The following is a 286,970-nucleotide window of genomic DNA, read 5'->3' as shown; positions in this document are numbered from 1 at the left end:
GTGGTGGTGGCGCACATCTTTAATCCCAGCACTCTGGAGGCAGAGGCAGGCGGATCTTTGTGAGTTTGAGGCCAGCCTAGTCTACAGAGCGAGATCCAGGAAAGGCGCAAAGCTACACAGAGAAACCCTGTCTCGAAAAACCAAAAAAAGAAAAAAAAAAAAAAAAAAAAAAGACATGATCTCTCTATGTAGTCCTGGCAGTCCTGGAGCACGCCATGTAGACTAGGCTGGCCTCAAACTCAGAGATCCTCCCAAGTGCTGGGACTAAAGGCATGTGCCACTATGCCAGGATCTCTTGTCTCCTATTCATGTGGAGGAATCCACCTGAGGTAATGAGAGGCCTCGACACCACAAGGGTGGAGAGCGCAGGCATCCTGGCAGGAGATGTTCCCCACTCCCGTAAACCACAGTTGGAGCTCTGGCCCCAGCAGTCTTGTATTCCCTTTGAGTCACAGGCTGGCAGTAGGCCCAGCAGGTAGACTCTCAATGATGGCTGCCTGATTCACTATGGGGCCTCCCAGCCCAGGGGGGAAGGGGTGTCTGGGAAAGGGGCATCTCTTCGGGCCAAGGACTGTGAGAAGCTTCATGTATTGGTTCCATATACCTGTGAGCCTATGGCAGAGTCCTGTGTCAATGAAATCCCTTAAGCAAAGTTAAGTGCCTATAGGTAAGAATGTAACTACAAGCTGTGTGTGTGTTTGGAATGTCAGGTATTTCTCCTTAGATGCAGGCCCCACTGGGTAGGGTCAGCTTACGGCTTCTCCTGGGTCCAGGTGTTGCCTGCCAGAAGCTGTGTCTGGGCCTCTAAGCCTGTCACGGCAGCTTTGTGGTCAAGCTGTTTTGCCCCCCCACTATGTATGTGTGTACATGTATATGCATGTATGTGACTGAGCAGTTGTGAATCTACCTTAGATATTGCTAATCCTCAACACTAGGATTTTCTCCTGAACATCTTTTTTTTTTTTTTTCCTTTTGAGGTAGGTTCTCACCATGTAACTTTGGCAGGTCTGGAACTTGCTATATAGGCTGACCTCAAATTCACAGAAATTTGCCTGCCTCTGCCTCCCACATGCTGGGATTAAAGGTGTTCGCCACACCACTGTGTCTGATGTTTTGTCTTTCTTTTGGTGTTTTTGCTTTTTCATACCATAGTGCATGTGTGAAGGCCAGCGGCAGTTTATAGGGGCCAGTTCTCTCCTTCCACCACAGGGGTCACTGGGATTGAACTCAGCTCACCAGGCCTGGAGGAATGCGCTTTTCCCAGCTGAGTCATCCCACTGCTCTCTTTTGTTTTTTTGAGCAAAGGTCTCATGGAGCCCATCATGTGCTCAAACTTGATATGAAGCCAAGAATGACCTTGAACTCCTGATCCTCTTGCCTCTGCCTCCCAAGTGCTGAGATTATAGGTGTGCCCCACTCTACCTTTCATATGGTAATCTGTTTCAAGGACAGCCATTGCTCAGAGGACAGGTCCCCAGGGCCTTTAGCTCACCTAGAATAAGTCTTCCTGAAAAATGTGGTTCCTTTGGTCTTCCCTGGCGATAAATGCTATACAGACTATGGGTGAGAGTACACACTTTTCTCGAAGTCAGACGGGAGCAGGGCTCAGGCCACTAAACCTGTTTCCAGTTGATCAGTTGATCAGTCGATCAATTTCTCTTTGATGCCAGGGATCCTGGCAAGACCCTAGACATGCTAGGTAAGTATTTTACCATTGAACTCCACCCTCAGCCCAGTTTCCCAGTTACTAAATCAAACTGGGTATAGTGGTTCATGCCTATAAGCCCAACACTTGAGAGATCTGCCAAGAGCTAGAGGCCAGCCTGGGCTACATAGTGAGTCCAAGTCCAGTTTGGGCTACAGTTTGTGTGACTTTGTCTCACAAACAAACAAACCAACCAAACAAACAAACAAAAAATCCAAGGTAAATAAATAAATGCAGCACTGGGTGGGGGGGTGGAACTCCATAGCAGAATATATGCTTAGCGTGCCATGCTCCAGGCCCTGGGTTTTAATCCTGAGCACTCGAGAAAAATGAAATAGAAGAAAGAAAAAGACAGGCAGGCAAGCAGGGAGGGAGGGAGGCAGGCAGGGAGGGAGGGAGGCAGGGAGACAGACAGGGAGACAGACAGGGAGACAGACAGGGAGGCAGACAGGCAGGCAGACAGGCAGGCAGGCAGGCATACAGGCAGGCAGACAGGCAGACAGACAGGCAGGCAGGCAGACAGACAGACAGGCAGACAGGCAGACAGGCAGGCAGGCAGGCAGACAGGCAGGCAGACAGGCAGACAGACAGGCAGGCAGGCAGACAGACAGGCAGGCAGACAGGCAGACAGGCAGACAGGCAGGCAGACAGGCAGACAGACAGGCAGGCAGGCAGACAGACAGACAGGCAGACAGGCAGGCAGACAGGCAGACAGACAGACAGGCAGACAGACAGACAGGCAGACAGCACTGAGGACAATGTTGCCTGTGATGCTCCCCCTGGCTGGTGGATCAGACGTTCTTATAGTTTGTCAGATGAAATCTCTCTCTCTCTCTCTCTCTCTCTCTCTCTCTCTCTCTCTCTCCAAATTTTAGATTTTTGAGACGTCTCTTTTTTTAGGGGGAGATTGAGACAGAGTCTCACTATGTAGCTCTGGCTGTCCTGGAATTCAGTATGTAGACCAGGCTGTCCTGAAACTCACAGAGATCCACATACTTTTACTTCCTGAGTGCTGGGATTGAATTTGAGCACCATCATTTTGTTTTATTATTTATTATTTTTTAAATTGAGACAGGTTTTTTTTTGTTGTTGTTGTTTTTGTTTTGGTGTGTGTGTGTGTGTGTGTGTGTGTGTAGCACTGGCTATAAACCAAACTGGCCTTGAACTCAAAGATCCTCCTGCCTCTGCCCAGCTATTTTTATTGTTTTTAATTATGTGTCTGTATGTAGGTTTGCCCACATGAGTGAAGGAGCCCACAGAGGCCAGAGATATAAACAGACTTGGTGGTGATGAGCTGCCCGATAAGGATGTCAATCTGTAAGAGTAGTTCACTCTTAACCACTGAGCCACCTCTCCAGCCCCCCCCCCCCCCAATGTTTTTGAGACAGGCTGTCAATAAGTTGCTCAGGCTGGCCTTGAACTCACCCTTTAAGACAGACATGCCTTGAACTTGTAAACTTCCTGTCATCCTCCCAAGTAGCTGGTGAACTCTCTCTCTCTTTTTTTTTTTTTTTTTTTTTTTTTATTTATTATGTACACAGTGTTCTGCCTGCATGTATCCCTGCAGGCCAGAAGAGAGCGCCAGATCTCATTACAGATGGTTGAGAACCACCATGTGGTTGCTGGGAATTGAACTCAGGACCCCTGGAAGAACAGTCAGTGCTCTTAACCACTGAGCCATCTCTCCAGCCCCGAACTCTCTCTTTTTGAGACAGGGTCTCATTATGAAACCTAGACTGAATTTAAATCCACAGTTTCCCCAACTCAGTCTCCTGAGTGCCAGGATTGCAGGTGTGCGCCATGAAACCTGGCTCAGTTTAATCTGTCTTTTAAAAAAAAAAATGAATTAATTATGCCAGATATGCTGGCACATGTCTTTAATCCCAGCACTTGGGAGGCAGAGGCAGGTAGAGCTCTGTGAGTTCAAAGACCAGTCTGCATGGTGAGTTCCCAGCCAGCCAGGGCTGCACAGTGAGACCCTGTCTCCAAAAAAATTATGATGTATGTGTGGCACAGGTACCAGTACCACTACAGATGTGTGGGATTAATTCTCCCCTTCTGCCTTCAAGTGGGTTTCAGGGATTAAACACAGGTCATCACTCTTCCTGCTGAGCCATCTCCTGCCCCCAGCCTAATTACTTAAAAGGATGGATTTACTTCAATGGGAGGTCAGCCAGGTGGGGAAAAGAGAGAGTTAAAAACAGCTGGAATTCACCCTCTGGCATGATGTGGCATGTCAGGACATCTGCAGCTCAGCCTCAGGAGCCACGGGTATAGTGCAGGAAGGCCCTACAAGAGAAAGTCCACATACCCCAGCCGCCGGCACATGCACATCGAAAGTATGATCAGGTACACAGGACATATGCAGTGTTAACACAGCTATGGACGTAACCGACCATCACATGCAATATGTGACATGTCCCTAGGGCACCAGAAGGGCTGGTGAATTCTGGTTAGGACTCAGCACGCGTGTGCCCACCAGGGTAGGCACTGTGAGTTCTCTTCCCACTTGGGGCCCCTAGCCTCCTTTTCAGCCGCCTGACTGAGGACCTGCTCTATCTGGTCATCTTGTAGCAAGCTGGTTCCTCTTCGTGATGACAGATTTCACCCCTAGCGTGAGATGATGCCCACAAGACTCACTGTGAACCGGGGAGATCGCTTTTGCTTCAGGTCCTTTTTCACAGTACTTCGGTCCTTCCCTAAACTGACTCCCTCCCCTAAGCGTCCTCCAGAGCCAACCCACCCTTAAAGCTCCTTAGGACCTTCCTCGCCAGCTCCTGTCACCCCGCGTCTCCACCAGCGCCCCTAGGCTGGGCGGTGGCTGGGGGTGGCTGCTCTCCGCCCCGGCAGGGCTCTACGGCTGAGGCTCCGCGGGCGGGGCCGCTCTCCCGTGCATATAAAGGGCGCCACCTAGGCTGCGGCCGTCGCTCTCGGTGCCCGCCGCTAGCCACTTCTCGTCCCCACGCCCGCCCGACCGCGTCGCTGCCTGCTTTGCCATGGGTCGACAGAAGGAGCTGGTGAACCGTTGCGGGGAGATGCTCCATATCCGCTACCGGCTGCTCCGCCAGGCGCTGGCGGAGTGCCTGGGGACCCTCATCCTTGTGGTGAGTGCAGGGAAGTGAACAGCCCTTTGCCTTTCCAGCCCCTCGTGCTCCCCAATTCCTTACTCCGAGGGACAGTTTTTCAAGGCCGATCCGACCAATTCCCACCGCTCTCCAGGCTAAACCCTCAGGGTCAAGCCGACCTCCAAAGCCCTCCCTCATCTTCACAGTTCTAACTCAGTTCCTGACAGCCCTGACTCTTGAGAATGAACGTGTTACTCAGCAAGAACAACTCTGCTCCTTTACCCCTGGAGACCCAGACAGACCACAGGCTGACAGAAGGGTCACCCCTACAGTTGGGGGGGGGGCGTCAGCCTTTTCTCTTACTTCCCAGTCTTGCAGCTTCCCAGAGCCCCAGCCCCAGGACACAGTGAAGGCAAAGGGACCCCTTATTAGGTTATTTGGGTCTTGGGTGTCTGGCCCCTAATGAATAATTAAGCCTCGGGAAGTCCAAAAGTTGCAGTGAAGTGAGGACAGATTACCACAGGTGGGGGCAGAGGGCGCAGGTCTCTGGGGCTGCTAGAGGCAAGATTGGAAGGAAGGAATGTCGCGGAGATAGGCGATGGTGGAAGGAAATCTGAATGGAAGGAAACAGGGTCCTAACAGAGGACTGGGTGTGTGCGCGTCTCTAAATTTGTTTCCCTCCAGTTGTAGTACTTCAGATCTCGTCTGCCACCCATGTACTCCCAGCGTCTCTGCAGAAGATTGCTGGCCTTTTGATCCTTCCTCTGCTTCTCAGTTACCCGCTGCCCTCTGATCCCCCAAGCTGAGGTTTCTGCAGTTTCACCCTGAGTTCTTCTGGGTAACTCTGGGTGCATGTCTTAGTCTGACAGGCAGTTACGGTGCTCATTTCCTGTCCCGGTTACTCTGATTTCGATACATTTGTTTTCCTCTGAGGCTCTTCTGAATTAAGTTGTCCCATTGCAGTGGGTGGGTTACTTGAGTTCCAGCGCCCCCCCGAGTCCTAGGTAATATAGATCAGTTAAACGACAAGAGGGGGTGGCGGGGCAGGCTGGGGAGAAGAGGGCCCAGACTGGCCTCTGACCTCATAGACTAGTGGTCCATCAGTTGTCCCCATTCCCTCTCTCCCCTGTGCCAAGAAGGGAGTCGGGGGACACTATCACACCCCTCCACTCTTCCCTATCTTGATTTGTGAGTCCAGCCACCTGTTTGGGGGCACCAAGGACAAGGAAAGTGTCTTCCACGTCACAGAGAGCCTCCCTATCCCTTCCCAAGTCTCAGGTCAACTCCCCTGTGAAAAGAACAGTCAACCCTCGCTGAGTCCCAGATCGTTTGGCTTGTCGTGGACCACAAAAAGAGGGTGCTGGATTTTGTGGTGAAGGCTTTCAGGCTCAGGTAGATGTGAAGTATCAGGTGTTGCTGAAAAGCAGAGCTGGGGTGGGGCAGACCTAGGGACACACTGATGGGTGAGGGCTGGCTTGGGCACCTGTGTTGAGGACCCAGAACCTTGCAGTGTCAGAATCCAGGTTGTCTTTGGGGGTGAGAAAAGCCCTCTTCCCTGAGGTATATAGTTGGGTGGGGTGAGGGGCTAGCTGAGAACCTGGAGACAGGGGTGAGGGGGGTGGAGAAGGAAGAGGAAGATTAGCCCCAAGGTGGTGGAACTGGCTTTGATAGCTCCTCCCTCCAAGGCCTCTTGGCATGAAGCCAGGTCTGAGCCTCAGGCAGGCAAAGAGCTCAGGCCAGGGTCTGGCTGGGCACAGTGCTGCAGACCTCCACGTGCCTCCACCCCGCACTCTTCCAATCTCCAACCTTTGCTTCACCCTGCCTGCACACCTTTGCTCTGAATCACCTCCACTGGCTTCCCTGTCTCATCTTTCTGGGTGATAATAATCAGTGCTTAACAACTCAGTACATGGCGCGGACCCATTAGAGTTAATGGAGCGCGGCCTGCTGGCTAGCAGAGCACTTTTTTTTTTTTTTTTTTAAAAGACAGGGTCTCTCTACATGGCCCTGGTTATCTTGGAACTATGTAGACCAGGCTGGCCTCGAACTCACAGACATCTGCTTGTCTCTGCCTCCTGAGTTGCTGGGATCAGGCCCAGCTCAGCATAGCACTTTTAGTTATGGAGAAGTGAGAAAGGAGACCCAGGGCTGGGCTGGAGGAGCTTTGAGGAACACTAGAGACTCAGGATGACAGAATTTTACAGCTGTGGAGAGTATTTCCCCTTTTGAACATATACTGTGTCCCGTACATGCTGAACTTGAGGGACTCTAGTCCCTTTTAGTCCCTCTCTCCCAGGTAGAAGGTTAGAACAGATCTCACTGGCATTGGAAAGAAAAGTCTCTTAAAACCTAGTATTTAGGACTCTCCTCCAGCCAGAGGGTTGGAGAAGGGAGGGGAAGGTTAGCCTGGGGAGGTGCTGACTGAGAAGGACAGATCCAGGAGAGGGAAGTTGTTAAGTGAGGAATGTGGTGAGGGCCGGGCACTCAGATATTTCAAGAGTAGATTCAACCTTACTTTTGTTCTCTCTCCAATCTCCGGGTCCCCCATCACCTCCACTGTGACCTTAGCTTTGGAACGGCGTGCGTGCAGGGGCAGGGTACTTTCTACCTCTGTGTGCCAGGTCTGGAGGGCAGAGGCAGAAACTGCTAGAGTGGCAGCCCCCTCCCATGCCCTTCTGAACCAGTGGATTATTGTTCGGCCATCTGGGTTCCCAGTCCTATACCCATTCCAAGTCCCTCCCACGGGGCTCTGCGATATTCAAGATGGAACGCAAGCCGGTGAAGGACTTGTGATTACAGCAGGAAGGATTTGGGTTACATTCCAGGAAAGACCTCCAGTCTTCTGTGTTAGCAGGAGTCGCTGGTCTCAATGGGACTTCCTTTGTTCTGTTTTCTGACACAGATGTTTGGCTGTGGCTCCGTGGCTCAGGTGGTGCTCAGCCGGGGCACCCATGGTGGCTTCCTCACCATCAACTTGGCTTTTGGATTCGCCGTCACCCTTGCCATCTTGGTGGCCGGCCAAGTGTCTGGTAAGGCCTCCACCTCAGTCTCAGTCCTCGGCCCTCATCATCAGCGTTTCCAACAAGTGTCTGGCTAGAGAGCAGAGAGGGAGGGGTATCCCCAAGTGCGGGTCCTAACAGTGCCCTCAGCTTTGGGACCTTTGGAGGCAAGGGTGGAAGAGACTTGACACTCTAGAACCTTTGACTCTCACTTTGCAATCAAAGATTATCAATCTGGGACACAGTCCAACTGCCGTGCAGGCCAAGGAAACCTTCCTGCAGCCCAGAAGGGAGGTGCGCATGGGAGCCCTGGCCTCCCTGCGGTGGTGGGCTGTAGCTAATAGGTTCTACCCCCTCTCCTCAGGAGCCCACTTGAACCCCGCTGTGACCTTTGCCATGTGCTTCCTGGCACGGGAGCCCTGGATCAAGCTGCCCATCTACACCCTGGCACAGACGCTGGGGGCCTTCTTGGGCGCGGGGATCGTTTTCGGGCTGTACTATGGTAAGCGTCGCCCATCCTGCCCTTCTCCAGGGCACTCTCACTCTTTAAGTGCCTGTTGGCGCCAGTCCCGTTGATGACAGCTGAGGCCTGCCCAGGCCCGGGGCTCATGACTCATGAACACTCAGGCCCAGGTTGGGGGCTCCAAGGGAAAGAAACAAGTTGGGCAACAACAGAGTCTCAGGTCCTCCACCCCACCCCGCCGCCGCCTGTGCCTCCAGAGTAATGTGCTTACCCATGACCCCTGGCAGGGTGGGGAGGGCAGGGCTGAAGAGGGGAGCCTCTGCCGGCACTCACAACGGATCTGCTCTGTCACCAACCAGATGCAATCTGGGGCTTTGCCAACAATGAGCTTGTCGTCTCCGGCCCCAACGGCACAGCGGGCATCTTTGCCACCTACCCCTCTGGACACTTGGACATGGTCAATGGCTTCTTTGATCAGGTATGGATTGGGGACATGCGAGGTAAATGCAGAGGAACAGACTTGTTCTGGACAACACTTCTTGCTTGTAGCAGGATTTCTCAATTTGTGGAGGACCCCCGACCTCAGAACGTGGTGGCGGGTCCTTTACAAAGCATGGAGCTTGCCACTGAATTGCTGGGCTTGCAAGCATCCTAGTCAGGGCAAGGCAGAGGGAGGGAGGGATGGGAGCATTGGGGAAGGAGCCTCTCACCTTGTTCTCTCGGCTTTCCAGTTCATAGGCACAGCCTCCCTCATCGTCTGTGTGCTGGCCATTGTTGACCCCTATAACAACCCTGTCCCCCGTGGCCTGGAGGCCTTCACTGTGGGCCTTGTGGTCCTGGTCATTGGAACCTCCATGGGCTTCAATTCTGGCTATGCTGTCAACCCTGCCCGAGACTTCGGCCCTCGTCTTTTCACTGCTCTAGCTGGCTGGGGCTCCGAAGTCTTCACGTGAGTACAGCTGCCGCTCAGCTTAGCTTGCCTGTCCCCTGCCCGGCCTGCCTGTCTCTGATCACCTGTCTCTGTCCTCCAGGACCGGCCGGCACTGGTGGTGGGTACCCATCGTCTCTCCACTCCTGGGTTCCATCGCTGGCGTCTTCGTGTACCAGCTCATGATTGGTTGCCACCTGGAGCAGCCCCCACCCTCCACTGAGGCAGAGAATGTGAAGCTGGCTCACGTGAAGCACAAGGAACAGATCTGAGTGGGCAGCAGCCATCCCACTGTTCACTCTCTTGAATATCCACTGACTGTGTGGGGGCCACTTCCTAAACGCACCCTTGTGATGCCTCTCACAGGCTAAGATGCTCCTGTACCCACTGCCCCTGCTGGATGGCCCTTTCAAAGTTTCTACTGAACTTCTGCCCAATAAAACATTAGGTCCCCACTCTTAAGTCAAGGTAGGATAGCAAGTAGGACCAAATATCCTTTTGTTTCCCGAAAAGAAAAGAATGTGCAGCATGTGTGTTTTTATGCAGGCGTGGGTGCTGTTTTCCAGGCATTGGGACCAAATTTTCAAAACAGACCCTAGCAGCTCAAGGGAGCCCAGGGGAAGGGAGTGAGTACGGAAAGTACCAGAGTGTGCATGCTTCAGGGACTCCATGTGGAGGTGGACCCAGAAGTGTGCTTCTGAGTATGTGTGCGTCTGCTCTTCTTTTACAGTGGGTTTCTAGGCTTTGGGAGAGGGGAAGAGATAAGAGCGGCACCGCTCACATCTGGAGCTGTGACCCCTGAGTAGGGGCTGTGTAGTGTATTTCTGTCACAAGATAGGCATTGGGGTGGGAATGAAGTCCAGGCCGCAAGTTTCATATTTTCTGGTTTTTTAAAAAAATATATAAATATACACGTACATTATATATATATATATGTTACAGTCTTAGGAATAGGGGTAGGGAGACTCCTTTTTAAAAGGGTTGTTTCCTTCCTTTAATCCTCCAATCAACAATGTACTATTGCCTTTTATAAAAAAAGAATAAAATGTATGCATAAAACAGGAACTGTGCCTTTCTGCTTGTTTTTTGTTTGTTTTGAGAGAAAGTCTATGTAGCCCTGGATATCTATCCTGGGACTCACTATGTAGACCGGGCTGGCCTTGAACTCACAGAGATCCCTTGTTGGCATCAAAAGCATATGCTGTCCCATCAGAGTCTGCTCTTTCTGGAACTAGGACTGGAGCCTTGGTGTTATTTGACCACAAACTCCCAGGTGTCTAGAGTCCAATCTCAGCTTGTATTTAGTGATCCCACTTTCCACCCTCTTGAGCACCTTCCGAATGCTTCCATCTCACCCCCCCCCTCCCCAGGAAGGAAATTTGGAGACCCTAAGGCAGGCAGAGCTGCCCAGAAAACTGAGAGGGTAAGAAAGTCCCCCATGACTTGAAGAGGCCAGTCAGACTGGGAACCTGTACTGTCCTCTTGAGCTGCTTAAGCTCCATCCAGACTTCTTAGCAGCCCCCTGCAACTGGCAGTCCACACAGGCTCCTCAGGGGTAACACCTTGAGAACAGGGCTCTTTCCGAGGTCCCCACTGTATCTGAGAATGCTCCAGAGTCCTCCACCCGCATCCAGGTTCTCCAGAACCTGTCCCTGTCCTGACCCACCCCATTACAATGCTCTCTACCTTTACTCCTGGCTACTTCTCTGCGGCCCTGGGCTTGCCTACTTCATCATCCCATCTAGAGTCACTTGCCTGAACCAAGAACCTCTGTTGTGTTTACTGGAGTCCCCTTCTGCCTCATTAGTCTGGGACACATCCCTGCCCAGTAAGGCACGGGTTGTGTGACGAGCCGGCACACCTGAGCCAGGAAGTGCGCCTCATTTCCGGCTTCCTTACTCTATCTGACTTCAATTTCACCAGGAAGATGAGGGGAACCTTCCTGCAGAGTTAACCCTGTAGGAGCCAGAGGCTTTGGGGCCTGCACAGTTGTGCTTTTCCAAGGCTCTTGCACCCTGGCCCCTTCACAGATGAGACCCAGGCCCAGAAAGGGTGGGAGGCAACTTCAGACCATACAGCTGGGACTGTGACCTGGGAATGGGTGCGAGAAGACAATTCCTCCACGGACTTCTACCCTTTCCTTGTCCCCAACTCCCAAGAGGCATGTCTGGAATGCTGGAGAGACCTGAGCCAGAGGGACTGTCCCTTTCCCAGACCCTGAGGGGGAAGAATGGTGAACCCTGGGAGGAGAAGGTGCCTGCAGAGTTTCATTCAGCATACCATACCAGCTTCATTAAGCAGCCACACCAGTTCCTCCTTGGGACCTCTCCATCCATGACCCTGCCCCACCACCCTTCCTTTCAAATCCCACCAGTCAGCCAGTGGGTGGCAGGAGGTCTTCAGGTGCGGTGACCTGAAGATGTGGAACCTGGGATCCATGCCCATCACAGCCTCTCTGGTGTGTTTGTGTTCTTTCTCCGGACCTTAGTTTCCTTGTCTGTGACACTGGGGTTACTAAAAGGAGTAAATAATAGGAGATGATTCATAAGAAGGGCTTAGCAGGCTGGCGAGAGGGCTCAGCAGGTAAAGGCACCTGCCCTCAAGTCTGACAAGGTAAGTCTGATCTCTGGAACCCAAACGGTGGAGGAAAGAACTCAACCCCCGAAAGTTGTCCCCTGAGCCCCACACTTGCACCCTGGCCTGTTCACACACACATACACACATGCAACAATAAATGTAATTAAAAATATAAGTGGGCTTAACAGTGACCAGAAGTCAGTAAATGACCCCGCATGACTTTACTCGCAGAACCAGGATGGGTGGGAAAGCCGGGGCCGAGAGGGGATGCCGGGAGCTGTTTTGTAAAGGTCATTGAATTCAACAAACATCTTTCACCTGCGATGCCTTCCACAGCTGTGAATTTACTGAGAGGGGAAGGAGGAAGAGGGGTGGTGACTTGCTCCTCTGTGTCCAAACCCTACAAGGCTCTTGGGATGGGTATGAGAGGCAAGACCGAGCCACAGTGTGCAAGGCAGAGGTGGACAGGGGAATATGTTGGATGGACTGTCAGAGCTGGTTAAAGCCAGGAGCAGTGAGTGGGAACAGGAGCGAGGCAGCCACCTTGTGACCCCTCCAGGCAAGGAGCTCCCCATGAATACTCCACTCTGAATAGGCAAAGTTGTGGCTATTAGCAAATACATTCTGGAAGGAAAATGCTCTACTTCCTGTAAGAGCGTTTCTCTTCCATTTCACAGAATTTGTTTTCAGGGAAGCTAGGGAGAATTGTCCCATGGAAGGAGGGCAGCTGTATCTTCAGGCTTGCAGAAGGCTCTTCCTCTAAGCTTCAAGTCCTCATCACAAACCCTTTGAAGGAGCCATCTTCTTCTTCTTTTTCTGAGACAGGGTTTCTCTGTGTAACAGCCCTGGCTGTCCTGGAACTCACTCTGTAGACCAGGCTAGCCTCAAACTTAGAGAGATCCACCTGCCCCTGCCTCCAGAGTGCTGGGATTAAAGACCTGCATCACCACAACAGCTCCATATTCCTTAAAGCGCCGATTTGCTCCAATCCGCTCCCTGAAAATTGAGCTTGGCTGCTGTTTGGATACCTGGCTCTGTGTCTGTGCACACAGGCAAATGCGCATTTCCTGAGGCTTCTTGTGGGGCTGTCTTTCACCATGTCAGGCTGTCAGCATCTCTGGCTTTCTTCATCTTTGGCTCTGTGTGTGTGTGTGTGTGTGTGTGTGTGTGTGTGTGTGTGTGTCTTACTGCCTAGTTCTTCACGTAGCTCTGGAGAGGCATCTTGTATATACTTGAGTCCATTTCTCTGTGTAGTTGGTGTACATCTCTAAGTGCAAGTGGCTGCAGACAGCCTTTTATGCTCCAGGGCATGTCTTCCTAATTCCTGGTAATGAGCTCTGGCTTGCTGTGCCTTTTTTTTTTTTTTTTCTGAAAAAGTTGGGTGGGGCATCCCCAAGCTTGGAGAAACTTGGGTGAGGTAGAGTTGGGTGGGGTGGGAAGACAAGAAAAGAGCCTACTCCACCCAGTATGGAGGCCCTAGAGCCATGGTTCTCAACCTGCGGGTCGTGACCCGAGTGGGGGTCGCACATCAGATACTACGATTCATAACAGTAGCAAAATTACAGTTATGAAATAGTAACAGAATAATTTTATGGTTGGGGGGTCACCACCACATGAGGAACTAGATTAAAGGGTCACAGCATTAGGAAAGTTGAGAACCATGGTCCTAAAGGCTAGAGAAAGCTCAGCGCGGGGGGGCCCCCTCTTCCCCCGCCAAGGAAATAGGAGGGTGTTGGCTGAGGAAGGGAGGAAGGAGCTTGTGTTTCAGAGAAGGCAGCTGAGCTGTCCCAGGGAGGGACGGAAGTGGGAAGGAAGGAGGCACCAGAGACTGCCCATCCCTTAGGCCTAAAGGGGGTCTTGACAATAGAATGCCTAAATCCTAAGAGGACAGAGGAGTGCGTGTGTCTGCATATTATCTGGGAAGGATCCACTCAGGGACCCAGGGAGGGGATGCATGCTTCAGGCTTTGGCCATAGGCCTCAGGGTAGCTGCAGAAACAGAGACTGCCTTAGGCACCGTTGCTGTGGGGGGCTTCAAAGGAACACCTCCTCTTCAAAGAAAGCAAGAATTGGACCTGAAAGTCCAATCCAGACCTCTAGGTCTCTAGGACTGCAAGCTAGCCCTTGCCAGCAACAAGACACAGGCAGGTGGGAGTCTCTGTTAGCCTGGTTTCAATCTCTGCTGGCTGTGCCCAGGAGACTAAGACCCGTGCACCCTATCACCTCTTGCTGTGGTTCCTGGTTGACTTTGGCAAGTGGAGGCATATCTAGGAAATAAGAGGACAAGGAGAGTGAGAGAGGAAGGTCAAGGTGTTTGTGCCTGTTCCAAGAATCCATCTTCTGAGTTCTAGAAGTTGCCCATCTTGTTCCTGCTGAGTGAGAGCCAATGGTTGTTGCCCTTCATTCTGAATGAAGGCCAGTAAGGATCCTATGTGCTTCTGTGCTTCGGCTCTTCATCTGTAAAGTGGGGGTAGTAATGGACCCACATCCTTAGGCTGCATGAGGTGAGGATGAACTGAGTTAACATGCGTTGGGACAAGGGACAAAGTCAGATGGCGTGATGACAGGCCTCCTCCTCTGAACTGAAGAGGGGCGATGCAGCCGGGCTTGGAAATGAGACACCCATCCCTCCAGCACCAGCAGCTAAAATCTCCAGCCCCCCACTTCCACCCCGTTCACAGCCTTTGTCAAAATGCCAGAGTGAGAGGCTGTGGTATCAAGAAGGGACGTGTGAGACCTTTCCCTACCTTCGGGGTTCTCTGGGTAGAACACCTTTCTCCAATCACCTAGACCAACTTTTCTGAATCCTTCAATGCCCCGCTTTGAAGAAGCCATTGGGTACAGCCTTATTACGCTTACTGTCCTTATTACAGTCCTCTTCCTCTGCCCGCCCCACACCCTCCTCCGTGTCTAGGGACGGAAGCCAGGGTTTCATGTGTGCTAAGTAAGCAGCACTTCACTCCTGAGCTGTAACCCACAGCTCCACGTTGTTTTGTAGGCTCCTTGATCTGTGCTGAACTCCAGTTTTGCTCCCTTACTGCTCAGAGCTGACTAGGGTTGGCTGGGAGAGATTAGGGAGGGAGAGAGGACTCTGGAGGTCTGATAATCATCTGGTTATAGTTCACTGCTTGTCTCCATGGAAATGCCCCCCATAGGTGAGGAGGCGCCTGGAATGTCAGGCTACACCTCCTCAGCCAGGCCGCCCTGCTCAGGTCACTGCCAAGCCTGGCCTGGAAACCTGCTGAGGGAGAGGAGGAGGTGCCAGGCCTGAATCTACAAGCAAGCTGCAGGCCCTGGACTATGGCAGCTCCTTCTTGATAGAGGTAAGTAACCTTTAGCTGAGAGATCCCTAGTTTCCTGTCAGGGCTGGGAAGAGTAGTTTGACCCCTGACCCACGGACAAAGTCATCCCTTTATCAGATAAAGGGATAGCTTGCAACACCTTCAGCCCTTGGAGCCCTGTGTGTGTGTGTGTCCACATACATGAGAAAACGTATCTCCTAGAACTAATGAGGAACCAGGAGTGTGCATATGTTCACACCGATGCATTTACACCCCTTCTCACCCCTCCCATACTCATTCCACACGTGGCCCATCTGCTTTCATACATGCAGTGAGCTCTCACCCTGACATCCACTCAATGTTGTGTGACTTTTCTTGGGGAGACATGAACGAGTGCTCATCCTAGATAAGGCACCAAGGACAGACCAAAGAAATAATTCCACCCAAATCTAGCTTGGTCTACTGGAGGTTAATTGGGGTTACTTATCAGGAGCATGGGAGACTTATGGGCAGCAACACCACCAAAGAAAAGTCCCCCAATTTATACATCTTCAGGAGGGAGCAGAACCTCATTGCCTTCCCCACTTCCGGGGGAAATGTTCATGGGTTCAGTCTTGTGAAGGTCATCTGGGTTAATCACGGTTCTCTGATCTCAAGACAGCAACACTTACTCACACACTCAGACTCAGACACATGCTGTAACACACTCAGGTACACCAACACCCTCACATGCCCACATTCGTAGGCTTGTACACTGACATCCTCATATTCTGCTTAGGCACATGTAGACACTCCTAGGTTCGTTCACACTGAAGTATACACACCCACACTCCTCCCTGTAGGGAGCCCAGAGCCACCCATTTGTGACTGAGAGTGACTGGAAGTGTTACGTGAGTAAGTGTGGGGTAAGGAGAAAAGAGGGGAGGCATGACACTGTGGATAAGTCACAGAGGTCAAGAAGTGGGTTTGGTGAGTTGGAAGGGTGGCTCGGAGCTAAAGAGCACTTGTTGCTCTTTCACGGAGCTGGGTTTGGTTCCCAGCACTCACATGGTGGCTCACAATCAGCTATGTAATTCCAGTTCCAGGGGAGCCAAAGCCCTCTTCTGGCCTCTGCCAGTACTGCACACATATGGTGTATACATACACACACACACACACACACACCCCTGCAGGCAAAACGCTTGTACATAAAAGAAAAACAAGCACAATTAAAAAGAAAAAAAAAAGCCAAAAGCTGGTCGGTGGTGGTACACACCTTTAATCCCAGCACTTGGGAGGCAGCGCCACATGGATCTCTGTGAGTTCAAGGCCAGCCTGGTCTACAGAGCGAGATCCAGGACAGGCACCAAAGCTACACAGAGAAACCCTGTCTCAAAAAAACCATAAAAAAAAAAAAAGAAGTGGCATTGGGGAAGTCTTTAGATTTTGAGATCACAGCTAAGATTTTCAGAACAAGGGATAAAGAGACCAGGAGAACTGACTTTCTTTCATGTGAAATGACCTCATATGTATCCCAAACTGGCCTTGGCCTTGAACCTGAGATCCTCCTGCCTCAGCCCCCCCCCTTCTCCCCCTCCCTTCGCCCCCTTGCTGGGATTATAGGTTTTATTGCCACACCTAGCTTCTGAGTCTCATTGTCTGGGTGGGTACACAGAAACTGTCAGCGGATACCTGCTGGGTGAGCGAATAGCAGGGTTGACTAAATCCTCACATTCAACGGGAAGAGCTCCTGGCCTGTCACACAGAAGCCTGGAGTCCTAGGCAACCACAGAGTCTGAAGTCACCTGTTTGTCCCTTTGCTTCTGTTCCACAGAGCAGAGAGGTGAGTCTCAAAGCACAGGGAACTCGCGTGAAGGTGCTGGGTGCCGTGACCAGTCCAGCTCTGAGTCGTGGGTGTGGACATGTCACCTACTCCCAAGGATATCTGATTTCTGAGAGAAACCTCCCGGCTCCACCGCTGGCTTGGGTGAATGGAAAAGACTGCTTTGGGCTGTCCTAGGGATTTGGGGCCTAGCGAGGAAAGGAGACGCAAGATTTGTTATTTTATTGTATTTTTTTTTTTTTTTTTTTGGTTTTTGTTTTTGTTTTCAAGACAGGGTTTCTCTGTGTAGCTTTGAGCCTGTCCTGGAACTCACTCTGTAGACCAGGCTGTCCTCGAACTCACAGAGATCCGCCTGCCTCTGCCTCCCGAGTGCTGGGATTAAAGGTGTGCACCACTGCTGCTGGGCTATTTTTTCAGTTTTAACTCTCTCTCTCTCTCTCTCTCTCTCTCTCTCTCTCTCTCTCTCTCTCTCTCTCTGTGTGTGTGTGTCTGTGTGTGTGTGTGTGTGTGTGTGTGTGTGTGTACATGTGCTACACATGGAGGTCAAAGGACAGCTTTGGGAGTTAGTTCTCTTTCCTACATGGATTTCCGGGATCAAACTCAGGTCACCAGGCTTTTTACCCACGGAGCCATCTTGCTGTCCCCTCCCCATTGGCCTTTCTGGCAGAGGGTTTGGACTAATTCATCTGTTTATTCATTCTTCAGATATTCTTTTTATTGGGGGGTGGGGGACAGGGTCTCATGTAGCCCAGGTTGGTCTTGAACTCTTTTTTTTTTTTTTTTTTTAAGATTTATGTATTTATTATGTATACAGAAGAGGGCGCCAGATCTCATTACAGATGGTTGTGAGCCACCATGTGGGTGCTGGGAATTGAACTCAGGACCTCTGGAAGAGCAGCCAGTGCTCTTAACCCCTGAGCCATCTCTCCAGCCTCTTGAACTCCTTATGTAGCCAAGGCTGACCTTGAATTCTCTATCTTCCTGCTTCTACCTCTCAAATTGAGATCTACATGAACAGCCTGGACATGAGTGGGGGTAGTGAAGGGCGAGGGTCGAGGGTCGAGGGAAAGAGAGCTTGGGTGAGTGGGAGATCCCAGCTGGATCAACAACAGAGAGGGAGAACAAAGAATAGGAGACCATGGTAAATGAAGACCACATGAGAATAGGAAGAAACAAAGTGCTAGAGAGGCCCACAGAAATCCACAAAGATACCCCCACAACAGACTGCTGGCAATGGTCGAGAGACAGTCCGAACTGACCTACTCTGGTGATGGGATGGCCAAACACCCTAATTGTCGTGCTAGAAACCTCATCCAACTACTGAGGGATCTGGATGCAGAGACCCATGACTAGGCCCCAGGTGGATCTCTGGGAGTCCAATTAGCGAGAATGAGGAGGGTTTAGATGAGCGAGAATTGTTGTGACCAAGGTCGGATTAAGCACAGAGACAAATAGCCAAACGAACGGAAACACATGAAATATGAACCAATGGCTGAGGGGTCACCAACTGGATCAGGCCCTCTGAGTGGGCGAGACAGTTGATTGATTGGCCTGATCTGTTTGGGAGGCATCCAGGCAGTGGCACCGGGTCCAGTGCTCAATGCATGAGTTGGCTGTTTGAAACCTGGGGCCTATGCAGGATCCCTTGGCTCGGCCTGGGAGGAGGGGACTGGACCTGCCTGGACTGAGTCCACCAGGTTGATCTCAGTCTGTGGGGATGGCTTTGCCCTGGAGGAGATTGGAATCGGGGGCGGGCTGGGGGGGAGGGGGAGAGGGGCGGGAGGGGGGAGAACAAGGGAATCTGGGGCTGATATGTGGAACTGAATTGTACTGCAAAATAAAAATTAAAAAAAAAAAAGATTTATGTATTTATTATGTATACAGAAGAGGGCGCCAGATCTCATTACAGATGGTTGTGAGCCACCATGTGGGTGCTGGGAATTGAACTCAGGACCTCTGGAAGAGCAGCCAGTGCTCTTAACCCCTGAGCCATCTCTCCAGCCTCTTGAACTCCTTACGTAGCCAAGGCTGACCTTGAATTCTCTATCTTCCTGCTTCTACCTCTCAAATGCTGGCATTACGAGTGTGTACCCCCAGGCTAAGCTTGTGTGTGGTGTGTGTGTGTCTGTGCGTGTTGCTGAGGATGGAACTCAGGGACTCAAGCATGCTAAGGCATACATTCTGTCACTGAGTTAAATCCCTGGCTCAAGTATTCTTTTTATGGCAGACTATGATAAATGTCAGGATTGGCAGTGTTGTGATGGGCAAGATAATACAGCAATATCTAGCAGGAAGTAGCTGGATGCAAAAAGACATCTCATCCAGCACGCCTTAGGTAATAATGACAATCATCTGAGTGAACGGAGACATCTAGATCAAAACTGCAAATCCAGCATCCACCCCCTTCCTGTCTCTGCCCTTTTCCTTCCATTTGGCAGCCTCGTGGTAAGGCTGGAGCCTCCCATGGGTTCAAGACAGCTGGTAGTGGTTCTCAGGCTAACTCCGTCCTTCAGTGTCAGCAGGCCACACCTCTGTCACGGCTGTTTTGACAAACACTCCAACTGTACTCTGATTGGACCAGCTTGGCCAGATGCCTAACATAGAGTCACAAGAATGGCCTGACCTGGTTGGATTAGTCTAAGTCACATGACTCCTTCTGGCCCCAAGAGATGTCCCTCTGGATAAAATGGATTCCTAAATGGAAACTGAGCAGTGCTAGGAAAGGACACAGGAGCCACCTGAACTTCAATCTTATTTAATGGAGTGAAGAAAGAGTCTGTCAGAGGACGTCTGGACAGGTGGGCATGTAACTGGCTGGTAGAATACTTGCTTAGCTCCACAAGGCCCCGAATTCAATCTTCAGTACTGGGGTAGGGGTGGGAAGACTATCTCTACATAATTTGTAGGGCCCAGTACAAAACGCACAAGCGACTTGACTCCTTGCTGAGGGGCTGAAGAGGTGGTTCAGCAGTTAAGGGAGCTTGCTGTTCTGCCAAAGGACCCAAGTTTGGTTCCCAGCACCTGGCTCACAATCACCTGTAACTCTAGCTCCAGGGCATCCAGTGCCTCCTCTGGCCTCTGGAGAGCACCTACACACGTGTGGCATACCTGCACACATAAATAACAATACCTTTAAAAAGAAGAGATTGTGGGCTGGAGAGATGGCTCAGTGGTTAAGAGCACTGGCTGCTCTTCCAGAGGTCCTGAGTTCAATTCCCAGCAACCACATGGTGGCTCACAACCATCTGTAATGAGATCTGGCACGTAGGCAGAATACTATATACATAATACACAATAAATAAATCTTTGAAAAAAAAAGAAGAAGAGATTGTGAAAAAAGATTAGTTGCTCAAAATGTCTAAAGTTGGGTGTGGCAGAACACATCTACAATCTCAGCACTTGGGATGTTGAGGAGGATCACAAGTTGGAAGCCAGCTTAGGCTACATGAGGAGATCCTAATGGACCCTTCCTTCCTTCCTTTCTTCTTATCAGAAAATTGTTTTAACAGTTACAAAACATTTTTAAAAAATTTTTTTTTACAAAACATTTTTTAACAGAATCAAAATAAACTGGCAATTGTTTTTTAAAGTGTATTCTATTAATTGTTTTTGTGTATGTGTGTGTGTGTATACTTGAATTTTGTGTGTGTACCATGCACATGTCTGATATCCAGGGAGGTTGGAAGAGGAGACAAAGCCCCTGGAACTGGAGTTACAGATAGTTGTGAGTCACCATTGGGGAACTGGGACTCTAGTACTCTTAACCACTGAGCCATCTCTCCAGCCCCCAAACTGATTATTTTGTGATTTTGAGAAGTCTTAGACTTGAGGTCCTGCTTAAGTAGAAGTAAAATCAATAAAATGTCTTGGAAATTATCCTAGATGCTCATGTCTGTCACACTTAGCTCCGAGGAGATCACTCAGTCCTTTTAAAAAAGGACCTTAATGTGGTGGCACATGTCCTTAGTCCCAGCACCTGGGAGGCAGAGGCAGGTGGATCTCTGTGAGCTCCAAGCCAGGCTGGTCTAGCAGTGAGTTCCAGGACAGCCAGAATCACACAGCGAGACCCTGTCTTAAAAATAAAAACAAGGGGCTGGATAGATAGCTCAGCCACATGGCAGCTCACAACTGTCTGTAACTCCAGTTCCAGGGGATCTGACACCTTCACACAGGCACACAGGCAGGCAAAGCACCAATGCACATAAAAATAAAAAGAAATAAATTATTTAAAAAAAAACAACACAAAAGAAAATATGGGCTGGAAAGATGGCTCAGTGGTTAAGAGCACTTCCTGTTCACCTAGAGGACTCAGGTTCAATTCCCAGCACCCACACAGTGGCTCACAGCCATCTGTAACTTCAGTTCCGGGGGGTCCAACAACCTCTTCTGGCCTCCACAGACACCAGGCATGCAGGAATTGAGTTACATACATTCTGACAAAACACCCATATGCATGAAATAAATCTTTTTTTTAAATGTATTTCTTTGTTCCCTCTTTGGGGGCTTGAAGTGAGTTCATTGGCATTCATTAAACACCTCCCAACCCTATCATTTACCTCTTTTTACAGTGTTCAGTTCTGCCTGTGTACACTTCAACTTTTTTGACTAAATTGCTTTGATAATATTAAATCTTCTAAATTATTTCCTCTTTCTTTCTCCTCACAGGCTTTTTATTATTGCTGAAGTCTGGACCATACAGTTTTTGTTTTTTTTTTTTAAAACTCTGTTCCTACTGACGCGAGCTGCCATCAACTAGAACTTGGCCAACCCTTTACAGTTCACACTGTTTCAAAACAAAACATTTAAAGGGAGGGTGTGGGGAGGGGACGGGGCCACTGGAGCCTGGATGTGGTTTTCTAAATAAAGTTGGAAAAGAAAAAAAAAAAAACAGTATTCAATTCAATTAAAAACAATTTAGCAATCTAAATAAATTTAGAGTCTAGAAGGCCCACCTCCCCTGCCATGAAACTCGCTCTTCCTTGGGAGAGTGTAGTGAGAGCTGAAGATGGAGAGGGAGATAGCTGTGGGTACCCCAGGTAGAGGACAGCTTGTGGACAGGCAGGTGTCCTGGAAGAGCCGGAAGGACTCGGTGTCGCTGGAGCTCCGAACACCGGGTGGGACTGGAGAGTGGGCAGGCCAGGCTGGCCGGAATCCGGGCTCCAGAGGCTCTAGGAAGCCTAAGCCTCCGAGTGCTGCTTAGTGGCCCTGGTGAGCTCTTACCACCCAGCTGGGGAAGCTGGAAGGGCCTGCGGAGGACCAGTTCGCTTTGGACAGAGAGCAGATGAATGTCACACGGTGAGCTCAGGGCCTGAGTGTCAGGAGTTTCTTGAAGACTCAGGGAAAACTCTACCACCACTCTGCCTCAGTTTCCCTTTGGCACCACAGGGGTGTTCCATGAGATGATCTGAGCCCTAACTCCCTTCAGCTCTAACATTCTCCAGTTTTTTTCTGGGACTCTAACACCCTTAGATTCAGGAGAGAGAGAGGGCAAGATACCCAAACAGCAAGAGGAGGATTTGTCTATGAGAAGGACCTGGAGGGTCACATGCACAAATGAGAAGATTTAGGCTGGGAAAACGGTGCAGTGGTTAAGAGCACTTGCTGCTCTCCTAGAGGACCCAGGTTCGGTTCCCAGCACCCACGTGACAGCTCACAGCCATCTGTATGTTACTCCCCAGCTCCAAGAGATCCTATGCCCTCTTCTGGCTTCCATGCAGGCACCCATGTGGTTCACAGTCATACATGCAGGGAAAACACCTGAATACATAAAATAAAAAATAAATAAGGATTAAGAGACTATCTTAGTTAGGGTTTCTGTTGCTGTAAAGATATACCATGATCATGGCAGCTCTTTTTTAAAAATTTATTATTATTATTATTATTAATTTTGTTGTTGTTGTTTTTCGAGACAGGGTTTCTCTGTGTAGCTTTGTGCCTTTCCTGGATCTGGCTCTGTAGTCCAGGCTGGCCTCGAACTCACAAAGATCCACCTGCCTCTGCCTCCCGAGTGCTGGGATTAAAGGCGTGCGCCAACACCACCGGCCTAATTTATTATTTTTATTTCATGTGCATTCATGTTTGCCTACGTTGTGTGTCTGTGTGAAGGTGTCAAACCCCATGAAACTGGAGTTATAGGCAGTTATGAGCTTTCATGTGGGTGCTGGTAATTGAACCTGGGTCCTCTGAAAGAGCAGCCAATGCTCTTAACTGCTGAGCCATCTCTCCAGCCCCAACCATGGCAACTCTAATAAAGGAAAAATATTTAATTAGAGTGTCTTACATTTTCAGAGGTTTAGTCTATTGTCATCATGCTGTGACATGGTGGCATGTAGGCAGACATGGTGCTGGAGACGTAGCTGAGATTCCTACATCTTGACCAGCAGATCCTAGGAAGTGGTCTGAGTGTCACATTGAGCAGAGCTTCAAAGGGACCCTCAAAGCCCACCCCCACAGTGACACACTTCCTCCAACAAAGCCACACCTCCTAATAGCTCCATTCCCTATGAACTTGTGGGGGCCAATTACATTCAAACTACCACAGAGATTTAAATGAGTTAGGAAAATGGGTATAAATCAAACTTTGGCTGAAGGAGAAGAGGTTGGAGCGGGTGGAAAGCCGGCCAGAAACATAATTCTGTCCTGAATGGATCCAAATGTCAGATTCAAAGAGGGAAAAGTGGAGCCCCTGGCATTTCTGCCACTGCTTGGCTTACAACCTAAGACCCCAGGACCATGCCATAGTAACCCAGATGTGGAACTTCTCCTTTTCCTCCACATCCCACTGAAGAAGCATGAGCCTGGTGTGGTAATCCAGCACTCTGAGGCAGAGGCGGGCTGATGAGAGTGTGAGGTTAATCAGCATATCTAATGAGACCTTTCGTGCACAGAGAGAGACCTTGAACCCTTTATGATAATCTGAAGTCAGGCACAAGATGCCGAATGGACTGGAAAGATGCCTCAGCAGCAGTTGGGAGCAGTTACTGCTGTGAGAACATGGACATTCAGTTCCCAGCACCCACATCAGGTGGCAGTCACTTGCCCGCAACTCCAGCTCCAAGGAATCCGGAAGCTTCCTTCTTTTGACCTGTGTGAGCATCCACATACACACTTGCACACACAAACACAAATAATTTTTTTTGTTTTTGTTTTTCCGAGACAGTGCTTCTTTGTGTAACAGTGCTGGCTGTCCTGGGACTCACTCTATAGACAGGTTGGCCTTGAACTCAGAGCTCCACCTGCCTCTGCCTCCCGAGTGCTGGGATTAAAAGCACACACCACCACCAGGCATACATTTTTAAAAAATGAATCTTAAAAAAGAAATGTTGGTGGTGGTGCATGTCTTTAATCCCAGTGCTCGGGAGGCAGAGGCAGGTGGATCTCTGTGATCCAGGCCAGCCTGGGCTACAGAGTTCCAGGACAGCCAGGGGTACACAGAGAAACCCTGTCTCTAAATAAATAAATAAATATACATATAAATACATAAAGGAATGAAGGAAGGAATGAAGGAAGGAAGGAAGGAAGGAAGGAAGGAGTATGGGAGGAACTCTTTCTTGTTTAGCAGGTAGGTCTGTGTCAACACAAACTCTGTGAATGTTTGGAGATACAGAGGAATTTACTATATTCAAGCCCAACACATTCCAGTTCAGTATTCAAGGCATTCTTTTTTTTTTTTTTTTTTTTTTTTTTTTGGTTTTTCAAGACAGGGTTTCTCTGTGTAGCTTTGCGCCTTTCCTAGAACTCACTCTGTAGCCCAGGCTGGCCTTGAACTCACGGAGATCCATCAAGGCATTCTTGTTCTTCAAAATCATCTTGGTTGGGCTGGAGAGATGGCTCGGAGGTCAGAAGTATGTACTGCTCTTCCAGAGGACCCGGGTTCTGTCCCCAGCACCCACACTCGGTAGCTCACAACTTGTGACTCCAGCTCCAGGTGATCTGACGCCCTCTTCTGGCTTCCCAAAGCGCCTGCACTCACCTGCACACATCTCCACACAGACACATACACATATGCAAAAGTTTATAAAAATCATTTGGGGCTGGAGAGGTGGCTCAGCGGTTAGAGCGCCGACTGTTCTTCTGGAGTCCCTTGGTTCGGTTCTCAGCAATCACATAGTTGCTCACAACCACCTGCAACTCCAGTTCCAGGGGTTCGAACACCCTTCTCTGGTCTCAGTGGACACCTGGCATGCACATAATACATAGACATATATACAGGCAAAACCTTTATACATGTAAAAAGTCATTTTAGTTTTTTGTTGGTGACTTCACCCCGTTTAGCCCCCTAGCTTTGGCCACAGCGCTGGCTCTAGCTTCCTATTGTCCTTCTGTTTGTTTTTTAGCTAATGGCTGCTTCGGGGTGTTTGCTTGCTTGAGACAGGGTCTCTGTTAGCCCAGGCTGGATTCATACCCACTCTACGTCTGAGGCTTTCCTTGAACTTCTGCCTCACAAGGGCTGAGGTTGCAGGAGCCCCCACCAGGCCTCCTTTGGACTAAGCCCGACGGGGCATAGACCTGAGGTTTCCGTCACTTTTGTCTGCATCGGGTGGCTCACGCCTGTGATCTCAGCACTCGGGGAAACTGAGGCAGGAGAACGGCTGCAGGTGTGAGGCCAGTCTGGTCTACATAGCCATCTCTAGGCCAGCCACAGCTATTGAATGAGACCCTGTCTCAAAACGAAGAGTAGCTTTGCTGGGCGGTGGTGGGCACGCCCCTAATCCCAGCACTCGGGAGGCAGAGCCAGGCGGATCTCTGTGAGTTCGAGGCCAGCCTGGGCTACAGAGTGAGTTCCAGGAAAGGCTCCAAAGCTACACAGAGAAACCCTGTCTTGGAAAAGAAAAAAAAAAAGTAGCTTTATCTCTCAATTACAGGTAAATAACACACTCCTGGTGCAGCTGCATTTTCAAATTTGTCCCTCCAGACGCGGCCTGGCGGAGATGGGGCCTGGTTACAAAAGTCAGCCCCCAGGATGTTATAAGGAACTCAATCAACATCTTTAGCAACAATAGACATAGTTATTCAGACTGCCCTCCAAAGCCCACCTTCCTTCTTTCCTTCCTTCCTTCCTTCCTTCCTTCCTTCCTTCCTTCCTTCCTTCCTTCCTTTCCATCCTTTCTTCCTTCATTTCCATCCTTTCTTCCTTCCTATCTCCCCCCACTCTTTCCTTCCCAGTGATTACGAGAAAGCTTTTGAAAGCCAGAGAGCTTCTAACGGGGTGAGCTGTGGACAAGCCTGGAAGACTAGACAAGGCTTCTGTAAGAAGGGTGTGGTGAAAGTCGCTGCATTCCCTACACAGAAGAGGACCTTGGTGGAACACAGATGAGGGTGGATGTAGACCCAGAAGGGAGGAGGCGGCAAATGACACTAAGGTTCCACGCCTGAATCCCTCCGAGGGCCTGGGCATAGCCAGGGTGAGCACTCACCCGCCCTCATGGCTCTGGCTGCACCTGAGATTTTATCAGTAACATAGCTGATACATGGCACTGAGTCACAGGCAGGACCCGAGGCCTAGGAAACAGTTCAGATGTCGAAACAGGCCCAGGGGAGGAGGTGGGGTGAGTCTCTCTGATACACCCTCAGCATACACATCATTATCACCCACGTTTCTTGTCACCCTGGGTCATCTCGATGGCCATCACTCCGTTTTGATCCTGTCACTCAGTCGCCATCCTCACCTTCAGCCCTGCACCTTTCACGCCCCGTGCCCTCACGTGACCCAGTTCCCACCACGGTCCCACCTTCTCCAGCCCCATGCCCAAGGTGGTTACTCTTAGCCAATCCTGCCGTCCCTCCACCCTACGCTGTCACTCGTTAGCTCCATTCCTGCTGTCACCTGGATTGTCCTCATCTGTCCTTGTCACCTAAGTCATCTTTGCTGTCACAGCCCCATCCTCGTCATACATTCCCAGCATCCTCTCCCTGCCCTTCACCACCGGCTGCAGGCCATGTCACCACCCATCTCCACCCCGCTGTTGGTTCACCTTCACTGATCCGTCTCTGCCTCCTCCTTGTCCTCTCCTTGCCGACACCCTTCTCATCCTGGCACCTTACCCAGGTCCCCTCATGGCACACAACATGTCCCCACCTCTGAGCCGCTGACCGGATCTTTCAGGCCAGGGTCTCTGCTGGGCTTCCTCACCCGGATTCACCACGCCCCTTACTTTTGCAATGTGTCCCGAAGAGGTTCAGCGTTTACCCTAGGATGTCGGGGCTCTGGGCCAGGCCCTTCTCAGGGTTCCCAGCAGAGGACTGCCAGGAATCCTTGAATCCCTCCTTCAGCTGCTGCGCTGGGCGGTTGCCTCTGCCCGACATGGCTCTGAAAGTACTTTTTTTTTTTTCCTCTCTGAACCAGAGTCACAGTAGGTACCCCTCTCTCACTATGTTACTTTGGCTGGCCTCCAACTTGAGATCCTCTTGCCTCAGCCTCTGGAGAACTGAGATGACGAGATACCACCCTGGGCTGAAATTCTTACCATATTGATGGTTATTTCCTCTTTCTCAATCTCCAGTGTTCCTTCAGATAGTTACTTGTCAGTCCGAGATATCCTCCCCCTTCCCCCAGTACTTAACACTTATGGTGACAACTTATTTGGGTAATTGTGTTTAAGGCTGTCCTGACCAACAGTCAGGATCAGTTGGAAGGCAGCGTCTGTATCTGTCATAGTCCACAGACAGGTTTCTGGGGCCTATCACAGGGCCTTGGTAGTGGTAGGGGCCACTGAATTCTATCAAGTGAATACACACCATTTACTGATCCTGTACCCTGATCCTGTACCATGTGCTGGTCCTGTCTTCTTCTGTCCTGTGCTTTTTTTCTTTTTCTTTTCTTTTTTCTTTTTTCTTTTTTTTTTTTTTTAAGTTTTGAGCCTTTCAAGATCTTTTAAAATGATTTGGCACAGACGTCCTGACAACATTCAAGCTGAGAAGCCTATTTCCAATTACTCATCAGAAAGTGAAGAGACAGAGAAACTGTTACTCACAGGCCAAGCAGAACGCTTTCTTGTAATTAGGGCAAAGAAAGCCTCAGCTTGTAACATCAGTTCCTGGTTTCATCTGTCGGTTTCCCCAGGAGACTGAAGACATCAAGGACACGAGGGGCACCTGGAGAAGACAGCTTCTGCTTCTTGGGAGGCAAAGTCAGACCCTTACCTCATACCTTGAAACTGATGTGTTCAAGAAGTAAATATAGAAAGAATCTAAATTAACCTGGATATTCCCATGTGGTTGGTCCCATCGACTTTCTTTCTGAGGCTCTGTCCTTGGGAAAATGCTTAGAGGGTGGACGAAGACTTTGCCAATTTCCATTCCCATGATTTTATCATCATGTTACTTTTCATATTTAAATTCATAAATGCATATTTATAAATGCCAGCCTGGTCTACAGAGCTAGTTCCAAGACAGCCAGATCTACCTAGAGAAACCCTGTCTAGAAATACCCTCCCCCCAAAAAAAGTGCTACATTGAAAAGTTGAAAGCAAGCCGGGCCGGTGGTGGCACATGCCTTTAATCCCAGCACTCAGGAGGCAGAGGCAGGTGGATCTCTGTGAGTTTGACACTAGCCTGGTCTACAGAGTGAGTTCTAGACCAGCCAGGACTACATAAAGAAACCCAGTCTCAAAAAGAAAAAAAAGAAGAAAAGAGAACTGAAAGCAAATGAAATCTCCAGTGTAGGAGGAAGCAGACTATATCACACAAATTATGGTTGTATCTTGGTTACTCAGATCTTGGGTCTGAGGCGTTCCTCATTGTTCTAGCGTCAGGCCATGTGAAGAAGGCGTTATACGCACAGGCTTCTGTGAAATTATTTTCAGTGATGTCAAGAGTGGGTAGACTAATGGATGAACAGGAATGCAAGCATTACAGGCATTGTGCTGTCCCTGAATATGAGTAACTTCTTCCAATTCTCATTTTCTTTGATGGGCATCATTACATTTATCATAAAAAAGCTCTGCCTTCCCAAACAGAGGTAAAAATGATACTTTATGTGAAGGTGTCAGTGCTTTATAAGCCCATCATCCCCCATGACTTTTTGTTTTATTGGACTGTAAATCCCATGAGGACAGGATCTTTGCCTGTTTCCCAGCAAAATGAAAATGTGCTTTTTGTTTTTGTTTCTTTCTTTCTTTTTTTTTTTCTTTTTTGGTCTCTCACATCTTTTCCTTTTATTTAATTTTTTAAACAGTGTTTCAGCCCAGCGGTGGTGGCTCACGCCTGTAATCCCAGCACTTGAGAGGCAGAGGCAGGTGGATCTCTGTGAGTTCGAAGCCAGTTCGATCCAGGACAGGCTCCAAAGCTACACAGAGAAACCCTGTCTCATAAAACAAAACAAAACAAAAAACCAAAAAAACAGTGTTTCACTGTGTATAAAAGCTGCTTGGAATTTGCTGTGTTGCCCAGGATGACCTGCAGTTCACTATGTAACCCAGGATAGCCTCAAACTTGTGAAGATTCTCCTGCCTCGGCCTCTGGAGTTGGTGGAGGTACCACACGTGACTCCTTAAGTTTTCAGAGTGATTCTTTCCTGTACAGAATGTTTTGGGGGCTGCCTTGGTCACCAAACCCCAGCTTGCACTTCTTAACCGCTGGCACTTGAAACAGCTGGTCGAATTTGAGAGAATCCCACTCGATGTGAGCGTGAGACCGGAGCGCGAAGCTCCCTCTTCCTTTGTTCCTGTTTTAGAGAGCAGCACCACTCCAGCCGGACTTCAGGTGTACCCAGCCTCTTGTCCCTGCGCCCTCAGTCAGTCGTTCACGCCGCCGCTGCAGCCTCTGCAGTCGGTTCCTCTGCCCCACTCACTCTGCCCATCCCGAATCTGGGTCTCCTGAGCCACAGCCATGCTTTAGAAGTTTTTAGAATGTAAGCCTACTCTTCCCACTCGCCGGTTCACAGACCTTCAGTCCTTCAGTGGCTCCCCATCGCTCTCAGGAGCAAGTACAAGACAGCACACGATCCAGGCGGGGGTGGGGGGGTGGGGGGGGGCGGGGGGACGGACTGGACGACAGTGCCTATGCCCTCAGGCCCTTTTAGTGTAGCAACAGGAGACCCACCCCTTTTTCTATGCCCACCCTTTGCCTGTCTGACTTCATCTTACCCCAGCTGTCAGAGGGGATGCTCCCTCTTCCAGGAGAGTGTCCGTTATGTCTCCCACCCCCAAGTTTGGGTCAGTGCCCCCCGTGAAGCTCCCTTAGGCCCGTGCTTGTTGTCCACATTGCAATTCCTTGTTTACTCAACAGCCTGCCTGTGTGCCCTGTAGGCCTTTCCTAGGCTGAGGTGGACCTGCTCTCCAAACACACATTCAACACTCAGCACTTGGGAGGGCTTCACTGCTTTGGAATGATTGGGTGAGTAACAACAAAAAAGTACCCTTAGGTGAGCACTGCTTGGGGCAGGGGATATAGCTCCATAGCAAAGCACAAGGCCCAGCTTAATCCTCAGCAGCAGAAAGAAACAAAAAACTGTTAGTACTTCCTAAGGAGCTAGAACGGGCATACATGTGAAGTGGACATACATGTGAAGTGGACATACATGTGAAGTGGACATACACAGTTCACCTTGCTTTGCTTTTTCTGTATCTCAGGAGGACTTCACACCAGCAGCCAGCATTCCTGCCTCAGTCCTCAGTGTGCTTAGCGTGAGGATTGCAGATGTGGACGGCCATGCATAGCTGAGAACATCCTTAGGATTTAAGAACCAGGTGTCAGTTCCTGCAGAACTGGACACAGAGCAAAGCAGAGTCCGAATGACAGCTGCCGGGAGCCAAGCTGCTTTAAAATTCCAGAGTCACAGTACGAGGTGTTTAAGTGTGAGTTGAACCTTTCACAGAGACGTTTATTAGCTTTAGAGCCATTTTTGATCAATATGTATTGATTTAAATCCTCCGGGCTACTTACTACAAAAATCTTAGTAAAGTTTGAAAAAAATTGCTGGATGATGGTGTCGTACCCTTTAGTCCCGGCACTGGGGAGGCAGAGACAGGAGGATCTCTGAGTTCAAGGCCAGTCTGGTCTACATAGTGAGTTCCAGGACAGCCAGGACTACTCAGTGAGACTCTGCCTCAGAAACACTGACAAGAATTAAAAGGTGTCAAATATGTGGCCCACAACTACTCCTAGCACTTGGGAAGTAGAGGCAGGAGGATGAGTTCAAGGTCATCCTCAAAGACATATGGAGTTTGAGACCAACCTGGTCTACTTGAGACCCTGTCTCAAAACCCAAAACCAACCAAACATAAAAGAAACAGTGTGGATTTGATAGGTGGAAATGGGGTTGAATATATAGTTAGGAGCAGCAGTGTATGGCGTGAGGCAGTGGGAGTGGTCCACCCTATTTGTGTATCTTATCTCTGATGTTGTTTTGATTTGCTGCCTGTAATGACCAATAGGGATAGACTAATTTTTAGCCGCCCCCCCCCACACACACAGGTCATGGTGCTGGGGGTCCACCTTGAGTTTTGTAGATTGGTCAGTGGTTGTAGTGGTTTCTAGTTCTCTAATGCTGATGCAGTCTCAGCACCAGGCTATGTGGAGGTGAGTTTAGCATGTTGGTGATAAAACACCCTGGTTCCTAGGTGTACTGGTCTGTCTTCTGCCCACATCACTAAACCAGGATCCAGCCTCCCCAAGCACTGCAGGACGAGGATGTCCTCTTCCCGTGCAGGGCCACTTCCCAGCAGCTGTGGCACTGAAGATCATCGGGGGAACCCCTTAAGTCTCCTGGCTGAAGGCTGGCTGTGGGAAGAAGGACTTTCCGGGCAGAGGTAGGAGCTCTGTGGGATGTGGCCTGGGGATCTGGTCCTGCCACCAAACCTCGGAGCTCAGAGCCAACTCTCAGATCCTTACTTCACCTAATAGAAAAACTGGTGCATGGTGAACCAGGCCTCAGAGCCATTCACAAAACTGTCCAAGCTGGGGAAGGGATGTCAGCCATGGAGACAAAGTTGCCCCCTTCAGAATCTTCTTCCTGCTGCTCTCTGATTTCAGTGAGACATTCTACCACAGGGGATGGCCTGGGTTGGGCACATCGGTAGCAGGACAGAAGGCAAGTCTGGACAGGTGGACAGCGGAGCTAGGCTGTGGGGTGGAGTGCACATACTAGTCATAGGGAGTGGAGAGAGAGGTGGAACCCCGGTAAAGGTCAAGGTTTGGAGAAGGGCTGCTGCAGACGTGCTGCCCTCATTAGGGGACTGCTTCTGAGAAGTGAGGAGACAGACGCTGGGCTGGGCTAGGTCACATCTCTGCCACGGGGCTGGGGAAGAGCTAGCAGGTGGTGAACAACCCCTTGTGAGGTCATTGCTTGAGGGAAGGAAAGGCAGAGACACAGAAGGAAGCAGGAGGGATTCATGTTAGGTGACAGGGAGGCCAGGTGATGGCAGGTCAGGAATCTGGATTTGTGCTGCTCCTGAGGAGGGAAGGAGAAAGCCACAGCAGCCAGCCCTGCCCCCAGAGAGAGGGACTTTGAGTCAGGGGAGGTGGCTGGGGAAAACTGTAGCCTCAGCTAAGGTTTGGGGAACTCATAGCCAGGGAAAACACCCAGGCCGTGTCTGGATGTTCCTCAGTTGTTCGTCTATGGCATGGGGAGAACCTCCTTGGTCCATATTTAGCCATGACAACCCAAACATGAAGCCTGGAGACTCCCCATATGTGTTTCTGCTCGAGTCCTGGGGATCTGAAAGAAAACACAGCTGTGACATGAGCTGAATGGGGTGGAAAGGGGGTGCCTGCACTTGGGAACACAGCGGCACTTCAGGATGCCAAAAGCCTGCTGAGACCCACCCACCGGAAGCCCTCACAGTAACTGAGGGGCATCTGACTGTGCCTTCTCTGAGGCCCTGGGATAAATTCCTCTCTCCACCTTACTTTCCTGATCTCAGATTCCATCTTTCTGTCCCTAAGTCACTGTACACATATTTATCAAGGGTCTTCTGCCTGCCCTGCTTTTCCTGTGCATTCTACAGTGAGCAAACTGTGGGTCCTTGTGCCAATCCTTCCTCCAAAAGAAGCTCACAAGAAAATAGCCTCGACTCAAGGAAGCCCATACAGCTGTGGGAACCCACAGAAGGCATCACACCCAGTACATGGGAGGCAAGTTCTGTGGATCCTGAGCTGGAAGAGCCAGTTGGCATTTGCCAGGGAGAGCCACGAGGGCAGGTCCAGTAAGTATGTGCATGGTGTGCTGGAGACATGCCAGTAGGCTCAAAGGGAGCCACGTGCTAAATCTTCAGGGACTCTGCAAGACTGCTTGTTTCGTATATTAAATAGTTAATTTACACAAACATATAATTAACTAAATTACTTAAAAAACAAAAGTGATATATAGTCACTTGCTAATTATTACTGCATTTTGCTATTATCTGTGCTCTTCAAAGTACTAACATTGACTATATCTTCAAGGGGGAGAGAGCACATAATTGTGCATGGCTGTCCCTCTCTCTCTCAGTCTTCATTCAGTGACATCATGTTGACATCTCTAAAGGCCAAGGTGAAACTATCACTACATGACATAGCTTAATTGGCCGAGGTCCAGGGGCTCTCAAGACACACCCAGCAGGCCAAATCCAGCCTGCAAGCTAAGAAAGGCTTTTAGCTGGGCCTGTTAACACAGGCCTGTAATCCTAGGTACATGGGAGGCTGAGACAGGAGGATTGACAGTTTAAGACTACCTTGAACTACTGAGTGAGTACAAGGGCAATTTAGTGAGACCTTGTCTCAAAATGAAGTAAAAAGTGGGCTGGGCCGATAGCCTTTGGTAGGGAATGTGCTTATCTAGCATGAATTAAGCCCTAGGTTCAGTCCTTAATACCAAACAGACACACGAAGAAATACAATAAAAGAGAGGGGTTGGCAGGGTGGCTCCGTGGCTCCGTGGGTGACAGTACTTGCTGTGCAATCCTGCTGAGCTGGTTGATTTTTATTCCTGGAATCCATGTAAAGATGGAAGGAGAGAAATGACTCCCTAAAGCTGTCCTCTGACTGACTGCCACATGAATGACACACACCAACACCAACTCTATCTCCACTCCAAAGTAAAAAGGAGGTCTGGGCATGGTGGTGCATGCCTAACACATGGGAGGTGAGGTAGGTGGATCAGGAATTCAATGCCAGCCATGGTTACACGGTGAGTCTGAGGCTAGCCTGAGCTACATGAGACCCTGATTCAAAAAACTGAGTGAGATGAGGCTCAAGACACACACACACACACACACACACACACACACACACACACACGTCACAGAAAAAAAAAATTACAGACTAGCAAAATGGCTCAGTTTAAAGGTGCCCGTTGCCAAATCTAATGACCTTCATTCAGTCCCTGGAACTCAAATGATGAAAGGAGAAAAATGGACTACTGAAAGTTTGTCCTCTGACCTATGGACACCACAGCACATGTATAACCACCCTTACGTGCATACAGATAAGAAATAAATGTTAAAAAAAAGTCACATCATTGAGTAATTTGTTAAAGTTTTAACAGATCTTTCTTAAATTGTTTTCTCTTACTTGTATGTAAATGAAAGTATCACTCAATATTCACTGAACTATATTCAGCTGGTGTCATCAGTAACTGCTGAATTGGACCATAATCCAGCAATGTTCATAGTTTGTCAAATCCTTGAGTTGCAACCAGAGGTTGGCTGCAGACACAAGGGCTAGCAAAAATTAAAGAAAATATTCTATAGAGTATTGTTTTTGTTTTGTTTGTTTTGTTTTTGGCTAGAGTCTTGGTATGAAGTCCAGGCTGACCAAGATCTCCTCATGTAGCCCAGGCAGCCTCAAATTTGTGGTGATCCTAATCCCAAGTGTTGGGAGTAGAGTTGTCCACCATCATCTGGTATCTGCAAAGCAAATGACTCCAAAAAACTTAAACTACACTGGGTATTTTAGCATTATTGCAAATTATGCACGATTTCATAGTCTTTTTTTTTTTTTTTTTGATATTTCGAGACAGGGTTTCTCTGTGTAGCTTTGCTCCTTCCCTGGATCTCGCTCTGTAGACCAGGCTGGCCTCGAACTCACAAAGATCCACCTGCCTCTGCCTCCCAAGTGCTGGGATTAAAGGCATGCGCCACCATCGCCCGGCGGATTTCATATTCTTTATGCCAGTAAAATTTCACAACGAACATCTGTACACATATATGCATGTATATTTAAAACACAGAATTGCTAAAAGCATTCACAGTGAGGTATATGGCTCTGGACAAGAGGGTCAAGGGGGAGTAAGGATGTTCAAGGTAACATGGGGAAGTTGTGGGGCTAGTGCAATGAGACAGATGTGGAGGGACGTGTGAGCAAGGGTAAGGAGACAGACACCATCCTGAAGGCCATGGAGAAATGTAGGAGGATTAGAGTATCAACGAACTCATCTCATTTTTGTTTAAAAGACTATGCTAACACTATATGAAGATTGGCTTTCTGGGGACAGACTATGAGGGACTAAATTAGTGCAAGGAGAGAGCAATAGGAAATGTGTAAGCGTACTTACTATAGCCAGTGTGGTGGTAAATTCTGACAACTTGACACAATCTGGAATCTCCTGGAAAGAGCATTGAGGAATTGTCTAGATCAGGTTGGTCCCTGGGGAGCTGTCTTGAGTGCCTTAACTACTGTGGGAAGACACAGTCCAGTGTGGGTTGCACAATTCCCTGGGCTTGGGGTCTTGGCCTTTATAAAAGGCGAAAGCTAGCTGAGTACAGGCAAGCAAGCAGCCCAAGGTGTCTTCCTGTCTCTCTGCTCTTGGCTGTGGATGTGGCGTGATCAGCCACCTCTGGCTACTGATGCTGTAACTTCTCCATGGCGATGGACTATCACCTAGAATTGGGAACTAAAACCCTTCCTCTCCTATTACTTATTGTCTGGATATTTTATCCTGAAGGTGTTTCCTCCTGGGCACTTGGGTTGAGCTAACGCTGGATGATAGTCCTTGAGGCATAGTGACAAAGAACCGAGCTCCTCCACCCTAGTGTGGGTGTCTGTGTACACTGGAGACTGAATCCAGGACCTTGTGCATGCTAAACTTGTGCCATTAGAGCTACACCTCTAATCTATCAGATACACATTTTAAAAGAACAGAGCTCCTTTGTTTACATGTATGAAATTAAAGAATTAAAAAAAAAGGTTTTTAGAGAAGAGGGAAGTGCCTTTCTTTTTTTTTTAAACTTTTTTTAAAATATTTATTTATTATGTATACAGCATATATGACTGTAGGCCAGAAGAGAGCACCAGATCTCATTACAGATGGTTGTGAGCCACCATGTGGTTGCTGGGAATTGAACTCAGGACCTCTGGAAGAACAGCCAGTGCTCTTAACCTCTGAGCTACCTCTCCAGCCTGAGAAGTGCCTTTCTTATAGGAGTCCTGGCTGGAGACGTAGGCAGTACATAGAGCGGAGGTACAGGACTGGGGGGGGGGGTGTTACAGTGATCTTGGAGCTTCCTGTCTTGACAGCTCAGCTGGTCACAAAAACTGGCAAGAGACTCATCTCTTACCCTAAAATGACCCTGTTCAGGAAGGGACAGAGATCTGCAGACTGTAACATCCACGCTCATCTCTACGGCTAGATAGGCTGTGTTGCCCACTTGAGTCTGTATATGCCCAGGATATCACTGCGCACGTGTGTGGTGTGGCCCCAGCTGGGAAGGGTACCTGTAGGATGAGGCAGAGGCACCGTGAATGAGCAAACAGTACTTCCCAGAGTACGTGGGCAGGGGTACGGGTATGTCACTGAAAGAGGGGTGTAGCTTCAAAGCCTGGGGAGCCACCAGAGGAGGAGGCCTGAGTGGTGACAGAGAATCCGATGCCAGCTTGTTTCTCAAGGGGCCTGGCTGGCACAGCTGGCAGGAGCTGAACACCCGAAGTCTGTGGTGATGATGGCATCTCTCCTGTTTATTCCTTAAGCCCCAGGTGGCTCCCACACCCTGTCCATGAGAGGGCGTACACAGGCTAGAGAGCGTACATAGGCCACAAGCAGGCAGGCCTAGAGCCGTGAGAGTGAAAGGTGGCAATGGCGTCAGAGCTCCGTCTTACCCTTCAGCAGACACTGTCGTTCTGTGGGAATACAGAGAGAGCCTCTGGTTGCCCATGTACTTGCTTGGAGCGGGGTTTCTGCGCTGGCTTGTGCTATGTGCACACACCACAAGCGGTTACGCTGGCCCCTGCCCTAGTGCCTGGGGCCTGGTTCTGCCTTCCTGATGCCCGAAGTGGGGCAAAGAGTCTGGGCCAGGAGCCAGGAAGTGTGGACTACTCCAGGTTATCACACAGTGCCTGTCAGCGGTTTCTTTCTTTCCCACTCTAAAACCTAGAGGGGCAGTAATGGTGACCTTCAGGGTCACCATACAATCTTGCTGAGCTGTGATTGGTATATGGGAAATTAGGAAGACTGAATCCTTGGGCTTCCATGGTGGATGGTGGCATCCCTTGAGTCATTTAATTGAAGGATTTAGGGGCTACAAGCGGGTAGCAATCACTGGAGGACTCGCACTCTGCTGAACAATGTGTTCAGCCTTTTGGAGATGTGAAAGATTAGCGTGCTGGGGCTGGGCTTCAAAAACAAATTAGCAATGTGACAAGTTAAGACCTGCCAGCGGTGAGGCTGGGAAAGTCTCCCCACCCATCCCTGCCCCCAGGCCCTGGAGAGGGGGGGATGTTGAACAATAGTGCTCCCCCATTGAGAAGCCTGGACTAGCATCTCTCTCTCCTTCCCTCCCTTCCCCACCTCACACCAGCTTGTTCCCTTTTGGAGTTGAGAGGTTTCATCCTGAGGCTCTATGTAGGCTTAGCCAGCGCACACAGAGACAGCCCTGAAGCCAACAAAACGAGACGCGAAGCAGGCACAGGTAACGTAAAGTGGACTAAAGCAAACAAACTTGGAAGCCACACGAAGGTGTGTGGGCTGGCCTGAAAAGAGCCAAGTGTCTCCCTGAGAGGAGGACCCCGGGGCTAAGGCCAGGCTGGCTAGTCCCTCAGGGCAAGGTGGAGGTTCCTGCAGGAATCCTCTGCCAAAGGAATCAGCATAGATCACCAGCAGGGGTGATAGTACCAGCCTCGTGGGGCTGTAGATGGGAGTCTGGGGGTGAAGAGTTGCCCCCCACTGTGGGAGCCCATAGAGGCTTCCTAGTGAGAACTTACTCAGGGTCAGAGAATCTGAGCTTGCTTTACCCAGCAGGGCTGCATAAGGAGATGATTTGATCACAGGCGTGTTTACCAGGTGTTTGGAAGGGTCACACTTGGCTGTACGGTGGGCTTTGATCTTGCAAGGGGACAGTCTTTTGCTTCTCTCCTTGGTATATTATAAAAAATCCTTGCCGGGCGGTGGTGGCACATGCCTTTAATCTCAGCACTCGAGAGGCAGAGCCAGGCGGATCTCTGTGAGTTGGAGGCCAGCCTGGGCTACAGAGTGAGTTCCAGGAAAAGCGCAAAGCTACACATAGAAACCCTGTCTCGAAAAACCAAAAACCAAACCAAAAAAAAAAAAAATTCTTTTGAATAAATGAAGGGGCTTTTGGGTATTGACCCAGGCCCTCCCGAAGCTATCCTGTGTTTTTATCTTCTTTTCATCATCTAGGTCTCTCTTTCTGATATTTTCTTATTCCTCTCTCCTCCACCTAAGAACCCTTCTGAAGGTGGGAGCTGGAGCCCCACACCTACCTCACCCCAGTTGTCCTACTGAGGGCTTAAGCTGGTTCACCTCCATTACCTTAGGGAAGAAAGAGGGGCTACCTGGGCCAGGCTGGGAGGAAAGAACAGTCTGGAAGTGGAGTGAGGAGCATTTGATAGTCTCTCCACTTCTCTCAGGAACTTGGAGCAGCTGTGAATTCATGCAGATGCCCAAGACACCCTCCTTACCCCACTCACAGACAGGCTATTCTCCAGGACAAACTATTTCTCTCCCACTGAGGGCAGAGGGAACTCAGGTCTTTCACCATTCAATTATTGCACACTTGTTGCATTCCTTGTGAAGGAGGAATCCTGGGATCACACATCCCTGTCCCCAGAGAACTCAAAGGCCCAGTGTCCTTAAAAGGCAGCCTGCTCAGGCCTTGTCACGCCTGGATCCCCCAACAGTTCAGTGAGCTGGAGTCAGCTCCTGCAGATTACACCAGAGATTGCATGGGCCTGGGGCAGCCTGGTCTCTTGACCATGCCAGGGGTTCAAGTTGAGAGACCCGGCTGCAGAGGGAAGGGCTAAGGTCAGACTCACGTGCTGGCGATCCAGGCAGAACTCTGGGCTTAGAGCCTACTGCCTGGGGATGAGTGTATAAGTAACACTCCAGCACTGGCCTCAGGGGATGGGCAGCAGACTCTTGGTCAAAAGGCTCCCATCAAGCACCAAAAGTTACCAGGCACTTACCATACTCCTTACCAACTCGATCCACTCCTCAAGCACTGATGATAGGTCTTGTACTAAAACTCACTAGCATTAATGAAAAGGCTGATCTGGATTCAAACTCACATGAGCCTGTCTACAAAGCCTGAACTATGAAAGGCTCACCACACAGACAGGGGAGTCCCCCAAAGAAGGACACCTCAAACCAGCCCTAGCATAGGCCCCTGTTTTTTTCTACTTCTCTGTTCTGTTACTTCATCACTCATTCATGGAGAGAGAGAGAGAGAGAGAGAGAGAGAGAGAGAGAGAGAGAGAGAGTCTAGGCATTGTTGTAGATGTAATTCTAAATGATCTTATTAAATAAGAAACACAGAGCCAAATAAAGGGTTAAAAGCCCAGAGATTGAGCAGTAGCCAAGAGCTAAGACCACCTTATCTTACCACTCGCTGCTGTCCTTCCCCTGAGAGAGAGACCTTCTTCCTGTGTCCTGTCTTTTTATTGCCTTTCTGTTCTGCCTTCTCATTGGCTGTAAACCCAACCACATGACTTCCTCGTCAGTGCTTGTCTACACAGACCTCCAGGTCTCTATGGTTGGCACTGAGATTAAAGGCGTGTGTCACCATGCTGACTGTGTCCTTGAACACACAGAGATTCTTCCTGCCATGTGATCAGATTAAGGGCGTGTGCTACCGCTATCACATTTCTGCTTAATGGCTTGCTCTTAGCTCTGATCCCCAGGCAACTTTATTAACATACAAACAAAATCACATTTCAGCACAAATAAAATATCACCATACACTGTAGGCATTGAGCTCAGGCCTCTCACATACTGTAAGGTAAGCAAGTATCTCTGACATATGTGCTCAGCCTTTTCTTTCACCCTTTCACGAGGGGTCCCTCAATGTGACTGCTCTCCTGTTCCAATTAATCTGACAGCCCAAACTGTACCCATATTAGGTTCTTCCCCAGGGGTCAAAGTTTTTTAGCCAGGTGTGGTAACACCTATAATCTCAGCACTTGGGAGGGGCCAGCCTGGGCTACATGAGGCCTTGTCTCAGAAAAACAAAAAGGTAAACAAAAAGCTTTATTGTAGGGAACTCCTGAAATTGATTTAGGTAAAAATCTAAGGAGGGCTGAGGATGTAGCTCAATTAGTAGAGGGGAGTCAAGATCACACATTCAAGGTCATCCTTGGCTACATAGCAAATTTGAGGCAAGCCCAGGCTACATGAGATCTGTCTCAAAACTGAAAAAGAAAAATCATGGGAAAAATCAGACTGTGAAAGGTAAGGTGGGAAAACTTGACAATGGAGGACCAGACTGTCATCATGAATTCACCATCCACTGACACTAAGTGTGAGGCAGATGGACATGTGATACTGGTTGGGATGCAGTAGGAAGTACATGGTACCATCTACAAAGGAGTCTCTGACCCTTCTGACCAAATTTTTGTTTGAATGGAAATCAAATCACATGAGAACTTCCTTTCTTCCTTTCTTTCTCTCTTTCTCTTTTTTTTCCAAGACAGGGTTTCTCTGTGTAGCCCTAGCTGTTCTGAAATTCACTCTGCAGACCAGGCTGGCCTCAGACTCAGAGATCCGCTTGCCTCTGCCTCCTGAGTGCTGGGATTAAAGGCGTGTGCCACTACCACCTGTCGCGCGTGTGTGTGTGTGTGTGTGTGTGTGTGTGTGTGTGTGTGTGTGTGTTGCTAGGAATTGAACCCAGAGCCTCATGTATGCCAGACATGCACTCTACTGTTGAGCTACATCCTCAGCACTCACTTCCTGTATTTTCTAAGGATAAATTAGCACACTAACAAACCCCAAACCCAGGGCCTCCGACAGGATCACATTATCTCAGACCCATGAGGGATGGAGGAAGGGAAATATCCAGCCAAGTGGGGACAGTAAATGCCACTTTCTAATCCTATCCTCAGGCCACAGGCTTGTGCAGCTACCACCCCATCAAAACCTCTCCAGAGCAAATGGAGACAATGGATGGACTGTGCAGAGCCCAGCCCCAGCGGGTACACCTACATCAGCACCCCTGAATCTGTGGCTCTGGGACATCAAGGAAGAGGGGCAGAGGGATGTGAGAGCTGGAATAGCTGGAAGTCTGCAGTGAAACTGTCTTCCCTAGAAATGGCTGCAGAACCCAGCTTGGAACCACAGTAGTATCAATGGGCAGGTTAATGTGAAAGGGAAAACGTCATGGGGTCCCACCCTCAACAAAGAACGTTAGGCAACTAATAGCATCTGGGAGAAGGAGAATCAATCTCTCCCAGGAACGAGCCCCCTTATTGGTTATCCAGTGCAGAGTGGTCAACATTGGAACCATATACACACCAAAAACAAACATAGACTCAGTTATATGTGTGTGTGTGTGTGTGTGTGTGTGTGTGTGTGTGTGTGTGTGTGTACAAATTATAGTCAAAGGAAAAGAAGCTAGTGACTTGAGAGTCAGAAGGGGGTATGGAAATTCAAGGTTATCTGGGAGGGACTGGAGGGAGAAAAGGGGGAAGTGATAACATTTCAATTAAAACGTATTAAAAGTAAAATTCCTTTACAATAATGGAAGAGGAGAGAGAGAGAACACATCTTGGGGGTTGGAGCGATAGCTCAGTGGTTAAGAGCACATACTGCTCTTGCAGAGAACCAAGTGTAGTTTCTTGCACACATATAAGGTGGTGTCTTAGGGTTTCTGTTGCTGTGAAGAGACACCGTGGCCATGGCAACTCTCTCTCTCTCTCTCTCTCTCTCTCTCTCTCTCTCTCTCTCTCTCTCTCTCTCTCTGTTTTGTTTTGTTTTTGGAGACAGGGTTTCTCCTGTGTGGTTTTGGTGCCTGCCCTGGATCTTGCTCTGTAGACTAGGCTGGCCTCGAACTCACAGAGTTCTGCCTGGCTCTGCCTCCCAAGTGCTGGGATTAAAGGCGTGTACCACCACCTCCCGGCCCATGGCAACTCTTACAAAGAAAACATTTAACTGGGATGGCTGGCTTACAGTTTCAGAGGAGGAGTCCATTATAATCATGGTGGGGAGCATGGCAGCATGCAGGCAGACGTGGTGCTGGCTACATCTTTTTTTTTTTTTTAATGCAATAGCCAACTTTATTCAGAGCATCAGACAACTTATCCTCTGGGGGTTAAGAGGAGTCATATGAGTAAAGTGTCTAATCACAAGGGCGAGCCGTACATGATGAGCAAGCTGCATACAACAAAAACCTGTTTGTCTACAGAAGCATATAAACAAATAAAAATAGACAGTTGCAATGAATGATCTGAAGTAAACTCATTCCTCATTTTTTTCTTTGTTTATTTTACATACCAACTACAGTTTCCCCTTCTTCTCCACCCATTCCTTTCCCTCACCTCCTTTCTACATGCCCCCATCCATTCCTCAGAAAGGGTAAGGTCTCCCATGGGAGTCAACAAATATCAAGTTGAGGCAGGACCAAGTTCCTCCCCCTGCATCAAGGCTGAGCAAGGCATCCCACTTTAGGGAGTAGGTTCCAAAAAGCCAGCTCATGTGCCAGGGACAGATCCTGGTCCCACTGCCAGGGGCCCCACAAACAGACACATAACTGTCACCCACATGCCAAGGGCCTAGGTTGGTCCCATGCAGGCTCCCTAGCTGTCAGTCTAGAGTCCGTAAGCTCCCACAAGCTCTGGTCAGCTGTCTCTGTGGGTTTCCCCATCATAATCTCGACCCCCCTTGCTTATATAATCCCTCCTCCCTCTCTTCAACTGGACTTCCCAGAGCTCAGCCTAGTGCTTGGCTGAATCTGCTCCCATCAGTTACTGGATGAAGGTTTTATGATGACAGTTAGGGTATTCACCAATCTGATTACAGGAAAAGGCCTATTCAGGCACCCTCTCCACTACTGTTAGTCTAAGCTGGGGTCATCCTGGGAGCTTCCCTGGCACCAGGTTTCTCCCTAACCCCATAATGGCCCCCTCTATCAAGATATCTCTTCCACCGGGCGGTGGTGGCTCACGTCTTTAATCCCAGCACTCAGGAGGCAGAGCCAAGCGGATCTCTGTGAGGCCAGCCTGGTCTCCAAAGCGAGTTCCAGGAAAGGCACAAAGCTACACAGAGAAACCCTGTCTCGGAAAAAAAAAAAAAAAAAAAAAAAAAGATATCTCTTCCATTGCTCTTCCTCTCTATCTCTCCCACAACTCAACCATCCAGATCCCTCATGTTCCCATCCCCCATCCCCAACCCCAGTTTACCCAGGAGATCTCATCTATTACCCCCTTCCAGGGTGATTCATGCATTCTTCTTAGTGTCCTCCTTATTACCTAGTTTCTCTAGGACTGTAAATTGTAGTCTGGTTATCCTTTGTTTTACATCTAGTAACCACTTATGAGTGAGTACATACCATGTGTGTCTTTCTGAGTCTGGGTTACCTCACTCACGATGATATTTTCTAGTTCCATGCATTTTCCTGAAAATTTCATGATGTCATTGTTTTTTTTTTTTAAACCACTGAGTAATATTCCATTGTGTAAATGTATCACATTTTCTTTATCCATTCTTCAGTTGAGGGGTATCTAGGTTGTTTCCAGGTTCTGGCTATTACAAATAATGCTGCTATGAACATAGTTGAGCAAGTGTCCTTGTGGTATGATTGAGCATCCTTTTGGTATATGCCCACGAGTGGTATCGCTGGTTCTTGAGGAAGATTGATCCCCAATTTTCTGAGAGACCACCATACTGATTTCCAGAGTGGCTGTACAAGTTTGCACTCCCACCAGCAATGGAGGAGTGGCCCCCTTACTCCACATCCTCTCCAAAATAAACTGTCATCAGTTGTTTTGATCTTAGCCATTCTGACAGGTGTAAGATGGTATCTCAGAGTTGTTTTGATTTGCATTTCCCTGATGACTAAGGATGTTGAGCAATTTCTTAAATGTCTTTCAGCTGTTTGAGATTCTTCTGTTGAGAATTCTCTGTTTATTTTGGTACCCCATATTTTAATTGGATTATTTGGTATTTTGATGTCTAATTTCTTGAGTTCTTCATATATTTTGGAGATCATTCCTCTGTCTGATATGGGGTTGGTGAAGATCTTTTCCCATTCCGTAGGCTGCCATTTTGTCTTATTGACTGTGTCCTTTGCCTTACAGAAGCTTTTCAGTTTCAGAAGGTCCCATTTATTAATTGTCGATCTCAGTGTCTATGCTACTGGTGTTATATTCAGGAAGTGATCTCTGGTGCCAATGCTTTCAAGACTACTTCCTACTTTCTCTTCTATCAAGTTCAGTGTAACTGGATTTACGTTGAGGTCTTTGATCCACTTAGACTTGAATTTTGTGCATGGCAGTAGATATGGATATAATTGCATTCTTCTACATGTCGACATCTAATTATGCCAGCACCATTTGTTGAAGATGCTTTCTTTTTTCCATTGTATAATTTTGGCTTCTTTGTCAAAAAATTCGGTGTTCATAGGTGTGTGGATTTATGTCAGGGTCTTTGATTGGATTCTATTGGTCCACATGTCTGTTTTTATGCCAGTACCAAGCTGTTTGTATTACTATAGCTCTATGGTAGAGCTTGAGGTCAGGGATGGTTATACATCTAGAAGTTCCTTTATTGTACAGGATTTTTTTAGCTATCCTTGGTTTTTTGTTTTTCCATATGAAGTTGAATGTTGTTCTTTCAAGGTCTGTGAAGAATTATGTTGAGATTTTGATGAGGATTACATTGAATCTGTAGATTGCTTTTAGTAAGATTGTCATTTTTACTATGTTAATCCTACCTATCCAGAAGCATGGGAGATCTTTCCATTTTCTGATATCTTTTTCAATTTCTTTCTTCAAAAACTTAAAGTTCTTGTCATACAGGTCTTTGACTTGCTTGGTTAGAGTTAACCCAAGATATTTTATATTATTTGTGGCTATTCTAAAGGGTGTTGTTTCTCTGATTTATTTCTCAGCCCATTTATCATTTGTATATAGGAGGGCTACTGATTTTTTTGATTTATTCTTGTATCCTGCCACATTACTGAAGGTGTTTATCAGCTGTAGGAGTTTTGGGGGTTACTTATGTGTACTATCATATCATCTGCAAATAGCAAAAGTTTTCTTCCTTTCCAATTTGTATCTCCTTGATCTCCTTTTGTTGTCTTATTGCTCTAGCTAGAACCTCAAGTACTATATTGAATAGATATGGAGAAAGTGGACAGCCTTGTCTTTTTCTTAATTTTAGTGGAATCGCTTTGAGTTTCTCTCTATTTAATTTGATGTTGGTTGTCGGCTTGTTGTATATTGCTTTTATTATGTTTATGTATAATTCTTGTATCCCTGATCTCTGCAAGACCTTTATCATGGAGGGGTGTTTGGATTTTTGTCAAAGGCTCTTTCAGCGTTAGTGAGATGATTATTTTTTTTTTTCTTTCAGTTTGTTTATATGGTTGATTACATTGACAGAGTTTTTTTTTCAAGACAGAGTTTCTCTGTGTAGTTTTGGTGCCTGTTCTGGATCTCGCTCTGTAGACCAGGCTGGCCTAGAACTCACAGAGATCCGCCTGACTCTGCCTCCTGAGTGCTGGTATTAAAGGTGTGCACCACCACTGCCTGGCACATTGACAGATTTTTGTATGTTGAACCACTCCTGGATCTCTGGGATGAAGCCTACTTGATTATGGTGGATACATTTTTTTAAATGTATTCTTGGATTTGATTTGCCACTATTTTATTGAATATTTTTGCATTAGTGTTCATGAGAGATACTGGTCTATAATTTTATTTCTTTATAGCATCTTTGTGTGGTTTGGTTATCAGAGTAACTGTACCATAAAAAGAGTTTAGCAATGTTCCTTCTTTTTCTATTATGTGGAACAATTTGAGGAGTATTGGTATTAGCTCTTCTTTGAAATTCTGGTAGAATTCTGCGCTGAAACCATCTGGCCCTGGGCTTTTTTTGGTTGGGAAACTTTTGATGACTGCTTCTATTTCCTTAGGGATTATAGTTTTATTTAAATTGTTTATCTGGTCTTGATTTAATTTTGGTATATGGTACCTATCCAGGAAATTGTCCATTTCTTTTAGATTTTCCAATTTTGTGGAGTACAGGTTTTTGAAGTATAACCTAATGATTATCTGGATTTCCTCAGTATCTGTTGTTATGCCCCCCTTTTCATTTCTGATTTTATCAATTTGGATATTCTCTCTCTGCCTTTTGGTTATTTTGGATGACTGTTTGTCTGACTTGTTGATTTTCTCAAAGAACCAACTCTTTGTTTCATTTATTCTTTGTACTGTTCTCTTTGTTTCTATTATTGATTTTTAGCCCTCAGTTTGATTATTTCGTGTCATCTACTCCCCCTGGGTGAGTTTGTTTCTTTTTGTTCTAGAGCTTTCAGGTGTGCTGTTAAGTCGCTAGTGTGAGATTTCTCCAAATTCTTTATGTGGGCACTTAGTGCTATGAACTTTCTTCCTCTTAGCAGTGCTTTCATAGTGTCCCATAAGTTTGGGTATGTTGTTCCTTCATTTTCATTGAATTCTAGGAAGTCTTTAATTTCTTTATTTCTTCCTTGACCCAGTGGTAATTCAGTTGAGAGTTGTTCAGTTTCCATGAGTTTGTAGACTTTCTGTAATTTGTGTTGTTGTTGAATTCTAACTTTAAGCCATGGTGATCTGATAGAATACAGGGGGTTATTCCAATTTTTTGTATCTGTTGAGATTTGTTTTGTGACTGAGTATGTGGCCAATTTTAGAGAAGGTTCCATGAGGTTCTAAGAAGAAAGTATATTCTTTTATGTTTGGGTGAAATGTTCTATAGATGTCTGTTAAGTCCATTTGAGTCATAACATCTGTTAGTTACCTATTTTCTCTGTTAAGTTTCTGTCTGGCAGATCTATCCAGTGGTGAGAGTGGGGAGTTGAAGTCTCCCACTATTAGTGTGTGGGGTTTGATGTGTGATTTAAGCTTTAGTAATGTTTCTTTTACAAATGTGGGTGCCCTTGTATTTGGGGCATAAATGTTCAGAATTGAGACTTCATCTTGATGGATTTTTTTCCTATGATGAATATAAAATAAACTTATCCCTCTCTTTTGATTAATTTTAGTTTGAAATCTATTTTGCTAGATATTAGGATAGCTACACCAGCTTGTTTTTTAGGTCTGTTTGATTGGAAAATCTTTTCCTAATCCTTTACTCTCAGGTGATGTCTGTCTTTGAGGTTGAGGCGTGTTTCTTGCATGCAGCAGAAGGATCTTGTTTTTGCATTCATTCTGTTAGCCTATGTCTTTTTATAGGTGAATTGAGTCCATTGATATTAAGAGATATTAACGATCAGTGATTATTAATTTCTGTTATTTTTTGGTTTTGGTGGTGGTGGTGGTAGTGTGTGTATGTTTACTTTCTTTGGGATTTGCTGGTGTGAGATTATCTATTGCCTGTGTTTTCGTGGGTGCAGCTAACTTGCTTGGGTTGGAGTTTTCTTTCTAGTACTTTCTGTAGGGGTCGATTTGTGAATTGGTATTATTTAAATCTGGTTTTGTCGTGGATTATCTTGTTTTCCCCAACTACAGTGATTGAAAGTTTTGCAGGGTATAGTAATTTGGGCTGGCTTCCATGGCCTCTTAGTGTCTGCAAAACATCTACCCAGAACCTTCTGGCTTTCAGAGTCTCCCTTGAGAAATCGGGTGTAATTCTGATAGGTCTGCCTTTATATGTTACTTGGCCTTTTTCCTTTGTAGCTCTTAATATTCTTTTTTTTTTTTTTTTTGGTTTTTCGAGACAAGGTTTCTCTGTGTAGCTTTGCGCCTTTCCTGGGACTCACTTGGTAGCCCAGGCTGGCCTCGAACTCACAGAGATCCGCCTGGCTCTGCCTCCTGAGTGCTGGGATTAAAGGCGTGCGCCACCACTGCCCGGCAATATTCTTTCTTTATTCTATATGTTTAGTGTTTTGATTATTATGTGGTGAGGGTCCTTTTTTTTTTTTTTTTTGTTCAGTCATTTGGTGTTCTGTAAGCTTCTTGTACCTTCATAGTCATGTCCTTCTTTAGGCTGGGAAAGTTTTCTTCTATGATTTTGTTGAATATATTTTCTGTGCCTTTGAGCTGGAATTCTCCTTCTTCTATCCCTTCTATTCTTTTTTTTTTTTTTAAAGATTTATTTTTACTTATTATGTATACAGTGTTCTGTCTGAATATACACCTGCAGGCCAGAAGAGGGCACCAGATTTCATTACGGATGGTAGTGAGCCACCATGTGGTTGCTGGGAATTGAACTCAGGACCTCTGGAAGAACAGGCAGTGCTCTTAACTGCTGAGCCATCTCTCCAGCCCCCCTTCTATTCTTAAGTTTGGTCTTTTTATGGTGTCCCAGATTTCCTTGGATATTTTGTCTTAAGAATTTGTTGAATTTAACATTTTCTTTGATCTATTTAATCTATTTCCTCTAGTGTCTTCAATGACTGAGATTTTCTCTTCCATCTCTTGAATTCTGTTGGTTATGCTTCCATCTGTAGTTTCTGCTTATTTATCCAGATTTTCCATTTCCAGAATTTCCTCAGTTTGTTTTCTTTTGTAGCAGGAATCTTAGAAGGTCTTATTAATAAAATCAAACCCAGGCAGGTATTGGGGTGAAGCTGGAAAATCAGAGAACCAGAACAAGCCACAGCTAACCTCACCTGGCCAACTTCTCAGCTGTCCTCATATCCCAATGGCTCTCAGCTGAACTGTGCTGCTCGAAAGCCTGAAGCTTAACCAGCTAAAAGCTTCTAGTTTCTGGTCTTCACGCCTTATATATCTTTCTGCTTTCTACTACCACTCCCTGGGATTAAAGCCTCGCTTTCTGGGATTAAAGGCATGTGTCACTATGCCTGGCCATTTCCAATGTGGCCTTGAACTCACAGAGATCCAGAGGGATTTCTGTCTCTGGAATGCTAGGATTAAAGGCATGAGTGCCACCATTTTCTAGCCTCTGTATCTAGTGGCTGTCTGTTCTCTGACCCCAGATAAATTTATTAGGCTACACAATATTTTGGGGAATACAATACCACCACATTCTTTATTGCATCTATTTCAATTTTCAAGTCTTGAATTACTTCCTCCACCTGCTTGATTGTTTTTTTCTTGACTTTCTTTAAGGGGTTTATTGATTTCTTCCAATTTTTTTGTTTATCTTTTCCTCAATTTTTTTAAGGGAATTTTTCATTTCCTCTTTAAGGGCCTCTATCATCTTCATAAAGTTATTTTTAAGGTCATTTTCTTCTGCTTCATCTGTGTTGGGATGTTCAGGTCTTGCTGTTGTAGGACCACTGGGTTCTGATGGTGCCATATGGTTCTTTATGTTGTTGAATGTATTCTTACCCTGCCATTTACCCATCTGTGTTTGGGTTAAATATAGGAACAGGTGTTAATTCTTGTGATGTCTTTGTTGGATGAGTCTTTTGTTCCTTTATTGTCTGTTTCCTTTATTGTCTTTTGGCCTGGATGGCCAAGGGTTCTGGTGATTGGCTGGTTGTCAGGTTGAGTAGGGTAGTCTTAGCTGAGGTTTGTGGGGGTTTGGGTGTGTAGATCTAGCATATCGTATAGTTCTTCTTGCTGATGTGGGCTTTACTTGTGCCTATGGCGTCTGTTCATCCAACTGGTGTGGGTTTTGCCTGTGCCTGTTCTTCCAACTTGTGGGTGGCACTTATGCCTATGGGATCTACTGATGTTACTGGAGAGGGCTGCTCATGGGGGGCTGCTCTTCTTCCAAATACTAGAGGTGCTGTTTGTGCCTCTAGGGGCTGTTGATTTTGTTGGGGATGATTGGCCAGTGGGATGATGATGGGTTCCATGGGTTTGGGTGGCTGAGTGGGTCTTGTAGGTTACAGGGTCCAGTGGGTGGCCACAGTGGTGGAATGTCCTGCCAGGACTTTTACCTGCTGGCAGGCTGATGTGGCTGAGATGGGATGGGGAGGGGCACAGGATATGCCCTGGGGCTTAGGGCCTAGAGATTGGGTCAGTTTAGCTGGGAGACCAGTCACTCACCTCTTTTTCCAAATGGTGCAGGTGGTGCTTCTACCTCTAGGGGTTGCTGATTTTGTGGGGTATTGTTGGCCAGGGGGAGGATGATAGGGTCCCTGGCTACATCTTGATATGCAGGCCAAAGGAAGTCAACTGACACACTGGGCTGTATTCTGAGCATAGGAAACCTCAAAGCCTGACCCCACAGTGACATACTTTCTCCAACAAGGCCACACCCACTCGAACAAAGCCACACCTCCTAATAGTGCACTTCCTGTGAGATTATGGGGGCCAATTACATTCAAACTATTACAGGTGACTTACTGTAATAAATTGCCTGTAATTCCACCTCCAGGGGATCCATTGTCCTCTTCTGGCCACTGAAAACACCTGCACTCATGTGCACTCTCCCATACGTGTAATTAAAAATAAAACAAAATAAGAATTTGAGACTAGTCTGGGCTACTTGAGATCCTGTCTCAAAAATCCCTCACTCCCCCCAGAATAGAGATGAAACTAGAGTGCCAAATGTTGATGCTTCTACTCCGTGAGTTCAAGACCAGCTAGCTTACATAGTGAGCTCCAGGACAGATAGGCCTAGACAGTTCCTGTCTAAACAAACAAACAAACAAACAAACAAAAAGGTGTTGGTCCTAGAAACTATACTATGGTTACATAGGGGTCTATGTTCTATTTCTTCATGTTTAAATTTTTTGTTTAGAAATGTTTTAAAGAAAAAAAAATGCTATAAAGGAAAGCCAGGTAGTGGTGGCACACACCTTTAATCCCAGCACTTGGGAGGCAGAGGCAGGCAGATCTCTGAGCTGGAGGCTAGCCTGGTTTACATATTAAGTTCCAGAACAGCTGGGGCTCTCCTGTTTTGAAAAAAAAAAATGCTATAAGGGAGTCATGCCTGTATTCCAAGGATTTGGGAGGCAGAGGCAGGAGGATCTCTGCAAGCTGAAGGTCAGCCTGGTCTACATAGTAAGTTTCAGGTTGACCTATTGTATTGGCATGGTGAAACCCTGTGTCAACCCTCTCCCCTCCAAAGAAAAAAGAAATGCTATAAAAGCATGTCCCTGTGTATTGAAGTTGGGCAGCTCCTGAGCTGGGCCTCAACTCTGCCAACTCCATCCCCAACACTCTAGCTCCTCTGACCTTTTCACAATTGATAAAGCCTTCTTTGAGACTGAAGTATAATACATTGTCCCTCAGAGGGGAGGGCCTAGTTTCCCATATTAGCCTGGCCTGGTACAGGTGGCGTCTCAGATATCCCTGCCCTCCATCCTGATCTCTCGTGCCTTAAAAGATACCCAGTCTTGGCACTGAGGGATATCAAGACGGGGGCTCAGAAGTCAAGCATGATGATGCACGCCTTTAATCCCGGTACTCAGGAGGCAGAGGCAGGCAGATCTCTGTGAGTTTGGGGCCAGCTTAGTCTATATAGTGTATTCAGGCTGTTCAGGGTTATGGGCACCGGACAGTGCCTGGTACCTGGCACAGCAGGCAGGAAGATGGAAGCTGAGCTCTTTCATCTAACCAGAAATAACTGGACCATCTCCCAGACAACCAAGATGAGAAGGGGCATAGATGGGGAGAACAGCTCTTTAGATGGCCTCTTAGACATAGAGCAGGACAATGGAGTCACTTAGACCATAAGTCAAAAGCTGAGCAAGCTGTAGACTATTTCAGGAGGGTCTCTTCACAAACCCTTATTGATTCTTTTGTTTGTTTGTTTTTGTTTTGTTTTGTTTTTGAGACAGGATTTCTCTGTGTAGCTTCAGAATCTGTGCTGGAACTCACTCTGTGGACCAGGTTAGCCTCTAACAGAGATCCTCCTGCCTTTGTCTCTCAAGTGCTGGAATTAAAGGTGTGTGCCAGCATTGTCCAGCCCCTTATGATTATCCATTATTGATTCATTCATCAACATTCTCACTTCCTTCTTATCCCACCTGATCATCAGACAACTAAAAGTCTACTTGTGCCACAATTACATTGTTATCTACCATCATCTTCTCCATTGTCTTAGGGTTTTTAATTGCTATGAAGAGACACTATGACCACAGCAACTCTTATAAAAAAAAAACATTTAATTGGGGTGGCTTACAGTTCAGAGGTTCAGCCCAGTATCATCATATTGGGGAGCATGGCAGCATGCAGGCAGATGTGGTGCTGGCTACATCTTGATATACAGGCTACAGGAAGTCAAATGACACAATAGGAAACCTTAACGCCCACCCTCACAGTGACATACTTCCTCCAACAAGATCATACCTACCTACTCCAACAAAGCCACACCTCCTAATAGTGGCACTCCCTATGAGATTATGGGACCAATTACATTCAAACTACCACTTTCTACTCCCTGGCCCCCATAAGCTAGTAACAATATGCAAAATGCATTTAGTTCAACTTCAAAAGTCCCTATAATCCATAATAGTCTCAACAATGTTTGAAAGTCCAAAGTTCAAAGTCTCTTCTGAGATTCATGACATCTCTTAATTGTAATCCCCTGTAAAATCAAAATAAAAAACAGATCACATACTTCCAACATATAATGGCACAGGATATATATTACCATTTCAAAAACATAGGAAAGGGAGCGTAGTGAGGAAATACTGGATCAAAGCAAGACCAAAAACCATCTGGGCAAACTCCAAACTCTGCTTCTTCATGTCCGATGTCAAAGCACTCTTCAGATCTCCAACTCCTTTAAGCTTTGTTGACTGCAACATATTTCTTTCTCTTGGGCTGGTTCCACTATCTGTTAGCAGCTTTCCTCAGCAGATATCCCATGGCTCTGCTATCTCCAACATCTTGGCATCTCCAAGGTAATCCAGGTTTCAACTTCACAATTCCACACAATGGCCTCTCTAGGCCTCCTTACAGGGACACCCCTGGCACATGCCTGGCCTCAGCAGCTTTCCTTAGTCATGGAGGAAAATTTTATAGCTGCCAAGTTCTATTGCTGGAACATGGCCCCTCATTCAACTACATCTTCACCAACTTTCTTTTTTCGATGGTTTCAGTCACTGCCTAAGCTTGGCTGTGCTGAAACTGGATCTGTCGACAAGGCTGGCCTCAAATTTAGAGACCCATCAGCCTCTGCCTTCTGAGTGCTGGGATTAAAGGCATGACCCACCACACCTAGCTGTAAACTTTTCTTTAATTCCTTTTCACAAGTTGGAAATTTAGCTGGGTAGGATCTTGCCCTGAGGGCACCACTCTCTTTACTCAATTTCTTAATCTGTTTATCTCCTTGAACACAGAATTTAGCTCCATTCCACTTCCTGGTGCTTCTTTTCTCCTCAAATTGTACATTTTGTATTTTTCCTTTCTCAGTTTGTTCCTTTTTATTATAAATCTGTATACAAATGACCAGTAATAACCACACAACAGAGTCTATACTAGGCTATTTTGAGATTTCTTCTGCCAATGGAATTAATCTAAAACTCTTCACCCTAGCCACAGGCAGACTCTTCAGACAAGGGCAAAAAGCAGCCACATTCTTCACCAAAATATCACAAGAATGATCTCTAGACCACATATTAATATTCTTCTCATTTGAAATCTCTTGAGGCAGGCCCCCACAGTTCATCAAATCACACTGAGCACTGTCTTCCATGCTCTTACTATTATGGCCCATTGAGCAGCACTTAAAGCATTCAACTGTTTTTCTATCCATGGCCCCAAGGTCCATATACCCTCCAACAAAAACATGATCAGGTCTATCACAGCAATACCCCAGTCCCTGGTACCAATTTCTGTCTTAGAGTTTCTATTGCTATGAAGAGATACTATGACCATGGCAACTTTCATAAAGGGAAACATTTAATTGGGTGGTTTACAGTTCAGAGCTTCAGTCCATTATCATCATGGTGGGTCATGGTAGCATGTAGACAGACATGGTGCTGGGGAAAGAGCTGAGAATTCTACATCTTTGATCCTCAGGCAACAGGAAGTAAACTGAGACACTGGGCGTGGCTTGAGCATATATGAGACCTAAAGCCCACCCCCACAGTGACACACTTCCTCCAGCAAGGCCATATTTATTCCAACAAAGCCACACCTTTTAATAGTGCCACTCCTTACGAGCTTATGGGGGCCGGTTACATTTGAACTACCACGTTCATCAACAACCTTCTTTTTTCTCTCAGCTAAACTACTGTAGTGCTCATGTTCTGCAGTGCTCAAGTGAAAGGATGCAGTGCTTGTCCCAGTAGTGCAGAAGGGAAGGCAACCAGGAAGACTGTCTTCAAGGGAAGTTAGGGCTGTGGCAAAGGTGTAGATGGGAACTTGGAACCAGGAAGCATTGGTGAGTTCTGAAGACAGGATGCTGGGGTTGGTTTCAGAACTTGGCAGAGTTCTTCCTATCCTCTGGGAAGCAGAAGTGGTATCACATCTGTAAAAGTGGTAAAGGCATGGAAACACCACATCCAGCCAGAAGTTGTCCAGTGGCAAGGCTAGATGTCTATGCATGGTGGGGAGGGAGGGTTAGGCAACTTTAATCTAGAAACATGGCAGCTTGGTGGTGAGAAATATCACTGAAGTAGAGAATGGGTGAGGTGGGCATAGGCAGCAAGGTGCGCATAGAGGTTCCTGGAGATGGCATAGATTTGGGGCCTGGGGAAGGGCAGACCTGGAGTCATGGAAGCAGAGCTGAGCAGCAAGAGGACCTTGGGGCTTACTGAAGGAGCTGCTGAAAGGGAGCAGACTCCAGAGGGAAGGCTCCAGAGATGCAGTGGGTAGTTGTATGCCTTGGAGTGGGCTCAGAAGTTGGGTAGTTAGGGGGGACATGAAATTAGACTGAGGTGGAGCAGGTGAATTAACATGTCCATTAGATACACACAATAATAATGAAGAAAATTTTTGAAAAGAAAAAATGAACTCCAGGCTGAAAAAAATATTATTACTGTTTTTATGTTGGGTTTTGAGACCAGGTCTCATGTAGCCTAGGCTGGCCTTGAACTTGAGCTACTACTATGGCCAAGAATGACCTTGACCTCCTAACTGCTAGGATCACACATACAAGAAGAAAATGCTTTACTGTGCAACATTAGTATATTGGTGTCTCATTACAGTTGTAAAAAAGAATTAAATTTTTCTGGAGGTCCAAAAGACAAAAATGCTAACACACACACATACACACACACACACACACACACACACACACACACACACGCACACACACACATAATTGCATCCTTAAGAAATATTTGTGTTCGTAACAACCTTATTCCCAGCAGTGTAGACGGGAAAGCACCCAAGTGTCCACGGTGGATAAACAGTATTTTAAGCACATTAAGTCATGGACTATAATTTAGTCAACCTTCAAAGGAGGCTCTCCTGACACACGCTGTGACACAGATGAAATCTTAGGACATTGAAAGTAAGATGAGGCAGACACATACTGAATGTTCCAGGAATTTGAGGAAACCAGAGGAACAGAATCCGTAGTGATGATAGAATGGCAGTTGTCAGAGGCTGTTTAATAGGCAGATAATCTCAGTTTTGCAAAATGAAAATGTTCTGGAGATGGGTTGTGCAACAATGTGAATGTATTCCCATTACTAACTGTTCACTTAAAAATAAACAGGGTGGAGCTAGGCGTGGTGGCGTGTGCCTTTAATCCCAGAGCTCAGGAGGCAGAGGCAAGCAAGATGCTGTGGGTTGGGGTTAGCCTGGTAAGTACAGTGAGTTTCAAGTCAACTAGTGTTAAAAAGAAAGAAAGAAAAATGCTGGGGTGTGTTGCTGCATGACTGCAATCCCATCACTTGGGAGCCAAGAGCAGAAGCAGCTCTAGTGTGAGGCCAGCCTGTGCTACATGGCGAATTCAGGCCAGCTAGGAAGACACAGTGAGACCATATTTCACCAGTCTGTTTATTTACTTTGAGACAAAGCTTCTCTATGTAGTTCTGGCTGTCCTGAAACTCACTCTGTTGACAAGGCTGTCCTCAAACTCACAGAGATCCTCCTGCTTCTGCCTCCCGAGTGCCGGGATTAAAGGCGTGCATCACAGCACTTGGCTAGACCATGTTTTAACAAAACAAGGAGCTGTCGAGATGGCTCTGCAGTTAACAGCACTTGCTGCTCTTGTGCAGGTGGGTCACAATCACCTGTAACTCTAGCTCCAGGGGAACTAATACCTTTGGCCTCCAAAAGCATCTGCACACTTGAGTGCTCTCTCTGTTACACACACACACACACACACACACACACACACACACACACACACAATCCTCTTGGGTTTTGTTTTTGTTGTTGTTTTTAAAGATTTTATTTAATTATTATGTATACAGTGTTTTGCCTGCATGTATGCCTGCAGACCAGAAGAGGGCACCAGATCTCATTACAGATGGTTGTGAACCACCATGTGGGTGCTGGGAATTGAACTCAGAACCTTTGGAAGAGCAGCCAGTGCTCTTAACTGCTGAGCCATCTCTCCAGCCTCCACAATCCTTTTTGTATAATTTTTTTTTTTAATGTGCATTGGTGTTCTACCTGGAACTAGAGTTATAGATAGTTGTGAGCTGCCGTGTAGGTGATGGGAATTGAACCTGGGTCCTTTGGGAGAGCAGCTGGTGCTCTTAATCACTAAGCCATCTCCCCAGTCCCTTAAAAATAATTTTTTGTTTTTGTTTTTGTTTTTCAAGACAGGGTTTCTCTGTATAGCTTTGGTTCCTGTCCTGGAACTCACTCTGTAGCCCAGGCTCGCCTCGAACTCACAGAGTTCGCCTGCCTCTGCCTCCTGAGCTGGGATTAAAGGCGTGCCCCACCACTGCCCAGCAAAAAATAAATCTTAAAACAAAACAGAAAACTAGAAAACTAGAGAACAAGGCCAGAAGAGCTGGTTCGGCAGTCAGAGCTGTTCCACTTTTTCAGAGGACCCGAGTCTGGTTCCCAGCTCGCACATCAGGCAGCTCACAAGTGTCTGTAAGTCCAGCTCTGGGGATCTGACACCCTTCTCTGGCCTCTGCAAGCACTCCACTCACATGCACAACCCACACACCAATTGTCATGTGTAGGCTCTGCCAGGCCTCCCGACTGCATGCTTTGAACCCTGAGGAAACTCCTGAGTTGTTTACATGTAAGCGCTGTGGGCCAAAGGGAGCTCAAGGTCTCAGCTCAGCAGAAGATTCTGTGAAGCACTTAATCACTGTTTTCCTTCTTAGGTTCAACACACACACACACACACACACACACACACACACACACACACACGCACACACACACACACTTTGATGCTTTTTTTAAAAATAATGTCCTTAGTCCACATCTCATAAAAAAATTTAAGTAAAAAAATGATGACAAATTTTAACTCATAAATTTTTTTACTGTAGGAAAAAAAAAAAAAGCCAAAGGTTCATGAGTCAGTATGAGCGTCACCTAGGCTGCAGGGGAAAGCTGTGTAGGGATGGGGTGTGTGAGGCAGGTGAGAAGGCTCAGGGTCTGCGCTGTGAGAAATAACTCCAGTCAGTGGTTGCGGTTTCCTCCCTCCCTGCCTCCGTGTGGCATACTTGCTGTTCATGCTCAGATAAACATTGGGACATCCTCAAGTCGGGCTAGGAGCCAGGACACCTGAGTTTGACTCATCCTGGATCTTGGGCTGTGCCAGGAGCAGAAGAGACAGAGTCTGCCTGCCCATCCCAGCTGGCCCAGGCTGCACCACAGAGACCAGTGTGGGTGTGGGAGGACCCTCAAACGACACAGGAACAGAGAAGGCCCCACCCTGCTTGGGGTCTTCATGTTCTACAGAGCCTTCCTGGCTGAGGCTCGGTGCCCATGGATGCTGGCATCCCAGCTGCTGCCCACACAGACTTCTGAGCAGGCTCCCTGTGTAGTCACTGGGAAGCTGGTTCTGGAGTTCCATATTCCCCCAGGCTCTCAAGGCCCTTTCAAAGTTGCTTTGCTGCTAAACGGTTAACTGTGAGCATTTCCTGGAGTCTCTGCACCCGGGGACAGAGCTAAACTGTCAGGGGCTGACCTGCCTACTTGCAAGGAGGCTTTTCAGCTGGGAGCCCCCAGTAGATGAGGGGAGGCCGGCAGTCACACAATGCTGGAGCTATGTGGCCTCTGGGCCTGCCTCCTTCCTCAGCTGAGCAGGGGGTGAAGAGTGTGGCTTGCCCGAGAGAGCTGAATTGGGCTCCTTGCCCACCCCAAGCCCACTGTTCCAGGCCCACAGCCCCTGACCAGATCAGATAGGGCACGTTCCCACAGCAAGCTGCCCGCTGACTGGGACTATGCTGACGTAGGCAGGAAAATATTAACCCAGCCCAATAGGCACATGCTCACGTGTGCACAACAGTGTGTGTGGTGTGTGTGTGTGTGTGTGTGTGTGTGTGTGTGCTTGCCCACACATGTGAAACCAAACACAGAAGAGCCAGGCATAGTGGTACACACCTGTAATCCCAGCTCAGGAGTCTGAGGCAACAGGATTCTGAGGCCAGTCTGGGATACATGTAGGCCCTGCCTCAAAAAATAAAAAACAAAACCCCCCACAAAAATCAGAAACCAAAACAGGAAAGCCAGGTGTGGTGGTGCTCACTTATGATCTCATGACCTCAGCACCCGAGAAATGGAAGCAGGAAGACCAGAAGTTCCAGGCCACATATGCCTAGTTCTGGGTCAGCTTGGGCTACTTGAAAACCTGAATCAAAAACCAGAAACATGGCCAGTAAGATGGCTCACCGGGTGCAGGTTCTCACCACCAAGATTGATGGTGGATTTTTTTTTTTTTTTTTTTTTTGGATTATCCAGACAGAGAACTGTATAGTTTTGGTGCCTGTCCTGGATCTCGCTCTGTAGACCAGGCTGGCCTCAAACTCACAGAGATCTGCCTGGCTCTGTCTCCTGAGTGCTGGGATTAAAGGCATGTGCCACCACCACCACCACCAGCAGCAGCTCTGATGATGGAAATTTGACCTCAGGCATCCACATGGTAGAAGGAGAACCAAGTCCCAACAACTTCCCTCAGATCTCCACATGTGTGTGTTTGTCTGTGTTGTGGAATAACCTTTTTGTACTCTGTGAAGATTTGTCACTTGGATTGGTTTAATAAAAAGCTGAATGGCCAATAGCTAGGCAGGATTTTCTGGGCAGAGAGGACACTGAGAAGAGGAAGGGCAGAGATACGGAGATTCACCAGTCTCTCTGCCCCAAAATCCTGCCTAGCTATTGGCCGTTTAGTTTTTTACTAAACCAATCCAAGTGACATTTCTTCACAGTGTATAAAAAGATTATTCCACAACATTTCTCCCTTTTTGTCTAAACACAAAGGAAAGGTTTTAACTCTAACACAGTAAAACGATATACAATAAGAACAATTATTAGGTAAGAATTACATTTACAATGTCCAGTCCATTTGTATTTGGCATATTTGGAGAAAATACTCCATTATTTATTCTACCTTGATGAGTCCAAAGTTTTGTACCTAATTTACCTTCTATCATAACTAAGGAAAACTGCAACTATAACTACCTAGTCTTCAACTCCATCAAAGATCCCAGAGGGATATAATATTACCTGAGTAAACAGGAAGTGCAGTGCAAGCCACTTCCAAACCTATAAAAAACGACAGACATCTGCTGCCTGGTCAGGCCCCTAAGGTTCCTCTGCAACATTGGGGCATCCATCTTCAGCCTACAGGTCTAGAGTATTTGACAGACTTTTCAGTGAAGCAGGAAATTTGAAGGATGGCCTCGCCTTGTATTGGCAAAGTTCCTCAGCTGCTTTCTTCTTCTGTGAAGCAGGAATCTCAAAGGACTGTCCAGCTTTGTCATGGCAAAGTTCAGCAGTCTTTTTCCTGTGTCCCGATTGTCCAGTCTGTACAGCATACGGTCAGCAGTCAAGACAAGACTTCCCTGTGGCTGCCTTCCTGCTGAGCTACTCCTGGCCTGGCTCTAGAGAGTAGCACCTAGCCCTAATCCATTCTTTGTTTAACCGATACTATTTGTTTCTCTTGTCCCCTACGTGAATCTTGTCTCAGAGTCTCCCAAAGATCAAAGGTCTGTGCAAAACGTGGCTCAGGAAACCTGGAAAACAGTGGTACCTGATAAATCAAGGAATTTGCATTTGGCATTGTATTTTGGGGGCCTTCTTTCAGGTCGTTTTGAGCATATGGAAATTAACTTGCTAAATTGTAAATATTGAGAAAAATAAAAATGCCCTGGGTGAAGGGGAAATGCTTCAGTCCTTAGAGGCTGGATTCTCCTGCAGCCAAGAAAGGCTAAATTCATTCTTAAGATGCCTCTGAGTTTTCTTTCCCACAGACCCGCGTGAACACATATACCACGCCATGACACTTCCCATATTGAAAGCAAACTCTATATGGAGTTTCTTTGATGCTCATCATCCTTCTATTAAGTAAACTGGTGCTGCCAGGAGCAGGTGGATCTCATTGTCATGAAAAACCTTAGGTTATTAAACATCTTAAATGCCATATTCTGTAGGGTTTTTTTTTTTTTTTTTTTTTTTTTCCCGAGACAGGGTTTCTCTGTGTAGCTTAGGAGCCTATCCTGGAACTTGCTCTGTAGACCAGGCTGGCCTCGAACTCACAGAGATCTGCCTGGCTCTGCCTCCTGAGTGCTGGGATTAAAGGTGTATGCCACCACCACCTGGCTTCTATAGGTTTTTGAAGTGTTTGAAAATCATCTATCTGTCTAAAATATACCTGTTTAATCTTGAAAACATACCTAATATGACTACAAGTTTGATTGGAATAGATTAACTACTAACCTCATTTCTTAATTATACATTGCAATTTAAATGAGCTACATAAGCACAATACCCAAACAAAAGTAGAAACATATATAAAGTATAACAAAAATAACTTTAAATTTGTATTAATATGCCAAAATCCATGCCAATGTAAAATATCTGAGATTAATAGTTATCTTTTTATCTTATATCCCTATATTCCCCTAAGTGATAACAAACATCTATAACCCACCAAATAATCAAAAACCACCCATCCCACCTCTTGGGAATGTAGACGTTGTGCTCTCTAGACTGCTTCCTGTTTTCTGTGGGCAAAGGCATCTTTAGGGGTCCTGAGAAAATTGAGATAACAGCCAAATCCTGGGAAGACCAGCTGTAAACTTTGTCGATATATATCACCTGTCAATATTCAAGAGATCTCTCATGATCAAACCTGATCCATATCAACCTGGAACAAATCCACAGCCTCTTGTTTCTTGTGGGAATGAAAGCAAAACTTCTTCCCCAACATAAATTATTTTTTGGCTTCTCTTTTAAAGTTAAGATAGCCCTAAAGTATCTAAGTTGGTTCAATGTAGCAGTCCTGTTCACAATCCTGTGTCTATCTGCAGCTGTCCTTTGCTCATCAGCATTCAAAACATTAAACAACAACGAAATACTACATGGGATCCAGACTCCCTGTGTATTTCCCATCGTCATATGGCTTTTTTCTTTTACTCTCTCTTTAAAGACTTTAATTTTTAAGCTATTTTTTACTATCTATACCCATTTTCTTTTATTTCTTAAGCCTACACACATTGTTAAAAACACCTGTTTAGAGGTTTTTTTTACCCCCGGCTGCTTTACCGCATATCTGTAACCTTTTCTGTTTGCATGAGCAAAACCTTAAACCTACCACGTGGCTTAGCTCATGGCGCACTTGTGGCTCAAGCATACAGACAGCTGCCAGGAGACATGTCTCTGTGCTGTGGCTGGCATGAGAGACACAAGACTAGGAAGCCGCATTAGGCTCCATTTTTGTGTGTTTAGAACCTTTTACTAATGCTTTCTCAGGTCTTCTGTGGATATATATAGCCTGATGTTGGGCAATATTAGTAGGCAGATTTTTCTGTCCTTCCTGCCAGCTCCCAAATCTTGACACAGAGACTTATTATTAATTATGAAAGTTTGGTTGATAGCTCAGTCTTGTTTCTTCTTTTTTTTTTTTTTAAAGACTTTATTATATATACAGTTTTCTGCCTGCGTGTATGTCTGCACACCAGAAGAGGGCACCAGATCTCATTGTAGATGGTTGTGAGCCACCATGTTGTTGCTGGGAATTGAACTCAGAACCTCTAGAAGAGCAACCAGTGCTGTTAACCTTTGAGCCACCTCTCCAGCCTCCTTAGTCTTGTTTCTAATTAGCTCTTATAACTTAAATGAACCCATTTTTATTAATCTATGTTCTACCATGTGGTTTTTACCTCTATCTCATTTTGTGTTTCCAACTCCTTCCCTGTCTGTCTGGCTTCTCCCATGTCTGGCTGGTGACTCCCCCTTCTTCTTCTTCCCAGCATTCTTGCTGCCCGAAAATCCTGCCTAGCTTTTGGCTGTTTAGCTTTTTTGTTTGTTTTTGTTTTTGTTTTTCGAGACAGGGTTTCTCTGTGTAGCTTTGTGCCTTTCCTGGAACTCGCTTTGTAGCCCAGGCTGGCCTCGAACTCACAGAGATCTGCCTGGCTCTGCCTCCCGAGTGCTGGGATTAAAGGTGTGCGCCACCACCGCCCGGCCTGTTTAGCTTTTTATTAAACCAATCTGAGTGACTCTCAAAAAGATTATTCCACAACATATCTACACCACCCCATAAAATGTAAAAATATGAAAAAAATTCAATCATATAAAAATCAAAAGACCCAGATAATACACACACGCACACACACACACACACACACACACACACACACACACTCTTCTTATATATTCTTTGTTATCTTCCCAGCTGCCTCTGTCCATGAGTGGCCCTTCTCTGGGCTTCAGGAAGCCTTCCTTGGTAGTTTATACTAGAAAGAAAAGGTCCACATTGTCTGGTTGGTTCTTGATGCCTCGTCAAACAGCTTGACACTGGCTCTTCTCTTCCTTTTTTTTTCTCCTTTCTTTTTTATTTTGAGACAAGGTCTCACTAGGTTGCAGCCTTGGCTAGCTTAGAACTCATTTCTCGCAGAGACCCTCCTGCCTCTGCCTCTCGAGCGCTGGATTAAAGGTGTGCATGACTACTGCCTGGCCTGTTTTTTATTTTTGAGACATTGTCTCACAGTCTATCCTTAGTTGGCCTGATACTTGCTACGTAGCTCAAGGTGGCCTTAACACGGGCTTAAGGACTGGGTTTAAATTCTTACTCCTCAGGGTTGGGGAGCATTTGCTTAACATGTGGGAGGCACTAGGTTCAACTGAAAAATTATATGTGCTCATGCCCCGCAGAGGCAGTCATTCCCGGATCCTTTCTCTACCGTGTTCTTTCCCTTGGGTAAATAGCCATGATTCTTGGTCCTGTCTGCCTTATTGTCCCCAGCCTCCGCCCCCATGTTCTCTGTACTTGAGGCTCTCCATGACTTTGGAAAGGATGAGCATCCAGGTGGACTGGGGCTGCAGGAATTCTGGCAACTGGCAAATGCCAGGGTTGAAGTGCATCCCCTGCCTAGCCGCACAGCCCCCTGGGGGACCTTAGGAAAGGAAACACAGTTTCCCTTCCTGAAAGGGTGAAGTGGGTGATCGTGGAGCTCAGGGGTAGAGAAAGGTGTCTAGCATGTGTAAGGCTCTGGGTTCAGTCTTCAGCATTCCACAAAATGAAACCAACCATTGGTAAGTGGAGACGATCTAAAGGCCTGTCCCTGGGGAGTCCACATCGCAGAAGACAAACCATTGGTAAGTGGAGACGATCTAAAGGCCTGCCACTGGGGGAGTCCACATAGCAGAAGACCTGCCAAGCAGAATGGTGGACAGCCACACATCGCAGAAGGGTGTGCTCCTACCTGGGAGCAAAATAATCTCAACGACGATTTGAATGAAAAAGAGCACATCCAAAACCTCATGCCTTTGGGTGTGGTGGTTAATCCCAGCACTCAGGAGGCAGAGGCAGGCGGAGCTCTATGAGGAGGTAGAGGCAGGGGGAGCGCTATGAGTTTGAAACCAGCCTGCTTTACATAGTGAGTTCCAGGTCAGTCAGGGCTGCATAATATGACCTTGCCTAAATACCAAGACCCCCTTCTGTAGGTCCGATTTATTTATTGTTTAAAGGTGTCACATATGTGTGTGTGAACACAGAGAAAGGATCAGAAGATTATCCAAAAGGTCAGCAAATAGAGATACGTTTGTCAAGGTGCTTTTGGCTCTTTTGTATTTCCAGTGATTAAATTGTATAACAATTTTAATCTTTTCCCCTTTTCAAAATTTCCCCCCAAATAGACCATTATATCTGATGGACGTCTTTGCCTATGCGTCTGTAAATAGTTAAAAATTTCAGTTAGGTAAACGTTAGTGTTTCCAGGCACCAGCTTGATCTGCCAGATTCCTAGTGTGGTACTGAGGGAGAGGTCAGTGGGAAGTGGGTAAGTGCCAACCTTCCATGAGCAAACAGCTGGACAGCAGACGGAAATAGAATCAGAAAACTTATCTATGGTTTGGTGTGGTGGCGCTGGCACATGTCTTTAATCCTAGTACTCAGGAGGCAGAGGTAGTTAGGTCTGTTTGAGGGCAGCCTGGTCTACATACAAAATTTCAAGCCAGCCAGTGCTACATAGTGAGACCATGTCTAAAAGGAAAAAAAAAATTTATGGAGATATGGTCTTGCTCAGTTTATCCTGGAATGCACTGTATAGCTTACGTTGGTCTCAAACTCATGGCTATCCCCCTGCCTCAGCCACATTAGTGCTAGAATTATAGGCATGAGCTACCATGTCAATATTTTTTTATTGTCTTTCCAGTGCTGGGGCTTGACCCCCCACACCCTCATCTCCCCCCCTTTTTTTTTTCTTCAGATAGTGCCTTTCTGTGTAGCTCCAGCTGCCCTGGAATTCACCAGGACTGGCCTCAAACTCACAGAGATCCACCGGTCTCTGCTTCAAGTACTGGGATTAAAGGCATGCACTATCATGCCTGACTATTGCTGGGGCTTGATCCTAGGGCCTTTTGCTTGTTAGGTAATCAGCACTCAGTTACATTCTCAGCAGACAAAATAATTTCTCAAAGACAGATGGAATGCTTAAGGACACATCAGAAGACTGCCCCGTGGAACATCAACACTACAATTCATTTCCGGGGGCTTCATCAGCCCCCACCACATTAGCTTTTGCCCTCCTGGTCTGCTGCTGCCTTCACAAACCTGTCTTCATTACCTAGCAGGAAGGGCTCATTCCCTCTGGTCCTGATTCAGAGTTAGGAGGAGGAGCAGACACTTGCAGCCAGGACCCAAATCTAAGTCAGTTGCAAGACACCAGAAGGTCTCCACCACAGGGCAGAGAGAGTGGCTGGACTTGACAAATAAAAATATAGGATGGCCAGTTAGAGAATTTCAGGGGTATGAGGTTGAAGAGATGGCTCATTGGGTAAAGACACTGGCCGATGAGCCGGACACCTGAGTTCAAGCCCCAGGACCCATATGGTGGAAGGAGAGAACCAACTCCTGTGGGTCCGCCTCTGACCTCTGCCTGCACCCCTACTCACTTCCCTTAGGGCATGGTGGCACATGACTTTGGGGAGGGACAGGATGATGTCTGGGAGTTCAAAACTACCCTGGTCTACATGGTGACTTCCCAGCCAGTCAGGGCAGCACAGTAAGACACTATCTCAACACACGCTCTCACACTCACACACACATACAAACACATACACACACACACACACACACACACACACACACACACACACACACACGCTTCAAAACCCAAACCAATCAACTAAACAAACAAACAAAAAAACCCAAACCACCCCACACACAATAAATAAAATGATGTTAAAAAACAAAAGTTTAGGGCAAGGTGTAGCTCAGTAGTAGAGCATTGTTGTTTTTATGTTTTTTTTTTTTTTTTTTTTTTTTTTGTTAGCAAAAATAGTGCCTCAGATAAACCTCATTGGTTATGATACCGCCATTTTGCAAAGCTTGTTTGTGCTTTTTATCTTTATTTCTTCCTCCCCCCCCCCCACAGAGTCTCCCTAGGTAGCCCTGGCTGTATGTAGATCAGGCTGACCTCACACTCACAGGGATCTGTCTGCCTCTGCCAAGCAAGTGCTGAAATGAAAGGCGTGGCTACCGTGCTCTGCTGGATTGTTTGTGCTTTTTAAAAAATGTACGTTATTTGTTTTTTGTATGCATCTGTGGAGGTCAGAGGACAACCTTTGGGAGTCAGTTTTCTCCTTCCATTATTTGAGTCCTGGGATGTGACTCAGGTCGTTAGACTTGGACTCACCCAGCCATCTCACCATCTGCTTGTTTTTTCTTTTAAATTTCATTTTATTTTATGTGTTATGGGTATTTGTCTGTACATCACATGGTGCCCACACAGGCCAGAAGAGGGCGTCAGATCTCCTGGAACTGGAATTACAGACAGTTGTTACTTACTATGTGGGTGCTGGGACTCGAACCCGAGTCCTCTGGAAGAGCAACAGCCTCTGTTTTTGTTGTTTTGAGACAGAATCTTGTCATGCTATACAGACTTGGCTGGCCTAGTACTTGTTATGTAACTCAGCCTAGCTTCAAATATGTGATCCTCCTGCCTCAGCTTCACCAGTACTGGGATTAAAGGTCTTACCACACCAAGTAAAGACCTGGGATTGATTCCTGGCACACAAAGAAACACATACATGCTATTCAGAGAAACAATTTAAAAGTTTTTTTTTTTTAACTATAAATATATCTTAAACATGGCAAATACTGTTTCTCCGAAACTCACTTTAACTGTCTTGTATTTTGTGTGGTAACCCTACTCAGAGCCTACCCTTAGGAGAAAGAGCTCTGGGTGTGCCCTCTCTGTCCCCAATTACCTGCATTGATCCTGTCCAGACTAGTGTGATTCATTATTCTGATCCGTACCTCCCTCCGCTCCCGGTGCCTTTAGCTGCCTCTCCCCTCTCCTCTGTGGAACCGTCTGTCTCCTAGCTTCCAGGTTTTTAGCAAGGAGACCACCCTCTGCCCTGTCAGCCCTCCCAGGCAATGCTCTGCAAACACATTGCTTCACTGGCCCTTCCATAACTCAACGCTGCTACCAGCTGGCTCCACAGCCTCTGGGCAGCCCAGGGCCCAGGTTTCCACCTTCCTCCCACCCATTCCTTCTTAGTCCCCCTGTACCCCACAGTCCTGGCCCCCTCTTCCCGTGATTCCCGGATAACCCTGAGCTATCTGGCCTGATAGCACCTGCTCATTCTTTGACTGGACGCTCCTCTGGAATTGGCTGCAAGCCCAGGGTCTCTGGGGTATAGTAAAGAGGCTTCACTCTGCTCTTGGCTTAGTTAGATCCCTTTAGAGGCTGTGTGGCCCTTGGGATAGAGTCAAAACCAGGTAAAGCCTTTCGTAGTAACTCCAGCCCATGTCTTCCCCCTCTGTAAGCCACTCTCTATTTCCAGATTAGATTTTCACAATCCTCTGGGGCTTCAAGCAGCTTCAAGAGAGATTCTCTTTCTCTCTGGCTGAATCTTGGAGGATTCAGCTTCCATGTCGCCTTTTCTGGAAGACTCTTGCCTCTCTAGATTCCTTCTGCCTATTACCATGAATTCTAAGTTTCCTTTGCTTGCCTGTGAGACAGATGGGGCTGTCTCCACCTTGGTTCCACATCCAGTTAAGTAAATGTGCCCCTTGGCTTGACCCTAACATAGATTCTCTCTCTCCCTTTCTAGTCTAACTGCCAAGCTCTGGCTTCATGGGAAACTGTGGTTGGGGTGTAGTATATGAGAGAAGATTCTATTTTTTTTAAAGCTTTATTTATTTGACTCAGAGTTTCTCTGTGTTGCCCAGGCTATCCTCAAACGCAGTACTTTTGAGCAAAGCCTTCCAAGTGCAGGATTACACGTGTGCGCCACCCCACCTGGTTCCATAGCTCCCCCACCCTTTGTCTTCTTCCAAGAGAAGGTTTCTCTGTGTAACCCTGGCTGTCCTGGTACTCGCTCTGTAAACTAGGCTGGCCTCGAACTCATGGGATTAAAGACGTGTGCCATCACACCCAGCCCATAGCTCACTCTTGACCTTACTTGATCTCTGACCGGACCGAACGCACAGAGCAGGGGTGAAGGCAAGTGTCCCTCTTTCCCAGGGTGCAACTCTCCTTTCCTGGAAGAAATGCAGCAGTCTGAGCCCACTTAGGATCTGCTAGGGAGTGAGAGAGAACCTTTGGCTTCTGGGGCTGCAATCCTGAGCGGCTGGGAGAGTTGTGTTAGGTATGTGTGTCTGCTCTGCAGGTTCCAGACATGGCCTGGTCTTTGGCTCCCTCTAGAGGACAGTATTTTTCCTCTCTTCACATCCCCCCCTCCACACTCACTTTTTTCTTTTGCTTTTCTTCTCTCCTCTCTCTCTCTCTCTCTCTCTCTCTCTCTCTCTCTCTCTCTCTCTCTCTCTCTCTCTCTCTCTCTCTTCTCTTTTTTTAAGATAATATCGTTTGTAGCCCAGTATGTCTAGTCTCAAACTTGTTATGTAGTTGAGGATGACCTTGAACTACTGATTGTAAGTATGTGTCTCTTCATTTAGTCTTTGAGATAGAGTCTCACCATATATAGCACCATCTGGCCCAGAACTCACTATGTAGACCAGGCTGATGTCATTTGCCCTGCTTTCCAAGCACTGGGATTACTGTGTGGCTCTGGATGACCTGGAATTTACTATGTAGTCCAGGTTGGGCTCAAACTTGTATCCCTCCTGTCTCTGCGTCATGGGCGCTGGCTGCAGACATGTGCCGCCATGTCAAATGATCTCTAGAGGACAGTTTAATCGCCATACAAGACTTTTGTTGTTGTTATTGTTATTTTTGTTTTCTGAGACAGGGTTTCTCTGTGTAGCCCTGGCTGTCCTGGAACTTGCTCTGTAGACCAGGCTGGCCTCAATCTCACAGAGATCTGCCTGCCTCTGCCTCCCTAGTGTGTGCGCCAACACCACCCTGGCCCCATACAAGACTTTGGGGGCAACCGCCTCCTATAATTTCTCCCATCAAGAAGCTGTGGGTCTCCCTGGGTTCCCTGCCCACGGCTTCCCTCTCCAACAGTAGGTGCCCACCCTCAGGCTTCAGAATTGCAGTCCCTGCTGACACTTCCACACCTGCCCTGTTCTTCTAGGCCCATCCAGGCCCCTGAATCCAGAGGACCTCTTTGACTATAGGTGATCCTCAGGATCCTTCCTGACCCCACCCTCATCACTGAGTTCCCATTAATTTCCTGAGCTCCAGCCCCGTGCTGGGCCAGCTTGGTTTCTCCCATGGAGCCCAGGGCTTGTCTTTCTTAAGAGAGGCAATGTCTAGAACACAGGGCCTAGGATGGGACCCCCAAAAGACCAGGTCTGGATTTTCCACTCCCCTCCAAGATGGGGACCCCTGAGGACAGGGCCTAATTTCCCTCGCTCTTCTTCAGGTTGAGGGCTCTTTGAGAACTGACCCGGGACTGCTTTCCCCATCCTTCCTCTTCTCTGTTGACTTCTGGAAACTTCTACCTGCAGGCCCCATCTACACGGCTTTCTCTACAGCCTGGGTCTCAGGAGCCTCTGCACAATTCCATAGGCTGTCTCTGGCTCTGGCCTTAGAGATCAGCCAGACACTTGGCTTATAGGATTGGCCTTTCCTCTGGGACTATGACCCAGCTGCATGCCTGGAACTTCACCTCTGATCTCACAATGGCTCAGAACTCAGGCTCCATGGAGCTGCTGGCAAGTGGCGCAGGGATGCTATTCTGGGCCGTGTGTGTGGACTGGGCTTAAGTGGCATGAGCCAAACCCCTACCCTACTGACCTCTCCTCTGGAGGAGCACAACACAGGGCCACCTTGGACAGGGCTAAGAGGCAGGCTCTAACCGAGGGCTCAGAGACGACAGAGCTCCAGTCGCAGCTCAAGTCTGCCACCACGATAGAGGAACAGAGTCAAGGCCAGTTTTGACACTAACCAAGGGACCCAGATGGAGTCTGAGAAACACCTCAGCACTTCAGCAGAGTGAGTGGGGCTTCATAGGCCGGGACAAGCCCGGCAGGGACCACACAGGGGTGACTATGGAATTGTTTGGGAAAGAAGGTTCGTCAGGAGTGGAAGTATGACCTCCTGTTCTGGTTCAGCCCCAATGTGGCTGTGTGACATGGACAGATGAGCTGTAGCTTGGCTGTGGCAGAGTTGCTGAGTGGGGCAGAGTTTGGGACGGGTCTGTTGCGCTATACCTGCTGGAGGGAGGAAGGAACCGCTGAAGATCCAGTCCCAAAGACTGGGCAGAAGAGAGGCAGGTCAGAGATGGATCTGCTGCTGGCTTCTTCCTGGAGTCCTCCTCAGAGGCTGGGTCAGGACACAGCAGTTCTGCCATTAGGGTTAAGGATAGAAATTGACACTTCATCCAGAGAAAACTGGATAGAGCCTGGCCGAGGGCAACTCAAGAGTTAACCTTGACAGCATGAGAGGATGGGATACAGGGTAAGTTTCAGGATAGGTGGGTAGATGGCAAACTTGGAAGGCCAGGAGGATTTCTGAAGAGCCTGGTCTTGAGGTCCAGGGTCCTGAGACAGCATGGGTAAAAGGGTGGGACTGCAGGGCCTCTAGCAACTGCTTGAGGTGAACTTCCTCGCTCCCTCTCTATGACCCCCCTCCCTCAAGCTTGCCTGGGTTTGGGGGAGTCACACTGGTAAGAGCTGCCGTATGACTTCTTCCCTGGGAACCCGAGGTCTGCTGGGAATGTGGGGCCAAGTTCCGTGTCCCTCAGCCCTAGGTTCTTTTCTGGTTCTGCAGCATCTAAAAATCAGAAAGGTAAACAATGGCTCCAACAATCCAGCCAAGGTGGTAAGCATCCCTCGTACCCCCAGCTCTAGTCCCTATCCTTAGCCCAGAGCACACCAGTCCTGTGCCCAGCATTTCCCTCAGGGCAGCTGCTCCTGTGGGCCCCCTCTTTCCCACCCACCCAGTAGCCCATGGGGCCCAGCCCACCTTTCTCCGATGCCCCACGGCACAGCCTAGATCAGGTTGGGCTCTGGGCTGAGGGGAAACTCTGAAGATCAAGATGAGGATCCAGGCAGGATTGGTGAACAGGTTCTGACTCTCCCGGTGTAAATGACACTTAGCTAAACCAAATCCATCACTTTTTGGACTCTTGGGCACAGCTCTCTTGGGGTGAAATAAAAGCCAAGTCTTTGCACTGGCCATGGCTTGTCCTCTGCCCCAGGCCTCGCTCTCCTTCCTCTCCAGGCTGCACTGACACATGCTTAGACTCCTTCAGCATCTGTTCCTTCTTCCTGGAGTTCTCTGCACACATATCCACACAGTCCCTCCTTCACCCCCTCCGCTAACTTCCATGAGGCTTCTCAGTAAGGCTTCCCGGGATTACCTCACTTCCAGCCACACTCCTTGCGCAGACCCTGCATTCCCAGTTCCCCTTCCTCCGGTTTCCAGACCTCCGTAGGACTTGTCACCCTCTCAGGCAAGCACGCTTGCTTATTCCATTTACTGCTGACTGCCGCGGGAGCACAGATGTTTGTGCAGGGCCCTCTCTTGGACTTAAAGACGGAGGGGTTCCTGCATTGATGGCACTGCTCTCTCAGCCATGTCCTCCCTTCTGGGCTTTAGACCCACTTCATAAGACCTGCTGGGGTCTCACCAGCAGCTCAGATCCCAGGTGAAAATGACCTTCTCCATTCCCCCCCCCCCCCAGCCACATACTCTTCTTCCTGTGGTCTCAGCTCAGGGCTGCCCTTCTCCTCAGCTCCAGTGAGAAGTCAAGGCCATGTCCTCAACGTTTCCCTTTCCATCATGGCTGGCTCACATCTACTCACTGATACCCTAGAGCACTTAGACTTCATGTCTTCTACCTTTGAGTCTACCACTAACCTGTTTCCCCAAAGCCCACATAGCCACATCTGCCCTATTTCCCCAAAGCCCACGTAGTCACATCTGCCCTATTTCCCCAAAGCCCACGTAGTCACATCTGCCCTATTTCCCCAAAGCCCACGTAGCCACATCTGCCCTATTTCTCTTCATCCTCCAGATCCAGCACCTCCCCACATGCCAGCCCTGTGTGCCCTAACAGACACTAGTTCCTGAAACTCATTTTTCGTCTAGCTGCCCCTCCGACAGAGATTTTATTGAGCAAGCCTGAACCAAGGGTGAGGCAGGTTAGGAAGTTTCGGTGTCGATCTGGTTAAGATCAAGAAGTAGATGGCCTGGTTCTCATCTATTCAGCCGGTATTTACTGCCCATCTGTGGGCCTGGCATGAGGATACCTGGGGCAGTAAGACTCTTTCTTACTTTTTCCCTCCTTTCTTCCTCTCTTTTGCTTGTTCATTCGCTCTCTAGCATCTCTGTGCTGGCCTGGCTGTGGAGCCCAGTGCATTTGCTGAACCCTTCCCTCATCTTCTGAAGAACCTAGCACTTGCTGTTCAGAGAGCTCAGCATCAGATTTTGCCATACCTCGTGTGCTCTACAGAGCGGCCCACTGCTCCTAAACTCTGGCCTGTGCCCCAAGCTCTGACTCCTGCGAAGAGACAGACACATTCAAGCACTGTTTCCCATCTGCTCCCTAGTCAATGCAGACTGCACTTTCAGCTCCTGGCCTACCCTCTCTGCAAAGTGGCCACGTTGGTACACCCTTCCTACCTGTTCCGTCTGGGGCTGTAGGGAGAAGGGGACTAGCTGGGTCATCTCTCCATGTCCCCGTGGTTCTCAGGTATCTCTCATCCCAGCTCTCTCTACTGCCCTGGGCCAGAGAAGGGCCATAGGGAGAGGCTACCAGGTTACCCATTAACTCAGCCATGAGTTGAAGGGCCGATGGGCAGGAGGCAGACTTGAATCTTCTGTTCGTTGGTTTGGTTTGCTGCTTCAGGCCCACCCCGAGACCCACGATGGCCCCTGTGCACGTGCTCAGGCCCATACGAAGGATACTGCAGAAGGAGATGGTGCGGGAGTGCCTGGCAGAGTTCATGAGCACCTATGTCATGATGGTGAGTGAGTAGGTGGCCTTGGGTGGGTGGGGGGCCCACTGCTGACCCCATGGGTCATAGCATTTCTTCCCCTGCCTCTGAGCTGGGAGCTTGGGAAAGACTCAGAGGAAGAGAAGCCTTTCTCATCAAGTCCTTTTTGGGACAGAAAAAGGCTCATGATAGGTCAGGATAGAATGGAATCGGGCTGGTGGAGGAGGGAGGAAAGAAAACCTATAGTGAGGAGATTGAGAGGCAAGGCATGGTGGTGGGGGTGTGTGCAATGTCAGCATTTGGGAGACTGAGGCAGAAGGACTGAAGCAACTTTGAGGCTAGCCTAGTGTACATAGCAAGTTCTAAGCTAGCCAGCTGCAAGGAACTGTCTCAGAACAAAACAAAACACAATGAATCAACAAGTCAGACAAGAAAGAGACAATGTTGAAAGACCTGGGCACGGTGGTGCACACCTGTAATGTGAGCGTGAGGCAGGGCAGTTGGGAATTCCAGTCCTTCGTCTTACTGCTGCATCACAAGTTCAAGACCAGTCTTGGGCTACATAACGGAAGGTGGGGAGACCTTTGAGAACTGCTGTGAGGGAAATGGGGAGACTATCAAACAGGGCAATGGAGGGATGGCGAGACGGCTCAGCAGGTAAAGGTGCTTGATGTGCGAGTGTGATCCATGACCTGGGTCCAATCCTTGGAGCTCAGGTAAAGACGGAAGGAGAGCATGCACTCACACGGCTGTCCTCTGACCTCCACACACGCACTCACGCACACTCACACGCACGCACACACACACAATTTTTAAAAAGTAGTAGAAGGCTGCAGTCGTATTTGGATGTCACAAGGTAATTGTGGGAAGGAGCCCGTCATCAGGCTGTTGTTGTTGGGGTTGGAGAGTGGGTGTTGACAGAGCCAGGGATGGATGGTGGGGAAGCTCTGAGGGGCCGATCTGGAGCACGGTCGTGGGGAGGTTCAGGAGGTCTTTAGACAGGGGTGCTGCTGCTCAAGGGAGCCCGCAGCGAAAGAGGTAAAGTTCACCTCGCAGGGTGGTTATAAAAACTGTTCACACTTAATGACATGGGAGGGACTCTGGACACCGCGGCTCTTCTCCTAACCCTGACCATCAACAGCTGGCTGCAGCAGGTCTGTCCCTGGCTCCCTGGGAAGCCTGACTTCCCAGTTTCCTGGTGTGGAATCCCAGCTCCTGGGTTTGGGAGTTGGGTCTGAGTTCTGGTTCAGCCATATCATGTTCCATGTGATGCACATTTTAACAGTTCACAGTTAGATTCTGTGCTGGCAAATGTGAACACTAGCATTGAGCTGGCAGACGTACATGAAGAGAGCCAAGTGCCAACACCCAGTATATCACACACACACACACACACACACACACACACACACACACACACACGTGTGTGTATATATATATATATATATATATATATATATATATATATATATATATATATATATATATATAGTTGGTTCCTTGTTATTTATTTATTATTATTTTGCTTTTCTAAGATTTTATTTTTAACTTTACATGCATGTGTGTGGGTATTGTATGCTAGCGCAGGTATCTGTGGAGACCAGAAGTGAGGGCTGGATCTCCTGTGAGCTGCCTGATGTGGGTGCTGCCAACTGAACCTGAGTCCTCTGGAAGAACAGCCAGTGTTCTTAACCTCTGAGCTCTCTCTCCAGCCTGGGTTTTTTCAAAATTAAAAAAAGTTTTTAAAAAATTGTGTGTGTGTGTGCACGTGTGTGTGTGTGTATGTATGTGTGTGTGCACGTGCATGTGTCCATGCATGTGTGTGTGTATGTGTGTGCACGTGCATGTGTCCATGCATGTGTGTGCGCGCGCGCGCGCGCGCGCGCTGCGCGCGCGCGCACCACTAGGTTCCTTGTCATTTTGACAGGCACTCTTGATACTCTCCTCTCTGCATCTCCCACCTCCATCCCTACATCCTTTGGCTCCTGAGCTGTGGGGAGGACAGCCTGATCTTGTTCCTCCTTAACCTAGGGCAAAGTAATTCATTGATGACAACATTCCAGTCCTGAGAAGGCTGTTAGACCTTGGAACTGGGAGGCTGGCGGGCGCCTAGCAGGGACTGCCCATGGACTGACACACGGCCTGCATCTGCTTTTTTTTTTTTTTTTTTTCTTTCTTTCTTTGTTGGTACCAGGGATCAAACCTGGAACCTGTGCACTTGACAAGTGCTCTATCACTGGATCCCGGTTACGCCCTTGGTCCTTCTTTTTGAAGTTTTGTAATTGATTTTTTTTTTTTCTTTGACATGTATACGTCTTTGTATTTTGTGTGGGCGCAAGCATGCCGTAGTGAGAGCTGGAAGACCAGAGGGCAGCTCATGGGAGTGGGCTCTCTCCTTGTACGTGGGTCCTGGGGATGGAACTCTGGTTGCCAGGCTTGGCAAGTCCTTTCACCGGCTGGGTTATCTTACCAGCTTTCTTTCCTTTAAAAGTTTTATTTATTAGCCGAGTGGTGGTGGCGCACGCCTTTAATCCTAGCACTTGGGAGGCAGAGGCAGGCGGATCTCTGTGAGTTCGAGGCCAGCCTGGTCTACAGCGTGAGATCCGGGACAGGCTCCAAAGCTCCATAGAGAAACCCTGTCTCGAAACCCCCCACTCCCCAAAAAATTATTTATTTAAAACAAGACATTTCTGCACAGCCTCAATTGACTTCAACTTTGAACTCCTCTGCCCCTGCCTCCTGAGTGCTGGGATTAAGGGTGTTGTACCATCATGCCTGGCCTGAGGTAGGTACTATTATCACCCCTGTTTTACAGATGGGAAAATGAAGAGGTTCTGTGAGACTAAGTCACCTGCCAAAGACAAAACCAAATCCAGGCCAGGCTGATGTCTGTCCTGATCCCTCATCTCTTTGCCCTCCCACTCAGCTTAGAGATGGCAAAGCTAGCATGCTAACTCTCCTCCAGCTGGGGTGGGGGGTGCTTCCTTTCAGTCTCTGGGGAGTTCAAGAACACCTTCTGGGCTTCAGGCCCATCGGTACAGTGGGGGCAGAAGCATTTGCTCCACTGATTTTCTGTGACGTTTGAGAAAGACCACTTGTAAAAAGACCTTTCTGAGGCTAAACTTCTCTGTAGGACAGTGTGCTGTTGTTATTTTTAGTTCCTTGTCTCGGGCCAAGAAGTGGGGGCTTTTTTGGTGATAGGAAGCTCAGTGGATCACCAGGGTAAAGGTTGTGCCAAAAAAGGCCAGTGTGACCTTGGGCTCTATTCCCTGCAGCTGGGAGGAGTTGTTGTTCTGAGAGCAGGCTTCCTGGCCGTTGCTGGCACTTTGATGGTCTGGGCTACACTCACAGACCTGGGAGAGGAAGGACTGGAGGCTTCAGAGCCCTGGAAACCTGGCTGTACATGGGAGGTACAGGGCAAGGATTGCAGACTCCCATGCCATGGACTGACGGAAGCGGGCAAAGGGCTTTGGTCCTATCTGTATAAGGGTGTAGTCACTGAGAGTGGAATGAAGGCCACTATTCCCAGATCGTCTCCTTTTTAAGAGCCGCTGAAACTTCCAAAACCAACTATGCTGGGTGGATCAGGGCCATTCACTGGCAGTTGGGAAGCCTGGCATCAGGATCTCATCATGTGAAACTGGTTCACTCGTTCATCATCTTTAGCAAATTTTTTAAAAAGCTCTATTATTTATTTATTTAATGTACACTGGTGTTTTGCCCATATATATTCTGTGTGAGGGTGTCCGGTCCCCTGGAACTGGAATTACGGACAATTGTGAGCTGCCATGTGGGCACTGGGAACTGAACCTGGGCCCCTCTGGAAGAACAGTCAGTGCTCTTAACCTCTGAGTCATCTCTCCAGCTCCAACAGATGGTTTTGAAGCTAGGTGTGGCGGCACATGAATGCAATCCCAGAACTCCAGGAGCCGAGGCAGGAGGATTGCCATGAGAAGGTCTATCTCAGGAGCAAACAACATAGTCAATGGCGTTGAATGAGGAGAACGGAAGTAGGACTTCCTGTCTGAAGCCCCTCCATGCTCATCCAGGCCTTGCTGCTTCCCATATCTCCCGGCCTGTCACCTGGCCTGGTCGCCTTCCACACCCATCAGCTCCTGTTTGCTCATGCTGTGTTCCCCCACCCCAACCCACCCCACCCCAACTGCCAGTCAGGCCATCTCTGGGCACCCTGCCCCTGTCCTGGGCTCCTGCAGGACCCAGGGAGCCCTGCTCAACTGCCTCTCTCTGCTTTGGGGGTTGTCTCACTTCCCCCCCCTAAAGTTTGTTTGTTGGTTGTTTTTACAATTATTTTTAAGTGTGTGTGTGTGTGTGTGTGTGTGTGTGTGTACTGGTGTGTATGTGCATGTGAGTTCAGGTGTCCACAGAAGCCAGAGGTGTTAGATTCCCCCTGAAGATGGGGTTCCAGGCAGTTGTAAGCCCCCCTGACATGGGTACTCAGAACTGAACTCAGGTTCTCTACAAGAGCAGTGCATGCTCTCAGCCACTAGCCATCTCTCCCATGTTTTTATTTGTTTTAGACAGGGTCTCACTGTGTAGCCCAGGCTAGCCTCAAATTTGGGATTACAGGCTTGTCCTGCTATGCCCAGGTGGCTTGCTTACTTTTTTCCATTTTTCATGTGTGGTGTGTGTATGCATGTGGAGGCCAAAGATTCAGGTTGAGAATCACCACCCTTCCACCTTAATCATTGAGACAGCGGCTCTCAATCAAACCTAGAACTTGCTGATGTGGCTAGTCTTTCTGGCTGATCGCTCTGGGGATACTCCCTGTCTTTGCCTTCTGAGGTTGAAATTACTGGTGATTCCACACCATTCAGCATTTAAGTGGGTTTCTGGAGATTTGAACTCTGGTCCTCACACTTGGGTGGCACGTACTTTAACTGCTGAGCTATCTCTCCAGCTCTTTTTTAGAGACAAGGTCTCACTACATTTATAGCCTTGGACCCTGGCTGGCCTGGAAGATACTATGTAAAACATGACACCTCAAATTTAGACTAACCCTCTGCCTCTGGAGTGCTGGATTACAGGTGTGCATCACCATGCTAGGCCTGGCTCTTCCCAACTGTGCCCCCCACTCTGGAAACTGCTTGATCTGCCGCTCACCAGAGGAAATCATCAGGAGGCTCACTGTACCCAGTTCCTCCCCTTCCTGTGCCTCTCACCTGTGACCTCTGCATGTACCCACCTCCCCTCAACTGGAGCAAATGCCTCCTTCCAGGAGCCTCTCCACCTCTGCACCAGTCACCCCCCCCAGGTACTTTGCCCATCTCACTCTTCTCTCTCTCTCTCTCTCTCTCTCTCTCTCTCTCTCTCTCTCTCTCTCTCTCTCTCTCTCTCCTCTGCCTATACCAAAGTCTCTCTACCCAAAACAACACAAGACCCAAACCTGGCACCAGTCTGTACCAACTCTTTCTACTTCCTCCTTGTCTTTTGGGGTCTCGGCTCAATGGCACAGCACTTTCCTTGCATGAGTGAGGGACTGATTTTTCACCCTTACTGCTTCACACAACAGGAAGAATCCAACAACACTGTCCCTCAGAATTATCTTTGCTGGACCCAGTGACATGTGCCTGAGACAGAAGGATAGTTGAGCTTAGGAGCTTGAAGTTATTCTGAGCAATATAGTGAGACCTTGTGTCCAAAGCACAAAAGGAAACAAAAAATTGGACTTTTCCTCACCACCACTTACCGCTTAATCTCTGGACCCAGCCACTGCCCCCAGGGCCTGACAACACAGGACTCAATACCTTACAAATGACTTTTGGAGTGTCACACCCGAAGGACTGCTCTTTAGACCTTTACACTTGTGACTCAGGCTGCCAAGACAGAGCTGACTCTGCCCTCCTCAGGATGCCATCTCTCCCTGGTGTCCACAGCATAATTTCTCCATTCTTCCATTTCAATACGTGCTGCAGCTGACATTTCTAACACTTACCCTGAGTCCTGCACAGGCTCAGCTCTGTGCCCTCTCCTGTATCATCATCCACTGATGGAGTTGCTTCCAGCTCTCATACCCACAATTCCTTAGGCTTTTTTCTCTCATAAACAAAGGCATACAAGGGAAACACAATCAGTCAGATACGTAGTTTTTTCACAGTAGCCACATTAAAAAGGTAAAAGAAACAGGTGAAATTATTTTGAATTATGGTATTTAACACATATATTCCAAACTTCATGTCATAAGCAGTCAGTGGAAAACTACTAAAGCGATCCTCATTTCTGATTCTAGGTATGTGAAATCTGGTACATGTTTTTACACCTAACGGCAGGTCTCGTTTGTAGTAGCCACACTCAAGCACATAACAACCACATGTGGTCAGTGACTGCCACGTTAGAGGACACATATGCAGACCCTTTGCCAGCAGCCCACAGTAGAGATCTCTTCACAACACATGTACGAACACATGGACATCTCAAAGGAAGTGTCATCTGAGTATGTTTTTATTTTTAAAAGTTTATTATGAGCTGGGCAGTGGTGGCAGATGCCTTTGATCTCAGCACTCAGGAGGAAGAGTCTGGTGGATCTCTTGAGTTCCAGGCCAGCCTGGTCTACAGAGCGAATTCCAGAACAGCCAGTGCTACCCAGAGAAATCTTATTTCAAAAAGACCAAAAACAAAGTTTATTATGCTTTATTTATTTGTGTGTGTGTACAAATGTGTGCTACATCACATCAGCGGAAGTCAGAGGACAACTTTTTGAAGTTGGTGTTCTTCTATTATATAGGTTCTGGAGTCAAACTCAGGTTGTTTGGCTTGGTGGTGAACACCTTTTCCTGCTGAGCTGTTCTCACTGGCCCCCTAAATGCTTTATGATGTAGGCTCAGGTATTACAGGCAGAGGGGTTAGTTTTGTTTATGGTTTGTTTGTTTGTTTTTTCTGGACAGTGTTTCTCTGTGTAGCCCTGGCTGTCCTGGATCTCGCTCTGTAGCCCAGGCTGGCCTCTAAGTCAGAGATCTACCTGCCTCTGCCTCCCGAGTGCTGGGATTAAAGGTGTGCTCCACCACCTGAGGGGTTAGTATTTCTAAGAACCCAAAGACATTCATGGCAGCAGGGATTTGCATAGAACGTTTCTTAGATTCATGCTTGGCTCATCATGTCACAGTTGATGTGACCTTGAATAGGTCCTTCAGCTTCTTTAAGCTTCAGGTAGCCCATCGGTCCGGTGGGGAGAACAAGAGTTCTTTCAGATGGACTGTTAGAACCTCCTTAGGCACGTAGTATGTCTTGAGGGGGCCAATTCACACCAGCTGTCCTCCTTGAAGCCGTGCTCCCACTCCAAACTTGAGACTAGCTGTAGATCTAGCCTCTGAGCGTAGCATCCTATATCTCGATCTTTTTTATCCCCACTACTCAGCTCTCATTGACTCTGAGATGCTTCACTAGAGGCCAAGGAGGAAAGTTTATAAGAAAAGACTGGGGAAAGAAGGCACGGTCTTTTTTTTGCGGGGAGGGGAGCGGTTGGAGACAGTTTCTCTGCGGAGCTTTGAAGTCCTTCCTGGAACTCTCGGATCTCCGCCTGCCTCTGCCTCCCAAGTGCTGGGATTAAAGGCGTGTGCCACCACCACCACCACCACCACCACCACCACCCAGCAGAAGGCATGGTCTTTATAAGTGATATTGGGGAGGCCCAGGGATGAGGGCATAGGGGTGGGGTGGTGAGGAGCAGAAACTGAGTTTTGAGCCTTCCTCCGATGGGGGAGGTTGGGCCGGCAGCTCCCTCAGAAGTCCTCCCTCACAGGTATTTGGTCTTGGTTCCGTGGCTCATATGGTTCTGGGACAGCAAAAGCTTGGGAGCTTTCTTGGTGTCAACTTGGGTTTTGGCTTCGGAGTCACCATGGGAGTGTACGTGGCGGGCAGCATCTCCGGTGAGTGAGCCCGTATCTGGTCAGGCCAAGACTTTCTGGTGGGCTGCTTCCGTCCCCTTCAGCAAGCCTCTCCTCTGGCACAGAAGCCCCTTCTGCTGCACCTTTAGGCGACCCACAGGGAGGGGAGCCCTGTGAAGCCCTTGCCTCTGCCCCTGTCTTTCCCAGACTCCTCACGGACCCTTTGACTCACCATTTCACCAGCTGGCTTATCTTAGAGCTTAGGCCAAGGAATCACCTCTCTCCTCACTTGCCTTATGTAAAAATGGTGACGGCGGCCCCAGCTTTGTGTGGCCTTTTAAGGGTTACGTGAGAGAGTTCTTGTCACAGGAAACACACCCCATAAACAGTAGCCTTCCGTTTTTGTTGTCGCTGTTGCTGCCATGTTCATTTTGTTGCTCGTTTCTCTGCTTTTAACCCCCACCGCACCCGCCTCTTCTCGTGATAGGGGCCCACATGAACGCAGCAGTGACCTTCACCAGCTGTGCCGTAGGCCGAATGCCCTGGAAGAAGTTCCCCGTGTATGTGCTGGGCCAGTTCCTGGGCTCCTTCTCAGCTGCGAGCACCATCTACTTATTATTCTATAGTGAGTGTTCTTCCCGGGTTGTTTGCCTCCAGCCTCTTTTTCTGAACTATGGCTAGATGCCGTCTTGGTATCTAGTTCTGGAAGAATGAGAAACAAACAAACAAAAAACCTAGCCTAGTAAAGCTGTTGAAGTATTTCCAGCCGCTTACTCCTCAGGCTTTGTGTCTTTGTCTCCACAGGTGCCATTTACAATTTTGCAAGCGGAGAACTGTTGGTGACAGGTTCCAAGGCCACCGCGGGCATCTTTGCCACCTATCTCCCTGAACACATGACCTTGTGGCGGGGCTTCCTGGATGAGGTCAGTGATGAGGGTGACTCACGTCAAGTTCCCGGTGACAGGTAACGAGGACGGACGAATCCTGGATGGGATTGTACCAAGACATGTCTCTGCCACTGCAAATTTGGGGTCCTGCCTGAGCGCCTGTGACTTGGCCATGTCCTCAGTGGGTTGCCATGACATTTACTCTCCAGGTATTCTTGACCGGAATGCTCCAGCTGTGTCTCTTCGCCATCACTGACAAGGATAACAGTGCATCACTTCAAGGGGCTGATGCCCTGGTGATAGGCATCCTTGTTTGCGTTATTGGGGTGTCCCTCGGCATGAACTCGGGATATGCAATCAACCCATCCCGTGACCTGCCTCCCCGCATCTTCACTTTCATTGCTGGCTGGGGCAAACAAGTGTTCAGGTATTGCCCCTGCAAGACCCCGTTCCTCTCAGCTTCTTGGGTGTCCCTGCATGCAGAGGGTGTGAGCTGTCAGGGCGGGACAGGAGAATCTTAGGAAGTCTCCAGGTGGTCTGGGATCAGGAGGGGCCCAAAGATCCTCAGCTGTGGATCCTGCTGTTGGACTGCCCCTGATTCAGGCTGAGAGTCCCTTAGGGTAGATGGGGTGGCTTCTTTGCTCACCCTATGGTGGTCTGAACTAGATACAAGTGACATCCTGGGCCTCAGTGTCCTGAGTAGGCCTCCTTCTCTTTGCCTGCAGTGCCGGGGACAATTGGTGGTGGGTGCCAGTGGTGGCACCCACCCTGGGTGCCTACATAGGTGGCATTGTGTACCTGGGCATAATTCACCCCAGCATACCACGGAATCCTCAGAGACCGGAGAACTCTGCACCAGGAAACCAGAACGTAACCGTACCACCCAAGGTTCCCCTCACCTCCGTCACCTCCACCTAACCTGCCCCATCCCTCTGTGGCTCTATGCCTCTGGGGTGCTTCTAAGTAGAGCTATCTGTGACCACAACCCTGCTGCAATAAAGCACACCTCACTGGCAGTGGTCCTCCTGCAGCTGAACTCTCTCCTGGGCTCTTCTGGGAACTTGTCATGTAGAGCAGGCTGGCCTTGAACTTGTGGCAATCTTCCCACCTCTGTCTCCTGAGTGTTGGGGATATAGGCATTTACCACCCTGCCTGGCATATTCCAGGGCTGTTCTTCTGGGCTCTTTTCTTAGTACTGGGGCATAAGGGCCAAAAGACACCAGCTCTTTCCAGCTCCAGGAGCGGTGTGCCTGGGAGAATGTCTACTTGGGGCCTCACAGTGATATAAAGACACCAGACAGACTGGTGGACCTTCATGCATTGGTGTATGTGTTGGGAGATGGGGGCCAGATTTGGGGACTCTCTGAGGGTATCCTGGGACGGTACTCCGGGGTCTCCTGCTTCTTCCTTCCTCCAGTTCTGAGCCGGAGAAGGCAAGGCCAAGAGTTTACACCAGGATTTCTCAACCTGTTTTCATGAGTGCCTTCCTCAGTGGCCTTTTAGAGTCACCCCCTGCGCCGCCCCCTTCCCCCCTCCCCCGCCCCCACCTTGAAACAGGGTACTATGTAACCAAGTCTGGCCATGAACTCTTTTTTTTTTTTTTTTGCTTTTCAGGACAGGGTTTCTCTGCGTAGCTTTGTGCCTTTTCCTGAAACTAATTCTGTAGGCCAGGCTGGCCTCGAACTCACAGAGATCCTTCTGCCTCTGCCTCCAAAGTACTGGGGTTAAAGGTATGCGCCACCACCGCCCGGCTCCCTAGCTGAAATTTTAAAACTCCATTTCCAAGCCAGGTGGTGGTGGTGCACACCTTTAACCCCAGCACTTAGGAGGCAGAGGCAGAAGGATCTCTGTGAGTTCGAGGCCAGCCTGGGCTACAGAGTGAGTTCCAGGACAGCTCCAAAGTTACACAGAGAAACCCTGTCTCGAAAAACGGAAAAAAAAAATCCATTTCCAGAATCAGTTTGGATTTCCTTAGGATTGCTTGGTGTGGAGTGAAAGCTTTTATGGGGTTTAATTCCCTCCTTCCTGCCACTGGGAAGAACTGATTCCAGAGTTGGGAAGGAGGAAACAAAGAGACACATCCTTCAAAGGGCTAAGAGACATTAAATATCCTCATGGCATGGAGGGGAGCAGGCTCAGAAGACCACCTGGTGATGGGATGAGGCAGGGGTCAGCAGACATCATCGTTCTGTCCTGTCATCAATTTCCATGAATGCTGAGTGAGCCCTGACTCTGTGCAGGCTCTGGAAATGCATGATGGATGAGGCTGGGCCTTTGCGTCTGAGGACTGTGTGTGTGTGTGTGTGTGTGTGTGTGTGTGTGAGAGAGAGAGAGAGAGAGAGAGAGAGAGAGAGAGACAGAGTGTGTGTGTGTGTGTTGGCAGAGGGTGGGGCGGGGGTGTGTGCAGTGTGTCCTTTACTGGGGCTGAGGGCCACACTTTATAGCCTTAGAGAACAGGGGACAGAGTAGGCTGGACTCCTTTTGGAGGTGGGGGACAAGGTGAGATTTTATTTATTTATTTATTTATTTATTTATTTATTTATTTATTTATTTATTTATTGGTTTTCAGGACAGGGTTTCTCCGTGTAGCTTTGTGCTTTTCCTGGAACTCACTTGGTAGCCCAGGCTGACCTCGAATTCACAGAGATCGGCCTGGCTCTGCCCCTCGAGTGCTGAGATTAAAGGCGTGTGCCACCACCACCCGGCAAGCTGAGATTTTCAAAGCTCACCTGAACTATACTACCAAGTGTTGGATGCTGGAGCTGGGACAGATGGGTCCACAGAGAAAGTCATGAGACAATATGCTGAGAGGGGTATAAAATAATGATTCTAAATGTTGGTTTAAAAAGGGGAAGTGCAAATGTGAATTTAACAGGAAGTTGTAGATTTTTCAACACTGTACACAAACTCCTTTGTTACAAATCAATATTTATGCTTCTAAAAAAAATTATGCCGAGAGGAGCCAGCAGGGCACCTAACGGGCCAGCTGGGCACCGCGTCCTGCAGATGGGTTTTGCTCCATCCCTACAAGGACCACTGGCGGGGCGACATTTTGTGGGCATAACAAGCAATGCCGGGGCTGGAGCTAGGGCTGTTTGCAGAGCTCTTGCTTAGCATGTGTGAGCCATGGGCTAGAGCCCCAGCACGCTACAGAGCTAAGTGTGGTGGTGTATACCTGTACTCTCAACACTCAGGAGGCGCAGGCAGAAAGGCCAGCCACGAGCTTGAGGCCGTGGGTTACACTGTGAGCTCCCAGACCAACCTGGGCTACCGAGGGAGATTCCATCTCAAAACAAAGAACAGAGCATAAAGCCATACAGTCAAGTTGAAAATAAGCAATATAGTCTCTGGACTTACACATGGATGTAACAACACTATTTAAAAGGAGAGATGAGGACTGGAGAGATAGCTCAGAGGTTACAAGCACTGGCTGCTCTCTCAGAGGTCCTGAGTTCAATTCCCAGCACCCACAGGGTGGCTCACAACATCTGTAATGAGATCTGGTGCCCTCTTCTAGTGTCTAAGCACACATGCAGGCAGAACACTGTATACATAATAAATCTTTGAAAAAAAAAAGGAGAGATGATTTCTCTAAGGGCATGTTCAGAGTACAAGTTTCATGTAAGATTTTAATGATTCTCTAGTTCTAGGATTAAATGTATGAATTTGTTATATGATTTTGCCTGATAATATATTGTGATATAAACTCCCCTGTGTATATGTCATGTATTTAAAAACAAAAAAAGAGCCTGAACTGAGCATAGTAACTCACACTTGTTATACTGAAGGTTCAAGGCCAGCCTGGCAACTTAGTGAGACCCTGTGTCAGAACAAAAGTAAAATATATATAATAAAGAGGGGGAGTGGGGTGGCTCAGGGGGAGCAGAGCTTGCTGCCAAGCCTGACTACTTGGGTTTGATTCCTTGGTCCCACATGATGGATGAAAGGAAATGACTCCCAAAAGTCGTTCTCTGACCTCCACATGAATGCTGTGGCAGTTGTGAGCACGCACAAACATGCACAGGCATTTACACACACACACACACACACACACACACACACACACACACACACTAAAAGAGATCAGGATGTGGTTCGATTGTAGAGTGCTCACATGAGACCCTGGTTCAATCCCCGGTACCACAAAAGAAGCAAGCAGAAGCTCTACAGAGGAAATAATCACAGCATGAGAGTGGAAGGAGGCTGACAGGCATGGAGAATGCTGGGATCACACGGGACCAGGAAGGGAAGAGAAAAGCTTGAGTGTACCTGGTGTCCCATGCTAGGAGGATGAAAGCCAAGTGATCCAGAGCTGGAGGTGACCAGGAAAGGGTTGGCAGCTACACGGCTCCAGCTCCTTGACCCCCGGCAAGCTCCTCCTCCCCAGGGGTCTTGTGAGCATGAACATATGAGAGGTCTATACAGGCTCCAGGGATGAGGGTCTGTCTTATCCTTCTGTTTATTGATTCTTTTCCCCATCCACTCCATGCAGGTGCTTTTACCTGATGAACCATCACACCTGCCCTGAAATGAGCTTTTGGTTTGCTGTTTTGAGACTTGGTCTCTTTATGTAGCTCAGGCTGGCCTCTAACTGATAACCCTCCTGCTGAGATTCCAGGCCTGTGGAACCACGGCTGGCTCCTGTAACACCTTTCAGTTTCTGCTCAGTGTCAGGCTCACAAGATCGTTGACCCCAACCACAGATCAGGCCTGTCCATTCTCTCAGTAGACGCTGGTTGAAAGTCTGTACTGTGGCAGACACCATCTACCTTCAAGGATATAGACACAAGGAAGATCTTGTTCTTTGGCGTTTATATTCATGCGCAGTCCATGGTGTGTGAGTGATAACGCCAAGGAGAAGGAAGAGGAGATAGGAAGAGGAAAATGTGAAGAGGAGGTGGGGGGCTTGAGGAGCCTTCGTGCTGGAGAACAAAGGTGATGAAGGGTGGGAAGGAGATGAGATCAGAGAAGCTAGGCCTGGGAGACTGAGGCCAGGCCCAGGGAATAGTGGAGGGTAAGTGTTGGAGCAGAGCTGAGGAAGTCTTCAGAGGAGAGACAGGTCTCAGTGCAGGAAGGAAGGAAACAGCCAGGATGGGTGGGGTGGGCGTCACAGCACTTGTGGGCCTCAGTCTTTTGGCTTTGCTCATAACACATTCCTCTGCCATTCTTCCTGCCCCAGTGCACACTGGCTGTGTGCCTCTCCCCTGTTCCGGCCTTGTTTTCCCATCTATACGACGAGACTTGGATCTGTTGGTGTTTGGTGGCCTCCCAGATGACTTTTCCAGCACCTTGAAGAGCCGTGTTATAACCCCACTCTCCATCCTGCCCCCTCTCCAGTTGAGTCTGCTGTTGAGAAGAGCAATGGGGATGAGGAGGAACACCTAGTCCAGTGCTGGGCTCCTCTAGGTCTCTGGTTCGCTTCTCAGCCCGGTGGGAAGAGTCCCTCACTCCTTGTTGGGCCTGCCTTCCCACTCACTCTGGGTCTTGCTAGGGACGCTGGCTGCACTCAGCTCCAAGTGGCCTTATCGACCTCCTTCAGATGGAGTCTTGCAGCCTGGGAAGTGGTAGGAAAAGTCACCTCAGCCCAGGTGTTGCTGGTGTTAGGATTCTGCCCCCGCACCAGCTGCATGACCCGCACATTCGAAGTTCAGGAGCTAAGCAAGGGGTCTTGCCTCTTACGTGCACGTGGCATGGTGCAGCTCCGTAAGCCCACCTGCAGGGAACCTTTACCCTCAAAGAGCTGGACACAGACCCCCCTCCTCTGTTCTCTCTTCTCCCCACTATCTCTTCTCTGTCTCTCTCTCTCTCTGCCCTCTGCACATGCTTCTCCCCCAGGCCTGGTTCTTCTGCCCTCCCTCCTCCTAATAAAGCTCTGATACTGGGTTTTGTCGTGGCTTGTGGCCTTTCCGTGCGGTAACCAGCGCCGCTTATCATTTTTCTTTCTTTTTTTTCCACAGCTGAGAACCAAACCCAGGGCCTTGCACTTGCTAGGCAAGCGCTCTACCACTGAACTAAATCCCCAACCCCAAAAATACCATCTTTTTTTTTTTTGGTTTTTAGAGACAGGGTAGCTTTGCGCCTTTCCTGGAATTCACTCTGTAGTCCAGGCTGGCCTCGAACTCACAGAGATCCGCCTGCTTCTGCCTCCCTAGTGCTGGGATTAAAGGCATGCGCCACCACCGCCCCCACTTATCATTTTTAACAGATGTCCTGTACGTGAGGAAGCTGTGGCCACCCCTACCAGTGTACCCTCATTTGGCTCCATAGCCATCTGCACTGACCTTATTTCGGGGAGCAGGAGGTCTTAGATCCGGCCACTTATATACATAAGGATCATATTGTACTCTTGAAAGCCCAGTGAAGCCTCCAGCCTGGATCCAAGTACCTGCTCTGCTATCACTAGGTGTATGACCTGAGCTAAGAGGGAAACAGCTCCTACCTCACATTGCCGCTGCCGGAAAGACAGGGCTTCTGCCTGGCGCACAGGTCTTATGCTGGCTGCATTTACTATGCAATCTCTCATCCAATCCTCTAACAGTCAAGGAAACTGAGGCCCATTGTCTTGGCACCTAAGGGTATTAGCTTGGCTAGCTTTGGGTTTTGAACTGTCCAATTTTTCTGTAACAAGAATATAAATAACATATAGGAACAATTAAATGACAATCTCCCCCCCACCACACACACACACACACACACACACACACACACACACACACACACTCACACACAGAACAAAATAAGCTAGCTAGGCATAGCTGCATAGGGCCTGTAGTCCCAGCTATTCGAGAGACTGAAGCAGGAGGATTGCTTAAGCCCAGGAGTTTGCAGGCAGCAGGGTAACCTGGAGACTCACTGTTTCAAAACAAAACAACAAACTCCCTCCTTATATTGAAAAGCCCACATTCAAGTGTCCTGAAATTGTGGCAGGCTATTGAGACTCTGCGCTTCCCTTTGCTTCCTTGGAAGACAAAGACGAGGCTCAGGACTGAGGAGCTTTACCTTTGCCATAAGCATTTCCCTGTGGTCGAGCGCGGCTGGGTAGAATCTGCAAGAACTCATTGCGCCAGGCTGGAGTCCTGCTCACCAGAGACACGGGAGCTTCAGATACAGGGAGCCAAGGCTCAGGGGTATGAGGAGGAGGAGGAGGCAAGGCAGGAAGTGGCCGAGGGCACCACTGCCCTGGTCCTCTGCCCTGTCCTGTCCCCTGAATGATGCAGGCTTGTCTTTGTACCTCTTCTTTTTGTCCACTTTCTGGACACGATCTCACCATCCTTTAAATACCATTATGTATCATAGCTCCCCAAATTAGCTCCCGAGCCCCATCCTGTCTCCAGACTTCAGACTCTCATGTACAGCCACCTACTGGACAGATTTCCATCTCCAAAGCCGGTTCCTCCCACACTCTCCTGTGCAAATGGCAAACAGTCTCTCAGCTGCTCTGGCCCAAAACTTTGAAATCATCCCCGACTCTCCCTTCTCTCACATCCCACATGCTGCCAACAGATCCCTTAGGTATTATCTGCAAACTGTACCCAGAACCCAGCCACACCTCGCCACCCCACCACCGTCACCGCCTCTCTCGGATGACGGCCAGCACTGGGTGATAGCCTCTTTGCTTGAAGATGCTCGTCCTTGCAATCTATTCTTAATACAGGCTGGGATCCCTTATTACTTTAAAGTACTTTTTGTATGTGGGTGCTATGCACACCTGTGGAAGCCAGGGCCACAGGACACCTCCAGAGCTGGAGGTTGTGAGTTGCCTGATTTGGGTGCTGGAAACTAAATTTGGTCTCTGGAAAAGTCATTGCTCTAGGCCTGGATCCTTTGTAAAAACTGAGCTAGATCTTACACATTATTTTGCCCAAAGTTTTCCATTGACCAACAAGGCCTGATGCTATCAAATTCCCTCTGCTGACCTCTGGATACCTGCTCTTCCCTGTTACTGGCTCCACAGCTCATGGCTGGCACCACTGCGGAGCCTTTCCAGGGCTGTTCCTGCTGCCTGGAATAGTTTTCCTTTGGGTATCTGCATGGTTTGTTTTCTCCCTGTGTCTACAGTCTGTATTAACTAGAGAGAAACATCTAAAAAGTGAAAATGTGACAAAAAAAAAAAAAATGGCCTTTAATCCCAGCACTCCGGAGGCAGAGGCAGGCTCATCTCTGAGTTTGAGGCCAGCCTGGTCTACAGAGTGAGTTCCAGGACAGCCAGGGTTACTGAGAAACCCTGTCTTGAAAGACCACAAAAAAGAAAAAAAAAAGGTGTGTGTGTGTGGGGGGGGGGGCGGGGCGGGGAGCCAAGTGGTAGCGGTGCACCCTGTCTTAAAATATATATATAAGGGAGGGGGCTTGTAACTTTGTAACTGTTACTAAAAAATTTGAACTGAGCCAGGCAGTGGTGGCGCACGCCTTTAACCCCAGCACTTGGGAGGCAGAGCCAGGTGGATCTCTGTGAGTTCGAGGCCAGCCTGGGCTACCAAGTGAGTCCCAGGAAAGGCGCAAAGCTACACAGAGAAACCTTGTCTCGAAAAACAAAACAAAACAAAACAAAACAAAAAAAATAAATAAAATTGAACTGTAGTGCTTTCCTGATGCTGGCTAAGTACGCATCCCACTCTGGTTTAGGGTTCTATACTGCACTCTAGTGGCCAATGTAGAAAAAGTCCTGTCTTCTGAGAGGTTCAGCTTGTTCTGTTTGGGGAGATTTGGTGTATCTCCCTGCCCACTTGACTGGACCTGTTGGGCCACCCTGCACCTCCCCCGGCCCCGCCCCCAGGGACTCTGAAGAAGCTGCCTCTGTTCTGCAGCGGCGAGGACACAGGAGACCTACTGAGAATCTCAGATTCCCTGTTGTTTACGGGTGATCTTCAGAAAGTGACCTAACATACTTCTGGGGCTTCGAGGAGTAAAGGATGAATGTGCTGGTCGTGCTTGATCAGGTGGTTAACTGTTAGCCACTGTTAGGAAAGGCTCCCTGGAAAGTGTGCAGAGATGGACTTTGGACTCCTCCACTCCTGTGTTGGGCACAGCAGACAGGAAAGTGGGGTCACTGAAAGCTGTTGCCCTTGCCAGCGCCACCTGACCACTGCTCCATTCCTCCCCTCCCCCACGCTGCCTGCTGGGTGTCCAGGTCTGGGCTGGAGGCTTAGCTGTTCTGATGCCCTGTGGCATGTGGAGACGCTACCACCCTCATGATAGCCTGGACCAGCACACAGGCAAGAATCATTGTCCCACTGGGAGGATGCAGAATCTGCTCAGCATATGAGCAGGGACCATCACGCCATCTGATGGATGCAGAACCTGATGCCCACTGTAAGCAAAGTGCCTGGGTCAGAGCAAGCCGAGGCAGGAACAGCGTTACCTCAATGTTCAGTCAGGCTCTCTGCACCCACATCTTAGCCAGGCTAAGAGCATCCTGGACCGCTGGGAAGGACTTCCAAGTGAGTTCTACAGGAGGAAACTGGGGGGGGGGGGGGGGGGACGGGACGGGACTATAGCTCATTTTCTTGAGGACTTAGCCTCCTCCTGGCCTGTACACCAACCTTAATGTGCCACACACTATGGTCCCAAGGAGTCTGTTTCTTCCAGGCTTGGCCTTTGTTAGCTGAGGCGCAAGAGTGGCTTCCACAATTTCTTCGGGGGAAACTTGGGTTCTAAAATGCCATGGTAAATCGTACAGGAGATGCATGCTGAGGTCATGGGATGCGTGAGAAGCAGAACTTTCTTTTGCTGTGGGTCACTGAGAAGGTAGGCCAGTGAAGGCTGAGATGCCAGTGTGGTCTGCCAGTCTCTCCTTTTAGAAGAGGAAGTACATGTCCCACTTTCCTTAGGAAGCGAGGTCCCTAGCCTTTTAGACAGGAAGCCTGAAGTCCAACAGCACAGGAAGAAATTCCTCAAACCTAAATCTACAGGACAGCCTCTCCCCTAGGCCTTTCTCCTCTACTCTGGCCTTTGAAACATGGCTGGACAGGATCCAGAGCTGTCTCTCACAGACCTGCAATCAGGAAAGCTTTTCATCTAGCCATGAGATAAGAGTTCAGTCTCTGGAAAGCTCTGGCCATAAAGAAAGGATGGGGTGGGAGAAGATGGCTGTGCTGGCACCCACAGTTCCCTTCCTTCAGCCTGAGGTCAAGGAGACAAACCAAGTCCATGACCACATTCAGATTTTTTTCCCTTTTAATTTGAAAATGGCTTGGGAAGTCAGAACATTTTCTAATATGTAAAAATCATGATTTGGGCCCAGGCAGTGGTGGCATATTCCTTTAATCCCAGCACTCAGGAGGCAGAGGCAGGCAGATCTCTGAGTTCAAGGCAGATCTCTCAAGTTAAAAAAAAAAAAAAAAAAAGGGGAAGTGTAAAGTTCAATGTGAAGCCCCACACTTTCTGTTTCAAATGTCAATTCTAACTGTGTAGAAGTTCATTGAGTTCTACAGACTTTGGATCTGGATAATTTTGGTGCTATATTTTTATTTGCAAGTTCCTTTTAACCTTTTAACAATAAACTTTATAATTAAAAAAATATTTACGCCAGGCGGTGGTGGCACACGCCTTTAATCCCAGCACTTGGGAGGCAGAGCCAGGCGGATCTCTGTGAGTTCGAGGCCAGCCTGGGCTACCAAGTAAGTTCCAGGAAAGGCGCAAAGCTACACAGAGAAACTGTCTCAAAAAAAAAAAAACAACAACAAAAAAAAACCAAACAAACAAAAAAAATTTACTCTGGTCTCTATGGAAAACACCTGCGGACTTCTGATACATACAGATCATAAGTGCAGCCTTGCTACCCTGTCAGCCTCAAGCCTCACCACCAGCTTTTCTCTGCCCACTCTGGACAATCAATCCTCCCTCAAGCTCCAGCACACCTCCTTTTCCAGTCCCAGTATGAGGTTGGCACCAGGCACTCATTCAAGAGGAGAGGCCCAACCGGCATCACATTCTTTACTCGGCTAGCGTTGTAGACAAAGGATGCTTCTGTGCTTTCCAGATGCCAACTATCATGTTCATGGACTCTGCATCTGACGCACCAGGGTACGATTCCTTTAGTCCTCACAACCCAAGTCAGACAGGAGGAGCCCCATCCATGCATCGGCAGGCCTAGATCTGAGAAGCACACACACAGCCAGATCACCTACTGTCCCCTGGACTACAGCTGCACTTCCTGTTGGGTGTGAGGCCACAGACCCTGTACTAAACAGGCCCAAAGAGCAGCTCTGTTGTTTTCTACCACTTCTCTCCAGTCACCCGTTCATACTGCTATACCTCATGCCTTCCTACAGAGATTAGGCTTAGGACCAAAGAGCAGCCCCGTTTTTCCTATAAAATTAAGTGCCTCTCAGCTGGGATTGGTGGTAGAGGCCTGTAATCCTAGCATTCAGAAGGCTGAGCAATGAAGATTGAGAGTTTAAAGCTTGAATGAGCTTAAGCAACTTAGTGAGATCCTGCCTCAAAAAACAAAAGTAAAAATTAAGTACCTTGTTTTATGATTCCAAGCTTCTGAGGCTTAAAGGTTATTTTAAATTGAAAAGAAGTGGTGGTGGCACATGCCTTTAATCCCAGCTCTTGGGAGGCAGAGGCAAGTGGATCTCTGTGAGTTCGAGGCCAGCCTGGTCTACAGAGTGAGATCCAGGACAGCCAGGACTACACAGAGAAACCCTGTCTTGGAAACAAAAAACACACACACACAAAAAGAGTCCAGCTTGTGATGAAGAGGGGCCAGTAAAGATGGCCACACGCCTGCCTTAAAGGAAACTGAAGAATGCCTACAGTGGGCTGCTGGGCATAAGCTCTGGAATGTCGACATATTTTTTTGACTATTCAAACAGCAGTTCAGAGCTCAGATGTAGGGAGAGTTGGTGTGGCTGCTGAAGGCCTAGGAAAAAGCAACACAGGACAGCTGTCTGCATGAGAGTCTTTATCAACCAGAGTGGACTCAGGGCTACAGTGGACAGTTCACAGACCCACAACGTAAACATGGCAGAAGAGAGCTTGCTCCAAGTTCTTACCATTATGGGGCACAGTTAAACTGTCCCTGGGTAGGCTCGGTGATGTGGTGGAAGAACGCCAGGGACTTGAGAAAATGTAAATCTATAACCTGACCAATCTAGAGCTTTCAATCCAAGTCTTAGATAAGATGGTTTAAGACCTGTATGATTCCAGACATGGTTTACCAATGGTCAGTACTTCATGTGTCTTTCCACATGAAGACTGTCAAGTCCACCTGGTGAGCAACTGGACAACCAAGACTATGGCTACGTGCCACAAAGCTAGTTTGGGATAAAAAGTCTGGTTTATCCAAATAAAATACGATACTCCCCAACCCTCTTAGTAATCACAGTGATGAGGTGAGGAGCCTCTTCAATCACACAACTAAAAATCCAGTGGCTACACAGCCAGGGAGCTGGCCACAGTGAGATACTCGGGACAGGAGTAGACAAGGGGGTTCTGACACTCATGCTTTGGATGTATCAGCACAAGACAGTGTGTGTCTGGGGTTCTGCCGCGCAGCAGGAACGAGCATGATTTATCTGCTGGCAAATGAGTCTCCGCTACACAGAATCATTCTTTTATCTAAATGTATCTTCTTCTCAGTCCTGGACATCAAAGTAGTCAATCACTGGCTCCTTAGCTATCTTCTGTAAATTACTGCTCCCAGGATTCCTGCAAAGCAAGCAAAGAACAGTCAGTCTTGTCTTCTCTAGGGGAAAATACATGACCCTGTTTCAAAAAACCAAACTCAGACCCAAACCCAAACATCAAAACCATGGCTTGTTTGGATGCACAGACTCTGTTGACCCAAACCTAGGCTGCCTGGGTAAAGAGAGGGTACTCTTGCTGAGGCTGTGCCTGTCCAGCCGACAGGAGCACCAATGGTTACAGTCCTGAAGATGGCCTTGTAAACTACCCCAGGCACCTGTGCAGAGGCTCTGTGCAAGCACGATAGAGGAGACACTTCCAGGACTGCCGTGTGGAAGGCTGGAGAAGAAGAGGGACCTGTGGGCTTCAGAGTAACTTCCAGCCATCTCCCTTGGCTCCAGGGGAGACAGGGAGGGGAAGGAAAGGAGGTGGTCCTCCTTTGTGATTCTTCAATATGCTGAGCATTTAACTGCTCTTGAACCAGCTCTCCTAAGCCTGCAGTTTCTCTGTTGTTAAGGGCCATTGCTGAACCCATACAGGCTTGTCTGTTAACCATTTTAAAGGTTGGTGTCTTTGAAAGATAAGCAGTTGTTGTGCCCTGTTCTTGTACAATCTGGATGGCCGGTGACTGCTCTTTATAATAATACCTCCTAATATTTCTCTCAGAAACATGTGTTAGTTTATGGTTTATTTCTCAGGTTGGAGGAATGTTAATCTGGGTATTCCATTATTGTAATAGATCAACAGCCCCATAAATTCATAGCTATATTTGCCATATATGGCTTTAATTTTCCTCTCTGTCCTTCTGGCCCTATACATTTGAGCCATCTTGCACTCTATTTCACTTGAGATAATGTTCCAATCCCTAACACCTGAACATTTATCTCCTGAAGAAGCCAATTTGAATGCCAAAATTCTGATGCAATTATCGTCACATCTGCACCTGTGTCTACCAAACCTTCCAAGAGAACGCCATTTATTCATATTTTTAATTTTGGTCTTTGTTCATTTATAAAAATTTGCCAAAAAATTCGCTTTATGGCTTCTCCTGAATTTCCTGTTCTCTCTGCTACAGCTGTTCTATCACCCCGAGCAGCCTGATTTATTCCAATAGGCATTTGGTTATTTGATTGCTCTGAGAAATGTGTTTCTTCTACGATGGCAGGAAAAGTCTGAACTGAATTTGCCATGGGGGCTTGTGTGAGGCCCCTCTGGGGGTTTCCCAATGGCAGAGGCAGAGGATTACCTTGTCTGTCCCTTGTTGATCTACATTCATTGGTCCAATGTTTACCCTTACCACACTTTCTGAATAATCCAGGGGCATTCTGTTGCCATTGTTCCTTGAATAAACATTGTTTCTAGGAACACTCTGTTTACATTCCCTTTTCAAATGATCTTGTTTACCACAACTAAAACACTTGACATTATTATTTTTCCTCAAAGCTTTTGATATCACCTCTCCTATCCACATATCATCATGGTCATGAGACTCAATATTAATTGTGTCCCTGATCCAATCCTCCAAGGGTGCTGATCTGGCCTTTAACGGCCTGATTATTCTTCTGCATGCTCCATTCACATTCTCAAAAGCCAAAGATAAAATTATTATCTGTCTAGCTTCTGAATTTGGTATCATTCTATTTACTGCTGCAGACAGCCTTTGCAAGAAATCCGTGAAGGATTCTTTCGGGCCTTGTATAACTTCCATAAATGATTCAATTTTCTTCCCTGCTTCCTCAATTCTGTCCCATGCATTCATGGCTGCCATGCTGCATAGAATTAAGGTTTGGTTATCATATAAACATTGTCTTTGTATGTCAGCATAATTGCCTTCTCCAAGAAGCTGATCCTAGGAAATTTCCACAGCTCTAGTCCTACACTGTTGTCCTATTGTTTTAGCTTCCTCTTTCAACCAAATTCTCCATTGTAATTATGCTCTGGCCTCTAGGACAGGTGTAATTAATTCTTTCCAGTCCTGAGGGATAATTCTATTACAATATTTCATTCCTCTGAGTACCCTTTGGGTTACATCCTACTGGTAGTGGAGTCTGATTGTAAAAAGAACAAGTAGGACATTTTCTAAGGATCCCCATAAGACTACTAGTGCCTACAATCAGTAGGAAGTAGCCTAGAAAACTACACCCACATTCCTCAAAAATGGATTAAGGACATTTGTCTTTGTTTAGAGATTGGTTACAAATTGTTATTGGTCATAGTCAATTTCTTTCTTTCTTTCTTTCTTTTTTTTTTTGGAGCTGAGGATCGAACCCAGGGCCTTGCACTTGCTAGGCAAGCGCTCTACCAATGAGCTAAATCCCCAACCCTGTCAATATCTTTCTAAAGAAAAAAGGGGGATAGGATATAGATATGATAGGATGAAAGGGTAGATTATTCAATATACTTTTAAAGAACAACAACTTGTGTAAAATGTTTTACATTGCCATAGATTTTAGTTTATTACAAATTTAAAGTTAATTTTGCTATACTGTATGTATATTTCTACTCTTGTTTAAGGTATTATGTTTGTACAGCTCATTTAAAATTGTAATGTATAATTAAGAAATACAGATTAATAATTAGTCTTCTATGATAGTCAAACTTATAGTCATATTAAGTTTTCTAGGTATACATAGATATAATTCAATTAGGTAGGTAATCTTCAAACACTTCAAAGACCTATAGAATATGGCATTTAAAATGTTTTAAAAACTTAGACTTTCTGGACAGTGAGACACATCTGCTCCTGGCAGCAATGATTTACTTCAGAGAAAAAGATGGGCATCGAAGACACTCCATATGGAGTTTATCTTCTTCTTTGCAAAAATAGCCACTTGGGCAAGAAACTGTTCTTGCCTGGACTACTTGACAAAATGTCATATAAACTGGACATGCAGGACCCATAGGAAAGTAACCACAAACTTTGCAAGGCGAGATGCTCCTTCAGGTTCCTGCTTCACAGAAGAAACTGCCAGACATTCTACAGGACACAGAGAAAAAAATGACCGAGAGACTAGGCCTATGGCTGAATATGGATGCCCCAATGTTACAGAGGAATTTTGGATGACTGTCCAGGCAGGCAGCTGTCTCTAATATTCTAGATTTTTGGAAGTTGCTTACAATGCTCTTCCTGTTTACTTAGATAATATTATATCCTTCTGGGGTCTTTGATGTAGTTGAAGACTAGGTAGTTATAATTTTCCTTGGTTATGATAAAAGATAAATTAGGCCAGGCGGTGGTGGTGCACACCTTTAATCCCAGCACTCGGGAGGCAGAGCCAGGCGGATCCCTGTGAGTTTGAGGCCAGCCTGGTCTACAGAGTGAGATCCAGGACAGGTGCCAAAACTACACAGAGAAACACCCCCACCCCCCAAAAAAGACAAATTAGATATGAAACTTTAGACTCACAAATATAGGATAGATAAAATATTTTTGTCAAATACAAATAGACTAGATATTGTAACTGTAATTCTTGCTAGGTAACTGTTTTGTTATATGTAATTTTACTATGTTGAAGTTAAAACCTTCCTTTTAAATAGAAAGAAAAGGGGAAATGATGAGGATGTCATTCCATATGCTGTGAATATGTGTTGCTCTGATTGGTTGATAAGTGAAGGCCAGTAGCAAGGCAGGAAGTATAGGTGGGACAAGCAGGCAAGGAGAATTCTGGGAAGAGGAAGGGCAGAGTCAGGAGTCGCTGAGCAGAGTCAGGAGTCGCCAGCCAGACACAGAGGAAGCAAGATGACAAGGCAGAACTGAGAAAAGGTACCAAGCCACATGGCTAAACACAGATAGGAATTATTGGTTAATTTAAGTGTAAGAGCTAGTCATTAATAAGCCTGAGCTAATGGCCGAGCAGTTTGTAATTAACATAAACCTCTGTGTGTTCACTTGGGGGATGTGAGTGGGAGAGATATGTCCTGACCACCAGCGGGCCAGGACACACAAAAACTTCACCTACACCTCTGCTCAGCTGAAAAAATGCCTGGCAGATTCCTGCTTTTTTCTTTATACCAAAATAACATTTGTATCATAAAAATCATTTAAACCCTAGAGAAGTAGGTGGAGCAAAATGTGAAAGTCAAGGCTGGAGGGATGGCTCAGAGTACCACTGGCTGCTCTTGCAAAGGACCCAGGTTCAATTCCCAGTACCCATAGGGCAGCTCACAGTCATCTGTAACTCCAGTTGGAGGAGATCCAACACCCTCTTCAGAACTCTGTGGGCTCCAGACATGCATGTGGTACACATATAGACATGCAGGCACATGCATATATTCAACAGATCCGCCTGCCTCTGCCTCCCAAGTGCTGGGATTACAGGTGTGTGTCATCATTGCCTAGCCTTTCATATGATTTTATTTTCTCCCTTTAACTATAATAAAACAATACTTATAGGAAATGTATCATAGTAAAATGATAATGTCTTAACTGGTGGGTCTGTAAACACAGGCTTACCCATCACCCTTACAGGCACGGCAAATGCTGTTTCTTGAATTGGTCCCACCATGGACCATCTGTTATCCATCCCAAGTCACCCCTTGCCTGGCTTTATCTTCACTGTGTTGTGTGGCTGCTGTACTGAATCTCATCCCACACCTGAACTTTCTGCAGTGTCCATGTTTTTGCTGTGTTTTCACACAGAATGCATCTGATCTTTACCGTGGGGTCACTACCTTTGGGGTCCTGAGTCTTCCTGTCAGCGCTGTCACTCCCAAATGCTGCACTCCTTCCCCCCTTCTTCAGAACCACCTTTCCCCTGGACATTGTCTAAGCTTGCTGTTGAACCCTCCAAAACTAAATAAATCTCTGAAAAAGTGAAAATCTCTACTTGCCTCCTCCACTGCCAACAGTCCCCCCACACCACTTCCACCTACTGTTAACTGCATCCAGTTCTAAATGATCTGGAGTGGCAGATAACCCACTTACATGCCACCATACACTGTAGGAATTACATTCAACTAGCCTCTCTTTTGTTTTTAATGAATATTTAAAACATTTATTTATTTACTGTTATTACTTTGTGAGTATGGTGTGTTGAGGTCAGAGGACATCTCTGTGGAGTTCACTGTCTCCTTCCACCTTTCTGTGGGTCACGGGATCTCAGTCAGGCTGCCAGGCTCACACGGTTAGTGCCTTCTCTATATTGCTGACCCAAGTGACTATTCTCTTAAGGCTTTGCTGGCTTGAACAAATGTGTCTGATGCCCTAATCAAAGCCTACCTGGACATTCACACCCTAAAGACAAGCCAAAGGAGGCCAGTGATGGCAGATGTAGCCCAGTGGTTACCCTCCTAGCTCCTCTGCTCACACAGTTCTACTGAGAAGCAGCTGAAGAATCCTTACTTGTCTGTCTGGTGTCGGTGATGAGGGATTGGTGGTGGAGGCCGCGTCTGTGTTTCCCTTTCAAGCACGCTGGTCAGCGAGGTGGGAGGACAAATGGATTTCCCCCTGAAGGAAGTAAAGCAGAGCATGAAAAGTGAGGCTCCTGAGCAGACAGCCGAGTCAGAGCCCAGCCTTTGACCGGGCAGCTCCACTGCTGCACACACCCAGACACCACCTGTCTCAAGTGTGGTCGACCTGCATTCGATCTGTCCCCTCTGTCCATCCAGCAGGTCCCAGCCAGACCTGCTGCCCACTTCCTCCCATGCCACACTTCATTTTTGTTCACTGTGCAGTTCTGTCTCACACTACCACCTCCATTTCCTCTGATGACAACACCAAGGCAGAGTCCAGCATGCTTTCTGTCCCCATCATGCCAAGATTAGAGCTGGGAGGTCAGAGGGAGGAACAGGAGACAGAGGGGTAGGAGCGCAGAAGTGGTGAGCAGGCCTTCTGCTCACACCCTCTCCACCTGCAGAAATGCCACCCCCAGCGTCTGCAAAGGATCAGGGCAGCCGTGAGACCTGGGTATTTGCCTGTCCCTGCCCTGTGGAATGAGGTGTGGGCTTTACTCTTTGATGAAAAGACTGTTCCAGAGAAACGTATTTCCCTTGCATTCCTCCAGGAGGAAGAGGAAGTAACAAGAGCATACAATGGCGGCTGGTGTCACGCCTGCCCTGCTGACAGCGAGATCAACCCACCTGACGGCAGTGACCACGACATTGCGCTTTGGTTCACTGTCATAACTCATGCTCTCCAGGCCGTAGACTTGGGCCAGGTCATGGATGATGCGGCGGTGGTCTCTGTTCATGGGGGGGAAGCAGTGGCTTTTCTTAAGACTCTTTCCCTATTGGAAGAAGAGAACACTGATGAGCATCGTCCCCTGGAAACAGAAAACACTCCTGACTTACCCGTACCACCACAAGAGCATAGCTAATCAAGGTGATTGATTGAGTTTTTCCTATTGGAATCTTTATTATTACTATTTGTGCGGAGGTCAGATGATGACTTTGGGAGTTGATTCTGTGCTTTCACTGTGGGTTCTTGGGATCGAACTCAGGTTGTCAGGTGTGTGTGACAAGTGCTTTTACCACGGAGCCATCTCATCAGCCTGTGACCACCTTTTTGTAGAGGTTCAAATGCCTACCATTCACTACTTGTGTGTGTGAGCATGGCATCTTGCCGCAGGCAGGTGGACAGGGTTAGAGACAAAGAGAAGTGGTACAGAGCTAGTGTTTCCTCCTGAGGGAGTCCATAACTGAGGAACGGTATTCCCAAGAAATGCCTTGGTACACTGAAGACTTAAAAACAAGGAACTCTCGCCGGGTGGTGGTGGCACACGCCTTTAATCCCAGCACTTGGGAGGCAGAGCCAGGCAGATCTCTGTGAGTTCGAGGCCAGCCTGGGCTACCAAGTGAGTTCCAGGAAAGGCACAAAGCTACACAGAGAGACCCTGTCTCGAAAAAAAACAAAAAACAAACAAACAAACAAAAAAAACCCAAGGAACTCTCACGCCCCATGCAGCTGTATGTACACAAACATAGAAATACATCTGCTCAGGTTTCCTACACAGAAAAGGAACACACTGAGTTTCCTTTTCAGGTTAGTATCCTGCTGGAAGTGGGAAGAGAAAAAGGGAAGGAAGGAAATGGGAAGCGGGGGAGGAAAACAAACAGCCCCTTGGACTTCACCCCCAGTGACTGCAGAGGGAGCCAAAGCAGTACTGGTTCCTTCTTAACAAATCACTTTTTGTTTCCCTTTTGGAGACAGGATCTTACTGTGTATCCATGGCTATCCTGCTACCTGCTATGTAGGTCAGGCTGGCCTCGAACTCAGAGATCCACCTGTCCGTTTCCTAAGTGCTGGGATTAATGGTGTTCGTCACTATACCCTGGTTAATAAATTACTCCTCCACGTAGAGTTACCACTTTGACATCCCTGGCGGAACGGGGCCCATTCTCCTCAGTCTGTCCCCCATCTTCTCCTTTAGTCTCCCCCTTTGAGAAAACAAAGAGTGCTTCCTCCTATCACAGGTGACCTTTCCGTCATCTGAGGGGCCTTCCATGTCTTCTCTCAGTTACTGTTGAGCTGCCTCCTCTTCCTCCTCCTTCTTTTTTTTTTTTCTGTTTGTTTTTTGAGACAGGGTTTCCCTGTGTAGACTGTCCTGGAACTCAGTCACTCTGTAGATCAGGCTGGCCTGGAACTCACAGAGATCCATCTGCCTCTGCCTCCAGAGTATTGGGATTAAACATGTGAGCTACTATGTCTGGTCAAGGGTTATTCTTAATGTACACTTAATTTAATTGTAGATACCTTTTCTATAATGATGGAAGCAATCCAGGTTTCCATGAATGTTATCATGGCTGGGCATTGGGAATCTGCAACCTTTTCCTACAACCCTCTAGGCTAACCGTGTTTCTGGAACTTATCTATTATTATTATTACTATTATGTATGTATGTATGTACGTACGTATGTATGTATGTATGTATGTATGTATGTATATATGTATGTATGTATTTTTAAGTCAAGCTGGCCTCAGAGAAATGCCCAGTTGGGTGAGTTTACTTCCACCTTATTCACGGCCTCCACAAGCGTTTCCATTTCCTTCTCAATGTCACTGACAAACTTTAGGTCTTTCCTGAAATGAGAAACCATCAGTTAATTCCATCTGGTCTTGCTCTTCTGGGAACATCTTCCACTCACCTCCTGCCTCCACAGGAAAGAGAGGCCAATGCTGGCAGAAAAAGCGCAGAGGTGAGGAATGTCACATGACAGAGTCGCGGCACAACCACAAAGAAAAGAAAGAAGCAGGAGAAAAGGAGGAGACACAGAGCCAGAAAAGGACCTGTCACTGCCCCAGAGAAGCACCTTGTGACTGTGAGACAGGGGTGAGAGGTGGCTAGCCATCCGTCTTCAGTACAGCCTATGCAGCCCTTGGAAGGCCCAGACAACTACTATGGGACCAGCCCTCAAGCACAAGTTCAGTTCTTCAAGGGGACAGCTAAACAACACGTGATTTCTTGCAACATAAGTTAACTTTATCTGGCGTAATAATGGAGAAAACATACTAATTACCATATCTTATAATACTAACTAGAATACTCACAAGCCACAGGTTTACATACCTGGCATCATCTTTCAGACTGTCACTGAATTTTGATGCTGAAGAACGTACATTGAAAGGGTCAGAATCATCACTGATGTCAAATGCCTCTGCCAACCTCCTGAAAGTGATTGAGAAACAAGCAAATATAAGGGAAAGAGGAGAGGGAAATATACCATTCTGGCTTTGGGGGAAGGCGGTGGTACATGCACATGTGTGTATGTGGAGGGCAGAGGTCAACCTTGGGTGTTGTCCTCAGATGCTCTCCACCTTAGTTTTTGAGACAGGGCTTCTCCCTGAGACCTGGGTCTTGGCCAAGCTAGCCAATGAGTCCCAAAGATCCTGTCTCTATCTCCTCAGCACTGAGATAATAAGCATGTGATTCCACACACGGCTTTTTACACAGGTCTGGGAAGCAAACTCAGGCCCCACGTTTGTGTGGACAGAGCTTTCTGACTGAGCTAGCTTCCCAACAACCCATCTTCCTTGTTTGTTTGTTTGTTTGTTTGTTTTTCAAGACAGGGTTTCTCTGTGTAGCCCTGGCTGTCCTGGAACCCATTCTGTAGACCAGGCTGGCCTTGAACTCAGAGATCCGCCTGCCTCTGCCTCCTGAGTGCTGGAATTAAGGGCATGCTCCACTACTGCCCAGCTCATTTTGTTTTTGAAACAAGGTCTCATGTAGGCCAGGCTGGCCCCCAAATGCCTACGTAGCCAAGGATGACTGTGATCCTGCCTCTCCCTGAGATTACCAGCATACCAGATTCATGTGGTGCTGGATCAAACCCAGGGCTACTTGTATGCTGTTTTTTGTTTTCTATACATACAAACCTATAATAAAGTTTAATTTACAAGTTTGGTGCAGTAAGAGATGGACATTAGCTTACCATAGATTGTAGTAACCTCAGCATATATTCTTACATAAGTCAAGAATTTCACCCCTTTTACCACAGAAGTCAGCCCTGACACACACTTTATTTTTTTTGAGACAGGGTCTCATGTATTCCAGTGGCCTCAAACTCATTAAGAGACAGGAAGGCCTTGAACTCCTAATCATCCTGCTTCCACCTTCCAAGTCTGAGACTACAGGTATATGAGGTATATTGTTTTGTTTTGGAACAGGCAAACAGTGTATGGCAGGATGGCTTTGAACAGCAATCCTCCTGCCTCAGTCTCTCAAAAACCAGCCAAGCAACCAATCAATTAGCAAAAACCATCCCCCCTACACACAGACACAGACAGACAGACATACACACAGACACACACACAAACACAGACACACAGACAGATACACATCCTAAGCAAGCAAGCAAACAATAAAAACAAACACCCAAACCAACCAAACCCCAAACAAAAAGCATTCCTATTCTGGAGCTATTACAAGGATTACTTGCACACAAACACTTTGATATTGCCATCAGCTGAGCTGACAGGATATGTGGGACAAAGGAGTGAGTCAGACCCCAAGACAGAGTGGATTGGCATGAGGTTTTATTGCTTCACTCAAAACAGTGTGCAATTGGGGCTGGAGAGACAGCAGCTAAGGGCCCAGCTGTTCTTCCAAAGGACTCAGGTTTGATTCCCAGCACCCACATTGTGGCTTATAACCATCTGTTACTCCAGTTCAGGGGATCTGACACCCTAAGACATGCAAGTAGTGCATGGATATACATACAGGCAAAACACCCATACACATGATATAATGAAAAATACCAATCTAGGCAATTGTGGTGTTGTTTTCAGAGAAAATATGCAAAATAGATGGGTCTAAATAAGGAACATAGTAGAGATCGGGATTATTTAGGGAAGGATCTGCTGGTCTTGAGATCAGCGGAATGGTAAGTGGGGGATGACTTTCTTTGATGCTTAAGAATAAGGACCGGAGTTGGAGAGATGCTCAGGTCAAGAGGGGCTTCTGCTCTCCCAGGGAACTGGAGTTTAGGTCTCAGAGTCTGTGTGATGCCAGATTCTCAGGCACCTGCATCTATGTGACATACATTCACACAGACACATAAATACAACAAAAGTAAATCTTTAAAAAAAGAGTGAGGGGGCTGGAGAGATGGCCCAGATAATAAGAACACTTATTGCTCTTGCAGAAGACCCAGGTTCGGGTCTCAGCACCCACATGGTGGATTACAACCATCCATAATTCCAGTTCCAGGGATCTTATCCCTCTTCTGACGTCTGAAGGCACCAGCCATGTAACAGTGAACAGACAAGCATGCAGGCAAAACCCTCACACACATGAGAAAATAAACCTACAAAACAAACAAGCACAAAATATAAGGGCCGGGCGGTGGGGGTGCACGCCTTTAATCCCAGCACTTGGGAGGCAGAGGCAGGGGAATCTCTGTGAGTTCAAGGCCAGCCTGGTTTAATGTTTGCCTGGTATAAGCAAGGCCCTGGGTTTGACTCTAAGCATTGCAAAGAGAAAAAAGAAACAGGGATGGGGTGAGGGGTTAGTGTGGGAGAGGCAAACAAGAACAAGAACGTCCTTTTGGGGGGTTGGACCAGGGATCGAACCTAGGGCCTCATGCATGGTAGTTAGCTCTCCCACTTGGCTATAGCTCCAGCCTTTTGTATTCTGAGATAGTCTCAGTGAGTTATTCAGACTGGCCTCAGATGCATGGAATCCTCCAGCCTCAGTCTCCCAAGTACTGGAAATTTAGGTGTACAGCACCATACCCGGCTTACATTGTGTCTGTGTAGACTAGATGTTGATGTTGGGTGTTTCCCTTGACCAGCCTCCACTTTATTATTTTATTTTTCCAGACAGGATCTCTTTACATAGCCCTGGCTGTTCTGGAACTCATTATGTAGACCAGGCTGGCCTTAAACTCATAGAGATCCACCTGCCTCTGCCTCCAAAGTGCTGGGATCCACTTTGTTTTTTGAGACAAAGTCCCTTCTTGAACCTGGAGCTTGCCGATTTAGTTACTGGTTGGCTAGGAGACCCCGAGTGTCCGTCTCCACCCCACCCCCACCCCACCCCCAATGCCAGAGTACAGATGTGTGTCATGCCGAGTTTGACTTAGGGGTGCTAGGGATCTGAACCCAGGTCTTTATGCTGTGTGGCAGATATTTTATAGACTGAGCTATCTTCCCAGCTCCTTAGGTTTTCAACAGTTTTTACAGCCTCTTATCTCTGCTGGGATCGGGAAGTTGGCCAGTCACAAAAATAAGCATGATGTGGCATGTGAAATTTACCCCACACCCAAAACCACACAGCTCATGTTTCTGAACATGCTGAAATTACCCAACGGGTTTGTCTTAGACGATTCGACTCTTAATGACCACAGTCTTCTGCTGACAGCAGCTGAGACTCAGAACAGATGCTGGGTGATGAAGGGATGCCTCCTCCCATTAGCTACACGGGGCTCACGAAGTGACAAGCTATTGAAACCACTTACTTTCTCCTTTCCAAGGCAGAGCACTCCTCATCACACTGCAACCTTGACAAACAAACGAAACAGATGGTCAGGGCACAGGCTCTCTAGCTCCCATCTAGTAAGAAAATCCCAGGCAGACTATGTGAGAACACAGCGGCCCTTGCTTAGGGCCTGGAAGCAGTTATGAGGCTGTCTGTTCCTCAGGGTTCACTAGCACCCCCTGCCGGGGAATCTTATTGTCTTCCCTAAGGTCCTTCACAAGGGGAGATGAGCAGGTCTCACACTGGAGTCTAGCAATCCTTTGTAGACTTCAGATCGTTCCTCACTTGCCTTTCTAGACACAGCCACCACTTTGGATCTTGGTTCTGTGGGCCGAGCTAGACAAATTTAGGTCTCCTCAGCTTTCTCTGTCAGCCAACTGAAGTGAGGCACAGGAAACCTACTTTGGTCTCTGCTGTGTCCTGAGCAGGACTCACTGTGTTGTGGTGGGTATGGTCCCAACATCCCAGTCTGTTGAACGCCAACTGTGTGTGAGATGCTACTATGGAGGACTGAGACAGATGAATTCCTGAGAAACTGATGAACTGGAGAAAGAAGGCACACACTTCCAAAATTACCTGGCTTGTTGGACTTCCTTCTTGGTAATGAACTTGCTGATCTCCACTGAATCTCCAAGCTGCATTTCCGTTATTTTAGAGGCCATAGAAATAGCAGCTATTCTGAAATATGAAAGAAGAAAGAAGATGAGGCATTGTAGTTTCATAAGAGCCTCCGCGTGCTAGGGATACAGAAGCTGCCTTCAAAGCTCATCAACCACAAGATAGTGTGACCTTTGAAGTTCATCTTTTATTACATGTTTACTGTAGTACTACATGTAAACTGCTGACATGTTTATGATATACATATTCAGTCAGATTCTAAGCAGCTGCACAGGAAGGGAAGAGTTAATACAACTTTCTATCTCCAGAACATCCAGGCCAATGCCCAATATACTCTATTTAAGTAGCCAATCAGGCCAGACGTGGTGGCACATGCCTTTAATCCCAGCCCTTGGTAGTCACAGACTGGTAGATCTCTATGAGTTCAAGGTCAGCCTAGTCTACACAGTGAGTTCAGGTCAGCCAGAGTTATGAAGTAAACCTTGTCTCAAAAACCAAAAACCAACAAACAAAACTGACAAATAGCCAATCAGATATCTACGGAAGCCTGTAGTAGCCATGACACACCTTCATATCTAGTTAAGATATATATATATAGCCAACCATTCCCTAACACTCCACCTCTATACACAGATCTCTGTACAACTCCATGGGCGTCAATACTTTAGGAGGCTATAAGGATATCTACCAGAACAATCAGAAAACCCAAGCTTGTAACAAGACACAGAGTACCTTAGCTGTGCCACAACAAAAATAGGTAGAATAGTAAAGCAATTTACCTAACTTCAAGATGTCTTCCTTTCTATCTCATGATGTAGATGAAAAAGGCGAGGAAAGAATGGGAATGGAAGCAGCAAAGTATTTCTTTTACAAATTAAAGGCAAGAAAAAGCACTTAAATATTTTAAAAAATTATCATTGCATATACATGGTGTGTGTGTGTGTGTGTGTGTGTGTGTGTGCCGTGACGCACATGTGGATGTCAGAGGACAATTGGTGAAGTCGTTCTCTCTTTCCTCCTTGAAGGGACGTGCCTCCAGGAATGGCACTCAGGTCTGCACTAAGCCTTTACCTGCTGAGCCGTCTCACCAGCCCAGAAAAAGCACTTTAACGCACCTCAGATACCTTAGAATCTTCTTTTTTCTAAAGATCGACTTTATTTATTTATGTAATTAATTACTGTGTGTGCATCTACTGTGAGGCCATGGGTTTGTGTGGGTGTCTGCATGCAGAGGCCTGAGAGGGCACTGGATTCCCTCAAGTTGGAGTTCTAGGCAGTTGTAAGCTGCCTCATCAGGAGGCTGGGGTCCGGACTCAGGCTCTCCTAGCTGCTGGGTCACCTCTCCAGCCCTAGATGTAAAATGCTACTTGAAAAACCGTCTAAGCGGGGGAGGGGCTGGAGAGATGGCTCAGCGGTTAAGAGCACTGGCTGCTTTTCCAGAGGTCCTGAGTTCAATTCCCAGCACCCACAGAGTGGCTCACAACCATCTATAATAGGCTCGGATGCCCTCTGCCAACAAGCAGAGCACACATACATAAAATATAAAAAAATTAAAAAATTTAAAAAAATGTTCTAAGGGACTAGCAAGATGACACAACAGGTAAGAAGTGCTTGCAGCCAAGACTGACAATCTTTTTGCTCCCTGGAACCCACATAGCAGAGAGAGAGAACCAACTCCCCTAAGATGACCTTTTACTTCCACATATGTGCTGTGCCATGTCTATGGACACACGTGTGTAGCTTAAGAGTTTTCCTGCCTGGCTCACAGTCAGGACAAATCTCTCTCACCTGCCAGTCCCACAACCACTCAGACCCGACCAAGTAAACACAGAGACTTATATTGCTTTCAAACTGTATGGCCGTGGCAGGCTTCTTGCTAATTGTTCTTATAGCTTAAATTAATCCATTTCCATTTATCTATACCTTGCCACAGGGCTCGTGGCTTACCGGTATCTTCACATGCTGTTTGTCATCATGGTGGCGGCTGGCAGTGTCTCTCTGACTCAGCCTTCCACTTCCCAGCTTTATTCTCCTCCTTGCCCCGCCTACACTTCCTGCCTAGCCAACGGCCAATCAGTGTTTTATTGATTAATTAGCAACACATTTGCCATACATCCCACACACGTACACACACATGCACACAGACAATAAGCACACAATTTTACAAAACACAAAAACAACTCCCAATAACGACACCACCAAATTCCTAGGGCTGGAGCTACAGCTCAGTGGCAGAGCACTTATTCAGCTAGCATGTGCTGGACCCTGGGTTCAGCCTCCAGCCTTAGAGAGGAGACGCACGACTCCCCTTCAAGCGGACCCAATTTCAAGGACTTATGGAGCACTAACCTTTGGTAGGTACCGGACGCTTCAGAGCAGATCACCATTTCTTTTCTTCTCCCACATTCACACTGTAACTCTACCTGAAATATTAGTGAGAACCGAGTGACTCTTCCCACAAGAGAGCCAGGTGAGAACCAGGCAGGCTTCACTTTTACAGCCTTCCCAAATCAAACCGCATGAGAACAGTCAGGTGAGCTTCTCTACGGGCTCAAGAGGCCACCCACCATCCGTGCGGACTGATGGCATGGCAATGGACATGCCCGAAGGCACATGTCCTTTTATAATGCCCCTTTCTTTTTTTTTGAGACAGGGTTTCTCTGTGTAGCTTTAGAGCCTGTCCTGGAACTCACTCTGTAGACCAGGCTGGCCTCAAACTCAGAGATCCTCCTGGCTCTGCCTCCCGAGTGCTGGGATTAAAGGTGTGCGCCACCAACACCCAGCTATAATGCCCCTTTCTAGAAAGTACTAGAAAGTACTTCTCTTCTAATTCCCAGTTGAAAGGGCAAACCTAGAATGAACCTTGGAACACTGAATCTGGGGTACACGGACCTGACGAGGGTCCAACCAAGGCCAAGTTCAGATGACCCCTCTGCTTTCATCTCCTCAGGACAGCCCTTCCCGACCCCTCAACCAAACTAAACCTCCCATTACCTTCCATGAGGGTGTAATTACTCCTCTCTGACACCAGACTCCCAATTACCCGAGTCGTCACTTAGCTATGATCTGTCCTATCATATAGTAAGGGACCATCTCTCTTGTTCACTAGGGTTGGCACCAGCATCTTACACAGGATCACACACAGACTGATTTCTCTTGGCGACTTGCACTTCCTAGATGCACATCCAGGGGCCACTGCAGTCAATTCTGGATTCACTAGTACCTGGGTCAGCACTTACCTTGGCTTTACAAGCTGTCACAGGGCAGGGTAAACTGGGGTGGCAGGGTGCCATACACGGGTGGCCACAGTCAGCTCTGGGTGTGGTACAGGGCTGCTTGCAGGCCTCATCCACAAGACATTCTCCTTTGTGACAGAGTCTCTGACATTTGTGCATCCCACAGGGTAGCATGGCACCGCAGGGTAATCCGCAAGAGATATCAACCAGGTGACAGGGGATGTTGCTTCGTAACTAGGAGAGAGAGAAGTAGCCAGATTCTCATCTTTGTGTGGGTTCTGGGTGAATTTTCACTCTTAGAATGCATTCTTTTACATTGCTTTCTTTTTTTTTTTTTTTTCCAGCACTGAGGTTGAATTGGGAGCCTCATGCATGCTAAGCAAATACTGTACCCCTGAGTGATGTTCCTAGACTTTAGACTCTTCAGAAAATGAGCTGTATGTTTTGTTTTGACATGTATTAATTATGTGTGTGCCATGGACCCATGTAGAAGTCAAAGAGCAGTTTGTAGGAGATGCTTCTCCAGCTTCTGGCATGTGGGTCCCAGTGACTAAACTCAGGTCATCAGACTTGGTGGCAGGTGCCTTTACCTGCTGAACCATGTGGCTGGCCCTGTTTGGGAATTTTTGAGACAGGATCTCCAATAGTGCAGGCTGGCCTCAAACTATGCAGCCACAGGTAGCCTTGGATTCCTGATTTTAGGATTCTATGCATGTGCCATAGTGCCTGGCTTAAATAATTTTTTTTTTTTTTTGGAGGCAGGGTCTTAACTGTGTAGACGAGGCTGGACTCAAAGCAGAGATCCACCTGCCTCTGCTTTCTGAGTACTAGATTAAAGTTGGGTACCACCATACACAGCCATAAAGATTTAAAAAAACAAAAATCTCTTTTAACTGAAAACCATTTTTTTTTCCCCCTCAGACACAGGGTTTCTCTGTTTAGCAGCTCTGGCTGTCCTGAAACTTGCTCTGCAGACCAGGTTAGCCTTCAACTCAGGGATCTGTCTGCCTCTGCCTCCTGAGTGCTGGGATTAAAGTTGTGCATCACCACTGCCTAGCAACAGTTATATTTTCCAAGTCCAAGTGTCCAAGTAGGCAGGAAAGAAAATCAAATGGGAACTTTGTTTAAGGATAAAGCTGTGGCAGCAGCCATGTGTGACCCAAAAAACTTCTTAATAAATGGGTAATAAACAGATGAGACCAGGTAACTAGGGAATACTTTTGAAATGCTGTAACCATGATGGTGGTACATAACTATTGTCCTAGCACTCAAGAGGCTGAGGTAGGATGAGTGAGTTTGAAGTCAGCCTGTCTTAACATTCCAAGTTTCCCTTCCTCCCCCCAGAACACCTACGACAAACTAGGATGAGATGATACCATCACCCAGTCTTTTAAGTCTCTGAGTTGAAAAACTAAGTTTTATATGCTAGGACAGGAATACCCTTGGCCCTGCTGCAGGGCTGTCTTATGTGACTAAACATTCAGCTATTCCATCACATCTCCCAGCTGATGGTCTCAGAACTTCAGGTGACCCTGTCATAAAGAATGACAAGCTAAGGACTGGCAAATTGGCTCAGTGGGTAAAAGCACATGCTGCCAAGCCTGATGAACCGAACTCAATTCCCAGGACTCTCATAGGAGTCCAACTCCTCTAGGCTGTCATCTGACCTCCACACATAACTCTGTGGCACCCATCACACACACACACACACACACACACACACACACACACACACACACACACGCACAATTTTCTAAAAATGAAGGTGTCGGGTAGTGGTGGCACTGGGAAGCAGAGGTAGGCGGATATCTGTGAGTTTGAGGCCAGCCTGGCCTACAGAGCTAGTTCCAGGACAGCCAGGACTGCTACACAGAGAAACCCTGTCTCGGAAAAACAAAAAAACAAACAAACAAAAGGATGAAGAGGCAACAGGAACTCTCAACTCATTTTATTTCTTGAGAAACTACTTGCTTCTAGGTCTCCCATTTCGGGGGGAAAAACATTGGAAACTTTACTACTATGAGATCAAAGTTTTTTTGAGACAGGGTTTCTCTGCGTAGCCCTGGCTGTCCTGGAACTCTCTGTAGACCAGGCTGGCCTCAAACTCACAGACATCTGCCTGCCTCTGCCTCCCAAGTGCTGGGATTAAAGGTATGTGCCACCACTGCCCAGTTGAAACAGGGTCTTACGTAGTACAGGCTGGCTCTGAACTCTTGATCCTCCTGCTTCCACATCCCCAAGTGCCGGCATTACAGCTACATGCTACTATGCTCAGCTTCACGATTACTTTTATGTATTCACTCAAATTCCTACAACGGCTGTTGAAATTTGGCAACAATTTTTATCCCAGTACACATGACTTTTTAATTTGACATGGAGTCTTGCTGTACAACCCAGGCTAGCCCTGAAGTCTGCCTTCCTTCCTTTCATTCAGCCTTTCTCACGCTGAGATCACAAGCACTTGCTATCACATCCAGCTCCAGTGACCCCCAACTTCTACCTTTGAAGAGGTCTCCAGATCTAGAACACACATGCTCCTAACTGCTTAGGAATCAGGGATATGTTTCGCTTATGGCCTGTGCTCTTCTCACCCATTCCTCACGTGACTTGCTGGTATCTTAGTGTCCTTCATAGCGTTACTTCCTCTAGAATGACTTTCTTTGGCAGATCTATCCCCCTAGGGCTCTGTATTCCTCACATTCCTGTACTTACAATTGTCTGTTTCTATCTGCTCACTCATCTTGTGTCAGTCTTGTTAACTTCTGAGTCATCCCATACCTAGTCTATTACCTGGCATAGAGTAGGTATTCAATTATTATTTACCGAATAAAGATAACACATGAATATTTTATAGCACATAAGCTGACAGAGAAAGTAAGATCCACAGAATGAATATAGTGGCACATGCCTGTAATCCCAGCACCTGGGAGGTAGAGTCAAGGGGATCAGGAGTCCAAGATGTTTGGCTACCTGGCCAAGTTCAAGGCCAATTTCAGCCATATAAAATCCTGCCTCACCAGGCGGTGGTGGCATGCCTTTAATCCCAACACTTGAGAGGCAGAGGCAGGAGGATCTCTGTGAGTTCAAGGCCAGCCTGGTCTACAAAGTGAGTTCCAGGATGGGCTCCAAAGCTACACAGAGAAACCATCTCGAAAAACCAAAAAAAAAAAAAAATCTGCCTCAATTTGCCTCAAAGCAACCACAAAAAGAGAAGGAACATGAAGGACCATGACTTAAGTTCATAATATATCATTTTGGGAGTAGGAGAAGCATGTATCACATATCCCTGATTATACAACAAAATGTTAAAGAGCATTCCTTTCACTGGCTAGGAGGGATATAGCTCAGTCACAGGCCCTTGCCATTTCTGTTGCTGTGATAAAATAGCCTGACAAAAAGAAACAGAGGAGGAAAGGGTTTATTTGGCTTACAATTCCAGGTTACAGTTCATTATTGCATTAAAGTCAAGGCAGAAACTCAAGCAGCTAGTCTTATCCACAGTCAAGGGAAGAGAGAAATGAATACATGCATGTTGCTTGCTTGCTGCTCAGCTTGATTTCTCCATCCATACAATTTAGGATTTGCTGTCTAGGGAATGGTGCCTCTCACAGGGCTGTGTCTTCCCACATCAATTAACAATCAAGATAATCCCCCACAGACACACCCACAGGCCAAACCTGATCTAAGCAATTCCTCATTGAGACCCTCTTCCTGGGGGATTCTGGGTTGTGTCAAGTTAACAGTTAAACCAGCACAAGCCACCCCTAGTCAAGTTAGCACACAAACATGTCACTTTGAACAATAATTTTACATTTCTTGTCCCCAAATCTCATGGTAATATCTTAATATAAAATATAGTCCAACTGCAAAAAAAAAGCCCCCCAAAGTCTTCAAAAATTCCAACACTTCAAAAGTCCAAAGTCTCTTTAAAAGTCCAAAGTTTCTTAATTGTGAGCTCCTGCAAGATAAAAAACAAGTTACACACTTAAACATTCTTATTCCAAAAGGGAAGAACTGGGGCACAAGAGCAGCTACACTAAAGCAAAACCCCAATCCTCAGGTCAGTGTCCAGCACAGGGAACTCAATCATAATGTAATCTTCCAGGCTCCAGGGGGCTTAGGCAGCCTTCCCTCTTCATCTCTGACATCCACAGGGCACACAGCTGCTCTCTTAGGGTGGATCCATCCACACCAGCAGCTCTCACTGGTGGATATTCCCAAATTCTGGCATCTCCAATACTGTGGGGTCTCCAATGCAACTGAGGCTTCCCCTTTACCAATGGCCGCTCCGGGGCTCTCTGTAGGGACTTGGACCCTGCCACATGGTATCTGGCTTCAGCTGCTCTCCAGGACCCCTCTGTGCCTTCAAAACCAGTACCATGTGGTAACTCCTACAACACCATTTCTGCTGCAGCTTGTGGTGTAGCCTGGCCCCCGGACAACAGCTACACTAGCTTCTTTGCTTACCCCAGGAAATCCTTGTCTCTAGGAGGCACAGAAGGTTTGCCCCACTGGTGCTGCTCTCTCACCAATCCTGGCTTTTCTTCAGCTCCAGTCTGATCAGCACACAGATTATTGGCCAAAATTACACGAAAAGCCCAATTTTTGATAAAGTCCTTACCCCGCCCCCCCACCCTGCCCTCAAGAACCAGCCCTCGAAGGGCACATGTTTCTTCCAAGCTCCTACTAGAATGGCCCATTTAGGTCAGCCAACAGCATTCAATGGCTTATGTAGCCCAGTTCTAGAGTCTTCCATACTCCTCCCCCAAACCACCTGGCCAGATTTATCCCGGCAACCGCCTCAGTTCTTGGTACCAATTTTGGATCTAGTTCCATTTATGGTGCTGAGACAGAAGAGCCTAAGGAAAGCCCATGGGTGGGAGATGGGTGTCTGCCTTACAGTTCCAGGGTACAACCCACCACCGCAGGGCAGCTAGGGAGGAACGCAGCAGCTGGTCACACCACATCACCGCCGCACAAGAGGGGGTGCTGCTTCTTTCCCTGCTGCCAGCCTGAGCTCTCCATCCTACGGGCCTAGGGACCCGTGCCTTCCACAGCGGACTGGGTTAATCAATTAACAACGATAATCCTCCACAGACATACCACAGGCTAGCCTGGTCTAAATAATTTCCCAGTAAAACTCTCTTCTCTGGTCATTCTAGGTTGTATCAAGTTGTGTTATCTAAAACTAACCTACACACCCAACATGTGCAAAACCCTTGGTTTAATCCCCAGCACAGCAAACAAAGAAAGTGTTTTTGTTTTTGTACCAGAACAGCATTTTCACAGCTATCTGTAATAAATATGCATCAAAAACCTATAACTTGTGTATGTGTGACTGTGGGATCACAGATGTGCCATGCCGCCTGTGTAGAGGTCAGAGAACAATCTGAGAAAGCTGGGTCTCTTCTTCTACCACATGATCCAGGACTGAACTCAGGCTGCCAGGATTGGCAAGCACCTTTATCCACTAAACCATCTTGCTGGCTTCTAAATATACATCGATACCTAAAAATCTTATTTATTTGTTTGCTTGTATAAGTCTTTTGCCTGCATGTATGTATGCATGCATACCTTACACCCTCATGTCAGAAGAGGGCACAGGATTCCTTAGAACTGGAGTGACAGATGGTTGTGAATTGCCCTGTGGGTGCTGGGAACTGAAACCAAGTCCTCTGGAAGAGCAACGAGTGCTCCTAATAGCTGAACCATCTCTTCAGCCTCTATTTATATAATATTTAAAATTCTTTAAGAATTTCACACACAGTCTGGTGGTGGTATCAGACGCTTTTAGTCCTAGCACTCGGGAGGCAGAGGCAGGAGAATCTCTAAGTGTGAGGCCAGCCTGGTTTACAGAGCAGGTTCCAGGATGGCCAAGGCTACATAGAGAGACCCTGTCTTGAAAAATAAACAAACCGGAAAGGAAATTTCATACACACTGTATTTTGGTTATATCTATCCTCAATATTTATTTACTGTATGTGTGTGTGAGCTCGCATGTACACATACACATGTGTGCATACATGGAAGTCAGAGGATAACTTGTGGAGTTGGCTCTTTCCTTTCACCACGTGGGCTCTGGGAAGCAAACTCAGGTCACGAGGTTCGGCAGCAGGTGCCCCTATCCATGGAACCATCTTGCTGGCCCAAATATGCCCTTTGCAAAAGTTTGTTCTGGGGACTGGAGATGGTTCAGCAGTTAAGAGCACACACTGCTCTTCCAGAAGACCCGAGTTAGTTCCCAGCACCTATGTCAGGGGCTCACAACCTCCTACAACTCTAGCTCCAGGGGATTTGATGTCTCTGACCTCTGAGGACACCTATAGTCATGTGCGTACACATACATGATTAAAAATAAAAAAATAAAAGATTAAATTTTAAAAAATTAAAAAATATGTTTAAAAGGGTTTATACCACTCAGCCAAACGTGGCTTATAGGTTAAGAATGAAGGTGTCCTTGTGGTAGAGGCTGTATGGCCAGTAATAAGGATAAAAAGCTGCATAAGGCCTAAGGGAAGGCAGCTGGTAGAGGCTGTCTCTACTCTGGATGCCGTCATTGAACCACTTTTCCTAGGCCAGTGACTATCTAGCCCATGCTGAGCAACCTAGTGTCTTTCAATCCAGCATGTACTCTCAGGGTCAACTCAGCTGCATTTCTTGGTTGTAACCAGATTTTAAAATGATAGAACAGGGTTAGAGAGATGGCTCAGCAGTTAAGAGCACTGGCTGCTCTTCTAGAGGACCCAGGTTTGATTCCCAGCACCCATATGGCAGCTTACAACCCCATCTGTGACTGCAGTTCCAGGAGATCTGATGCTCTCTTCTGGCCTCCATGCACACCAGGCATACACATGATACAGACATACATGCATGCAAAACATTCATACACATGAAATAAAATAAATTTCAAAAATTTATTTTACTTTACTATTACTCTGTGTGTGTGCATGTATGTATGTGTGCATACAACTGTGCTATGACATCCACGTGAAGATCAGAGGTCAGCTTTATGCAGTCAATTTTCTCCTTCCACCTTTTATGTAGGTTAAAAGGATTACACTTAGGTTGTCAGGTTTGTTATGGTGTCTTTAAGCTCAGCCAATTTTGCCAGCCCCTGGAAATTTTTATTGTATGCTAATTTTAACGTCAAAGTGCAAGGTGGTAAGAGAAAGCTTCTGCTTCTTGGACTGTATTTATTTTGAGAAAAGAGACTAACAGAGTTTAAGCAATCAAGCATACACTTCCGACTGAACAAAGGACGCACAGGAGAGAGGAAACTTACCTCATGCTTGCCCATGCACCACTTCTGAGTCAGGAACGTACAAGGAGGACACTTCTCCTCACTGTGACAGGAATGATACACTGCAAAAACAGAAACATGACTTTAGAGATATTTCCAAATAAGGTCACGGATACTATAAACGTGTTATAAATGGTGTGTAACGTCAGACTTTCAAATCCTAGAGTTTAGACTTATTCTAAATGGTCACAAGGAAGTAGAAACATATCTGGCTTTGTATCTGGCTAGGAAGATGGCTTAGCAGTTAAAGTCTGCTGCTCTTCCAGAGGACTCAACTTCACGTTGGTGGCTCACAACTGGCTGTAACTAGGGGACTGAATGTCCTCTTCTTGCCTGTGCTGGCATCCATACATGTAGCAAATATACACAGACACACAGACACACACACACACATACACACATTTTTAAAAAAGAAAGAGGCTGGAGTGTGAGAAAAGGTTAAGAGATGGGAAGAGGCATGCCAATTCCAGAAACAGGTCAGCCTTCCCATGATGCCCAAGGGACAGCCACCTGGTCTGCCTATGCTTCTGTGTCTGACTCTTAGCTAACTAATGTCCAGACACCTGTCATCTACTCTGTGTCAGATGCTTCTGCTGTGGGCCGCTCTTCCAGGGGACACAGGTACAATTCCTCGCACCCATATGGTGGCTCACAACCATTTGTTAGTTCAGTTCCAGGGACTGATGCCTTCTTCTGGCCTCCAGTCACCAGACATACAAGAGGTGCACAGACATTTATGTAGGCAAAATATCCATTTACAAAATAAACTGTGTAATGATTTTACCCAGCAGGATTTGGACATTGTAATTCCTGCAAGCTGGTGGAAAAGAGGGGCTGCATGGGAACTGGCCTGGACACTTCATGCTGGTATGACTACCAAGAAAGGAATTTACAAACCATGCTGGGAAGATCATTCCAAGTTTCCCAAGAAAGCGTTGCTACTTCATGATCAATTTGCTTAGTTCTGTTTTACTATATTCATTAACTTAAAAAACTGAGAGCCGGTCATCTAATTTTAAGTTCAAATCACATGGCTAGACTTAGTGTAGGTATCAGCTCTGGTGCCTTGAGTTATTTCACAGGGGTTAATAAATGAAACAATGTACCTGCTGTGTATCAGTTTGTCTGAGATTGAAACATTCTACCCTAGAGGGAAGCTCCTTAAGCCAGAGGGTAAACTAACTTGGAATAGTTTCAGGAAGTTCCTGAAACTGACCAGATTCACTAGGTCCCTTGGTCCCTCCCTCCTTCTCAGAATAAACAATAAAGCCAGCAGAAAGTCACTCTCAGACAAGCCAAGCTGCAAAGAAGACCTGAGACCAGACTAGCTGCCTGGAGGAAGCCTAGAGCAACTGAGGCACCTGGAAAGTCCACTCTGCAATATGTTGAGCTTCCTGAAGGTTATGCAGAGTGCTCCAGGTTCCCAAATTTGTGTGAACTGTCACCTGTGCTGGGTTGGGCTATGTTGATTCAGCTGTCACTGAGTCATTTCTGTTCCTGTAAGTAACCCCTTACCCATATTCCTGTAAGTAACATCAATAAAACTTGCTGGTTCACTAAGTTGGACTTTGGTGGTATCTATACTTTGGTCTGCTGTGGGCTCCCTATCTGGGGGAGTGGATTTATGTTTTGTGTCTCCCCAGGAAGTCTTGTCACAGAGTAGCATCTAATATGATCTGGGACAAGAGTTAGCAATTAGGTTGGGTAGAAAGGGAAGATGTGATGTGATGTCAAGTGGTTTTTGGCCTGGTATCTATAATAGTTTATCAGAGAAAAACTAAAAACAACTTAAATATCCAGCAACATAAAATGGGACTAGAAAAGCAGAGGCCTATCTATGCAACACAGCAGTTCTCAAACTATGGGTCATGACCCTTGGGGGTCAAATGACCCTTTCAGAGGGGTTGCCTAAGACCATTGGAAAACAGATACTTACATTACAATTCATAATAGTAGCAAAATTACAGTTATGAAGTCACAATGAAGTAATTTTATGGTCGAGGTCACCAATCATGGTGAGGAACTATATTAAAGGGTCAAAGCATTAGCAAGATTGAGAACCACTGATGTACCAGGTCACTTTATCGCTATTTTAAAAATCAATGTTGTTGGAGAGATGGCTCAGTGGTTAAGAGCACTGACTGTTCTTCTGGAGGTCCTGAGTTCAATTCCCAGCAACCACATGATGGCTCACAACCATCTGTAATGAGATCTGGTGCTCTCTCTGGCCTACAGGCAGAACACTGTATATAATAAATAAATAAATCTTTAAAAAAAATTACTGTTGATTCCCAACATCTACATGACAGCTTACAACCACCTGTAACTCCAGTTCCAAAGGATCCAATGCCCTCTTCTTTAGTGGACACTGTATGCAACTGGTGTCTATTTTAGAGACAGACACACACAGGCAAAGCACCCCCACACATAAAAATAAAATTCAACAGTCTATATCGGAGAGCAAGACAGCTCAGTGGATGAAGATGCTGGTCACCAAATCCACCAACCTGTGCTCTATCCTCAGGACCTAAATGGTAGGAGAGACCAAATCCACCAATCTGTGCTCTACCCTCAGGACCTAAATGGTAGGAGAGACCAAAGCCACCAACCTGTGCTCTATCCTCAGGACCTAAATGGTAGGAGAACTGATTCTTGCAGGTTGTCCTCTGACCTCCACGTCTGCTATGGCACATGTATGTCCATACTAGTACACACGTGTATATTCATGTGCACATATACACACAAATAGAATTTAAAATAAATATGTATGTGAGAAAATACAAATTGGTACTACACTGTTGAGATATGGTGGTGTATGCTTGTAACCTCAGCACTCAGGACACTGAGGCAGAAGGATCAAGAATCTGAGGCCAGCCTGATAAGACATGGCAAGCTAGAGGTCAGGCTGGCTACAAATTAAGACTATCTCAATCCCTCTGAAACAGCCCAACAAACTACACTGTTTAAAAAAAAAAAAAAAAAAAATAAGCAAGTTTACAATCATTACATTCAGTAGGACCTCACTTTGAGTCTAAGAAAAAAAGGCAAATATATATAATATATATATGTATGACATATATGTGCATACAGACACATAACTCTAAGAAGGTGACATATGGAAGGCTAGAGAGACGGCTCAGTGGACTAGAGTTCAGTTCTTAGGACTCTAATAGACAACTCACAACCGCCTGTAACTCCAGCTCCAGGGGACCTGACATCCACTTCTGCTTCTGTGCTCATGTACATACACATACACACATAATTAAATCCTTTTAAAATGCTATAATAGGTGAATTAATACCAATATTTTGACCCAAGTTTTCAAAAAGATTTATATATTTAATGGATATGAGCTCTATCTGCATGTATGGCTTTATGTCAGAAGAGGGCATCAGATTCTACTAGAGATGGTTGTGAGCCACCAGGTGGTTATAGGGAACTGAACTCAGGACTCCGTAAAGAGCAGATGGTGCTCTTAACCACTGAGCAATCTTTCTAGCCCCTTGACTTAAAATTTTTTTAAAATTATTTTTTATGTGGTGTTTTGCCTGCAAGTACATCTGTGTAAGGTGCCAGATTTCCTGGAACTGGAGTTAGACAGTTGTGAACTACTGGGTGCTGGGAATTGAACCTGGGTCCTCTGGAAGAGCAGTCAGGGCTTTAACCACTGCGCCATCTCTCAAGCCCGACTTAAATTTTCTTTTTTTCTTTCTTTCTTTCTTTTTTTTTTTTTTTAAAGATTTATTTATTTATTATGTATACAGTGTTCTGCCTACATATATGCTTGCAGGTCAGAAGAGGGAACCAGATCTCATTCTGGATGGTTGTGAGCCACCATGTGGTTGCTGGGAATTGAACTCAGGACCTCTGGAAGAGCAGCCAGTGCTCTTAACCGCTGAGCCATCTCTCCAGGCCCCCGACTTAAATATTCTATAATTTAATTTTACTTAATCAACATATTGCTTCTTTAACAAAAACCAAATTCAAGATTTTTTTTATTATTTTTATTTATTTGCTGTGTGCGCGTGTGCGCATGCGCATAGAGATCAGAGGACGACTTTCAGGAGTTGGTTGTCTTTCTACCATAGGGAGCAGGGAATCAAACTCAGGTCACCAGGCTTGGGAGTAAGCACCTTCACCTGCTGAGCTAGCTCACTGGCTTTAACTAAATTATTTTTAATTCTGTGAAAACAACGTCCAGTTTTGAATATGTATCAAAAGTAGAGGCAGCAAAGGAAGAGAAGTCTCTGAAAGACAACAAACTAGGGTTTCTTCCAAACTTTGGGATGTTCCTGACAGCTACAAGTCTAAAGAAACGCATGTGTTGTCAAATCACAGATACAAGATACACCTTCACAGAAGCAGGGGAGCAACGGCAGCTAACCCAGAATGGCCAGAGTATTCCGCACAGCTACACAACACACTCTAAACCACTGGGTAGGAATAAGCTGTGAGGTGTGGCAACACATGGGACTCACCTGGATGGTCACATTCATGGACTCTGGCACAGGTCTGGGTACACTCAGGAGGCCTAGTCCCACAGGGAACTGGTGGGTAGATCACAGAGGCGCCACAGTGGCAGGTTAATTCATCAAAACCTGAGGGAATGAATGAAACAAGACAAGCTTTCCTGAGTTTGGGGTACACGTAGATGTAATAATTTGTCGTTGATGTAGCCTCCCGCCGAGTTCTGGGGTTGAACTCGGGGTTTTGAACCTACACACTTGCTATCCTCTTGCCTCTGCCCTGCTCTTCCCCATACTGTCTTTATAGGAATGTACCACCACGTTTGGCTCCCTGCTCTTCCCCGTACTGTCTTTATAGGAATGTACCACCACGTTTGGCTCCCTGCTCTTCCCCGTACTGTCTTTATAGGAATGTACCACCACGTTTGGCTCCCTGCTCTTCCCCGTACTGTCTTTATAGGAATGTACCACCACGTTTGGCTCCCTGCTCTTCCCCGTACTGTCTTTATAGGAATGTACCACCATGTTTGGCTAGGAATAACTGAAAAGTCTTAACATGGTTGAAATAGTAAGGCTTAGGTTAAAAAACTTTTATCAATCTAAGCAAACCAATTGCTCAAACTATGCCAAGAAACTTTTGTTTTTGAGGCAGGGTTTCTCTATGTAGCTCTGGCTACATGTAGTTCTAGAACTCACTATGTGGACCAGGCTAGCTTTAAACTGACAGAGATCTGCCGGCCTCTGCCTCCAAGTGCTGAACACAAAGACATGTGCCACTACAACCAGCTCCAGAAACTAAATACACAGCGAGTACTCACTGGCTTGCCAGCAGGTCTGACAGTTCCCTCGGTGACAAGGCTCTTCACACCGATGAAGGCCACAACGGAGTTTCCTCCCACAAATCAAAGGACACTTGTGCTCCTTGTCCTAAGAGGAAAAGTTTCTATTAGTTCACGATTTTTCCTCCATTTCACAAACAAAATAAAGACAAAGCTGCCCACATTTATGAATTAAAGGACTGTGGGAAGGGATTCAAAACCATCAAGGAAGGCGGGGGAGATAGGAAAGACACAAGATTAGTCATGAGGAGACACTTATTGGAGCTGAATACTGTGTAGATGAGCTTCCTGTACTGTCTCCCCGCTTTTGTTTGAATTTTCTGATAATCAGAGAAAGGCTTCAGGGTTCCAAACATTGATGTATCCACCTTGGTGTAACACACGATACCATCACTCTTCACTTTGTCAAGACAAAGCTTCTCACACATGTGCGCTATGTACACAGGTGTGGGATGGTTGGAGGCCCGAGGCCAGCCTCAGGCGTCATTCTCAGAACACTCTCGTCTCTCATGAACCTGGAGTTCATCAGTAGGCTAGAACAGCTTGCCAGCAAGCTCTAGGGGTTCTCCTGCCTATTTCCCAGCACTGATAATCAAGCGCATATCACCATGCCCAGCAGTGTTGAACAAGCATACCCACTCCTCTTCAATAGACGTAAATTAATTTGGAAAAAAATCGCAGAGACAGTGGAGAATGTTGGGCAGTACAGTCAGTGCTGTGGTTCTTCTCCGATAAGAGCTGCTCTCTCCAGCCCTCTGTCTAGGAGGAGTGTATCAGCAAAGTCTTGCTTCATCAGACTCAGCCTTCTTGGTCCTCCAGCATGCCCAGCATTTTTAGTGTGTGCGAGGGTTCAACGTAGGGAAAAGGGGCCAGTGAAAGAAACCCACCCTGGATCTGAGACCTGAGCCTGTGAAAGAAACACTTTAGCCCTGAACCCAGAACCCAAGAAACATACTTTGGCCCTAAAACCAGAGCCAGTGAAAGAAATATGCCCAGGCCCTAAAGTTAGAGCCAAAAAGCTAAAAAGGTCGAGTGAAAGCAACGCACTTGGCCCTGAAACCAGAGCCAACTCTGCCCCTGATTAATGAAACCAACCAATCCCTGAGGAGGAAAACTAACCAATCCCTGGGCAGAAAGTCTTCTCCCTGGAGAAACTCCACCCCTGCCTGTTGAGCTATGGGCTGTCCTTTCCCACCCTGGCAGAGGCAGCCACTCTCCTGGACTCCTCCTTCCCAAACAAATCTCTTTCTTAAAAGTCTTGGGTGAAGATCTCCATTCGCCAGTGCTGAACAGAAGACCCTTGCTGAGACTTTCCCTTAGGGATACTGAGCAGAAAAAAAAAAACCTTGCTGAGAAGTTTCCTTAGGGGACTGAGCAAGGCTGAGCAGACAAAATTACCAACTTTTCACGGGAGCTGGAGGAGATTGCTACATTTCTGCAAAGGTAAACCCTTTAGCAGAGTGAAGCAGAAGAAACATCTTGGGCCAGAGAGAAGTAGCAGAGCCTTGCTGGGAAGTCTTAAGGGGGTGCAGAGCAAAGCTCAGCTGTAATGGCTCTCTCTAAGAGAGGAGCAGGATTGCTATATCCTTCGGGAAGCCCATCCCCCACTGCACCCCAGCTTCAGGTATAGCCCGACTTCCCAACAAGTCAGGATACCTCTCCCTCCGGAGCTGTAACACTCACACTCATGCCTGTGAGACAAGCACTTTACTAACTTAACTATATCCACTGCTTTTTTTTTTCCAAAATATAAATTTTTAAAGAATACTGTACCAGGTGTCATGGTACATGCCTTTAATACCAGCACTTGGGGGGCAGAAGCAGAGGTAGGCAGATCTGTGAATTAAAGGCCAGCCTGGTCTACTCATCTATATAGTAAGTTCCAGGCTAGCTAGGGTTACATAGTGAGACCATTAAAAAAAAAAAAAAAAAAAGGAACACTGAAGTTTGTATGCATCTATACATAGACACGAATAACATATACAAATATATATTTACAATACCTTGTTATTGTTATTATTCTGCCTTGTTTGTATATATATAACCATGTACATATACATACATGTTGCCTTATTTATATTATTTATATGTATCATACAGCATCTCATTACATATATATGTATACACATATAGATAACACAATACCAATGTCAGGTAGTGGTCCAACATTAATTCTACAGAAACAATTATTTTAAATAAATGAAATTGTGCCTTTAAAAAGGGCCATAGTCAACCAGGCATGGTGTCTTTACACTAGTAATCTCAGCACTAGGAAGACAGAGGCAGGAGAATCCACCCTAAGTTCTAGGCCAGCCTGTTCTTCTACAAGGCAAGTTCTAGGCTAGTCTGGTCTTCTACAAGGCAAGTTCTAGGCCAGCCTGTTCTACAAGGCAATTCAAGTTAGTCTGGTCTTCTACAAGGCAAGTTCTAGGCTAGTCTGGTCTTCTACAAGGCAAGTTCTAGGCCAGCCTGTTCTATAAGGCAAGTTCTAGGCTAGTCTGGCCTTCTACAAGGCAAGTTCTAGGCCAGCCAGGGCAATAAACGGAGAACCTGTATTAAAAACCAACACCAGCCGGGCGGTGGTGGCGCACGCCTTTAATCCCAGCACTCGGGAGGCAGAGCCAGGCGGATCTCTGTGAGTTCAAGGCCAGCCTGGGCTACCAAGTGAGTTCCAGGAAAGGCGCAAAGCTACACAGAGAAACCCTGTCTCGAAAAAAAAAAAAAACAAACAAAACAAAACAAAACAAAACAAAACAAACCCAAAACAAAACAAACAAAAAAAACCCGAACACCAGCATACTCATTCTGGCCTCTGATATGGCTCAATGACTACATGAAACCCAAAGCTCAGATTGCTAAGTCATGCTAGTCTGTGCTGGGACAGCACAGTCACCCCAAAGGAGCACTCTACAGTTGTCTTGGGGGCTGGCTTTTGCAGAGGTCCATGTTTAGTCCTCAGCTTCCATGTCAGGAGGCTTACAACTGCCTGTATTCCGTTCCAGAGGGTCTGACACCTCTAGCTTCTGCAGGCACCTGCACTCATGTATACTTACGCCATACTGACCAACACACACACACACACACACACACACACACACACACACACACACACAACTAAAGAAAATAAAAAGAAAATCTCAAAAAGAAAAAATAAAGCTTCTTAGAACTGGGGTCGGAGGCCTTCTCCATGTCCTCTTCTTCCCCTGTGCCAGTGGATGCTGTGTCTGCTGAGTGCGCGTGGGGACTAGGAGAGTTCTGATTGCTGTTTAGTGGCCACATTCCAGAGGGCCGAGGATTCCAGATGAATGGAACCAGATTACACCAGCAAATGCTAAGTCCACTTACCACACAGCATATCTCGTTACATTTATGCCGTCCACACAATCGTTTCTTGTTACACCGCTTGTCACACATAAATGTAGCATCTGTTACAGCCAATTAAAGAAAAAAATAAACACACAAAGATGTGAATTTTCATTCAACATACCTATAAGTGATTACAGGCTGAAGAAACACAAATGTAATAATGTACATAAATTACTGATGAAAATGCTTTAAAAATATTATTTTCACTTGTCAAAACCAAACCAAAACAAGACAAAACAAAACAAAACAAAACAAAGAAAAACAAAGCTGATTAATACATGATATGGGTAAGGATGTAGAGAAAAGGTGTAATCATTCTTCGTAGATGGAGTACATACATATCTAACAAAAATTCAAATGAGCTCTAGAGATTCACTCGGTGGTAGGGTGCCTATGGAGCCTGTTGAAGGTCCAAATGATCCCCAGCATCACACACAAAAAAGAAAAGATGGAGTGTAATTCCATATTTTATATATACTTTCAAAAGTAACTAGAGTTAGGTTAGCTCAGTGTTACAGCACTTTTCTAGAATGTGTGAGGCCGAGTTCAAGCCCCACCAAGAAAACAACAACAACAACAACAAAAAAAAAAACCAGCCAGGCAGTGGTGGCACACACCTTTAATCCCAGCACTCGGGAGGCAGAGGCAGGTGGATCTCTGTGAGTTCGAGGCCATCCTGGTCTATAGACAGAGCTCCAGGACAGGCACCAAAACTACACAGAGAAACCCTGTCTCGAAAAACAAAAACAACAACAAAAACAAAACAAAAAACGGCCAGGACACCTAAGGCATACACAAAAGGCAGAAAACATAAATTGGACTCAACAAGACAAAACACTTTTGTGTATGAAATTGAAGGACACCATAAAGAAAAGAAATGGCAACAACTCACAAAACAGAAACATATTGCAAATTACACACCTCTAAAGCATCTAAGATCCAGATACATACTACAAATTGACAACAGAAGGACCAAGAACCCAATTTTTAAAAAGTACAAACGACTCGGAGAGATCTTTTCCCCCAGAAGACACACAAATGGCCATAAGAACATAAGGTGTATAACATCACTAGCCATTAAGAAAAAGAAAATCAAAACCCCATCCATTTTACGTTATGACAGCTATGTTTTTTTTTTTTTTTGGTTTGTTTTTGTCATTGTGTAGCCCTGGTTGGGCTAGAACTTCATAAACCAAGTGTGGTGGTACACGTCTGTAATCCCAGGACTCAGAAGGTATAGGCAGCACAAGTCTAAGGCTAGCCTGGGTTACAGAGTGAGACCCTGTCTCAAAAATAAATAAAATCCAAAAGTTTAAGTTATTTAGGGGCTGAAGAGATGGCTCAGTGGTTAAGATCACTGATTGCCTTTCTAGAGGACCTGGGTTCAATTCCCAGACCCCACATAGCAGCTCACAACTGTCTGTAACCCCAGTTTCAGAGGATCTGATACCCTAACACATACATGCAGGCAAAAATACCAATGCACACAAAATAAAATAAACAAATTATTATGGGGCTGGAGAGATGGCTCAGAGGTTAAGAGCACTGATAGCTCTTCCAGAGATTCTGAGTTCTCCTAGCAACCACATGGAGTCTCACAACCATCTATAACGAGATCTGATGCCCTCTTCTGGCATTCAGGCAATGTGCAGACGGAACACTATACATAATAAATAAATCTTAAAAAAAAGTTATTTAAACAAAAACTTGTTTGAAAACTGGGCATATGGCTTGATGTGGTGGTGTACATCTTTAATCCCAGCACTCTGAAGGCAGAAACAGGTTGATCCCTGAGTTTGAGGCCAGCCTGGTCTACAGAGCAAGTTCCAAAACAGCCAGCATTACACAGAAAAGCCCTGTCTTAAAAAAAAAAAAAAAAAAAAAAAAAAATCAGGATGCTCTTCCAGAGGACCTGGATTCAATTCTCAGTACCCACATGGCAGCTCACAGCTGTCTGGAGCTCTAGCTCCAGGGGATTTGACACCCTCACACAGGCATACACCCTCATACATGCAGGCAAAACACCAGTGCATAGAAAATAAAAATAAATAAAATCATAATTTAAAAAAACAAAACAAAACAAAACAAAAACCTGGGCATAATGGTGCATGTCTATAATGCCAGCATTCAGGAGGCCACTCGGAGGATCAGAAAGTCAAGGGCATCCTCAACTATACAGTGAATTGGAGGCCAGCTTGAGCATAAAAACCCCGTCTAAAAAATGAAAAAACAAACTAATGTATAAGTTTTATAATGGCATTCATTATTCCCAATAGCCAAAAAGTAGAAATCACCTAAATAGATATCAGCTAATGCATGGATAAATAAAATGCAGTGTGTGTGTGTGTGTGTGTGTGTGTGTGTGTGTGTGTGTGTGTGTGTGTATATATATATATATATATATATATATATATATATATGGAATATTATTCAGCCATAAAAATGACAAACTTCAGAAAAATGCTAAATAAAATAAACCAAGAAGAGATTATACATTGTATAACTGTTCATGAATTTGACTTCTCTGTTGTTACTTTCAGAACCATCCTCATCAACACTGCTCTCCTTCTGAACAGAACGAAAGCTTCTACTCTGTACATACTGTCACCTAAAACGAGTTTTAGGGTGACTTAGACAAGACTCCATGATGGCTTTCAAGACAGAAAGGTACAGAGTGGGCAATCAGGATCAAAGGCTAAAGAAACCTGAGTTTCTGTAGCTTTAAGACACACTCCAGACTAGCTGTCCCATGGGTGTCGGACCCACTCTCTGGTCTCTGCTTCCCATCTTGCAGTAGGAACGCTGGAATTATATCACATCTGGCTCATGTGGGCTCTAGAATTAAACTCAGGTCATCAGGCTTGTGCGGCTTTATCAGCTGAAACAGCTCAGCCTCATTTTTATTTCAATTCAGGAGACTATACAGGGCTATAATGCAGGGGGGCCTGAACTTGCTATGTTAATAGGCTCAGACAGGCTTCAAATTCTCAGAATGCTGGACTATAGTCATATAGTCAGGCATATAGTCATATAGTCATATAGTCATATAGGCATATAGTCATATAGTCATATAGGCATGTACCACCACACCAGGCATCAATTAATTTTTAAAAAGTATTTCAAAGTAAGCAGTAGACATGAATGTATTTTAGCTTAGTTTTTTTTTTTTTAAGAAATCTACTAACTAGAATTCAATGTATGATTTTCCCCTTTTACTGTAAAAGTTACAAATGTAACAGACAAATCTTCAATGTTTCTTCACTGAATTTTGCCAAACACATAACTCAATATTTTGTGAACACACAGGGCATTATCTTCATTCCAGAAAGTCCCCTTGTGGCCCATTACAGTCATACCTTCACTTTTAAGACTGGTACATGGAAGCTCCTACAGAAAAAGGAAAAGAAACAACAGCCACTTTAGGAGTAATTAAATGATCCTCGCAGAAGAATACAAAATGTAACACTGCTATTCACCAACTCCAGCCTGGAGCTAGCCCAATCATGGCAGTGTGCTTCACATACAATAGGACCCAGATTTCCTGACTTTTCATGCAATACGATTTCAACAATCTTTGTGGTTTGGTCTTAACACTCAGAGCAGATTAGGAATCATGAAGTCTGAAAAGAAAGGGGTGGCTAAAGGTATCAAAATGAAGAGAAATAATTGCCTGACCAGGGCACAAACAGCAAAATCCATAAAAAGAAGATATAAGAATGGAGAATCCAAGATAGGCATGCTGGTACACATCTGTGATCCCAGCACTCGGAAAGTACGGTCAGGACAGCCAATTCCAGGATAGCCAGGCAACATAGTGAGACATTGTCTCAAAAAATTAACTCATTAAAAAAATTAATTTTTAAAAATTAAAAATAGAGATGGGTGGTGGTGGCACACACCTTTAGTCCCAGCACTCAGGAGGCAGAGGTAGGTGGATCTCTGTGAGTTTGAGGCCAGCCTAGACTACAGAGCCAGTTCTGGGACAGCCCGCCAGGGATACATTGAGAAACCCTGTCTCGAAAAACAAAACAACAAAGACAAATATTGAAAACAGGTAATAATCTGCCATCATTTAACATAAGTGCAAACACCTAACACGCCTTGGAAAATACATAACCAAAAACACTATTACCGTGGTTTCAACTATACAAGAGGACCCCCAAGGGCTTACCACATGCCATCTGCTGCGGCATGACCAAGTGGACCATGTGTGGTAAGGCTAATGGATGGAGACTGCATCAGTTACAGGAGGTGGAAGGCGCCCACTGCCTAGAAGCTGCATCTGTATTGGGCTCATTTTGTAAAAATGGCTCTGATTTACAAAACTGGCTATTGGAGCTGCAAACAGATGTGAAGAGGTATATAAAACTGAAGTGCACGCCTATAATCTCAGCACTCTGGAGGCTGAGGCAAGAAGACAGCCTTGAATTCAAGGCTAGCCTGGGTGGTACAGAGAGGTACAGAGTGGGCTACAAATTGAGACCCTGTCTCAAAAGAACAAAATTCAAACCAATAAAAAGAAAAGAAACAAAACAACATCCCCCAAATTTGTTTTCATCCCATTACAAGAAACATTTTGTAAAAAAATTCATGTAGCCAGGCATGGCAGTATATGACTTTAATCCCAGCATTGGGGAGGCAGAGGTAGGCAAATCTCTGAATTTGAGGCCAGCCTGGTCTACAAAGCAAGTTCCAGAACAGCCAGAAACCCTATCTTGAAAAAACAAAACAAAACAAAACAAAAAAAAAAAAAAAGAAAAAGAAAAAGAAAAATCCATGTGGTTAAATGAAGAGGCTTCATACATGCTAAACACATACTCTATCACTAAGCTACACCCCCAACTCCTTCACAGTCAACATGGCATTTGTATAAAGTATAAAGTCATGCTGCAAACTGACATTTACATATACTGTGACTTTCAGAAAAAATACCTCATAAGCTTCACACAAACTAAGTTATATTACATTTACTTTTCTTTCTTTTATTTTTCCCTTTCATTTTGAAGCTTATCCATTAAGCTAACTATATCTTCAAACTTATTTGGGAATCAGCGGTTGCCCGGACCTTGGCTACTTTAATAAAAAGAATCAACTGTTGAGATCTATCTCCACCGCAACCTATGCTCTTCAGAGGAAGTCCTGATAAGCGCAGAAATGATTTCCTGGTAGAGGAGCAGGACAGCTCATTACTTAGAAGGCTCCATCCCAAGACAGCCATGAAGACTGCATATCTTTTCCAGTTAGAGACAGAAATGGGTACTAAAGCCCAGCTCCAAAATGCTCAGATGCCACTTTGTAGCCCAAAGCCCAATCAGACTGACTACCCAGGACTGAAACTAGAAACTGAATTCTGACTTCTGTACTTGACTCTCAAGAGGTACTGTGTAGTCAAATGCCATTATTTGTCTATGGTTTGTGTCAACTGGATAGTCTAAGCATAGGACACAGAAGCAGGCTGGCCACACTGCATAGTCTTAGGGTCACACAGTATCCACAGAACTCTGGAAAGACGGGCTTTATAGGTTAGTAAATCATACCAGTATGACAATAAACATCGGAACACACAGGCTTGCATGAGCCTTCCTGGCTGGAGTATTCTCTGTACATTGTCAGCTACTGAGAAGGTAATGCTATCCCGACTCCACAGGGAAGGACAAACAACAAACAAAAGCTTCATCTGGTCCTTTCTTGGACTCTTTCCTACGTTTCCTCTACTGACTAATTGTAATCTGTGTCCTTTCCTGGTAATAAACCTGCAACAATGGGGCTAGAGAGGTAGCTCAGTGGTTAAGAGCAATGACTTCAATTTCCAGTAACCACATGGTGGCTTACAGCCGTCTATAGAAGGATCTGATGTCTTCTGGCATGCAGGTGTACATACAGATAGAGCACTCATACACAGAAAATAAACAAATCTTAAAAAACAAGAAAGAAAGAAAACGGAAAGCTGCGACAATGACCGTGACAGCGTTCAGTGAAGTCAAAGTGGTCCTGGGGCCCAGGGACCTGCAGCTCACATGACAACTCAGCGAGCCTGCTGGCTACTTCAGCAGCCATCTAAACTCTCCAGTGAGGAGTTCCGTGGGCTGTGTCCAAGTCCCACTTGGCTAAATCCCAGCAGTCTGTGCCTTTCTTCACATCCGTACCTGGTAGCACTGCCTCACCCCATGACTGCCTCTGAACTGTGAGTGCCACAACCCTGAAGGTTATCCTATCCTAAAAATGGTGCACAGTGGGTGCATGTGCCAGTGTACGTCAGTGGGGTTCAGTGAATCATACACTGGAGTAACACGGGGTTACTTTGGTTCCTCCTCGCCCACACTCTCCATGTAAAAAGGCAATGATGACAGTGATTTCAACATGGTTAAAGGTTTACCTTTGTTCTGAAAGAGCATCTGCAGGAAATAACTGATGTGCGAGAGCATGGTCCACAGTCTCCTTCATGGCAGAGCTTTTCACAGGTATGGATGAAATCTTCAATAAAAAGGGAAAGAGCTGGGAGTGAAAATTGCAGTGACTTATTGTGATACTTCCAAATTCACTACCAACACTGTTTTTTCACCTCTGCTCCCAGTATCTCCAAAATCAGAGCCGAGGGAAGAAGGATGTGGCCAGTGCTTCTTCCTCGGCTTCCCTTCATCCAGGCTGGGCACTTTCAAAGAGAGCCTAGCATCAGTCACTAGAATATGTTTTGGTATGAACGCTGCTTACTGAAGCAAAGCATAGATCTCCTGACCTTTGCTTTAGGTCCCAAGTGTTCATATTAGATTCAGATCTCCCTAGAAATGCTCTGGGATCTAAAAGTTATCTGGAGATCATAGGTAATTCTAAAGCCACAATCAATTAAGGCTGTTGTCTGTACAGACACGGACAGTCTACATTCACCTCATAGCTAACTAAAGTTAGGGTCAACTTTTTTGTTTTTTCTTTTCTTGAGACAGGGTATTATGTAGCCCAGATGGTCTCAAACTCTCAATCCTCCTGCCTCTTGGCCTGAGTGCTGGGATTACAGGTGTGTGCCACCACACCAGGCCCAGGACAAGTCCTTTTTCAGAGGCTCATGGGAAGTTAACCACAGTTGCTTTCATGTTTACAGTGCTGTTATATTCGCAGTCCAAGTTAGTGTCTCTCTCTCATGTTTGTTTTTTAAAATTCCAGTTTATTTATATTCAAGCCAGTTGTGGTGGCACTTACCTTTAATCCCACCACTCACAAAGGTAGAGGCAGGCGGTTTGAGGCTAGCCTGGTCTAGAGAGTGAATTCTGAGGCAGTGAGAGCTACAAAGTGAGATCCTGTCTCAAAAGAAACCAATTAATTTATATTTATTATCTATTGTGTGCGATGTGCACACATGCCACAGTGTATGTACAGACCTAGTTGGTCTTGAACTCACAGAGACCTGCCTGCCTCTGCTTCCCGAGGGCTGGGAATAAAGGCGTGCACCACCATTTCTTTTGCTTGTGTGTGTGCAGGCATGCCATGGTGTAAAGGTCAGAGGACACCATGTAGGAGTCAGTTCTCTCCTTCCACCATGTGGGTCCCAGGGACTGAATCAAGTCATCCGTCTTGGCAGCAGCACTTTAAACATCGGGCCATCTCACCATTCCTATCAATAGTTCCTTCTAAAATCAGTTCAACTCTTTGTTTGTTTGTTTGTTTTTGAAGACATGGTCTCATGTAGTCCAGGCTGGCCTGAAAAAATACTATGCAATTTTGGATAACTTTGAACCGCAAATTCTCTGCCTCTACTTCTCAAGTGCTGGGATTACAGTATGTGCCACCATACTTGGTTTGTGTGGTGCTGAGGATTGAACTCACAGCTTCACTCATGCTAGCAGCCCAAGGGGAAAAAAAATTTATACTATCTTTTATAATTACTTTCTAGTACTCTTTTTTCCCCCCCCGGAGTGGATTTGAATTTCCATTTGTGTTTACTTGCTTTTAGCCTGCAGAATTACTTTTAATATTGATTATAATGAGTCCTTAGGTTTCGCTCCATGTAAGAGTCTAGGTTAGAGTGTTCCTTTTCTTTCTTTTAGCACCTTGACAGTGTTACCTGCTTGTGATGTTCTCTGAATTTCTTCTGATGAGAAACTCAGAAGTAATCTTCTAGGAAGGAGTTCTTTCGTATCTCATGACCTATTTTTCTCTTGTTGCCTTTTAAAACTGTCTCCTTGTCTTTGAATTGCAGTATTTTTATTACATGTCTGGGTGTGAATTTCTTTGCATGGAGGACGTTCTTGATATATAATGTTTTCCAATAAATGTGAAAGTTTTCATGCACTACTCAAGGATTTTTCTTTTCCTTCCAACCTTCCTCAGTCCCACTCTAGGAATACTAATGTGTTTAAAGGTGTCCCACGTTTCCATGAGGCTCTGTTCAGTTCTCTTTTCTTTATATTCTCCCTTCCCTGCTCGTTTCTTTCTAACATAAGGTTCCGAGTATCCCAGAATTACCTCAAACTTGCTATGCAGCTGAGACTAATCCTGAACTTCTGATTCTCTTGTCTCCAACTCCCAAAGACCATGATTAACAGGCCTTAAATTCATTATGTAATCAAATACAGCTTTGAGCCCCCAATCCTCCTGTCTCTATCTCCTGAGTGCTGGAATTACAATCATGCACTCTATATAAAGTTTTATGAAGTGCTGGGGATCAAAACCATGGCTTTCAGCAAGTTAGGCAAGCACCTTACCACCTGAGTTACATCTCCAGCTCTCCCCTCTCCCTCTCTCCCTCTCTCCCCCCACCTCTCTCCCTCTCCCTCTCTATTACTTGTGACTGAAAGCAGGGTCTAATATATATACTAGGTAAGCACTTTACTGAGCTATTCCCCTAGTCATATTGACCATTTCTTCTGTTAGAACAAATTAAATGTTGAGCATCTTTAATAAACTCTGTTGTCTTTTCAACTGCAGAATTTCCATTTGATTCTTTCTTGTTTCTAAAGCAGTCTCAATACACAGCCTCTTAGAATGGCCTCTACCTGAAGATCCTTCTGTCTTAGTCTCCTGAATGCAAGTACCATTACTCCAGACATTTTTGTTTGTTTTGTAGTTTCTCTTTCTCCTATATCTTAGGCTGGCCTCAAGGTCACTCTGCGCTGAAGATAAACTCCTAACTCTCCCTTCTACTTCCCAAGTGCTGGGACTTCAGGTGCACTGTCCCATGCCTGGCTGCAGCTCCTTTTCTTGACTGACGTTCCCTGTTTGATGTGACTCTGCCTTCTTCTGCCTTCTTTTACCCGTGTAACCTGGTTTCCTTTGGTTTAACAAGCACACTCACGATGTCCTACCTCTGACATCTGGTGCTCTCACAGGCAGTTTCTATTCCTGCTTTCTTTCCTTGCTTTGCTTTTCTGAACATCAGTTAGCTACTAGTACAGCAACTGTAGATTGCCTTAAAAGCCTCGCTGTTACATAGCTTAAAAAACTAAACCAAACAAAAAAGTAATTATTTATCGTGTGTGTGTGTGTGTGTGTGTGTGTGTGTGTGTGTGTGTGCGCGTGCGCGCGCGCGAATGCTGCGAGCACCATGGCACTCATGTCGAGGTCAGAAGACAATCTGTGGTGATCAGTTTTCTCCTTCCACCATGTACGGGTTCTGGCAACAAGTGCCTTTACCCACTGAACTGAGATTCCACCCCCCCACCCCCTACCCCCCATCCCACCAGACAAGATTTCTCTCCGTGTAGCCCTGGCTGTCCTGGAACTCATTCTGTAGACCAGGCTGTCCTTAAACTCATAGATCCACCTGCCTCTGCCTCCTCAGCGCTGGGATTGAAGTCGTGGACCACCAACACCCGGCTGCACTGAAAGGCTATAGCTTTTTTTTTTTTTTTTTTTTTTTGAGACATTGCCTCATTATGTTTTCTTGGATGCCTGGAATGCTTTTATTTTTTATTAGACTTACTCATCTTATGTGTGAGTGTTTTGCCTGCATATACATATGTGTACCATGTGTGTTCTTGGTGCCCTTGAAGGACTGACTCCCCTGGAACTGGAGCTGTGGATGGTAGGGAGCCACCATGACCATCATGTGGGTGCTAGGAATCAAAACTGAGTCCTCTGCAAGAGCAACAAGTGTTCTTAGTCACTGAGCCACCACTTGGCCTGGAACTCTGTAAGTAGACCAGCTAGGCTGGCCTCTAGTGCTCACAAACTTGCCTGCCTTTGTCTCCTGAGTGAGAGTTGGGATTAAAGGCATGTGACAATTATCTAGCTCTACAGCATTTGCAGTTGTGATTTATTTTGTGATGTGGTCAGACTACTTCAAAGCCATCTACTTCCCTTACAGTATGAAGTTACTAGTGTTCTTTGGGCAGCAAAGCCTTGGAAGTACACATTTGCCCAAGGTGACAGCAGGTTTTTCCTAACTTCCTCTTTCCTTGAGATAAACCAATTAAGATGGTTTGGGTAAATGGTGTGCCTTGTTTGGACTACATTCAGGCCTAAGACTCTATTAATCCATTGTTTTGGTTGGTTGTTTGTTTGTTTGTTTGTTTTGGTTTTTTTTGAGACAAGGTTTCTCTGTGTAGCTTTGCGCCTTTCCTGGGACTCACTTGGTAGTCCAGGCTGGCCTCGAACTCACAGAGATCCGCCTGGCTCTGCCTCCCGAGTGCTGGGATTAAAGGCGTGCGCCACCACCGCCCGGCTTGGTTGTTTTTAACTATGCCTGGAGGCATAGATTGCTCAGCAGTCTGATCCTATTAAATGTGGTCAAGAAGACAGTCTTTGAGATTTGTCCTGACTTCAAAAAGGCTCCTTTTAGACACCTCTTTCCCTGGTTCTTTCCTAGTGAACCAGCTAGAACGGCTCTGAGTTAGAGCAGCTGCCATCTCGTAAGGGTCCTTAGGTTTTACCTCCAAGTGCTGGGACTACAGGTGTGTGTTACCACATCTTTTTTTTTTCTTGAGATAGGTCTCATGTAGCTTAAGCTGGCCCTTGAACTCCACAAGCATATACCACAACACTTAAAAGATTAGGTATTTCTAAAAAGAATTTAAGTTTCCAAAAAAATTTTAACTACTGACCAAAAATAATATCTGCAAAATTTATTAGGCTGGGGAGACGCTCAATGGGCGAAGTGTCTGCTGTCCAAGAACGGGGACCTAAGCTTGGGTCCCAACAGCCACCTAAAACTAGGCTGAGCCAGAAAGTCTAACCAAAACAAGGTTCATCGGAGGAGCCCATGTCTCAAGAATAAAGTGGAGAGTGACGGAGGAAGACAACTGAGGTTGACCTCTGACCTCCACATCTGCGGGCACACACAGATACTCTTAATTACAAATAGCAAGCTAAATCCAACACAGTACAATAGCATTTAGGAAAAATCAAAAGCATGTAATACACAGGAGATTGTCTAGAAAGCTCTAGAGGACTACAGAAAGAAGTGATATGTGGACGATAACTCAATTTTCTTCCATGTATTTCCGTATTGTTTTAAAATTTTAATGAGAATATATTGCATTTCATTCAAAACCATTTTTTAAAAATTAATTGAAAATTAAAACCAAAGGAAATAAATATACAACAACCTGCTAGAGAGTGGAGATGTAGCTCGGTAGTAGAACGCTAACTTAGCTGGGGCCTGGGCTAGACACTGAAGCCCAGGTTAAAAGATCGGCAGCAGCACAGCAGTTACCCTGGAAGCCCCTCATCTGGCCCTCTCCACGGTCCAACACCACAGGTTACTGCGTTCTCCTGTTCTAGTCTTCCATTACCCATTTCACAGTTCCTTTTTCTAACTGTGCCAACACAACAGCTGAGCCTCAGAACAGGGCTTCTGGACACCGTTTTGTGTAACTGTTACACAAGCAAAATCACGTCCTTCTAGAAAACAGAAGATCTGACCATCTTCCTGGATTTAGAAGTGATTTGATGTCCATTTTACACACAAAGAGAGCTCAAGGCTAGCCGGGCTACATGAGACTGTCTCCAAACCAAACCAAACCAAACTTCTAAACATAACAATAAATAAAGTTGAATAAGGAGCACATTTCTATATATAAATTTAAAATCAGACAGTGAAAAAGCATTGAATACTCCACTGACTTCTGCTGGTACTTAAAAAGCTAAACTAAGCCTGTCCGCCTTCTCCTGGAAAGATGCATGATTAGTTAGTGGTTTTTCCTTACTCTCAGTTGCCTACCTTTCTTCTTCTAAAGCCATGCCTTTCAACGCTCACTCAATAAAGACACCAAGTAACAGCAAAACCACATCTGCACATGCCTCAAAGACCAAGTCACACTCAAAAACATGTCCGCCATTCCACCACTGGCTGACAGAGCAACAGAGGCTAGTTGGGCTACACAGTGAATTCCAAGCCAACCAGAGCTACATACAAGATCCTGTCTCAGAAAACAGAGCAGTACAACAACCCACCCCCAAACAAACAAAACTCAGTATTCTTTTATATCTAATTCCAATGAAATCTTCTAATCTCTATATCCAAACAACCAAAAGTCACAAAGGAGGAAGAAGCAAGGCACCATTAGAGAGCAGAAGGCAGCCACTAAAAATATTAACGAGAACTAAACAACACCAAGCCGCAGAAGGCACACAAACGATCCACACTGCACACAGGTATAGAGCAAACAGCCAGACAAACCTCGGGGGCCAAGGCCATCACTTTAGCCAGTGTAACAGGTCCACAGAAAGATGAGTACTCAATCAGCGGGCAAGAAATTATCTCCAGTTACTGGTTTCTTGAAAGATAATATGAGCAGGGCGGTGGTGCATATCTTTAATTCTGGCACTTGGAAGGCAGAAGCAGGCAGATCTCTGTGAGTTTGAGGCCAACCTGGTCTACAAAGCAAGTTCCAGGCCAGATAGGACTATCACACAGAGAAACCCTGTCTCGGAAAATAAAAAAAAAAAAAGATAATACAATCTGGGTATGGTGGCTCATATATCAGCCATCCCAGTCCTGGAGAGACTGAGTTAGGAAGCTAGCCACCAATTTGATGCCAGGCTGAGCTCCACAGTACCAGGCTTGCTAGGGCTGCACAATAAGGCCCTGTCTTAAAGGAAAAGTTTGGAAAAGCATTCACCCCAAACGGAGCTCAAGCAGTGTCATCCTCAGCTATCCAGGAGGCTTAGCTAGAGGCATTCTTTTAATGCTTTAACTGGCTGAGATTCTGTCACATTTAGAAATTAGTTCCTAACTATCCCATCCACAGATGTGTTAGCATGTTCCTATGACAAAAGATGACATTTAAACACTTGTGGAATGCTGGATTAGTAAAAGTATATATAGTGTTTGTACTAAAGTAGGCGCTAAGAGAACTGACGATGTTGTCGATAAAGTTGGAGGAATCCCTTGGAAATCTGTATTTTCACACGTGTACTGAGTACAAAAGAAAACGAAGTACCTACCCAAATTTGATCATTGTAAGGGCCTCTGCTCTTAAGAGTGGCATTTCCTACTTGGTGAAAGCATCACTGCAGTTAACATTTATATTCATTAAAACCAAATCTTCTCAATTTGTATTTTATGTGTGTGGATATTTGCCTTTATGTGTGTGTGCACCACGTGTGGGCCCTGCCTGTATTCATGTGTATTCACGTAGGCCAGAGGATCCCCTGGAACTGGTGTTATAGACAACCGGTTGTGAGCCACCTTGTGGGTGCTGAGAATTTATCTTGGGTCCTCTAGATGAGCAACGAGTCCTCTTAATCACTGAGCCGTCTCTTCAGCCCCCAAAGAAATATTTTAAAAACAGATTTTAGGTCAACCAGTTACCTGAGGAACCACAGGACAAGGGTTTGCCACACACTTTTCCACAGGAAGGAACAGGATCCATGCATGTCTTCCGACCATGACTTCCAAGTTCCAGCAACTGGCTGAGAGGTGTTTGGCCACAAGGGCAACACCGCACCAAGTGGGGGAGCCGTGGGCAAGGCTGGCAGGGCTGCGGGTGGCACACTTGGGAACAGGAATGGCTCCCACACTTCAAGTCCCTTTCAAGAAGAACAGACAATGACATCGATCGCTGTTCATAAAATGACGCTTGAATCCAAAAGCAACTTTAATCTAAATAAGAAAGACGTAAAATCTTACTTGCCACATATCTTTAAACAGCTGAAGTCCCCAAATCCATCCGACTTCCCCACATCTGTTCCACATAACACATCTCGGGAGGTGCTGCCACAGTAGCACACTTGAGGGCACAATTTAAAGGACAAATTAGTAACCTATCCAGCTTTAAAAACATTCCCAACAATCTAGAAATGGTCATTAGCACAGATCAGACATGATGCAGAAATTAATGTGGTTTATGCAGCAGCTCTCTGACCACCTAAGAGCGTTCCATGGGAATGAGTAAGAAGTTCCCGTTCCTCTGCCAACACCTCTCTGTGCCTCTGCAGCATATCCTGCAGACAGACACAGTTCAGTATCCAAGGCCACGGTGGAACACAATGGCTTGTGAGGCTCTCTGGACATGTCAGAGGGCAGAAGGGTTGACATCTACATTCCCATCTTCATTTCAACCAAGCAAAACGGATTTGATGCTTTCTACATTAGGGTTCACATAAAATGCTTTCAAAAACGTCTCTGCTATTGAAAAAACTTATCATAATATGAGGTTCTTAATAATCTGGATACTACAGTTAAATCGGAAGGGTTAATTTTCATTAACTTACACAATTTTCCTGATAAGTGTCACCTTACATTTTTTCACAATGGATATTTATCACAAATTAATCTATGCATGTATACCTTGCTCACATGATAAATGGTGACTAAAAGCGCAGAAACAAAACTGAAATTCTGTGTAACTAATGAATGCTAATTTCTCTCTCCCTAAGGACAATTTAGGCTTTCTACTAGCACAGAAATGAACATCAGAACAAATGTAATTGAGTTCAAGGCCAGCCTGGCTTAATAACAAGTTCTAGGCAAGACATGGCTACATAGTGAGAACCTGTTAAAAAAAATCATACCCATAAAATAAAATAGTGTATTAAACAAACCAAAAACTTCTGCTGGCATATGGGAAGAGGGAAGTCTCAAAGTCACTGAAACCTAAACTTTTTACATTTTAAAAATAAACACTCCAATGCTGGAGACATGGCTCAGTGCTTAAGAGTATTAGTTGCTCTTAGAGAGGACCCAGCACCCATGTGGCGGCTCACAACTGCCTGTAACTCCAGTTTCACAGACCCAATGTCTTCTTCTGGCCTCCTTGGGCCCCAGGCATGTATGTGGTACCAAACACACACCACTGATCGCTGGATTCATGAGGTAAAAAGAGAGAACTGACTCTCCTAAGTTGTTCTCTAGTCTCACATGTTACAGCATGTGTCCACATACATACTTTCATACATAATATATAAATGCCAAAAAATGTAAAAGAATAAAGTAGAGAGTAATCAAGGAAGGCACCCAATGTCAATTTCAGGCCTTCACATGCACACACGACACCTGTCAGAACACACTGGTGCCCACACATGTGAACATGCTTATTATACACATGAACATATACCACACAATCATATACATGTGACAGAAAATCACAATAAAATCAAATGGAGTTCTCTGGCCAATCAGGAAGTGATCATGAATACACCAAAAGGCTGTCTGTGGGTTCGCTTAGTACAGAGACAGAACCACAAGACGACGGTGGCAGCAGCAGCTGACGGTCAACATGGCAGCCACAGCTGGCTGCACAGTACTATGGAACCAGCATGTACTGAACATCCTGAAGCAGTGTTCATTGCATTCTACATAAGGCTGAAAGAGGTCCTGGAAGAACCACCACATGACAAACCACACATGTGGCCAAAACACTGAATGGCACACTGCTCAGTACCAGCTTCTTGGGAAGGCAAGGCAGAACCCTGGGGACAGAAGAACCACCTAGGCAACAAAATAAGGCCAGTCTGTCTCAATAAAGAAAAGAAAGAAATGTATCTAAGTTCGCTGTTCCTTCCTCCAGTTAAAGGACATCTGGGTTGTTTTCAGTGTGAGGTTCTTAGAAACACACATTCCTGTATCACCCTTTCTAACATATACATAGGCTTACTTTCATAAGAAACTGACAAACAGTTGTCCAAAGTGACTGTACATTGTGTACATCTGCCAACATAGTATGAAGATGCCAGTGGCTCCACCCTTGCCAACATCTGGTTTTTAGTCTTTTTCATTTTAGAACCCTAGTAAGTATAAATAGATACCTCATTATGGGCTTGGTTTTGATCCCCATTCCCCAGATCCTCTAGTGTAGGTTTCTGTGAAGCAGTTTTTGTTGTAATATAGTTGACATAACATACAATTCCAGAAAAATCCATGAGCATTGCTAACAGGTGTCTACACCACTTACCCTGGTTTAATATTATCCGGCAAGGCTGGCATTGACCCGCATGGCACAGCTCAGCACAGTGGTGCTGACCACAGTTCAAAATATTCTCACAGGCGTTAGAACAGTGAACTGAGACAGCCTGACCACAGCGAACTGTATGCCTAGAAAGACAAGACACAAATACAGCACTCTGAAAGTCCCTACTATACAGTAGAGTCCAAACCCTTCCCTCAACACCCAATAAATGTTTCTCTTGACTTTGCTGCCCCAACCTAAGTGTTTCCTTCTAATTTGTAAAGATTTATTTTTATTATTTTAAATTCTGTGCACATATGTATGTAAGAGTATGTTTGTGAACAGAGATGCAGGTGCCCTCGGAGGCCAGAGATGTCATATGCCTCGGAAGTGGAGTGCCCAGCAGGTGTGAGCCACCCCACATGGGAGTGGGAACTGACCTCAGGTCTTCTGCGATAGTCGGGCACTCTTAGTCACTGAGCAGGCCCTCCAGCCCTCCTCCTTCCATGTTTTATTTCCTCAACGACTCTCTCCATCTCCTCCACTTCTTTCTCCTTTGTTCCTGTTTTCTACCCTGCCTTTCTCTCTTTGCTGTTTTCTAATCAGTGGTGAAATGAAGGCTAGTTCTGAAACTTTGTCCTAGGTAATTAATCGTCATTCATCTGGTTTCTACTGAGCAGCAGCAGAGGGAAAGAAGCCTGAAGGATGGGTGAAGGATGGGCTCCTCTCCCTCTGCCCGGTTTCCTCTTAGAAACAGGGAAGAAAGGAATCAATAGTGTGCCCAATCTGATCCACTCAGACTCCAAGCACAAGAGCAGTTTCCTGGAGTCAGGCACGTCTACACTGATACAGCCGTATACTTACTTACAAGACGCTAGGCAGAGCTTTGTCTTTTCTCCCCAGAGGTCCTGGAACCAAGTCCCCAGGGATACCAAGGGACGACTTTCTTTACATCTCCCATTTACTTCTACTGCTTACTGATCTTTTATGTTAGACATTCACAAGGGAATCATGCATATGGAAACTGAGTTCTTCCTCAGTCCAATTCGAACTTTACCTGGTCCGTCCACATTCACATGTTTTAGTTGTAAAAGCAGGGCAGGGTGGGCAGGGTCCAGGATGGCAGAGACTGGAGAAAAAACAAGCTTCAGTGAATAAACTATATGTACCAAAACTAGACCAGAGCTGCCTCAGCTGTGCTCTACTGTGAATACGGTAATGTTCATGGGAAGGACAACAGGGAACTGCTTTTGTCAGACTGTCTGTCTGACGTCAACATGTCTGGGGACACTGTCTTGACTGATGATCCATGGGGAAGAGAGCCAGTATGCAATGTTCCTCTGGCCTCTGCTCCAGTTCCTATCTCCAGGCTCCTGGGTAAGCTCTTTCCCAGGCTTCCTTCGATGGTGGGTTCTGACCCGTAAGATGTAATAAATCCTTTCCTTCCCAAGTTGGTTTTGGTCAGTTTTTCATCACAGCAACAAAAGCAAACTGGGACAGGCAACAAATAAGCCACTGTGAATGTCTTAGTATATCTCGAAAGCCACTTAAATAAGAAACACATTAGTCAGGCATAGTGGAGGCAGAGGTGGAGGATCTCTGTGACTTTGAGGCCAGCCTGGTCTACAAAGTAAGTTTCAGGACCTCCAGGACTGTTATACAAAGAAACTCTGTCTTGAAAAACCAAAAAAAGAAAGAAAGAAAGAAAGAAAGAAAGAAAGAAAGAAAGAAAGAAAGAAAGAAAGAAAGAAAGAAAGAAAAATTATATTTTTAAACAGATGAGGTAGCACATAATCCCAGCACTGAAGAAGCAGAGGCAGGAGGACCACTGCAAACTGGAGGTCAGCCTGATCTACACAATGAGTTTCAGGCCAGCTAAGGTTACATAGCAAGGCTATTCAAAAAGCCAAGAATAAATATTTTTACATAGGAAAAAGTTGACATCATTATCATTTCAGAATATCAATCATTTTAGAAAAACAAAAGTAGCTGGGCAGTGGTGGCGCACGCCTTTAATCCCAGCACTCGGGAGGCAGAGGCAGGTGGATCTCTGTGAGTTTGAGGCCAGCCTGGGCTACCAAGTGAGTTCCAGGACAGCCAGGGCTACACAGAGAAAAACAAACAAAAACCCTCAAAATACCTTGCCACTCTTAATGGTAGATCACTTGCCTAGTACATGGGAGACCCTGGATTGGATTGGAAGGAAGGACGGAAGGAAAGGAGCAACGTGCTCTCATCAGCTGGTGAAGTACTAACCAGGCACTGGGCTGACAATGCTAACAGTGACAAGGAGGCTGACATGGGGACAGCAGGCTGGTAAGCAGCAGAATCCCAGCACAGGGGCAAGAGGTTATGGGAAGAACGGAGTGCTCTAGGCAGAATTAGACATCTGAACAGAATGTTGCATAGAAGTCAGAAGGAAAAAACAAGGAATTTCAATATGTTCAGATAAATACTGTCTTCTTCATGAAGAACCAGTGTCAATCATAGACTGAGTAAGAAATTCCACTTATAATATTTGTGTGTGTGTGTGTGCACGTACATGGTCCACGGTACCCATGTGAAGGTCAAGACACACTATGGGAGTCAGTCCTCTTCTTCACCATGTAGACCCCAGAGTTCAAACTCAGGTCTCAGTCTTTGCAGCGAGCACCTTAACCCACAAGTTAAGAAAACCTTATTTTTGGGATTTCTACAAATTGAGAGGACTTTAAAAAAGATATATATATATATATATATATATATATATATATATATATATATATATATATATAAAAAATATATCTCGTTCAAAACAGTGGTTTCTGCTGGGCATAGTGGCTCACACCTGTAATCCCAGTACACAGGAAGCTGAAGCATGAGGATTACAGAGTGGCTGAGGGCAGCCAGGGCTATAGCATGAGATCCTGTCTCAACACACAAAACAAAATCACAAACCAGGGCAGTGGAGAGGGCTTAGCAAGTAAAGGTGCTGGCTGAGCGACCTGCTGAGTGTCAGTCCCACAAGTCACATAAAGGTGGAGGGACAGTCCTAACTGCACAGAATGCTCCTCTAGCTTCCACATGTGTGCTGTGGCCTACACACACACACATAATAAAGCCTAAATAATAAAGGGTTTCTTCAGGACAGTTCCATACATGTATATGATGTATATTTGATGTTCACCTCCCCCTCCCTACCCCCATTGGCTTTTCTTGTCCTCTCTTTCCACTCCAGCTGGTCCCCTTCTCCTACTTTCATGTCTTTAAAAAAATAAACAAACAGGCTAGGCATGGTGGCACATGCCTTTAATCCGAGCACTTGGGACACAGAGGCCAGCCTGGTCTACAGAGTGAGTTCCAGGACAGCCAAGACTGCTACACAGAGAAACCACATCTCTAAAAGCAAGCAAGCAAACAACAACAATAAAACCCTAGAATCTACAGGCTGGAGAGATAGCTGGGTAGTTAAGAGCACTTGCTGCTCTTCCTGAGGATCTAGGTTCAATTCCTAGCACCCATATGATAACATGGGTCTGCAATTTGTTTTCTGGGGAGGAGCATTCTAAATGAAGGCAAGTGCAATCCTTTGGGAATTAGAGGCAATTACAGTAAAGTCTAATTAACCATACGGGGATCAGAATTTCATAAAAAAGAAAACCAGGTATTCCTTACCTTCTCAAAGTACTATCATACAGGATGCTGAGCAAACGCCTTTCCCTGCAGGCGCTGTACTTCCAGATTAGAGCAACAGTACAAAACAGTGGAAGGACCACTGGCTTCCACACCCAGTCCCATCATTCCTAGCACTGCAACATTGGGCATGATGCTCACCTCTCTGAGCCTCATCTATGAAGTGGAAATGATCCTACCACATCACTGGGCTGTGGAAAGGATTTAATAACGTATGTAGAGTGCCTACTACGGATTCAGTGCTCAGCAAATGCTTTGTATCACTCTTTACCCCATCTTGTTACATGGCAACAGTATGTGTACTTAAAGCCACTAGCAAAGCACACCCACCGGGAGTCCCCAGAAATCTATCATTCCAACTTACAGGTTACAGGAATGTGGACAGTCCTGGCCAGGCTGTTTCTTCCTACAAACCTCACCACAACTATGTGGAATTTCATTTCTGCTCCATTCAGGATTCTTTACTTTGCCTACAAACATAACAGATGAGAAAGTCAATGCTATAAATTTCAACCATATTCTCAACTTTTACGAAACAGCACAATACAGCTAGACAGTGTGAAACTTAAGCATGGTTTTCAGTAGTACAACTACGTTATCGCATTCTAAAACAAAAAGCTGACAGTAACACTACTTATCAAACACTCTGAGCACGATACAAACCTCAAGACTACTTGAGAAAGACAGTCACTTTACCTGTGAAAATGCCATTTTGACTACTGAACAAACTCTATTTTTAAGATAAATGCTTACTAGATAAACCCTTAATAAATCTTAAATAAAGGACAAAGAATTATCTGTGGTAATGATCAGAAGGAAAAAAGGCAGAGCGCTGGGGTACAGCTCAGTGGTAGGGCGCTTCCTTAACACCTTCCATGTCCTAGGATGTCTTCTGGCACTGTGGGGGAGTCTGAGGGGTGGGTAAAGAGAGGACAGAGGCTCTGAAGTAAACAGGAAGAGACTGTGAGACAAAGACATGAACCCCTGCAGAGGAGCCAGCCTCTCTCTAAAGCTTCACAGTAGGCATAAAAGGGTGGCAATTTCATAGCCAATGTCGCCGTATCAGTCTTCACAGAGATTCCCCTGTAACTTGGGCTACAGAGTAAAACTCTGTCTCAAAAAAGTCACAATACATGCATATCCTTTAAGATAATTAAGTCCTGCTATTATTCTGTCTGCCTAATTTCCCAGTGGCTTCTTATTTCTAACTCACATTCCCTTTCCAGTAGGATACTAAACTCAGATTTTTGGTAATAAAACATACTCAACCAGCACATTCCACACAAGGAGAGGCCAGAGTGAGATGAGGTTAACAAACGGGACGTACTCTGGGAAAAAGGCATCTGAAGGGAGACAGTAAAGTGAAGGTGTAATGAAAAGGGGAGCCAGGGATATGGCTCAGTGGCAGAGTGCTTGCCCAGCATGTGTGAGGCTCTGGGGTTGACCCCGGGACCCACAAGAGGGGAGGGAGAATATGTTTGCTAGTGAAGGAACCAGGGATTGAGTAACAGCCAGTCATCAAGAAAATAAGAGGAATATGAGCAAACTGGCTAGGACAATAAAGATAGTATACAAAAAGAAACAGAACAGGCTCATTTTTTACGAAGGGAATGAATGGTAAAAGGTGTCAAGGGAGTCATGTTGCAGAAAAAGTGACTCGTAAGGCCAGGGTCACTGATGACTTCTGAGGACAGTTTCAGTGAGGCAACAAAGGTAGATCCAAACCTAATGGTTCAAAGGGAGAATCACACTGTCAAGAAACAATATCAACTAGAGGAAGAACCGTGACCCTGACGGCATGGGCACAGGAGAGCTGGCTCCGCCCTCTCACCTGAGGCCCCAGCAGCCCAAAATGACCAGCTCAGCTACCACGTAGGCCCACAGCTGGGCCTGGGGTTGGCTCACTCTAACGTCTATGTCATCTAGGACCTGCTGGAACTTGTGAAGGGACTGGTCCTGTGGAACAATACCAGCAGGATATCCCAGAGGAGCTCCAGTGAGGATCCAGTGAAGATGGTGTACCAGAAACCAGAGGCCTTGAACCAGACCAGTTGACTCACTGCAATGAACATTTGCTAGTAAAGCTGACTGGACAAAAGGGTATACTGTGACACACTGCAGCTCCCAATGCCAGCAGATGAATGAAGAGGTGTTGGAGAGGCAGGAAAGATGGAGGAATGAAGAGGTTCTTTTTTGGTTTGTTTGTTTGCTTTTTTTTTTTTTTTTTTTAATTTTCTTTTTGAGAGGAATGCCACAGGGGTGAGGGAAGGATATGGGGGGGAGGGGGACCAGAAGGTGAGTGGAATTAGGGTGCATGATGTGAAATTCCTAAAGAATCAATAAAGAATCTATTTAAATTAAAATCAAACAAACAAAACCAGGAAAACTATTCTATAGAGAAGGAAGATTCAAGGTTAATTTGTATTACCAGTTTATAGAAAAATCTCTCCATTATAAAGACAAATGATTGATTTTTTAAATTAAACACTATCTTTACTCACACTGCTGAAATCTAAAATGTCAAAGGTGTTACAGCCAACATTGAGAGAGAACCCACATCAATATCTACCTCTGCCAACTGATTGCCCTGGTGAGGTCAGCCTCAAGTTTAGAACCAGCATGAGCCTGGTTGGCGTAACGAAAAGACCCACCTCCAGAACAGCCTGCCAGGAGCACCAAGCCCCATGGCTCCACTTGGTGATGGAATGCATAAGTACAACATTATAGCCTCTTACAGCTTTGAGGTCTTATCAGTGACTTCTGAAAGGAGCCCTGTGGACCACTAGGTACACTGTATGAATAAAAAGTGTATGTAAACAAACTTACCACAGAAACAAGTATAGGTATTAGGAACATGTGCAGAAACATTCTGACAAGCCGGGCACCTCCAACCACTCTGGCCATCTGTTAAAAAAAAAAAGAATGTACAATCCCTTTCCATATCGTAAGCTGGGTTAGGGATACAGCTCAGCAGTAGGGAACGTGCTTTGTCTATACAGGGCCCTAGGGCTTAATCCTTTGCACCCTCCTGAAGCGGCAGCACAGCAATTCTAAAACTTTACGTCTGGCCAAGTGCAGTGGCATATCCCCTTAATCCCAGCACTGGGAAGACAGAGGCAAGAGCTGAGTTCAAGACCAGCTTGGTCTAGTGAGACCTTGTCTCAAAAAGAAAAAAAAGTAAATCTACAGGAATTCCCATCATTGAAGTAGTTAGAATTAAAATGCTGAGTATTAGCAGACATTTAAGAAACAGATCTAGGCTCTTAAGTAACTCTCACCCGAGCTGTCCCCCTGCAGTGTATTAATTCTGTCCTATTGCTTTACTTCTGAATAAATTCTCAAAAAAAGAAAAAAAAAATCACAATGCTGAATGCTTCATTAAATACTGCATTCAGGCTACAAAGACTAATGTGGTGAATCAAGTAGGTATCCATGTTGTTCAACCATCTCTAATACCAACATTAACTGAATAGTGACTTGAAAAGAGGTATACAGGAAAATCCCTATGTCCTGAATTAACGAGCCACAGCATAAGGAGCATATACATTCTCAGCAAGATCTGCATTACCCATAAACACTAGTGTTCTTTAGGAAGGGCCTAGATACTACAGAGATTTGTGAAATGCAGAAACAACCTAATATCTGGAGGATAAATTGAACAATTTATATAAATGTCTAAGCAAACTATAGACATATCTGGTTTCTTTGGCAGGGTCATACTATGTAGCTCTGGCTAGCCCAAACCCTGCTATGTAAAGCAGGCTGGCTTCACACTCACAGAAATACACCTGCCTTTGCTTTCCAAGTGCTGGGATTAAAGGTGTGGGCCACCACCTCCTGGCTAGTTTTATTCTTTTTATTTATGAATGCTTCTTCAAATCTTTTTTTTTTTTCCCCCCCGAGACAGGGTTTCTTTGTGTAGATTTGTTTGAGCCTGTCCTGGAACTCGCTCTGTAGATTAGGCTGGCCTGGAACTCACAGAGATTCACCTGCCTCTGCCTCTCGAATGCTGAGATTAAAGGTGTGTGCCACCACTGCCCGGCTAGCACTTTGAAGGTAGGTTACAAGCCAAGTTTATCCAAGCCGTGAGTGAAGAGCCCAGGAGACAGAAACAAGCGACCTGCATGAGACGCTGGAGAGCGGGCCCACTTCTTGATGCAGTTCAGGTGGAAGACGTGGAAACAGCTCTGGCAGCTCCACACCGGGGCTGTGACTTGAACCAGCTCACAGCACACCATACACTCGTATTTTTCCGTCGTTAGCTGCTCAATGAGGGAACCTGTTTAAAACAAACGAACAAACTGAAACATAGAAAACCACTCCTCACTTCAGTCAATAAAGAAACACGTCGTTTGAGAGCATATTCTAACAGACTTAAAGGGACAGCTGATTCTGAGTACGTGGCTATTCAGACTTTGAGGCCAAGAAAGGGCAGAAGTTGCTGAGACAGGACTGAGAAAGGAGCCGTGTGGGTAGGGATTCCTACAATGGAGGAAACATTGAGAGCTGTAGCTCAGGCCTGTGATCCAGGGTTCAGGAGTCTCACTTGTGCTCAAGATTTCAAGACCAGCCTGGGCTATATAATGAAATCTTGTTTCAAAACATCACAAATAATAATTAATAACAGTAAGTACTGAATGGACTTAAGAGTATTGCAATCATCTGTTGATTGTCATTTTATTTACTTATTTATTTAGAAGTTTTGAGAGAGGGTCTTGTGTAAGCCAGGCTGGTCTGGACTCCTTTTCCTCCTGTCCCCACTTCCCAAGTGCTACCACCCCCAGCTAGATTGTCTTAGTCACTATTCTTAGTTTATTAAGAAGCAACTTTTTTGTTGCTGTTGTTGAGACAGTCTTGCTGTGCTGCTCAGTTTAACCTCAGTCCTCCTGCCTCAACTTCCAGCGGGCTGTGACTGCAGATATGCACCACCCCTGCCTTGTAACTACTGGTTTATAATCCAGCTGCAGTGACGTTGGGCCACTAACATACAAATCATACAGACGTGTTGACGGATGGCCACCAACTGTGGAACCCCCACAAATTACTGGTAAGTCCTTTACAAAGGCTTTCTCTCACACATTCTACATTATGTCAGTAATTTGCAGAATCCAATTGCTGCTGCCCTCATCTGGTCTAAGCTACTTTCTGTTACCTGGATTATTACAGTGCCTTCCTTACTAGTCTTTCTACTTTTGACCACAGCAGTAAGAGCAGCAATTGTAAATTAAGTCTGGCCTGGAGGCTGTAAGCCAGCGATCCCAGCTACGAGGCAGGCTCCCACAGGAGGACCACAAGTTTATGACCTGTCTGATACAGAATGATGGCGAGGCTATCCTAGCCATCTTAGTGAGACACTGTCTCACAATAAGAAGGAAAGAAGGGAGTAATACAACTCAGCAGGAAAGGGCCTGCTCGGCACCAAGAGGCCCCAGGTTCAAATCCCACTTTTGGTACAGGGGTGGTACAGAAAATTAGATGTACTCTTCCAATTAAAACAGAACAAAACAAGCAAACAACTTTATGAGTGTCTTGCCTGCATGTGCACCACATGTGTGCCTAGTGCCCTCAGAGGTCAGAAAAAAGTGCCAGATCCTCTGGAACTGGAGTTACAGACGATTGTGAGTTGCCATGTGGGTGCTAGATCTGAACCTGGGTCCTCTGCAAAAGCAGTCAGTCCTCTTAAATGCTAAGCCATGTCCCCAGGCCCTTGTTCACAGCTCTTATCTTGTGACTGTAAAAGCCCAAATCCTCAGTGGCCCCCCCACCTCCTCTCAGTCTCACTGCTCTTCGGGTAGATTCCTTCCTGGGGACTTTATGCCCCGTACTGTGCCTACAAGACTTGCCCTAGATTTCTGCATGGCTCAGCTCCTCACTCACGCCATTATTTACTCAAAATGTGACCTCCTCATGAAACAGTCCTCAGTCACACTTACAAAAACTACAATTCGCTCCCTGAACATAATCTGTTCTCCTTCCACACTGTATGTTTCCTTAACATTGACAGCTACCTGCCAGTGTCAGGCATCATGGTTAATTCCTGTAATCCCAGCACGCCAGGTGCTGAGACAGGAGGATCAAGACTCAGAGGCTCACCTAAGCCACATAGTCAGACCCTGTCTTATAAAAAGAAAACAAAACTTATCTGATAAACCATGTGTTATGTATTATACATATTGCTTATTATCTAACTGTATACACAGAGTGTACTCCCCTTGGAAACAAAGATTTTTATTAGAGTAGTACCTTAGACACAGTGGGCAACCACAGTAAAAAAAATAACAAATAGCTCCAAAGAGGTCCTAGAGAAAGAAATATAAATCTCTCACTGGCAACAGTACCTTTCTCTTTGGTTTTAGTAAAACATGTCTAATGTGTAAAATATGGTAACTGTGGAATTCTAGAGCTGCTCTGTGCTGGTAAACTATCAGGTTTGAGTGCCAAGATTTGTCCATGTTAGGTGCCAGTCCTGTCCGACCACTGGTTCTTTTTCAGTTCCCATAGGCCTTTTCACACTAGGGTTTCCCCATCCTTTCTCAGCCATGACCGTGTCTACTGTATGACTCTAGATGAACAGTCTATTAGTGAAAGGACGCAAGCCACTGAGACAACCTGGGGAACCCAGAGACCTCATGAAGCGCTAACCGACTGCAAACTTCGCAGATACACCAATAACCGTTTTTTCTGTCTCCAACCCCAACTCCCCACCAAAAGTCTCAGATCCTTACACTGAGGTCCACCCACCAAATAACGCTTTCAAGAAAACGACAACAAAGCCTCTGTTGTAAGCTTTCTCCAGCACTCTGACTGGGCTTTCTCCGAGGCTCACCTCTCCATGTGGCCACTGCTGACATGTGGCTAACCTCCACACTAGCTGGACTCAAGCGGCATCCTCCCCCACCTGTTCCTTTCTCCATTCTTCTCTACAGACTACAGCTTGCTTTCCTAGGAGGTTTTGTTTTAAACTGTAGTAAAGATTGTCCTTGAGTTTAAAGAACAAAACCAGAAACAAACTGTTCCAGTTTGCTTTTTATTGCTGTGATAAAACACCATTACCATAAGCAGCTTGGGGAGGAAAGGATTTATTTTAGCTTACATCTTAGTCCACTGTGAAGGAAGTCAGGAATCTAGAGGCAAGAATTGAAGCCATGGAGGACCACTGCTTACTAGCTTGCTTTTCAGGCTCATCTTCAGTTACCTCTTTCTTTTTTACATTTATTTTTATTTCATGTGCATTGGTATTTTTTACCTGCATGTATATCTGTATAAGGGTGTTGAATTCCCAGAACTAGAGTTACAGATTGTTCTGAGTTGGCCGTGTGGGTGCTGGGAATTGAACCCAAATCCTCTGGAAGAGTAACCAGTGCTCTTGACTGCTGAGCCATCTCTCCAGCCCTCAGCCATCTTTCTTATACGTCCCTGGACTACCTGCCCAGGGGTGCTATTGTTCACAATGGGGTAGGCCCCCACATCAATTATTAATCAAGAAAATTCCCCCCCAGACCTGCCTACAGGCCAATCTGATGGAGTCATTTTCTCAGTTGGAATTCCCACTTCCCAGATAATGTTAGTTTGCTTTGAGAAAAAAAAAAAAAAAAAACTAACCAGCAAACAAACAACAAAACCACAAAGCTAACACTTGGCCTGGTGGCACACACCTGTAATCGCAGCACTAGAGAGGCTGAAGCAGGAGTTCAAGGCCAGGCCAGGCCACATACAAAGTCTGAAGACAGCCTAGGGAACATAATCTAACCCTGTTTTTAAAAAACAGAAAACTAGCCGGGCGGTGGTGGCGCACGCCTTTGATCCCAGCACTCGGGAGGCAAAGCCAGGCGGATCTCTGTGAGTTCGAGGCCAGCATGGTCTACAGAGTGAGATCCAGGACAGCCACCAAAACTACACAGAGAAATCCTGTCTCGAAAAACCAAAAAACCAAAAAACAAAACCAGAAAACTAGCCAGGCAATAGTGATGCATGCCTTTAATCCCACCACTTGGGAGCTTTCTGCCTCCAGTGCTAAGACTAAAGGGATGCACCACCACTGCCCAGCTAACAGCAGCTGAGACTAAAGGGATGCACTACCACTAAGGGATGCAGCTGCTCTTTTTGTTGGTTGTTTGTTTGTTTGGAGACAGGGTTTCTCTATATAACAGCTCTGGCTGGCCTGGAACTCACTCTGTAGACCAGGCTGGCCTTGAACTCACAGAGATCCACCTGCCTCTGCCTCCCGAGTGCTGGGATTAAAGGCGTGCGTCGCCACTGTCCACCATAGTCTGACAAGGCAGCTGTTCTTAAAGAAGTTGATATAAATGCAGGGCCAGGGAGGCAGAGGCAGGTGGATCTGAGTTCAAGGCCAGCTTGGGCTATACAGAAAAACACTGTGGGAGTGGGGTGGGGGGAGCTCAGTGGAAAAAAAAAAAGCTCTGGGCAGGTGGTAACATCATTGATTAGGTCAAAGTCTCACAACAAACCAAAAGGAGACCAATAAGGCAAAAGTTCACAAGGAAGAGCTTCCGTACTGAAGTTATCCCCCACCCCCAATACACACAGAGACCTTGCTAAGTAGCAGTTTGTCCAAACTCAGTCTTCTCCAGTGCTAGTACCAAAGGTATGCTCCCTGCCATACCTAGCTCTGCCTTGATGAAATACACACTCAAGGCAGCGTGAAGAATATCACAACTGTAAACACTGTAAAGGTTTATTTGCAAAGAAGGGGACAGGATGGTAACTATGCGGAGAGAACATGTGCTTCTTCAGAAGAACCAAAAGGTAGAAAGTACTTGCAGGAAAGTATTTAGTTCAACAGAAGTTCTGTGTAACAGTCAGAGCCGACTAATAACTAAGAGCTGTGTGAACAAGAACACCACAAGGAAAAAAGAAAGAAAGATAGATATGCTATCTAGGCCAAGGACAGTGGTCTGTGTCTGGTATCCCAGCACTAGGAGGCAGAGAAAGGAAGATTTTTGTTAGTTCAAGGTCAGCCTGGTCTACATACCAAGTTCCGGGCTAGGGCTACACAGGGACACCTCTGGGGCTGGTGGTGGGGTGGTGGTGCATACCTTTAATCCTGGCACCCAGAGGTCAGAGCTCCATAGGAAAGAAACTATCTTCTTCGTAACTAGTCTAAGACAGGGCTGTCAGGAAAACAAATCATGGGTTCTGTTTTTTTTTTGTTTGTTTGTTTTGTTTTTTGGTTTTTCAAGACAGGGTTTCTCTGTGTAGCCCGGACTGTCCTGGAACTCACTCTGTAGACCTGGCTGTCCTGGAACTCACCGAGATCAGTCTGCCTCTGCCTCCTGAGTGCTGGGATTCAAGGTGCAAATTATGGTTTCAAGTGATAAATTTGGAAACGAAGTATATATAGTGATACAGAAAGACATGCTTGCTAAGGACTGGAGCAGATAAATACTATAAGGATAAGAAAAGGCTCCCTGGATATGTAACTAAATTAGCTTTTGAAACATCTATAGTTTACTAGTGGAGCTGGAGAATAAACCTTTAATCCTAGCACTTGGGAGAGCAGAGGAACTCTAGGAGTTCTAGCCCAGCTTAATCTACATAGAGACTTCCAAACCAGTCAGGGATGCACAGCGAAATCCTGTCTAAAAGGAGTTTATTGTTGAAGAGACGGCTCAGTGGTATACTGATCTTGCTAAGGACCTGAGTTCAGTTCCCAGCACCCCCATGGCAGCTCCTGACCACCTGTAACTTCAGTTTCAGGGGATCTGATGACTTCTTCTGGCCTCAGAAGGCTTCTTGGCATACACAGTGATGCACTTACATACACTCAGGTGTACACACACAAAAATAAATCTTTAATTCCAGCACTTAGGAGGCAGACAGATTTCTGTGAGTTCAAGGCCAGCCTAGTCTACATAGCAAGTTCCAGGACAGCCAGGGCTACATAGTGAGACCCTGTCTCAGAAACAAAAACAAAGGGCTGGAGAGATGGCTCAGTGCTTAAGAGCACAGGCTGCTTCTTCCAGAGGTTCGGGTTTGATTCCCAGCATTGGTGGCTTACAATGAGCTCTCACTTCAGTTCTAGGGGGGTCTGATGTCCTCTTCTGGCCTCCATGGGCACCAGGCACACACATAGCACACAAATATACATACAAATGAAACAGCCATACACATAAAAAATTGAAAGTAAAAATAAAACAAACAACAACAACAACAAAAATTTAGCAGTGAGCTAAAGGGGTAGGAACTCTAGCTAGAGGGAACCGCACACAAGAGCTTGGATAACAAAACAGGAAGGGATCTGGAATAAAATGGCATAGAGCATGGCAACAGAAGATGGGACTGTTGAGGACAGCAGAAGCCAGTATCTCCAGGTGACAGAATCCGGACAGGAATGATGGGCTCAAGATGTGTTTTGGAAAAGCTGTTCTCAGATGATGGAGCAAAAGATGAACGGAAAAGAATTAAGACACGAGACAGGACCAATGCAATGGAGCGAACAAGATGAGAGGAGAAGATGTAAGCTGTAATCAACAGGAGCAACAGGATGTTACCATGTCCTGCTTCTGCTAGCTTAATTCACAAAGAATCTAACAACCAGACAGCTGTACCGTCTCCAGCTACATTTAAAGCCCTTACATAATGATTTAGTGGAGGAAACTCAGTAAACCAAAAAAGTGCTGGGCCTGGAGGTGAAGGCTGGTAATACCAGCTACTCAGGATGCTGAGGCAGGAGGAGCACAAGTTCAAGGCCACCCTGGGTAACCTATAAAGACTGTCTCAAACCAACAAGAAAACAGAGTAAGAGGGTACCAATGAGGGCAGCAGTGGGTAGGGGCAGGATCCAAGCAGGGGAGGAAGTGAGGCAGAGACTTCACTGTGTTACCTTTTTATTGTCTAGTTTCTAAATGATTGGAGTGTACTGCTTGAAAACTCACATCACGCCATCTTCCCTCCCCTCCAGGCACTTACCTGTGTGTGTTTCCACATTCTTCAGCATATGGTTCTGTTTGCCTCTGGGGAAAGGAGAAAGCACTTGGGGGTCCTGTCTCCGTGCAGCATTCTTCTCTTGGCCAACCCTTCTGGAAGACTTGTTGACAACTGCCAGATTCCCAGTGTCACAGGCTGGCTTTGTCAGTCTTTCTCTGAGATTGTCCTTTGGAATGGGGGGCATGTTGTTTTTGGGCCCTGAATTTATATGTCGCTGACTCTCTTGTTTGGGTGGGTTCCTGCCTGGTCGTGGTCGGGCGCCCTCCACTTCCCAGGGAGGCCTTTTCTGTGGGTATCTTCTCTGCTCATTCCGTCTTGACACACATCCATCCACTACAGCTTTTCTACAGGGCGCATCTGAGAAGTCAGCGTGGGAAACGCCCACAGGTCTGCTAGTTTCATCCTCAGACTTGGGGCTCACTCTGCTTCCCCACTCGCATTTGAGTTTCCCTTTGGCCTTTGGTCCTCTGCCATAGTTGTACGTAAGCTGGGCTGCCTTCTTGGGCTTTGCGCCCCTGGGATCTGCAATAACCACGTCTGTCTCGCTCTCAGAAGGGCTGTGCTCCCTAGGGTCTGTCCCACTCTCTGACCTGGTCACGCTCTCTAAACTAGATGCATCTGATGTCTGGTCAGTGGGCCCTTGGGCTCTCTTGACTCTGCTTTGGTGCTTTTCATTCCTCAGTTTCTGCCACGGCTGATTCTGAAGGCCATGGTTCTTGTGGGACTTATTGGACACCTGGAAGAAAGCCTGGTGACTCTTGGGTTTGCTTCCAGAGGCGTAACTGTGCTGATGAACAGCAGAGATGTCATCATAAGGGACCTGCCTAGGAAGGGGACAGGGAGGTGAGGAACTGTAATTTCTTCTGCCGATCCTATTAGCGTCTAGTCTTCTTTGGGGCCCACAATTTAGACCAGAATTTTTTCTCTCCTGAGGAATGAACTCAGCAGCATCTGTATTGAATTTAAAAGTGTCTAGGAAACAAGAAATAGATATCCAGTAAGAAATTAGTGTCACTTATGAAGCCCACGACTCTAAAAGGCACATGTAAAACTATTTTCTCAAGGACAGTGTATAAAATAGGCTTAATGAGATCAGTCTCTTGTGAAAGTGTTGGGCTCTCAGTCCTTGTGGAGGACGATTAGTATCCCATGTCTAGTGGCCACACTGATATCCACTGATGGCCTAGGCCATCTAGCACTACAAACATGCATTTATCCTAAAATCTTAGGAGAGCCAAAGCCAGGCATGATAGTATGCACTGAATCCCCTCACTTGGGAGTCAAACTCAAGAAGAGCCTGAGCTACATGAGAACCTCAGGCAAAACCAAAACCTTGGAAGAAGACAGAGCATGTTGGTACATACCTCTAATCAGAGCACTGGAGAGGCCTAGGCAGGGGAATCAAACATTTGAGACTAGCCCAGGTTCTAGAGTGAGACTTGGTCTCAATAAAAACTGAAGATCAGGTTTAGGGACGCGGTACTGGTCAGGAGTTCCATGTGGTCTTTCAAAACACTAAAGCAGCATTGCATAATAGCAAGCAAACAGGCTTTGAAATCAGCTAGAATGGGTTTAAAGTCTGAATGAGCTTAGGGCTTAGTTTCTACATCTATAATGAAGGATAACAACGTTTATTTCAGAGTTATTATGGCCCCTAAGAGTCCAGACAATATTAGCATAGTGAGTTGGCTAGTCTCCATCTCTTCCCCCAAGGAATACAGTTTGGGCTTTTTACATGTAACACCTACAACATGTTCTAAAATTTCCAAGTGTTAAAATGTAACCTTACTTTAACTTCAGCCTACTCATCCCCCCACCAGGTGATTCTGAGTACAGCCAGCTCAGTTCCTGAAGCCTAAAGAAACCATCTACCAGGGCACTTTTAATCCCAGCACTCAGGAGGCGAAGGCAGGCAGACAGATGTCTGTTAGCTTGAGGCTAGCCTAGTCTACACAATGAGTTTCAGGTCAGTCAGGGCTACACAGTAAGACCCTGTCTCAGAGAGAGAGAGAGAGAGAGAGAGAGAGAGAGAGAGAGACAGACAGACAGACAGACAGAGACAGAAGACAAACTATTTGCCTAATGACACAAACCAGTCAGTAAGAAAGTCAGTTACAGTAGCAATCAACAGTCTGTAAGGCATGAATTTAAGTCCCTGCCTGCCATTTAGTTTGTTCTACATCACCTATTTTCTGCCATTTGAGAAAAGGCCTCACTATGTAGCCCAGCTGCCTTCAAATTCACTATATAGCTCAGGCTGGCTTCAAACTTCAAATCCTCTTGCCTCAACCTTCTAAGTGATGTCATTACAGGCATGCACTATCATGTCCTGCTTTATTATGCTTTAATGTGTTACTCAGTCCCAGTTTTCGGATATGTAATGGAGAACATAATCCCTACATTGGAGCCACTAGGGATCCTAAGTTAGTAAAGTAAAGCAATACCATGCCTACAGTGGTTAAAGTGATACCTTATTATTGCTTTTAGAGCTACAATTATCTGAAGACAGACTCCAATGGGTATGCTGAAAAACTTGGGGATTTCTACGGCTTGGCACTTTTTAGGTACTTAGTATGTGCCACACACTCTTCTAGGCACTTTTCATGTGTTAACGTCCTTATTCTGTTTTAAATGTGTACGTGTAGGTATCTGTGTGTGTACACCATGAGTATGTGGGTGTCTTGAGGCAAGGGAAGCTATCAGATCCTCTGGAGCTGGAGTTAAGGCAGTTCTGAGTCACCTGGTGTGTAGGGCTAAGAACCAAACTTGGTCTTCTGGAGGAGCAGTGAGTGCTCTTAACAGCTGAGCCATCTCTCCAGCCCCATTAACTCACGTCATCTTCACATTCTTGTTTTTTAAACTACAGCACAGTGACCTGCCCAAGGCCATGGGCACTCCAAGGCAGGCTCAGAATTCTGACTTAGGACACGTAGCACTCATGACTTCATGCTTATTCCTACAGTGCACACTCACAGCAGAGAGCAGAGACACAGCGAAGGCCTGGTGAGATCATAAAGGCCATCGAGAAACCTCTCACTCAATCAGGATTTGTCCCAAACACTTCCACATAGGCAGTGTTCTGAGGGTGGGGTAGAGAGCCTTACAAAATGGCAAGAGGATTTAGACAAACTCAGAGAGTGGCAGAGGCACTCTGGAAACGAGATAAATTTAAAAGTGGGAACAGGTAAACTGTACCAAGAGGTGCTATACACTTTTCTCCTGCTACGGAAGAAGCAAGGATGGAAAGAGGGGCTAGAAAAAAAGGTCAGTAAAGCTGCCCAATAGCCTGGTAAAGGATGTTTCACATTGTGTAGTAATGAACAGATCCAGACAATGCTGTACCTAGTCATACACAGTTGTTTTCACTAGACCTAGGCCGAAGCCTCCAGAAAGACGGTTAGAGACAGGAAGGGGAAAGGGGCACATGAATCAGGAAACTGTGCCATGGCACAAGTCAGACACTTGTTTCACTATTTGAAGTGGAAGTGAGCTGTAAGTGAGCTGTCTTCTCGCCAGGGCATCACTGTAATACAAGTAAGGGGACCAGAGAACCAACAAAACACAGCACAGTAGTGTTGTGCAAAAAGTCTGATCACGGGCAGCACTTGGGAGGCAGAGGCAGGTGGAGCTCTGAGAGTTCAAGGCCAGCCTGGTCTACAAAGCGAGTTCCACGACCCTTTCACAAGGGTCATGTAAGACCAGCAGAAAACACAGACATTTACATTACAAGTCATGACAGTAGCAAAATTACAGTTATGAAGTAGCAACAAAAATGATTTTATGGTTGGGGGTCACCACAACACGAGGGCCCCAGCATTAGGAAGGTTGAGGACCACTGGCTTGGGGAGTGTGTGAGCAAGAGTCGATGTTAAGGTAAGGACAAAGACTATAGAAACAAGGAAGTAGGGATTTCTTGAACAAGGGGACTCAGAAAATGCTTTAGGGAGTGGAAGTAGTAACCTCGTGCAGAGTCCTAAAGGCTAAAGTTATGAGTCACAACTAGCCCTCACTCAACTCTGCTTCAAATACCTACGGGTATGGAAGTAAGTCAGAGGTAAGAAGATCACCAGATTCAGTTTAGAGGGCTAGTGAAGGCCTAGAGAAAATAATAATGTATCTGCCTAAAGTTTTCCACTCCCCAGGATGATTTTTATATCCGAGCCAAGTCTAGGGTACACCAATGCAGTGTGTTCTTCCACTCACTCTTTAGACTGAGCCAGGATGGACACCTTACCTGTGGCTCAGTACACAAACACACGCACAGCCTTACTAGTGTGCTAACAAGATGTGTCAGGAGCACAACTATAATTCAAGCCAATGCTGCACGTTGCTGTGCTGATTTTCAGGAAGAGCAGGCCATGAAGTCAAATCTATGGAGTGGGTTGTGACAAGCATTTTTTTAAATTGTAAAGTTAGTACGTTGTTGGTAGTTAAAGAAACCACTGCTTCTCCCCCTCAACCCTCAGCCCGCCCTTCCAAGACAGGGGCTCAGTACGTAGCCCTGGCTGGCCTGGAACTAGATATGTAGACTAGGCTGGCCTCAAACTCAAAGATCCTCCTGCTTCAGCCAGTGCTGGGATTACAGGCGTGTGCCACAATGCCTGAGACCACTGAAATATTTGGTTCACTTAAAGAAATTTTTTTGGATGCGCCCGCACCTTACAGAGAGGAGGGGGACTGGATATATGCCACGTATGTGCTGATACCCTTGGTGGCCAGAAGAGGGCGTCAGATCTCCTAGAATTGGAGTTACAGGTGGTTGTGCAAATGGACCATGGTTCTCCTGGAAGAGGAGGTAGGGTTTTTTGTTTCGGTTTGGTTTGGTTTTGTTGTTGTTTTTCGAGACAGGGTTTCTCTGTGTAGCCCTGTCTGTCCTGGAACTCGCTTTGTAGACCAGGCTGGCCTCGAACTCACAGACATCCACCTGCCTCTGCCTCTCGAGTGCTGGGATTCAAGATGTGAGCTACCACGCCCAGCTTGAGGTAGTGTTCTTAAACACAGCACCAACAACTCTCCAGTTTCTTGATTCACTTTTACGTTAGGTAAGTGTGCACAAATATCCCAGTGCTAAATGTTTCTTTTTGATCGCTGTCCACTAAATTTGAAACCCCGGATCTACCGATACACCCGGAATAAAATGGAAATAACTTATATTAACAGTCAAATGAGGCTGTCTCCACCACGGAGGAGCTCCAGGAAGGAAAGTGAGCCAACAATCAGGCACAGAACAGGTAAGGTCCGGGAATTAGCTTACTGCCTCCAAACTGACAGATGAGGGAACTGAGACTGGGGTCACACACGTCACGGCAGAACGGGGTTCCAAACCCCTCGAGGCTGGCCCCGCTGGCGCGCGCCCGCGGCTCGCCGCCGCTCCGAGAGGTTGGGAACACACCCCTAGCCGTGCGCGCAAACTCGCTGGACTCCAGGGCCCGCTACCGAGCCTCGCCTACGCCCGCCCGCCCGCCCGCCGGACTCCGCGCCGCGCTGCCTCGGGAAGGCCGGAAGGAGCCCCGCGGGGGCGCGGGACGCCCACGGCCGCTCGCTGGGCACCGGGACCCGTCCGCTCTCCTCGGGAACCCAGGGGCCGAGCTTCAGCACCCGGTGGAAGATGATGGCGGGGTCCGGACGCGCAGCACGCGTGGCTTGGCCCTTGCGAGCCACTGTCCCCGCGCAGCACGCGCCCCTCTCGCCACCCCAAGGGCCCGAACCCCTTCCGATCTCCTTGCTGACTACACTGCCGCACCCCAGAGGTCCCGCGCGGGGAAGCGGACAGTACCTGAGACCGGAGGCGCCTCCGCCATCCCGTGCTGTGCCGCAGCACCTCAAGCGAGCCCCGCCACCGAGCGAGCGCTGTCACTTGGTCACGTGTCCCGGATTTCCGGCGCCGAGAATTCGCTCCTGCGCGCGTGTGGACGGCCACGGGGGTGGTGCTGCTCAAATAGACGGTGGAATGGCGCGTTTGGGACGTCAGACAAATGCGACGGGCCTGGGCGGAGTTGGGGGACGGGCGGGGGGCTGAAGAGGGCTCGAATCGCGGGAGCTGGTGTTCTCCGGTGGCAGCGCCTTTTTGTCATGTCCTGCCATCTGCCCAGCTTTAAGTGGTCATTGTGCATAAAAGGTAGAACTCCTTCCTGAATATGCATCGTGTCTCCCTCCTACAGGACCCTTAAGGGCAGCCTCCATCAGTCTCTGGCCAACATCAACAGGAATCTCTAGTTCGAACACAGAGAAAGCAAGCATAGGGGACAGGTGTTTTAGAAGTTGATTTAGGTGTTATAGGGACAAGTATCTCCTTTTGTCAACCTGCTGGTGAGTAGTCTGGTTGAACCATGGAGAATAGGTTTCCTGTACCTTTGAAATCTTAATATAAAATAGCATTAGGGGGAAGAAATCTGAAACATGTTTTTCATTACCTTAATTCACTTTCTTACGCCTTCAGAACTTGGATTTACAGACCTTGAAACACTTTCTTGGACCCTCAGAACTTTCTTAAACTTCCACACCCCCCCATCTAACCATTTACCACCGACACGAGGAGTTATTACTGAGAGCAGTCAGCAAGTTCCTGGAGAGCCTTTTGTTCTGTTCTGCTCTTCTTTCTCTGTCACAGTCCGGTGGCCAGCCTGACACAGGACAAAGATTTTGGAGGAAACTTTTAAACAAACATGCTTGGGTCTAGAGGAGGAGCCATAACCAAACCTCAGAGCCAGCTTTCCAATAAAGGGGGACAACTTTAATATTATCCACACTCAAAGGACGTTTGAATCCCTGTTAAACTGAATCCAGTGACTAGAAGGCTCGGAGATAAATTCTGAGCCCTGGCCATCAAAACAAGCAGCACTAGCGGTGATGGCTGGCAGCTGGCGGAGGAGAGAAAGCAGAAACAAAACCAATCAACACAGAATACAGAAAGCTTGCAGACTCAAAGGAGACCAGTCAGAAACAAAACGTGTGGTGGTCACCATCATTCATACATTCAGTTGAGCCAGAACCATTTCCATCTCTGGTTTCCTGTTTGCCACAAGACTTAGACACACCAGAAAACACAGACCCATCTGCACATATAGACAGACAGCAAAACTTTCCAAACAACCAGGACCAGGCAGGCTGGTGACATCCGCTTTTGCCCTGGATGGGAGTGAAAGGGTTTTGTAGTTGGATGATGAGAGGAGGATTATGTTTGGTTACAGAAGTGTTTGGGGTGACCCATAATTAGGGAGGCACCTGGGAGGCTGGCAAGGGAGGTGTGTCTGATCACGTGATTTGGAGGAGGGGAAGGGTTGGCGAGCCTGGGGTCAAGTGGATTGGGAGAGAGAAGGAAATAGAGGCTCCCACTTTGGCCAAGAGGTGCCTTCTCAGCAAGGGGATGGATGGGTAAGGTGAGAACCTCTAAAGATACAATTAAGTGGTGGGGTTTGGTGAGGTTGGTAAGGCTGTCCCCCTATCATAGGGGAACAAGGAGAGCTGGGTCCCTAAAACTCCATCAAGACCAAGTAGGTGGCCCTGGTGTCCAAAAGGAAGGAGATGGGTCACCCTGATACTGTGATGGCTACCCACCTACCTGATATCCCCACCATTGTACTAGACCAAAGCTTTGACTTATGACTTCTTCCATTCTGCAACTATCAAAGTTCCCATAACCTCTTTCTTCTACAGTACAATGTGTCAGGGTAACCTTAAGCCAGTTTGTTGGTTTGTTTCCTTTTTTTGTTTCTTTCAAGATAGGGTTTCTCTGTGTGTAGCCCTGGCTGTCCTGGAACTCACTTTGTAGACCAGGCTGGTCTCAAACACACAGAGATCCACCTGCCTCTGCCTCTCAGGTGCTGGGATTAAAGATGTGTGTGTTTCAGTGTGCCTGTCTGAGTGTGTGTATGTATGAATGTACACCACATTCTGTCTAGGTGTTCTTGGAGGCCAGAAGAAGGCATTGGATCCCCTGGAGCTTGAGTTACAGGCAGTTGTGATGTCAGGGAGCTGTTAGTGATTTTCAGTCATACACACACACTCTCACACACATATGTGTCCGAAAGATTATTTGTACATGATGGATTCAAGGAAGTAAAATCGTGCATAAGAGGGAGCAGGTCATTCATTCCAAAAGCTTATATGAGATACATCTAGGCCACTGAAAACTGAGAAGGGAACTTGAGAAACATTTAGGAGTTAAAAGCAAGGATTGGGGTCAGTGAAATAACTTAGGGGATAAAGGTATCTCCTACCAAGCCTGAGAGCCAGAGTTCAATCCCCAGGACCTCCATGGTGGGGGGAGAGAATTGACTCCTGCAGGTTGTCCTCTGTGCCTCACATGCACACAGTGGCACATGTGCCCCCATAATAGATAATGTGATTTTTTAAAACCAAGGCTTATTGGTTTATTGGCTATGTAGGATGAAGCAAGACGTAGGCATTGAAGACAACTCTAGAGCATTCTGTCTGGATGATAGGAAAATGATTTCACTAGTTGGAAGGGAAAACAGCAGAGATTTGGGTCTAGAGAAAGTGATGGGCTGTCTTTGCCATGTGACTGTGAGGTGCTTGTGTGAGTCTGGGACAGCCAAATAACTGTCTGGCAAAGAGCTGGACATTTGGAGTTGTCAGAAACTACTAGAGATCCACAGCTGGTTAAAATGTAAAGAATAAGTGACCATGGGGTGCCCAGTCCCAGTGGGGTACATCTGTAACACAATCTCTATACCGATGGGATCATTTCGGTAGAGGGAGCATCAAGATTTTAAGAGAGGACCAGGTGGATGCTTGCTATAAGTTAGTGTCTTCTAGACAGGACAGAGATGTTGCATTTATGAAATTTTAATATGGTTGCCTAAATAAGACCTGCATAATGACAGCTCCAGTTGACATACCACTGTGAATGGAGGAAATTTCACAAGGCTCCCCCACTACATGAGGATCAGTAGATAGCCAATGGCTGCTGAGGGAGAAACGTTTGTCACCAAGGATGAGTCCCCGACAGGCTATCCAATCTCAAGTGTTCAGCCCTACACACGTGCATGTGAGCAACACTAATGGACTTAGTAGGTTATACATATTTATGCAGATGATCATTATAGAAGAGGCCATGAGTTCAAGAGAGTGGGGGATATGGGAGGAGCTGAAGCAGGGAGATGGGGGTGCGAATCATATGAATATGGTGTACTCATACATAAAATTCTCAAGGAAGTTTAAAAACAAAACAAGTAGGATTCAGAAACTCAGGAAGACTTGAGCTAGAAGCATGGGTTTGAAGGTCAGCAGTGGAGGTCTGGAGGTCAACAGTGGAGGTCAGCAGTGGAGGTCTGGAGGTCAGCAGTGGAGGTCTGGAGGTCAGCAGTGGAGGTCAGCAGTGGAGGTCTGGAGGTCAGCAGTGGAGGTCAGCAGTGGAGGTCAGCAGTGGAGGTCTGGAGGTCAGCAGTGGAGGTCTGGAGGTCAGCAGTGGAGGTCAGCAGTGGAGGTCAGGAGGTCAGCAGTGGAGGTCAGCAGTGGAGGTCTGGAGGTCAGCAGTGGAGGTCAGCAGTGGAGGTCAGAAGGTCAGCAGTGGAGGTCAGCAGTGGAGGTCTGGAGGTCAGCAGTGGAGGTCTGGAGGTCAGCAGTGGAGGTCAGCAGTGGAGGTCTGGAGGTCAGCAGTGGAGGTCTGGAGGTCAGCAGTGGAGGTCAGCAGTGGAGGTCTGGAGGTCAGCAGTGGAGGTCTGGAGGTCAGCAGTGGAGGTCAGCAGTGGAGGTCTGGAGGTCAGCAGTGGAGGTCTGGAGGTCAGCAGTGGAGGTCTGGAGGTCAGCAGTGAAGGCACGAGGGTGGCTGAGGTTTCACTAACAATCGAGCAAAGAAAGTACGGTGGATAAAACCTGGAATCCTGACGAACACTAACACTCCAGGGGTAGAGAGAGGGGGTTTCAGGGGGCTGTAGAGGGACAGTCAGAGGTCAGGAGAAACGAATACTGTGGCACAGCCAACTGTGAAGACTTAGGTAGACTGACTGCCACTTGGTGGACTAACATGGTGTATGTGGACAGCCAAATGTGACCCATCAAAAATTAAAAATTACAAGACCTTGGAGGTGAGTGCAGTATGGCTACCGTGGGCTGGTGAGGAGAAAGCTATTTAAGGGAGAGTCAGAAAGCTTGCAGCCACGCTTTGATAAAAGACAACTTCCTGTTCATTCAAGCAATTCACCTTTCTAAAAGAAATGAAATAGTACCACAAAGGTTACTTCGGAAATGAGAATAAATCAAGATCAATACGCAGAAAAGAAATACATCTCCAAGCAGCGGAGGCCACTTTGAAAAGCACTCTGTGTCCTCTGCAGACACAGACACTGTGAGGCTGCAAGCCTTTGCAGACCCAGGCTTACCCCCACAGCCACAGCCTGGGCTGCTTTCGCCTGAGACTCCAACTGGAACTAATAGAAGAACATGTCTCCAGAGGGAACAGTTTCTTCTAGGAAGAGCACCCTATCCAACTAGTGGTGAAAATTAAAATGAAGCAGACAACACCATTCCAGATGAGGCAAAGTATTGACTCCTTCATATGCTGTTCCAGAAATCCTACTTGACAAAACCATGTGAGTCATGCAGGAGCTTTAGGGAACGAGTGTGCTCTGTACTCGGTCACTGCATCCTGGGTGGCAACGTCGATGAGAATCCACTGAGAAGCCTTGGATTAGACTACTGCAAGGCCATGAATTTGCATTTTACTAAACAACGAAAGTATTGACACTAAGGCTAAAGATGGAATGTTTATTAAAGAAGTTATTAAATAAGAAATTTAAACCCCTCCAACTCGGTGTTGACATTTAATTTGCCATTGTAACAGTACTAAAAGGTGGGACCTTTCAAGAGGGGGTCAGGCCACAGGGGCTCTGCTCTCAAGAATGGATTAAGGTCATCATTGTAGGAGTGGATTGGTTGTGACTAGAGCAGTGGAGGTTTTACTTGTTTTCAAACTGTCTCTCTTATCATTTCTCCACGTGATGTTTTCCTCCATGTTATGATGTAGCCAGAAGGTCCCTCACCAAATACAACCCCTCAGACTTGGACTTCCTAGCTTCCAGAACTATGAGTGAGTCAAATAAACATGTTGCTTCTAATCTACCCAGTATTTTGTTACACCTTCAGAAAACGTGCCAAGACAATCAGTCACAAGAAATAATAGTGGATGACCAACTTGATAACATAGCAAAACCCCATTAAAAAAGGGAGAAAATGAAAGGAAGAAAGAATGTCTGCTGAGATAATCCCAGGCAATGGCTGTTATTTATTTCTTGGTGTTATTTACTGGGCACAAGAAAACACGAGGTACAATGGAACCCAATGTAAGAGTTTTTACTAGAGAAGGGGAAGGATGGAGGTGGGAGGCCTGCCAAAAGGAAAGGTGCAGGGGGTGGGGGAGAGGGAGAGAGCCGGGATGGGGAGAGCCTGCTTTTATAGGTCACCTCACACATGCATATGTAGGCTTACTTAGCTGTGCCACGCATGTGCGCAGATGACATGGTCACACCTCGTGCATGACCACACTGTGCATGGATTACGGAGGACATAAGGCCCTGACTGCTGACTGCACAGTCAGTCATGTGACTGCAGAAGTCCTAGGAATAATGACAATGGGTATCCGCTGGATATATTAGATTTTGGATGTCAGGATATTTTTCTTGTTTTATTTCTGTTACTGTTATGAAACACCCAGACAAAAGACAACTTAGGGGAGAGAGAAGTTTATTTGGGCTCAATTCCAGGTCCATCTTTGTGGGGAGGTCATGGCAGGAACTTCTAGCAGTAGCCATACCCTATCCACAGTCAAGAGCAGAGAGAATCCTGAATGCATACATACATGCTTGGTTGTGCTCTGATCAGTCTCTCCACATTTCAGGATCCCTGCCTAGGAATGGCATTACCCAAAGAGGCCTGGGTTTTCTCTTATCAATTAACTCAAGACAAAGTCAACAGGCCTGTCCACAGACCAGCCCAATGGAGGCAATTCCTGATTAAGATTCTCTTCCCTTGGGATTCTAGGCTGTGTCAAATTGAAAATGAGAGCTAACCATCATAGACATTAAAAGGGGAACACCCAGAATTGAAAATGAGAAGAGGAGGGTAAGGCTACTGACAATTATTCTGAGTCATTAGCATGTAAGTGATCCCTGAAACTCATAGGCATAAGATTACTCAAGAGCATACATTGTTTCAGCCGGGAGATGGTGGTGCACACCTTTAATCCCAGCACTCGGGAGGCGGAGGCAGGTGGATCTCTGTGAGTTCGAGGCCAGCCTGGTCTACAGAGCGAGATCCAGGACAGGCTCCAAAACTACACAGAGAAACCCTGTCTCCAAAAAACCAAAAATAAATAAATAAAATTTAAAAAAATAGAAAAAACATTTCAGGGGCTGAGTGAGAAAGAAGAGTCCATGGAAGAGACTAAGTAACCAGATACGTAGAAAAATTCAGACAAGGCAGGAAAATCAAGAAAGGCTTGAAGGAAGTTATGCTATGCATTGTACATTTGCTCACGGAAGACTTTTTGAGAAAGACTGTGGGCATGGAGAGGGTTTACAGGTGTGCCCTATCACTTGTAACCAGATAGTGAGTGTCTGAAGGCCCTCCCTTACTGCTCGATAGTCCCTGGCTGTTACGGAGTTCGAAACAAGCGGGATTCACTATGTTTAATGTTTATTGGTTTCATCTGCAGAAACATGAAAAGCTGGTGTCCATGACAACACGAGCCGCCAAGCCAGGAGGGAGAGGGGTGGACGGATTCAAAGCTGAATGGGAAGAAGGAAGATGCATTAGCTCCTTGTCTGGCTGCTGTGACAAGCTACTTGACAACCCACTTCAAAAACAAGGGTTGCCGGGCGGTGGTGGCGCACGCCTTTAATCCCAGCACTTGGGAGGCAGAGCCAGGCGGATCTCTGTGAGTTCGAGGCCAGCCTGGGCTACCAAGTGAGTCCCAGGAAAGGCGCAAAGCTACACAGAGAAACCCTGTCTCGAAAAACCAAAAAAAAAAAAAACAAAACAAAAAAAAACCAAACAAAAAAAAAAACAAAAAAAACAAGGGTTTATTCTAGCTCACAGTTGGAGGGTACAGTCCATCATGGTGGGGCAGTCACGGGGGCAGAAGCTTGAGGCATCAGGATTCAGGAAGCACAGAGTGGTGAACCCTTGGGATCAGCTCCTTTTCTCCTTTTTCTCACCCCAGCACCCCACCCATAGAGTCATGCCACCAACGGGGTGGGCCTTTCCACTTCAGTGAACCTAATCCAGATAATCTCTCACAGGCATACCCAGAGGCCTGTCTCTTATGTGAGTCTAAATCCCATCAGGCTGACAAGGTTAACCACCGCATAGAGATATAATAAAGACCTTGAAGCCAGGAGCTGGAGAGACGGCTCAGTGTTCCGGGTTCAATTCCCAGCACCCACACGGCAGCTCACACCTGTCTGTGACTCTGTGAGGCACCGCACACAAACGGTGCACAGACACACACGCAGGCCAACACCCATACACAGCAACTTTTCAAAATAATAAAGACCCTGAAATCAGGCAGCAGTTGGACTTACTGTATGTATCGGTAGTGTAGGTAGTTCACAAGAAAAGGAGGAAGTTCTGGGTTCTTTTTCACTGTTAGTGCCTCATGGGAGAATAGCACATCAAAGTTAACCGAGTACTTAGGACTAGCAACTGTACTAGTAAGAAACAGTAGCTAAGAAATGATACACCCAAACCCGCGCTACATCAAAGTTAACCGAGTTCTTAGGACTAGCAACTGTACTAGTAAGAAACAGTAGCTAAGAAATGATACACCCAAACCCGCGCTAAGACCGCTCGCTACCTGTTCCTCTCTATGTCAATGCTGCTGGTTAAGTTTGGTTTCTGTAGTGGAGGTTTTAGGCTGAAGTGATATTACAATTATATCCTTTTGAAAAATATTTATTGAGTATAAATAAATGTCCTATACATTAAATATCAAGAAATATCCATTATTCATTACAAGTCAGGCTATAATACTGAGGGAACCATGGGATCAAAATAGCAACTCATGATACAGTAGTGACAGTTCATTCCAACATTAGACAGCAATGACTTGTTCACATGACACAGCAAAACCTATCAAAAAAAGCCGTCACTTAAACCCACCTATAACACCACAAGAGACAACGGTTTGGAAGCATACTATCAACAGTCTCAATCTCTTTAATAATCTTTATCTTATCAGTGTATCAAGTCACACTGAGACTGCACTTATACTACTGTAGAATGTATAGGCTCATCTCCTTGGTTTTATTTTTGTTAATGAATGAAAACAAGTCATACAAAGTCAAAGGGACTTTTCAGTTAGTCTTTCCTAAGAGAAAAAAAAAGAATCAAATTTTAGTAAAAGACAGCTTCCCCCAAGCAATGAATTTCTTAACGGAAAAAAATTAAAATCCAAGAGCAGTGTAATTAGCTTTTCCTTCAAAGAAAGGAAAGAAACCTAAATCTGTTTGGCAAATTGGGAAATATTTCCTAGTCCCAGAATATGTATTTTTTTTTTTTTTTTTTTACATCACGTGCTGGAATCCTGCAAGTCTAGGAAGTCTAGGAAGCTGGAATCTGCGGCAGTCCGAATTCATCCACCAGCACTCCATCCTGTGAGGAGAAACTGAGAGTCAGTGCTGCTCTTCGAGTTGGTAAAAATGACGACTACATTTAGTAATCAGAAGTCACGGTCAAGTGTTGAATCAATCAGAACTAAAATCCCACTCAGAAGCAGACAATGAGCCTCTTCCTGAACCAGGCTCAGAACTGAAGAGGGTTAAAGGGGGCGGTCCTCTGCAGGTAAAGGACCGAGAAGCAGAAACCCAGAAACAGGAGGTAGCTGCGAAGGCCAGGGGGAGATGTCAAGGGCTCCTTGCTTCCAAACACATTATTTTCACTCTCATCTTTCCAGTGGGCCAACATCTTTCATAGACTGGCAAACCCTTGAAGGAGAGTGTCTCAGGGGGACAGTCACTTCCCATTATGCTTTGCTACTCATCAGCCAGTGTCAGGTAAGGGTTTCCTCTTCACAGTATCTGTGTCCTCAAAACGGAAAGAGCTGGAGACACAGCACGTGGAGGAATACTTGCCTAGTAAGTGTGAAGCCCCGTGCTAAAACAACACAGATGCTCCAGGGACTTGTTACTAGGAAACTGAAAAGGGGAGTTACACTAGTGTTCACAAAAATAGCTTCAGCATAATTACTTAACAGTAGATAGTTATATAATTATTTAAAGCAACTTGCGCACCTGGGACTTTAAGAAGCCAGAGAGGTACTCTGAGCTTAAGGAAGGAGGCAGGGTACAAGGAGAAGCACATTCACAGAGACCTTATATGAAGGCCTACAAAACTATCTGCCCCCACCCGTTGCTCCTCACATTTTATAGCGAGGGGAAGTAATTAATGTTCAGAGCTGTGCTGGCTAGTCGGTCAACTTGACATAAGCTATAGTCACCCAAAAAGAGCCTCAACTGAGAAAATGCCTCCCTCCTTAAGACCGGGCTGTAGGCCAGCACGTTGGGCATTTTCTTAACTAGTGATTGATGTGGGAGGGGCCAGCCCACTGTGGGCGGCGCCATCCCTGGGCTGGTGGTCCTGGGTGCCATAAGAAAGCAGGCTGAGCAAGCAATGGGGTGCAAGCCAGTAAGCAGCCCTGTGGGTCATTCTCCCCTCCAGGTTCCCGCCCTGCTAAGAGCTCTTGCCCTGACTTCCTTCAGTGATGGGCTACAGTATGGAAATATAAGGCTTTCCTCCCCAGCTTGCTTTTGGTCATGGTGTTTCATCAGTACAACAGTAACCCTAACCAAGACAAGGGAGAAGACATGAATTTCTAACTTACTCAGAATTATAGTGAATGGAGGCAGATTTAGGACTGGACCCCATTCAGACACTAGGTCAACTGTACTGTAGGTTTATGGGAAGATCGGTAAAACCAGGGCTATAAATATCCACGGCAAATAACACATTACGGTAGCAATAAGAGGGAGTGAAATTTTATAAGCAGTAAAGAACTGTTTATGATGACAATTATAAGCTAGAGTTTTAAGCCCTTTACATACAAGACCTAGATTGCGCTAAACAACAATCATGTGAGATACGTCACATACGCAAAGAATAGAAAAACTCAAGACAGCTAAGTGATCTGTCACAGTGTCAGAAATCCTGATTCTCTTCCTTTGTTAACTAGGTAGGATCTTTCCAATATTAAGGTTTCCATCCCACCCCAAAACAGGGTCTTCCTGTATCTGAGGTTGGCTTCCAACTCACTCTGTGCAAAGGGCAGCCTTGAACTTCTAACCCTCCTCCTCTATCCCCCAGTACTGGAGTGATAGATGTGTGGCTGCACACCTGGTCTATGAGATCTGGACATCATATCCAGGGCTTTGTGCATGCTAGGTAAGGACTCTATCAACTGAGCTACATTCCCAGCCTTACTTACTAAGTTTTATACTTAGTTTTATACTTCATAGTCTAAATAATCCAATAAATAATTAACTAGTGTGTCTGGAATGGGACTCTCTTTCTCCTTTCTCCTCTCTCTCAATATTTATTTATTTTATGTGTATGAGTCTTGCCTGGATGTATATCTGTACAAAATGTGCATGTCTTCTGTCTGTAAAAGTCAAAAGAGGGCACTGGATACCTTGGAACTGGAGTTACAGATGGTTGTGAACCAATATGTGGGTGCTGGGAATTGAACCCAGGTCTTCTGCAAGAGCAGCAAGTACTTAACTACTGAGCCACCTTGCCACCTCAGGAGTGGGACTCTCTTTAATATGACCACTCAAAAGGTAAATAGACAAGTGCTACTTGAGAGGCTAAGGCCAAAGGATTGCTTCGGTTCAGGAGTAAAGGACACCTGAGACCCTCTCTAAATTAATTTAACAAAACAAAAACAGACCAGGAATATAACTCAGTATAATATGCTCACCTAACATGTGTGAGGCCCTAAGATAAATTCCTAGCACCACACACACACACACACACACACACACACACACACACACACACATACACACACCCCAAACAACTAATACTAATAAACAACTAACACCTGCGTCCTTCCTCCCCGGCGCGTCCATGAACTCGGTGTCGCCGGCCGCGGCGCAGTACCGCAGCGGGAGCCCGGAGGACTTGCGCCGGCCCGAGGGTCGACGGGCGAGGGGACAAACCCGGATCCCGGATCCCAACAGCCTGGGACCCTCGGGGTCGGGCGGGGCAGCTCTAGGATCGTCTGGGACCGACCCCCGCCGAGCCTGACGAGGTGGACAAGTTCAAAGCCAAGTTCCTGACAGCTAATACTTCCACTAAGCAAGGCTCATGCATCTATCAACAGTGCTTTCCTAGGAAATGGTAAAACCTGTAAATAGCACCTAGTGCTAGTTTACAGGGTGATTACATATATTATATAAAATGCCATTGTATAAAAATAGTTGGCCTAGTGGCAGAGGCCTGACAGTTCAATGCCAGCCTGAACAACCTGATAAGACCCTGTCTCAAAAGAAGACATAGTTCCAGTGGAAGAGGGCTTGACAGCAGGTAAAAGGTCCCCAGGACCTGGAAAACCAAAAAGTTCTTAAAATAATGATCAGAGCTATTAAGACTATATTTTAGATTTCCAGATTGGTGGATATAAAGCCTGGATTACACTGCATGGAAATACAGAGTATACATACATACATGCAGGCAAAACTTGGAAAATAAGTAAATCTTAAAAAGAGAGTCCCACTCTGTGAACACATCAGTTATCTGTAGGGTTGTTGAAACTACAGGCAGTAACCTAAGCACACAACTTACGGGAGGACAATACCTTGTTTTTTGTGTCAGTGGGAACACCTTCTGGAATCGCAGGTGCAGATGCCGCTTCGTCTAAGTAGGAACTATCTTCATCAGCTAGAAGCTCATCGCCCAGCGCATCCAACTCTGAAATTCAACAGGCTACATTATAGAAAAATGTGAAGAGAAAACTGGCCACTCATGTCAAAAAGTTAGCTGAATGATTTGTAATGAGAAAAATATAATGCAAGGGGAAAGGGACTCATTTCTACTTCTTAATCTTTATTTTTTATATTTTAACTTAAATGTTTTCTATTTTAATTTTCTATTTTATCTTTATTTTTTTGACACAGGGTCTCACTATTAATCCTGGCTGGCCCAGAACTCAGAGATCCACCCACGCTAGGAAAGGAATTAATTTCTAGTCACATGAAAGACAACCATTATACAAGAAAATTTCAAGGAAACTAGTATATAACATTTATGAAAAGCGCCGGGCGGTGGTGGCGCACGCCTTTAATCCCAGCACTCGGGAGGCAGAGCCAGGCGGATCTCTGTGAGTTCGAGGCCAGCCTGGGCTACCAAGTGAGTTCCAGGAAAGGCGCAAAGCTACACAGAGAAACCCTGTCTCGAAAAAAAACCAAAAAAAAACAAAAACAAAACAAACAAAAAAAAACCCATTTATGAAAAGCAGAAGCAAAACAAAGCAGTCAATCAGCTCCCCATAGGTTTACAAGGTCCCAGACTTGATGACAAGTCTATCCTTGTGAGTTGGCTAATTCAAACTAGATATTTCTAACACAAATGTAAAAAAAAGCAAGAAAAAGAAAAACCTCATTGATTGGTTTTCCGAGACAGGGTTTCTCTGTGTAGTTTTGGTGCCTGACCTACAGGTCTCATGAGTGTTCCCTCCACTGTTAGGTTAGAGCCCCTGCTCTGTGCTTTCAACGGCATTGCATACATCTTCCCAAGCATGTGTGTGCTTACAATTAAGGTGGAGGAGTTTTATAAATACAGGAATCAGGTTGGGGAAACCGGTCAGTGGGTTAGGGAACCGCTGTCAAAGCTAACGACCTGAGTTAATCCCTGGGACCCCCATGGTAGAAGAACTGACTCCTGCAGGTTGTCCTCCGACCTCCACAAGCACGGCCAGGGCACCTACATGTACTCCTCAATAAATAAATAATGTAAGAAAATTAAAAAGAACGGATGCAGGACTCACTCGTTTTCTCAACGCAGACTCTATAGAGACTGACTAAGCACAGGGAGCCTTTGCCCAGCCTCTCCTGTGCAGTTTCCCCACCCGAGTGGTGCTGTAGAGCAGAAGGTGGATGATGCAGCGGTCGGTCTCACAGGCTCTCTGCCTGCACACTGTGCCATAAACCAACTCCTAGGGCATCCTGATAGGAACTGGTTTTTGTTTTCGTTTGTTTGTTTGTTTGTTTGAGACACGGTCTCTCTACATAGTTCTGGCTGTCCTGGAACTCTCTATGTAGACGGCAGGCCTTGAACTCACAGAGATCTGCTTGTCTCTGCCTCTGGGGTGCTGGGGTTCAAGGCATGCACCACCATGTCCAGCATCCCGACAGGAATTTTCCCCAGCATCTGGGGAAAGGCCCCAGGCAGCCGTCCCTCTGACTGAAGTTGATGGACACTGCCCAGCACTCACCTGCTTCCAGGTCGTCTTCATCTAACTCCGGGGTGCCGTAGCTGCGACCCAGTGCTTCCTGGATTTCGCCTGCATCTTCCATCATAGCTTCCAGCTGGTCTTGTAAATCCTAGGGAAACACACAGGACAGGGGTTTCCTTCTTTCTTTAGCCTGTTACATGCGTTGGTTTATTTCAGGGTGACACAGAATTCAGGATACAACAAAGGTGGGACAGCAGGACTTCAGATTCAGTTTACTTTAAACTCACAGCTAAGGCAGGAGCAGCTGAGTGAAAACTAGACAATGAGCCACTGTACAGTTTTGTTTTTAAACAAAGGTTTACTATAATGTACAGCAGGATCTAGTATAACATTTCATTCTAGCTATAGGTGGCAAAAGATGTTAGCAGGGAATCCAGAAGTTTAAATAGGAATGGAAAAGGGGCAATGTCATCTTAGGTACAGCCTACTGATGGCCAGATTTCTGAGTCCCCCTTGGCCTTGGTTTCTCCCTCCTGAGTTTCCTCTGCCCTTCTTTCTGTTTCTGCCCGAAAGCCTTCCTCCCCTCTCTCCTTGGCCTGCTTCTTGGCTGTTTGAGGGGCTTTTCTCAGACCTTCTCAGCCTGACACGGCACCTGTGGCCCCTTCCCCAGACTCCTCTTTCTGCTGATCCTCATTTTTTTGGAAGTGTAAGGAAGCAGGTTCTCTTGAGAAGTAAACAAGAGATCTCTGTAGCAGGTCAGGGTCCCCAAATGGGTCTCCCGTGACAAGGTTTTCACTTAGAAATGAGAACTAAAATTGAATTTTAAAGTTACATTTATTTACTCACACACATGCGTGTTTGTACGGACATGTGCATGTATATAGGAGCTGTGCCGTTAGCGCACGAGTGGAAGTCAGGACACTGGGGGAGTTGCTTCTGTCCTTCCACCACGTGGGTCCCAAGGACCGACATCAGGTCCTCAGGTGACAGGTGCACTGTCTTGCTGCGCTGAGCCACCTCCAGGCCCCAAATGAGAACTTAGGAAATGCTGATTAGAGCACTCGTTCTCCGTGACTCTCGGTTCTACTTACACGACAGGAGCTGGAAACCGGCTTTAGTCAAGCGAGCACAGATGCTCCAAAGGACTCCTGAAGGCCTTTTTTTTGAGACAGACTCTCATGTGGCCCAGTGTGACCTCACACATGGCTGTTCTGCTTCTCTGATCTTTCAGCTTTCACCCTGATATCTGGCTCTGGATATTTTATTAAAAGACCATCTAAGATTCAAACAACAATAGGGTTTTTCTGTGTAGCCCTGGCTGGAACTCACTCTGTAGACCAAGCTGGCTTCAAACTCAGAGATCCACCTCTGAGAACTGCCTCTGCCTCTCGAGTGCTGGGATTAAAGGCATATGCCACCACTGCCTGGCCATAAAATAAAAATTTTAAAAATCTTAAAAAAAAAAAAAAAGATTCCAAGGCCCCCCCCCAACACACACACTCACACACTCACTCACTCAAACCTGGAGATGGAACCCAGAGTCTTGATCACGGTTGGCAAGTGCTCTACTACCGAGCTCTACCCTCAGCCCGATTTTCCTCATTTGGGATTACTGGGCTAGAGAGATGGCACACGGTTAGACCTGAGTTTGGTTCCCAGCACCCACGTGGGAGGCAATAATTTTAACTCCAGGGGACCTGATTCCCTCTTCAGGTTTCTAAGGACAGCTGCACTTAGATGCACAAACCCCTCCTCAGACAAACATGCATCTACAGAACTTAAGTCTGTAAGGTAAGAGGAGGGGAAAGCTGGAGAGATGCTTCCTCAGTTAAGAGCATCTGCTGCTCTTGCAGAGAACCTGGGTTCCATTCCCAGAATCCACATGACTCCTCACAACCGTCTGTAACTCCAGTTCCAGGGGATCTGATGCCTTTTCTGGCCTGCAAAGGTACCAGGCACGCACACAGTGCAAATACAAACATGTAGACAAAACACTCATAATGCATTAAATAAAAGTAAGGAAATCTTTTTAATGGGATCATTAAGAACCATATTTCATATGGCTACTGTAAGATTTATTGCAATAATGTATATAAAACACTTAGTACTTAAGGCCAGCCTGGGTAACTTAGTGAGACCCCCTCTAAAAACTAAATACATTTTAGAAAGTGAAAAAAGTAGAGATGGAGAGATGGCTCAGAAGTTAAGAGCACTGGCTGCTCTTCCAGAGGACCCGGGTTCAATTCCCAGCACCCACCTGGCAGCTCACAACTGTCTATGACTCCAGGATCCAACACCCTCACACGGACATACATTACATACTGGCAAAACACCAATAAAATAAAAAGGGAAAAAAAAAAAAAGAAAGAAAATGGTTCTTGCTATAAAAAAAGTGAAAAAAAAAAAAAAGAAAAAGGCGAGGCATGTACAGGCCCTATGTTCAAAAAAGGAAAACAAAAGCGGGCCAAACATCAGTATGTTCTGATATACAGAGGGGATGAGGCCACTGCTCACAACACGGCAGGTTTCACTCAGCACAGTTTCCTGTAGGAGGCACGCAGGTCCGTGTGCTCTCAGATGAGCACTGGGGAAACCAGGCGTGTTAAACATGCAGGGCTGTCTCTGCATAGGGAGATGGATAACATGTTTTCGGCTCAGAAGGCTGGGAGCAGAGGTGGTTAATAGGCCCTCTACACTATCACAGGCCAGACCACAAGGCTCCCCCAGACCCTTATCTTGACCTGTTTACCTCAGTCAATATATAGAGCTAGCCTCCCCGACCCTTACTATGAGCTTGTTTCCTTGAGGCTGCTTCCCGTTACTACAGAACCTATCTATACAAAAGACGCCACTTGTACTTCACAAGAGTTTTGATGTCTTAAGCTTTGTTGTGTACATAGGACTGAGTTAATTATCACCCGGAAACTCTTTTCTAAATTGTGTTGTGCTTAAATATGTCTAAAATAAACTACCCAGTGTCAGACTCTCAAAGTTTGAACCAGCACCAGCTGAGTTGTGCTGAACAGGACTTCCTTTTGCCTCTGCTGGCCATGGTGTTTTCAGAGGAACACCCCCCACCCACCCACCCACCACCACCCCCACCACCTCCACCACCCCCGGCCACTTCTATTTCCAGAGCAACAAAGTCATGTGTAAATTCCTTTCTGGCAGCCTGTTTGTTTTTCTATAAGAAAGTAGAGAGAATACAAAGTAAAATGCTTTTCTGTATTCCTGAGTGTCAAACTGCCACAGTGGCCATGAGCCATCCTGCTACGGAGAAGCACTGGTAACAGTAACTGAGAAGGAGTAAAAAGTCACAGAAGAAGGAGTCAAACCAAGTTTATGGTGATACATATCAAGAAGTTTCCTTAGCTAGGCATGGGGTTCCCAATACTTTGAGGCTGAGACAGGAGATTGTCATGAGTTCTAGACCAGTCGTCACACCTACATAGTAAGACCCTGTCCCAAAAAGGTGGGGGGAGGGGTGCTTTTAAAAAATCTGGCCGGGCGGTGGTGGCGCACGCCTTTAATCCCAGCACTCGGGAGGCAGAGCCAGGTGGATCTCTGTGAGTTCGAGGCCAGCCTGGTCTCCAAAGCGAGTTCCAGGAAAGGCGCAAAGCTACACAGAGAAACCCTGTCTCGAAAAAAACCAAAAAAAAAAAAAAAAAAAAAAAAAAAAAAAAAATCTGATGAGTAAGATTTATTTATTTCTTTTTTGTGAACAGGGTCTTGCTTTGTGGCCTAGGCTGGCCTTGAACTTATGATTCTTCTGCCTCTGACTTCCTAGTCCTGAGATTATAGGCCTGCAACCACTACAGAGCCTATGAACAGGGTTTCTATTTACACAGTCTAGGATAGACACAGAGAGAAAGAAGAAAGTCACCACACCAAGTATCAGACTAACCCACCTTTAAATTCAATACTGCATAAACAAAAGCAACAAGACAGAAGCACTCATCTGAAGCAGAGACGCCTAATGTTCGCGGAAATAGATATAAGACTTGGAAAGGGAGCTGGGGTGGGTGGGAGAGACAGAGATGGCTCAGTAGTTACAAGTGTGTAGTGCTCTTGCTGAGGACCTGAGTTCAGTTTCCAGAAGCCACAATAGGCAGCTCACAACCTCCATCTACACCTCCAGCTCCCGGGATCTGCTGCCCCCATCTGGTCTCCATGGGCACTGCACTCATGGGCACAAAAACCAGACACACACATACATATATTTAAAAATAAAAATACAGCTGGGCGGTGGTGGCGCACGCCTTTAATCCCAGCACTCGGGAGGCAGAGCCAGGTGGATCTCTGTGAGTTTGAGGCCAGCCTGGTCTCCAAAGCGAGTTCCAGGAAAGGCGCAAAGCTACACAGAGAAACCCTGTCTCGAAAAAACAAAAAAAAAATAAAAATAAAAATACAACTTTTGTTTGTTTTTTGAGGCAGTCTCTCTATACAGCCCTGGCTGTCCTGGAACTCCCTGTGTAGACCAGGCTGGCCTCAAACTCACAGAGATCCTCCTGCTTCTGTCTCCCAAGTACTATGACTAATGGTGTGTACCGCCATGACTGAGCTGAAGTCTTTTTTTTTAAAAAGGATAAAAACAGCTATACATACAAACCAAAAATGTAAAAGTTAGAGCTATAAAACAATTAAAATGTTTTACAATTATATTAAAAAAATAAACTTAAAAAGATTTCAAAATTTATAGCTTAAATTTCAAAGTTTATAGGTTACTCAAAAGATACACACATGTTAAAGGGGTCTGTCATGCTGTAGTCCATGAGGGGCAGGGAAGGATAATAGGAAGGAGATGGGGAGACATCCAAAAAGCCAGAATGAAATTGAATGTGGTGGTGGTACACAGACGTAACGCTAGCACTCCGGAGGCTGAGGCAGGAGGACAGCCACAAGTACAAGGCTAGCCTAGGTGATATAGTAAGTTCTAGAAGAGCCTGGACTATAGCATGACACCCATTCTCAAAAGCAAAGCAAAGCCTGAACTGGAAAGATGGCCTAGTGGTCAAGAGCATGTGCTGCTTTTCCGAGGCACTGAGTTTAGCATCCATATCAGAGCAGCTCACAGTAACTGTAACTTTCACTCCAAGGGATCCAGCACCCTCTGAGAGATTGCATGCACATGCAAAAACCCATACACAGACATATACACGTATACATAATTACAGACAAAATTATAAAAAAAAAAACAAAAACAACCCACCCTCCCATCAGGTGGTGGTGGTGGTGGTGGTGGTGGTGGTGCATGCCTGTAATCTCAGCACTTATGAGGCAGAGGCAGCTGGATCTCTGTGAGTTCAAGGCCAGCCTGGTCTACATAGTGAGTTCCAGGACTGCCAGAGCTACATACTGAGGAACCCGATATCAGGAAAAAACAAACAAATAAGTAAATAAAACAAAACCCAAAACAACAACAAAAAGTCAAAAGAAAAGAAGCCGGAATGAACACGCCTTCTCTTATGTTCATATTAAATGGCTCTCACTGAAACCACAAGGGAGGTGGCAAGGTAGCACAAGTCCATAATCCAAGCACTTGGGAGGCTGAGGCAGAAGAAGGCCAGCACACATAGTAAGAAGTAGGCTATCCTTGCAACACATCTCCACCCTCCCACCCTCCCATGGGTTTCCTCAACTTTTCCTCAACAGCTGTCCTCAGGTTTAGAATGGTTTTGGCTCCTGTTCACATAGCTGCACTGTGTCTCAACATGAGTCACCTTTGAGGAATCCATACAGCAGCTGCAGGCCCCTCCCATATTGCAGTTTGGGCATCCCCAGAGGGAAGCCCAAGGTGAGGATTCCTAAGAAGGGGGCGTAGTTCATTGCTAATGACCTGAGACAGGAGTTGGGAGTGGGAAGAGAAGGGTGGACAGAAAACGGAGGACGTATTACCTGGCTATTTACTACTGGGGGTAAAAGGAGATTCATGCCACTGGTCCACCCTGGGAGATGACCTGATGGGGACCACCATTTCCAGGTCATCCTATCTATTACCAAGCTTGGCAGTCTCCAGCTGAAGGCTGTTCTAGGGGTTACGTCTGCTTCCCCTGGCTATGGCATGGGCAGAGTCTCTCTGGAGGCTGTAGGAAGTTGGACCAGAATGTCTGACCGGCAGGGGAGAAGCCTGGACAGCTCTGCCACACCCAGTGGCCCTGTCTTCCAGAGTGAATAAGATCACTAAGGAGACTTCTGTCCCAGCAGCTCACCTCACGTTAGCACAGGTGACTTGAGTGGAGGAGTCTCACTGTGTCCTCTCACCTGGTGCTGTCTTTTCCATGCTGGCCCTGATACCCCAGGCATGGCTGGACTCAGTATCCCCAATGAAGTGTGGATGGCTCAGGTTTAGGGCTGGGGACATGACCAGTGTGACTGGTTCACAGATCAGCATGTGATTCAATCTTGCATCTCACAACACAGCTGCTGCTCTTGGGGAGGCATGGCTCCCTTTCTGACGGGCCTGTGGGTCTTGAGCTAACTGCTGGTTGCCCTCACATCATTCTGGGAGGTGTCTTTGTGTGGGGACCCTGCTAGAGCCATTGCAGGGAAAGACCAGCAGAGACATGACCCCATGACTAGTGTCTTGGAGTCCTGGACGCTCTTTATGAGGTGGGCTCTGACACCCCAGGACAGCAACCTGCCCATTTAGCTTAAGCTAGTTTGAACCGAATCTTTCTTTCTTTTTTTTTTTTTTGTCAGAGCTGAGGACCGAACCCAGGGCCTTGCGCTTGCTAGGCAAGTGTTCTACCACTGAGCTAAATCCCCAACCCCTTGAACCGAATCTTTGTTGCAACAGATCCAGGACCAGTCCGCTAAGGGCCCCTGGCAGACATAGATAGCCACTGAGAGTGAGTGGGGGACCCCCTCGCCCCACATTTTTTTGGAGGGAGTCATCAAACTGGGTCTCCTAGTAGGAGAAGCTCAGACAGGATATTTTCCTCCGTATTAGGGTGGAGGCAGAAGTGTCCCTGTGGAAGCTGGACAGTGGCTCACCTGCAGGCTGAGGAGGCCCCTGCCTCTCTGCTTCATGCTCTCCTTTCTCTCCTCCCTTTCCAGCCTCTGTCCTGCCCACCAGTGACCCTTCCCTTGCCAGTCCTACTCCGGGAATCCCACATCTCTCCTCCACACCCGGTCCAGCTCAAAGAGCCACTTTGTGAAGGCACCAGGGACAAGATCCTGAACAGAGCATCTCATCCCTACCTACATTTACAGCCTCCTACTGAGTGGGTCCCTCATCTTTCTCTACTTTGGATTGTCTTCCAAACATGTGTCCAGGACTATTTTGTACATGATTTAAAAAAAAAAAAAAATCTCTCTTTATGTCAGGGACGATAATGCATGCCTTTAATCCCAGCACTCAATGAGGCAGAGACAGGCAGATCCCTAAGTTCAAGGCCAGCCTCGTCTACAGAATAAGTCCCAGGACAGCTGGGGCTACATAGAGAAACCCTATGCCCTCCCCAAACAAACAAACCAAACAAAACAATAAAATAAAAATTAAAAAGTTGTCTTCATGAAGCTTATGTTCTGGTATAAAGACCAATAAATAGCCATAAGTCAGCCAGAAAGTAGGCTAGCCTGGGCTACAAAACAATATCAGACAACATTACAGAGAGCCCTAACCATTGAAAATAAAATTGCTTTTCAAATTTTAGTGAATAGTAAGCTGTAAATGGTATTATACAAATGAGTACACACAGATTATTTTTCTCAATGAATGTCGTGAAAGCTGTAACAATGCCTAATGCCATGTAAACAGAGATTTGTGAATGACTGGAAGTAGTCAAGGGCCGTGTAAGAAGGGCCAATGGAAAGCAGTAAGGCGGAGACCAATGCTCTTCATTTCTACTGAAGTTTCAGATGACCAGAGAATGCCTTCGTGAAGCCAGAAAAAACACCTGGGACATAGCGACCGCTCACTCAACAAACACTGCTTGACTAGAACAGTATGTTACAGTCATTAACTATTAGATATTCCCTGGGCCCCAAATACGGCCAGGTATCGTTCAAGCCAATGGGGATAAAGACTGAATGAACAAAATCAAATCCCTTCCTTCCTTCCTTCTAATCAGAGGGTAAAGCTGTGCTGTAGATGTAGGAAGGAGCCTTTTTCCTTCGGCAGGCCACGACTCACTCCCGCTACCTCTGCCCGCCATGTGGGATGCTCGCCTGACAGCTGACTGAGCAGCCCGGCTCACGGGCCTTACCTTCCTGACCAAATCCTAGACCCTAAAGGAAATGCTAACTTCAAGAAGCTAGTAATTTATTACCAAAATGTAAAGAGAAATACTAGATAGGGGACTGACTCCACCAGAAACTGTGTACACCAATTACATACACATCCTCATTTAACATCTGTGGTGTATGCTCTAATCTTAGCACTCAGAAGGCTAAGGCAAGAGGCCTCAGGTTCAAAGCCAGCCTGGGCTTCATCGCAAGATCTTTTTTTTTTTTTTTTTTTGGATAATACTTGGAGACAGCTTCCTTATTTCACCTGAATAACTGTGTGTGGTACTGGGATCTTTGCATTAGCAATGAGGAAACTGAGACCTCTGGCATCCTTCCCTTTCCTGAAGTCAATACACTAGTAAACAGCAGGCCCAGGATTTCATCCCTTTTCTGTGCCTTTCTCATCACACACATTTATTCTCAACCTTGCAGTAAAAACCAGCAGACAGACAGCTCACCTCAATCTGGTCGATTTTCACGTGTTTGTAAGCCTTCTTCATTTCCTTTACTCCCACTTTCATGGCATCAACCTAAAAAAGGGTACAAGAAAGCACAACAGAGTTGTTTTATTTTGAAGTACTGAGGATTTGAACCCAGGTCCTCACACATGCTAGGTAACCATTCTACCATTGTGTTACATTCCCAGCCCTGAAAATACACTGTCTTGATTTGAACCCAAGTCCTCACACATGCTAGGTAACCGTTCTACCACTGTGTTACATTCCCAGCCCCAAAAATACACTGTCTTGAGAAGTCATATTTGTGCTGGAGAGATGCTCAGGGGTGACGAGCATTTGTTGTTCTTGCGGAGGACCTGGGTTTGAGTCCAGCAGCCACATGCTCATAACCATCTGTATCTCCAGATCCAGGGGATCTGATGCTCTCTTGTGATACAAGGTACTCAAATAAACATGCAGGCAAAACATCCAAACACAAAGTCATGTCTGCTAAACCATCTTTTAAACCATGGGAATGCATAGGAGATTTCAAAACAAGTAGACCTGAGAGGTGGTGCTGGCACACACCTTTAATCTCAGCACTCAGGAGGCAGAGGCAGGGGGATCTCTGAGTTTGGGGCCAGCCTGGGCTACAGAGTGAGTTCCAGGGCAGAAACCCTGTCTTGAAAAACCAACCAAACAAACAAAAAAATTAAAATGGGAAAAAGTGCTTTGGGCATACCGTGGTCTTGGTGTCCTTCAGTGACTGAATGGTGTAATTAGCCTGCTCCATGTTAAAGGACTGCTGGGCAAGGTTGTCTCGCTGCTGCTCATACCTTTTTGGAGCCAAGTGAGAATCAGAAATGTGAGACAGTCAGAAATCCTTAGAAGAAAGTAGTCTTAACATCAAATAAGAGAATTTTTTTCAAACGAACCAACCAACCGACCGACCGACCAACCAAAACCAAAATCATTTAAAAATTACCCACTCTTAGAAAATCCCTCCAAATCTTTTTCCCTTGCATGTATTTGAGTTTTAACTATTGCCACTTAACAACATAGTATTTGCTTCTTTTTTCTATTTCTTGAAAAAAGGTCTTATAGTCCAGGCCAGCCTCAAACTTGTAGTGGCCCTTCTGTTTCAGCTCCCCAAATGCTGATAATCTAGGTGTGCGTCACTGTTCCTGGCCTGCTCTATATCTTACTACATTTTATTTATATTTTTCTAATTATTTCCCAAGATGAATTCTAAGAAGTGGAACTCTTGGAGCAAAGGATAAGACATTTTTTAAGGTTCTTCATACAAATAGCTAAATGTTTTTCAGGTAGACTCAAAGTGTACTCAAAGAACACTTTAATCGCCCTGTATTCATAATTAGGCTATTATTTAAGTCAGATGTCTGATGCTAGAAATACTGATACGCAAAATGTCCGATACTCTTTAAAGTTTTCTATCAAATTATAATATTATGTCATCAAATTATAATACTTATGTCACCACGATCTTTACACAACATTTGGAAGCCATCTAACTAGCAGAAGAAAAACAGGTAATTCATGATCCAGACAAATGGCAGATGATTCCATTAAGTTAGGCATGGCGGCACATGGTTATAATCCCAGTACTTGGGAGGCTGAGTCAGGGGATTGAGCTGGAGGCCAGTCTTGGTACATAGCAAGACCCTCCCTGTCTCTAAAAACAGAAACAGGGGGGAAAAAAAAGTATAGTTTTAAGTAGTAAAGAATAGCTTAGATAGAAGATACATTATAATTTCAGTTTCCTAAGAATCTAGATAAATTTTCTTTACTTCTGCTTGCTTCATATATTTTCCAAGTTTCTGTAATAAATCTAAATTCCTCTTTTAAAACAATTATTTATATTTTTTTTGAAGCAGGGACTCATATAGTCCAGGATGGTCTAGAATGTACTAGCTGAGAGTAGCTTTGAACCCCTGCTATTCTTGCCTCCACACACCAAATGCTAGGTTTACAGGCGTGTGCCACCATGCTCAGTTTACTTATTTACTTAATTTGAGACAGGGTCGTCTGTAGCCAAGGCTAGCCTTGATTCCTCTATGTAACCAAGGCTCATAGGTTCCTGGCTCTTCTCCCCCGACCTCCCAAGTGCTAGGATTACAGGCCTAGGCCATCAAAGCCAAATTGTATTTCTTCTGTAAGAAAAACATTATACTTTAAAATCAATTGCCACTAAGAAGGCTAATAGTTGCAACACATCTTGGCCACTGTAGGCATTATTAGTTTTTTTCCCAATGTGATTTAATATATGAAAAAAAAAAAAAAAAGGAAAGAGAGCATCTGATGTGTTACAAAGTCATTTTAAAATTGGAGCAAAGCTGTCAGCAATTTTGGGGGTTTCCTATAAGCTGATTATGCCTAGCTTCTACAATTCCATGGATGATCTCACAGACTGAGCAGTTCACAGGGGTGAGCACCAGATATTAACTGGCTTTTGCACAAACACTGGGACATAGTAATTGAAAACAAATTGTGGACCTTTACATTTATTCTGGTGAGAGAGAACAAATACTTAGCACCCCTAACTTTACCCAAAAAAACTATACAAACAATAGGAAAACCAAGCCATATAGATCTGGCCAGCCACAATAATAGTCACTAGTACCCCACAGCTACCTAAACTTAAGTTAGTAACATTAACTAATGGAAGTTTATGGAAATTTGCAATGAAACCAAGGATACTTAGAAAATTATCTGGAAGCTGGAAAGGCTGACGACCTTTTTGCTTTGGGCTTACACTGTTCTTGGGAAGGAGATGGCGCATGACTTACATCCGCTTTTGCTTTAAAACCCTCAGGGCTTTCTGTTTGACCATGTTCTGAGGAGAAAAACAGACTTAATAAAAAAGGGGAACACATATGGCAAAAGGAGTCTCCCATATGCTCCAACTCGCACACCGACTTGCTTTCTTCTTCAAGATGGCAGACACAGAGGTACCCTGGGTCTAGTCTTTCCCTCCAGGCGCAGGTAACTTAAAGTCTAGTTGGTGAGCCTTAGCACCCTTTGCACCCCACATCTCAGTGACCTGATGCGTCTTATTTCCACCGCCAGCCCCAACAGTGCCCACTGTGTATATCCAGTTGCCTTCGATTTAAACACAACATCTGTCACACCCTCATGTTAGAAACAATTTACAACAACTCCACCAACCTCTCCCTTTTAGAAGTTGAGCGCCTCTACATGAATCTTTGTTTCCTCTCTGTTCACTCTTTATGCAGATTTATCAAACACTGCTATATTCTAGACATAGTGCCACGAAGGTGACTTGTTATTTAATCCCCACACTACAATGCACGTGTTATTTTCATTTAACATGAGAAAACTGAGGCTGAGTGATGCACTGGTTCACAGTTAATAAATTATGGAGTTGGGAGAAAAACAAGATAGCTATGTATCCATAGTCTACTAAGTAGTGATAGTATTAGAACACTGGTCTTCCACGCTAATTCTGGACTTTTTCCCAGCCTGCCATTGTATTCCATCTATCCCAGACTGACCAGCCTGACAACATCCAGATTGTGAGCACAACCAAGCCCTCCTCTCCAGACTGAGACCTTTTCAGCAGAGCATGCCAATTCCCATTATATGCTTCAGGACATGGGATCAGCACCTTCTATCTATCCCATTAAAACCCAGCCTCCCCCTTGTACCTGGCTGTACTCTCTCTTCCCTGAAGAACACATCCTCAATAAAATAAAATACATCGTATTTTATCCTTACCAGATTGTGTGTATTTTTTCTGTATCCTCCCACCACTCCCTACACAGTACTTCCTATGACAGTTGACATCAACCTTACCTTGGCAGGACCCTCTCTCATCTTCTTGATTTGATCCTTATATTTCACTAGCTCAGCATCCAACCGGGAAATCTTTTTGTCAATGGATTCTGCCCTGCTATCCACCTTGGAGGAAAATGTCAAATGTAGTGCTAATTATTGTAGTGTTTACATGGGAAGGGGCAGGTGGAGAGCAAGGAATATAGACGAAGAAATGAAAACAAAAGGAAGGATAAAACAAAGAGTGGAAAACAGTGGTGGGGAATACAGTCAGAATCACTGGAAGACTTTCATAAACTCTCTCCCATCTCCCAGATTCTGATATAGCAGTTCTCCCTCGAGAAAAACAATCTGGGAATCACTGGGTTGGTTGAAATTTCCCAAGTCAGTCTGGGGACTCAACATGAAAGTGTATGGAATGAGCCAGTGGACACAGGCTAAGATGAGAGCTATCTAATGCCATTTCCGAAATCAGGTTTAATTTGGAGGGGCCAAGGTTCAGAATTTTGTGTTACACAGATCCAGGACTAAAGGTACAGATACGTTAACCTTGAGGTAGGCGAGGGAAGAGGAATGAAAAAAGGATTGGTAAAAGACCAGATTAGACCAACATAGAGCAGGTTGGAATGTGAGGACCAAAGGAGAAAGGAGGGATGGGGCGTAGGGGGCATCAGAAAGGGTTTTAAGTGCAGCGAGGGTGTAGTAATGAAGTTAAGAGTGTCTCTGGTTTGTGGAGTCAGGAATGACCTGGAAAACAGGGATGAAAGGGGTGGGGATGGATAAGACTGAGGTTTAATGGGCCCGAACCAGGAAGGGGGTGGAGTAGGAATTCGGGATGGGTCGGTCGGAGTTGAGTCTAGGTATACAAAGTCAAATGCCCACCGTCCCAATGCAGTCAGTCAGGTTTGGCGGCGGAGCCTTGGGTTTCGCTTTTCCAAAGAATCGGTTCATCTTGGCCGGCGGCGAAGAGACCCAAACACTGGAAGAAAAACCAGAAACGGAAGCGTAGTCGCTCCGGTTTCAGTTTCCGGCCCCCCCATGCGCAAGCGCAGAATGTTCGCTGGCGTTTCCCGATCCTTTTTCCGGGTTTTCAGCTCCTCCTTCAGGAGAAGGAGCGCAGAGCTCTGGGAGAGGCGGAAAGACTTCTGGAGGCGGGGCTTAGGGGGAGGGATGGGGCGGTGCCTCCGTAGGGTGGGTGGGGCCTAGACGCGGCTGGGCGGATAGGGCGGGGCCTGGAGCGGGGGTCAGTTCCGAGGGCGTGGTGAGCAGATGGGGCGGAGCCGGTGAGTAGTAGGGTGGGGCTGCAAGACTGCGCTCTGAGCAGCCACCGCTGGGCGGTGAACAAACGCGGGCCTGGCGGATCGCAGCAGCCTTCGGCGACCGCGAGAGGACCGGGAGCCGCTGGGACCCCGGCTGCGCGCCTCTCGGCCTGGTCGGGAGCTGCGCCAGTCGGAGCCCCGGGCCGAGCGCGGCTTGCCTGCCTCTCAGCGTTCATCTGGCCGCAGCGCAGCCAGCGGGCATGACCGATCCACCAGGGGCGCCGCCGCCTGCCCTTGCAGGCCGCGGGTGAAAAACAAAGTCAGTCCCCGCTTCACTCAGAGCGAGAAGGTGGCTCACAGCAGGGAATTGACCCGGGGAAGGAGAGTGACCCGCAGCAGGAAAGTGACCGGGACCAAGGAGGAAACCCAGGTGGTGGAGGAGGTGACCAAGATCGAGGAGGCGACCCAGACCGAGGACGTGACCGTGGCCGAAGAGGTGACCCAGACCGAGGACATGGCCCAGACTGAGGAATTGGTCGACACGGAGGAAACGGAAACAGCCGTGCTCAGCGTGACCGTCACACACAGTGAGCACCAGGGTGGGCTCTGTAGTGGGGTTGGGTTGGGATCAGTGGGTTTGGCCACGTGTAGCCGAGCATGAGTTCTTGGCTCTGTTCGTGGGGATGGTTTTTGTCTCGGGCTGGTGTCAGGACATCTTCCCATGTGGCCAGTGTGTTTTGTCCCTGGACATTTGTTAGATCCTCTATTTTGGAAGCGTAGTTGAGTGTGTGCCGCCAGTAATTATAGGTCTTTGTGTCAGTCTTGTGTTTGGCCATCTTTCGTGGTTCTGGACATCTACCTGTATAGTGAGTCTGAACTTGGTGTTTGGTCGGACTGTTCATCACTTGCTGAGTACTTTCTGTATTGAATGTCACATCACCGCAGGCTCAGTGGGCGGTGGGTCCAAGAGTTACTTTCTGGACACCTGGCGAAATTAACACAGAGCTAAACACTGGAAAGTACACGAGAAAGCTCACTTTGTGAGATTTCCTTAGAACCAGTTAGTTAGGAAAGACCCACATACTTTGCCATCTGGAAGCCATGATTCTGTGTCCAGCAGCCTTAAGTCACCTTGAGATGGATGTCTCTTTTTTTAAGGGCTCTGATTTCTGGTCTGTGGAGCACAGATGGGAACTAGGACTCCTTCTGACCCTGGAGTCAATTGGAAGAGCAGTCTAATAAGCTGGACCTGCACTCCACCTACTTAGAAAAAAATTGACACCTGTGTTTAAAAAAAAAAAAAAAAAGGATCCATTCGTTTGTTTTTACTAAGCACTAATTATGATGTACTTAGAAAGACATGGAGGGAAACAGTCCCTTGCTGGTGGGTGAATCGGGGAAGACAAAACTGATGCCTTAGAGACGTTAGGGCAGTCGGACTACAGGATGCAGACAGCTTGTGATGCGAGTGTAGACTCTGGAATCAGCTGCATCTAAGGGCAGATTCTGACTCTGCCAGTTGAAGGTTGCCCCAAGCAAGTCTTAATTAAATTGATAGCTGCTTTATGGTGTTGTCCTGGAGTTCTGAGATAATGCATGAAACAAGCCTTGTACAACTCATTATGTATAATTGCATAAAATGTCAGCTGTTATTAAAATAGTTTTTTATGTTAGAGGAAACAAATCTTTGAGAAGGTCACCAAAGGAAATCTTTGTAATAGGTAGCATCTGAGCTATGCCTTGGGGACATAGCTCATTAGTAGAGCACTTCCCAGCAAGCCGAAGGCACTGAATTCAATCCTTAGCTCCATAAGAAAGCACCAACTTATTTTTAGGTTTATGTGAAAGAGTTGTCTTCATTGAATGCTTTTCTTTCTCTCCAGGCAATGAGAGGTATGACCTTCTTGTTACCCCACAGCAGGGCAATAGTGAACCAATTGTCCAAGACCTAGCTCAGCTTGTTGAAGAGGCCACAGGGGTTCCGATACCTTTTCAGAAGCTCATCTTTAAGGGTGGGTATTTCTCATTTTTTTTTTTTTGAGTATTTATGGCTAAAGGACAGATTTCATTTTATTTGTTTGTTTTGGTTTTCTAAAACAAGATTTCTCTGTGTAGGCCTGAATGTCCTGGAATACGCTCTGTAAACCAGGCTGGCCTCGAACTCAGATATCCACCTGTCTTTGCCTCCTGAGTGCTGGGATTAAAGGCATGTGCCACCACCACCCTGGTAAGGACAGATTTTAAATTGCTTAGTGACTTTCAGTTTTCTATGTGTGTATGTGTGCTTGGGTGTTTTGCCTGTATACATGTCTGTGTACCAGGTTTGTTCAAGGTCAGGAGAGGTTGTCAGCTTCTTTGGATCTGGAATTACAGATGGTTGTGAGCCACCATGTGGGTGCTGGGACCTGAACCCTGGTGCTCTGTAAGAGCAACAAATGCTCTTAACCACTGAGCTCTCTCTCCAGCCCCCATTTTTCAGTTTTCAAACCAGAACCATTTTCTTTTGTTCATTTGTTTAACAGGTATTTATTAAGAACCTGCTCTACACTAGACTTTGCAAACATCTGGATGAGTATCAGATTTGGAGTAACAGGGTGACAGAAATGTCAACTTTTTTTCAGGAAACATACGAACAGTTTTCTTGGGCTAGGCTAGATTTTTTTTCTCCCATTATATGTTCTGCATGATTGTGCTGAAGATACTACTAAGTAAATGTTACCTTAGTTGCCTAATATCCGATTCTGTTAGTGTGACAGCAGAGACACTACTGTTGCCAGTACTTGACATGCTGATTAGAGAGGTTTTTAACAAACTGGATGGAGCCTGGATGGGCAGAGTGCTGGATGATGCTGATGCTGATTTCTGAGGCACTAGCTCCTCCCCACCCTCCCTATCCTCTGCCTTCTCACTCCCATAGGAACCCATTATTCTGGTACATGATAGGACCAGATTTATCTCATTAGGTTTTGGTCATTGTAAAGAATTTAATAATAAACATTATGGCAGGGATAAAACTTTTGCCTATAGTAATAGGAAGCACTTTTATTTATATTTCATAGTATAGATCTTTGCCTTTTTCTTGGTGAGAGAGTGGTAGTTTCCTATAGCCCATGCCATTGTGGGACTGGCTAGGTAATATGCATGACCTTGCCCTATGTCTTTTTCCTTTTAAATAATTTAATTTTTGAATTATAAAGACAATAGAAACTTATCTTTCAAAGTTGAGTACAGCAGCACACACCTATAACCCTGTACTCTGGAAACTCAGACTAGCTCCATGCCAACCTAGGTAATATAGTCAGAGAGCAGGGAGTGGGGAGGCAGGAGGGGAAGAAGGGCAGAGAATGTAAAGGAAAGAAACAGCACAGAGAAGAAAATGTTCTCCTGGATAAAGTTCCTTATTAACTTTTTTATGGTACCGTAGCAGCTCACTCAAACATGCTAGGCAAGTACCAAACCACTAAGCCCTATCCTCAGCCCATGTGTTTTACATTTTCTTTTTTATAACATTGAGTTTAGCAGCATTCAGTGAAGTATCCTGAGAAGAAAAGAGCTTTCATGACTACCAAGTCTTTTATTGTACAGAAATGATCTGTTGGGGCTGGAGAATGGAGTTCTAGGACGGCCAGAGCTGTTCTATAGAGAAACCCCATCTTGAAAAAACAAACAAACAAACAAATAAATAATAAATCTTAAAACCCTTAGGGGCTGGAGAGATGGCTCTGCAGTTAAAGCACTGTCTTGCCTTCCAAAGGACCCAGGTTCAATTCCCAGCATCCATATGGAGGCTCTAAACTGGTTAGTGACTCCAGTTCCAGGGGATCTGACCTCCACTGGCATCAGGCACACATATGATGCACAAGCATACATTCAGGCAAAATACCTATACACATAAAACAATAATAAAATTTTTTAAGAAATGTCTGTTATATGAATTATATTAATCCTTTGTTCCTGAATATTATTTTTAATAACTACTATAGAGACATATTTCCAGTTACTTGTTTTGGATAAATATCTAGAAATGACATTATCAGATAAAGACATTTTCAAAAAAAATTCCAATTTCTCCTTTTCTTGTTAGCAAACATGAAGCTTTTTGGTTGGTTGGTTGGTTGGTTTTGGTTGTTCTTGAGACAGGGTTTCATTATGTAGTTTGTGCTGGCCTGGAACTTGGTCTTGGTCTACCGCCCATTCTAGGCTTGAACTCACAGAGATCTGCTTGCTTCTGCCTCCTGAGTGCTCAGAGTAGGTGTGCCCAGTTGTCTGGGTCCTCTGGAGGAGCAGCCACTGCTCTTAACTAGTGAGCCATCTCTCAGGCCCCCCTTTTAGATTAGATTTGTGTTTCTGGTTTTTTTTTGTTTGTTTGTTTTGTTTTGTTTTTAAAGATTTATTCATTATGTATACAGCATGTATGACTGCAGGCCAGAAGAGGGCACCAGATATCATTAAGGGTGGTTGTGAGCCACCATGTGGTTGCTGGGAATTGAACTCAGGACCTCTGGAAGAGCAGCCAGTGCTCTTAACCTCTGAGCCATCTCTCCAGCCCCCTGTTTTTTGTTTGTTTGTTTGTTTGTTTGTTTTTCAAGACAGGGTTTCTCTGTGTAGCTTTGGAGCCTTTCCTGGAACTCACTCTGTAGTCCAGGCTGGCCTCAAACTCGCAGAGATCCGCCTGGCTCTGCCTCCCGAGTGCTGGGATTAAAGGCGTGCGCCACCACCGCCTGGCCTGTATTTCTGTCTTTGAATAATATTTTTAATAGTTTTATGAAAATTTCACACAGTGTATTTGTCAGACTCACTTCCTTGCTTGTATCTCCCCCCCGCCCCCCAATTTGAGTCCAGTTTGTGTTGCCCAAACACGATCAGGATACAGGACTTGCCCTGGAGTGAGGTGGACCCATGGGGTCACACTCTCCCACAGCTACTAAATGCCAATAGCTTCACAGCTAGTGGTGGGGCTTTAATCTCACCTCTTTTCATGTACATTAGCCAAAGTCTATTTTCAGTGTTGTGCAGATGTTACGATTTTGCATGCCTTTGTTCTTTTCAGGAAAATCTCTGAAAGAAATGGACATACCATTGTCAGCACTTGGAATACAAGATGGTTGCCGAGTCATGTTAATTGGGGAAAAGGTAAATTGCTTTCTCTGTCAAAACTCTTCAGAATTGAATGACTAAACTCTTTATACGTGGTTCCATATAGAAGACCAAATTGGCTGGGCGGTGGTGGTGGTGGTGGTGGTGGTGGTGGTGCACACTTTAATCCCAGCACTTGGGAGGCAGAGGTGGAGGATCTCTGAGTTCGAGGCCAGCCTGGTCTACAGAGTAAGTTCCAGGACAGCCAGGGCTACACAGAGAAACCCTGTCTTGAAAAACCAGAAAGAAAAAAAAAAAAACAAATTGCCTACCCAGATTCACATTGGTGACCTGCCCCCTTAAATGAGGTCTGATGAGATTACCAGTTTGGTTGTTGCATTATTTGTGCATTTCTACCTGTTGATTAGGCTCTCGCTCTAGGAGTTGTGCTACCTTAATGGTATGATGTATTTGGTGAATCCTCGGTGTAGTTCAAATGTGCCAGGAACAGGCTTTACTTAGAATTTTCAGGAACACTTTTTGTGAGAGCTGTAGGTGCTACCTGTAAGAACTCTTGTTCAGGTTTTAGGAGCCTGCCTTTAACTGCCCTTCTTACTAAATTCTACAAGAAGAAAACCCTCTGAGTGGGAAGGCTCCGACTGAAGAACTGCGGGGACAAGGAGAAGTTAGTTGGTGACAGGTGTGGGCTGCGGCCCTGCTGTGGTGGTACTGTGCCCAACCCTGCATTGTGACACGGTGGCACACTGCACTCAGAAGGTGTCTCACTTAGAGTGAGGTGGCCGAGTCCACTGAAGGCAGGGAGGAACTATCGGGAGGAATGGGAGTCTAATCTCACCCGGAGCCTCCAGGGGACTGGGCTGGAGATTTGGCCACAGAGAAGAATGAACAGTTTAGGGGAATGTAACAAAGCTGCCCACTGTGGGTGAAAGGAAGGAGAATGTTCTAAATGTCTCCCGGAAGGGGCGGGGAGAAGAGTGTGGGCAGCAGGCAGTACCCATGTTTCAGTTGGAGCTGGTTAAGAGCAGGGAGCCACATGTGGATTCTAGTACATTCCCCCTTGGGGCATTGGGATCTTAGGTCACTTTACTATGTTATCTGTAAAACAGTTCCTGTTACACAGATCCTAAATGGTCTTATAATAAAAAACCAGGAGCCAGATATTGGGGTAACCATAAGTTCCTGCCTCTTAGGATTGTGGTAAGGCTTTAAAAAAAAAGCACATGGTGACACACACCTGTAGTTCTAGAATGGGGAAGATAGAGGCAGCTAGGTCAGGAGTTCAAGATCAGCCTCCCATTATATAATAAGTTTGAGGCCACCCTGGGCTAATTTGAAACACTGCCTCGCGGGGGAAAGATTTGTCATACTGCTGGGCATGCTAGTACATCATCTGTAATCCTAACACTTAGGAAGCTGGGATGGGAGGAAGGAATTTAAGACTAGATAGTGAGATCTTGTCTCAACACAAAACAAAGGAGTATTTGAATTCTGCCTGACTTTTCATTCTGGACTCCTTAGTGGCATTCACTTGAATTTGCTTACACTCTATTTCTTTTTAAAAGATTTATTTAACCTATTTTATGTATATGAGTGTTTGACTGCATTTGTGTATGTGCACTGTGTGCATGCCTGATGCCCACGGAGGCCATAGAGGAACTAGAGTTACAAAAGATTGTAAGCCTGTGTGGTGCTGGGGACTGAGCCCAGGTCCTCTGGAAGAGTAGTGAGTTCTCTTTGGCCCTTGATTTCACTCTAATCTAGCTGTTGGGATCAGCCCAAGGCAGAGGCTCAATCTGACACTTGGATTGGCTCCATTCTCTGAGCATAAGTCAGCAGGATTCTCACTAACTGGAGTGTTTGCCTCACACCTGCCTTCTCTCTGGACTAGGCTTTATAGGTAGGAAACCTTGTTGTCTAACCCTTTGACATGCTTTCCAAGAAGCATCATCCTTCTCAGTGAGTGGCTTAGCCCAGTGGTGGTCAGATTTTCTTCTGACAGAGGCAGCTGGCCTTTGTGATTACTGACCTCTTTTTTATTCTTCCTGTTAGAGCAATCCAGAGGAAGAGGTTGAGTTAAAGAAGCTGAAAGATTTGGAAGTATCTGTACAGAAGACAGCTAACCACCTGGAAGAGTTGAATAAAGAGCTTTCTGGCATCCAGCAGGTGACTTATCTATAAGAATTCTGTGGATTTAGTGGTGTAGTATTGTTACCTGGTTGGCTTTTTAAAAAAAGATTTATTTCATTTTAAATTATGTATGTATTTTGTGTGTGTGTGTGTGTGTGTGTCTGTGTCTGTGTCTGTGTCTGTGTGTCTGTGTGGGAGTGTGAGTACATATGTGAGTGCTGGTGGTCAGGGAAGCCAGAGGTCTGAGATTCTCCCAGAGCTGGAGTTACATGAAGTTTTAAGCCTCCATGTGGGTGTTGGGAACGCAACTCAGGTCTTCTAGAAGAGCAGTACATACTCTTAATCACTGAGCCATCTCTCCAGTCCTGTTTTGTGCTTTAATTGTAAAATTAATTTGTGCTGGGCAGTGGTGGCCACGTTTTTAATCCCAACACTTGAGAGGCAGAGGCGGGCAGATCTCTTGAGTCCAAGGCAACCCTGGTCTACAGAGTGAATTCTGGGATAGCCAGAACTACACAGAGAAACCCTGTCTCTAGAAACCAAAATACTACTACTACTACTACTACTACTACTAATAATAATAATAATAATAATAATAATAATTTGTGGTGCTTGTACAGGGTTTAAGTGTACGTACAGATAAAGATTCATACCAAGGCCTGTCACATCCTAAACTCTGTCCTCACTGCTCTTCTTGTGGCAAGTAAGGACTTGTGATCCAGAGACATTGTTACTCTGAAAAATAGTTTTCATCTTATTATCAAAAATTTCAATATGATGTACATTTGGTAAATTGTTCTTATATTGATTAAAAAATTAACATTTTCTGGTGTCGTTGATAATGGTCATAATTTATTGCATATCATGGTTTACCTAACCTAGTTTCTATTCTCTGTTGTTTTACCTAATAATTTTTTGTTATGTATGATGCTTCTTTGAATGCCCTTAGACATTTTAGAACAGCTGTGATTGGTTTTGATAGGACTGAGTTTGGATTTCTGAGTAATTTTTGAATGTCTTGCTATGTGTTGTAAAATATGCGTTTGTCACTCTGTTTTGATAGCCATCCTCAGAAATCCCTGCTTTTCAACTCAGCCACCAGCTAACTGATGATTAGGCTTAGCGATGTGACTGGACAGTGAGGGGGTTTAATAAAAATAGGTGCTGCTTGAGCCGGGTGTGGTCCTGCATACCTGTAGCCCCAGCTCTTCTGAGATGGAGGGGCGGGGATCAGGAGAAGGGCAACATTGACTAGGAGGTGAGTTGGAGACCAGTTTATACTACGTGAGACCCTGTTGCAAAACAAACTAAAATCAACATAGTCATCCTCTGTTACTGTATGGATCTCTCTGTGCCATGAGTTACATGAGCATCTACATGTCTTCCCTTCAGCATCCCATAATCCGAGAACAGTGAGACATGGAAAGTTTAATTTGTTTTAGATCTTAAGCCAACGTTGGGGATATGGCTCAGCTGATAAAGTGCTTGCTACACAGCATCAGGACCTGGGGTTCAGATGCCCAGCATCCATGTAGAAACTTGACATGATGACATATTCTGTAAGAGGATCCCTGCCACTCACTGGCCAAACAGTGTAGCCAAATTGGGCAAGCTCCAGATTCAGTAAGACATTCTGTCTCAAAAAATAAGACAGAGTATCTTAGTCAGTGTCCTATTGCTGTGAAGAAACACCATGACCATGGCAAGTCATAAAAAGAAAAGCATTTAATTGGGGCTGGTTTACAATTCAGAGCTTTAGTCCATTGTCATCATGACAGGAAGCGTGGCAGCATGCAGGCAGACATGATGCTGGAGAAATAGCTGAGTTCTACCTCTGGAGGCAGCAGGAAGAGAGAGACACTGGGCCTAGCTTGAACATTTGAAAACCCAAGCCCAATGACACACTTCCTCCCAGAAGGCCACACCCACTCCAACAAGGCCACACCTACTCCAACAAGGCCACACCTACTCCAACAAGGCCACACCTACTCCAACAAGGCCACACCTACTCCAACAAGGCCACACCTCCTAATCCCTGTCAAGTAGCACCACTCCCTAATAATGGAGCATCTAAATATGTGAGCTGATGGGGACCATTCCTATTCAAAGCACTAAACAGAGTGTTTGACAAAGATACCCCATGTCAATTTTTGATGTCCACATGTTGTGCTGTGATGCCCAGCACTTAAGTCTATGCTGTTAATGTCTGCCTCTTATGTGCATGTGTACACTTGGGACTGAGGGCTACACTGTAGTTAGGCTTCAGAGGCATTCAGAGTCTCAGTGGACCGTATGAGAAGAGCAGCCTGCAGCCTGGTAGGATTTTAGACTGGCCAAGGCCAGCATTTCTAATTTTCCCAGGGGATGAAGGTCTGAGATTCAGCCTGGCTTATTAGAGCAATGGTAAACTCTGGGTCACTTCATCAGTATAGTGGTATGGTTTTCCATGAGTCTCAAGAAACACTTGCAATAGTGCCTTATTCCTTCACAGGGTTTTCTGGCTAAGGAATTACAAGCAGAGGCTCTCTGCAAACTTGATAGGAAAGTAAAGGCCACAATTGAGCAGTTCATGAAGATCTTGGAAGAGATTGACACAATGGTAAGTAAATATTCAGCTTAGAGATACTATTTTCTTTTCTTTTTTTTTTTTGTCTGGCTTTTTTCCCATTTTTATTTATTTATTTTTCTATTATCAGCTTGATACAGTATAAATTCTTTTGGTTTTTTTTTTGTTTTTTGTTTTTTGTTTTTCGAGACAGGGTTTCTCTGTGTAGCTTTGCGCCTTTCCTGGAACTCACTCTGGAGCCCAGGCTGGCCTTGAACTCACAGAGATCCACCTGGCTCTGCCTCCCGAGTGCTGGGATTAAAGGCGTGCGCCACCACCGCCCGGCTTCAGTATAAATTCTTATCCTAATAGCAAAATGTTTCATTGAGTGCCCAGTAATTGAGTAAAACCAAAACTTATTATAAGCCACAGTCATCCTAGGGTCCCCCCCTGCCATATAGTCTCCCTGGTTCTATGGGTTGCAGTCTGATTGTTCTTTGCTTTATATCTAGTATCCACTTATGAGTGAGTACATACCATGTTTGTCCTTCTGAGTCTGGGTTACCTCACTCAGGATGATATTTTTCTAGTTCCATCCATTTGCCTGCAAATTTCATGCTGTCATTGTTTTTCTCTGCTGAGTGGTATCCCCATTGTGTATATGTACCACATTTTCTTAATCCATTCTTCAGTTGACAGGCATCTAGGCTGTTTCCAGGTTCTGGCTATTAGAATAGTGTTGCTATGAACATAGTTGAGCATGGAGATACTATTTTCTAATGACAGTATTTCAGTCCATTTTACTCTGTTAGTATTACACTTCCATTGTCTAGGAAATCTGTTACTTGGGGATGTTAAGCATGTACTGTTGTGTGCCAGGTATATGTGTCCTAGTTAGCTTTAACTATCAACTTAACATAGCCTAGAGGTACCTAAGAAGTGCCTCTCAATTAAGGGATTGCCCAGATTAAGGTGGCCTATCAGCAAGTGGGGGGTGGTTGATAATTGACATAGCCCACTATGGGTTGCAGACAGGTGGTCCTAGGAAGTATAAGAAAGCTAGCTTTGGGGCTGGAGAGATGGCTCAGAGGTTAAGAGCACTGGCTGCTCTTCCAGAGGTCCTGAGTTCAATTCCCAGAACCCATATGGTGGCTCACAACCATCTGTAATGAGATCTGGCTCCCTCTTCTGGCCTGCAGGGATACATGCAAACAGAACACTGTATACATAATGAATAAATAAATCTTAAAAAAAAAAAAGAAAAAGAAAAAAGAAAACTAGCTTTGAGCTGGAGAGATGGTTCAGAGGTTAAGAGTACTGGTTGTTCTTGCTTACAACCATCTTTAACTCTAGTTCCATGGGATCCAGTGTCCTCTTCTGGGCTCCATGGGTATCAGGCATACATATAATGTAGATATACATGTTGGCAAAACACCCATTAAATTAAAATAAATAAACCTTAAAAAGAAAGAAAGCTAAGTGTGAGCCAGCAAGCAGCATTTTCGTCCATGGTTTTTGCTTCTAAGTTTCTGCCTGACTTCACTGATGATGGACTGTGACCTGGAAGTATAAGCCAAATAAACCCTTTCCTCCCCGAATTGATCAGTGTTTTTATCACAGCACCAGGGAGGAAACTAGGACAGCGTGCTAGGTTCTGAACATGTGGAGGTTCTGACCTGTAGGCGTTCGCAGCCCACCAACACAGGGCTTTTGTAATACATATGACGAGTGTGTCTGTGTGTGTGTGCGCACGCTTGCGTGTGTGTGAGCGTGGGGGGGGGGGGTGTCATGGACCCGAAACCCAAGAAGTTTATGATCTTGAGGTTAAGGAAGCATGGGTCTTTGATCTTGAGGTAAAGGAAGCATGGGTCTGTGTTTTCCTAAGACTCGGGTGGTGATGCCACTGAGCTCATTTCTTCTACAGACTTCAGCCACAGCCAGATCTTGGGAGGCTGTTGAATCGCTGACCCAAGTTTTCTTTAACAGATGAATGTAAGGGTATCTCTAGCTTGATGCTTTATTCTTAAGAGTGGACTTCTCTGGGCTTGGAATCTGTTGTGACGGGGGTTAAAAAAAAAAACAACAAAACAGGCTGGACAGATGGCTCAGAAGTTAAGAGCACTGGCTGCTCTTCCAGAGGTCCTGAGTTCAATTCCCAGCACCCACATGGTGGCTCACAACCATCTATAATAAGATCTGGTGCCCTTTTCTGGCCTGTAGGTACACATGCAGGCAGAACACTGTATACATAATAAATAAATATTAAAAAAAAAACAAAACCAAAAACAAAAGAACAAAACAGCCAGGCGGTGGTGGCAGATCTCTGTGAGTTCGAGGCCAGCCTGGTCTACAGAGTGAGTTCCAGGACAGCCAGGGCTACACAGAGAAACCGTGTCTCAAAAAACCAAACAAACAAACAAAACCCCAAAAACAACAGAAGGTACTTTCCTGGCAAAGTAATATCCCATATGTAAAACACAGTGAAAAAACAAAATCTGTGTTTTAGATCAGGTTACAGTCCAGATACTGCAACCAAGGGAGAGACCATTCATAGGAATGAGAGCCATGAAAGGAGCCACATAGGATGCAGACTGGGAGAAGTGATGTCTGAAAGTGCACATTTGACTTACATTGGTGACCTGTTGGGTGTGTTGTATGGATTGCCAATGTCTCTTGTCATTGTTACTACAGACGTTAATTTTTTTGTGTGAACTGGTTCTTCCATAGGTCCTACCAGAAAATTTTAAAGACAGCAGGCTAAAAAGGAAGAATTTGGTAAAAAAGGTTCAGGTGAGTTATATGAGTACATGACAGGCTGTAATATATTTAGAGTGTTGGTATGTGTTTTTATCTGTTCAAAACAGGGTAGTGTAGAACTGTGGTGAGAGGCATGGTCTGTTATTACTGTTTGTTTATTAACATGAACGCAAGAAGGGGATTCTTGTCCCTGTGTGTTTGATTTAATCAGTTTGGGCAAGTTCACTGGAGAGCCGATAGGGCTGGCAAAGGTCCAGTAAGGGCCATTGGTATGTCTAGTGCCCCCTTGTGGAGGGTTAGCCTAGGGCATAGTCAGAAACCATGGCCCAATGTTTCACTATCCTTGGAGTCCAGACTGGGAGTCCATGTCCATCCCTGCACAACCGGTTGAGAGTCTAATCAACAGGTTCCCGGGAATGGCTGAACAAAGAGCCTTGTGTGGGCAGTGGCTGGCCTGTCCTCGGCGGGCCTGGGATCTCACTGCCTGTGTCTGTCTTGTAGGTGTTCCTAGCTGAGTGTGACACGGTGGAGCAATACATCTGCCAAGAGACAGAGCGGCTGCAGTCCACGAACTTGGCCCTTGCTGAATGAAGCGTGGTGGGGAGCACCTGTGCTGGCCTCAAGAGCAGCTTCCCAGCTCTGCCCTCTCTGGAACAGAAGCTGCTTGTTCCTCCAGGGCTGCCAGAGGCAACTGGCCAAATACCAGTTTCCCTGCTCCTCTCTCGGTTCTCAATGAAAAAGCACTGCCTTTGCGCCCTGAAGTAGAGCTCCTGTTTTCTCATTCTGGCTCCGTGTGCCTGTGCTGTCCAGCAGCTGCCTTTTAGGAGAGAGGCCTTCCTGCCCAACAGTTACTAGCTCTTGACATTCAGGCACTTTCCGGGCTGGGAAGAGCTCTAGTTCCTCTGGAGCTAGTTCCAGGTTTGTGGGGCACCCTAGTCTTCAGTTCGTGACCTTGTGATCTCACTTTGTAGACATAAAACCAGAATCGCCAGGCAGGTGCATCCAGGTAGGAATGTTGCATAGAAGTTTGGCACGTGGACAGTCACAGTGTGCCTTGCTGTCCTGCTGTGACTTGATTTCAGAACATCTGGATTGTTTAAAGACCTTGTCCTCATCTCCGTTGTTCCTCCCCAGCCACAGGCCTTGGTTTCAGGGGACATTCTTTTTTATTTTTTGAGACAGGGCCTCACTGTGTAGCTCTGGCTGTCCTGAAATTGACTATGTAGACCTGAGATCCACCGGCCTCTGCCTCCCAAGTGCTGGGGTTAAAGGCAGGTGCCAATATGCCCGGCTTCAAGGTGCTATTCTAAAATGGGCCCTGTGGTTAGTATGTGTGTGACCTTGCCCCCAAACAAGTCTCCCGACTGTTAAGAACCCAGTGTCAACTGAGTCTCTGCCTGAAACCAGTTCAAAACCATGGCTTAGGAAGGCACAGACAGTTAGAGTGTAAAGTGGGTGAAGCCAGCCGGCAACTTCTGTTAACCCATACCCTCTGAGCTGTAGGTTTCCTTGGAGGCTATTCCTGCTGATTTTGTGAACTTCCACTTCCATTAGGTTTTTGTTGTTGTTTTTAGTATTTTTACACTATTTTTAATCTTGTGTATATGGGTGTTTTGCCTGCATGTATGCCTGTGTACTGTGTTCATGCAGTGCCCATGTGGGCCCAAAGAGGACGGACATTGTATCACCTTGGAATTGGAGTGGAGGTAGTTATTAACTGTCATGGGCTGCTGGCCCCTCCAGAAGGGTAGTCAGTGCTCTTAACTGGTAAGCCATCCCTCCAGCTCCTCCATTGCTTTTAAAACCAGTTTGTATGTTGTTATCGAGCACAAAAATATTTGGAATATTCTTTCTCTCTCTTCTGTGTATGTCCGGCTGGCCGGTCATCCGCCCGCCTGTCCGTCTGTATGTGTGTGTGTCTGCATGCATGTGTCTGCCTGCGTGCATGGGTGTGTGTATGTCCCTCCTTTGGACACAGTCTTGCTATACAGCCTAGGCTGGTTTTGAACTTGTCATCCTTTGCCACCCGAGTTCTTGAATTATAGGTATACGTGACTGTGTACGGTGTTTATTTTGTGTTGTGTGAGAAAGCAAAGATTTGTGGCTTGTCAGCATTTACGTTTGATGAAGTTGAGAGTGATTCTATGTGTTAGAATCCTTTAAGCTAGTCAGTTGCTGTCGGCTCATTCTTTAGCACAGTACTCAGGAGACAGGCTTTCAGCAGGCCCTCTGAGGTTCATCTTATTACAGAGGGCTTCACTGAAGTCCCAGGGACTTAAGACTGGGTAGCTAAGACATCAGACCTGGTGGTAGTAGAGGTAAACAGTAGACAGGACTCAGGGCCCAGCCCAGCCCGTTCCCAACTTAACAGTCCATGTCTGTTTTCTGTGGCAGCTGTTTGGCCCTGGGTCACAGTTAACAGGTTACTGTGGGGCTTGGGGAGAGAGCTCAGTTGGTGAAATGTTGGTCACACAAGCAAGAGGACCCGAGTTTGATGCTCAGAACCCATGTTTGGTTGGTTGGTTGTTTTTAAAGCTAAGAGTGGTGGTTCATACTTACAATCCTAGCACTAGGGAGGTAAAGACAGGCTGATCCCCGGGGCTCACCGACCAGCCAGTCTGGCCACTGGAGACCCTGTTTTAAAAGAATAAGCAGGGTGGATGGCTCTTGGACCAAATTCTGTGGTTGTCTTCTAGACCCTGCACACACACAAACACACAGTTACTTAGCACTAGGTACTGTGCTTTGTATATTTTAGTGGTCTAATCCTCACATAGTAAAGAGGTGGAGGAAATGGGAAAGATGGCAGAGCCACAACACAAAGCTGGGTGCCTTTTTACAAGTTTCATTTGTAGTATGTGTATGGATATTTTGACTGCATGCATGTCTGTGCACCATGTATGTGCCTGCTGGCTGCAGAGGCCAGAAGGAAGCATCGGATCCCCTGGGACTGGAGTTAAGAGACAGTTGTGAGCTACTATATGGGTGCTGGGAATTGAACCCGGGTCCTTTGCAAGAGCAGCCAGTGCTCTTAACTGCCAAGCCATCCCTCCATCATTCTTTCTTTTTCTTCCTTTCTTACTTCCCCCTCTCCCCTACCAACCCTCTTCTTTCTCATTCTGTAGTGCTGAGGAACAAACTAAGGGTCTTGTTCGTGCTAGGCAAGCAGGCTAACATCCTCCAAACAGAGCCAATGCTTTTAATCCCTCTCTGTTCTTCCTCCTAATTGACATGGGGTCATACATACTTCATCTCTTATTCTAGCTTTCTGGTTATACACTGTATTGATCTATATTACTATGGTTAGTTTTGTTCTGTTTTTTATAAACTGTGGTGTGTGTGTGTGTGTGTGTGTGTGTGTGTGTGTGTGTGTATGTACCCACAGAAGCCAGAGGTGCTGGATTCCCCTGGAGCAGGTGGTTATGAGCAGCCTGAAGTGAGAGCTGGGAACTGAACTCAGGTTCTCTTGTAAGAGCAGTATATGCTCTTAACTGCAGAACGGTCATCGCCAGCCCCTCGAAGGTTAGTTTTGTCAACCTGACACAACCTGAAATTACCTGGGAAGGGAATTTCATTGAAGGATTGTCTAGACTAGGTTGGCCTGTGAACATACCTTTGAGGGGCTTATTTTGAGTATGTTAACTGAGGTGGGAAGACATGTCCAGTGTGGGTGACACCATCCCCTAGGCAGAGGACTCTGAACTGTATGAGGAGAAGCAGCAAGCCGAGCACCAGCATGCTTGCATTCCTCCTTCCTTCTGCTGCTTTACTGTGGATTCTGTGTGACCACCTTCCTCAAGTTCCTGTGGCTTTCTGCCCTGAGGAACTAACCTGGAATTAGGAGCGAATAACCCCCTTTTCCCTTCAGTTGCTTTTGTCAGGGTAATTGTCGTAGCCACAGGACACAATAGCAAGATAATTGGTCCGCCCCTCTCCAGTTCATTTTCCCCAGAGCAGCCTGAGTGATGCTAAAATATGTGAGAGTTCTGTTTGGAAGCCTCCAGGGCTCCAGGGCCTCTTAGGATAAAGACCTACAGTCCTTGCCAGGCACGGTAACTTGCACTTATAATTCTAGCACCAGAGAGTCTGATGCAGGAGGATTGCCATCAGTTTAAGGCCAGCCTGTGCCACACTGTGAAACTCTGTCTCAGCCTTCATCATACCTTTCAGAAGGAAGGACAAAAGTCCTTTCCTCTGTCTCACCTCACCTCGTCTCAGCCCCCACTTGTCAGCCACTCTAGTCTTTCAGGTCCCCAGATTGATGGTGTTGTCTCCTGCTCTGGGACTTGGCTGCCCCTGCTGCTATGTGGACAGCCTCTCACCAACTTTCCTGTACTCCTCTTCCTCCTCTGTCACCTGACTCCTGTCCGTTTTCCGGAACGTCATTGAATGTCTCTCCCATGGGGAAATATCCCCATCCCATCCCTGAGACTAGTGAGGCCCAGCTGGTACCTCCCGTGCCTCCTGTAGCTTTCCCTCACAGCACTTACCACAGGCCATGACCTGTGGGGTCATTCGATTTTTTTGCCTTTTTGCCTCTAGCCTCGGACTGCAGCTCCCTTGGTGGGGAGTTTTGTCTTGACAACAGGTCAAGCATGTTACCTAGTGTGAGGTTTTCAAATGAATGCTGAGTGTATACATCCATAGTGTGGAATTCCCACAGCTGTGCTTGGCCGTGGAAGCGCTCTTGTCTGCATTGGGATTTATAGCATAGCATCGACAGATATCTCGTTTAAAGGTTGAGAAAAGAGGCCCTAAGCCGTAGACTGCGGATGTATAGCGTGGTGGCCGTGGGCACAGGCCCTATCCACATAGACCTGTTTACGCACAGGATGGCTCTGTCCCAGGCCGAGGAAAGGGCTCCCCTCTCAGGTGCCCACTTTCCTAGGACTTGATCAGTCCCACATAAGGCGGATGAAAAAGGAGTGTAGTTCTACAAACTAGTCCTCCAGCCTCAGAGCTGGGAGAGTCTCGCATGGTGAGTCAGCATTTTCTCTTGCCCTTCACTGCAGCTTCAGTGTTCTTCATCCTCCTCCTTCCCCTCTGTGGTCATCACTGAAGGTGAGGTCCTGCTGTGTGGCCCAGCCTGTATCAAAGTGTAGTCCTTCTACATCGGCCTCCCAAGTGCTGGGGTTGCACATGGCCCCAGCACTGCTAACCCTCTTCGGAGAAGCCTTTCTCCCTGTGGTGATCAGGACTTCTTTTTATGTGAAGTACCAGAGACTCAGTTCCAAAGAGATAAAGTGAAGGAGAATCGTGAGCGGAGCCCATAACTTCTTTATAGGCAGATAGCTGCTTATAGACCCAGCTCTTCAGAGACAGGAGGGTCCTGAGTTCAGAGCTGTCTCAAAAATTATAAGTATTAAGCCAGGTGGTGGTGGCACACTTGTTTAATCCCAGCACTCAGGAGGCAGAGGCATTAGGATCTCTGAGTTCAGGCTAGCCTGGTCTATAGAGTAAGTTCCAGGATAGTCAAGACAAACTGTGTCTTGAAAAACCAATAACTAACTAACTAACTAACTAAAAGTTTTTACAAACTGGCCAAGATACCAGCCAAGTTATGCCGTGCAGCTTTGGGAAGGTCCAGAGTAGCTGGGCTTTGGGAGCTCACGCATTGCCCACCGTCAGGCCTTACCCCTTCTGTCTGTGCCCTCTCATTCCCCAAGCTTTGCTCTTCCCTCAAGATAGGAAACCTGGCTATCAGCAGCCTCAGAGGAACTTGCTTCTGTTTATTTCCGAGACCTGAAGAAGAATCTTCTGAGCAGTCGGCAATGGTCAAACATGGTCATGTGCCATAGGCAGAGTCTTTAGGAAGGGCTGGAGATGTAGCTCAGTGGTAGTTTGCTTGGCATGTGCAAGGCCATGGTTTCTGTCTTCAGTAACACCCCCGCACCAACACCTTTTCCCTAAAAACAAAACCCCCACTGTATCGTCTTTAGAGGCTCACACTTACATTTCAGACCACAAATGTAGACGGGGAATTATGCATTCCTTCCAGTGGGGTATCAGGAAGATTGTTCAAGTTTTGCTCTTGGTGATTCCTTGGAGGAGTCCTAAGAAGGAAGGGTCACCGAGGAAATGCTTGGCTGCTCTGGTTTATGTGTGTATGTGAGAGAGACTCGCCACCTAAGATGGAAACTTCCAGATGCCACCAGTACTCACCTCCCCTCCTGCACTAACTCCTAATTTTTAGTTTAACAGAGCCTAGGGTTAGATTTCTCAGTCTCCTTGCTGTTACCTGGCCAAGAGGTGACATTTAAGACATTGGGATAACAGCATACTACGCCTGTGTGGAGTGCAGTGTCTCTGGAGGAAGGTGGTGCCCTTGCCTTGTCTGTGGCCTGGAGTGTAGATGATGGCTGCCATCGGAGCAGCTGCCTCATACGGAGACAGGCTGAAGTGAAAGTGATCGAGGAACAGCCCGGAGCACGGAGCTGCCGGTCGGCATAGACCTGTGTGAGGAGAATGAGCGTCCACACAGCTAAGCCTGCTCCTCTTGCGGTTTGGGTTTGGTTTGGTTTGGCTAGGATAAGGATATACTTAATCCTATACCGTTGAGCTGCAGGTGGGAACCAGTTGGTCACGGCGATGGAAAAGCCTGTTGGCAGCTGACCAGAGCCCCTGCCACCTGGGAATCAGCATTCACTGCTTGCTTGTCTCACTTCACTGCTCCAGGGGATGCTGGGTTTTTGCCTTTCTTGACTGGCTTTCCTCAGATGTGTCATTCCAGAGCATTTCTTTCCTTTTTACACCCCTAGAGCAGGAATCTGAACCTGAGTAAATTGTTACCGCCTGGCCAGGCCCCTCCACACTCCACTACCCTGCCATCATATCAAGCGGCTTCTAGCTGAAGAGATGACTCAGTGGTTAAAAGCACTGACTGCTTTCCAGAGGAGCTGGGTTCAATTCCTAGCACCCACATGGCAGCTCACAACTGTAACTCCAGTTCTCGGGGAAGAGGGATCCCCTGCCCTTCTCGCCTCTTCATACACAGACATCCATATATGTATAATAATCAAATTTTGCTGAGGGTCATAATGCACACCTTTAATCCCAGCTCTCAGGAGGCAGAGGCAGGCAGATGTCTCTTGAGTTTGAGGCTAACCTGATCCACAGGACAAATTCCAGGCCAGCCAATGCTACATAGACTGTTTCAAAACAAAAATGCTTCTATAGGTTTTGGCCAATAGAGGTTATTCAGCATATACTATGGGCTGGAGCGGTGAATCTCAACCTGTGGGTCATGACCCCTTTAGGGGTTGCATATCAGATATTTACATTATGATTAATAACAGTAGCAAAATTGTGATACAGCAATGAAAATGATTTTATGGTTGGGGGGGTCATCAGAACATGAGGAACTGTATTAAAGGGTCGCAGCTTTGAGAACCGCTGGGCTGGAGTATCTGGGATTTCTGGATGTATGTGCCTGTATGATCATGTCTAATGTCAGCCAGTCAAAGTAGATATTAACTTGGGCAGGGAAGGTCTTCCAGTCACCCTGCTATGCTAGGAGCTGATATGAGACTGGACCAGAGATCCAGGGCTCTCTGGGTGAGCTGTGCAGGAAAGCACTCACAGAGCATGGAACATTGCTCAGTTTTGAATGTTTATAATAAACACCTAGTTCAGGAGGCTGGGGCAGGAGGCCTGAGAGTTTAAAGCCCGCCAGGGTTCCACAGTTAAAACTGTTTCAATCCAAAAACAAAATAGTTTGATATTATAAAAAGCAGTTCAGTTGTACAGTAAATACTGCCTGTATGCCTGCCATGCCTTGTCAAGCTTGTGTGTGTGCGCGCGTGCATGTGTGTGTGTCTGTGTGTGTGTGTCTGTGTCTGTGTGTCTGTGTCTGTGTGTGTCTGCCTCCAAGCACCAGTCAGCCCAGAAGAAATCCATGCATGGATTCAGGTGCCACTGAACCACACTCAGCAGTTCAGGATGCTTATCTCTTAAGTTCTTGGCCTGAGGTAGGTGGGGCACTGGGCAGTGTCCTGGGGTCAAAGTCTGACCTCAAGCAGCCGGAAGGTAACTGAGGGCTCTATTGGGACCTGTAACAGGGTTGAGGGTCAGGGGAGCCGGATAACAGGCTCAGCTGGGAGGGCTAGCCAGGCTGAGCCTGGTCCTTCGCTGCCACCTCCTCCCCAGAGCTCCCAAAGACTGGTCCACTTCACCGGCTTGGGCTGCATCTTTTATTTCCCACCATAGCCTCTGGAGCATCGCGTTCTCCAGCTCGAGGTTGCATGGCTTGAGTGTGCCTCTGGGCTCAGCACTTGCCATCCTTCCTGATCTGGATGTCCTTTTGGGTTTTTCTAGAATCAAAGAAGATAAGGATGAGGCTATTAACTGTAGGAACTAAAAGGATGATTCAAAAGCCAGGCCCGGGCCATCCTCCCTGCTGAGCCCCTCCGGGAAATGTCCAGATGCAGAGCAGGTGTGTGTGTGTGGAGGGGGGAGCACATCCCCCTATAAACTGACGCTCTTACACATACCCCGAGAACTTTCAGCTTCTTGGGGTTTCGGCTATCACTGCTTGCTGATGGCTGCCAAGTCTTTGTCCTGCCTGGTTTTGCACCTATTGCAATGACCCCACCGAGATACACCAGAGACCAACTGTCCACAAACATCACTGCCTCCCAAAGCTGCCCTTCTAGCTCCCATCTTAGCAAATGGTACCACTAGCCACCCAAGGCCATACGTAAATAAGTTATTAGGCCTGGAACTACAGGGCTAGACTCCCTTACTCGGGAGGCTGGGCAAAGGATTCTAACATGAAGGCTTCCCTGAGCTTTATAAAATGAGCTCAAAGCCTGTGCACCCTAACAAGGCCCTGTTTCAAAATAAAGGTGGAGCTGTAGCTCAATCACTAGTACTGAAACAAAACCAAACCATGGATTCCTTGAGCTTATGAGTTCAAGACCAATCTGGGCAACATAGCTAGACCCTGTTTCAGAAAGAGGAAAGGAAGGGGGGAAGGGCAGTTGTTCTTACGCCCTTTCTCCCCTCCCCCTTCACACCCAGTCAGACTGAGCCTGTCAGATCTACCCCAATGTACCACCTCCTCATGAATCTTGATCATGACCCTTTCACAGCCAGGGCTCTACCTTCTTACATTTCCTCCAATACAGACTTTCACAGCTGCCTAGACAGCTTGGCATTGCCCAAGATTTTTCTTCGTGATCTCACTGGGCCCTCAGGCTGATAACTGTACTGGAGAAAACAGACCAAGTAGGTGATCAAGGTCATGGTCTAGCCCCAACTCATCTCCTTTATCACCCCTCCATTTCACATTTTAGTATGTCCAACTCTCTGTATTTCTTTAAGCACAAACTAATTTTCCTTTATAGGCCTTTCTAAATTCCCTTTCTTCTCTCAGACTTATCTTTCCTTTTTTCTAGATGGTTTCTTCTCTACCTCCTCTAGTGTCCCCTGGCCCTGCTCCTGTGTGCTCCATCTGAGTCTTGAGCTGCTGTGCTGTTGGCTGGCTTATTGGCTTGGCTTCTCTCTCTTAGCCTGACTCCAAGAGACTAGAGGAGCTCTCGGGGACTAGCCATAGTAAGTGCTCAATAAATAACAGCTGGCTAGAGGAACGAAAGATCAGATGAGATTGTCTGGCCACTCAGGGTTCCTGCCTCCTCCCTCCACATCTGTCAGTCTCTGTCAGTCTCTGGCTTTTGACCTGGAGTCCTGTGCTTCCTTTGAGTTACATTTAGCTCATTTTGCTAGGCAAACGTTTGAGGACTCTTCTCTGGCCAAGTCTGTGTGTGTGACAGGTGAGCTGAAGCCCTGCTCCCTTCAGACGTGCATGTACCAGAGAGGGGGCCACCCAAGCAAGTTGGACGGGGAGGGGACTTACATCCGGGTCACGCAGAGATGGCATTCATTTTTATATGTCACCCCATCCGTGCCGCAGATCGGTTTAGGTGTCTGGGGACACTTTGGAGACTCTGCCATGTGCTCACAGATGGGCTGTTGAAAACAGAAGTATTAGGGGAATTCAGAGGCAGTGGTCGGGCCCAGGGCCTCTGCTTGGAACATGCAATCAACTACTCAGGACTCTATGGTGTGTTTGCCTGTGTGAGTGCATGTGGCTGGATGTGTACATAAGTTGGAGCCTGTCTGTTGAGCCCTGGTTTGTGACATCCTGCCTATTGTGTGTGTGTGTATGTGTGTGTGTGTGTGTGTGTGTGTGTGTGTGTGTGTGTGTGTAGGAAGTTTGTGTCTTTAAGCTCCTGGGGACTGGTTTATATACTCTTCAGTAGATGTAACAAGAAATTCTGCTGCTGGTCCAATTGTGAGTCCAGTAAACAGCCATCCATCATTCCTAGGGAATGTCTCACACCGTAGGGGCTCCTGTACTTACCAAGGCCAATATGGTCTTTTTTGTGTACCTGGGAGGGGGCTACATGTATGCATGTATGCAGAGGCCATTGAACATTGGATGTTGTTCCATAGGACCCATTTCTCTTATTTATTGGAACAGGTTCTCTCATGACCTAGAACTCACCAAGGAGGCCAGGCCAGCTGTCCAGCAAGCCCTAGGGATGTTCTTATCTCTGCTTCACAAGTGCTAGGATTGTATGGGTGCCGGGGATCGAACCTGGGTCTTCACATTTGCAAGGCAAGCAGTTACTGACTGAGCTCTCCCAGCCCCTTACGTGGTCATCTAAGCCCTTGGAAGGCTGGAGAAATGGCACAAGGCTTACAGTTTTATTAGTCCCAGACTTAAAGGTTCTCGGGCTGAGAGAGAACTAGCAAGACTGGGGTTGGACCTGGGTGAAGGAGGTGCTGAGGGAGTCTGTGCTGGGTAGCAGTAAACATCCATGCTCTACACTGGGCACGGTGGAGGCGGGGGAGCAGAAGTTCAAGTCGATCAGCGCAACCAGATAAAAACCAGCCTGTGCTACACAAGGCCCAAAGGAACAAAACAGGACAACTGAAGTCTACACCCTGAAGACCCCAGTTCAGACACTGACTGGCTTTGTAAGCTTAGGTGAGCTTGTTCCATTCTCAGGGCCTCAGTTTCCTCCTCAGTGAAAATGGTCAGTAATGGTGTTCGTCTCAACACGGAGTAGCTGAAGTCATGTATACAAAGTACTTGGCTCTTCGGCATGGAATAAGTGGGGCTGGGTTCTGAGGGGCTAATGAATAGGGAAGAAGCTGCTTGGGGGAGGTAGCTCTGAGGAGCCTACAGAGGTCATGTCACTGAGGGTCAGAGACCCCAGATGGAGTAAGGCAGGGCAGCTTGGTGTTTGCTGGAGAGAAGGGGTGAATGATGGATGAGACGTGTTTCAGAAAGGTCAACATGCTCCACAGAGCCACTTAGTGTGCTGGGTCACCTCTTTGGCCTGCAGCCTCTGGCCTGTCTTGTGCTACACACAGTGCATCAGGTGCAGTGTCCTACTGTGCTGGGTTGGGAGTGCCCACCGAGGAAAGGACCTTGGAGACCAGATTTGGGGCAGAGCCTGGGGGCTCTGCTCAGTCCAGAGGAGGTATTCTGAGGAAAATGCAGGTTCAGGAGGCCACCGTGGCCACCATTGAAGGTGTCAGCAGAGGGTGGCTGTGTAGTGGATGAGTGGACTCCTGCAGAGGAATGGCCTTACCATTTTCGAGGAAATACTCTTTTGTGCTCCCACCTGCACCCCTGAAACACAAAACAAGCTGCTGTCAGCGCCGGCTGCCAGGTCAGGGTCTGAGGACCCCTCCTCCCATCCTGGGGCACCTGGCCCAGCCACTGCCAATCTGGACTTCTTGAGGACAGGTAGTGAGTCATAAATGGTGGGGCTGCCAGAAGGCTGACATCATGCTGGGTTACATGAATAAAGACAGAATTAGGGGGTGACAACCCAACCTGCTTCTAATTACTCAGATCCCAGTGGAATTTTTGTGTTCCATCAAATAATAATATAAAGAAATGAGCAGTTAGCTATGTGCCAGGCATTGAGACACGGTTTTTGGTACTCTGTACACCCCTCACCACCCTAACAGAAGGACGAGTGCAGGTAGTAAATGCTGTAACTGCTACCCAGAGTCCAGCGCAGGGCTGAGGTACCAGCCCCAGCTGCCAGAGTGCTGGCTCTTCCCAAGCAGTCCCTTAGGAATTACCCTTGGGGGCTGGAGCTGCCTCAGCCAGCCTTGCCTCCCGTGCCACGGACATCCCCTAACAACGGTGTGGCTGCAAGGTCTCAGCTCTCATGCCACCCCGCTCCAGAGCTTCCTGCAGGGCCACCTGACACGGGTTACACTCAGCCAGCTTCCTTGCTCCCATGGGTAGCACTCCCACACTTCCCAGTGAAGGTGTGCAGACTCCGGTCTGTCTGCTGGAACACTTGACTGGCCTACGGAAGGCTCAGAGCTCTAATGACGTGGTTGGGTAAGGCAGAGCTAGGACTTACACACAGGTTTGCCACCCCAAGCCTGACTCCCTACACGAACAGTGGTAGCCCTCAAGGTTTGCCTGAGTAACTTATAGGACATGAGCAAAGCGGTGTGACCGTGGGCATGGCCGGTGGGCACGAGAACTTGAGCCACGGTTCAGGCACAGGCGGGGGGAACAGTGAGTGGTTCTGAGAGCTGGAGAAGGAATGGGTGCTTCCAGACGCCTCTGGAGGGCTGTCAGGGCCTGGTGGAGAGATGGGCTCTTCCCACGCTCACGTAGAGGAGCCTGTCAGTGCAAGAGGCCGCAGGGAGGTGGACTATATGATTCCGTATGGAGCAGAAAGCTGTGGTACCATAAAGGGACCTGTCTCTAGCTCTAGAGTTCCACATCTACTGCCAAGTTTTTTCTTGGAGATTTCCCAGACAGAGAGGAAAGGGCCTAACACCGAGTCACCTCTAGTGTGTTCTGCCGGTCTGGCAATGGAGGATCAAACTGTAAATCTAACCTCGTCACCACAGTGCTCAAGACCCATACCTGTCATAACTAAGAATGACCCAAGTGTCCTCCCACAGGAGAACAGATAAAGTGTGAAACTTGTATACAGTGGAGCATTACTCAGCAAGAAAACAAGCACACCCAAGAGGCAGATCAGGAGGATTACCACAAGTCTGAGGTTAGCCTGACCTCAGTGAGTTCCATGTCATCCTGACTGCAGAGGACCTGTCTCGAACAACACACAGATATACAGCAGAAAAGGAGCTAATGGCTGTGGTGTGTGTGTTGATTACTTTTTGTTGCTGTGATAAAACATCATGACCAAAAGCAACTTCTAAAAGAATTTCTTTTGTCTTATGGTTCCAATGGGATAAGAGTCTATCATGGTCAGGAAACATGGCAGCCATCTATAGGCATGGGGGCTGGAGCAGAAGCCAAGAGCTCACATCCTCAACCACAGGAACAAAGACCTACCAAGGCTCCACCTCACAAAGGTTCCACAACCTTCCCAAACAGCACCCTGGGTGGGGAGCAGTGTTCAAATGCCTGAGCTTGTGGGGAACATTCCCATTCAGACCACCATAGTGAGAATACCTGTAATCCCAGTACTCAAAGAGGCTGAGGCAGGGGGATCAGGAATTTGAGGGCAGCCTAGAATACATAAAGAGGCCCTGTCTGAAAAATCAGAAAACAGGGCTGGAGAGATGGCTCAGAGAGATACCATTCTAGCAAAGGACCTGAGTTCTGATCCCAGCACCCATGTTGAACATCTCACAACTGCCTGTAACTCCAGGGGATTCAGTACCCTTTTCTGGCCTCTCCAGGAACCTACACTCACATTTACCTACCCCCCAAACAAGCGCACATGCATATACATAATTTTAAAAAGTGAAATCTTTTTTTTTGTTTGTTTTGTTTTTCGAGACAGGGTTTCTCTGTGTAGCTTTGCACCTTTCCTGGAACTCGCTTTGTAGATCAGGCTAGCCTCGAACTCACAGAGATCCGCCTGCCTCTGCCTTCCGAGTGCTGGGATTAAAGGCTTGTGCCACCACCGCCTGGCCTAAAAAGTGAAATCTTTTTAAAGCTGCTAACAGCGACAGTGAAAGCACCCGATAGACACGTTGAGACTAAACTGCAAAAATAGTTAGCTGAGCAAAGAAACAGGTACAAAAGACTCCGTGGATGCCTAGAACAGATCTGCTATACGGAGATCTCTGTGACACGGAGAAGGCAGGTCAGGGTGGCAAGGAGGTGTGCGTGATTGCCTCTGAACACTGAGCAGTACTGCTGTCTCTGAGACAAGGAAGGACCAGGATGGACTACAGGAGAGAAATTTCTGTATCTTGTTTGTTTGGTTGTTGAGACAAGGTCTTGCTTTGTAGCCGTGACTGGCCTAGAACTTGCTATGTAGATCAGGCTGGCCACAAACTCATATTCACCTGCTTCTACCTCAAGTCCCAGGATTACAGGAGTGTACAACCTACCCCAGCTGCGTTCTGTATCTTGATAGAGGTTTGGGACACAGGTGTGTGCACTGTCCCAGCTCATCCATAAGATTCACTGAGTAAAAATACTATGTTTCATGGCCTTATAGAAAAGCATTTACAAAGGCTGAGTGTGATGGTAGAAGCCTATAACCCCAGCACTTAGGAGGTTGAGGCAGAAGGATCAAAAGTTCAAGGTCAGACTGAACCATATAACAAAACAAAAACTCCAAACATTGATAAAGGCAAAGCAACCTTCCCTGGTGCCCATCACTGTCCAGTCTCCCTCCGGACCAGCATTCCATAGCCACATGTGTGAACTGACACCAGCCTCGCTCCCTAGGCTTACTATCTAATATATCCTCTGTGTCCCCAGGACCCAAAGGTTCCTGGTTGCTCACTGTCCTGGAACAGGGGCTTTTTTGACTCATGCAGATCTGCTGAGATGTCCCCACTGTCTCCAATGGAGTCACACCATCCTTCCAAGGCTCAGAAGCTTTCCCTATTGTCCCCTACAGTTCACTAAGAAGACCTGGAGTTGAGCTCGTCACCAATCCAAGTGCTGTCCCACTGGGTCACCCCGCCTCCCTATGAAGCCAAGCTTCTTGGGGCTCCCGTGGCACCTCATCAGTGCCCCAACCAGTGAACTGAGTACTGAAGGGTGTTGCAGGAGAGGAGAGTACAGAACCCTACAGGGTCAGACTTTCTTCCTGGGGTTGTGAAAACGGTGAATTTAACCCCAGGCATCTCGTGCCCTTCCCCCAGGTGCATCCTTCATTCACCTAAGGCTGGAATCTGAATGGATGCAAGGACCTTCAAGGCAGGCTGCTAATGTTCCCAATGGAGGCAGTCTTGGGGAATGGGGAACGGGTGTGTGTGGTGGGGAGTGGCGGGGGTAGATTAAGCAGCCTGTGTCTGACCAGGCTGAGCCTGCAGGCCTATTCCTTACCAACCCAGCTGCCAGGTCTGTAACTTAACATGAGGTAATGGGCATGGAGCCAATGGCCCTGAGGTCCTGCCAGGTCCTGCTTCATAATGTTATAACTCTTCTAGTAAGTCCCAACGGGTCTCTCTGTTTCTCTGTTCTGTTTATTCTGAACATACAAACTAGAGCATTCTTTCAAGGCCTGACTCCACTCCAAATATGGCACTGGCTCCCACTTCACTCAGAGGAAGATTCTTACATGAACTTCTAAAACTGCTTAACATACTTCCCAGCTGCTCTGCTGCTCTTCTCCCTCCTCTTCTCCCCTCCTCTCCCTCCTTCCCTCCCCTCTTCTCTCCCCTCCCTTCTCCTTCCCCCTCATTTTGTACCTCGCTCTTCACTCCCTCCGTCCACGCAGCACCTCAAACATTCCAGACACACTTCTACATTAGGCCCTTGTATTGGCTGTTCCCGCCATCAGAACATTCTTGTCCAAATATCTTCCCTCCCTCACCTTCTTCAAGCTTTCCTCAAACCTGAAGCTCCCTAAGAGACCTCCTCTGATTTAAAACTGCAGCTCCCTCCCAACCCCCATCACCCAGCCCCATATTTCTTAGCCTTTATCATGTTCTTATATACTATTTACTGTCTGTTCCCCTCCTCAATCCCACTAGGCTTAAGCTCTGTTGGGTTGGTACTTTTTCTTGTTTTGGTCCCTCATACGTTAAAGGCCCAGAAAAGTACCTGTGACAGTAGCTGTGGGACTGCTGAGTGCTCCAGGCCTGAGGAAGCTCACCTCTGGTGTCTACCACCCAAGGGCCCCCACCATATGCTTAAATGGTTGTCCTGGGCCCCATACTACACCTTGTCAAAGCAGAACCGGAACCTGAGGGCCCAGGCCAAGTCTCTCAGCAGTCACCACCCCACAGCCCGCCTGAGGCCTGACTGTCCCTGTCTCCCCAGCCGCCAGCCCATAATTGCTCAATGCAGCTTTGAACTGGAAGAGCACCCGACTTGGCAGTTTTTGTCCAGAGTCAGGCCTGAACCCGTTTCTTTTCTCTCAGTCCGTGTTTTGCCCACTGGAGTAGATGAATGCGGAAGGAAGAACTATGCCCAGGCCCCACAGGAAGCTCCAGATCTTGCCTCTGTCCTCACACCCAAGCTCACCTACTAGGATCAAGCTTCAGAGAAACCAAGTTCTGCCCACTCACCCCTGTCCATGGCAAGGAAGGCAGCCAAGGTCAGGGTGACCATCCACAGGTGCAGAGCCATGCTGCTTGTGAAGTTAGGTATGACCTCAGCCAACCGTGGCCTGGGCCAAGAGTGAGGTTGGGGCCTATTTATTGCGCTGATCTCCACCCTTATCTTATCTGGGGCCAGTTGGCAGCCAGAGTGTCACCCCAAGTTAATCCCTTCATCCTGACACCTGGAAAAGGCTCACTCAAGGCACGATGCCCACTTTGTGGTGATACGTGTTGGGGCCCGGGCTAGGGCTAGGGCTGGGCAAGTTTCCAGAGCGAGCAAAGGTTTGGACAGTTTGCAAAGCTGACTCCGTTTATCGATTAAAGAAAGGGGAGGAATGGAAGAGGAACACAGAACAGAGCAGAGGTGGGGCGTTGAGAAGTAAGTGGGGGGCAGCTGGAGGCCGGGGACAGGGAAAGGAGTCGCCGGCGGCTTTGCCGGTGCCGCCTCTGCCAACTCCGTGACTCCAGAAAAGTCGCTTTCCTTATTTGGACCTCAGTTGCGTGTTTATTTGGTTCTGGTGCTGAGGATTGAAGTTTGTGTCTCGTGAGTGCTGGGCGAATGCTTTTCTTCGCAGCCCAGCCCTCTTTTCCCACTTTGAGACAGGGTCCCCCTTAGCTGCTTAGTCTGGCCTCGAGTTTACTCTGTAGACTAGGCAAGCCTTGAATTTTCTGTCTCATCCTTCCAAACGGTACCACCAGGCCTGCCTAAGTGGGTCTCAGTTTACCCATACACAAAACAAAGATGATAGTTCTGGCTCTACCTATATCCCAGGGCTGCATTGAGGACAGTGGTGGTGACAGCATACAGGAATGTGAAGTGTAGAATAAGGTAAATGTACATAGAACTGATTTTGAAAACGTTTTAAAGAGATTTTAAGGTGTGTTTCTATTTTATGCACGCGAGTGTTTTGCCTGTGTATATGTGGGCATCATGTGTATGTTTGGTGCCCTCAGAGCTCAGAAGAGGGTGTGGAAGCCAGGCAGTGGTGGTGCACACCTTTAGTCCCAGCACTCGGGAGGCAGAGGCAGGGGGATCTCCGAGTTTGAGGCCAGCCGGGTCTACAGAGCAAGTTCCAGGACAGACAGGGCTACACAGAGAAAAACCCAAACCAAACCAAACCAACAAAAAAGAGGATGTTGGATCCCCTGGAGCTGGAGTTAAGGATGGTTGTGAAACACTATGTGGGTGCTGGGACCCAAACCCAGGTCCTCTGCAAGAGCAACAAGTGCCTTAACCACGGATCCATCTCCCCAGCCCCTAAATTTTACTTTTATTTTGTTTTTTTTTTTTCTTTGAGACAAGGTCTCTTTTTTTTTTTGGTTTTTCGAGACAGGGTTTCTCTGTGTAGCTTTGCGCCTTTCCTGGGACTCACTTGGTAGCCCAGGCTGGCCTCGAACTCACAGAGATCCGCCTGGCTCTGCCTCCCTAGTGCTGGGATTAAAGGCGTGCGCCACCACCGCCCGGCTTATTTTGTTTTTTAATGTTTAAAATTTTTTTCTTTTAGGCATGTGTGTCTGTGTGTCTGTGTGTGGGTGTGTGCATGTATGAGTGTAGGTGCCTGTGGAGCACAGAAGAGGGCATCAGATCCCCTAGAGCTGGAGTTACAGATGACTGAACCATTTGATATGGATGCTGGGGACTGAACTTGGGTTTGCCGCAAAAGCAGTATATGTTCTTAACTAATGAGCCCTCCATATCCACCCCCTTTTTTTGGTACCACAAAGTGGATACAACTATCGGACAATATATATATTTTTTAATTACAGCATACCAGGGCTGGAGAGATGGCTCAGTGGTTAATAACACTTACTGCTCTTGCAGAGGACTTGGGCTCAATTCCCAGAACTCACATGGTGGTTGGTGTCTGAAGCTCTCTTCTGACTTCCTCAAACACCAGACATGCACATGGTGCACATACACATTTTCAGGCAAAACATTCATACACATAAGATAAATAAATCTAAGAAAATAAAAGAAATTACATCATATTTCACATATTCTATGGCTTAGCCCCCATATCCTGTAGCCTCCTCTCAAAATAACATAGTAAGAGAGACATGCTAACCTGGCTGCAGTGCCATATGCCTGCAATCTCAGCACTTAGGAGACTGAGGCAGGAGGATTGCTGCCAGGTGTTCAAGACCAGCCAGAACTGCAACTGAGACTCTGTCTCAGAGAATCAAAAACACTGTTGAGCTACAGGTAAACGGGGCCTGTAGCCCACGCCTGACAGTACCCGGGGATCATGGAAAGGTAGAAGGAGATTCCATAGAGCTGCCCTCTGACCTCCATACATACGCCATGGTACAAGCACATGTGCACACATGCACACAGAGTTAATAAACAAACAAACGAATAAATGTCAAAACCCCCAAATTTAGCAAACAGAAAGTGCTGTAATGCTTTTCAGGTCCTTTGTGCCCATTTACATTTTCACAGGAAACAGACGAGATTCTTTCCAACAAGAGCAGCACCTAGAACCCCCATGCTTATATAACATATATGAATGAGTAATTTGGTTGTCTGCTTTCAAATAATTTCTGATTTATTAAAAATAACAATTATATCTACAAACGATTTTCTCAAATGAAGTTAGATCGAGGTTTGTAAGCTCTACCTGCAGATTACTTTTCCCTGGGGAGAGAATTTGAAAGCACAGGTTCTAGCCAGCAGTGGTGGTGCAAGTCTGTAATGCCAGCTGCTTTGTAAGGCTGGAGTAAGAGGGGGCAAGTTTGAGGTCAGCCTGGCACTTTAGTAAGACAGTGTCTCAAGACTTCAAACGGGCTGGTGATGTGTCTCTGTTGGTAGGGTGTTTGTCTAGTAAGCATGAAGTCCTGGCTCTGCTCCCCAGCACCCCTTTAAGCAGGTGTGGTGATGATCATCTGTAACCCCAGCACTTGGGAGGCAGAGGCAGGAGAATCAGAGTTTTAGCATCATCCTCAGCCACGTAGAGAGTCTGAGCCAGCCTGGGATACACGAGACTCTGCCACAAAAAATTATTATTATTGTTATTATTATTTGGTTTTTCTTGACAGGGTTTCTCTGTATTATAGTCTAGTTGCCCTGAAACTCACATTATAAACCAGGCTGGCCTTGAACTCACAGAGATCTGACTGCCTCTGCCTCCGGAGTCCTGGGATCAAAGATGTGTGCCACCACCACCTGGCTACATTTTTTTTTAAATGTCCAACAATCATTTTTTTTTATTTGATCCCCTCACCACTAAATTAAACACATACACATATAAACAAATAAATAAAAATAAAGCACTGCCTTTTCTTTTTTTTTTTTTCTGAGACAGGGTTTCTCTGTGTAATACTCCTGGCTGTCCTGGATCTTACTTTGTAGACCAGGCTGGCCTCGAACTCACAGAGATCCACTTGCCTCTGCCTCCCGAGCACTGGGATTAAGGTGTGAGCCACCACTGCCTGGCTAGCACTGCCTTTTCAGTTGTTCATTGTGAAAGAGTTACTTATTTTGAAAGATTTCAAGCCTCAGAAAAGCTGTAAGAATAGTATAATGAGGTCAGGCTGCAGTGGCGCACGCCTTTAATCCCAGCACTTGGTAGGCAGAGCCAGGCGGATCTCTGTGAGTTCAAGGCCAGCCTGGGCTACCAAGTGAGTTCCAGGACAGCACCAAAGCTACACAGAGAAACCCTGTCTCGAAAAACCAAAACCAAACAAACAAAAAACTATTAAAAAAAAAAAAGAATGGTATAATGAATCAATAGGAAAGTTCTTTGGGTGTCAGCAGGCAGTGAGCAGACACCTCTAAGGACCAGGTTGTGGTAGAGCCCTGCCTGACATTCCCCCTGGTCCTTGATTCAGGTTCAAAATCCTGCCCCTCTTTAGGGACCTGCATAGGTCCATGGATGCCTCTGAGGCAGGTGGGAATGCCCTTCCACTGTTGAGCCAAGTGGATAATTAATGATGATTTCCTGTTGTAAAGCAAGGCCCTTGATAGAGGGGACTCAAAACAGTCCTCAAAGTCAGGTCACCCACCTTCCACTCAGGTTTTTCCCCAGCAGCTCCAACCAGGAAGCCGCTGACCCTGTGGTGATGGGAAGGGAGCTCACTACCTACCGCGTTCACCATTGGAAAGTTTTGAACAGAGCTCTTTGCCCAAGAGATCCTGCTGCCCTGAGGCTCCTTGGGGGTCTCAGCTTTGACTTTGGCTTCAATCCATCTAAATGAGCCTCATTCACTAATGCATAACCCATCCATTAATATGTGCTTAACGAGCAGCTAAGTGCCGAGCTCAAGGCTGAAAGCATCCGTACATTAGGGAATAACTGCAGCAGACCCCTCCCGGCCCAGGAAGCTTGTGGTGCATCAGGGTGACAGGTTCTAGCTGTAACGGTACTTTCTTGTTAGGACCACCAGCTCCACACAAAGACATTAATTATGAAAGCTCGGCCTTTAGTTTAGGCTTGTCTCAACTAGCTCTTATAACTTAAATTAGCCCATTTATATTAATCTATGTTCTGTCACGTGGCCTTACTTTTCTTACATCTTGTACCTCCTGTTTCCTCTCCATCTGGCCAATGACTCCACCTTTCTTCTCAGAGTCCTCTCCATCCCCGGAAGTCCTGCTTAACCTCTTGCTGCCTAGTTATTGGCCATTTAGCTCTTTATTAAACCCATCAGAAGGCACCTTGGCAAAGACACATCTTTATAGTGTAAACGAATATTCCACAACATCTAACCAAGCAGTAGACCTGCATGGTCATCATCGCAGTAAATCCTGTAAATGAGACATCCTTGGAGTCATAGGAGAGACATTAAAATGGACCTGTTGCCGGGCGGTGGTGGCGCACGCCTTTAATCCCAGCACTCGGGAGGCAGAGCCAGGCGGATCTCTGTGAGTTCGAGGCCAGCCTGGACTACCAAGTGAGTCCCAGGAAAGGCGCAAAGCTACACAGAGAAACCCTGTCTCGAAAAACCAAAAAAAAAAAAAAAAAATAATAATAATAATAAAAATTAAAAAAAATAAAATGGGCCTGTCTATGGGGATGGCCCGAGAAAGCCTGGGGGTAAGGCAGACTGTAATTTACTGGAATGGTGCTATGGACAGAGGAAATGATGTGAGAGGCCTGAGGCTGGCTTGTTATAACCAAAGAATAGGAAAGCCATAGGCGGGGGTGAGGGGTGAGGGGGTGAGGTGGGGCGGGGAGGTAAGGTCAGTGAGCTGGGGAGGTGCATGGGATGAGCCTGGGCTAGTCCCTCGAGTCCAATCCACCTTGATCTCTGCTGCCCACCCCATGCTCCAGTAACATCCAACAATGGGATCTCAGGAGCTAACCTTTAGCCTGAGTGTGTGTGTCTGCTTCCTGAATCTTTCTTGTTTGTTTTTAGACAGTCTCCTACAGGCTAGCCTCAAACTCTGTGCAGAGGCAAAGCTGGCCTTGAAGTGTGGCCTTCCTTCCTCTACCTCCCAAGTGCTGTGATGACGGGTGTGGGCCACCATGACCGAGGATCCTGACTAGCTTTTGATCCCACCCTCCTCCTCCAGATCCACTGGTACTCCCCAGTCCCACCACGGCTGTCTGCATTCTGGTCATTTCGACAGTGCCCTCAAGTCATTTCCTTGGCTCCCATCTGCCACCCCAAACTCCCTTGAGTAAAGTGACCAGATAAACCACTGAAAAGGTGCAAAAACTGGCCAGTTCACCTTAGCCTAAAACACTGCTGTGGTGCCCACTGCCGATAGTGTTTGGTTCAAACTCCTGAGTCAGACATTCAAGGCCCTTCAGCATTTAATTCCATCCTGTTTTCCTCACTCTTCACTGTTCACTGAATTCCTATAGCTTGCATTTCTTTAGCTTAACTGTGCCCTCTGTGGAATGTATACGGTGTGTGTGTGTGTGTGTGTGTGTGTGTGTGTGTGTGTGTGTATACGCGCACGCGCAAGCATGCACACAGACCCAGGTCCTTGAACACTATGTGAGTGCCCTCTGCCCCTTGAGTGACTCCCCAGCCCTGCACTGTGTGTGTTCTTGGCTTATGTTGAGTCTGCCCGCTCTCTGCCCGCTCTCCACTGCCATCCCAGCCCTTCGGAGCAAGCCCTAGAAGCTCTTCTGAAACCTTCTCTAGCTGCCTCTTGTCAACCTGGCATTGCCGTCACTGGCCACCCCCATGCCCTGCTCCCATGGTCCCACCTCCTCCCCGCCGTCTCCCTCGTGCTCTGGTGATGTTGGCTCATCTGCTTGGCTGCCAGCTATGAGACTCCTGAGGTAGAGGGTGATACTTCGTTTATCGGCCCTAAGTCTGGCACACGGTAGGTGCTCAGTTAACATCGAGTGATTGACCCAAGAGAAAGCAGAAGGCAGAGACTCCATGGTAGATATGATGCCAACTCAGAGAAAAAAAGGATCTGAAGTAGGGGCGCAAATATTGTCCCTGCTGATACTCCAATACTTTTGGGTTCCCCGAGATAGCCAGACACAGGGGCATGACCTGGGTCCGAGTGTCTGCTGTGCCTTTAGCAAAGGCTAAGGCTGCTTTCCTGGAGCTTGAGCCAAGTTCTCCTACCCCTGCCCCTCTTTTGGCTGCTCTGGGATGCACAAAGGGACAAGCAGACAGTTCTGGATCAGGAGTGAGTGAGGCAGACTGGTCAACAAACATTAACTAAGCGTCTCTCGTGTTCTATGCAGTTTTTGAATCACAGGGACTCAGCTAGAGGTGGGGTAAAGTCCCTGGTATAAGGCCCTTGGGTCTATGGGGTAGACAGAGACCAAAGACTGCAGTAGTAAACACAGGGCATGCTGTGGAGGAGAAAAACCAGGTGATGTAAGGCCAAGTGATGGAGGGTGAAGGCTGCTCTCTTAGAGCATGTGAGCAGAGAATGAGCAAACCTTGCAGATCCGAGGGAAGAACTTTCCAAGCAGAGGGATGGAAGGGCAAAGGTCCTGTGGTGGGAGCAAGCTCAGCAGTCTCAAAAAAGTAAATACCAGGAAGTCCATTACAGCCAGGATGAGAGAAATAAGAAAGTAACCTGTAGGGGACGGATGCTAGACCACACTCAAGTCCCAGCCAGCCACCAATCCTTGGGTGAACTTGAGCGCCTGCCTCCTCCTCTTTGGACCTGTGCATGTTCACTCATCTAAGATATGGGTTTGGGCTGGGGAGATGCTCCGTGGTGAAGGGCAGGTACTGCTCTTGCAAGACTGCCTGGGACTCCAGCTCCGAGGCCTATGCTACCCTCTTCTGGCCTCTGAAAGCTTTACACTCACATGCAAATACTGCCCCAACACATACACATAACCAAAAATAAAATCTTTTAAAAAATAGATAGGCCTGAAAATACACACTGCTCGCAGGCTGACTCCCAGAAGGCTGTGAGGGCCCTGGAGAGAAGACCGTGAGATGAGATAGGTGCAGCCATCACGACACCAGGGAAGAGAACTGAGCAGGGATTCCTGGAAGGAGAGAGCCCAAGGCCTATACAGGTTCTGGGATCGATACAATCGGAATAGAGAAGCTTAAACCTGGGCACCAGCGGGAATGCTGGCCATTTCTTCATCTGCCTTACTAGGGTAAAGGCCAAGACATTGGTTTTGGGTTTTGGCTAGGCCATAGGCCAACACTCCTAGCCTCACCAGCGGCCTTCATGCCATCTGCTCAGCCTGGGACTAGGCTAGCTCCCCCAGGAGTACTGCCGCTCATCAACGCCAGCAGCATCACACCCATGAAGTCTGAGTCACAAGTCCAGTTCATGGGTGGAGGGAACAGGATCTTGTTGGCTTGGGATGGATTAAGTGAGCTCCAGCAGGCTTCGGGCCTGCCAGATGGCATGGTCAACATGGCCAGCTTGTCTCTGGACCGCTCTCCCTGGCCTCCAGCCCATATCCTGCTCCACCCTTCCTGAAGTCTAAAGAGCCTTCACCTGCCCATGTACGTGCTGTGAGCAGCCTAGGGCTCAGCATCCACTCAAATAGACATCTATCCAGACTGCTCGGACTTACAGGTAGATAGTACCACCATGATCCTGGTACTCAAGGCAGAGCTGGGCTTCACCCTGAGCATCTTTCTCTCCTCAAGGAATTAGGCCTGTCTTCTGCTGTCACTTCCTCTGCATGTCTTGTGGTTTGGCCTCTGGGACTTGTCACCTCCATTATTTAGGTTATTTCTCTACCTCCAGGTTCAATTCATCTATTTTACAACCCCCTTGTTTCTAGAGCAGTGGTCTCCTCCTCTTCCTCCTCTCCCTCCTCCTCCTCAGGCAGTGGGTTGAATCTTGGCCTTGCACATGCTGAGTGCACACTTTACCACTCAGCTACACCCTTAGATCCAGAGAGATCTCTCTAAAACTCAAAAGTGGCCATGTTATATCTGTGTTTAATATTGTTCCATTATAATTAACCAATCCAAAGAGAATTTATTTAATCATCATTGACTCAAAAATAAGAACCAAATTCTTCAGTATGACCTACAAGTTCTTCCATAAGTGGACAGCTGATGGATCCTCTAACCTCAACTCTCAGACCCTGGACACTCAGGCAGCAGACAGGCCACCTTCAGGCTTCCTGTGGCTGTATCTTTTTGTGTATGTGCTTCTCCCGCTGTTATACTCAGAATCACCTTGATTTTCTTTCCAGCCCACCCCAATCTGGGTACCATCTGCCCAGATATCTATCCCCATGATACCTGCAATGCTCCCGACCCTGTCTTGATTATGTGACTGTCATAATTCCTGAGAGAGACAGGGACGTCCAGTTCACCTCATGTTCCCAATGAGAGTTCTGCATAAGCTCTGGCATGTCACATTCTTGTTAACTCTGTGAATGTGTCTGGCCTTGGGTGAAACCTCAAGAGACCTAGTTCCTGAGTCTTGGTCTGCTGGTCCAATGGCTTCAGAGGGCTCTAAGGGCTGAACACTGGCCATGCTAAGTTGTGTGCATACAGGAAAGAAGGAGGTGGTGCTATATTCTAAGGAGCACACACTTTCTCTTGTTCTTGGCCGATTTGTCTGGGCACCCACGAACCCAACATCTCCCCCAAAACCTATATGTGGTTCTCCAAGTGCTACCCCAAGACCATCTTCGGGTCACAGACAGCAGTTTCAGGGACCTCTCTTCTCTGCTGGTGCATGGAGGGAGTTCTGCTTTGATACCACTAAGGTGGAACGACTGTCCAGTTCTTGCCTTCAGAATGACCTGCATGAGAGCCCCGGTGTTCTGGATCATGCACCACCTGAACATTCACAGGCTAGCTAGAGGACCGAATCCTCTGAGCATGTACACCGAGAAGTTTAGAACAGAGCATCACAGGGTCAATTTCCTTTCTTTCCACAGTGTTGAAAATCTTTGTATATATTTTTAAAAGAGTTATTTGGTAGCTGGAAAGATGGTTCAGCAATTAAGTGCATACTTCTCTTGCACAGGACCCAAGTCCAACTCCTAACACTCACGTTTGTGGCTTACAATTGCCTGTAACTCTAGCTTCAGAGCTCCTCTCTTGGCCTTCTTAAGCACTTCACTCCTGCGCGCGCGCGCGCACACACACACACACACACACACACACACACACACACACACATAAAAATAGGCTGGGCAGGGCTGGAGGGATGGCTCAGTGGTTAAGAGCATGAGTTGTTCTTGCAGAGGACCTGGGTTCAGTTACCTGTACCATGCTGCCTCACAACTACCTGTAACTCCAGTTTTGGGAGATCTGACACCCTCTTCTGGCTTCCATGGGCACCAGGCATGCACATTGTACTTAGGTAGACATGTAGGCAAAACACTCATACACATAAAATAAAATAAACCTAAAAATTAAAAAAAAAATGGGTAGGACATGGTGGTTTTACATCTTTAATCCCAGTGTTCCGGAGGCAAAGGCAGGCAGATCTCTATGACTTTGAGGCTAGCCTGGTCTACATAGTTAGTTCTAGGTTAGCCAGGGCTACATGGTAAGAACCCATCTTAATAAATAAATAAATAAATAAATAAATAAATAATCTTTCGAAATATTTAGTATTTGTGTGTGTGTGTGTGTGTGTGTGTGTGTGTGTGTGTGTGTATCTGTGATTGCATGTGCTTGTGCATGGAGGAACTGCATGCATGCTCATGCCTATGCAGGAGAGGAGACCAAAAGAGGGCGTCTCTCGCGCGCTGTAATCATGCTCACCGGCTGTAGACAGGCTTAATCCACACCACTGAGGGACATGGCTGCAAACTGCAATCCCAGGCCAGGCTGGGGAGATGACTTGGTGTGTAAGAGGGCTTCACTGGTGAGTGCCTATGGTGAGCACCAGGATAGCCAGGTCTGCATGGAGAGTTCCAGGACAGCCAAGGCACATAGAGAGACCCTATCTCAAAAAGCCAAAAACCACCGGGCAGTGGTGGCACACGCCTTTAATCCTAGCACTCGGGAGGCAGAGGCAGGTGGATCTCTGTGAGTTCAAGGCCAGCCTGGGCTACAGAGTGAGTTCCAGGTAAAGGTGCAAAGCTACACAGAGAAACCCTGTCTCAAAAATCCAAAACCCAAACCAAACCTAAACGAGAAGTATCAAAACAAGGAGCAAGCAACAACAAAAACTCCAAACCCAAGTAAAGACTAAGATTGGGTTTTGTAAGGCACATGTTCATTTCTCCGCTAGTCAGTGTGGCCAGGAACTAGCCTTCTATCATTGGCCAAGATGACGTGTGCCACATTGTTGCCAAAGGAGCAGAATGAAATAATTAACCTATGTGGTCTAGCATAAGTCCTGACTCTAGGGTCTTAAAAGCTAACACCCTGGGTGCTGATCCTGGGAGCCCAAGAAATCCATCTCTTGACCAAGGTGCCCACCCTGGTCCACTTCCTTTCAAGAAAGCCACTCACTTCCAAGCGGGTCTTTCACAGCTCGTGGGTGTTGTCTAGAGACAGGTGAGGAAGAGGTTTCTTTTGTTCCAGCGTCACTCACTAAATATTTACTATTCTGGAGAGTTGACGGGTGAGGTGTCAGAGCTGGTCGGCCCATCCCTGGTGATTGCCTCCGGCTCAGCCTGAAAGCTAGCCAAAGATCCCGCCGCGGCTACTCTCTGCGGTGGGTGTGGGCTGGGTGTGGTCTCTGGCTCTCCTTGTCCTTTCCGAGTGCCAGAAGGGGTCCCGGAACCCTGACCCGCACCCCTTCCTTTTAACGTGTCCGACAGCGGGAGCTGGAAAGAGAAGGACCCTGTCTTTCATCTGAGTCAGGTTTCCCCTTTTTCAAAACGGGGATCTCAACTGCTGCTAGATTGGATTAATGGGGCAATTTAAGTGCTGTAGCCAAACTTCTGCACTTTAACAGCGTCTTTTCACTGTGGTATCTTAGCTTCCAGATTTTGTGGACCTGATTGGCGAAGAGAGACCCCTCTCAGAGAAGCTCCAGATCTATGCTGACCCCCCAAAGCACCACCTCCTGTCAGTCTCTCTGCAGCAATTTAACTTCTGTCAATAGCTCTTTAGCTAGGTGTGGGACTTCTGGCTCACCCTCCTCTCCTCCACACTGGGATTTAGTCTGGCATGAGCCCACACAGGTCCTGTACACTCCGCCACAGTCTCTGGAGGTTCCTACGTGCATCTGCACTTCGTGTCTGGAAAATGCTGTTTCCCTGGAGTCCTCCACCACTTCTGGCTCTTACAGTCTTTCCGCATAGGTCCCTGAGTCCTTGTGAGGGGAGGGGTGTGATGTAGACATCTCAGTTAGGGCCGAACATTCTGAAGTCTCTTACTTCCTGTACATCGACCATTTGGGGAGGAGGAGATCTTTCACCGATGGGGAGATAGAGTATAGTGTTATAAAGGGAGAAATGGAGAGAAATGGGACATGGAGGGTTAAATGTGGTGGGGGAGGGGAGGCAGGATAGAGGGGACCATGGAGAGAGAAAACCAAAGGGCTTTTGAAAAGTCATATGAAAACTTACTACTATAGAAGCTTCCTAAATATATACACATATAAAATATTTAAATGAAGTGTTACCTTATAATGGGAGGGCACTACCCTAACTAGATACCTGGGGTAAAGTTCCCACCAGGAATGGGTTCCCTCAGATGTTAGATTTTAAGATATCTATCTATCATATAGATATTTATACATAAGACCCATTCTTACAGTGGAGTCCTGGCTGACCTGGAATTCACTGTGTAGACCAGGCTGGCCTCAGACTCACAGAGATCTGCCTCCCAAGTGCTGAGATTAAAGACATATGCCACCACACCCTGTGTACCATACTTTTTGTTTAGAACATTAATTACAAAGGTGTACACACTTGTCAAAAATCATCAAATTAATGCTGGGGATACAGGCCAGTGGTAGAACATTTATTTACCTGGCATGTTCAAGGCCCTTGGCTCCATCCCAAGCACTGAGAAAAATGAAGCAAATAAACAAGACTTCTTGAAATTAAAGACAGTCATGTGCTGCATAATGACGTTTCAGCAGTGGGCAGACAACAGCAACATAGTCAATCGAGATCTATAAGATCATAAGGAAGCCTGGCGGTGGTGGCGCACGCCTTCAACCCCAGCACTCAGTGGGCAGAGGCAGTAGGAGGATCTCTGTGAGTTCAAGGCCAGCCTGGACTATAGAGTGAGTTCCAGGACAGCAGGGTCTACACAGAGAAAGTCTATCTCAAAAGAAAGGAAGGAAGGAAGGAAGGAAGGAAGGAAGGAAGGAAGGAAGGAAGGAAGGAAGAAAAGATTATAAGGAAGCTGGAAAGTTCTTATCATCTGGAGATGTCCTAGCCATCGTAACATGGCACAGCGCAATACTCACACAGTTGTAGGAATGCCGACAGACAAACCCACCACAGTGCCGTTTGTATACAAGTGTGGCTTGGGGCCTGCAAGATGGCTCAGTGGGCAAAGGCTTGCTGCTAAACCTGACAACTTGAGTTCAATCCTTGGGACCCACATGATGGAAGGAGATAACAGACTCCTGCAAACTGTCCTCTGACTTCCACATGAGTGCTGTGACATGTACACACACACACACACACACACACACACACACACACACTGATTAAATAAACATAACAAAAGTATACCTCACAAAATTATATACAGTACATGATACTTAGTAATATCAGTAAATGAACATGTGGCCCAGCTTGAGGTTACATGCCTACAAGCCCATCAGGAGAGATAAAGCAAGAGAACTGTGAGTTCTGGGCCACCCGTGGTCACGTAGACTGATTCTATCTCAAAACAAACAAACAATATTAAATAAAAATAAATTACTATGTTTTTTTGTGTATGTTTTACCGTGATATGCCTTTTGTGTGTGTGGTTTTTCGAGACAGGGTTTCTCTGTGTATCAGTCCTGGCTGTCCTAGAACTTACTTTGTAGGTAGACCAGGCTAGCCTCGAACCCAGAGATCCACCTGCCTCTGCCTCCCGAGTGCTGGGATTAAAGGTGTGCAACACCACACCTGGCTCCATGATATTCTTTTTGTTAGCTTAAAATATACTGCTTCTAATTATGGAAAAACAGTACACTGTAGTCACATTGTCCATCTTTACTGCCTCACTTGGTTGCCTCAGAGGCCATAGCATGTGCTTGACCTGTAAATAAAATCTATGACATTCACACAATAGCCTCCTGATGCAATCTCAAAATGTACAACTGACCTGAGCCATTGGCTGTATATAAATTTTGTTTGTTTTATTTGATTGCTTGTTTGTTTTTAAAGGGAGTTGGGCAAGGTGGCCTATGTCCTTAGTTCCAGCACTTAAGACAAGAGACAAAGGTAGCTGGGTGGTTGGTGGTGCGTGCCTTGAATCCTAGCACTTGGGAGGCAGGTAAATCTCTGAGTTTGAGCCTAGCCTGGTCTACAAAGAGAGTTCCAGGACAGCCAGGGCTATCCAGAGAAATCCTGTCTCAAAAAATGAGAGAGAGAGTGTGCCACAAGCAGCGCACCGTTTAACCGACATTGGTGTCGTGGCTTGGATACACCACCAAGCACTGAGGACCTGCTGACTGCTGCTGCTTGCCACCTCCTCCCCCATCCAGTGAGACTGCGAGACCTCGAGCACACGCGCCCATCACCTCCCCTGGACCCCTACACAGCTACCACTATTGCTACCGCCATGATTCTTCACCACAGTGAGTGAGTCTGCAGTTCTCACGGCTGTAGTCTGAGCTATATTCTTTGCGATGGACACCCCGGGGTTGTCCTCAGGCTGTGCTGGCAATGGCAGGCACATTTTCGCTCCTGACGAGGGGGTAAATGGTGTCTAGGGTCTAATGGTGGACCAACTGCAGCGCAGCCGCAGACCTTCCCATCCCTTGATGGATAGGATGGTGAACTTGAGCTGATTCTTAGATCTCTCCTCACTCTCGGGGATTGGAGTCTGATCAGATTGGAGTCTGATCCCAGTTTGTTATTTTAATTTTTTATTTTTCTCTTGGCTACAGCCATGAGACAAAGGGGCAGATACATTTGCTACCTACATTGGCGGATAGGGGCGGGCACAGCATAAACCTGCCTGCATAACAGCGTCATGGGAACTTCTGCCAGTGAACGGGCAAATAAGAGTTACTTTATCTCCAAGCTTTCTGCTAAAACTCTAAACCCTTCTCCCTCCCCACTTCTGCGTCTGCCACGTGCAACCTTTTCTGTCAGCAGTGGGCGGGCTCAAATGGGCAGGCTTGGGCAGTTTCTACAACTCGCGCTAACTCACCTTAACTCCACCCACTCATTCTCACGTGCATACAGACAGGGCCCTGATCTTTGCCTTGTCCCTAATTCCAAAAAAATAAGTTCTCATGCACCACAAGCTTTTCTCTTCCCAGTTCCCTGTTCTAACTCACTATTTAGCCAATGATACAGAACCGGAGTCCAGAGATCATCAAGTGAGAAACTATAACAACTAAAGCATCTTGTCAAATAGAAAGTTCCCAGCCACAGCCAAGAGGAATACATGTCTCCAGAGCAAACAGATGACAGACAGTATTCCACAGCGCCTGTCTACAACGGAAAACTCCCCTTCTCCATTCCCCCCAGAGCCAACAGATGTCCAAAAGTCAGCTGGAAGCAGTTTTTGAGAGGAACGACACCCCTAGTCCCATCTACCTGCTTTTTTTATAATAAGCGAAAGTCTGGGATGTAAGGATTCGGTCCTTAATTGCATCATCAGCCTTCAACGGCGTCCCAGCCTAAAAAGCAGGTGGGCCCTCTGTGCGTCCCTCTCTTTCCTTTCTGCTCCTTCCTTCCATCTGTCTTCTTCTCTCCCTCTTTCTCTCCCCCTTCCCTTCCCCCCTCCCCCTCTTTCCCTCTCCCCCCCCAATAAAGCTCTAAAAAGGTAACCATGGCCTGTGATTCCTCCTCCAGCACTCTCCTCCATCGTTTAACTGAGAGAGAGAGAGAGAGAGAGAGAGAGAGAGAGAGAGAGAGAGAGAGAGAGAGAGAGAGTGAGTGAGTTGGATCTCTGTGGGTTTGAGGCTAGCCCTTGATCTACATGCAAGTTCCAAGTCAGCCAGGAATACATAGTGAGCTCTGGCTCGAAAAATAAGGGGATGAGAACAGGGGCTGGTGGGATCGCTCAGCAAGTAAAGGGACTTGATGCTAAGCCTGAGGACCTGGGTTTGATCCCTGGAACACATATAGTGGAAAGAGAATACTGACACATGCAAATTGTCCTATGACCTCCACACATTACGTGGCATGTGCATACCACACCCCACTCTCCTACCCCAACCAAACAGGCAAATCATTATTTTTTGAGATAGGGTTTCTCTGTTATAGCCCTGGTTGTCCTGAAACTCACTCTGTAGACCAAGCTGGTCTCAAACTCAGAGATCCTCCTGCCTCTGCCTCCCAAGTGCTGGGATTAAAGGTGTGGACACCACCACCCAGCTACAAATCATTTTTAGTTGGAATTCTTGCTCAATTTGGGTTACTACCACAAGGTGGCAGTGATGTCTAATTCACAAAAGTTTAGCTGTTGAACTATGATTTGTAAGTCATTCTATTGTGAGAGGTGGGTTTTTTTTTTTAATTTAATTTTATTTCTAAGATATCTAGCCCCGATTGCCTTGAGTTCAATATGTAGTTGAACTTGACCTTGAACTCCTGATCTTTCTACCTCTACTTCCAAAGTGCTGGAGTTACAGGCATACTCCTCTACAACTGGCTAGTGAGGGCTTTTCTTTTGAGACAGTCTTACTGTATAGCCCTGTCTGGCCTGGAATTCACTGTGTAGACCTGGTTGGCTTCAAACTCAGAGATCCTCCTGCCTCTGCCTCTGCCTCCTAAGGGCTGGGATTAAAGGTGTGAATGGTCTTCTTGAGAGCAGGAGGCCTTGCTTTTCAGTCATGTATTTTTTACTCTAATCATGAAGACTGTGTTGGAGGTCTCTTTCTGTTTCTTATTCTTTCTCCTCCATCTGGCACCAAGCTTTAAGAATCCATTTTTGTTGTAGGCACATCTAGTTCATAGAGCCTTACTGTGGTAGGAGACGGGGAGGTTCGCAGAGATGGTGGCTCATTCCTGTAATCGCTGCATCCTGGAGGCTGAGGCAGGAGGATTGTGAGTTAGAGGCCAGCATGGGCTAGCTTGTTCAGAAAAAAAAATAATCCTGAGGTAAACAGACAACACACATCACATGCTTCCTTACGGATGCATCATTGCATCCAGACCTCTAAACACTTGCAAATGCCTTAGTGACAAAATGCCCTCTCATATGCCTTTCTTTGGGACCTGCGTGCCTGTTTCACTAATTATATAGCTAGAAGTGGGAGGCTTCTAATCTCATATTTTTTTCATTCACACATATTGTCCTTTTTTTTTTTTTTTCTTAATAAAGTGCCTCCAAATTTCTTTTGGTGCTAATTACAGTTGAATTCAAGCAATGTCCTAAAGTTTTGTTTTGTTCTCATGGACTTGTGTGTATGTGTTGGGGGGTATGCCTGTGTGTATGTGTATGTATATAGGGGGTATGTCTGTGTGTGTGTGTGTGTATAGGTGTGTATGTTTGTGTGTGTATGTAGGTGTATGTGTGTGTAGGGGAGGTATGCCTGTATGTGTATTTAGGTGTATGTGTGTGTAGGGGTGTGTGTTTGTGTGTGTAGGAGTATGTGTGTAGGAGTGTGTGTGTGTGTAGGGGTGTGTGTGTACAGGTGTGTGCATGTAGGTGTGTGTGTGTGTACAGGGGTGCATATGGAGGACAGAAGTCAATACTGGGTGTCTTCCATTGTTTGCTCCTGCCTTTTTAAATTTAAATTTAAGATTTTTTAATTTTATGGGGTTTTTGTTTGTTTTTTTGCCTGCACATACATATGTGTGCCATGTGCCTGCTTGGTGCCTGTGGAGGCCAGAAGAGGACACTGGATCCCTTGGAACTGGAGTTACTGATGGTTGTGAGCCAAATGTGGGCGTTAGGAATCAAACCCGGGTCCTCTTAACTGCCGAGACATCTCTCCAGCACTTGATACCTCCTTTTTGAGACAGGAACTCTTTGTTGAACCAGAACCTTGCCAATTTGGCTAGACCACAAAGCTTTGGTGAATGCTAGCTTGCAATTGTTCCTGTATCTCCCTCAGCACACTCGCCCACCAGATGTTTCTCCAGATGCACTCTGTGGTCAAAAGCGGCCTGATGCTGTGCACTGGATCTCTTAGACACTGGCCACAACCAGTAGCTCATTAGGAGTTCTTTAGGTATTCATTTTCTGTCCAGTAGTTCCCAGTTTAAGTGATTACAAAACTTCTCCTCTCTTCCCTGAACAAATATCTATTAACAATTTTCAGAATTAATGTCCTAATTAGCAGTTTGGGAAATGTTGCCTTAGATATTAACCATCTACACTTTTTGTGAATTGCCTTCAGGAGCTATCTGCCTGTTTATTCAACAAGCTGTTGAGTGTCTACCATGGTAGGGATTAAGGCAATAACTAATCCTTATCCCAGGGGTCCAAATACCAGGAGGGGGGACATGGGCAGGCTCAGGTGAGCCTGACCGTAACCAGGACTATGACAAGACACAATAAAGGTGGAGGCAGGTGCTTGTGAATAGTGGGATGGAGTGACTAATTCCTACATCAGGGGCTCTGACACTCTTCCCTGAAACATAGAATTCATATCTGGATCCCTGGTGCCATTGCAATATCAGGCACTTGTTAGAAATGCTGAATCTCAGGCTCCACCCTAGAACTACCAAGTGAACACCTGAGTGTCAAGGAGTTTCCTGGCCAAAGCTGACTTAGAGGTTTCGTGGCAGGCCAGGCAGCTAAAACAGGAAGGAAATGAAAAAGTAGAAAAAGCAGAGGCCATGAGCATCTTTCTCTCCTGGCCCTAACCTAGCAATGACTGGCTAGGGAGCCGAGAGCTATGCAGCTATGCAGCCTTGCCAGAAGCAAGGAGGGGGAAACAGGGCGGAGCCTGGGGTCCTTCCTGCCAAGCTGCCTATGATGGCTCGGCGAGGGCTGAGGAGGGCTCAGGTGGAAAGGTTGTCCCCATTACTCTGTTACACTCGTTGGCTTTCTCACTGCTGTGATCAACCTGGGGAAGGAGAAGTTTGTTTCGGATTTTAGTTTTAGTACACGCAGTTCAGCCTTCACGGTGGGGAAGGAGCCGGGCAGCTGCAGTGAGCAGCTCAGCCTATGGCGTTGGGAGCTTTGCAGCATAGTAGCTGTTCACTGGGCTGGATCCGGAAGTAAATACCCACTCCAAGGCATGCTCTCAGCAGCACACTTCTGCTTAACTAGGCCACATGTCCCCAAGATTCTATAACCTTCTAAAACATTCCTGCTCACCTGGCCAGGTGTTTAAACACGTGAGCCTGTTGAGAATGTTCTACATTACAACCACAGCACCTTCTCAGAGACACTTCCTTGGTTAGAACCAGGCCTGTGGCCAGCCACAGGGCTGCAGAGCCCAAAGCTGAAGAATTCTTTTGGCCTCATTTTCTTGATCTTCAACACTGGACATGAAAGGAGTTGTGGGAGGATTTGGGGCATCCTGACCCGCAGGAACATCCAGGGTGTGCACACTGGAAGCTGAGCAAGCTGTTCTTTCCTGGCCCTGAACACAGCTAGGGCAAGCTCTGAGGCTATAAGATGGCAGCTGGGCCAGACGATTCCAGGGCAAGGGGAAGGCTTTTGCCACACCCTTGAGCCTGTGCTGGGTGAAGGCTGCTTAGTTACTTTTCTATTGCAATGAAGGGACAACATGACCAAGGCAATTTATAGAAGAAAGTGTTTAATGAGGACTTACACTTTCAGAGGGTGAGTCCATGACTCTCAGGGTTGACTCTCAGGGTGGGCAGTTCGGCAGCAGGCCTGGAGCTGGAGCAGTAACTGAGAGTTTATATCTGATCCACAAGGTGGAGGCAGGGAAAGCTAACTGGGAATGGCTGGGATTTTGAAACATCAAAGCCGATCCCCAGGGACACACCTCTTCCTACAAAGCCACACCTCTTCCCAATCATTCCCAGAAGTTCTACCTTCTGGGAACCATTCAAACATATGAGCCTATGGGAGCCACTTTCGTTCACACACCACGGCTGCCTAGCCCAGGAGGAAAGTAATTCACTGGAAGGAAACAGAAATCTGTGATAAGGATAAGCTCTACATAATGAAATATATAGACACACCAATATCCTCCCTACAGCACTTTGCCTGCCCCTGCCCCTAGGGAAAGGTCTAGTTTTTCCCAGTAGGGGAACCTGTCTACTTTCTCCATAGAACCAGAACAGATGTGGGTCCCCCAGTGCCCAGCAGCCATAGGGAAGTAGACGTCTTAATTTATCTAACAACTCAGAAGAGAGGCAGGCAGGAACGTAATAGAGGTGGCATGGGTGTTAGGATTCTGTACATGTCTGGTGCCTTATGTCATCAGCGGGCGACTGTGTACTGCCGCGTGGTCACACTATCTCTGCCTTAAAAAGCGGACCACAGCCGGGCGGTGGTGGCGCACGCCTTTAATCCCAGCACTCGGGAGGCAGAGCCAGGCGGATCTCTGTGAGTTCGAGGCCAGCCTGGGCTACCAAGTGAGTTCCAGGAGAGGCGCAAAGCTACACAGAGAAACCCTGTCTCGAAAAACCAAAAAAAAAAAAAAAAAAAAAAAAAAAAGTGGACCACATACGGACCCCCACGCTCTCTCTCTGCACCTCTCTCTTTTCTGTTTCCTCTCTGCTCCGCTCCTGCCATCTTTCTGTCTCTCCAGGCCTGGTTTCTTTCTAATAAGGCTCTTTCTAACTCTGGCAGTCATAGCAGTGGCTTGTAACTCTTCCTCCGCGCCCACCGACCCACCAGCGCCGTTCATCCTTTCAATGGGGTCTCTTGCAGATGACCCTAAGACATGACTACATTTATGCAGAAAGGAAGAGGGTGTCAGTTTACATCTCTACTCATTTCTAATTAAGCTAGGTTGCTTTTTCTTTGTTTCTTTCTCTCCCCTCACTCCCTCTCCCCACCCTGCTTCCCATAACCCTCTTCCTTCTACCTTCTCTTCCTTCCTTTCTTTGGACAGCTTCTGACTGAATAACCCAGATCAAGCTTGAAACTCCCAGTCCCTCAGAGTGCTATGACCTTAAGTGTGCACACCTCACCTGGTTCTCCCTAACCCTTTCTGGAGAAAGAGTTCACCTTGACAGTTTGCTAAGGCTGCCACTATTTTAATTCCCCCCAGCCATGTGACCTCGCATGTGCTGTTCATCAGTCAGGCAGAACGCTTAGTCATCCCAGGGCCTTGCACTAGGTGATCACTGCTAATCTGCATGCAGTGTGATCATGTAATCTATGTGCACACAGTCCATCTTTACCCTCCCCTAATAAAACTCTCATAGTGGGTTTTGTTGTACCTCGTGTTTTCTCTTGCGTGGTAAGCAGCGCTGCATAAATAACATTGGTGCCACGATAAACAGGTCCTCCCAAAGCCCTGCACCCAGGATCCTGCACTGAGGTTCCTTCATCTACAACTGCCCACTTTCCATTTGCCTGGCTGCCTATCTGCTTCAATTGGTGAGTTTTTCCTTTACCAGCCAGTGTAAACAGTACCCTGGACCCGTGGGAACGACTGTCGATCATCCGTGTACTTCTGGTGTCCTTGGGACTGGGGGGACCCCCGTCCAAGGTCTTCATTGGCTACGGTTGGCTCCCATCGCAGGCTAAACCCTCAGCTGTTCCCCACTACTTCGGTCTGAGATACCATTCTCGTTGTTTGTTTCTCGTTTGTCCGACCCTCATCCTCGGGCTACGGCCTGTCCCTCACTCTTCTTGCTTGACAAAGTGCTGAGTGACTTGTGCCAATCAACCAATCCTAGCTTCATCTTGGGGAGGCCTGAGATTTTAGCCTTTGGATCACGTTTATTTATTTTTTATTTTTTTTCTCTCTGCCGCAGCCATGGGAAACAAGGCTTCCAAACCCATTAACCCCACATCTCCTCTGGGATGCCTTTTGGAAACTCTTAAGCCTCTCAGCTTAATGCCTTACTTAAAGACTTCTAAGCTTATCTGCCTTTGCACTAAAAAAATGGCCTAAGTATCCCTTAGATAACAATAAAAAAAATGGACACCTAATGGCTCATGGGACCCCAATATTTTACGGGAATTATCTAACTTTGTCAGCGAATGGGCAAATGGAAGGAGTTACCTTACATCCAAGTCTTTCTGTATCTCAGCTCCAAACCCTCCCTCCTTGGTTCCTATTCACCTGCCCATATGCTCCTAGCTGTGCAACCCGAACCCAAGGAACCTCTCACTTCTGCTTTGGACCCTGCTAATGAACCTCCACCTTTCCAACTTCCTGCTCCTTCTTCTCAAGCAACTACTCCTTCGGCTCCTCCAGCTCCTTCCTCCTCTCTGATATCCGCCTCTTCCTCTCTGATATCCCCCTCTTCCTCTCTGATATCCCCCTCTTCCTCTATGATATCCCCCTCTTCCTCTATGATATCCCCCTCTTCCTCTCTGATATCCCCCTTTTCCTCTCTGATATCCCCCTTTTCCTCTCTGATATCCACCTCTTCCTCTCTGATATCCCCCTCTTCCTCTATGATATCCCCCTCTTCCCCTATGATATCCCCCTCTTCCTCTCTGATATCCGCCTCTTCCTCTCTGATATCCCCCTCTTCCTCTCTGATATCCCCCTCTTCCTCTATGATATCCCCCTCTTCCTCTATGATATCCCCCTCTTCCTCTATGATATCCCCCTCTTCCTCTCTGATATCCCCCTCTTCCTCTCTGATATCCCCTTCTTCCTCTCTGATATCAGGCCACTCCAACTGCCCGACTCTGGCTCCCACCTTTACTCCTCCTGTCACGTGTTCTTGAGCTGCTAAGGGACCCCACCCCAACCAGGCCAACCCAGCAGCCCTTCTCCCTTTGCGAGAGGTAGCTGGGATGGATGGACTGGCTAAGGTACATGTCCCTTTCTCACTGGCAGAACTTTCTCAGATAGAGAAAAAACTGGGTTCTTATACCTCTAATTCTACCTCCTTTATTAAACAATTTCAATATATTACTCAATCCTATATTCTTACCTTTCATGATATATACATGATCCTTGCTATTAACCTACTTCCCGAGGGGTGCAGACGAGTCTGGGAACAGGCTAGGATACATGCAGATGAAGTTCACCAGACTAATGCAGCCCATCCTCCTGGAGCAGAGGTGGTTACCAATCAGGACCCACAATAGGATTATAATACCCTAGGTGGCTCTCTCACTAGGGATTGCTTTATGACCTGCCTCCTTACAGGTCTTCGTAAGGCTGCCCTCAAACCAGTAAACTATGAAGAGTTAAAAACATAATTCAAGATTAGGAGGAGAATCCATCTTATTTTCTAGAACAACTTACAAAGGCTCTCTTACAATATACTAGCCCAGAGGGCAGTCAGCTCCCTATGATCCATTTCATCTCGCAGAGCTTCCCCAACATGAGGGCCAAACTTAAGCATCTGGAGAGAGGGTCCCTGACCCCACACACAGAAGTCTTAGTGGTGGCTTTTAAGGTGTACCATGGGAGAGATGAGAAAGCCCGTAAACAAGACTGCCAAATGCTGGCACAGGCTATCCGACCAGCCACACAAAGGCCTCCAGGTCCCTGTTTTAAATGTGGTAGAGAAGGCCATTGGGCTCGTGCTTGTCCTGCCCCACATAGGCCACCTAGGCCTTGTCTAAAATGCCACCAAGAGGGACATTGGTTGGTTGATTGCCCCCTGCACCTTGTGGCATGGGGACATCAAATGAAGACCACCCTCCAGTCAATCTCCTAAGCTTGGAGATGGATGATTGAAGGTGCCCAGGTTCCAACCCGATGACAGTCATCTCTCACGGGGAACCCAGGATAGCCATTACAGTATCGGGGTGATCCGTTTCCTTTCTTTTGGACACTGGAGCCACTTACTCAGTCCTGAGGGAGTTTTGGGGTCCCATCTCTCCTTCTCATCTCCCTGTTGTTGGGGTAGGGAGACAGCCTTACCTACCTCACCAAACCCCACCACTTAATTGTATTTTCAGGGGTATCCTTCTTACCCATACATTTTTGCTTATGCCAACCTGCCCTGTGCCCCTAATGGGAAGAGATTTTTAGCTAAGGTAGGAGCTTCTATTTCATTTGCTCTCCCCATTCATCTGATCCCAGACTCGCCAGCAGCTCCTCTCCTCCTCCTAGCCAACCAGCCCACTAGCTCTAACATGTCATTTCCCTTGACAGCCTCTCAGGTGGACCCCAAAGTTTGGGACACCCAGAACCCTTCTATTGCTAGGCACCATCCCCCTATTATTATCCAGTTGCAGGATCCTACCAGGTACATTACCCAAGCTCAGGACTCTTTCTCATTCCAGAGCCTTAGAGGACTTAAGCCTATCATTTCTGACCTCAGAAAAAAGCGACTTCACCCAACTAATTCTCCTTTTAACACCCCTATACTTACAGTTAAAAAGTCTAATGGAACCTACCATCTGGTTCAAGACCTCTAGCTCATTAATTCTGCAGTGGTCCCTCCCCATCCTGTGGTGCCTAACCCTTACACACTTCTTTCCACTATCCCTTCAGGAACTTCTCACTTCTCAGTTCTAGACCTCAAGGATGCCTTCTTTTCTATTCCTCTCAGCCCTCAGTGTCAAAACATCTTTGCCTTCACCTGGACTCACCCTGACACTCACCTGTCTACACAGCTAACTTGGACTGTCTTACCACAGGGATTCAGGGACAGCCCACACCTATTTGGTCAGGCCCTAGCCTCTGACTTGCTCTCTTTGTCCCTCCCTGGCTCTAAATTAATGTAATATTTAGATGACATTCTACTCTGCAGCCCATCAGTACAAATTAGCCAAACTAACACCTCTGCTCTCCTTAATTTCTTGTTCAGCCAGGGTTATAGAGTCTCACCTTTCAAAGTCCAGCTGTCCACTCCTCAGGTCACCTATTTGGGTCTAACCATTACTCTAACCCACTAGGCTATTACTGTAGATAGAAAGGATCTAATCCAGTCTCTTGCAGTCCCCTCTACTAAACAGGAGATTCTGTCCTTTCTGGGAATAGCTGGCTTCTTACGGTCCTGGGTTCCATCCTTCTGTCCTTGCTCATCCCTTATATGAGGCAGCTCTGGGCTCCTGCATGAACCCCTCGTTCACCCCATTACTAAACCTTCTGGAAGCTCCAACAGGCTCTGCTCCAGGCTCCAGCGTTCCATCTCCTAGACCTAACTCATCCCCTCTCCCTCTATGTAACAGAAAGAGAAAGATATGCCCTTGGGGTCCTAGGCCATCAGCTGGGACCCTCCTTTGCACCTGTAGCTTGCCTGTCAAAAAAAACTAGACCTCACCATGCAGGGATGGGCACCTTGCATATGTGCTTTAGCAGCTGCTGAGCTCCTTATTCATGAATCAAAGAAACTAACCTTTGGGTCACCCACCACTATCTTCTCCCACCGTAACCTGTCCCATCTCTTAACTTACAAAGGCTTACAAACTTTACCTCCTTCCCGAGCTCTTTCTCTCCAAGTGGCATTACTAGAAGATGCCACACTTACTTTCCAGACTTGCCCACCCCTTAATATTTCAAGCCTCCTTCCCCGACCTAATGCTGACTACTCTCCATCTGATTCCTGCACTGAAACTCTAGAGGAACTATTGCTCCACCCTTCAAACATACAGGAGGGCACATGGCCTCAGGCCACTTATACCTGGTACGCAGAAGTCAGTACCCGTAAAGCAGGCTATGCCATAGTGTCAGACACTGGGGTGGTAGAAGCACAGGCGTTACCCGCACACACTACTAACCAACACTGAGCTAATGGCTCTCACCCATGCCTTCCAATTAGCACAGGGACAATCCCTAAATGTTTACACAGACTCCAGATATGCTTTCCATAGCCTCCTGTCCCACGATGCTATTTGGAGAGAGCGTAGGCTCCTTACAGCAAAGGGAGGATCCATTTCTAATTCAGGCCAAATAATGGCCATGCTAAAAGCCTCCCATCTCCCCAAGGCAATAGGAATTATTCACTGCTGCTCTCATCAGACCAACAGCTCCATTATCTCTAAGGGAAATAACTGGGCTGACCAGGCAGCTAGGACAGCGGCCCTCCAGGGCCAAGACTCAACCCCACCCACCGCAGGGAATCCATACAGTACAACCCATATCCTCACAGTCAGCTCCTGACACTAGGCAAATTCTATCCTATCTACACCAGCTCTTTCACCCTAATATCTGTCTCTGTCTTAGTTCATAAAAGCTCACCTACAGCCGGGCGGTGGTGGCGCACGCCTTTAATCCCAGCACTCGGGAGGCAGAGCCAGGCGGATCTCTGTGAGTTCGAGGCCAGCCTGGGCTACCAAGTGAGTTCCAGGAAAGGCGCAAAGCTACACAGAGAAACCCTGTCTCGAAAAACCAAAAAAAAAAAAAAAAAAAAAAAAAAAAAAAAAAAAAGCTCACCTACAACCTACCTCTGAGGACTTACAGTTCTTAAGAACTATTATTGCTTCTTATAAAATTTGCCGGAAGTCAGACCCCAATTCCCAATATCAGAGCCAACCTTTTCCCACACACCAGGCTAGAGGTTCCCTTCCAGGGACTGACTGGCAGCTTGATTTTACCCACATGTTCACTATCAGACGAATTAAATATCTCTTTGTGATCAGGGACTCATTTTTGAGTTGGGTGGAGGCATTTCCAGTTTCTAATAAGCGGGCTCAGATAGTCACTGACCCCCTTCTCCAGGAGATCCCTAATTTGGGATCCCTGCCTCTCTTCAGTCTGATAATGGCCTGGAGTTCACCTCCCAGATTTCCCAGACCCTGTCTAAAACTCTTAATATACCTTGGCATTTCCATATCTCTTACCATTCTCAGTCCTCAGGGAAGGTGGAGCGCACCAACCAATCTTTAAAAAAAACATTCTTATCAAGATGTCACAGGAACTTCACCTTGACTGGGTGAAATTATTGCCTCTAGCTCTTTTCAGGCTCTGGGCCCTTCCCAAGCAACAGCTTTCAATCATGACACTGGAACTCATGTGTGGGAGACTGGCTCTAACCCCAGGCCTCCTATCCAACCCTTCACCTCTCCCTGACCACTTCCTCACTCCTCTACTCTATCACCTCTGCTCTCTCCTGTGGAATTTCGCCGACTATTCCTTACCCCAGCCATGTGATAATCCATGCAATCCCCCAATCCACATTGGGGATCAGGTTCTTCTTTCCCCTCCAGGCCAGCGCCCCTTATTCCTTCCCCTAAGTGGCAGGGACCCTTCAAGGTAATTCCTGTAACCCCCACAGCTGCTAAGCTCGAGGGCTTCCCCCATTGGCGTCATCTGTCCCACCTGAAGCCTTTTATCCTACCCCCACCCCAGGGAAATTCCTCCTCATACACAGTGATGCAAACAGGGCCCTGTTCTCTTAAGCTCCAGAGGACACCCGGATCAACTGCCTTGTCTCCAATTCCTGAAGAATGTATTCAACCTCACTGGATTGGGAACCCCGTATGTTTTTTCTTCTTCTTGATTCCCTGTCCGAGTTCTCCTGTCTCTACTGGCCACATTCTGCTTCATCAGTTTCCCTCTGTGTCTCTAATAACATATTCAAATTTCTAATTAACTGCTCAGCGAATTGTTACAGGGCCCACCATCAGTCACAGAGCCGGAGGTTCAAGGACCATCAAATATATCCAGGTGGTAAGAAATAGTAATAGTCCAGAGGTATTCACACCCCCAGACTCAAAAAGGTCTGGACTCTGCAAAAACAGACTTATTATAACCATCTATCACTGTTAAATGCCCTCAGCAATGGATCACCTATGTTGCCTGGATGCTAAAATAATAAAGGAAACAGGTTTGTCTCAGATGAAGATAAAAAGCCTAATTGATAATAATAAAAAAGCATGTTCCAGATTTCTCTCTCTCTTGCTAACACTAATCAATAAAATTCTGATAGGAGAGTACTAAACATTATAATATCATGGCTACCAGCTCAAGATTTTAAATTCCCTATGGTTGCTTCTTAATATGCTTAAAATTTGTCTCCTTCATAAACTTAAATATTCCTCTGAGCTCTAGAGCCGGCTTAGATCCACCTGGACAGGCCACATTCACTTCAGATAAGTATCATTCAAATTTTCCTGATCCTGGGACCCCCCTCCCTCATCCTAGGACCTCTCAGGGACCCCCCTCCCCAGGAAAATTTTTCTAAACTTCCTCTTCTGCCTCACCAATACCTTGTCAGATCAAAACAGCCAGATCCAAGTGGCAATGGATGATTCCACAGAACCCAAAGCAGCAGAAGACAATTCAGCTACTTCAGAACATTGGGCTACCTCGAGAAAAGCCCCCTTCCCTACCCTAAAAAACTAACCCACTCCCACCAAGTCAGCTGGAAGCAGTTCCTGGAGACACAGCACCTGCCTTCCCATTCACCCACTACCCTTAACCCCTTATTTTTACAATAACAAGAAGTGTGGAATGTTAAAATTCCCAGCCACCCCTCTAGCTACATGACTGCGCATGCGCTGTCCATTAGTCAGGTAGAGTGTTTATTCATCCCAGGGCCTTTTGTCCTATGTAACCCTTGTGCTACATGATCACGTAATCTATGTACATGTGTGGTGTAGCTATGTAAGCTCATATGTGCACATGGGGGGGCATACAAGCAGATTCTATCATTCCCCTGCCCCTTTCCTCCACACCATTCATTTCCAGTAGGCCTATTGCACACTCCCTCTTTCCCTCCGCAATAAAATTCTTACAGTGCTTTCGTTGTACCCTGTGTTTTCTCTTGCATGGTAAATAGCCCTGCTAATAAATAACAGCCGCCCCTAGCCAGGCCCTGCTGTACCAGAGGAGGCCTATTCCTCTGCTGGGAGTTGCCAAGGTCAGACTGTTCCTGGCAAAGGAACCAGAGTGGGACTAGTGTTCTCTTCAGAAATAAACTCTGTCTAAAAGGAAAAGAGTCTCGGGACAGTGAGATGCTTCCATGGGTAAAGGAGCTTGCTGCCAGGCCTGAAGACCCAAGCTCAACCCCCAGGATCCATATGATAGGAGAGGACTAAGTCCCTCAAGTTGTCCTCTGTCTTCCACATGCACACTATTACTCAATCACACCCCCACACTAAAAAATGTATAAAAATAATTGTATTTTTTTTTAAAAGGGGAAATAGTTTTGCTCCTAAACTCACTTCCTAATGTGAATGTCTATACATTTTGGCAAAAAGAATTTTTACAAGTTTTTTGCCCCTTTGTGTATTTGTTCACATTTAACATAACTGAGATTATAATAGCGTTGCACCCCCTACTTTTTCACCTAGTGTGAACTCTTCATTGTTAGAGTTTCTGTAATCATCATTAACACGCTATCCTATGGTTCTCTAAGTTAATTAGCCATGTCCCTGCAGTGGGGGACAGATGTACATCACACTGTGACTGGGGCTGTGTAGAGAAATTTGGAGGATTTCTAAGGTTCCCCCCCCCCTTTAAAACTTTTTAAACATTACGTTATTCATTGAGTGTGTGTGTGTCACACGCCATGGTGCTCGTATGGAGGTCAGAGGCCCACTTGCAGGAGAATAGGAAGTAAGAAGGGGAGACAGGTTCTAGAGGTCACTGGACAGACGGTGGAGGGGGCAAGAAACGAAAGGCCAGCATCCCAGAACCACCTGCCTTCCTTCAAAGCATGCTTGAGAAACAGGCAGGTTGTGAGCGTGGAGGAGGCGGGTACTACGTTAACGAGCCATGAAGGGGACAGACAGTCCTCTGTTCCTTCTCTCTTTTCTCTTTGGAGTCAGGCCACTGAGGAGGCCTGGTAGGTTCCAGGCTCCTCCGTGTCTCTTCCTTAACAAGCTGTCCCCTTTCTTGTAACTTTTCACGTGCCTCCACACCATTCATAAGAGGCACGGCGCTGGATTGATGGCTCTGTGGTTAGGAGAACTGGCGGCTCTTCCAGGGGATTTGGGTTCGGTTCCCAGCACCCACAGGACTGCTCACAATGTCCCGTGGCATTCCAGGGGATCCATCGCCACCCTCTTCTGGTCTCTGTGGGTACCAGACACATATGTAGTGCACAGACAGACAGACATGGAGGCAAAACACCCATACACATAAAATAAAAACAAGTAAGTAATTAAGGAGGGGGGAGTGGCATAAAAACCTGGAAACTTCAGCATCTGCCCTCTGGACTCGATGCCTGTAACACTTCCACAGTGTGGGTCCTGGGGATCCAAACTTAGCTTATTGGCTTGGCAGCAAGGACTCCTGGCTGCTGAGCCATCTCGCCAGCCCTGAGATTTCTAAATTCTTCATTCTAACTGCTGAAGTTTCTTTCACAATCTCCTTCTCCCTGCAACAGTTAATAAGGAAAGTTAACAAAACATCTAATGGCAGAATAATAAGAAGCAATAATTTAAGCAGCTCGCCTTTAAAGGCATTTATTCATTTATTTATTTATCTATCTATCTATCTATCTATCTATCTATCTATCTATCTATTTATTTATTTAAGACAAGGTCTCGCTGGCCGGCGGTGGCGCACACACGCCTTTAATTCCAGCACTCAGGAGGCAGAGCCAGGCGGATCTCTGGGAGTTCGAGGCCAGCCTGGTCTACAGATCGAGATCCAGGACAGGCACCAAACCTACACGGAGAAACCCTGTCTCGAAAAACCACCACCACCACCACCAAGAAAAAGACAGGGTCTCACTATGTAGCTCTGGCTGTTTGTCTTTGAACTCACTCTGTAGACCAGGCTGGCCTCAGACTCACAGAGATCCACCTGCCTCTGTCTCTGGAGTGCTGGGGTTAAAGGTGTGCCCCACCATGGCCTGAGGGTTTTACTTCTTTTGACTCTGCATGTCAGAAAGCTCCATCTTTCTCCTGCACTCCCTCTGTAAAAAGCGTACTCATCCTCTACTCCCCGCTTCTGCTGGGATGGCAACTGAGGCACCTACGGTGTTAATGAGTTTGATGCAGGACTGTTTACGGGAGGGGCCGGTGAGGTTAAAATGGCAAATGGGAATCCATGAGGCACTGGGGACGAGTGTCTTGGGATGGGGACATCCTCCCAGGAAGCCTGAAAGAACAGCAGAAGCTGTCCTGGGAGAGAAGGCCGGACAGGAATTCTCAGTTTTTAGGTAGTGAGAGGCACCGAGACATGCCAGGCAGCCTGGAAGAGGGCATGGGGGCGGGGGCTGGGGCAAGGGCAGGGGCAGGGGTCAATAAATACATTGACATCTCCCAGGGATCTCACAGCTCCTTCCGGCATCACTGATCAGCAGAACTGAACTGGAAGGCAGAGAGTTAAGCATCCTCCAGTCAACCTCCCAGTGTATAAGGAAGAGCAGAAAATGGGGACAGTGGATCTGAAGAGACAAATGGGAGATATCCATCTCTACCATTCATGCTTCAAAAGGCAAAATTATGGGCTGGAGGAGCTGCAGCTCTTTGGCAGAGGCTTGCCTAGCTTTGCGAAAGACCTGGATTGGTTCTTCCAGCACTGGGGATGTGAGGGGGTGGTGTCGGGGGAGGGGGGAGGGGGGAGGTATGGGGGGCGGGAGTGGGGGCGGGGGCGGAGGTGTCAAAGTCCGTAGCTTGTTTACTTACAGATCTGATTGGCTTTATTTGTGATTCACGAATTGAGCCGGCTTCCAATTCACAAAATAAAACCGTCAGAGGCCGTGGGGCAGGGGTCTAGAAACTGCTCCATGCTGTCCCTTGCAGCAGCCTGAGTTCTTTCCACACACCTCCACTCTGGTGAAGCCAGGAATCCTGCCTATGCCACAGAAAAGAATTTCTGGGAGTCAGTCAGTATGAGGCCAAGTTGGAGTTCATTAGGAAGAGATTTCCCGGGGCTGGGAATGTAGCTCAGTTTGTACAATGTTTGCGTTGTGTGTGAGCACCACATTAAAAGAATGGGCATAGTGGTTTGTGACTTGGAACCAAGTTCCCAGCACTTGGGTGGTGAAGGCAGGAAGATGGGGAATTCAAAGACATCTTAATTTAAATAGCAAGTTTGATATCAGTCTGGGATATAGTCTTAAACAAACAAACAAAACCTTAAGAGATTCTAAACATAGTTTTCATTTTTAGGTGTATTTATTTTATGTGTGTGAGTATTTTGCCTGCATGTGTGTGTACCATATGCATGCCTATAGATGGTTGTGAACCATCACGTGGGTGCTGGGAATTGAACCCGGATCCACTACAAGAACAAGTACTCTGAACCACTGAGCCGTCTCCCCAACCTAGAGATTTTTGAACACAAGGATGTTTAAGCACAAGGATGAAGGAAGGGAGGGAGGGAGAGAAGGGGGAAGGGATGGATGGATGGAGGGAGGATGAGCAAGACCGAGTCAGGGAAAGTACAACCCAAATGTGAGTATGAGTTACTAAAAGAATCCCATTGAAACAACTTTTTTTTTTAATTGGTAAGGGAAAATCACAAGTATTTTGTATATATATACTTCCAGCTGTTTCTTTTTTGTTATTAAATATTTATTATTTTTATTTTATACTACGTACATGTGTGTCTGAATGTATGTTTGTGCCCCACTTGCGTGCAGTGCTCACAGAGACCAGAAGAGGGCATCAGATCCACTGACACTGGAACTACAGACATTTGTGAGCTGCCCTGTGAGTTCTGGGAACTGAACATTCCGTTCTCTGCAAGAGCAGCCAATGCTCTTAACTGCTGAGCCGTCTCTCCAGCCCCAACTGAAGTTTCTTTACAGCAGCCGTGGATATGATTTTGGTAGCTTTGAAGTTACGCCTCAGTTTCATCCTTTTTTTTTTTTTTCTCTTTTCTTTTTCATAGGTGATTTCTGAGGTGCCTTGCAGAGGTAGGATTACAATCTGATCAAATAAAACCATGAGTCACAAAAGGCTGCGCATGGGGGCTTTGACACATCCTTCACTGTGTAAATGGGGTTTGTGAGATTGGAGAAAGGCCATTCTCAGACAATATGCTCTTAAGGCTTCAGTGTGGTTCATTTTGCAATTTGAACATTTTTCTTAATTTTTTTAGAGTTATTTATTTTATTTTATATGTGTGAGGGTTTTCCCTGTGTGTGTATGCACCATATGCATGCCTGGTGCCCATTGGAACCAGATCCCAAAAGGTTGTGCAGCACCATGTGGATGCTTGGAAGGAAACCAGGTCTTCTGCAAGACCCACGGGTGTTCTTAACAGCTGAGCCATCTCTTAGGACTGTATTTGAACATTCTTATTTGAAATACTCTATATAAGAGGAACATGGCCTCTATGTGGGCAATCCTTACTGGATATTTCGATAATTATGCTGGACTTCTTAAACTCAGTAGGTAAGAGATTTCAACCTGATTATGGGGTGAAGAATAATTTCCCTTCCCTCATTGCCTTATTTTCCCCGTCTTTCGATTCTGTTTCAGAACAAGAACTCCCTTGGACGGTGCTTACCATGCTGACTCCAACTGGAAGCTTTCCTTTCTTTCTTTTTTTTTTTCTTTTGCTGCAATCAAGCTTAGGGTCACTCACAGGTAGGCAAGTGTTAATCTGCCTTTAAGAAAAACTGATGTTTGGAGACTGTTGTGGTCTGACCTCCATAGGCTCATATATTTGAATGGTTGGTTCCTAGTTGGTGGAACTGTTATGGGAAGGATTGGGAGGCGTGGCCTTGTTGGAGGAAGTGTGTCGCTGCGGTGGGCTTTGAGGTTTTAAAAGCCCGTGACAGGTCCAGTTCCCTACCCCCACTGCCTTGCACTTGTGGATTAGATGTAAGCTCTCAGGTAGTGTTCCAGCACCATGCCTGCCTGCCCGGTGCCGTGCTCCCTGTAGTGATGGTCACGGACTCACCCTCTGAAATAGAAATCAAGCCCCCAATTAAGTTTTTGATACGTTTTATAAGCTTTCTTTTATGAGTTGCCTTGTTCGTGCTGACTCTTCACAACAGAAAAGTAACTATGCCTCTTTGCTTCCTTCAAGTTTTAGTGCGAGTATTGGGTCATTTAGTGTGAGATGTTTTCTTCTGCTGGGATCTAGGACAGTAACTCAGTCCAGTACAATGGCTTCTATAACTTAGAGTTTTGTTTTGTTTGATATGGGTTCCTTTTGTGTGCTCTGGATGGCCTGGTACTTTATATACTCTAAGCTGACCTTGTACTCAAGAACAAAACAACAACAACAAAAATAAAAATATATAGGGCCTGTTAGTGGTTCAGTAGGTAAAGGGGTTTTCCCCCAGCCTGAAGACCAGAGTTTGAGCCCTGGACCCTACACAATGGAAGAAAGCTGACTCCGGAAAGCTGTCCTCTGAGAATGCCAGTGTACACCATGGAACATGAACGCCCACATTTGTACACACTTGTCCCCTGCCACACACATACAAACCCACAATAAGTACGTATTTTAAAATAAAACAGAGAACGATGAGTAATTTCTTAGATTATAAAATTCCCATTATTTATTATTAGATTTAGTGGTTTCTCATTTTCATTTCTAAAAATATTATCTCAAAGTTTACATTTCTAAATTTTTAATGTTCTGATTGAGTAAATGGAGACTGTGGAGAGACAATATCTCTCAGAGTCAGAATGTATTATGCTTCTTTTGTTTCAAAACTACAGAAATATACTAAAGCTGGCCTAAGTTGGGGGATAGGTACATTAATTATTAGAATTATTAGATTACCATGGATTTTCATCACCTTTCTTTTTCATTTTTTTAAATTTTTAAAAATTTTTTTCATCTTTCTTTTTGTTGTTGTTTTTAAGATTTTTTTTTCATTTTTTTATGTGTTGAATATTTGCCTGCTTGTGTACATGCACCAATAGATGCAGATATTGAAGGGGCCAGCAGAGGGCATCAGATCCACAGAAATTAGAATTATAAATGGCTTTTGCTTTATCATGTAGGTGCTGGGAAACAAGCGCAGGTCCTCTGCAAAAGTAGCAAGTGCTTTAAGTGCTCAGCCATTTCTCCAGCCTCTGCTGTTACTGTTATATTTTGTTTTGCTTTTTTCTTTCTTGTATCCCAGGCTGACCTGAACTTACCATGTAACCTAGACTAGTTTTGATCTCCTGATCTTCCTGCCTCTACCTCCTGAGTGCTGGGATGTTAGGCATGTACCATTGCGCCCAACTCAGAACCTATTTCAGTCTTCTCTTTTGCTCTACAGACCGGCTTCTTCGCTTTTCAGCCCACACAGCTGAAAGGTACTTACACTATAAATTTTAATCACTCAGATAGAAAGACTAAACTGTATATCTTAGTTCCTCTACCAGTTAGGGTCCAATCAGATGAGAGAAGCCAAACAGTAATTAGAATAGGGAAGGTTTAACCTAAAGAACTATTAGTTGTACTAAAGACTGGAGTAAGGAGGGGTTGCCTAGTAAGGATGAGAACTCTGCAGGGTATAGGGAGAGCACCTGTAAGGAGCCACTGCTGTGCCTAGGGCTGGGATAGAACATCCAAGACAGAAGTCCCATGGAGCCGGGCGGTGGTGGTGCACGCCTTTAATCCCAGCACTTGGGAGGCAGAGCCAGGTGGATCTCTGTGAGTTCGAGGCCAGCCTGGACTACCAAGTGAGTTCCAGGAAAAGGTGCAAAGCTACACAGAGAAACCCTGTCTCGAAAAAAAAACAAAAAACAAAAAACAAAAAACAGAAGTCCCATGGCTGAGACCCACATCTTGTTGGAGTTTCTGTCTTAGATGCTCTATCCCAGCTCTAGGGATGGCAGTGGGATCTTACAGATGCTCTTCCTACACTCTGAAGAGTCCTCATCCTTAATTGCCAGTCCCTCCTTAATCTATTAGCATAGCTAAGATCTAGATCTTGTTGGAGAGAATGTGCCTTGCTTCACTGAATGCTAGTCACTGTGGTTCCACGGGGGTTGAGCTTACTTGAAATTCACAGTACAATTCTAGGTACTCGGGAGGTGCCTGCCAGACTTACTCTTCCATTAGACCATGTAGGGAAGGTATTAGGGGAAGCTACTGGCCTTTAGATGATGTTGGTCACTGTGTGCTCTAGTAAGCAGGTGTTGGAGAAGCCATCTGTATTGATAAACCCAATGTTGACACCATGGAGGGGCTGGATGCTAGAGAAGCTGTCTTTGCTGTAGGAGCCTGATGCTGCAAGCCGCAGGAGAAGACAATAGCAGAAGAAGGGAAGAAGGGAAAGAAATTCCCTGTTTCCATAGCGTCTCTTTAGAGCAGGGGTTCTCAACCTTCCTGATGCTGAGACCTTAATACCGTTCCTCATGATGTGGTGACTCCCAAGCATAAAATTATTTTAGTTGCTACTTCTTAACCGTAATTTTGCAATTTTTATGAATCATAATGTAAATATCTGATATACAGGATATCTGATATGCGGCCCCTGTGAAGGGGCCATTGACACCCAAAGGAGTTGCAATCTACAGGTTGAGAACTTATTATGCTCTAGAGCAAGCTATGTCCACTGAATTTGGAGCTGAGAGAGGCAATATCTTGAAAATCAGCACAATCCCAAAGCCATATGCCCAGAGAAGGAATGATAGCTGGTTTAGCAGCTTCCATCCTGGATTACTTCCTCACCTGTGCTAAGAATGAAACTGAATTGATAAAAAGAGAATCGGCGTGCATTGAACAGAGGATGTGGAAAAGTAAACTGGTCGCTTGTGTCTCGTTCAGGGAGAAACACTGGAGTAAGAAACAATCACTGTCTCTTGTTGTGCAGGGACATGTCACCAGGCTTCACCAGGTCTGCAAAAATCAGCAAGGCTCTCTTCTTTCCTTTTATTCACACGTGATGCTCACCAAGAAACCTTTGGATTTTTCTCCATCTGTTCCGATACCATTGGGACAGCAGGCTGAGGCCCAGTCGCTGTACAGTGCTGCGCTGTTTAGAAAGGGACCTCATCCACTTCGAACTAAGAAATAGACTAATTAGGTCTTCCCCTGAAACCATCCTTAGCTACGAAAGCTGTTTACGACCCCGAAAAGCTAAGAACTGGGCTTTGGTCTCAAGGACTCAACCAAGATATTTTCTTACAAGCTCTGGAGCCTGCACCCTAGACAATGCTGCTAATATGTTTCCCAGGAAAGAAGCGTGCAGGACAAATAACTGGGCATGGCTACCGCGTGTTCTGCTAATGCATGCTTCTGGTTGATGGGCTTTGGGGCTGTTTTCAGCCTTCACCTTTGCCCAGAGCCATAATCACATCTTTATGATTAGCACTCAACTGGTGATTCATGTTTATCATTGCTGTCTTTTGTTTGTTTTTGTATTTCAAGTGATTTTCTTAGGGCAGGCCAGAATTAGAAATAAAGTGATGGCAAATACCAGCCTCGCATCCCCCACTTTCTTTCAACAGGATCTTATATGTCCCGGGCTAATCTTAAACTCATTATATAGCTGAGGATAACATTGAACTCCTGATCCATGTGCCTCCACCTCCCAGATTTGAGGATTACAGACATGTTTCACCATCCCAGGTTAATGGAGTACCAGGGATGGAACCTAGGGCTTTGTGCATGCTATTCAAGGACTCTACTAACTGCATTACGTCTCCACTTACCAGCCTGCTCTTTTCTTGGGAAAAAAGTACAATGCTTTATAGACCTTTAAGACTTAGTATCCAGACAGAGTCTGCCAGCACCCAATTGGACTAAGATAGCCTTTGTCCAGTGACTGATGGAGGCAGATGCAGGGATCAGCAGCCATGTGCCAGGCTGAGCTCTGGGAATCCAATTGATCAGAGAGAGGAGGGATTCCAGGCAGGGATGTCAAGATCATGATGGGAAGACATGCAGAGATGACCGGCCACACTAGTGGAAGCCCATGAACTGTAGACTAGTGGCTGTGGAGACCCCATGGGACTGGACTAGGACCTCTGGATATGGAAGATGGATGTTTGGCTCAAACTGTTTGAGGGGCACCCAGGCAGGGGGATCGGGATCCATCCCTGGTGCATGGGCAGGCTTTTGGGAGCCCGGTGCCTGTGGTGTGAAGCCTTGCACAGCCTTGATGCAGTGGGAAGGGGCTTGGACCTGCCTAGGCTCAGTGTGCCAGGCTCTGCTGACTCCCCATGGGAGACCTTGATTTGGGGGATGTGGGATGTGGGGTGCTTGGGAGGGAGGGCTGGAGGGTGGGAGGAGGGAGGATCTGTGGGTGGTATGTAGAGTGAGTAGAAAATTTCTTAATAAAGAAAAATGGGGGAAAAAAAGACAGTATCCAATGATTTCAGAAGAACTGTGCCAATTTCATCCTGCTGGACCAAGTTAAACCATCTCAGGACATCCTGACACACATAAAGAAACTGTGTGTGCATATGGGCATTCAAGTGTGTGTGCATTTTATACATTTATGCAAACGTAGACATGTGAAATCTCTTCTTGCATTTCTTTTGCTGATATTGGATTAGGAATTCATGGCCAATTTGTTAATCTCTTGCCCTCCTCTCTTGAGAACTGTCTGCTGAGGTCCTTCACATTGAAGAAGTTTTAGTCTGGGGAAGTACGTGACTCAGATTCTATATTTCTGTTCCTTTCAGATAGAGAGGGACTCTGTCTTATTTCCAGATCCTGTGGAATTTCCCTGCTGTATTCCAGTTTCTTGACTTAGTTGGAGGACTTGGGAGCCTAGCAGCATGGATGAGCCTGTAAGCAAGTATATGCAGGTCTGAAGCATGCCAAGCCAGGTGAGCTCTATCGCAGTGTCATTTCCTTCAGGGGAAGAGAAAAGTCTAGTCAGAACTCTTTTCTGTTTCCTAACAGTCCAGAGGGGTCTCGGTATGTTCTTACCTTTTTCGTGACTTAATTTTAGTATCTAAATAAACTCTGCTACTTACTAGGCCTAGCTACATTTTTTGAGAAAACATTCACTTAAAAATGATTGTCTTGAAGTCATGTGATAAATTATCAGAGCAAGAATCTCACCACTGAACCCTGAGCCTTCTGGGGCTGACAGAGAGAACGCGTGTGTCCTTGTGGCTTGCATGCAGTTGGTTAGGAGTCTACAGGATGTGATGGCTGTTCCTGGTTGTCAACGAGACTCTGTCTGGAGTGAACTATAATCCAAAAATGGCAGGCACACTTGCTGTGATCCGGATCTTGAGGTAGGAAGACAACATGCCTTTGATCCAGATCTTGAGATGGGATGACACACCCCTTTAAATCCAGCTCTTGAGGTGGGAAGGCGCACCTTTAATCTGGGCCACACCTTCTGCTGGAAGCCTATGTAAGGACAATGGAAGAAGGAAGAGTTCGTTAGTTCTTTGCCTGCTCACCCTCGCCTTGTCAGCACATCCATGTCTTCACTGGCATTGGAGCCTACTTCTTTGGGATTCCATTGTATACAGAAGACCAGCTGAGACACCCAGCCTCGTGGGACTCAGCACCTGCTACATTGTTGGACTTTCCATTCACAGCTAGCCATTGTTGGACTGCAGCCTGTAAGTCATTTGAATAAATTCCCCATACACATACATACATACATACATACATACATACATACATACGTATTCACACACACATGCATAGAGAGAGATTCACTCCATAAGCTCTGTGACTCTAGAGAACCCTGACTGATACACACTTTTTTAATATAGTTGTGTAGGTGTGTACAGGAGCACAGGAGGTGACAGCAGTTGTGTGTGCTGGAGCTAAGCAATGGCAATCCAGGGGGGCTGCCGGGAAGAGTCACCACTGTTGGTCACCTGGCATTATGGGCAGGATCTGGAAATACACTAAAGGAGCCAGCTCAGTTTCTACTTTTATCTCATTGGTACCACCAGAAACCTTGGTGAGGAGGCAGAAAACATAGGAGGAGAAAGGAACCCTTCACCCAGAGTCACACTAGAAGTCTTTTGCCCCGAGTCTACCACGATTAATAACGTTTGCCGAGGGGTGATAAGAGCTTGCTATTTCACATAAGAATGTTTCAGTAGTAGTGAGCCAGGCTTAAAGCCTAAGAATAAATGGCTTTTTGTCTGACGGGAGCCCTGCAATGGTTTAGGAATCTCAGCGGAAATCCCACTTACAACAGAAGATATGTCCCAATGTCCCTATGCAGCCCTAGTGGTTCCCAATTCTATTTTATCAGGTTGTAATTCCATTCAGGGTATCTCTAGAGCAACTCTAAAATATTATTATTGAAAAAGAGGGCCGGGCGGTGGTGACACATGCCTTTAATCCCAGCACTCAGGAGGCAGAGCCAGGCGGATCTCTGTGAGTTCGAGGCCAGCCTGGTCTACATGGTCTACAGAGTGAGTTCCAGAAAAGGTAAAAAGCTGCACAGAGAAACCCCTGTCTCGGAAAAAAAAAAAAAAAAAGAAAAAGAGGCAAAGGGGCTGGAGAGATGCTCAGTGGTTAAGAGCACTGACTGCTCTTCAGAGAGGACCCAGGTTCAATTCCCAGCACCCACATGGCAGCTCACAACTGTCTGAACTCCAGTTGCAGAGTTTCTAACATGCTCACATAGACATACATGAAGGCAAAACACCAATTCACATAAAATGAAAATAAATTATTTTAAAAAAGAAAAAGAGGAGGGAAAATGGAGGAAAAAAAGCAGTTTTTTAGCAACCTATTGAGATGTAACCTGAAAGCCACCAAATCGTGCTAAGACAGGTAATTAAGTACAACTCTCTCTTGAGAAAAAACCACACCCATAGTATTGGGTGCATCACATTCCTTCCCTGAGTGTGTATTTCCTTCTACTTTTTAACAAATTCCAAGTCTATTTCACACTGGCTGGTTCTTAAATTATTTTCTGTGGTTGTGACCCAGGATCTGGTTTTACCAGAGTGGAGATCTCTTCAAAAGAGCTGCTCAGGCTGCAGAGCATGACAGTGTGGAGCTGGGCCTCCATCCCTGCTGCTACAGACAGTTCTGTGTGTGCTACTCCTGGTGTCACCTACTACCCACCCACTGAGCCACCCAGCCACCCAGCCACCCAGCCAGCCACTCAGCCACCCATCCATCCACCCAGCCATCCAGCCACCCATCCATCCATCCATCCATCCATCCATTCCCATCCATCCATCCACCCACCCATCCATCTATCCACCCATCTATCCATCCACCCACCCACCCGTCCATCCATCCATCCATCCATCCATCCACCCACCCAGCCACCCAGCCACCCATCCATCCACCCATCCACCCAGCCACCCAGCCACCCATCCATCCAGCCACCCATCCACCCATCCATCTACCCACCCACCCACCCATCCATCCACCCACCCATCTATCCCATCCACTCACCACCCACCCATCCATCTATCCAGCCACCCCACTCACCCATCCATCCATCCATCCATCCATCCATCCATCCATCCATCCATCCATCCATGTGCTTACCCATGCATGTATGTATGCATGCCTGAATTCCTATATTTTATTCATTCTTTGCATGGTCTATCATCTTTCTCTGTCCTTTTGACATCCAAGGTCCTGCTCTGTAGCATATGGAGGCACTTTTTTTTTCTTTTTGAGACACTGTCTTCTATCTCCCAGGCTGTATGAAGCCAAGGAGGCTCTTGTACTTTTGTGTTTTGGAATATTTGATTGAACTATGACTCTCTGAGACTGTTAATAAAGTTAACCTTTAATCAGAGGGCAGAGTCAGTGACTAGCTGGCCAGAATTAGCCATAGAAATTTTGGAGGACCCAGGATATGATAGAGGGGCACAGAAAGGAGTAGGGAGGGGCTGAGAAAGACTTGCCAGCCTTTTTCAATCTAGGAAGTGTGGAGAGGATGCCAGCTGGTCATTCTTCCACCCCTTTCTTGATCTTGATCTCGATCTCTCAGGTTTTTACCCCAATATCTGACTGTCATCAGATTTTCTTGTTGGGACAGCCCCCAAATAAGAACAGAGAGACATTATTAATTATGAAACCTTGGCCTTTAGCTTAGGCTTGTTACCAACTAGCTCTTATAACTTAAATTAACCTGTTTCTGTTAATCCATGTTCTGCCACATGGCTTTTTACCTCTTCTTCATTCTGTATGTCCAACTGCCTCATGTCTCGCTGGCATCTCTTGCTGCACCAGATTCATCCCTTTGAATTCATTTTCTGCCTGGAAGTCCCATCTAACCTCTCCTGACTAGCTATTGGCCATTCAGCTTTTTATTAAACTAACAATATACCTTCACACAGTGTACAAATATCCTACAACATCTGATTCCTGAGTTTTTAACTGATAATAGAACCATTTAGATAAATGCTTCACTTTTGGTCCTCTGGGATCTTCCCAATACTAGGTTTATATGCTTGTACTACATGGTTGGTGTAGGCAGAAGTTTCTGACCCACCAGCTATTCCCAAGTAAGCACACAGAGGCTTAATATTAATTATAAATGCTCGACTGATAGCTCAAGCTTATTACTAGCTAACTCTTATAACTTCAATTAACCCATTTCTATTAATCTATGTACTGCCACGTGGCTTGTGGCTTTACCCATCCTCCAGCATGTTTTGCTCCCTGTGTCTCCTGGCATTTCTCTTACTCCACCCTTCTTCATCCCAGCATCCTTAGTTTGGTTGTCCCGCCTATGCTTCCTGTCTGACTACTGGCCAATCAGCTTTTTATTAACAATGACAGCAACATATTTTCACAGTGTATATGATTATTCCACAGCAGCTTGGTTTATGTGATGGTGAGGATTGAAGCCAGGATTTGTGCATGCTCTCTGCAGACTGAGCTACATTCCAAGCCCTGAAAGCACAAATTTTAATAAGACAAGATTCTAGCTTTCAGGGAACATACAGCTTAGTGCTTACCCTGGCCACTTGGAAATAGATAACTGGTGGTGGAGCCCTCGTCTGGCATCAACAGAGCACCTAAAACCTTCAGCAGTATTTTTAAAGGAAAGTTAAAATTAAAAGCAAGACAGCTCAGTAAGTGTCCTTCTAGCTGTTTGCTGAAAGTATGCCTGTATGAGCCAGGGACGGCAGTGCCCGCTGCTTGAGATACTGAGGCAGGAGGACTGATTGCTTGAGCCTAGGAGTAGGAGGCCAGCCTGAGTGGCACAGTGGCATAGTGTTTAAAAAAAAAAAAAAAAAAAAAAAAAAGAGCTTGTCTAAATGTCCCTTCCCTCAAAAGGTCTTACCTGAGCAACCAGTCAAAATCAATCTTGTTATTCTTTCTCATGTACTTGTAGTTTCATAGCAGAGCGCTTATCACAATTTGCTCTCGTGTTCTCAGTTTTTCTTTTGGTTTATTTGGTATGTGTGTCTGTATGTGCACGCAAGCCACAGTGCACATGTGGAAGTCGGAGGACAATCCGCAGGAGCTGTCCTCTCCTTCCACCTCTACTGGGTACCTTTTATCTGGTCCCTGTTATTATAATCTTCACGATATGGTTATTTGCTGAATTTGTCTCCTCTGGTTGACTGGAAGCTCTGTGGGGGCAAATTCTGCCCCAGTTTGCTCATTACTGAACACTTGACATCTGGTCTGGGTCTAGCACAAGGCATGTCCTCAGCATACAAGAAATGAATGAGTTAACATATGAAGAACACCCACCATATACAGGAATTAGAGGATTTTGTGTCAGATTAATGATTCTCCAAGTGTTTTCTTTGGATCAGCAGCAAAATCAACATCTCCACTTAGATAAGAATCAGAGTCAGAAACCTGGTTTTGTTTTGTTTTAAACAAGGTCTCATTCTGTAGTGTCGGCTGCCTGGAACTCATAGAAATCCACCTGCCTCTGCCTCCTAAGAGCTGGGATTGAAGGTGTGTGCTACCATACGTGGTCAGAACCAAGACCTGGAATCAATGTCAGCAATCTGAGTTTTATCAAACCTCCTGGATGATTCTGATGTACACTAAAGTTTGAGAACACTGTAGTGAACTAATAAATGACCATTTTTTGAGCCTTAGATATCTATGGACTTTTGTTTTGTTTTGATTTTGTTTTTTTCAGTCTTTATAGCCCTGGCTGTCCTGGACCTCTTGAGACCAGGCCTGCCTCTAACTCCTGAGTGCTGGAATTAAAGGTGTGTGCCACCATGTCTGTCGAGACCTATGGATCTTAGCACAGAGACAAGTGCAGTTCTGTCGGACTTAGCGAATACTCCATGGAGAAGGTGATATTTCCCAGGAAGCTTCCAGCTACATAAACAGAAAAGCAATTCAGACAGAAGACTGCACACCCCAAAGCACCTAACAGTACATTAGTGGATCTGTCTGTGAGCAGCTCTGTGAAAGAGTTAAGCGTGGCCTGAGATGAGATGGAGATGGAGGGGTGGGCAGGGGTCTCAATGCCAGGTGGCAAACAGGGAGTGTACATTTAACACCCCCCCACCTACCTCCACCCCCCTCACCCCCCTACCCCCCCCCCCCCCCCCCCCCCCCCCCCGCCACACACATACACACGCTCCTGCCTTCTGTTCTATCCATCCTGAGTCAGACTTCCCTGGATTCCCTTCCAAGCCCTGCCTTCCTGGTGGCATCCCTCCTGACTCTCCTTTTTTCTTCTCCTCCCTTTCTTTGTGGGTGAGACAGCCTAGTTGCTGGGCCAGCCCCACTCCACCTACACCTGGTAGGCTCATTGATGTCTGCTCTGCCTAGACATGCCTCGTTTGCAGCTTTGAAGCTTGCTGGGGCCACCAGGATGCTGGGGTTCTCCCAGGGGACTTTGCCAGGACAGCTGGTAACTGGCTGATATGGAGCTTTGTGGTAGTTTGAATGTAGTCGGCCCCTCCAAGCTCATAGGGGGTGGTGCTGTTAGTAGGTGTGGCCTTGTTGAAGTAGGTGTGGCCTTGTTGGAGGAAGTGTCATGGTGGGGTTGGCTTTGAGGTCCCCCATGCTCAAGATACGCCAGTGTCTCAGTTCACTTCCTGCTGCCATCGGATCAAAACCCTCAGCTCCTTCTCTAGCATCATGTCTGCCTGCATGATACCTTGCTCCCCACCATGATGATAATGGGCTAAACCTCTGAACTGTAAGCCAGCCCCAATTAAATGTTTTCCTTAGTTGCTGTGGTCATGGTGTCTCTTCACAGCAATAAAACCCTAAGACAAGCTTTCAGGGACTCAGAGACACAGTTCCTTCCCATGGAGACTTCCAGCTCTAAGAGAAAGTGGCATCAGAGGCCATACTTCTCTAGACCCAGACTTGTACCACTCAGTACCACACACACACACACACACACACACACACACACACACATTTTTTTTTTTTAAAGAACGAGGAAAAGGAGGCCAATCAGAGAACCACATTCACTGGTATTCGATTTGACTCTACATGGTTCAGCTCTTGTCTACCTAAGGGCTGTCCATGACCCTGAGCTTTGTTTTAAAGATTGAGAGGTGGGCAGTTTGTGGCGGCACACACCTTTGATCCCAGTGCTCAGGAGGCAGAGGTAAGTGGATTTGTGTGAGGATAGCCTGATCTACACATTGAGTTCCAGGCTAACCAGAGTGACAGTGAGATCTTGTTTCCAAAAACACAAAAAACAAAAAACCAAAACAAACATTGAGATTTGGATTTTGAGAGGGCTCCTGGTATTGGGAGATGGGGTGCGGGGTGGTGATAACATATGGACATGTCCCACAGGTTTGAGTTTATTTATTTTAATTCACTGGTCCTTCCTGCTGGTGATGAAACCCAGGGCCTAGTGTATACTAAGCAAGCCCCTATCACTGAGTCCAGCCCCCAACCGGAAACTTCCTTTTTGTGTCTCAGTCCTCTATGGAAGCTGCCATATTCCAGAGTGTTGAAATCCGATGGAGGAACCAGCTGAGGTGAGCGTAAACCCTGCTCAGGCTCTCTGACCTGTGACCTCACTCTCCCCAGATAACTAAGGCTCTGAGGGGCCAGCCACTAAAACCTGACAGTTTGGTCCAGTGACCAGCAAATGCCAGGCTCCAGTGAGGGCCCTTATATCCTCCCAAGTTAGTAGATGAACTGATACTTGTGTCCCCGCCAGGGATCAGCCAGTCAGGGCAGGTTCTCCTCAACAGGTTCACACTGCCATTCTGCTCCTGCGGCTGTGGTGTAAATCTTAGCCATTGCTGTCTCCGGTTCCCCACAGGTGACCAATCCTTTTTTTGTTTTGTTTTGTCTTTTCATTTTTTCGAGACAGGGTTTCTCTGTCTAGCTTTGTGCCTTTCCTGGATCTCACTCTGTAGCCCAGGCTGGCCTTGAACTCACAGAGATCCGCCTGGCTCTGCCTCCCAAGTGCTGGGATTAAAGGCGTGTGCCACCACCGCCCGGCGTCAGGTGACCAATCTTGATCTAATTTTGCACTGTGAGGAGCTGGGATGGGTTCCCAGCTCAAGAAACCTTTGACTGGAACAGCAGTTTTAGCTCAGTCAGACAGAGGGGGTGTCAACGGAGAGAAAAACAGAGACAGCGGGAACATCGCTCCAGGCGTGAGCAACAATGAGTAACAATGCAGGCAGAAGAGTTTCCAGGTTCAAAGAGAAACCGGGACACATGGTGTGGGCTGGCCTCCTCTCCAGAGGACAAACTGTGGTCTGCTTTGACGTTAGTACCACACATGTGCTGAGGCTGCTGAATGCATTGGTTCCAGATCGGGGACTCAGCTACAGCTGAGAGCAGAGGTGGGAGGGAGGGGCAGAGGAGAGCATCAGATGTGCACTGGTGTCCTGAGAGGGCCTTGAAGGGTGACGGTTAGCAGGTAAAGGCAGGCCTGACAGCCCGAGATGGATTCCCAGAACCCACGTTAGGGAGGAGAGAGCAGACTCCACAGCTCATCCTCTGACCTCCATGTGTGCCATCTCCCTCCCCCAACACACACACACACACACACACATTCACACACACACACACACACATACACATACATTCACACACACATACACACACACATACACACACACACATACACATACATTCACACACATACACACACACATACACACACACACACACACACGTGTGCACACACACATACACACATACACATACATTCACACACAAACATAACACACACATACACATACATTCACACACAAACATAACACACACACACACACACACACACACACACACACACACAGAGGGTAAGAAGACAAAGAGTCCTGGGTGGGAGCAGTTAACAACAGTCTTTCTGGCTGAGCTTGCCTCTCCTTCTTTTTCAGAGATGTTTCCTATTCCCGTTCTCCCACACCCCTTGTTTCTGAATCAGCGTTTGGGGCAGTGAAGGCCAAGGACATCAGATGTGCTGCCACACTGGATGGTGCTGAACAGCCCAGCTCGTCCTCGCCCTGGTTATGTTCCTGGCAGCAGAAACGTGTCGGGACAAGACTCCTGAAGCAGGCAGCCTTCTGTCTCTTGGCCACCACTGTCTTCTTTGGGGTTGGTTTGAATGTACGTGCGAGAAGATTGCTCCCAAAGGCAGCCGAGCTGAGTGGTATGCCTAACAGACAGTGCTCATCGTGCCCGGATGGATGCCGCTGCCACAGGCCCGGAGGCTGGAGGTTGAGCCCTTGCTTTCTCACAGCTCTCTTGCCTTTCTCACAGCTCTCTTACCTTTCTGCCCTCTGCCACCCAGTGCCTCAGCAAAGAGGCCCCCACCAGATTCGAGACTCTTGGCCTTGGCCTTTCCAAACTCTAGGACAATGAGAAATCAATCTGTGTCCTTTACAAATGACCCAGTCCCAGGGACAGATGGTAAGGAGCTTGCAGAACAGTCAATTATGCAAAACACATGACTGTAGAGTTCAGAGGCCAGCTAAGCTGCTGCCAACAGCCTCTGGCTCCTCTGGGCATTTTGCATTGTTTCCCACGCTCACGGTTTCTCTTCTGAAAGCATGGGTGTATATAATCCTTGCCCAGGCTCTGTCTTCTAGAGATTGGGCCATAACAACCTTCCAAGAGCTTCTGTTTTCCTGAAACAGTTGTTCCTTCTGGAACTAAGGTTCTTAGAATACTCTGGAAATGCTGTGTTGGTCGCCTTCGTCTGAAAGTACCGCAGACGCTCCATGTCCAAGACTGAACTCGCCTTTTCTTCTTTTCTTCACATTTCTTCTTCTTCTGGTCTTTCCTGGCTCAATGACTAGCATGCCATTTGCCTACCACCCAAGCTATCTGGACGTCTTTTAAGAAAATGTATTTGAGTATTGCTATGTAGCCTCAGAACTCTGTATTGTAAATCAAGCTAGTCTTGAATTTATAGTGATCCTCCTGCCTCTGCTTCTGAGTGCTGGGATTAGTGTGGTACCACCACCTCCCTCACCCCCAGGGTCTCATGTAACCCAGACTGGTCTTGAACTCACTATGTAGCTGAGGGTGACCTTGACCTCCACTTGCTTCAACCCAAGTGCTGTTACCACACCCATGTTCTGGACATTGTTCTTGTCACCTTTCTCCTCTCGTCTGCCATGCACCTTCTTCCCTTCTTCTCACCTGACTGACTGTTACTTATTGTTAAAGAGGTAGTGTAGGCCAGTTGGTGGTGGTGCATGCCTTTAATTCCAACACTCGGAAGGCAGAGGCAGGCAGATCTCTGTGAGTTCGAGGCCAGCCTGGTCTACAGAGTGAGATCCAGGGCAAGCTCCAAAGCTACACAGAGAAACCCTGTCTCAAAAAACAAAAAGCAAACAACACCACCAAAAATCACAAAGAGGTAGTGTATGAGCTGGGCATGGCGGCTCACACCTGCAATCTCAGCACTTAGAAAGCTGGGGCAGGAGGATTGCCATGAGTTTCAAGCCAGACCAGCCTGGGCTACATAGTGAGACCCTGTCTTAAAAGATAAAATCTTATCAAGATATGGGAGTAGGGTAGGGGGTCTAGAGAGATGGCTCGTTGTTAAGAGCACTGACTGCTCTTCTAGAGGACCTAGCTTCTATTCCCAGCACCCACGTGGTGGCTCAAACCTATCTGTAACTCCAGCTCCAGGGCACTTAATTCCCTTTTTCAGTCTCTACAGTCACAAAGAATACACCAGGAACATAAACACACATGCAGGCAAACCACTCATATACATAAAATGAAAACAAAGGAAGTTTTAAAAGGTGTCAGCAGGGACCCATTCTTCCACGGTTTGGCTGGGTCCCGGGCTGCATAAGAAGTGGAGCGTGAGCTGAGCACCAGCGTTTGTCTAAGCTGCCTGACTATAAGCCGTGCTGTGCCTCCTCACCATGCCTTCCTGGCCATGACAGATTGTAACCTAAAACTGCATCAGAAAAGAAGCTTCCGGCACTCCTAGCTGTCAGAGGAAGGCAAACTGAAGTAGAATCCAGCATAGTTTTTTGGTAATTTTTATGTGCATTGGTGTTTTGCCTGCCTATATGTCTGTGTGATGGTGTTGGATCCCCTGGAACTGGAGTTACAGACAGTTGTGAGCTGCCATATGGGGGCTGGGAATTGAACCCGGGTCTTCGGGAAGATCAGTAAATGCTCTTAACCCCTGAGCCATCGTTCCAGCCCAAATTCAATGTAGTTTTTAATGAATGGACACTCTTTTCCTATCTCTGAGAAGAAAAATATAGACCAATAGAACCAACGCCCAAAGCCATGGGCACTTTGCGTGCTTGGCATGGGAGGAAGAAGCCATCACCAAGAAAGGGGGTGCAGAGAACCAGAAAGATGAAGTTGCTTGTCGGGAAAGTGCTGAGGATGAGGTATGGTAAATAATGCAGCCATTTGTAGTGCTGATGAATAAGTGAATAACCCTAATGGGACTTTGTGCACACTCTGAGATACATTTACAAACAGAATAAGTTGTTAAATTCTATGGAGGAAGCTAATGTGTGGCACAGAACATTAAAGAGAAAATATCGGTGGGGTTGACCCCTGTTAGAGGGAAAATCCATGCCATGTCCCTCTCTATCTCCTGGACACCCAATCCTTGGCATGTCTTGGCTGGAGGCACATCACTCCAATTTCTGCTTCCAGTGTGTGTGTGTGTGTGTGTGTGTGTGTGTGTGTGTGTGTGTGTGTGTGTTCATGGCCAGAACACTCTAGTATGATCTCATTCCAACTTAAAAGCAATTACATCTGTAATGGCCCTACTTCCAAATAAAGTCCCTGGCTGAGGTTTTGTGAGGTAGAAGCTCAACATGTCTTTTATTTTAAAAGGTTTTTTTTTTTTGGTGTGTGTGGACAAAATTCAACCCACAAGTAGGAAAAAAAAAATCTGATTTTGCATCAACTTCAAGAACTGTTTTGATCCAATTAGCCTTATTTTTTGCTTAGAGACACAAGCTGATGAACCAGAAATGTTTGTCTCTCAAGCATGCCTGTCAAGCCAGTGTCCTCTCCATTCCCGTGTTGTGTGCTAACCACTTTACAAAACCACATTGTCTTTCTGGCGCTGGAAGGAATTTGCATTCTGACATTTTGGTTAGAACTAATAGCCTCAAAACACTGCTTCAACGTTTTATGCTCTTAGCCGTAGAGCTATCCTGAGGGCCAGGCAAGTATGCTCCCATTTCACTGACCAGGAAATGGAGGTTCAGACAGGGGATAAAAAAAAAAAAAAAAAAGCCGGGCGGTGGTGGCGCACGCCTTTAATCCCAGCACTCGGGAGGCAGAGCCAGGCGGATCTCTGTGAGTTCGAGGCCAGCCTGGGCTACCAAGTGAGTCCCAGGAAAGGCGCAAAGCTACACAGAGAAACCCTGTCTCAAAAAAAAAAAAAAAAAAAAAAAAAAAAAAAAACAAAAAAAAAACAAAAAAAAAAAAAAAAAAAAAAAAACAAAACAAAAAAAAAAAAAAAAAAAAAACAAAACAAAAAAAAAAACCCTGTGGGATTACAAATTGAAAGTAGTGGAGCCAGGACTCCAACTCAAGTGCAACCATGTCCTGACATTACGTCACCAATGCTAACAGGCTCTCATGCTTCTTTGTGCTTTTCCAGGTTAGAGCCACAGTGTAGTTAAAACACTAGCATTCTTGAGGCTGAAATCTCAAAAGCAGGCACATTCCTGAAGGGAAGGAGACCTTTGCAGATGTTTCTTCCAGAGAGAAGAAAGCGGAATGTGTTGTCTACTTTGCAAAAGTCTGGTTTTGAACGTGGTTAAACTTCTTCTCCAACTAAGCCTGAGGAGGTCGGGGAGAAAGAGGAGGAAGGAGGCGAAGCCAGAAAAGGCAGGAAACCGAGAAGGCAGATAAAGGCAGTCAGTGATGCTGGCTGGCATGCTTCCTCTGTCTCGCTCCAGGTTAGGCTAGCAACAAAGTTGCCTTCCGTGTTAATCTCGGTCCTTTCTGGCAGACAGGGAAGTAACATATTTTTGTCTTTAGGAACCTATGGCCTGACTTTGGGCAAACGGGAGGACCAAGGTTTGTGTTTGTTTCTCCTCAGTTGTCTTGAGGTCAAAATGACACTGTGCCAAAGTGACATATCTCGGGATGGTGTGTTCTGTCTCTCACAGTGGATTCTCATGGCCTTGCTTCATAATGCTGATTTTACTCAGTAGTTTACTTAGTAATTGTAGACAAAATATTTGGGGAGGTGATGTGGTATTGGGCAGGCAACTCTGTTACAAGGTAGGCTAGTGTTCTTCCATTGAGCTACACCCTAGCCTGCTTATCTTTTAATTTAAAATTTTTTTTTTTTGAGATAAGGTCTCACTGTGTAGTCTTAGTTGGCCTGGAACTCCCTGTGTAGACCAGGCTGGCTTTGAACTTGGAGAGATCTGTCTGCCTTTGCCTCCTAAATCTGGGATTAAAAGCCTGTGCCACCATGCCTGGCTTGGCCTATATGTATGTCTCTCCACTCCTTTGTATGACTTGTGCCTCCACAGGCCACAAAAGGGTCCCTGGGACTAGAGTGACAGATGGTTGTGAGTCAGCATGTGGGTGCTGGGAATTGAATCCTGGCCCTTTGGAAGGGTAGCCATTGCTTTTATTTACTGAGCCGTTTCTCCAGGCCACTCTCTTCAACTTCTAATTATGCACTCTTGTTCTGTTTACTGATCCTCCATATAGTAAATGTTCAGGAGGAGTCGAAAGTACTGATGGGATGTATGTACATGTACACACATACATGCACATGTATATATATATATGGAGAGAGAGAGAGAGAGAGAGAGAGAGAGAGAGAGAGAGAGAGAGAGAGAAGAGAGAGAGAGAGAGTCTTGGATAAAGAGGGCCTGGACTTGGGTATGACAATTCTCTTTACTGGGTGGGAGCATTTGTTGCTTGGGGCTCTCGCTGGTTTGATTAATCAGTCCAAGTGCAGGAGGAGGAAGGAGAGGGTGGTTGCCGTGGATACTCCAAATGCAGTTGCCCAATAAACTACTCCAGGGATCGGCCCTCTTCCTTGTGCCGGTTAACTCTGACTTCAGAGGTCTGCCTTGACCTTCCACTTTGCAGCATGCTTCTTCTTCTCAGCTGCTACACTCTTTCTCTGTTTACCTGGGTGCTAAAGTTAGAACACCCCTCTTTCACAAACTCCTTCGTACCCCTCCTTCCTTCCAGAACTATAAACATCCACCTATGTTCTTTTACTGCTTTTTTTCATGGTTTCATGTTTTATATGCAAATCTTTAAGCCATCTGGAGTTTATTCTAATGTCAGCCATGACTGGGCTCCACATGAATTTTGTTTCTAATGGTGAGTTTTTCATGTGTGGGCTTTCTAAGTATGACTCAATTCTCAGAGCTCCATAAAAGCTTCAAAGTCAAGGACTGAGAAGCTAAACTATAACTCAGCCAGCTCCTAATTTCTGTTCCATTACCACTTACTCACGGACTCCAACACCCTCAGTGCTCCTGGGGGGGGGGGTCCCAAAAATGACTGCAGAGTGGGAAGCTTCGAGAGAACTCCCTCGAGAAGCTAAACCCTTGCTGTGTTCCTGCCACTGGGCACCACCTCTTGGGAAACAGCACCCAACCTTGTGAGCAGCAGCGTTGGCCCCCAGTGCTACTTCTTAATTGCATTTTCTTCCTCTAGTCCCCAAGCCCTTTCTCCACTGGTCACCCAAAGTCCAAACCGTTATTGCTTAGATACTCCTAATAGACACATAACTCTAGCGTAATTTATTTTACTTATTTTTTGAGACAGGGTCTCATGTAGCCCATAGCTTAGAACTTGCTATATAGCCAAGGCTTTGAACTCTCTTAAAATTTATTTTGGCCAGGCAGGGTGGTGCATGCCTTTAATCCCAGGAGGCAGAGGCAGGCAGATCTCTGAGTTTGAGGCTAGCCTGGTCTACAGAGGGAGTTACAGGACAGCCAGGGATACACAGAGAAACCCTGTCTGAAAAAACAAAATAACCAAAATTTTATAATATTTTATTTATTTTTATGGGTATGAGTGTTTGCCTGAATGTATGTCTATGCACCAAATACACGCAGTCCTTGCAGAGGCCAGAAAAGGAGGTCTGATTCCCTGGAATTCGAGTTACACAGAGTTGCAAGCCACCATGTGGATAAGGGAAACCCAACCTGGGTTCTCTGGAAGAGCAGCCAGGAATCTTAACTGCTGAGCCATCTCTTCAGCCCTGACTTTGATTCTTACTCCTCTGCTTCCACTTCCCAAGTGCTGGGATTACAGATGTGTAATTTTACACTACCCTAAAGCTCTTAAAACTCTTTTTGTTGTTGTTGTTGTTGTTGTTACTTTTTTTTCCAGACAGGGTTTCTCTGTGTAGCTTTGGAGCCTGTCCTAGAACTCACTCTGTAGACCAGGCTGGCCTCAAACTCACAGAGATCCACCTGCCTCTGCCTCCCAAGTGCTGGGATTAAAGGCATGTGCCACCACTGCCCGGCCGCTCTTAAAACTCTTAATTCACACTATTTCATTTGATTTAAAAACAAAAGCAATAACATAAAAAAAAAAAACCCAGGTGTCATTATTGGTTCCATTTCTCAAATGATGAAACTGAGTTTCAGAGAGGGGAAGTGATTTACTTAAGGTCACAAAGAGGAAACCACATTCAGAAGCCTAGGCAAAGGTTAACTTTGGTGGGAAGAACCTATCTGTTGGCCTCCTCTACTTCTTGAAGCTAGTTAGTGGGGTTGAGCAGGGTTTTCAATTTTAAAATGTTTGCTTCTTTTTTTAAAGATTTGTTTTAAATTATGTGCATGTGTGTGTAGGTATGTGGACACTTGAGTGCAGCTGATAGCACAGTTCAGAAGAGGGTGTCAGAACCCATGGAGCTGGAGTTACAGGCAGCTGTTGCTGTTTGCTTTTGTTTGACTCTTTTGGGGGGGGCCTGCCACCCAGGTCCCAAATAAATCACACATGGAGGCTTATTCCTAATTATAAATGTCTGGCCTTAGCTTGGCTTGTTGCTAGTCAGCTTTACTTAACTTTAAATTATCCCATCTATCTTTTGCCTCTGGGCTTTTACCTTTCTCTGTTTTGTAGGTCTTTCTTTCTTCATTGCTTGCTGTGTAGCTGGGTGGCTGGTCCCTCATGTCCTCCTCCTCCTCCTCTTGCTCTTTCTTCTTTTCTTCCAGATTTCTCCGTCTATATATTTTCTCTGCCTGCTAGACCCGCCTATTCTTTCTCCTGCCTTGCTATTGGCCATTCAGTTCTTTATTAGACCATCAGGTGTTTTAGACAGGCAAAATATCACAGCTTCACAGAGTTAAACAAATGCAACATAAACAAAAGTAATGCACCTTAAAATAATATTCTACAACAGGCAGCCCTGAACCAGACATCCATGGGTGCTGGGGAACAAACACAGGTCTTCTGGGAGAGCAGTGAATGCTCTCACTGCTGAGCCATTTCATCAGCCCTGGGTGGGCATTGCAGGGTTGGTTCTCCTACCCTTTGATGTAGTTTCCTCTGTTTGTAATGCCCTCTCTGCCCTTTGCTCTAGTGCAATGGTTTTCCTTAAAGGCAACCTCCAATGTCCGGCTTCCTTGCCCTTGCCTCTTCCTGCTCCAAGAACACCTCCAAGGCCCTGTCTTCCTCCAGGCTGTTGCATCCTGAAGGGAGAGATGAAGTAACTCCCTCCTACTTCCCTTTATTTTTAATCTCTGGGGCCTGATTCAGGGTCTGCCATTCATGCTTGTCTGTCTTAGTGTATTTTGTATTACTCTAACAAAATGCCAAAGGCTGAGGCTAAGGACGTTTCAAGAGCATAGCACCAGCATCTTCTTGGCTGCCTGGAGAGGGCTTATGGCATGTGGCGCCATAGAGATGTGCAGCAGCGGTGGGGCATGAACAAGAGGTGAGCAATACCTGTGAAGTAGATTCACAGGGCCTGTGATGTAGCTAGCATGCAAATGGCCCTAGGTTCCAGTCCCAATACCTCCCCCATGCAACCCCCAAAAAAAAGAACCAGGGGTTCAGCCTTGCTTACTCTTGTTGGGGCATGATGGCACATGCCTGTATCCAAGCACCAGGAGGCTGTAGCAGGAGGAATGTTAAGTTCAGCCTTAGCTGTGTAGTCAGACCTTGTCTCAAACAAACCAATGGCTAGAGATGTGCTTAGTGGTAGAATACTGGTCTAGCATACACAGGGCTCTGGGTTCTACCCCAAGCACAAGGCAGAGCACGGGGTGTGGAGGTGTACAACTCCACTCTCAGGCGAACTGATCTAGTCCCACTGCGTAGGCATTCATCCCTACAGAGTTCATCTCCTCCCTGCAGCCAGACTTAATTAGATTCTACCAGGCTCCATCTAGTAAAAGTACTGCTGCCTCATCACTGACATGCTAGGAACAGGAGTGAAGATTCCAGCACATGATGCTCTGGAAGCAAGCCATAGCATATGTTACGTAAGTGTAAGAAGGAAAGCGTGTGTGTGTGTGTGTGTGTGTGTGTGTGTGTGTGTGTGTGTGCGTGTTTTCTGGGGATAGACCCCAGCACTTCCCAAATGCTCACACTTTTCTACTGCTGAGCCCTTTCTCCAGCTGATTCTCTTTTTTGATATTTCATTTTGAGATGGGAGTCTCACTAAGTTATTCAGGAAATCACTATGGCCTGGAATTCACTCTGTAGCCCAGGCTTGGCAAGCTCCTACCTCAGTTCCTGAACAGCTAGGAATATAGGTATGCGTAGTGGGGAGGAGAGAATGCCTTAATTTTCAAGTAGAGGGTCTTTGTTTTGTTTTACAGACAAAAGGGTCTCACGTATCCCAGACTAGCCTTGTACTTGTAATAAGTATCCCAGGCTAGCCTTGTACTTGTAGCCAAGGTGATCTTAAACATACGATCCTCCTGCCGCCACCTCCCAGGTGCTGGTTATAGGTATGTGCCACCATGCCCAGTTTTATGTGATGCCAGGGATTGAACCCAGAGCTTCGTGAATGGTGGGCAAGCACTTACCAACTGAGCCACATCTCCAACTAGTACACCAGTAAACACATCTCAGTAATTTTCATGGATACTGGTAGTAGTGCTTTACATATTCACATTGTCATGCAACCAAGCTCCCAAATGTTTACATCTTAAAGAACTAAAACTTAGGACTGATTAAACATAACTATCAAGTGCTGCCTGTCTATGGCACCTGGCAACCATTATTCCTCTTTGCATCTCTATAAATTTGACTCTTTTAAGTAACTCATAAAAGCAGAATCATATAACATACCTTTTTAATGACTGGCTTATTTCACTTAGCACAATGTCCTCAACTTTCATTTATGCGTATGTCAGAATTTTCTTCCTTTTAAAAGCCTGAAAAATATCCTATCAGTTATTTTGTTTAATTTTCAACTTTTAAATTAATTTTTAATTTCTGCTTTTGTTATTTCTGACTGTAGTCATTTTGATCAGAGGAAACTATTCATATCCATTCTACTTTTTGAAATGTATTGAAGTTTTGGGGTTTATGTTTTGTTTTGTTCGAGATAATGCCTTTCAGAGAGATCCTCCTGCCTCTGCCTCCTGAGTGCTGGAACTAAAGGTGTGCACCACCACCTCTGTCTGGCTGGGCTGTTTGATTTTTGATATGGTCACTTTTAAGTGGTTTATGGGTACCTACCAAAAGAATATATTATTGATTTTCAAGGTTTGGTATTTGATATATTTTAATTAAATCTATCTTGCTAATTAGTAAATCATAGCATATATGTTTTCTTTTATTATCTGATTTATTGATTAATCATGGGCTAAGAGAGTTGAGTAAAATTACCTACTGTTGGGGCTGGAGAGATGGCTCAGCAGTTAAGAATGCATATTGCCTGCCGGGCGGTGGTGGCGCACGCCTTTAATCCCAGCACTCGGGAGGCAGAGCCAGGCGGATCTCTGTGAGTTCGAGGCCAGCCTGGGCTACCAAGTGAGTTTCAGGAAAGGCGCAAAGCCACACAGAGAAACCCTGTCTCGAAAAACCAAAAAAAAAAAAAAAAGAATGCATATTGCTCTTCTGGAGGATCCAGGTTCGGTTCCCCAGCACCAGGCTGGGTGGCTTACAATCTGATCCCTCCTGCTTCCACAGGCACCTGAATTCACGCGCACGGACACAGACACATAACTGAAAATAATAAAAACAAATGCTCTACTACTAATTGTATTTCTGTCCATTTCTCCCTGTATTTCTTGTCAATGTTTTTGCTTTATGAATTCTGATGTTATATTTTTTCATGCATAGATATTTATGACAGAGCTTCATTTAGCACTCAGCCATTTTCGTCATGTCTTCCTTTGTGTCTTATTTTCTAGGTGTGTGTGTGTGTGTGTGTGTGTGTGTGTGTGTGTGTGTGTGTGAACCTTGTCTGATGATAATATTGCAATCCCTGCTTTCTCATTGCTTCCCTTTTCACTGTAGCTTCTATTTTTGTTTTCTATTTTCACCCGAGGAACACTGTTTTACATGCATCTCCTGCACAGCGTACTAGCTGGGTTTAGCTTGGGACTCTCCACTCTTTCCAAGACTGAGATTATTGGGTCAAAGGTAAAGAAAGCTTTTCCCGGCTCGTCATCCCCATGACCAAACAGTCTGTTTTTTCACAGGTTGCATGCACACTTTATCCTGTCATGGGCCGTTTAGAAGCAAACCATTTCCCCATCACTGCCAGCGTGGCTCTTATCCTGCTGCCTGCTTACATTTTTAGTAGGTGAAGATGGGGTCTCATTGTTCTTTGTCCTCCCACCCCCCACCCCCCCAGCTTTGTCAAATTCACTCTAAGTAAGTTAAGATGGAAGAAAGATGAGCTCAAAATCAGATGTCCTGTTTCGGTCCCAGTGAGCCTGATGCTTGGTGGTGATGTGTGGTTTTTTGTTTGTTTGGTTGGTTGGTTGTTTGGTTGGTTGGTTGGTTTTTCGAGACAGGGTTTCTCTGTGTAGTTTTGGTGCCTGTCCTGGAACTCACTCTGTAGACCAGGCTGGCCTCGAAAGGCCTCACTCTGTAGGCCTGGCTCTGCCTCCGGAGCGCTGGGATTAAAGTCGTGTACCACCACCGCCCAGCGGTGGTGATGTTTTTTATTCCCTATTGCCATGGAGACACCAGACCAACTCTTCCCATAGGCTCCTCAGCCCAGCCTTTGGATTTTCTTGGGAGAAATGATCTCTGTCTCTTCCTTTCAGGGTGATACCTTTATTTCTGATGTCGAGGAAGTCAGGGGCAAGAATGCGGCTGGTGTGTGGAGAGGAGCGGACGTCGCAGGAAGGAAGATCAAATCACACTGCTAGACTCTCTGATCATGGCTGCCCAGAAAAGTATCTCAGGAACCAATACATAGCCTTTTTTTTTTTTTCACTTTGAGTTTCTGTCAGTTGCAATCTAAAAAGAGCCTTTAACATACTTCCTAAGGCACCTAAGGACGGTATACATTGCAAGGTCTGTCAGCCACCTCTCCAAAAACTTCAAAAGCTCTTGGATGCACATCATACAGAATGACGGGAACTCGAACGCAACCATCTCGAGACTCACACACTGCTGCACACGCATCTACTTCTCCACACACACACCGCACACACACACACACACACACACACACACACACACACACACACACACATGCTCAGGCCTGGGGATCTGCACTCGCTAAGTAGGATGCTATCCTAGGAATCTGCGCCGTTCTCTGTACACCCATTGTCCTTTTTCTTCACTGCTCTATTCAGTAACTTCACAGATATATAATGAGCACCTGCTAAGAACCATGTCAGCCCGGAGGCCCCAAGAGAGGCCGCAAACAACCTCTGCTGTCAATGAAGCTACACAGGCCCCGGGCTGTCAGGCTGTCAAAAGACAGCCCCGGGAGAGACGGTGGGACGAGTGTGGAACAGATGTTTTTGCCAAGTGCTGCAGTTGCTCATAGGCCTCGTCACTTGTTGCCCGAGACAGTTGTCTGGCTGGTTTACCAGCTTCTCCCAGCCCAGCCTGCCCCTGCATACCGCTACCAGAATGGCTTCCTGAACACAGCTGTGCCATTCTCTCTCCCTGCAGCCTGAGACCAAATTCCTCAGCCTAACAAAATGTGAATCCAGATCATTCCTTAGCCTCCGTTCTTAGCCACATCACCCACTGCTGTCCATTCATAAACCTTCCAGTATAATCGGCCCACATTCTTCATTACGCCCATTCAGGCGTATGTCGCTGTCCGGGTGCCTCTCCTCCTCCGTGTTCTGTTCGCCTCTTACTCCTATGTGTCTCAATTGTACACACCTCCTAAGGTGTGAGGATGGCGGGTGGATTTTCTTCTCATACGATGTCTCTGATAGTCTGGCTGGAGACTTGTGTGGAAAAGAGTCCCATGGACACACCCAGGTTCAGCGAAAGGGATCCATATGCAGAGTTCACCAGGGTTACCACATTGGGAGTGTGAGTGTGCCTCAGCCACGAGAGCACTTGCTAGCATTAGTGAGGCCCTGGGTTCTACCACTAGCACAGCAAAATAAGTAGATTATATATATATATACATATATATATATATATATATGTATATATATATATGGTGGCAAAATGGTCCAAGGGTAAAGGCACCGAATGCCAAGCCTGACAACTTAGTTCCATCTCAAGAACCCACATGGTGGAGCACAGAACTGATCCCCACAGGCTGTCCTCTGACCCCCACATGTACGCTGTGGTATGAGAGCCCACACTCGTATGCACAGGCCTATAAATAAGTAAGTGTAGCAAAAAATAAAAAATAGTAAATAAAAATTAAAAATTAAAAGAGAGAGAGAGAGAGAGAGAGAGAGAGAGAGAGAGAGAGAGAGAAACCCAAGCATTGGGTGTATAAGGGTGAAGCATTGGGTGTATGAGGGGACGAGCACCCTTGTTCCAAAGCCAGCCTAAGGTCACCTGTCTCTATGAAACCTCCCTTATTCCTCCAAGTGAAATTGACCTCATCCGTTTCTAAACTTTCATACTGCAGTCTCTGCGTCCCAGCCCAGACGGCACCTACCTCTTCATGGGCGCCTGTGTTTTTCTGTTTGAGCGACAGATGGTATCCTGTGGTGTGTGGAACAATCTGTTTACTGACAAACTGGAGCTGTGTGAAACCTCACCACAGGACGGATGCACAGCTGCACAGCCACACAGGTGCTTCAAGGCCTGGCATAGAGAGCCGGCCTTACACACACCAGGCATTCGTCCAGCAGACGCTGAGGATGGTGTGACTGTGGCCATGTTTGTGTGTGTGTGTGTGCACATGTGTGTACGCACGTGTGTGTGTGTGTGTGTGTGTGTGTGTGTGTGTGTGCAGGGCAGAGGTCAATGTCAGACATCTTCATCTATTGTTCTCCGCCTTATTTTTTGAGACATGGTTGTCTCTTGTTGAACCTGGAGCTTACCTTTTGGGCTACACTGGCTGGCTAGAAAGCCCCAAGGGTCCTCTTGCCTCCACTCACCGTTTCTCCAGCTCTGGGGTTACAGACATGTGCTACTGCCCAGCTTTAACATGGGTGCTGGAGACGAGAACTCAGGCCACCATGCTTATGCAGCAAGGGTTTTTCCTATTATGGCAACTCTTCAGCCTGCCTTCCTTTGTTCCTTCCTTCCTTCCCTCCCTCCCTCCTTCCCTCCCCCCTTTCTTTCTGAGACAGAGTTTTACTATATAGCCCTGGCTTGCCTAGATCTCAATATGTAGACCAGGCTAGCCTTGAACTCGCAGAGATCTGCCTGCCTCTGCCTCCTAAGGGCTGGGATTAAAAATCTGCCTGCCACCAGTGGCCTGGTGTGGTATCACACACCTTTATTCCCAGCATTTAGGAGGCAGAGGGAGGCAGATCTCTGAGTTTGAGGCCAGCCTGGTCTACAGAGAATTCCAGGACAGCCAGGACTACACAGGGAAACCCTGTTTCGAAAAACCAAACAAACAAACAAAACCAAGTAAATATGTGCCACCACACCCAGCACCAAGCAGGTGTGTGTTTTCACAGAGGCTCACTAAAGCAGTCCAAGTAGGCCTCTAGCCTGTGACCTTTCTGCCTTCGGCCTGCACCACCATGCCCAGCCCTCTTCTCAAACCTGGAATCCTCCCCTTCTGCGGTTACTTCCATCTGATTTGTTATTTGCTATATGCTCGTGGTCTGGAACTACTGAAGGCGGCCCTCCCAGCTTTTTCCATCCACCCCTTCCTTCAGGAAACCATTGTCCATATCTCCTTAGTGGTCAGCTCTGTGCTCATTGTTGGGGATGCAGGATAGTAGCCTGCCTGCAGCCAATCTCTAAGTTTCCGAGAAGGAGGTGAAGCAAGTCTTGAGACATGAGTAATAGAAAGGAAAGGAGGTTGCTGAAGGGGGCGTGGTGGAAGGCCTGGGGGGATGTGGTGTGGTGGAGGTTGTTGGCATACCCACACCCACATTCTAAGTTCCCTCTTCCTCTGCACACCTCCATCCCTTCCACCTGGGTCCTGTGATTACCCCAGCTTCAAGCTCTGTGCGCCTCAGTTCAGGAACCTACACTAACAGTTAACATTTAAATGTCTCCGTACATCTCAGCCTGCCCCACACTCGTCCCCCACACACGCACAAACAGGAGCTCAGCAGTGATCGCCCTCCTACATCTGGGACCTGGATGCTGGACCAGCTTGAATCTCTTTGACTGCATTCATACCCAGGACTTGGGCCGAGGAAACCACCCAGACTCTTGAACTGCATGCCCCACCCCCACTCCCCACCCCCCACCCCCCCATCCCCCACCCCCACCCCGGCCAGGTTTCAGGTCTCCAGGACTGGGTGACCACCTGTAAGGTCCTTAAATTATTACAGGAACTATAAACTCACTGGCCAGTTCACTAAGGCTGCTCTGCCTCTCTGTCGTTGGCCCCGACCCTAGGCACCCTCCCCCACCTTCTCTCCCTGCCTACAAACATGTTTAGGCTGCCACACTCAGCTGTAGAATCTTAGAGGCTTTTTGGCAGGAGCCTGGCCGGCTCCAGAGAGCAGGCTGGAGAGAAATGTGGTGGATCACATTTCTTCGGCTTGTGCCAAATATTATTCAGATGTAGCTTTGTCAGACACACACAAATTGCTCATCCAATAAACACAGAAGGGCTAATCCCAGGACATTTAACGAAGTGGGGAAAGACAGAGAAAGAGCAGTCACAAGAGGCCTTTGAGACCCGGCCTGGTGAGGATGGCCGGAGGGGGGATGGGGAGACCTCTGTGCACTCCTGAGCTTTTTTGTTCCACAGAGGGACTGAAACCTAGTACCGGGGCTGTGGGACTTGCTGTCATCATGTCCCACAAAGCCTGCACTGGCGCATACACTTCCCAGTGGTGAACAGCAATGGAGAAATCCACACGGGCCGGTCTGCCTTTGTACGTAGACAGACCTGACCCCAGGTAACAATGGTCAGACAGAAGAGCTGGCTGTAAGGACTTCAGGAGCCACCACCACCAAACACAAACTTCTTTTTGTAACTTCTCAGAATTCCCAGTCTCTCTTCAGTCCTGGCTGGCAGGTGTGAGTATGGCAGCTGGGAAAACAGGTTGAGGAAAACTGGGCCGACACAATGCCGAGGGACAGAGACATGAGGTCTTCTGGTCTCTTGCCAGCTCCTTTTCTGCCGAGTCCTTCTAACCAGCTCTGGGAGCTCTCCCCTCCAGGGACTCAGCCCAGAAATGAGAGAAACCAGGCCCTATTCTCAGCCCCAACATCTGCAGCCAGAGAGCAAGGTTAGATAAGGCCTATGGAGACAGCCTGTGTCCTCTCATGGCCCTGCAACGGGGTCTGCCTCACTACTGGCATCTTGATGTGTATATACTCAGGGTGTGTGGGAGCGGGGGCGCTCCCCTAGAAGGAGAAAGCAAAGCCGGGCAGTGGTGGTTGCCTTTAATCCCAGCACTCGAGAGGCAGAGCCAGGTGGATCTCTATGAGTTTGAGGCCAGCCTGGTCTACAGAGCGAGATCCAGGACAGGCACAAAAAAAAAAAAAAAAAAAAAGGAGAGCAAGGTAAGGGATAAAATGTTGCTTGGCTGGACACGGTGGTGCATACATTTAATCCTAGCACTCTGGAAGCAAAGGCAGACAGAACTCAGTGAGTTCGAAGCTAGCCCTGTCTATATCGAAAATTCCAGCCTAGCCAAAGCTGCATTGTGAGACCTTGTTTTAAAAACGAAAACCCATGACCACCACAACAAAAATAATTGCTGACTTTTATATTGTTGGGATATTTTAAAGTCTATAATCATTGGTAGCAATAAAGCAGAGGCATTGCGGCTTCCAGGGCTGGGTAAGGCAAGGGGTCACCTGGTGTAGCTGGTTCTAACCCAATCAGGAAGGCTATGAGGGATTCCCAAGGTTATTTCTGTAGGACCAGTGTGGGTATGCTGTTCTTATTACTTTTCAGATAAGACACTCTTAAGTCACTGTTCTATTGCTGTGAAGAGACACCATGACCAAGGCAGCTCCTACAAAAGAAAGCATTTAACTGGGGCTGGCTTACAGTTTCAGAGGCTTAGTCCATTATCATGGCAGGGAGGATGGTGGTGTGCATGGTGATAGAGCAGTAGTTTGAGAGCTACATCCTGATCTACAAACTGAGAGCAACGCTGAGCTTGGCTTGAGCTTTTGAAACCTTAAAGCCCACCTTCAGCGATACACTTCCTCCAGCAAGGCCACACCTCCTAATCCTTCTAATTCTATCAAAGAGTTCCACTCTCCATGACTCAACTCAAATATATGAGCCTATTGCGCGCGTGCGTGCGTGCGTGTGTGTGTGTGTGTGTGTGTGTGTGTGTGTGTGTGTGTGTGTGGTCATTCTTATTCAAACCACCACTCCCTGGCCCTCAGAGGCTTGTAGGCATATCAAAGTGCAAAAATGTATTGAGTCCAACTTTAAAAATCCCGATAGTCTTTCACAGTCTCAACACCGTTTAGGAGTTCTAAGTCTCTTCCAAGACTCATAGCAATCTTCTAACTGTAACCCCCCTGTAAAACCAAAATAAAAAACAGGCCACAAATTTCCAGCATACAATGACATAGGATATCCATGACCATTCCCAAAGGGAGGAAAGGGAGCATAGTGAGGAAATGCTGGGTCAAATCAAAACCAAAACCCAGCAGATCAAGCTCCAAATTCTGCATCGCCATGTCTGATGTTGCAGTGTTCTTCAGATCTCCAATTCCTTTCTGCTTTGTGTTTGTTTGTTTGTTTGTTTGTTGTTTTTCTCTGTGTAACAGCCCTGGCTGTCCTAGAACTCATTTTGTAGACCAGGCTGGCCTTGAACTCACAGAGATCTGGCATCACCAATAGCTTTAGGTCTCTAACACAATCCAGCCTTCACCTTCACATCTTCATGCAATGGCCCCTCTAGGCCTCCATATAGGGATACCCTTGCCACATGCCTGGCCTCAGCAGCTTTTCTTAGCCTTGGAGGGAGATTCTACAACCCCTTTCTTGTATTCTGGACTCTAAAACCAGAACTACATTGTGGTGATATTGTGTTCCCCAAAATATTGTGTACTCTAATAAACTTATCTGGGGTCAGAGAACAGAACAGCCACTAGATACAGAGGCCAGAAAATGGTGGCACATACGCCTTTAATCCTATCACTTGGGAGGCAGAAATCCATCCGGATCTCTGTGAGTTCAAGGCCACACTGGAAACAGCCAGGCATGGTGACTCACGCCTTTAATCCCAGGAAGTGATGGCAGGAAGCAGAAAGGTATATAAGGCGTGAAGACCAAGAACTAAAGTCGATTAAGCTTTTAGGCTTTTGAGCAGCAGTTCAGTTGAGATTCATTCTGGATGAGGACTCAGAAGCTTCCAGTCTGAGGAAACAGGATCAGCTGAGGAATTGGCAAGGTGGCTGTGGCCTGTTCTGTCTCTCTGATCTTCCAGCATTCACCCTAATACTTGGCTTCAGGTTTGATTTTATTAATAAGACTCTTTTAAAAGATTCATGCTACACTACGTGGCCAAAGATGCCAATTTCTGCTGCTTGATGGAGCTGGCGTGGTGCCCTCCTCAATTACGTTTGCATTGGCTTTCTGTTCTTGATGGTTTTCTTCACTGCTCAAGCTCTTCTTTAGTTCCTTTTCACAAGTTAGAAGCTTAACTGAGTGGAGTCTTGCCCTGAGGTCACCACTCCCTTTGTTCCATGTAGCATCAGGTTTTTTTAAAATCTATCTCCTTAAGCACAGGACTTAGCTCCATTATACTTCCTGGGACTCCGTTCTCCTCCAACTGTATACTTGGTATTTCTCTGTCTAGCTTGCTCCTTTTTATGATAGATTTGCATAAGAATGATCACTAATAAACCACATGACACAGTCAATACTAGGCTGTCTTGAAATCTCCTCTGCTAACACCATTCATCCAAAATGCTTCAATTTAGCCTCAGGCAGATTTTTAGGGCAAGGGCAAAAAGTAGCCACACATTCTTTGCCAAAATATCATAAGAATGGTCTCTAGGCCACTTACTAATATTCTTCCTCTCCAAAACCTCTTGAGCCGGGCCATCATAATCTACATTGCTCTCAGCACCACTGTCTTCCACGCTCCTACTAGTATGGCCCATTAAGTCCCGCTTAAACTGTTCAACTACTTTCCTAAACCAATTCCCAAATTCCACATTCTGCTAACAAGCAGCATAGTCAGGCCTGTCACAGCAATACCCCACTCCTGGTACCAACTTCTGTCTTAGTTGTGTTCCATTGCTGTGAAGCGACACCATGACCAAGGCAACGCTTATAAAAGGAAGCATTTAACTGGGGCTGGCTTACAGTTTCAGAGGCTCAGTCCATTGTCATGGCAGGGAGCATGGCGGCACACATGATGCTGGAGCAATAGCTGAGAACTACATCCTGATCCGTAAGCCAGGAGTGACACTAGGCTTGGCATGGGCTTCAGTGCCCATCCTCAGTGACACACTTCCTCCAACAGAGTCATGTCTTGCAATCCTTTCAAATAGTGCCGTTTCTTGGTGACTAAGCATTCAAGTACATGAGCCTGTTGTGGGAGGCATTCTTAAACAAACTACCACAGGTACTGAAAGGGCTAAGGGGAAGATTCAGTGTGGTACAGCATGTGCCCAGCATGTGTGAAACCCAGGGTTTGGTCTTCAATGCTGTAAAACAAAACAGAAATGTGTCCAAATAAGATCAGCCAGTTTCTGAATGTGAGGCTTCTGAATCCATGCTCTTTTTTCCTTTCCTTCCTTCCTTCCTTCCTTCCTTCCTTCCTTCCTTCCTTCCTTCCTTCCTGCCTTCCTTCCTTCCTTCCTTCATGGCATATTTTTGAGACAGGATCTTTTTTTTTTGTTTTTGTTTTTCGAGACAGGGTTTCTCTGTGTAGATCTGGCTGTCTTGGAACTCACTCTGTAGACCAGGCTATCCTCCAATTCACAGAGATCCACCTGCCTCTGCTTCCTGAGTGCTAGGATTAAAGGTGTGTGCCACCTTTGAGACATGATCTTATGTAGTCCAGGCTGGTCTCAAACTCTCTACCTAGCCTAGCATGGGAGAGTCTGTGCTGCTCTTATATGACTCTGCTATAGCTACTATAGACTCTGCTACTCTATTGCTCCAAACTTCTGGAGAAATGTAGTGGAGCCAGGAATCAGCTTAAAAATATTCAGTGGGGGAAGGCAGAGCCAGGTGGATCTCTGTGAGTTCGAGGCCAGCCTGGTCTACAGAGCGAGATCCAGGACATGCACCAAAACAACACAGAGAAACCCTGTCTTGAAAAAAACAAAAACAAAAACAAAAACAAACAAACAAACAAACAAACAATATTCAGTGGGGCCAGAATGTGGTGGCACACACCTTTAGTCCTAGCACTCAGGAGACAGAGGCAGGTGGATTCTGTGAGTTTGAGGCCAGCCTGGTCTATAGAGTGAGTTCCAGGACAGTCAGAGGAACACAGAGAAATCTTGTCTTGAAAAAAAAAAAAAAAAAAAAAAAAAACGCCAAAAACCAAAGACCAAAACCAAAACCAAAAACAAGCAAACAAAAAAATTCAGTGGAGCTGGGGATTTAGCCTAGTCATGGAACAACTCCCTAGCATGCACAGGGCCCTGTGTTCAGCCCCCAGTAGTGCAGAAATTCCCAGTTAGATGACAACTCTTAGAGGAGTGGAATTCTGGTGGCCTTGAGCTTGGAATGACACCTTTAGGGGACAGTATTCAGGCAGGTTTAACTGAGTTCCTCAAGCTGTTGTAATCATCTTAGTTTTCCAGAGCCTGAGAGGATTCTTGGGATGTTGGACTTTCTGCCTTAAAAGCAGGGTGGTTCTGGGCAAACCAGGACAACTTGGTCACCTATCTGTAAAGGAAAGACTTGAGCTCTGCAGCTCAGGTAAAGCTTTGCCGCCCCTCAAGCTCAGGGACTGGGAAGGTGATAATGTTGATTACAGGATGCTAGGGAAAACCAGTTGGGGACGGCTCTTCATAGATACTTGGAGGACCAGGCGATAAGCAACTGCACAAGGCAATCAGTGAAGGATGCTGGTCCCCAGAGCTTGGTGGGAACAAGGTGCCTTTTAGTGTGGCCGACTTTAATGAAACCAGAAAGGCTGGTGGGAGTTACCAATGGCGACTGCCCCAGGAGGTCAGAATGAACCTGGAGGCACAGAAGGAAGTCCAGAAGCAAGGCCTCTCTCCCTGCAGGAAGGAGCAGGGCCTAGCCAGTCTCTTCCCTGTTGTCTGAAGCTTTATTCCTGCCAGAAATGGCTCCTACCTTCTCCCCTGAGGGACCCATATTGGTGTGTGCTCTTAGGCCTGATCCTTTTCTCCTCAGAATTTGTTTCCTTTTGTGAGACTCTATCTGTCTATCATTCCCTTCGGGTTTGAAGATTTGAAACTCACTGGTACAATACCTGGAAGATTTTAATACAAGGAAATGGTATATAACGTGCGTACGGTGCACTCTATCTTTGAGCTCTATACCTATCCAGGAGTTTGAGTTCTAAAGCACAACATTTGTGGACAGAGAGGTTGGTAGGTCTCAAGAAGGAATGAGGGAGAGGGCGAGCAAGCCTCCGGAATATAGGCAAGGTCCTCTCTCCTTTCCATGCCCACTTCACTTCGTAGTCTGTTTCCTTCTCTCAGATTTCTCTGCTTCTCTGCACACTGGCAGAGGGTAATGCTTATGACCTAAATGCCATCCGCACCACAGACTCACTGGCTATCCTGAATTTCAAATTCAAACACTCAGTGTTGACTATCTGATCTACCTAGCTCGGGTCAGATACCCATCCCTAGTAT

The 286,970-nt window shown here is 46.6% G+C and overlaps 6 protein-coding genes and 1 non-coding gene across 12 annotated transcripts; 3 read left to right on the top strand and 4 right to left on the bottom strand.

Annotated features, from left to right (window-relative positions):
• Positions 1–4,638: 4,638 nt before the first annotated feature.
• On the top strand, positions 4,639–9,734 carry Aqp3 (aquaporin 3 (Gill blood group)). Its single transcript, XM_059255724.1, has 6 exons — positions 4,639–4,809; positions 7,673–7,799; positions 8,134–8,271; positions 8,592–8,710; positions 8,964–9,181; positions 9,264–9,734. The coding sequence occupies exons 1-6, from the start codon at positions 4,702–4,704 to the stop codon at positions 9,430–9,432; spliced, it is 879 nt and encodes a 292-aa protein (XP_059111707.1). The 5' UTR covers positions 4,639–4,701; the 3' UTR covers positions 9,433–9,734.
• A 59,940-nt stretch (positions 9,735–69,674) lies between these two features.
• Aqp7 (aquaporin 7) lies at positions 69,675–100,400 on the top strand. 5 transcript variants are annotated; one of them, XM_059254130.1, is made up of 8 exons: positions 69,675–69,977; positions 70,729–70,772; positions 72,838–72,955; positions 80,682–80,808; positions 81,254–81,391; positions 81,571–81,689; positions 81,863–82,080; positions 82,379–82,669. In XM_059254130.1, the coding sequence occupies exons 3-8, from the start codon at positions 72,857–72,859 to the stop codon at positions 82,569–82,571; spliced, it is 894 nt and encodes a 297-aa protein (XP_059110113.1). In that variant the 5' UTR covers positions 69,675–69,977; positions 70,729–70,772; positions 72,838–72,856; the 3' UTR covers positions 82,572–82,669. The 5 variants fall into 5 exon arrangements, with proteins under 5 accessions (XP_059110113.1, XP_059110111.1, XP_059110114.1 ...); XM_059254128.1 differs by having other exon boundaries at positions 70,729–70,805; XM_059254131.1 differs by lacking the exons at positions 70,729–70,772; positions 82,379–82,669 and adding an exon at positions 100,283–100,400.
• Nfx1 (nuclear transcription factor, X-box binding 1) lies at positions 93,546–162,890 on the bottom strand. Of its 2 annotated transcripts, XM_059254125.1 has the most exons (24): positions 162,732–162,883; positions 156,938–157,927; positions 150,129–150,287; positions 148,835–148,912; positions 146,373–146,478; positions 143,394–143,465; positions 142,343–142,482; positions 140,080–140,179; positions 139,762–139,979; positions 132,394–132,491; positions 129,374–129,404; positions 125,997–126,076; positions 122,631–122,739; positions 121,825–121,944; positions 117,329–117,408; positions 110,050–110,280; positions 109,160–109,233; positions 106,769–106,870; positions 106,173–106,214; positions 102,785–102,883; positions 102,231–102,297; positions 100,359–100,504; positions 99,622–99,726; positions 93,546–94,304 (listed from the first exon to the last, which is right to left on the bottom strand). In XM_059254125.1, exons 1-24 carry the CDS (start codon positions 162,754–162,756, stop codon positions 94,232–94,234), a joined length of 3,345 nt encoding a protein of 1,114 aa, XP_059110108.1. In that variant the 5' UTR covers positions 162,757–162,883; the 3' UTR covers positions 93,546–94,231. The 2 variants fall into 2 exon arrangements, with proteins under 2 accessions (XP_059110108.1, XP_059110109.1); XM_059254126.1 differs by lacking the exons at positions 93,546–94,304; positions 99,622–99,726; positions 100,359–100,504; ... (4 more) ...; positions 109,160–109,233; positions 110,050–110,280 and adding an exon at positions 113,448–114,004 and having other exon boundaries at positions 162,732–162,890.
• Positions 123,343–123,471, bottom strand: LOC131905429 (small Cajal body-specific RNA 4). Its single transcript, XR_009377941.1, has one exon. It is a non-coding gene; the product is annotated as a small Cajal body-specific RNA 4 (non-coding RNA).
• An 11,829-nt stretch (positions 162,891–174,719) lies between the features above and the next one.
• Chmp5 (charged multivesicular body protein 5) lies at positions 174,720–190,028 on the bottom strand. Its single transcript, XM_059254124.1, has 7 exons — positions 189,722–190,028; positions 188,861–188,965; positions 187,834–187,880; positions 185,769–185,862; positions 185,048–185,119; positions 176,400–176,508; positions 174,720–174,877 (listed from the first exon to the last, which is right to left on the bottom strand). Exons 1-7 carry the CDS (start codon positions 189,788–189,790, stop codon positions 174,735–174,737), a joined length of 639 nt encoding a protein of 212 aa, XP_059110107.1. The 5' UTR covers positions 189,791–190,028; the 3' UTR covers positions 174,720–174,734.
• Positions 190,029–190,183: 155 nt separating this feature from the next.
• Positions 190,184–203,385, top strand: Bag1 (BAG cochaperone 1; the record flags this gene model as incomplete). Its single annotated transcript, XM_059255791.1, has 7 exons — positions 190,184–190,685; positions 191,982–192,110; positions 195,149–195,231; positions 197,245–197,358; positions 199,814–199,921; positions 202,595–202,657; positions 203,126–203,385. Coding segments are annotated over 7 exons (1,089 nt in total), but the record flags the coding sequence as incomplete, so codon positions are not given.
• Positions 203,386–210,799: 7,414 nt separating this feature from the next.
• Spink4 (serine peptidase inhibitor Kazal type 4) lies at positions 210,800–219,176 on the bottom strand. Its single transcript, XM_059255723.1, has 3 exons — positions 219,117–219,176; positions 212,478–212,599; positions 210,800–210,933 (listed from the first exon to the last, which is right to left on the bottom strand). The coding sequence occupies exons 1-3, from the start codon at positions 219,174–219,176 to the stop codon at positions 210,888–210,890; spliced, it is 228 nt and encodes a 75-aa protein (XP_059111706.1). The 3' UTR covers positions 210,800–210,887.
• Positions 219,177–286,970: the final 67,794 nt, after the last annotated feature.

This window comes from Peromyscus eremicus, chromosome 2 (genome assembly GCF_949786415.1).
Source record: "Peromyscus eremicus chromosome 2, PerEre_H2_v1, whole genome shotgun sequence".
Classification (NCBI taxonomy): Eukaryota; Metazoa; Chordata; class Mammalia; order Rodentia; family Cricetidae; genus Peromyscus; species Peromyscus eremicus.
The sequence above is the reverse complement of the archived record's forward strand: the minus strand, read 5'-3'. Positions and strand labels throughout refer to the sequence as shown.

Bases quoted from the DNA above. Each gene is read 5' to 3' on its own strand.
- Aqp3 (XM_059255724.1), top strand. From the start codon at position 4,702: ATGGGTCGACAGAAGGAGCTGGTGAACCGTTGCGGGGAGATGCTCCAT. The intron at 7,800-8,133 runs GTAAGGCCTCCA...CCCTCTCCTCAG, and splicing joins GGTGGCCGGCCAAGTGTCTG to GAGCCCACTTGAACCCCGCT. The intron at 9,182-9,263 runs GTGAGTACAGCT...TCTGTCCTCCAG, and splicing joins TGGGGCTCCGAAGTCTTCAC to GACCGGCCGGCACTGGTGGT.
- Aqp7 (XM_059254127.1), top strand. From the start codon at position 69,943: ATGGAGTCTGAGAAACACCTCAGCACTTCAGCAGA. The intron at 80,809-81,253 runs GTGAGTGAGCCC...TTCTCGTGATAG, and splicing joins CGTGGCGGGCAGCATCTCCG to GGGCCCACATGAACGCAGCA. The intron at 81,690-81,862 runs GTCAGTGATGAG...TTTACTCTCCAG, and splicing joins GGCGGGGCTTCCTGGATGAG to GTATTCTTGACCGGAATGCT.
- Nfx1 (XM_059254125.1), bottom strand. From the start codon at position 162,756: ATGGCGGAGGCGCCTCCGGTCTCAG. The intron at 122,740-125,996 runs GTAAGTGGACTT...TTTTCCTCTTAG, and splicing joins GTAACGAGATATGCTGTGTG to GACAAGGAGCACAAGTGTCC. The intron at 94,305-99,621 runs GTAAGGATTCTT...CTTGCTTTGCAG, and splicing joins CACCGACACCAGACAGACAA to GAATCCTGGGAGCAGTAATT.
- Chmp5 (XM_059254124.1), bottom strand. From the start codon at position 189,790: ATGAACCGATTCTTTGGAAAAGCGAAACCCAAGGCTCCGCCGCCAAAC. The intron at 187,881-188,860 runs GTAAGGTTGATG...TTTTCTCCTCAG, and splicing joins TGAGAGAGGGTCCTGCCAAG to AACATGGTCAAACAGAAAGC. The intron at 185,863-187,833 runs GTAAGTCATGCG...GGCTCCAAAAAG, and splicing joins GTTTTAAAGCAAAAGCGGAT to GTATGAGCAGCAGCGAGACA.
- Spink4 (XM_059255723.1), bottom strand. From the start codon at position 219,176: ATGGCTCTGCACCTGTGGATGGTCACCCTGACCTTGGCTGCCTTCCTT. The intron at 212,600-219,116 runs GGTGAGTGGGCA...TAATACTTCTGT, and splicing joins CCTTCCTTGCCATGGACAGG to TTTCAACAGCCCATCTGTGA. The intron at 210,934-212,477 runs GTAAGTCCCCTC...CTTTGATTCTAG, and splicing joins CATCTCTGCGTGACCCGGAT to AAAAACCCAAAAGGACATCC.